Source organism: Peromyscus maniculatus, chromosome 2, assembly GCF_049852395.1.
Source record: "Peromyscus maniculatus bairdii isolate BWxNUB_F1_BW_parent chromosome 2, HU_Pman_BW_mat_3.1, whole genome shotgun sequence".
NCBI classification, from domain to species: domain Eukaryota; kingdom Metazoa; phylum Chordata; class Mammalia; order Rodentia; family Cricetidae; genus Peromyscus; species Peromyscus maniculatus.
Genome location: NC_134853.1, coordinates 158,071,720 through 158,354,577, shown reverse-complemented (window position 1 = coordinate 158,354,577; position 282,858 = coordinate 158,071,720). Strand labels below are relative to the sequence as shown.

Sequence of the window (282,858 nt, the reverse complement as noted above, 5' to 3'; positions counted from 1 at the left end):
ACAACCCCTTGAACTCCGCCCACCCACAAGCTGCGCCACTTGTCTGCGAGGCGCCAGGCGACTGCTGCAGCTCAGGCTCCGCCCAGCAATGGCCCGGAAAGCCCTCGCCTGCGTGCGGCGCTGCAGGCCTCGCGGGGTTCAGGTAAATCTAATGCAGTCTGCATACGAGACTGCAGCGGGGAGCGCGGCAGAGCCGGGAGCAGCAGCCTCTTAAAGAGGCGGGCGATCTGGATCCGCTCATTTCCCCTCCGGGGGAGCCCTCTCCCACCAAGTCTGCCAAGGGGCTTGACTTCCCGCCCGCCCTCCCTCCGCGCCCCAAATTTCCCTGCCCTAGATTCTCACGCCTGCGAGTGACTGTGGCCTGCAAAGGTCTGGCAACCATAGCGTGCGAAGATACATGCATGCCAACTCCAGCCTCCGGCGGCCTAGGTCGCCCTCCCGTCCCCCATTAGGCAGATCCAGGGCTCCTCACCCGCCTCTACCCGCAGGCTTGGAGCCCGCTGGTCCACAGGCAAAACGAGATTCAGGGACGCCAGGTGAGAGGGGGAAGAGCAACTGATGAGCCTCCCAGCATGCCAGTCCTAAGCCCTGACTAACCACCTCCCACCACCACATTCTCACAGGCTGCGATGATGTAGCAGAGCCCACAACTGGGGGGTCTATTCGTCTATTCTCCCAACTCCCTTGCTGCAATGTGGAGAAGCAAGTATTTAGAGAATGTACTTATCCATCCATCCATCCATCCATCCATCCATTCATCTATTCATTCATTCATTCATTCATTCATTCATTCATTCATTCATCCAGATGTCTTCACATCCACCGCCCAGTGTCTCCTGCAATTTCCAAGCGTCTCCTGCACCCACTGCAAGCATTAGCATACAGCAGGTGCCTACTTAAGTATTATCCTCACTTTATAGAGAAGGTCACTGAGACCTGAGCAGTCACCACCGTCTCAAAGCATGCTCTAAGCAGCCTTCCAAGCTGCTGGCCTTTGGTCCTCACCACAAACTTCATAAAGGGACCCCACCCTTGAATGCCTGTGGCTTACATCGCCAGCTCTTAACCAGATATGTGGTATGTTCTAGATCTGTCCAGCCACATTTTTTTTTCTTTTCGCTGCCCTGCTGTCTTGTTACTAACTTGTGTATTTGTCTTACCTGTTTGTGTGAGCTTGTGGGTAGGTACCCCGTCTTACGGGGACAATGCCTTGGTGTTCTTTGTGACAGAAGACAGTAGCTTGCCCTAGGGTGGTGCTGTGCCTCTGATGTTACTGCTGTGTTTCAGGGTTAGTCACGTTGCCTTCCCTCACTCCCAGCTCCTTGCTCCCTGAGATGGACACACCTCTGAGCTCTGACGGTCCCTTCTGGCAGTCTTTCTCCTCTGAACCCAACCCTACCTGGCCACTGTTCTGAACTCTTAGATCTCATAGCCTTCAATGTTTTCCTTATCCACCCCGAAGAATCAGGAACCCTTTGCCTTGAAGTGGGGGGCTCTTGGCTCCCACGTGGACTGAGAATAGAACTCTGAGGGGCTGTGACACTGGGATGGGCCTAAGTTCCACTTTTCATGGTCGCTGGTCTTTTGAATGCTAGTCAGCATTTCCTTTGAATCTGAATGAAATCCTTGTGATTCTGTCGCCCACAGAAATCAGATACACCCATATGATCGGTGCTGTAAATATCCTGAGACCTGAGCTACCAACATTCTGAAAGTCGTCTTGGGCTTACTGCTATATCTGTTTGCTTGGTTTTTGTAGTGTTTGGAATGGAACTCAGAGCATCTCAGTTGCTAGGCAAGCTGCATCCTCAATCCTAAACCTCATTTTAAAAAAATTGTGTGTGTGTGTGTGTGTGTGTGTGTGTGTGTGTGTGTGTTTGTGTGTGTGTGGTGTGCAAGCACACACATACCACAACTTCAGATGTTGGTCCCCGCCTTCTGCCTTACTTGAGACAAGATCTCTATGATGCTCTGTATGCCAGGCTAGCTGACCCTAGGGGTTCTAGCTGGCCCTGGTGACCCTCCTGTCTCCTCCTCTCTCGTGGCAGGAATCTGGAATTACAGATGCTTGCCACTGCATCCAGTCTTATATGAATCCCAGGGATCTGAATTCAGGACCTCACACTTGTGCAGCAGGGTTTCACCCACTGAGCCATCTCTCAAGCCCCATTAGTTAGTGTGCTGATAAAGAAATAAATATATCACGATGCCATGAATTTGCTTTTTGAAGACTTTGGTGACTTGCATTTTAAACTCTTTTCGTTGCATAAATTTTGTCAGAATGCAAAACAAAATGATACGGTTTTTGTTTGTTCATTTTCGAGACAGAATATAATGTAGCCCAGGCTGGCCTTGAACTTCTGATTTTCCTGCGTCCACCTCCCAAGTGCTAAGATTACAAGTATAGGACATCACACATGGGTTATGCATCAAGGTCTTCTACTGGGTAGGAAAGCCCTCTTCTGACAGCCACATCATAATGCACTGTTTTGCTTGTTTGTTGAGGCAGCTGGGTCTCTCTATGCAGCCCAGGTTAGTCTCTATTGAACTCCCAGAGATCCATCTGTTCTGTATATGGAGTGCTGGTATTAAAGATCACCATATGCAGCCTCATAATGCATTCTTATAAAGAATGTCTGAGAAGCCCATGGCACAGAAAGGGTTAAGGAGCCATATCTCTGAAGAAGCTCATACAAGCTTTTCCAGAAAAGCTCTGTCCTGCCAAGTTGCTCTAGCTGGGTATAAAGCTCTCTTGGGGAGGGACAGCCCTGTCCTGAGGGTCTCGGGCCTCCCATGACCCTGGATGGACCCCTGCTTGGATCCAGTCCTGCAGTGGAAGCTGAGGAGGGTGCTGAGGGGGACCTGCTGGGGACACTAGACCCTCCTGAGTCAATGGCAGGGTGAGAAGGAGGAGATTGCTGAACAGCGGCCGGATCTGAAGAGGACCACAGAAGTGACACTTGACATTGAAGTCCTCCAACAGAGCTGTACAGTGGTGGTACCTGCAAACGAGAGAGCTGGGATGCTGCTTATTCACCACAGAGTGATACCATCAGTGAGCCACATGTCCTGCTCTTTGTACATAAAGTGAGAGGGAGAAATACCAAATAGCCCACCACCTAGGGGACCAACAAACAGCCTTCCGGTTTGCCCAGGACTTAGGGGTTTCCCTTGATGCAGACATTCAGTACCTAAACCCAAGATTAATTGGCCTACCCTCCAGCCCAGGCAGAGCTGGGTGCTTCTGAAGCCACAGTTCCTGGCTGTCAGCAATGACAGCCAGTATCACCATCATTTGGCACCTACTTGGGGTTGCTTTGCTTAAGCAAACAGAGTTCTCAGTGCCCATCATGCACTGAGCAGCATCTCCTACAACTCTACCCAGCACCCCTGCCAGGGCCTAAGTTCAGCCTGCCGCCGGGCAGAAGAGGTTCCCCCTCCCCTGCCTCCCATCCCTTCAAGCTTCAGTTTCCAGAACATTCCAATCAGGCTTCTTCTCCAGTGAAATGAAAAAGGGCAGTAAACCATCATGGCACCAAGGGAGGGAGTGGCTAGGAGTCCTCACTGTGCCAGATGAAAACTCATCCCTAACTTGCACAGGCTTTGTCCTTGAGATGTCCCACGGCTCCCCCTTCCCCCAAAGAAACAATAATGACAACAGCAGCCAAAAAAAAAAAAAAAAAAAAAAAACCTTGGCAGAAATGGTGACTAGAGCTCACCTGGGCTCAGCGGCACGTTGCAGAACCTCATCTTTCCTGGGACCTCCAGGCTACATAAGGCCTCAGCTGTCTGTTGGCTCCACGATTATTCTGGGTGTGTTCACCTTCCTCGAAAAGGGTGTGGATCTCACTAAATTCAGGGCGCCAGAGTGTCCTGCTGGCTGCCCTGACAGCACAGATCTTGGTCAGCAGTCTTGAGGGAGCCCCTGGTGGCTTCCGGCGCCTTCCCCATTGAGGATGCTAGCCTGGGTGCCACTGTCTATGTAGGGTTGTTGGGAAGAGGGGACCCAGACTCAGGGACTACAAATGATTAACTTGGTCAAGTTATTCAACCTCCCTATGCCTCAGTTTTCCCTCTGTGAAGTGGGCTGGTGAGGGTTTATAGGGTTGCTGTGACGTGCTGTCATGAGCCAGCTCTTCCTACCCCGTCCTGTGTGGTAATGAACTCTGTGCCAGGCAGACAGGAGACCAACCTGGATCACTCCACAGAGAGCCACAGGACCGAGGGCCTTGCAATTGGCCTCTATCCACGTCTCCTGCAGACTGACCTCACTCAGATGATAGAGAATGAAGAAATGATAGACACACATGCAGGAAAGCTGGGATTGGGTGGGCTGTGAACTCTCATGGAGATACAGCATCATTTGGGAAATTCATTGTGTTTATTATATATAGATGGCAGAGGCAGGGGGATGTTAGCTAATGTCAGTGGGGTCTCTGTAGAGAGCAGTCTCAGGATGAAGTCATTCTGAGGAAAAAGTGGTCTGGAGCATTGGTGTCCTTAACATGGCCATGCTCATGTCGTGAATACTCATTCATACAGGGGTACACTCGCTCCCCAAACAGGACAGGTATCTGTTGAATGTGTCCTTTCCCCACCTGCCCCTCTCATGAAAACACCGTCTATCAAATACTCTTCCTACAGATGGAGAAGCAGAGGCTCATGGGAGGAAAGGACTCAGCCAAAGGCACAGTGCACAGCACAGCTCAGCTTTGAATCCAGTTCCAACCTCCCCACCAAGCTCCTCCTGCTCTGCCTATATCCCCTCCCATAGCACCTTTTGTTTCCCTTTTTCCATTTTTATTTAGTGTGTATAGGGACCGGAAGTGGGCACACTGCTCACATATGTAGGTCAAAGGACAACTTGTGGGAGTGTGGGTCCTTAGGTGGTGGCAGGCACCCTTACTGGTGAAGCTATCTCAATAGCCCCTCCCCTGGCATCTTAAAGGGGAGTGAAGGAATGAGTTGTGTTTTCAGAAACCTTCACATGAGTAGGAAAAGGCAGATAGAAGCAAGGGATGAGCCAGGCATGGTGGCTCACACCTTTAATCCCGGCTTTCAGGAGGCAGAGGCAGTCAGATCTCTGAGTTTGAGGCCAGCCTGGTCTACAGAACAAGTTCCAGAACAGCCAGGGCTACACAGAGAAATCTTGTCTCACAAAAAAAAAAAAAAAAAAAAAAAAAAAAAAAAAAAAAGCAAGGGATAGTGGCACCATCAATGAATCCAGAGCCCAGAGGCGGCACCATCGTGTACTCCAGCTGCCTGGGCCTTTGCACATGTGGCCCCCTCCTCCTTTCTGGCTGGCTGGCTCCTGACTTCGTTCTTGAGTCCACCTTGCTTCTTATTTTGACTCTGCCCAGAGTATGTATAATTTACATTTAGTAAACACGCAGGTCCCAAGTGTGCAGCTCAATGAATTTGTAAGTGGGCATTTATTCACCAGACCACATCCCACACGTTGGGGAGCTCCCTCTTGTTCCCTTTCAGTCTCCCGCTCCCAAAGCTGTGAGGACTTTTCTCACCCTCGATTCCTTTCCAGTCCATTCTAGAACTGCATGTTCTGGTGCAGGATGTCCTCGGCTTATTTCTCTCAGCCTGTACGTGAGCTTCGCCCACACAGTGTTCATACGGCAGCATTTAGTTCCTCTGCTGTGTGGTGTCACTTGGTATAGACACATCAAGGTGGATTCATTCCATCCTGCTGCAGGTGGGCACCTGGGTTCTTCCTCAGCTTGGAGGTGCTGAAAGCCGCTACAGACCCTCTCAAAGATGCTTTCGGTAAAGTTAGGAACTTGTCCATCTTGGGTACAGCCCAGAGATGGATCAGGGCTGCAATGGATGCAAGCAAGTTCAGTGCTAACAGACATTGACAGACAGCTTTCTAAGCCCGCCATTCGATTGTACACCAAAGCAGCAGCATGTGGGAGTATAGATGGAAGTCCTGAACCAGTGTAGCTGCCTCCCGCGGCTCTCCCTGTGGCATAGCCAGCCCTCTCTGTCATGTGACCATTAGCACACTGCCCCCCTCATCTCTCATACCTCCATCTGACCCACAGCTCCTTCGGGAAGATGAAGACAGCCCATCACGCCAGCATTGGCCTTTCCTTTTCCAGATTCTTCCTAGCACCCCAGAAGTCCTGTCTGGAGGACACAAGTCCCTCTCTTGGCTGTGTGCTAACTCATTTGAAGCCTAGTACTTATTGAGGTAGTTCTTCCCTTGGTAGGGGTTGGGGCAGGAATACTGGGCCTCTTGGAGCCTCAGTTTTCCCAGCAATTAAGTAGGAACAGGGGCTGAGGGGGTGGCTCCATTGGTAGAGTACCTGTCACACAGCGTGAGAACCCCATCACCTACGTAAAAGCCAGGCACTAAAGCACACATCTGCAACCCCAGAACAGCAAAACGGGGGTTGGGGACATACAGACAAATCTCCAGAGTTCACTGTCAGCCAGCCTAGCCAAGCTGGCCAGGTTCTCTGAGCTTCTGATTCCCTGGGTCAAAAATTAAGGTGAAAGGGCTGGAGGGATGGACCAGTAGCTAAGAGAACTTGCTGTTCCTGCAGAGGATCTGGGTTCAGCTTCCAGCACCCACATGGAGGTTCACAACCATCTGTGACTCCAGTCCCAAGATATCTGACACCCCCTCTCCTAGCATCTGTGGAAACAGGTACACACATGGTACTCAGACATACATGCAGGCAAACCCCTCCTACACACAAAAAGATTTACCCAAATAATAGTAATAATAAGATGAAGAGGAATCAAGGAAGGCATCCTACAGTGACTTCCAGCCTCTAACTACATGTGTACGTGTGTTCACACCCACAGGAGCATGTACACACACACACTAAATTAAAACAAAACAAAACAGAATAAGAATGCAATGCTGCCTCAGGGGTTGAGGTGAGAGCTCTGTCTCTGTCTCTCTATCTCTCTGTCTCTCTGTCTTTCTGATACTGTGCATTGTCTCTGGGAGATGGCAGAGGAGCGTGGAGTCAGAGCCACATCCAGGTCACTAGAAAGCCTGCAGCCCTCTCAGGAGAGGTGATGTTTCCTTCCCCAGTATCATTGTCAATTAAAGGCAGCACAGTCCACAGAGATGGACCCCAGCCCGAGGAGAAGGTAGGCACTGAGCCCCTCTGTCTGTTACATGGGCAGCGTCTCATCCGACCTCATCATGCCCTGCTCACATCAGCTCCAGCAGCAGTGAGCTTAGCAGTACTCAGCACCTGCCAGGCATCATTCTCCCCTAATGAATTTAAGGGCAGGGCCTTCATGCCCATTTTAAGGATGGAGAAACTGACGGTGGGAGAGGAGAAGCTAGGCAACCAGGAGAAGGTCCTCATTTTGGAGAACCAGAGAGCCAAGGTCCAAAAGTGGAGGCGGGTGCTGCACGAATAGCGTGCTGCGAAGGGAAGACAGTCTTCCTCCTTTGCTGCCCCCTGGAGGGGTGCAACTAGTGGGCTTTTGCCAGGAAGACTCCAAAGGATCCAGTCTACAGGGATGGGAGAGTGAGGTGTCCTCGCTGTGGGGGCCCCTCCTTACTTTTCTGCAGGTTGCCTTTCTTCCAGGTGGAAGGCAGCCGGGTACATGCACATTTAACCTCCCCCAGTTACACCATGCCTCAGGGAAAGCCCTCAGAGGAACGCAAGGCAGGTCCAGTGGCTTTGTGGTACAAATACTGCTGCAGCGATGGTCCCAGCCACAGGACCAGAAAAGAGGGTGAATCAGAAGCCCTATTCCTGTGGCCCCAGCCCTGTCAGAACCAAGAAGAAGAGTGATGCCCTGAGTTTACCCGGGCTTCAATGACAGATAGGTCTCCTGCTGTCCTCAGCACAAACTTGGAAATCACTCAACATCCAGAAGTCCCTGAGTCAGCCTGGTGACCTCCCCGATGGCAGTTTTGTAACTGCAGACACTTCAGAGGCTAACTCGGTCCACACCTGCCCCCACCCACCAGCCAGACTCAAAACAGATGGGAAGAGCCACGAAGCGCCCAACAACAGATAACAATGTAAGCCTTGGTTCACCCCTAAGACGCAGCGCTCAGGACAGTCTGGAAGGGCAGCCTATCTACTCTGCTGGCAGGGAACGAAGTTCCAGAAGAAGCCAGCTCCTGATGGCTTACAGTTATGTCCGGAGCTCACTGCATGTCTCAACCCGCATCAGAGAAACTTCTTAAGCAGGGGATGGCGATTAACACTGAGACCCACAACTGGTCAAGGGGTAGAGAGTAAGAAACTATGGAATGCCCAGCCGTAAATGGGACATTTATGTAACACCCCTTCCTCCCAAGACTCAAGAAGCATCTCAGAAGATGGGGGTGGGGGGCGTTGTAAGATCCAAAGGTGTGAATGGTTGTAAGGAAACTGTGTTCTGAGCACAACAGGGAGTCACACATAAGAACTCACAGTGGTTGTGACAGTGTGCACAAGAGCAGGGCACACTCAAGCCAGACAAAGCCCAGCAATCAGGGCCAGGGGCGGGGGGCGGTGGCGGGGGTGGTGGTGGTGGTGGTGGTGTTAAAATAAAGTCCTACTTGCGAAAATCCCACAAGCTGTTTTGTAAATTTTTACTGTAACTTTCGATCAAACACATGGAACGGAGTTGGAGCGATGGCTCAGAGGTTAAAAGCACTTACTGCTCCTACAGAGGACCCAGGTTCGATTCCCAGCACCCACATGGTGGCCCACAACTATCCGGTCCAGTTCCAGGGCAGCCAATGGCCTCCTCTGGCCTCAGCAGGCACCTGGCTTGCATATGGTATACATACGTACATATAGGCAAAACACTCATACACATAAATTTTTTTTTTTTTTTGGTTTTTCGAGACAGGGTTTCTCTGTGTAGCTTTGCGCCTTTCCTGGAGCTCACTTGGTAGCCCAGGCTGGCCTCGAACTCACAGAGATCCGCCTGGCTCTGCCTCCCGAGTGCTGGGATTAAAGGCGTGCGCCACCAACGCCCGGCCCTACACATAAATTTTTTAAATGTGTGTAAGGACCAGATGTAGCCTCCTGCAGCCAAACTATAATCCCTTCATCAAGAATTTCCTGGTTGGTGGGAAGTGACTGTCACAGTCGGGGTCAAGATCTGAGACACCCTCCAGGTAAGAGATGAGGTGCTGTAATCAGACAAGAGAGTGTTCTGGCTTGGCCCATATGTCGGTGTATAGAGTGTCATTGTCCCCATTTTTAGATGAGGTCGAGCATCAGCAAGCATCCTCTCACTCGGGACCTCAAATTCCCAACAGCCTGACCCTTCTGTCTGGGTGTAGTGATCCTCATGAAGCCACCTGGAAGAGGCAGCTGGGGCCATACAGAGTTGTCCCTCTCCACCAGGCCTATGGTACCTTTCAGGCCCTTGACTCACTCTCTCTGTGATTTTAATTATTAGTTTGTCGATGTTGTTCAAGGATGTCTGAAGCCTCAGGACATAATGATCTCAGTAGCTCTGTCCATCATTATGATTTTGTGTGTGTGTGTGTGTGTGTGTGTGTGTGTGTGTGTGTGTGTGTATGAGAGAGAGAGAGAGAGAGAGAGAGAGAGAGAGAGAGAGAGAGAGAGAGAGAGTGTCCCAGGACAACCAGGGCTATTATATAGAGTAACCCTGTCTTGAAAAACAAAACCAAAAATCTTTATGTATGTTTATGTATATATGTGCATGAGTGTAGGTGTGCATGTGGAGGTCAGAGGTCAGCTTCATGCCAGTTCTGACCTTTCACCTTGTTTGAGACAGGATCTCTTGTTCCCTGCTCCATACGCCAGGCTAGCTGCCCCATGAGCTTCCACAAATTCCCATCTTCACCTCCCATCTCGTCGTAGGCATGTGCTGATGTTCCAAATGTGACTGTCTTCCCACATCTGGCTTTAGGTAGGGTCTAGGAATCTGGACTCAGTTCCTCATACCTACACAGCAAGCCCTTGCCCATTGTTGATCCCACAGGGCTTGTTAACACAGTCAGCCCTGAGCAGGATTGTAGTAACGACAGCCGTGCTCTGTCACTAAGCAATCAAGCTGAGCCCAGCAGAGGCCAACAGGCACCCTGAGGCTGGTCAGACACACTCGGCCATCTTGGTTAGAGCTCAGGATACCAAAGATTCTACTCTGTCACCACAGGCTCTGCCAGCGTCACATCCACACTGGGGCTACCGGGACTGACCCCAAGGTGATCTTAGACTTGTGGGTACAGCATTCAATGGCTCTGATTCCCAAATGAGGCATCCCTTGTTCATACCTCTGTGTACTTTCCCTATGTTTGACCTGGAGAGTTTCCCTCCAGGTTTTATCTGTGCTCAACACCTTTCTGTCCCTTTTCAATCGAGTATTGCCCAGCCCCAGCCCCTGAGCTGGAGCCTACCTGGAATTCCACAGCTCCAGCCTGCTTTTATCAAAGCTGACTTGGGGCTATGTCTATGGGAAGTTATATTGGTTATGTCCATGGATGTGGAAAGACCTAGCCTAAAAGTGGGCGACGCCACTCCCTAGGCTTGAGTCCTGGCCTGTATAAAGAAAGAGAGAACTGAGCACAAGCATGCACTTGCTCTCCCTCTGTTCCTGACTGTGGATGTCATGTGACCAGCATCTTCAGGTTCTCGCTGCCTGGACCTCCCTGCAGTGATGGACCGGAACCTGGAGGGGTGAGCCCCCCTAAGCTGCCTTTGTCAGGGCATTTTACCTCAGCAAAAAGAAATGAAACCGAGAACCTAGGATTCCCAGAGAAGTCCCCCCAAATCTGCACTTCACAGCTTCCAGCATCCCCCTCCCAGATGGCCATGTCACCCAACGACCACCCCACCACGTAGGCCTGGGTCACAGCACAGGGTCACCCTGGAGGCTGCTGGTAGTCTCTGGGCTTACCATGCAGCCTGAGCAAGGTGTGCTCTCCTCCCTCTCAGCTCCTCCTGGGAAAGCGGCCTGCTTTCAATTGACCTAAATTCTTGGCCACCTTCCTGGCCACTGTCTATGTCTCTTCCCTCAGGCCAGTGACTCCAAGATCAGCCCTCTGGGTATCAGCCACTGGCCTGGCCTAGCTATCTAGAAGTCATTTGTAGAGTCCTCATAAAGGATCTTGTCTCTACACCTGCTTGGTGCATGGCACTGGGCTACCAGGAGGACAGGGCAGTCTGCGCCCTGATGAGCCCTCACCTGCCAGAGGAGGAGAAGTAGGAAGTGACTGACATCACATGGGGGCTGTGACAGGTGAGAACAGACTTCGGACGTGAAACAGACCTGGAGGTTAGCTCAGTGTGGGGTGCGTAGTGAGAAGCATGTTCCAGGCTGAGGGAACTGCAAGAGCCATGTCAGAGAGGCAGAGGGAACCGCAGTGTGCTCTCGGCTGCGGGGTGGAGGGGGCAGAATTGAGGACCCTGAGAGCTGGGATCCTCGAGGACACGGAATGTCTTACAGAGGATTTGGAGCTGGAGAAACAAGCAGGGAATGGACTGGTCTAACCTGTGCTCACGAAGCTGCAGTCATGCTGGGATTCCTCTCCTGGTTCTCCGCCTCAAAGTCTCTTCTGGGCCTTGCTGACTCCAGGCAAGACCACCACATCCCCAAACCCTCCGCACTCCAAAGTGACCAAGGACCACCACCACTCTCACAACTCACAGCCTCTTTCCCGTACTTCACCATGACCTCCGCCGTTCTATTTTCTGGCAGGGAAGAAGCATCCAGAAGAGACAGCTCATACCTGCTGCCTCCTCATCCCCACTCTGTGTGGCCATACACTGTTATCTCTCTGTTGCCAAAACTGGCCTCTGCCCTTTGCCGAGGCCAGTCCAACCCCTAGGCATTCAACACTGTCTTCCGCCAGGAACGATGCTGCTCATTTCTTTTATTCTCGTGGCAAAATGTCACCAAATAGTAGAGCATTTTCTCAAGTTATATTCCATTTAAAGAATTAAGTCACCAAATCAAACTGAACACAGAGCAAAAAACTTTAATATGGCCATGAACCAAACAGAACCTCAGGGAATGAAAAGTATATAAAATGAAAACTAAAAATCAATGGATAGGGGCTAGAGAAATAGTTTAGCAAATAAAGGTGCTTGCAGCCAAGTCTAATGACCTAAGTTCGATCCCCAGGATCCACATGAAGGAAGGAGAGGCCTGACTCCCTCAAGGTTTTATTACATTCAATAGATTCTAGTGTTAGCAGAAAACATATTAGGGGTCTGGGGACTTCCCTCAGTGGGTAAGGAATGCCCGCCTGGTACACACAAAGTCCTTGGTTTGATTCCTAGCACAGAATAAACTAGGCATGGTGGTGCATGCCTGTAATCCCAGGAACTACAAGCAGGAGGATGAGATATTCAAGGTCATCCTCAATTGCACAGTGACTTTGAGACCACTGAGCTACACAAGACACTGCCTCAAAGAAAAAAGAAGGGAAAGGAAGGAACTGGAAGGGAAGAGAGCAAGATGGAGAGAGCATACAAGGAGAGGGGAGAATCCTCTGGAGGAGCTGCTCGGGCCTGCCGTCGGCCTTATGCTACTCCAAACTCCGAACTCTGGAGCAGGGCTGATCTAGTGCCAGGCAACTCTAGACACTGTGCTGGATTCTTTATGATTCTTCTTCTTCTCCCCTGACTTCACCTCCATCTCTCAGGAATGTCCAGTACCTTGGAGGTTGTGTCAAATCCATACTGCAACCAGGTGGGTCCTCTAGAGAAGGTCACTGACCGATTCACTGAGGGCAAAGTCTTTGGAGATTTACCTAGAGGTTCTGACATTTATAGCCAACATCGAGGTTAACCTTGATGCTGGTTCCATGGTTTGTTCTGCTGCTCTGGAACCTCCAATCCAGTTCTTGAAGGACCCTCAAAAGGTTACTTGGAGGGCTGGGGATGAGGGGCCACCTGAGCAGCTCTGCCTCTAAGGACTAATGCAAACAAGCACCCCTTACCCCTCCCTCCTCTCACCTCCACCCTCAAAACAATGAGAATCAGACCTAAGGTCTGGCACATGCTAGGGAAGCGATCTTCTAGTGAACCACACTCCCATCCCTTAAATTTTATTTAGAGGCAAGGTCTCACTATATTTCCTGGCTAGTCTGGAACTCACTATGTAGTCCAGACAGGCTTTGAACTCACAAACTTCCTGCCCCAAGGCTGGGAGGACATGCATGGACCAGTATACCCAACTGCAAACAGAGTTTCAGCTCTTCTTCCTCTGAGATCCTCCCACAAGGGAGACACTGCTAGTGTTCTTAGAAATGGTTCCTCCCTGTGGATAGAAGGTCTTCCAGAAGAGCCTGAGGCAAAGGGGGTATATGAGAACATCCTGCCCTGTTCAGTCTGCAAAGAGCTTCCCATTTGTGCAAAACAACTAGACATGGGTCATCAGAAACCTTCAACTTGCTTTAGCCCAGCACAGACTCCTAATAAAACATTCTTAAGTAGTGAGACAAAGATGTAAAGATGTGCTTACAGGGTTATATAATAAGAAAAATTAGAAACGAGCTATGCCTCAGCTATAAGTCTCAGAGAATTTCAATATGCAGTGATTAAATCCAAGAGGTAAGTCCAAGAGGTATAACACAATGGAGCCATTGAGGGAATAATTAAGGGCTGGCGAGATGGCTCAGCTCGGAGAGTTCCACCCTCGGGGGGGCCCCCCATGGTAGAATGAGAGGACTGGCTCCTGCAAGTTGTCCTCTGACCTCCAATCATGAGTGCACATGCACACACATGCATGCACCCGCACAGAGAGGAAGGAAGGGAGGGAGGGAGGGAGGGAGGGAGGGAGGGAGGGAGGGAGGGAGGGAGGGAGGAAAGAAAAAAAGAAAGAAAGAAAGGAAAGAAAGGAAGGAAGGAAGGAAGGAAGAAAGAAAGAAAGAAAGAAAGAAAGAAAGAAAGAAAGAAAGAAAGAAAGAAAGAAAGAAAGAAAGGTAATAAAAATAAACATAATAATGACATGGAAAGATACTCATGAGAAACTGTAAGAAAAACAGTGCGTTTCAGTCAATTTTTACATCTTAGGCATACCAAAAAAGAAAGAAAGAAAGAAAAAAAGAAAGGAAGGAAGGAAGAGAAAGAAAGAAAGGAAGGAAGGAAGGAAGGAAGGAAGGAAGGAAGGAAGGAAGGAAGGAAGGAAGGAAGAAAGGAATGTAGTAAGACTTGCATAGTGGTTTTATCAGGGGTGTAGGACTGAGGTTCTTGTGTTTGGTTTTGTGTCTTGTTTTGTTTTGTGACAGATCTCATGTAGCCCTGGCTGGCCTCCTGCTGGCTGTGTAGCTGTGAATGACCTTGAACTCCTGACCCTCCTGCCTCTACCTACCAAGTGCATCCTGCAGGCCCTGGCTTAAACACAGCCTATGATGATCCTTTGATGATCATTCCCACCACCACCACCACCACCACCCTCTCATTTCCAAGACGGGATTTCACTGTGCAGCAGTCCTTGCTATCTTGGAATTTACTATATAGACCAGGCTGGCCTCGAACTCATAAAAATCTGCCTGCCTCTGCCTCCCGAGTACTGGGATTAAAGGCATACACCACCACACCCAGCTGGATAGCTCCATCTTCAAAGAGTTTACGATGAATGTATACACTAGTACAGGTACATTAGTTATACACAATTATTATATATTAATTTCAGTTTTAACTTTTTTTTTTTTTTTTTTTTTTTTTTTTTTTTTTTTTTTTTGTTTTTTGAGACAGGGTTTCTCTGTGTAGCTTTGCGCCTTTCCTGGAGCTCACTTGGTAGCCCAGGCTGGCCTCGAACTCACAGAGATCCGCCTGGCTCTGCCTCCCGAGTGCTGGGATTAAAGGCGTGCGCCACCACCGCCCGGCCATCAGTTTTAACTTTTATGTGTTTGTGGTATTAGAGCTGAAACCCAGGATCTCATAAATACTAGGCAAGTAGTGCTCTACCACTAAGCCATACCCCCAACTCTTTAATTTTTTTAATTATACAAGTAATGTAGAACAGCCTCATGGTGAAATGTTCAAACAGAATTCATAAAGCTATCATCAACCATAACCACCACTGAGACCATCTGCCAATGACCATTTCCCTCCCATGAGTGACCATGATAATACTTTACATGCTTCTTCCTCAAGACCTTTCACCGTTCTGTGTGTGTGACGGTATGTGTGCATTTAGAAGTGTGCAGCCTGCTTTCGAGGCTGGAGGGATGGCTCAGCAGTTAAGAGCACTGGCTGCTCTTGCAGAAGTCTTCGGTTCAATTCAGCACCCACATGGCGGCTCCATAACCACCTGTAACTGTATCCAGGGGACCCAACACCCCATTGTAGACTCCAGGGGTACTTCAGGCATGTGGTGCACATACACATAGAGACAAGACACTCACACCCATAAAATAAAAATAAGTATTTTTTAAAGTTTCTGCAGCTGTCTTTGGCTGTCTCTGTTTCTTGTATCATTTGTATCATAATGTGTATGCTGTGCTGATGAGCCTTGAGCATCTTTACCACAGGCCCAGGAGATCTTTACTTGGTGGCGCAGTGAGATCCCCTTTGGTCTCTGGAACCCACAGTACCTACAATCAGTTTTCTAAGCAATCCCCGGTTGGGAATTAGGTTATTCCTTTATGGTTTTTGACTAGTCCTCCACAGTCATGTGCCTGGTCTACACTCATCTCTCAGGGGAGATTCTGAAAAGCCCGATTCCTGGTCATACACATTTTAAGTTTAAGGGACTAACCCTCAATTGATTTCTTACCTCAGTACTTAAGGCAGGAGTTTTCCAGTTCCTTTGCCAACATATGATATCGAACTTTTCAGGTTTTGTTTTGTTTTGTTTTGTGGTTGTTGTTGTTGTTGATGGTGGTGGTAGGGTGTGTGTGTGTGTGTGTGTGTGTGTGTGTGTGTGTGTGTTACTCCTCTGATTCTAAGGAAGGAAACAGGGTTACCAAAGGCCGCCCTGATTCCTCTTTCACCATCTGGTGCTTCATTGGGCCCTTCATGTCCCCCAAGTGATTCATCAGCCTTCTTTGTCCTCCATGAACAAATAAGAAACCAGTACTGCACTCAGTACCCCAGCACCGACACAGCTAAAAGTCACGTGAGGAGGCCTGTGGGGCTGCTACCGGCACTCACCCGTCGTCCATCCATCCAGAAGAGATTGATGCCTTCTGACTTAGTTAGGGTTTCTATGCTGTGAAGAGACACCATGACCACAGCAACTCTTAGAAAGGAAAACATTTAATTGGGGTGGCTTACATTTTCAGAGGTTTAGTCCATTATCATCATGGTGCGACATGATGGCAGGCAGGCAGACGTGGTGCTGGAGAAGGAGTCAAGTGTCCTGCATCTTGGCTTGCAGGCAACAGCAAGTGGTCTGAGACACTGGGTGTGGCTTAAGCATATATGAGCCCTCAAAGCCCACCTCCACAGTGACACACTTCCTCCAACAAGACCACACCTACTCCAACAAGGCCATGCTTCCTAGTAGTGCCACTCCCTTTGGGGGCCATTTTTCTTTCAAACCACCACACTGTTTATCCTGCTCCCTCCATTCTCTGTAACTCCAGCTCAGCACCCAAGGTCCCCTTCTACTGCATGCAGATCAGCGCTCCCTCTTGCCCAGGATAATCCCCCTAATGAAGACCTCCTTCACTCTGGCCTTATGCGTCCTGCAACCCTAAACACAGCCTATGATGAGCTTTCCCTTCTTGTTCTGGTTTTCCAACCTTTGCCTTCATAGAATTTATTAAAGCCAAGACTGTGTGTTGTTTCTAGTCCATCGTCCCTCCATCCTTCAAGTCCTCAAGGACATGTCTTAATTGTTTTCAGTATCTCCAGCACCAAAACCTTGAGCCTGGTACATCTTAGATGTTCATCAAGTGTGGATGGATGATAGATGGATGGGTGGATGGATGATGGATGGAAGTACAGATGGATGATAGATAGATGGATGGATGGATAGATGATGGCTGGAAGTATGGCTGGATGATGGATAGATGATAGATGGATGGATGAATAATGGATAGAAGTATGGATGGATGAATAATGGATGGAAGCATGGGTGGATGATGGGTGGACAGGTGGATGATGGATGAATAGATAAGGAAAAGCAGTCTAGGGACTGGGAAGAAAAGGTAGAAGAGTAGGAAAGTGTGGAGGAGGCAAAAGTCTTTAACATGGAAAGAGGAGTTGGGGCAGGGGTGGCCTGGAGATGGGTGAACAGATCTCCTTCAAAATGTTGGTTCTTCTTCTTCCATATCTCAGAAGAAGCCCATGCTGCTCCCATGGATGATACCCAGAAAAGGAGCTGAAAGGAAGGAGGGACAACAGCTGTGGGAGCCTGAGCCAACTCAAGAAACAAACACAAGAGTCCTGTGTGGTGATGCCAGGAGTCCTGGTGGTGAGGACTAGCCAAAGGCCAAGTTATACACCATTGATCAAAGCCATTGACCATCTAAAACTGCAAAGGAAGTTATGTAGGGGGAACCAAGACACAAAGAACAAGGTAGTTCCTCCTAGGGGGTTTGGGGGTGCAAATGCAAAGCCCAGACTTGGACTTAAACAATGTGGATTCAAGGCCCACATTGTCCTTCTCCACAGCTTCCTTCCCTCATATGCAGCGAAGGCCTGACAGCGGCTCCCACATCCAGATGTTGAGATAATGTGAGGTAAGTCTGGAAAGCACTTGGCGTGAGCGTGGCATTTGGCCTTGGTGGAGGGGGTAAGGATGGGGGTGCTGCTCAGGGTGGAGGACAGACCAAGGCAAACAGCGGGAGCCTCATAATGCACCTGTGTATGGCTGGAACCTGGGCCTTTGAATACAGCAGTCATGTGACCCGAGCTCAGAAGGCTCCTGAGCTTGGCTGGCACTCTGCAATGCCGTCTTGAAACTGAACTTGGGGGTTGGTGCGTGTGAAGGTCAGGTGAGCATGCACATGTGTGCATGTGCCTGTTTGTGTGGAAGCCAGGGTTCAATGACTGACAGGTGTCGTTCCTCAGTCCACATTAGTGTTTGACACGGGGTCTCTCACTGGCCTAGAACTTGCTGACTAGGCTTGGCTGGCTGAGAGAGCCCCAAACTCCATGCTTTACTACGTCCGTCTTTCTTACATGGGTTCTGGGGATCAAATTGAGGTCCTCAAGCACTTTGAGCCATCTCCCTGGCCCCCAAACTGGACTTATGAATGAAGGATTCCATTTTTTCACTTTGCACTGGGTCTGCAAATTACATTATGTAGATAGTCATATGTATCCATATATGTGCGTATGAGACTCAGGGAGACAGACAGACAGACAGACAGACAGAAGTAAAAGCTGCTGCCATGAAGGAATGTTAGCAAATGATATCGACACCCCAGCCAGTCCCCACCCCACGGTTCTGAGCCAACTTCACACACCAACAAGCCGAGACTTGGCCCAACAATAGCCCCTCTCAGTTCCAAACATCAACAACATAAACAGCCCCTCCTAGTCTTTGGGCTGTTATCCAAACACCCCCACACCCACAGGCCACAACCTCACTCCACTGCCAGGCGTGGGCTCCTCATGAATTTTTCCCAAGGTCCCGTCCAGCTCTTGGGAGACTCAGCTGGCACTGGAGGCTGCCGGCTGGTGATTTCCATTAGCCAGGTGTATGATCGGCTCACTCCCACAACACTGTCTGGCAGCTATATGCTGGGCCTCACGCCACCCAGTGCATAACCTGGACGATAATGTTTACTTGCCTGGGTCAGAGGTTAATCGCTGGGCCACCTTCACGAAGCCAGATGCCAAGTTGAGTACTCAGTAGATGCTCAATTAATGCTCCCTAGAATCTTTCAGACTCTGAAAAAAATACCTATCACCCAGTGATGGAAACTGGTCACACACAAGATGAACATAAAGTGAAGGAATGCTAAATGTTCAGTCTGAAGAAGATCTCGCACCTTGGCAAGATGGGGGGGGGGGGTTCTTAACAGTAGGTTGGGCCTTCTGCAGACTGGGAACTCAGGTTTCTAGAAAGTGGAGTGGGCAAGGAAAATGACAAACATACTCTGGGACTCTGCTTCCCAAACCACCGCGTTTAGGGTGGACACTCCCTTTGTACCAAGAGCAGGGCAGGCAGGGAGGTGCGATCAGCCCTGGCGGACTCTGCAGACACGGTCTGCTCCGTGTTGCTCCGCCAGGGATGCCTTTCCCCTCTGGGTCCCAGCTCTGCCGTCAGACAGGAGTGTCTCCCTCCAAACATGGCTCTGGGGTTCAGGGACCAGGTCTAAAACCATATTTTTTTACTTAGATGACATTTTTAAAAGCAGTTCTGTAAGCCAGTCACAGGAATATTGTTTGGTTTTGTTTATTGTTTGAGGCCCAGGGCCTTGTGCATTCCTGTCAAGTTCTCCGCCACTGGGTGACGCCCTCAGCCCCAAGTAACTTAAAAAAGCACAGTTCTTAAGTGTGTTTGGAAAAACTTTTATATGCACGCTTGCTCCTTCAATTGTAAATTTTATAATATCTTAACACAGGTTAGGAACTTCTGAGGAGAGATTGGGGATTTAGCTCAGTGGTAGAGCGCTTGCCTAGCAAGTGCAAGGCCCTGGGTTCGGTCCTCAGCTCCAGGGGAAAAAAAAAAAGGAACTTCTGAGGAAGATTTGCACTAGGACTGCCCATGTATAAAATACATGGGCATTTAATAGTAAATATTATATATATATATATATATGACATGTACTTGCCAAGGCCATCATAACCTCTGAGCTTCCAAATCCAAGGGTCACTTCTCTGTCTTATGTAACTTGTTAGCAACATTCAACACAGCTGACCATCCTGCCGTCTTAGATCTTTCTCCTCTCTGGTTCCCACAGCAGCACCTCATTCCCCAACTCCTATTAATTTCATCTTTAGTCAAATTCTAAGGGCCTACTATGTGCTAAGCCTTACACTAACACAGTAGGTGGGCGATCAAATCTCTGCTCCCTGTGGAGTTACAGTTGACACCAATCTTTTTTTATACTCTCTGTGTGTGTGTGTGTGTCTGTGTGTGTGTCTGTGTCTCTGTGTGTGTGTGTTTGTGTATGACCATGTGTCACAGCTCTCAGGAATCAATTCTCTCCTTCCACTATGTGGGTTCTAGGGACCCAACTCAGGCTTGGCAGCAAGCACCTTTACCTGCCGGCCCAAGGCCAATCTTTATCACTGTCAACCTCAATGCTGACTTGTGCCACAATTAGCTGGAGACCCCTCATCTTACCCTGTCTGGTGACTTTAAGGTCCATCCACATGTTGAGGACTCAAATGTCTAGCCCTGCCTGAACCCTGGAGCTGCCCCCTTAACATGACGGTTTGGATCATCTGGCTATTGCCAACTCTCCTGGCTGTGATGAAAACTGCCTGTCTCCCTCCCTCCACTCCCAGCCTGAACCTGTTTCTCTGCCTGCCCATTTCCATCTCAGTCAATGGCACTGCTATCCACCCAGTTACTCAGGCCAAAACCCGGAATCATGCTGATGCCTATCTCTTCTCCCAATCCATCAGCAAGCTCCGTGGGATCCGCCTCCAACCTGCACCCCACAACCATCCACTTTGCTCTCTTCCCCCGCTGGTCTAGGACAGCCTCATACTCCTTGGACCACCAAGATAACCTCCTAACTGGTGTCGCCACCCCCATCCATTCCTCATGCCTAGCTGGAGGGACTTTAACAATGTAAATGGGATCTTGTCCTTCCTCTCTTTAGAGCCCTATGATAAACAGTGTGGGAGAAGACATTTGCAAGATTATGAAGACAATGGATTAGCAACTCAAATATATAAACAACTCCCACAGGTCAATTAGAAAAAGGCAGCCTTGCAGAAAAAAAAATGGGCAAGGAATATGAACAAACATTTCATGAGAGAAGCAACTCCCAGCGCCAATAAACATAAAATTAGACGTTCCACTCCCAAGCAATCAGGCAAACGCAAATTAAAACAAGTTGCCACTTTACACCCAAAACATCATCAAAACTTTAAAAGGCTGACGAGATCAGCTCTTGGCAAGGGTTCAAAGACAGAGGAACTTTCAGATGTGGCCAGTGGGAATAAAAATCAGCCTGGGGACTCCTGGGAGCCAAGTGACAATTTCTCACGATGCCCAAAAATGTGCCTATTCTCCCACCTGGCAATCACTTCTTCCTAAGTGAGCTGTGGGGAACAGGATGTGGTGGCCTCCTTCTGTGAATACCTGCATCCAAAAGCTACTGGCACCATGGCATCGTCCTCATTGTTTTCCGTCGTTGTGGTGCAGGTTGGCAGGCGCTGCTGCCCACCACTTGCTGCTCCCACCACCCCCACCATCCCACCTGTCGCAAGCCAGGCCCAAACAGCATGTTGACAGCCCAGAAGATCAAATTCAAAATTCAAGGTATAGCTTCCAGGGAATGCATATCGGTTTAACCCACAGAAAAGGTGGAAAAACTAAATTGGGAGCTGTTGAGATAGCTCAGGGGGTAAAGGCACTTGCCAAGCAAGAATAACACGCCCCTCCCTTAGCCTGAAGACCTGGGTTCAAGTCTCGGAATCCACATAAAGGTGGAAGGAGAGAGCTAACCCCACAAAGCACTAGTCTGACCTCCACATGCATGCCATGGCACTTTCACGCATGTGTACACATATCATCGGCGTCACTAGCAATAACCATTAAACTTTAAAGTTATTTTTGACTTTACAGATAGTCACAAGCCAGGTACCATCTGGTATAGCAATTAAAAACAAATTAATTGCACTGGAGGTGGAGCATGGTTGTAGATGCTCACTCGCAGTAAGGCCACACACTCCATCCCCCGCATTGCTGAAAATCGATCATCAATAACTAACTGACAACCCCACCTCCATTAAATATTGTCAGGAAAAGAAGCGAGCCATAGATGATGCTCACACTATTCCTGTTGGTGCAAGTTTAAAATCCTAAACTTAGAAAGCCACTGGGGACGTGGCTCAGGGTCGAGTGCTTGCCTACACGCACAAAGCCCTGGGTTTGATCCTAGCACTGCATAAACCGGGCCGTGGTGGTGCACCTGTAATTCTAGCACTCAGGAAGTAGAGGCAGGAGGATTAGGAGTTCAAGGTCATTGTTGGCTATGAGGTGAGTTCAGGGTTAGCCTGGGCTACATGAGACTGAAGGAGAAGAATGGGGAGGAGGAAGAGGACGGTAAATAGACAAGGAGAAATGATAACTTAGAAAAACGGCTTTCCACGACCCTCAGTGTAAAACCACAGCATCTGAACGGCAGCATGGCCTGTGTGATCCAGCCCTTCCTCACACCTCTGGCTCCATCTTAAGCCACTCACTAAGCTTTCTGCCTTCCCATCAGCCCCAGCAACCCTGCATGGCACTTCAGTGTGACGAAGCCTTCCCTGTCACCTCCAGATAGTCTCCAGGCTTGTTTATTTCCTACCAGACATAAGTTCCAGGGAGTAAGAATGTTTCCATTCTCATCAGTGATACCCCAATGCGTGGCATGCAGTAGGTGCTCAATGCATGCTTAATGAATGAGTCGCTGTGACTTCCTCCAGGAAGAGCTTCTTGAATTCCTAGAGCAGGAAGTACTCACAAGCCAGCCCTCTTTCAGCTTCCGGCATGGCTGCCTCAACAGAGGTCTGACTGTGGCTCAGAAACTGGGGACATCTGGGGAGTCAGTGGACATCCTAGAGTTGTAGCTAAATGCCCCGCATGTGGGCTTAATACACTCTCTGGAGCAAAGGTTCTTAATTCGCATTCACTATCACACCAACACACACACACACACACACACACACACACACACATTGCACGCACACATGCATGTGCACACACACACTCACCAACACACACACAGTCTGTGACACTGCCTTCTGTCAGTGGGTTATAAGTGACCACACCTCCCACCCTGTGCATGTCTGGAAGCCATCAAATTCCCTACTGGTTCCCAAAATGCTAGGTCTGGTTGTAATATGTCAACCTCAGTAAACTCTTGACTGGATGGATGGATGGATGGATGGATGGATGGATGGATGGATGGATGGATGGATGGGTAGGTGGATGAGTGGATGGGTGGGTGAATGGACGGACAGATGGATAAATGCTTTGAGTGCCTGAGTACTATGTAATTCTATGACTGTGTAACTCGCAGACTTCTGGGAGCCTGACACATTGGGATTTGGAAGACACAGGGAACCAAAGCCTGCCCTCTGAGCAAGGAGGACCAATCATTTGGTTCCTGGGCCCAGTGGGGTTCTAGACATGACTACTCTTGTGCAACCCAGACTTAACTCTCGGGTCCACCAAAGTTTCCGTTCCCAGCCCAGTGACTCCACCCCCCCCCAGAGTAAGGCAACCCCCCCCCCTCCTTTGTCTGACCCCGGAAGGCAGGCTGCCGGCACTGCCTCTCTTGCCCCTGGACAGCCCTGGAGCAGGGGTGGTGCAGCCGAGATCAAGGTGATCACCAGGCCTGGCAGCCCCATGGAAACTCAACAACAAAGCGTCACAACAGACCCAGCCCTCCTGGGAAACCCAAGGGGTGCGGAGAGCACCACCTCCAGTGTCCGGAATCCAGAATTTCTGGTGGATCAACTGAGCCGCAGGTGCAGGACACCAGGCCCATTCCATATAAAGAAATCCCAATCTCCTTAACAAGGTCCCATCTGTCACGTGACCAGACTTTGTCCAAGGTCACAGAATTCCACTTGTCCTCTATGGGGTGAGGGGATCTTCCAGCCACAGAGGGGTCCCCAACCAATTTGCCCTTTGTCCAGTAGACAGATCCATGAGTCTGTAAATCGCAGATAAGTCATAGTACCACATAAATGTTAACAGGCCAGAATAGAAATTTTGAAAGGACAGGATTTTTTGATGTACATGCATATTAAATAAAAATTGGTCTTAACCCCTTCCCCAGGGGCAAACATCTCCAGAGAATGTTTATAAATGCCACCCAGGCAGACTGACCCTCAGGAAGCAGAAAGTATTTTGTACCACGTGCCAGGCCTTGCACTAGATACTCCACATTGTTGCTCGTTTGGGGTAAAGTCTTGCTATGTTGCCCAGGCTAGCCTCAAGTCCCTAGGGTCCAGTGGCCCTTTTCCCTCAGCCTCCTGAGAAACTGGGGTTACAGGTAAGCTGACATACTTCACTGATGACCTACATTTTTAAGGAAATTATTTCAGCTGGGCATAGTGGCAGGTGGATCTCTGAGTTCGAGGCCAGAGTGGTCTACAAAGCGAGTTCTAGGACAGCCAGGGCTGTTGCACAGAGAAGCCCTGTATCAAAAAACCTAAATAAATAAATAAATAAATAAATAAATAAATATTTTATGTGTATGGGTGTTTTGCATGCATGCATGTCTTCCAGCACATCTGTGTGGACACCCATAGAGGCCAAAAGAGGAAGTCAGATTCCTCAGAACTGGAGTCACAGATGGTTGTAGCCACCATGTGGGTGCTGGGATTTGAACCTCAGATCCTCTAAAAGAGCAGCCAGTGCTCTTCGCTGCTCAGCCATCTCTTCAGGCCCATAATCTACATTGTGAACAATTTAATCTGCACAATACTTTATGAGTCCTGCTAACAGAATAGGAAATCGAGCCAGGAAGGACTCAAGATCCCTCGGCCAACAAATATCAGAGTGAAGACTCAAAATGGGTCACTTAACACCTGTAGCCTTAACCCCCACCCTAGAAACACCATGTGTGGAGTGTTCATTTGGACACCCAGGGATGCACACTCAGTCCTAGGGCAAGCTTTGCAGGGAGACTCCATCACATTCCCATTTTACAGACGAGCAGGCTCAGAGGAGCTAAGTAATCTACCCAAGGTTACATAGCAACATGTTTGCTGTCAATCCAATGTGAAACTGTTGCCCCAGAAAAGCTAAGGCTAAGCTGGTCAGGCCATGCCCATTCCACTCCCACTTCCCGCTCTCAGAGTCCAAACCCAATGGAATCTCTCTCAGGGTGAAATTTATTTATTTATTGTGTGTGTGTATACATGACCACAGAGGCCAGCAGTGGGCATGGAATTCCCTGGAGCTGGAGTTACAGGTATTATGAGTTGCCTGATGTGGTTGCTGGGATTCAAACCTAGGTCCTCTGGAAAAGCAGTCTGCTCTTAACCACTGAGCCATGGCTCCAGCCCCAGCCCTTTGGGATAGTTTCTAATTCCAACTTGGAACTTAAGCTGGAAAGCAGGTTGAACTTGGATAAACAAATGAACAAAGGAATGAGCTAAGGCAGATGAATGGATATGTGAGCGTCTCGGATCACATCTTCTCTTCTCAGTTCCTGCCATGAGAAAAAGACATCTAAACATTTCTCCAGGGAGTCTGGGGACGTCTTCTGAAGAGTCACCTGGAACACAACTTATCCACATGCCCCTGGAAAAGGAGTCACATGTTCACCGATCCTATTTTCATACCTTGGAGGTTCCTTTTGTGGTGGGTATGAGAAAACCTTCAGCACAGAGAGGGGGAGAAATTGTCCAAGGTCACACAGGAAGTAGGAGACAGCGTAGTGGTTTCACCTATACACCTTATGTCTCTTGTAGCTACCCCTGGAAACTGGCCTCTCGTGTTCTCCTCTCTCTCTCTCTCTCTCTCTCTCTCTCTCTCTCTCTCTCTCTCTCTCTCTCTCTCTCTCTCTCTGTGTGTGTGTGTGTGTGTGTGTGTGTGTGGTGATGGGAACTGAACTCAGGGTCTCTGCCTACCAGATGAGTGCTGTACACCACGGTGCTGCACCCGACCCATGCTCTGTGTATTGGCTGCTGACAGCCACACTTCCTCCGCTGGACTGGTAGGGGTCTGCCCAAGTCCACAGGCTGACTAGCCAGGAAGCAGTCTCCCAGGCCCTTGTTTAGAGGGAAACGAAACAGTAACAACACATTCCGATGAGCTCAGTAGATGTCTGGGCTAGGAACCAGGCCGGATCAGGAGTGTCACCCATAGATGACAAAGTAGGAGCCCGGGGCTGGCTCCAGTCTCCTGGGGACAGTCGGCAAGGGCCTTGCCTGCCTTCTTGCTCACCATATCCTGGTGGCCCAGTAATGGGCTGGGAAGACAAAACTCAGTCTGGAGTGGGCACAGGGCTGTGGTGTCCGGGCCCCACCACAGCCTGGCTCAGCCCAGCCCGCCAGGCCCTCAGCAGACATAATACAAAGGCCTTCTCAGATAGGCGGACAATTCACCCTTTCAGGCAGAGGGCGGCCAGGCAGCCATTCCAGCCCCTCTGTTTCCCTTAGTCTCCTTCGAGTGAATCACTCTGGCTAATGACCCTGGGAACAATGAACTGGGAGCAGGTGTGGGCTCCTCTGGCACAGACAAGGAGCTGGATCGGAGGGAACACCCGTCCCGTCGATGCTGATGGAGATCAATGCCTTGGATGCTTTAGGACCACAGAGCCACACTCCACAGGACCATAGGACCACATCAACTATGACCATTAGAATAGCAGAAGGCTAGGGTCACAGAGCCATAAAAAGCCAGTGTCCCAGAAACATCTAAACTCCTAGAGTCTCTGGCTATTAGGCCTGGCTCTGGGGCCAAACACTTCACTCCATTAAGGGACAATGACACAATGTGTAGGAAGAAATAGAAAAATGAACTTATTTTAGTTCGGGCAAAAACTAGGGAGAGAGAAGTTCTCAGCCTGCTTCTACCCTGTCTATCATGGTGTCAAAGTGTCTAGAAAAAAATAAATGAAACAGAAGCCAGGAAATAGGCATGTGTAGATCCAGCTATGTGCTCAAATCAGCAGAACAAGGAGGAAGAAGGACCCAGGCTGTCATGGGAGTCTGTCCTCAGTCCAGCATGGAATTTCATAGAGAAGGCACAATCTTCACGGGCCCTGAAACACAGACTCTAAATCCACCCACCAGCAGTGCCTGACCCTGCTTGTTCCAAGGGGGAAAAGCCCAGATGCCGTACTGTCTGAAATTTCATTTTACACTCAACCGGGACTACAGTTGGGGAAATTGAGTCAGCTGACCAAAGTGACAAAGTTGGGGCTCATATCTAAGCATCGCCCTGTCTTACCTTGACTACACTTCTGGGCAAGCCAAGTATGGTGGCCCATAGCTGTAGCCCCATTGACAAGGAGGCTGAGGTTGGAGGAGGCTGAGTTTGAGATCAGCATGGACCACATGGTGAGACCTTGTTAAGGGGGTGGGAGCGGGGCAGAAAGAAAGAGAAGGGGAAAAAAAGAAGGAAGACAAGTAGATGAAGGGAAAGGGAAGAAAGGAGAAGGGGAGAGAGTGGAAGGGAGGAAGCAAAGGAGAGAGAAAGAGAGAGACAGAGAGAGGGAGGGAGAGAGGAAGGGAGGGAGAGAGAGAGACAGACAGACAGAGAGAGACAGACAGACAGAGAGAGACAGAGAGAGAGACAGAGAGAGAGAGAGAAGAAAATTGGAAACGACAGACGACAGACACAGGAGGAGAAGTGGGGACAAAGAGGCAGAAGCCTGAACCCCCAGCCCCCGGGGGTCCACCCTCTCTGGAGTGGGCACCCTCCCCACACACTGGGCACCTGTGCTCTAACCCTGCTGCTGTGTAGAGTCAGTCAGAGGTTTGGGGAGCCTGTTGACAGGAGGATGCCCTTGGCATGTCAGGACAGGCTGGATTCTTTTAGCCAAACTCCATTCCCTGCCTAATAAGGAAGACAGAGCACCCTATGATTCTACCTGGGATCCTGCTGACCAGTGACCACACAGGAGAGAGAGCCAGGATCCGGGGCTTCAGCCTGGAACACCCCATAGCCTCACTGGGCATCACTTTAGGTCACTGCCAGGACACACAGGAAATCCAGCTCCACTTTCCAAGGGCTTGTTATAGACTAGGCTGGCAGATGCTGCTAAAACCAGAGAGACCTCTGCCTACCTCCAAATCGCACTCTCAAAAGTGTGTGAGTGTGTGTGTGTGTGTGTGTGTGTGTGTGTGTGTGTGTGTGTGTGTGTGTGTGTGTAGAGCACAATGGTCGCACACAAATGTCTTCAACGGAGGCTTCGTGAAAAAGGGCAGCATTTAAAACAGGGCTTTAAAGTTAGGTTGCTTGATTTCTGTTTTTGTTTTGAGGCAGGACCTCACTCTGTAGACCAGGCTGGCCTGGAAGGTATAGAGACCCACCTGCCTCTGACTCCCTAATGCTGGGATTAAAGGCGTGTGCAACCACACCTGGTTTGCCATTAAAGTTTTTTCTCCATTAGCAACTCATAGCACACTGGGTTCAGAGGTTTGAATTCTGCTAGGAATTGTCTGAAAAGCTCTAGAAAAGAGGAAAACATGCAGATAAGACCACCATCTTTTCAGAGTAGGATGGGACTCTGTTAGGCTGCACAAAGGGAAATAGGAAAGTTGCAAACTGAGCAATTCCCAGGTGCCATAGGGACAGATCCTGAGTAGGAAGTATCCAGCACTGAGGAGACACTATGGAGGCTCCATAGAGCTTGAGCCTTAGATGCAAACTGAGTTGTCCCCAGATCGAGGGCCAGTCCAGGTCAGCCACAGCAGAATGTGAAGATAGGCTTCAAACCAACCAAACAGATTGGCTGGTAACCAAGGTACCTATGAAAACAAAGGTCAGTGCTAAAGGAAGACGACATGGTAGAGACAGAGCATTGAAAAGTCCATGATGGATATCACCCTATCAGAAGTTCTACACATGCCAAGAACCATAAAGAAAGAGGAACACTGGTAGAAGAAGGGGGTCCAGGGAAGGGAGAGATGGCAGAACAGTCCATAGAGGTGTACAGCAGGGTTAAAGGATTTAAAGGAAAAGATCACCATAATGAAGAAAGAAATGAGAGATGGGAAAAAATAAAAGGGAGCTTCTAGAGATAGAAAAAAAATTGTCTTTTCTTTCTTTCTTTTTTTTTTCCCAGATAGGATCTTACAATGCAGCCCAGAGTGGCCTTGAACTCAAGATTCTTCTGCCTCAGCTTTCCACATGCTGAGATTATAGGCAAGTGCCTCCATGCACAGTATAAGAAGAAAACCTTAAAAAGTGAAAAATGACAGGTTATGCACTTATAACAATGGTAAGAATTCGGAGATCCCTCATCAAAAACTATGGTGGCCAGGGGATGATGAGATGGCTACAAAATGCTGCAAGAAACACACTATGGATGGGGTCCAAGGTCCAACAACAAATGAAAGTAAAAGTCTCTTCCAGAAAAACAAAAGCTGAGGCCAGGTGGCTTCAAACACCTTTAATCTCAACACAGGGGCAGACAGATCTTTGTGAGCTGAAGCCAGTCTGGTCTACTCAGTGAGTTCTAGGACAGCTGGGGCTACATAGAGAGACCCGGTCTCAAAAAAACAAACAAACAAAAGAAGCTAAGCATATCAGTCATCAGCAGACCTGCCTGTCAGCAACAAAAAAGGAAATTCCCTAAAGAAAGGAAAGTGACCCAGAGCAGAAACTCAAAAGTATACAAAAGTCAAACTCAGGTCAAAGAAAGTTTGCCTGGCAGACAGTTACAATGTATCTAAAAGCAAAATATATTATTACCGGGACTGGAGTTGCGTTACCACAAGTTTCTTTTCTCTCTTTCTTTTTTTTAAATTTATGCTCTTGTTTTTAAGTTTCTTTCTTTCTTAAAGAAAAACTTTCATTATGTTACTGAAGCTGGCCTGGAAGTTACTATGTAGCTGAGGCTGCCTTCAAGGTGCTGTAATCCCCGTCTCAGTCTTCTTGGTGCTGGCATTACCATGAGCTACCACGCCTACCTTCTGTTAGATTTGATCAGATTTAGCAGTGAAGCCCCAGGTTCTGGGTCTGTCTTTGTTGGAGACTTTTTGTACCAATTCAACCAACCTTCCTTCCTTCCTTCCTTCCTTCCTTCCTTCCTTCCTTCCTTCCTTCCTCCCTCCCTCCCTCCCCCTCCCTCTCTCCCTCCCTCCCCCCCTCCCTTTCTTTGTAATCAGATGTTACTTTCCTGCCTGCTTGTCTCCAAATACCTGGCAGCTACTTTGAAAGGATGATAATTGGCGCTGGTGGCGGTGCTGGTCACTGCGTGGAAAGGTCATGGTCACAACAGAACCCAGTGTTAGTTTTTAGAGCTTTATTAGGAGGGAAAGAGGGGAGGGGAAAGAGAAGAGCCAGGTCTGGAGACAAAGATGGGGGGGAGGAAGCAGAGCAGAGAGAGAACAGAGAGCAAAGAGAGAGGGTGGTGTCTGCATCAGGTTTTTAAGGCACATACGTAGTCACCAGCACACACTGATGATGTAAGATGCAAGACCCTGAACTGCGCATGTGCAGGAGTGAGGGCAGGATCCTAACACACTTCCCAAATAATTGACTCAGAGGCTTAATATAAATTATAAATGCTGGGCTGATAGCTCAGGCTTGTTACTAGCTAACTCATACATTTAAATTAACCCATTTCTGTTAATCTATGTATTGCCACATGGCTTTACCTATCCTCTAGCATGTCTTGCTTCCTGAGTGACTGCTTGGCATCTCTCCTGACTCTGACCTCCTTCTTCCCATCATTCTCAGTTTGGTTTTCCTACCTAACTTTCTGCCCAGCTACTAGCCTGCCAGCTTTTTATTAACAAACGGGAGTAATACATATTCATAGTATAGAAAAGGATTGTTCCACAGCATTTCTTCTTCTTCTTCTTCTTCTTCTTCTTCTTCTTCTTCTTCTTCTTCTTTTTTGTAGACCAGGCTGGCCTCCAAGTGCTGAGATTAAAGGTATGCACCACCACAGCCTGACTCATTTTTTTAAAGTCAAAAATAAGTGGAATTTGTTTGAAACAGTTTCAGGCAATCCAAGCTGACTTTGAACTTCCTATGTAGCCAAAAATGACCTTGAACTCCTGATCTTCCTGCTTCTGCCTGCTGACTGCCCGGGTTACAGGTCTGGATCACCAAGGTTGGCATGGCATTTTAATAATTAATCCAAAGAAGGGGACAAAGAAGAAATAAGCAGATAGCAGACAGCAAGCTAGATGGCTTAAATCCAGGCAGCTCAGTGATGACACCAAATGGACACTGTTAGGCCAGAGATGTGTCCCAGCTGGCAGGGAGCTTTGCCCAGCATGTATGAAGCTCTGGGTTTGGTTCCAGCACCACATAAAACTAGATCTGGTGTCACACACCTGCAATCCTAGCACTTGGGAGGCTGAGGCAGGAGGATCTGGAGTTCAAGATCACTCTCCAGGCTAGCCTGGACTACAAGAGACCCTATCTCAACTATCAAACTGCCCCTACACAAAAACCCTCTAAACTGCATGCACAGTCCTATTTAAAAGCAGGGGTTATTAGACGGAATGAACGGAGGGGGGACGCTAATTGCATAGTTTATAAGAAAACTATCAGGTGTGGTGGCTCATACCTGTAATCCTAGCACTTGGGAGCCTGAGGCAGGAGGATCACCAAGAGTTCTACACTAGCAAGGACTGTCTTAAAAATAAATCCACAGGGCAGTGGTGGTGTGTGCCTTGCATAGGCAGGCAGATCTCCTTGAGGTAGAAGCCAGCCTGTTCTGCACAGTAAGTTCAAGGACAGCCAGGGTGACACAGAAACTCTGTCTTGAAAAACCACAAATAAAATAAATCCCAAAGATAAGAAAATCACTTTAATTTTCTTTAGATTTATTCATTTTGTGTGTATGAATGTTTTGCCTGCATGTATGTCTGTGCACCATGAGCATGCCTGGTGCCTGAGGAAGCCAGAAGAAGGCATTAGAAGCCTTGGGACTGGAGTTATGGATGGTTGTGAGCCACCACGTGGGCACTGGACCTGAACTGAGGTCCTCTGCAAGAGCACCAAGTGCTCTTAACCAGCCAGCCCCAAGAAAATTAGTTTAAGTATAAAGACACAGAAGAGTTAAGTGGAAAAATACCTAGTGTGGACAAAACACTCATGGAAAGAAAGCCAGAGAGGCTGTATTCCTGTCCCAGTGACTTCAGAGCAATTATCAGAGATTAGTAGGGACATTTATCACTGAGAAAGAGGGTCAGTGAATGGAGACGCCCTGACACTTCTAATGCACCTGTGCCCCATAGCAGAGCTCCAAGAGAGAGTAAAAACGACACACCTAAAGGGATGCTAACAAAGTCATCATGCATTCTGGAAACTTCCACACTCATCATTGATGAAGCAGATGGAAGTCAAACCTTGAACACTGTCACTCAGCTGGACCTCTCTGACACAGTGACCCCGTCCACCTGCAATAGTGGACATCTCAAGAGTTCAGGGTGGCTCCTACACTGGCCTGGAGTCCTGACACCTTTCAACACAGCCATGAGTCAGGAGGGACTCCAGGCTAGTGCGGTGTGTCACTTGCCCTGGGAGGAGCAGACAGTAATGGCTTGGGTAGGAAATAGGCTTGTATGTCACCTGTCCCCTGGGTCCTGAGGTGACTCCACTCCCAGCCCTCCTCACAGTGACCCAAAGGCAAATTCCTGGGTCTAACACCAAGCCAGTATGTTCTCAGCCCACCTTCATCCACCTGCTGGAAAGATCTCTCTGAGCTGAGGGCTTGCCTGGCAGCTTTCCACATGAGCTCTAGATTCTCCTTCAGTTTCCTATAAGGTCTGAAAATCTCTCATGGATGGTGAGGCACTTAGACAGGGAGAAAGGTGTTTGCCAGAAAGTCTGGTAACCTGAGTTCAATCCCTGGAACCCATGTGATGGGATGGAAGGAGAGAACTGACTTTCCTAAATTGCCCTCTGAGCATCACATGCATGCAATGGTTTGTGGGAGTGCACAGGGAGAGAGAGAGAGAGAGAGAGAGAGAGAGAGAGAGAGAGAGAGAGAGAGAAAGAGAAATAAACAAAAAGTGAATATAAAAATTATTTTGAACTTCTCTCTTGTTTCCATGCCTTCCAGTATCTGGAGTACAGTGGCAAGCCACCAAAAGTTTGAGACAGTGCAGAAAGCCAGGGACACATAGGAAGAGTCAGCAGTGACAGAGGAAAGGCAGAAAATTCTATTTAAACTGTCTGTTATGGTATATTTGCACACTGTGTGAAATGTACTGCTGTTAGTGTAATAAAAAGCTGAATGCCCAATAGCTAGGCAGGAGGTGTGGGCGGGACTTCAGGACAGAGTGAGGATTCTGGAAAGAAGAAAGGCAGAGCCACCAAGAGACACAGAGCAAGTAGGATGTGCAGGAGGAGGTAACAGCCATGATCCATGTGCCAGAATGTAGATGAATATAAATGGGGTAATTTAAGTTATAAGAGCTAGTGGGACAGGCCTAAGCTAAGGCCAAGTTTTCATAATTAATAATAAGTCTCCATGTCATTTTCTGTGAGCTGGCGACCCTAAGAAAAATCTGTCTATACATGACACCCAATGTGGTGCCATGTATATCCACATAAGGCCTGAGAGAGCTTTAAAAAAAAGTTCAGGCCGGGCGGTGGTGGCGCACGCCTTTAATCCCAGCACTCGGGAGGCAGAGCCAGGCGGATCTCTGTGAGTTCGAGGCCAGCCTGGGCTACCAAGTGAGTCCCAGGAAAGGCGCAAAGCTACACAGAGAAACCCTGTCTCAAAAAACCAAAAAAAAAAAAAAAAAGTTCAGAACATGGAGTCAAACATGGCTTCCTGGTGACCGAGGTCTCTCAAATAGACTCGGTGGCACACAGAGACCGGCTGCCGCCTGCAGGCTACAGGCAGCCATCAGTGCCGTGCACCAGTGCCGTGGGTTAAGCTGAGCTGGATGGCAGCTGACATGGCAGTTTAAGATTTGTCTCACGTGATCAGAGAATGCTATAGACGCTCGGTAAAGACGGATTGAGATGGAAAAAAAAAAAGATCTAAATAGGTTACAGTATGTTTAAAAAGTGTGCATAGGCTTAAAAAAGAAAAGAAAATGGATATAGACAGTGATAGAAAAAATAGTTTATAAATAATAAGATAAAGTCTTTAAAGAGAGAATAAAATAATATAAAAAGATAAGCCATATAAAGATGGAAAATACACAGAGTCTAGAACCTAAATAGTGTCTTGCTGATTTTGAATTTTTTGAATGCTAGTGAACAGAGAATGACAGCGGCTGAGAGGCACTGGATTATGGAAGGGACTGATGAATTAAACCAGCCTAGACACTTCAGGGACGCCTTAACTTTAAAATGGAAGTCAAAAAAATATATTGCTTTGGGAAAGAGGTTATGCTTTTGTTTCCACAGAAAATTAAAGGCTGCTGGGCAGTGGTGGTGCACACCTTTAATCCTAGCACTTGAGAGGCAGAGGCAGGTGGATCTCAGTGAGTTTGAAGCCAGCCTGGTCTACAAAGTGAGTTCCAGGACACAAAAAGAAAAATAAGAAAATAAAAGGCTGTGGGTTCCTTCAGGATTAAAGAGGAACAGGTTTGATCGGGGGAGAGCCCTGAAAATCCTGGCTACAGACATAAATAAACCTTAAAAAACTACAAGACAAGTGACATATATTTTACCTGCTTAAACATAAAACAAAACATCATCTTTAGCTGGCTTGTGTACAGTTCATACTTGTGTTAATACAGATATATATGTTACCTTTAAAAGTTTGTGTGTTTTCAGAGCAAGGGGACCAGACATCAATGAAAACAGGCAGCCCAGTCTCTTAGAAAGCCTCTGTTGCAGTTTCCTCAAAGTTCTATATCCAGAACAGCTTCAAGGCTGCTGGCTAAGATGGTCCAGCTTCATAGACTACTCCAGCCAGGACTACAGATAAGCCTTGTGTATTCCCATTGCACAGAGTCTGGACAATAAATGCTATGACTAGTTTTTCCAGGACTTGACCATTACCCCAATTTTCTCAGGTTCCGCCAAAGATGTCATCGCCCCCAGACAACAGGAAGCAGTCTAGAGAACACAACACCCACATTCCTAAGAGGTGGGATGGGTGGTTTTGGGCCATTCAATGGATTATGGATGCTTGTCATCGATTTTGGTGGGGGCCGGTCACAAGTTGTTATTGGTCATGTTCAGGGAGGAAACTAAACAAAGATTAGATTCAGGAATCTTGTTATGAAAAGAAAAAGGAGGGATATAGATGATAAGATAAAAGGGTAGAATATTGAATCTACTTTTTTTTTTTTTTTTTTTTTTTTTTTTGGTTTTTCGAGACAGGGTTTCTCTGTGTAGCTTTGCGCCTTTCCTGGAGCTCACTTGGTAGCCCAGGCTGGCCTCGAACTCACAGAGATCCACCTGGCTCTGCCTCCCGAGTATTGGGATTAAAGGCGTGCGCCACCACCGCCCGGCTGAATCTACTTTTAAACTAAAAAAGCAACTACTAGTCTTAAATGTCTTACATTGGTATGGATTTTTGTATATTGATACAAATTTAAGGTTATTTTTGTTAGATCATACTATACATACATCTCTACTCTTGTTTAAGGTATTGTACCTATGCAGCTCATGTAACAATGTAATGTAAGTTTCCAGTCCTTGAAAGTTATTATTACAAACTATTTAGGATAATAAAGAAATGCAGGTTAGTAGTTTGCCACCTATAACAATCAAAGTCATGTTAAATATGTTTTCAAGGTCAAAAAAAAAGATATATTTTAGATAGGCAGGTTGTCTTCATACACTTCAGAGATCTACAGAATATGCATTTAAGATGTTTAATAACAATGAGATACATCTGCTCCTGGCAGCACCAATCTACTTCATAAAAGGATGATGGGCATCAAAGAACCTCCATATGGAGTTTGCTTTCTTTGTGACAAAGTTAGCCACCGGGCAAAGAAACTGCCCTTGCCTCAACTGCTGGCAGAATGTTGTCCAAACTGGACAACAGGATACAAGAGAAAGTGACTGCTGAACTTTGCCAAGACAAAGTAGGACAGTTCTTCAAAATTCCTGATTTACAGAAAAGCCTGTCAGATATTCCAGGTATGCAGGCCAAAAGTGGATGCCCCAGTGCTACAGAGGAACCTTGGGTGACTGTCCAGGCAGCCAGCTGTTTCTGTCATTTCTATAATTTTGGAAGTTGCTTGCTCTGCATTTCCTGTTTACTCAGGTAATATCATATCCTTCTTGGGTCTCCAGTGGAGTTGAAAACTAGGTAGTTATAGTTACAGTTTTTCTTGTTACCAAATTCAGAAAAGAAACTCACAGACAAAGAGTATAAGATTGAGAGACATAAAAGTTTAAATTGTTTATCTAAGAAAATGTTTTGAGATCTAAAAAGACAGTTTTGGGTTGGTAATGCAAGTTAGGAAAGAAAGTTAATTAGGTACAAAACTTTGGACTCATCAAGATAAGATAGACAATGGAGTAATTTCTCCAAATTTACCAAAAACAAATAAATTAACATTGTGAATGTAATCCTTATTTGATAATTGTCCTTATTGAATGTAATTTATGGTGTTAGAGTTGAAATCTTTCCTCTTTATTTAGACAAAAAGGGGGAAATGTTGTGGGATATTTGTACACTGTGTGAAAATGTATTGCTGTGATTGGTGTAATAAAAAGCTGAACATCCAATAGCTATACAGGAGGTACAGGTGGGACTTCAGTGCAGAGAAAGGATTCTGGGAAGAAGAAAGGTGGAGACACAGAGAAAGCAAGATGTACAGGAGGAGAGGTAACAGCCACGAGCGATGTGGCAGAATGAAGGTTAATATAAATGGGTTAGTTTAAGTTATAAGAGCTAGTGGGACAAGCCTAAGCTAAGACTGAGCCTTTATAATAATAAGTCTCTGTGTCTTTTTTTTTTTTTTTTTTTTTTGTGAGCTGGTGGCTCTAAGAAAAATCTGTCTACATCTGTCCCAGGCTCTCAGTTTTCTGTTCTGAGTGTCTTATCATGTCCATGGTGAATCTGTTTGGTGATACTCCCTGTAACTCAGTGATGAACACATGATGGGGGCTTTCTCGTTGACTCAAGCATGTCCTAGAATCCAGCTGACATCATCACCTCATCAGTCCTGGTGTACCCATCATGGTCCACACTCTGCTCCCACCCCCAGTTTGATCTACCACCTGCCTTGTCCCTGATAAGACACACCAAGCCATTGCATGGGCAGCTAAAGACTCCTGTCAAGCCATCCTCATCGTGCCTCTCAGCTTATGAGACTAAGACCAAGTGTCGCTTCTGCCAGGAAGACCCCACAGATACATCAGCCCTTCTCTGAATTCACACAGTGTCCTATGCATGCCTGTACCACCATGGTGACCATAGGATTCTGTGACCACTAGCTTAGTCCTTTGGGACTAACTCAAGTTTGGGGTTGCTTTTCAGGTCTGAATCCCTGTGGCTACCCAGCCCAGCACTTGGCACTCCGTGTGACTGGCTGTCCTAATTTGCCTTCTGGTGCTGGGATAAAACACTGACTAGAACCAGCTTGGAGAGGAAAGGATTTGTTTTAGCTTACAGGTTATAGGCCCTCATCAGGGGAAGCCATGCTGGAGCTCAAGGCAGGGGCTTGAAACAGAGACTACAGAGAAATGCTGCTCACTGGCTTGCTTTCTACTGGCTTGCTCACCCTGCTTTCTCATATGAGCCAGGCCCACCTGCCCAGAGACAGCATTGCCCACAGAGGGCCCAGCCCCTCCCACATCAATCAAAATGCCCCAGATATGCCCCAGGCCCGTCTGAAGGAAGGAATTCCTCCATTGAGGTCCTTCTTTCCATGTGACTCCAGTTTGCACCAAACTGGCCAAAAACTAACCAGCCCAGGGACTCTCAGTGAACAGTGGCAGAGCCAACAATAATGAACACACATATGCCACTTTGTACCCACTGGGCTCTGCTACAAGCACTTGACATGGTCATTTCCACAAAGAACGGCCCATGAGGGGGGCACTTTATAGATAGGAGAAAAGAAACACAGAGAACTCAAGGTACTTGCTGAGACCACACGGCAAAAAAGCAGCAGAGCCGGGGTGTAGACCCAAACAAGGTCTACCCTCTCAGACACCGCACCTCACCATGAAAGAATGAACAATGAAACCAGAAATGAAGACACGCATGAGTGGACAGATAGGGAAGGATCGCATGAATGAATGCCCCGGCCTGGCATCCTGGTACCGTGACCAGTGCGCTGCCTTCATAGACATTGACAGCTGCTCTGACAGTCACGCCCTGGCTGCTTTCCATCTCACGCCACTTGCCAAGGTTTAGCTGGTCCTGAGTCGCCCTTCACTTGGTTCCTTTACCAGCACCAACCAAACCTTCCCCTCCCCCACACCCCTCCACAGACCCACAGAGTACTGAGTACCAGGACTGTGGGATCACTGAGTTTCGGAGATGGAAGGAACACATAGTCTTTCCAGTCCAACCCTCTGTTACAGACATGGGAAACCTGGGACCCAAAGAGGCCAAGCAACGTATCTGAGGCTACACAGCAAGTTACTGCCAGGGTCAGGGGTGGGCTCTGTCTCCTGGTTTCCACTCACACACTTCCTTTCCCTTTCTAACCTCAGCTGGATCCTTACCCAGGTCCTCGAAACAGAACACACCGGACAGACTGTCTACGTGATGTCACCCCCAGTTATTACTGTCACTTTAGGGCAGGTGCTAAGAACTCTTTTTTTATTATTATTAAGATATTTTTCATTCATTTACACACTCATCACAGGTAGGGCCACTGGAAAGAAGAGAGAGGATGGGCACACAGGAAGGCCCATCGGGGCTAGGCAGGGCCTCCCACCGAGCAGCCTGTAACCACAATCACAATGTTCACAGGAGCCCAGCAGAACAGAACAGGAAGGTTCCAACCTCCGAATTCCCACAGAGGACACTGCCAACTGTGGTTAGTCTCTCTCGGCACTTCAAAGGCAGATGACATGGAAGGGGAGGGGTAGGAAGGGAAAGGGTGGCAGCTAGAGGCTGGTGGTGGCTGAAGCTCAGGGTGGAGATCTCGGGACCTGGAAGACAGTTATGGGCACTAGGGTCTTGCAGGGGCCAGGTGTCCCCTGTAGCAGCCGGCAGCCAGACCCACTGACGTTCAGGCAGGCGCTGTTAACATGACCCTGGAACTGTTCAGGGTCTGGTGACATTAGACAGGCAGGCTCTGTGCAGGACAGAGCATGTTCCAGGAGGGTGGGGAGGGGTGGACATGCAACAAGCTAAGCCCAGCATCTGGCCATGGCTTGCCCCACTTATCCTGTCCCAGGGCCCAACAGGGCACAAGGCATGCCAGAGGGGGTCAATGAAGTCCTTATAAAGTGAAAACTGCAGCGTGAGTCAGCCCCAGCTCAGCAGCTCGGCTCATTCACAGCAAAGGCATCTCTTTCAGCTCTTCTTTTAGGCAAAGCCTTTCTCTACAGTGGAGGTGAAGTCATCTTTTGGTAAACACTGCCTTGCGGTCAATTTCCTCTGAACTTTCGGCTCTGCTTAATCTGTCAAGCTTGGAGGGGAGTCGGCAACCTGGGGAAGTGCAAAGGTCCATGGCTGAGTCACAGGCCCAGCCAAGTTCAACTCCTGCCTGACTCTGTCCCGCTCTGGCTGCTGGTGCCCGTCCCATGCAGGTCACGTCTCTGGGTCTCTTTCTCTGTGAAGTCACCACTGTGGAAAGGAGTCTGCAGAACACACAGCCCTGTATCCTCTAGCCCCAAACACTTACGGAGAGCTTCGTATGTATCAGGCAGCATGCTGGAACAATAGTAATCCAGCAAACACTTTCCAATGGGAAAACACTCACACACCATGTGCACATATTCACATATTTACACTTGTCCATCATGTATACACACACACAGTGGCTCACATGCATATGTGCACACAATACACACACACACACACCACACACACATTATACTCCTTGCCCATCAAAAGGACCCATCCTGGGGCTGGCAAGATGGCTCAGCAGGTAAGGCACTTGCCACCAAGCCTGACAACCGAGCCGGTAACTGGAGCATTTACTGTGGAAGGAGAGAACCAACTCCTGCGACTTGTTCTCTGACCTCCACACTAAAGAGAAAGAGAGACAGACAGACACCCAATATAAATAAAGGTTTGAAAAGTTTCTAAGTGCACATTCTGGGGGGCAGGGCACTCGGGAGTCAGATGTACCTATAAACAAAGAGCAAAGCACTCTGGGGTTGGCGCTGAGCTGAGGTCTGGTCTCGGCATTAGAGGCTGGCGCTGGGTCTCAGTTGGCTCCACGCTGGCCTAGCATGTGTGAGACCCCGAGTTCGGTTCCCAGCACTGACAAAAACAAGTCTGTGGTGGGGATTTCAGCTATCGGAAGCAGGCAGCACAGGAGGATGTCCCAAAGGAGAGCTGAGGGAGTAGGAGGTGGGGAGGAGGTGGGGAGGTGACCGTGACCTAGCAGCTCTCAGGTAGAAGCTGAGCGCTAAGCCCCCAGGGTTCTTCCAGGTCAGTAAGGAAATCTGTCTGCTCATCACCCTTGGTCACAAGGGACTGTGAGCGGCAGGAAAGAGCCAGTAGCTGGCCAGTGTGATCCAGCGGCTTTGGGGGGGGACATCATGAAATGGTACTATTTTAACTAATCTGGGGCTGTGACACTAGCCATATCTACAGTTATGACGTGGAAAAAGGCCACCGATCCCCAGGTATATCTGAGTCACTCTATCCAACAGTTCTGCTTGCTGAGACCTGATGAACTCTGCACGGTTTTGTTCAGGTGATTTTAAATATTTCAGGACAAATCATGGGGCAGCAGATTACCAGAGAAGGCTAGCCTCCTGGGTCCAACTAAACCCAGAATTCACTTCCCCAAGGCACGGCACCCATGGGGCTGTCAGATGGTCCCTCAGGGAGGGTCAGCAGGATGCTGGGGAAGCTGCTGGAGAATGAAGTACCCACGGCCGTGACAATCCTCATCCTTTTACTTCCGGGGCAGAAGAAAATGCAGGCCCCCAAACCAGGCATCATTTCTCTACTGGGCAGGCCTTGGCCAGTAGTGACCTGTTACTTGACCTTGTATTGAGCATCAAGAAAGCTGGGGCCGATTGCTCCTTAGAAATATGCATTTCAGGACTGACCACTTCTGGGAATACACAAAGGAAAGAGAAGAGCAGGAGAGTGAGCGGGAAGGAGGGGAAGGGGAGTGGGGAGAGAGGGGAGTGGGAAGGGGATTGAGTGGGAAGAGGGGTGAGTGGAGAGGAGAGGTTAGTGGGGAGAGGGGAGGAGGGAGGAGGGGAAGGGGAGTGGGGAGAGAGGGGAGTGGGGAGAGGGTTGAGTGGGAAGAGGGAGAGTGGAGAGGAGAGGTTAGTGAGGAGGGGTGACTGGGGGTGGTTAGGGAGGGGTGAATGGGGAGGGGTGAGTGGGGAGGGGGTGAGTGGGGAGGAGAGGTTAGTGGGTGACTGGGGGTGGTTGGAGTGGGATGAGTGGGGAGGGGTAAGTGGGGAGGAGGGCAAGTGGTCCTTGCTGCATCTCCCGTGGAAGCTTCCGTCACTTTGCTGGCTTTCATGACTATCAAGCTGGAGCCATTTCTACACTTTAGTTTCCTTTAAGACATGATGGGGTTGGAGGAGAGGTGACTCAGATAACTCGGGTGTCCCTACACAGAAAGCTGAACTAGGAGGATGAAGAGACAAATGCTTCCCTGTCCTCGATTTAGTTTCTTGAAACAAGATTTAGGCATGCCACGTCATCCCCTCTGAGCACAGAAGGAAAGAGGGGGAGGGGAAAGGAAAGAGGCAGGAGTCCCCAAGCATCTCTGCCTTGTGCCCCGCGGTGCGCAATCCAGGTTAGCAGAGACCTCAGACAGGCATGGCCTCCACATCTAAGGGTGCCAATCACAATACAGGAAAGGTTCTAGGCTGGACTCACGCCCCACGGTCAACCTCAGGACTGACCAGGGGCAGGCAGCAGGGCTCTGGAAACAGTGGACCCGACTTCAGTGCAGACTGCAGATCTCTATGTGGGTATGCTCCCTCTCTGGCCACAGCCTCAGTGTTCTGGTCTGTGAAGTGGGACCACATGTGAGCGCTGAGTGAGACGGATCTATGGAGATCTCCTCCCCCAGCGCAGCTCCCCCAGCGCAGTAGGGAGTGAGGAGGTTCACCGGAGCCACCCCCAGCATCTGAGAGGGCCTCTCTGGTGTTATTGACAGTCTTAGAAGCCAGGTGAAAGCAGGTCTGTGGGGAACAGTGGTGACCCACCGTGGGAACTCTGGCTGCAGGTAAGCCGGGGTTGTCTAGGTGCTGGGTGGTGCAGGGAGCCCTTCCCTCCCTCGGAAAGAGACTCACTTTAAACAAGAGCCAACCACACACTCAGCCACTTCATGCTCTATTACCACCTGCCTCAGTTGACTAGACCGATTCAGCCAAGCCCTGGGTTAAATAGAGGACACCAGGAAATGACAGGCTCACACTTCGTTAGAAATCCATATAAAGCACCAGAACCATTACAGCCTTGTTAAAGGATGCCAGAACCTGGCTGTCACTGACCCAAGACCGTCCCCTAAGAATGCCTTCAGTTGGGGGAATAGGTGAGACAGTCGATTGGCTTGATCTGTTTGGGAGGCATCTAGGCAGTGGTACCAGGTCCTGGGCTCGTTGCATGAGTTAGCTGTTTGAAACCTGGGACTTATGCAGGGACGCTTGGCTCAATCTGGGAGGAGGGGACTGGACCTGCCTGGACTGAGTCTATCAGGTCGATCCCAGTCCTTGGGGGAGACCTTGATCTGGAGGAGGTGGGAATGGGGGGTGGGCTGGGGGGAAGGGGAGGGGGGCAGCAAGGGAGAGAACAAGGGAATCTGTGGCTGTTATGTAGAACTGAATAGTCTTGTAAAATAAAAAAAAATAAAAATAAAAATAAAAAAAGAATGCCTTCAGACTGAAGAGGCAGAGGAGGACATCCCCAGGGAAAGTCTGGGCATCCACACTCACTGCAGCATAGCAAGATCCAATGAGAACCAAAGATGGAGCTGTGAGGGGGCTGTGCCTGCAATCCCAGCATTCAGGAGGCTGAGGCAGGAGGACTGTAAGTTCAAAGTCAGTCTGGGCTCTCCTGGGGGTGGGGGAGGTGGAGAGAGGAGAGGACAGGGAGGGAAGAGGGGGAGAAAGGGAGGGGAAGAAAGGGGAGAGGAGAGAAAAGAGGGAAGGGGAGGGGGGGAGGGGAGCATTTAACATACACTTGTAACGAGGGCTGGGAGCCCTGTCATCTTTGCCCATCACTAAACTTCTGGAAGGCCACAGATGTCCCATCTGGAGCGGCTCCCTACTGACCTTTTTGTCCCCAAATGGAATGAATGTGAGACTGAAAAGCTCATGCGCTTTGGCCCAATCACCTCCTTTAGATTTCTTTCCTTGAAGTCTCGCCTGTGTGGTTTTGACAACAGCTTTTGGTGCAGGATCTTGACAGGGGAGAGTTATTCATACAAGTCATAATCAGACGAAATTAAATCCAAGAAAGAAGTGGGAAAGGGAAGTTCAGTAGAGACTGGATGAAGATGGGGGAAATGCTGTGGTCAACACATTCGGTGTGGGGTCGCTGGGAATAGCTCGCTCTGCCTGGTCAAAACACCGGCTGTGCGAGCCTGCCTACAAAGATCTCAATCCCTGGAGCCCACAGAAAACCCAAACTGATGCAGCGGTCTATGTCTGCAATCCCAGAACCTCTACAGTGAGACAAGAGGCAGAGACCAGAGAATCATCCAGCCAGTAGCTCCTGGGCCATTGAGCTTGGAAGACTCCCAATGGCAGAATGGTAAGATATCACGGTGGAAACAGAGGAAGAGAGCGCTGTAAAAACAGGAGGCCAGAACAGGGGTGGAGGATCCTGGCTCCTTTAAAAGCTAGCCTCTCCAGGGTCCCACCCAAGTGACTGATTCCGGGGTCCCAGCAGAGGTCCCCAATCCCTTCCTCAGGCATCAACTGCCAGCACCCAAAGACCTAACTCTGTCTGGCTACTCTGAGGACCAAGCTCCCCTCACAGACATCCTGGGGGCCTGAACTGCACCCAGCCCAGCAGAGAGTGAGGGTGTGGGTCACTGAGTCCTCGGCCGCCCTTTTGCACAGACCTGAATGGGCTAACGCAGCCAGTGGCCAAATCTGAACCATCTTCACACATCTGTCACTGTCCTGACAGCTGTTGTGCCCGCCATAAGGCAGGTTAGTTACGTCCCCGGAAGCTACAACATGGATTTTCCTGGGAATTTACAGGGAATGCAGCCTCTAAGGTTCCATTTGAACATGATGGGCCAGCCTGGGCTCTGCCCAGCTCTCCAGGCACTCCCTATACAAAGCTAAGTTGATAAAGCTGGAGTGGGGGTGACTTGGAGCCCAGGCTTTGGTAAGGAGCCTTCAAGTGGGAGCTTCCATACTTTGCTGCTTGCCTGAGGCCACCATGACAAGCCTGAGGTCGGACAGAGTCGCATTTGGTGACCTATGGCCACGAGAGAAAACAGACAGCAAAGCAAACAGAGGCCAAGACAGCGGTGTTCCGGGATGTGGTAGGAGGGAATTCAGTCACAATGAAGTCAAAGCAAAGGGATTTGAGGCCGTGTGCAAAGGGATCCACAAATCTAGACTGCATGTGCATCCAGAGTCCTGTTTCCTTGAAAATCACAGTTAAGTCGGTGTCCATAAAGCCCTTACTGAGGTGCTGCAGGAGGCTGGAAGTCAATAGCCTCTGGGACCCTCAGGGCCTCCCTCCTTTTCCAAGATTCCTGAATACAAGCTGCTTGCTGGCCACCAATGAATAAGGAGACATTTCTCAGTGAGTGTGAAGACAGATGTCGCCCACAAACATGGGTAATTATGACGTCTCAGGCTAAGATACATTCTCAGGAGAGGTCTGGCCTCTGCTAACTCTGAAGTTAGTTCCATTCAAGTCTGTCATTTCAGACTGGCCAATGGCTGGACAGAATGGCTGGACAGAATGGCATGTTCTCAATCCAAGGGAGTTTGTTTCAGATGTTTTATTGTTTCATGTATATGGGTGGTTTGCCTGTGTGGATGTCTGTTCACCATCTGTATGCCCGGTGCCCACAAGAGGTTAAAAGAGGGCAGTGGATCCCTTGGAACTGGAGTTACAGGTGATTTGAGCCATCATGTGAGTTCTGGGAATTGAACCTATGTCCTCTTCGAAAGCAGTCAGTGCTCTTAACCACTGATCTAACTCTCTGGCCCCATCTCAAGTAAGTTTTGACATTCTCAGGTTGAAGGTGTTAAACGAGTCCTATTCATAAAGCACTTACACAGAGTCTGGCAAACAGTTAAAGGGAATTGTAATTTAGTATAATTTTATATATAAGATATAAATGAATACAAGCACAATAGACGGCCATGTCATGATTTAATTACTGTGAGTATTAACTGAAATAATAAGGGTTGTGGTTAATACGTAAAAGGGGAGGGCTCTTGTTATTCTTTCCCCTGGCTTCTATTCTGAAGGAATGGAACCTGGATTAAGGTGCCCAAGGATGTGGCTCATTAGCCAGAGTGCTTGCCTAGCATGATGAGGCCCTGGCGTTAGTTCTCAGCATGGACTAAACCAGCCATGGAAATTCACACTTGTAATCCCAGCACTTGGGAGGTGGAGACAGGAGGATTAGAAGTTCAAGTACAGCCTCAGCTACTGTCCTAGTTAGGGTTTTTATTTTTTATTTTTTATTTTTGTTTGTTTTTTCGAGACAGGGTTTCTCTGTGTAGCTTTGCGCCTTTCCTGGGACTCACTTGGTAGCCCAGGCTGGCCTCGAACTCACAGAGATCCGCCTGGCTCTGCCTCCCGAGTGCTGGGATTAAAGGCGTGTGCCACCACCGGCCGGCCCCTAGTTAGGGTTTCAATTGCTATGAAGAGACACCATGACCATGGCAACTCTTATAAGGAAAACATTGAATTGTGGTGGCTCGCTTACAGTTTCAGAGGTTCAGTCCATTCTCATCATGGTGGGGAGCATGGCGTCATGCAGGGAGACTGGTGTTGACTGCATCTTGATTAGAAGGCAGCAGGAAATGGACTGTCGGTCACACCCAGGGAAGCTTGAGCAAAGGAGACCTAAAAGCCCACCCCCACAGTGACATATTTCCTCCAATGAGGCCACACCTCCTAATAGTACCACTCCCTGTGAGATTATGGAGGCCAACTACAGTCAAACTACCACAGCTACATAGTGAGTTTGAGGATAGCCTGGGCTACAAGAGGCATGCACATGCATACACACACACACACACACACACACACACACACACACACACACACACACGAGAAAAAGTAAGACCCCTAAATGGTCAAACTGATTCTGTTTCTTTCTGTGCAGGTTAACCATGTCCAGAGCTGGGTTTGGGGGAAGCAGGATTGCATGATGAGGTTCAAGCATCCCCCGGGATTTGTGCCCTGGAGGTCTGGCTCCCAGTGTGGCAGCTATAACCAGGTGGGAGAGGGTAGTAAACCTAGACACTCCCTTGAACCCCCTCTTGCTGCTTGTTGGCGCCCACCCCTGCAGCAGAGAGCAGGTTCCCTTTGCTCATCTTCCACACACTGTGATACAGCCAAGGTACTATGTACCAGGATGTGGGAGCCATACTATTTGGGGCTTTCCGTCACCAGAATCATTACCCCAAAAAACCTCTTTTCATTAGGAAGAACCCAGCCTCAGGTACCTTACTGTAAGAACAGAAAAGGGACTAAGATATAGGAAGATAAAACATTCAGCATGTAGTGAGACAAAATTCATAAGCTGATCATTCCCAGCCTTGCAAAATGCAGCAGTTAGCAGGCACAGATGTGGCAGTTAGCAGATTGTGATATTTCAATGTGTTGTAACTATATCCATTTGTTTAAAACCTAAAGGAAAGATTAAACTGTTTCATGCATGTGTGGTTTATTGGTACTTTTTGGTTAGAGGTTTTGCTTTGGGTTTTATGTACTGAAACAGGGTCTCACTACGTAATTTGAGCTAGCCTGAACTCACAATCCTCCTGTCTCTGCCCACTAAATACCAGGATTACAGGTGTGTGCCACCATGCCTGGCAAGATTACATAGAAAATGGGAGTTCTAAACAAGACCCAAATCAAATTGAGAGATGAAAACTATAATGGAGGCTGAAGAAGTGGTTCAGTGCTTAAGTCGAACCCAGGTTCGATTCCCAGCACCCACAACTGTCTGTAACTCCAGGGAATCCAATACCCTCTTCTGGGCTCTCTGGGTATCAGCTACACATGTGGAGCACATACATCCATGCAGGCAGAACCTTCCTAGATATAAATACTGCCAGTGCTGATGATAATAATAAAGAAAAGAAAGAATTTTTAAAACTATACTGGAGGGCTGGAGAGATGGCTCAGAGGTTAAGAGCACTGGTTGCTCTTCCAGAGGACCCAGGTTCAATTCCCAGCACCGACATGGCAGCTCACGACTGTCTGTAATTCCAGTTCTAGAGAGTCTGACACTCTCACACCAAAGCACATAAAATAAAGTTAAATAAATTATTTAAAAAAAAAAACTATACTGGAATGTACTCAGAGACACAGGGGTTGAGAATGGTGGCACGTGCCTGTAATCCCAGCACTCAGGCAGAGGCAGGAGGATTACGAATTGGAGGCCAGCTGGATTGGACTACATGATACTTTGTCTCAGAAACAATAAGAAAGAAAGGGGGACATAAGAGGACTTGTTAATTAACTTGATGTGGTGTTGGGGTCACAGTGTGTGTGTGTGTGTGTGTGTGTGTGTGTGTGTGTGTGTGTGTGTGTGTGTGTGTATGTTGTGTGTATGTGTCAAAACTATGAAATTGAGCTGGGCATGGTGGTACACATCCTTAATCCCAGCACTTGGGAGGCAGAGGCAGGCAGATCTCTGTGAGTTCAAGACCAGCCTGGTCTACAAAGCGAGTTCCAGGACAGCCAGGGCTGTTTATACAGAGAAACCCTGTCTCGAAAAACCAAAAAAAAGGGGGGAGGGGGGGGACCAGGGGCTGGATGGAGAGATGGCTCAGAAGAGAACTGGATGCTCTTCCAGAGGATCCAGGTTCAGCTCCCAGTACCCACATGACATCTCACAACTGTCTTGCATGTGGTGCACATATACACATACTCAGGCACCCGTACACATAAACCCATACACATAAAATTAAGCTGATAAATTTTTTAAAAAACTTATTTATAAATTTTATATGCATTGGTGTGAAGGTATCAGATCCTCTGGAACTGGAATTACAGACAGTTGTGAGCTGCCATGTGGGTGCTGGGAGATGAACCTGGGCCCTCTGGAAGAACAGCCAGTGCTCTTAACTGCTGAGCCATCTCTCCAGCCCAGATAAATACTTTTTTATTAATAAAAAATTTTTAATTTATTTCACAAACCAAAATGCCCCTTTTCCTTCCTTCTGCCTCTCCAGCCTCCAGATAAATATTTTTAAAACACTATAAAATCATACCTCTGCAGTATTTCTGGCTTATTATGGTAATGATGCCTCAGGAAGGCTATCATAAAATAAATACAAGCACAAGAAGACAAGGACAATAGAGGATGGTGTGGACAGCCATATTCCTCACACTTGAAAATGGAGAAGACTCTCATGGACACGCACAGCAAGACAAAAAGTACTAAAACCCACTCAGTGAGATGCAGACCTAGAGAGCCTCGCATCAAGGAAACCAAGGAGCTGGGAGTGGTGACACATTTGTAATCACAACACTTGGGAGGCTGAGGCAGGGAGATGGTGAGTTTGAGGCTAGTTTGGACTATTGAGTGAGACCTGGTCCCAAAACAAACAAATAAACAAAAAACAAATGGCAAAGAAAAGAAAGGTCCAGATGGTTTCACCAGTGACTCCTGCTCAACACCTAGGGACATATAGACATAACATATAGAGATGCTACTATATATTCTACAGAATGCAGAAGTCACAGGAGGTGGAAGCTGGTCCCAGTTCACCTTAGGACGCCACTGTTAGCCAGATGGTGGTGGTGCATGCCTATAATCCCGAAAGTAAGGCCAACAAACTCACTGATGAGGGCAAGTAGAGAAGAATGTTCATGTCTCGAGGAAACAAGAAATACAACACAAGCCAGGTCGTGCTAGCGCACGCCTTTAATCCCAGCACTCGGGATGCAGAGCCAGGTGGATCTCTGTGAGTTCGAGGCCAGCCTGGTCTACAGAGAGAGATCTAGGACAACCAGGGATACACAGAAAAAACCTGTCTCAAAAAAACAAAAACAACAAAACAAAAAGGCACTTTTTTTCCTGATAACAAAGCCAGACAAAGAAATCATGGAAAGAAAGCGACAGCTCAGTGTCATGCAGATCTGTCCCAGCACCTCAGGAAAGAAGGAAGGGAGGAGAGAAGAATGGAGGACAGGGAGGGAGGGAAGAAGAGATCAATAGTCCTCACAAACATCGAAACAAAAAAGATTAGCAGAGTGAACCCAGCAAAATACACTCAGAGGCCAGCACTTCATGCCAGGGTCCATCCTAGGAATGCAAGATTGATGCTACATTATCAGCTAAAAGGGAAAGTCACCAAAAAACAAAACAAGACACACAAAAGAAAAAATGCTCCAACAAACACCCCTATACACCAGGACCACAGGCAACCACGACCTTCCTCATCCAGTAACAGGCGTCTGAAAACCCTATGGCTGGCCTCACTCTTAACAGAGAAATCCAAGCCGAGGCAGGGACATCTGTTGTCGCCCATTTCCATGCACACAGCAGTCAGAACGGCTAAGACAAAAACTGACTACCCCAAGCACTGATGCTGATGCACTGATGCAGATGGACAGACAGACAGACGCCCGTGCCTTCCCACGGGGAGTGAGAAGGCAAATGCCACGGCCACTCAGAAAGTCAAGACAGTTGGGTGGGCTTTCTAAAGAGCAAATACCAACGCTTACCCCAGTACAAGTTGGAAAACCCTCATCTAAAATGCTCAGACCCCCAAGTGTGTTGGAGTTTTTGTTTTGTTTGTGTTTTTTTTTTTTTAAAGTGTTTGCATGCTCCTAGGGAGACAACTTTGGCAGAAGACCAGACTCAACCAGATTCCTTCCATTTTGCATGCACCTTCTATCCACAACCCTGAGGTAACCTCCTGCCTTGTTTTTGGTGAGCCTGTGTTTATACTGAGACCTGTCATCCCAGTGGAATTTTCCACTTACAGCATCATGGCAGCTGTCTCGAAGTTGGAGATTTTGAGACTTTTGGCTTTGAGACGTAGGCACACTTCCACCATCTCTACCTGAGGGAACCGAAAACATATCCCACAAAGGTTTGTGTAAACCCATAGCCCTGTTCATAATATCAACAGGGTGACACAACCCAGATTCCTCTGTCTTCTGCAGAACAATGCTGCTCTGCAGAAAACCAGATCCGCTGTGACACTGGGAGGCAGCTGGGCTTCAGAAAGGAAAGAAAATGGCAGGTACTTGCTACATATCCTGTGGACGAACCTCAAAACCATCATGTTAAGAACACGGGCTTCAGGGATTTAATTACATGAATTCTAGGGAAGGGGAAGTTGGGGGACAACATCAGTCCCAAGGCCATCCAAAAGTGGAGACAGGCCACAAAGGAACAGGAGATTTAGGGGTGCTGGCACTTGGCTGTGGTGTGGCATCACCACCACTGTGAGAACTAATTGATGTTCACTGAACAGAATGCTTACCATGGGTGACTTTCACCGAATGTGCAGAGAGAGTCACCATGGAGCAGGGAAGTACAGGGGACAGGCTGGAGGCTGTGACCCAGTTCACGTCCGCTCTGACGTCCGTGCACTACAAACTGTCAACTTCCCAGGCAAGACTGACCAAAAGAGGAGTTACCATGGATACAGCCACCCGGTCCATGGGGCAGGAAGGCACATGACCCAGTAATTGCTAAGCAATATGGCAAGGCTCCACTAGGGCCACAAGCATTGGAGGGCACCGCACAGGGAGCCACCAGCCTTTCTGGGACAGGGAGACAGGGTGCTGGAGGGGGCCAGGCTCCTGGAAGCTGAGACCATGAGGACACAGGGAGTTGGCCTCAAGTTCTTGAATACTACCTTCCTCTTCCTGCCCACCAAAAGGCCAGGTGACTCTCCTTTTAAGTTATTATTACATTCTTTTATTTGGGTGCATGCACTCACGTACATATATGCCTGGGCCACTCTTGTTGGTTTTTTTTTCTTACTCTTTTGCTCTTTTGGGGGCTTGCCACTCAGCTCCCACATACATACACACAGAGAGACTTATTCTTACTTATGAATGCCCAGTCTTAGCTTGGCTTGTTTCTAGCCAGCTTTTCTTAACTTAAATTATCCCATCTACCTCTGGGCTTTTACCTTTCTCTGTTTCTGCATATCTTTTTTTCCCTTCTTATTCTGTGTCTGGCTGGGTGGCTGGGTGGCTGGCCCCTTCTTTTCTTGATCCTTCATCCTTTCCTCCCAGATTTCTCCTTCTATTTATTCTCTCTGCCTGTCAGTCCTGCCTACCCTTTCTCCTATTGGCTGTTCAGTTCTTTATTAGACCAATCAGGTGTTTTAAACAGGTAAAGTAACACAGCTTTACAGAGTTAAACAAATGCAACATAAAAGAATGATGCAACTGTTCTTTGCATCATTAAACAAATATTCCATAGCATAAATAAATATAACACATCTTAAAATAATATTCTACCCACTGAGCCATCTCACTGGCCCTCTTTTTTTTTTTTAATGAATGAATGAATTAATTAAATTCATTCTTGCCTGGAGAGTTTCTTGAGACTTCTGAGGGTAGTGAGAGTCCACCTGAGGTGGTGCAAACATTATGTTGGGCCTCTCCAGTCTAACTCTGAGAGCAGCCATGGTGACCATGTCCTCGATACTGATAGGATCCCAGGAGGATACCTGGAAGACTGGGGTGGCAATAAAAACAGGGTCCCGGGGGAGGGGACCCCCTAGCCAAAGACCCTCAGTAAAACCCAATATGTTTAATGAAGTATCCAGAAGCCCCATCTGGCCAGAGCATAGTTAGCAGGTTACCTCAAGAAGCCACGAGGGTGTGGAGTACAAACTCCGTTCCCAAGGGCAGGGCAGAATCTTGCCATGTTAGGTGATATTGTCCGTGAGTGAATCTAATTGTCTGTCGCAAGGGTGTAACTTTGTCCCGGCTACCTCAGCAACCCTGAAGGGCAGAGCCTGGCTCACAGGGCTTCCTTATATGCCTAGAAAGGAGGAAGCAGTCTTATTAGCTGTCTGCTGTATACTGCTTATTTGTTTGTTTGTTTGTTTGCTTGTTTTTCCAGACAGGGTTTCTCTGTGTACACTTGGCTGTCCTGGAACTCGCTCTGCAGACCAGGCTGGCCTCAAACCCAGAGATCTGCCTGCCTCTGCCTCCTGAGTGCTGGCATGAGCCACCACTGCCCGGCTTTGTTGTAGTTGTTTTTTTTTTTTTTTAAGCCCACTTACTTGTTTTTGTTTATGTTTGTATGTGAGGCCAAGGTGGTGTGGAGGTCAGAGGACAACCCCAGAGGCTGGTTCTCGCCTTCCACCTTGTTAAAGTAGAGTCTCCTTTTTGTTTGAAGCCATACTGCATACTCCAGGTCTATAATCTGGCCTATATGCTTCCAGGAGATTCTCCCATCTCTGTCTTCCATCTTGCGAGGGAATGTTGTGATTACAGACACATGTCACAATGTCCAGCTTTCACACAGGTCCTGGGGATCGGAACTCAAATCATCAGGCTTGTGCAGCGATCGGTTTTACCCGATAAGCTGTTTCCCCAGCTCCCGCTGCCTGGCTCATGAGCATTATCTATGCATCCAATCTTTATGTACAGGTATAAACTCATTCCGTTCCCCATTTTAGGATACGGAGACTGAAGTCCCGCAGGGTAGAGTGACTTCCCCAAGGTCATACAGCAATTCGGCTAGGGCTTAACCATGCTGAGCTTTACCCAAGCCCCAGAGATACTGGGTAAAAATGAGACAGGCCTGATCAGCCCTGGGAGGAAGCTGGCAGTAGGCAGTCTGAGGTCAGTGCCTACCTGCTTCCCTGGCTCCCTGCCTCAGTTGTCCTGGGTGCTAGGAAAGTCAGGATTATCTCAGGCATGACTAATGCTTGAAAGATGTGCTGAAAGTTAAATCCTATGACTAAGAGGAAGGAAGGGATGTCCCTGGCTTCCCACCCAAGACCCACACAGTTGTTTCCCAATTCTTTCTACTAGTTTGGCAGTCTGGGCAGGGAGGTGTAGGTCTGCAGGATTGCAACAGCCTTACCATCTCTAGCTATCCACCTTGCATCATCCCTCCTGTCCCACAGAGGCTGCCCATGTGCCTGCCATTGCCACTTGGACCCTTTAGGGCTTTCCATACCCAGAGCTGAAGACAGTTCTTTAGCCTGCACTTGGCCCTTCATTCATCCCCACATTTCCCTGACAGGAAGGGAAGGAGGGAAGGAGAGAGTATTGCACAGAGCTCAACCCAGGGGTGGGGGTGGGTTTTGTTTATTTTTACCATGCTGGGGATCGACCCCAGGCTGCCCTGCCCCTGAGAATGGAGTCTGTATTCCACACCCTCGTGGCTTCTTGAAGTAAGCACTCTATCAACTGAACCGAGTCCCCAGCCTCTAAGTGTGAGACAGAGCTAGAGAGAGGATTCTTGGAGCCCTGCTTGCTAAGGGGAAGGAAATGCATTCCTTCCAAGGGGCACACTCTGCTGCTTTGATTGTGACCGTGGTGGTGCAGGCCCTTGTGGGGTTCTCTTCCAGACCCAGTGCTGGCTACTCTTCTCTCACGAAGGTCTCAGGAGCTTGCAGGTCACATGCTGGCTGAGCTTATCTTTCTCTTGTCTGTTAATTAGTCTGACAGTTTGTTTATGTTTGTTCATTCATTTGTTTTTATGACCCTTTAAAAGATGTAAAACCCGGGCTGGGACTGTGGCTCAGTAATAGAACCCGTGCCTAGTGTGAGTCCTTATTTACGTATAAGAGCTGGGTTTAATCCCAAATACTGCATAAGAGAAAAAAGGGAGGGGAGAGGAGGGAAAAGGGGAGGGGAGGGGAGGGGAGGGAAAAAAGAAGGCTGAGGTGTAGCCCGGTTGGTAGAGTGCTTGCCCAGCACACACAAAGCCCTGGTTCCATCTCAGCACTACATAAACTACATGTTGTGCACTGGGAAGGTGGGCACAAGTTCAAGGCCAGCCTCAATACAAGTTTGAGGCCAGCTTAGGCTGTATGAGACCCCATCTCCAGAAAGAAGAAGGGAGGAGGGAAGAGAGGGCAGAAGAGAGAGGCCAGTCATTCTCGCTCAGGTTGCATGTCGTCCAGGAGGCTTACATGCCAACCTAGACAGAAACAAAGCCTCCCTGCTCCCTGGCTCCCTGCCTCAGTGTCAGAAGAAAGCACACATCCTTCCAGGGTGCCCCAGTCTTTCCCCAAGACCCTCTCTGGAGGCATCTTGCCAATCCAGGCTCATGCTCCCCAGTGTCTCCATTTATCCACACATGGGTCCTGGATCCAAGGCCCTGAAAATGGATCTAGGACACTTGTCTACAGACAGTGACACTAGTGACCACCTTAACTGCTCCCACAGTGGCCTCAGGGGCTCGCTTCCTGGTGGGGAGGGGGGGGTCTTTCTTTTCAGCCACTTCTTTGCAGCGAGGGCTGGGGTGAGGGAGGGGGGTGGTTGCAGTCAGTACTGATGAGCAAAGACTGTATAGTCTGCCTTGACCCCAACCTCTCAGGAAGGATCTTACCAAAGTGTCAAAGGGGTCAGGACTCAGCGGCCTGTCACATGGGGCTGTGGGAAGGCCACTGTGGGCCAGACACCTGAAGGCAGCTGGGAGTGGAGCCCTGTAACCAAGCACACATCCCACAGCAGCCAGGTGACTGGCGGGCAAGCAAAGCAAGGACTGTGTCCTCACGTGCAGGCTGCCAACCTCAGTACATCTCTCCCCGACCTCACAGGAAGCCCTGAGAGCACAGAGAGCCCGCTGACCTGCCCAAAGCTCACTGAGGAACGTGTGCCACCCGGACCTCACATCAGGCCCTCTCCCATGATGCTCTGGGGAATACCCAGGGCTGGGATGCTGTAGATAAGGTTTTGCAAGTCGGGGTCAGAACCAGCCCCACGCTGCAGAGACAGAAGAACAAGGTCTCTCTGGTCCTCTGTGTGGGTTGGGGGCCACACTTTGGATGGTGCCACATAAGGAGTGACACACTGGGCAAGTCAGTCTATCAGAAATCGTGACACCGGGGCCCTAAACGGCACAGACACTGCCAGCCAAGAAAGGTCTTTTCTGCTGTGCCATGGTCCAGAGCCTTCCCCTCCCTGCCCTTGACCGTTGTTATGGCTCCCGGATGGGCTTCCTGCCACCTGCCTCCACTCCTCCATCCAGCTTCCCCACCCAGCTGCCATCCCGGGTATCCTAAAAAGGAGCCCGGCCATGTCACTCTGATTGAAACCCTCCTGTGGCTCCAGTGTCCTGGTCCTAGCCTGGGATAAGGTACAGAGACTGCCACTGCCTGGCCCCCTCAATCTCTCCTTCTCGCTCCCTGAATGTGTCTCTAGGTCTTTGTTCCCTGTGACTGACAGATCTCATCTCCATCCTTGGTGGCTTCCAGTGTGCCATTCAAGGCTCATCCAAGCATCCCCTCTCTGAGAGTCTTCCAGAACCCCAGGCAGTGGAGGGTTCCCCTCTTTGAGCAAGGTGTGCCCACAAAGAGTCTGGCCAAGAATCAGTCTTTGGCGCCCCCAGGACTGGTTAACCAACGCATGGGAAGGAAATCAGGCCAGCAGACGGGCAGGTACCTGCCTCCGCTCACTGACCACATGTGCAGGGTCCCAACCCACATGCCAGCCCAGGTGGAGCTGGGTGCCAGTGGGAACCCAACAGGCTGGGCAAGAAGGTGCTTGCCTGAGACCCAAGCCAAGGGTGACCTCACCGCTGAGTCAGCCTCCCAAACACGAAGGGTGGGGGGCAGGGGTCCACCCTCCCAGGAGGGGTGGCACCCGGTACGCTTTTAACAAGCAAAGGTGCATGCTTGGGGGCCAAAGAGCAGAGCGGTGAGTCAGGGTCAGGGCACCGCCTTGCCCTTCTAAGGGAGCCACCGTCCTCTCACCTGGCTCTCCTGAGCACATCGCTCATTAAGAGACAAAAAGACAAGCCATGGGAGGGAGAGGGCCCGAGCCTGGAGCTGGCCCTGCTTTCTCAGAGGCAGTTAATGCTCACTCGGAAAAAATGACGATGACACCATCCCAGGCTGAGCCAAAACAGGAGCCCCAGGTGTGTGCCAGTTGGAATGCCAAGAGCCAGCCTACCTCTTCCCCACAGCGCGGTGTCCGGGACCCCACCTACCAGCCTCCAAACACGCCTGTCCCTTCATGGGGGCTTGGGGCGGGGTGTCATTCATGAGGCCTCAGTGCCTCCCAGGGGGATTTGGGCTGGGCGGGGCCACCAGGATCCTGAAGATGGGAGAAAAGACGCCGCCGCTGTCTTCCCCCGGGCCTGCCTGCCACGATTTGGTGAGGCTCACTAAACTCCATCTGCCCCCAGACACAGAGCTGCAAAGTGGTCTCCAGTGACCCAAGGCGTCTTTGAACCATCACCAGTGAGTGGCAATACCCCCTCGGTATCACCTTTTTGAAGAAAGGGACCCTGTCAGCTGTCATTCTCCGGCGGTGGCTGCTCCATGGGGCCCCCAGTGAGGATGAGTAGGGCAGGGAAGGAGCTGGGTCGCTGCTGTGGTCACCGGGGATAGTGGTCACCATTCAGTGGGCTGTCAGGCAGAATCTGCTCTCTCAAAGCCACCTGGGGCACCCCCCAGTCCTCAAAACAGTCCGCAGGTCTGCCAGCTGTCAGCTTCTGAGAGTTTACCCTGACTCGTGCCAAAGGGTTCCAGGACACAAGAGGCCTCCACGGCAGTCTACTCACCCTGGGAAAGAGAGGGAGCTGCCACAGAGGTCCCGTGTCTGTGGACATCCAACTGTGCTGCGCCAAACCAAAAGGGACCCATGCACAGGGCTCGTGTGACGGCTGTGTCTCCAAGAAAGGTCTTATGGGGTCCTGCTCTCTGATAACCCCCAGAGTGGCCTGAGGTGGGGATGGCATCTACAGAGGAATCAGGTTATAGGAGGCCGTGAGGGTGGGGGTGGGGATCAGTTGGTAGAGTGCTTGCCTGGCGTACATGAAGCCCTGGGTTGGATCCCCCAGCATGGAGTAAACATGGTGTGGTAGTGCCTGTCTGTAATCTTGGAAGGAGGAATCAAAAGGACCAAAGTTCTAGGCTACCCTTGGCTACATAGTGACTTCAAGGTCAGGCCTGGGCAACATGAGACCTTCTCTTTAAAAATAAGTAAATATAAATAAACAAACAAACAAACAAACAAATAAATAAATAAATAAATAAGCTCTTGAGTGTGACCCCAACCCAAGACAATGGAATTCTGCTAAAAGGGGGAAATCTGGACGCAGCAGCCAGAGCAGAGAGAGGCCCGAGCCATGTCCCTTGGGGTTTTTGATGGCGCTAACCTACCAATGCCTGACTCTCCCATGTGGGAGGCCAGAAGTCTCTGTTATTTTAAGTCACCCAACTGTGGTGCTTTGTTCTGGCACACTGTCACCTCCAGCCCCTACCCAGCAAGCTGACGCAGCTGGCTCCATGGGTGTGTGATCGCCACGGTCACGCAGGGCTCGGAGGGTTCAAGTTTGGTTTAATGTCTGTGTTTGCCAGCCCTCCATCCTCAGGGGCTCCTGCATGAGGGACCCACATATTCATTTTGCACAGGACCCACTGAGGAGGGTTTGAGTTATGAGACCTTCCAGGCAAGCCCCTGCCTCAGGTCCGGTGCTTCCCCCAGTCATCAGGGCCCAGCTTGGGGCTAGGCTGGGTATTCACTGGGAATTAGCCTTGCCAGCTGTGACCCTAGGCTGTGACACCAGGGCTATGGTCTGAATTGTTCCCCGGCTTCCTCAAGGACCTGCTTGGGATGAAATACCCCCATCATGGCTCTCAAATCGGGACTCTTGAGTGGTGGCCTCAACCCATCACAAATCTACCTAGCTTGAGTTCAACATGGGTGTGTGTGAAGCAGAGGTAGGGGTCCCCAGGAGCCATGAGTCTTGGCCACCTCCTAGACCCACCTGGCTCTTTGATTCAGGTCTGGCTCTCCACCTTCTAGAGTAGATGCTCTCCTGAAGGGTTACCGTCCCCCACACAACAGACGTAGGCCCCCTAGGGGAATGCGTAGTTTCTATTTGTTGATTCTTTAAAAAGCTAGCCAACAACCCCTCTGGGAGCCTGGCAGGCCACCTAGTAGAATCTTCTGGGAGGGTCTTGTTCCCGCCTCTCAGGAGGGGGACCTGGTAGCTGGGAGGAAGCCCCAGGCTGGGAGAGACGGGTGGAGGCAGGAAGGGGGCCTGTTTCTCAGGAGCCCTCCTGACAACCGTTGTGTTTGGAATAATACAGTAACTCCCGGGTAACAAAACCCGGGCCAGATGGGCAGATAAAAATAAAGCCACGATAATTGAGGCCTGCAGGTAATCCCTCAATCTGACTTTAGCTTCTACTTTTACGGCCAGTGTGAATTCCCCTCCACCTTGCCGCCACCCAATGACGTGATGTAGGGGTCACAGGCCAAGCGAGGGGGCCTGTAGAAAGTGACTTGGGGGCAAGCTAGATGGTTGAGCCAGCAAGCCTGATGACCTGAGTTCAATACCTGAGACCCACGCGGAAGGAAGGAGAGAACTGACTTCCAGACTCAGACCTCAGTGGCAAGTATCTTCTCCCTCAAAATGCAAAAATAAGGAAATAAATGTAATAGAACTTCTAATAAGCGACTAGATAATTTTGATGGTCTGAGGAGGGTAGGGCCAGCTGTACTTTCTGGGGACGTCATGGCCATTGTTCCCTTTCCTACTCCCCTCCACCCAGCCGGCTCCCCAGGGTCCTGGGACTCTCCTACAGAAGCTGCCCTTCTTTGAGGTGGGCTGGGTACCTCACCTGGGCCTTTCTTCATAGCCAACCATTGCTTGCTTAGAGCCGGGTCCCTCTGGATTGATATTTGGCCTCTGTACCTTGTTTAGGTCTTGGCCCAGAAGGAAGTGTGCCTAGAATCTTTCTGGGAGGAGACACTCTGGAGATGCGACATTAGAAAATCAGCGAGGAGAGTCTGGCGGTGGTCTCCATGAATTTAAGAAGCAGATCGGGCTGGAGAGCAGACAAGTGACTCTTGCCTGTCTTCAGCCTGGGGTCTCTACCTCTTGGTACACACACACAGCTCCCTTGGCAGCAGTCAGACCTCGAAGCTTACTTACGAAGGTATATTCCTGACATGGGCTCCACGGTGCGCCATCAACCCCCCTCCCAGCCCCCTGGAGTAGCTCAGACCAGCCGGGAAGTCCAACAGCTTGCACAGCTTAGTGAGTGTGGGGGGATGAAGTTCCTGTGGATCTCAAAAAGGGAAACGGGGAGTAGGGGCCTGAGGAGCCAGCCAGGCTTCCTAGAGATCATGAGAGGTTCAGTGCAGGGTTCTGGAAGTATTCCGGCTTGCTTCACAGTCAGAGATGTCCCGGGGAATTTGGAAACGAGTGAAGCACCCCAGGTCACCCTTCCCCTTCATTCTCAAGACCGGGTTCTGTTGTCAAGCAGTGCTCTCTGTGTGTGGTTCCCTGCAGCGGGGAGAGGAGAGAGTCCGCTGAGGTAAGAAGAGGTTTCCTGCCCACCTCCCCCTTGGGGCCCTCACTGTTCCAGCTAAGAAGCACACAGCAGCCTTCTCTGCAGTGTCTTGAGTCTCCCCGGGGTTCCAGGCACATTTTGTAAGGTCAAGGAAGTGGCCACACCTCACAAGTGTATGCCCCGCACAGGGACGTAGGGACTGAGAGAAGGTTGGTGGGGGAGACTTTGGGGCTTCCCCGGAACACTGAACTGGGACTGCTGCCCTGAGAATGTCACCCAGGGCCTGCCTCCATTCATTCTTTCATTTACTATCTACTGTGACAGTCCAGCCGTCAGTCAAACCTCCCAAGAGAAAGGCAAGTTGGCCCATTGGGCAGCTCGCCTCTGATTAAACAAACAACCCAGGACAATCAGATTTGGGCATGCTGAAGGCACCATGGAGCTGCCCTCTGACCTCTAACTTCCATGGTAGCCCAGGGGGGTCCCAGAGAACAGGGACCCAGCCTCTCTGTCCCCACCCACCAACAAAGGGTGGGGGCCCAGGATGGCATCAGAGCCGGAGCTCACTCAACAGCACTATCTCTTCTGTCTGCTCTAGAAATACTGGAGATGAATATTCTAGACCGTTCCCCGAGGCTGGGACGACTGAAGCCCCAGCTCCCTGAGATGGACCACAGCTGCCCTTGGTAGAGCATCACTTAGGGTCATAGGCACAGAAGTACTTGTGAACTGGGACTGAGGGGATGGCTCAGTGGTTAAGAGCACTGGCTGCTCTTCCATAGGACCTGGGTTTGACTCCCAGCACCTACACGGTGGCTCACAACCATCTGTATGTAATTCCAGCTCCAGAGGATCTGAGGCCCTCTTCTGGCCTCCATGAGCACTGCACGCATGTGCGGCACATACATACATGCAGGCGAAACACCCAAACACATAAAATAAAATAAATAAACAAACCTAAAAGAAACTTTAAAGTACCTATGAACCAGAAGTCATGGAACTTAGTTGTTCTCGAAAACCCTACATTGTTTATACAGAACCTCCATGCCCAGCCAGTGCTTGAGAAAATGCTCAGGAGACAGCCAATAGCACAGAAGGCCTGTCCAGTGAAGTGACGGCAAGTGACAGGTGTGGGTTAGACACTCAAGAGCTTGGAGGGGGACGTTAAACACAGAATCAGGAAGCCGCAGGGGTGATGAAGCCTGGACCAAGAGGTCTCCAGTGCAGGAGTGGGCTTCCTCACTGGCTATGGATGTTTGGCAGGCAGACTAAGAAGTTAGGCACATAGCTGGGCATGGTGGCACATACCTTTAATCCCAGCACTCAGGAGGCAGAGGCAAGTGGATTTCTGTGAATTTGAGGCCAGCCTGGTCTTCAGAGTAAGTTCCAGGACAGCCAGGGCTACACAGAGAAACCCTGTCTTGAACATTCCCCCCACAAAATAAATAGATAGATAGATAGATAGACAGATAGTTAGACAGACAGACAGACAGATAGATAGACAAATAGATAGATAGATAGATAGATAGATAGATAGATAGATAGATAGATAGATAGATAGATAGATAGATAGATAGATAGATACACACCTCAAAGTCAGAATGGAGAAGGGCCACAGAAATCGAGCTGTAGATCTCCCTTAGTCACATTTGAAAAATCAAAAATAGGCTGGGCGTTTTGTCCCAGCACTCAAGAGGCTGAGGCAAGAGGATGGCCAGGAGTTTAAGAGGAGCCTGGACTACAGAACTGGACTGAGACAAAAAAAAAAAACGAAAACCAGGGTTGAAGCGATGGCTCAGTGGTTAGGAGCGCCAGTTCCCAGCACCCACGTCAGGAGGCTCACAACTGCCTGTGACTCCAGTTCCAGCGGCTCTGCTGCCCACTTCTGGCCCCTGCAGGCACCCATCAATATGGCACCCATTATGTAAAAAGTAAACAAATTCCTTTAATTAGATAAGAAACAGGATGTGTGGAGATAGTTTCGTCAGTGAAGTGTTTGCAGTGCAGACACACGGCCCAGAGCTCCATTCCCAGAGCCCACGTTAGAGCCAGGCTGGGGTGGTGTGCACTTGTAATCCCAGCTCCAGGGAGGCAGAGACAGGCAGACCCTGGGCCCTCAGGGATCAGCCAGCCTAGTCAAGTTGGAGTGCTCTGGGTCAGTGAGGGACTTTGTCTCAAAAAACAGCATAGACAGGGCCGGGCGGTGGTGGCGCACGCCTGTAATCCCAGCACTCGGGAGGCAGAGGCAGGCAGATCTCTGTGAGTTCGAGGCCAGCCTGGTCTACAGAGTGAGATCCAGGAAAGGCACCAAAGCTACAGAGAAACCGTGTCTTGAAAAACCAAAAAAACAAAACAAAACAAACAAACAAAAAAAAAAACCCAGCATAGACAATGCTTAAGAAACAACAGCCAAGATACTCCTCTGGCCTCCACATGTACATGTACACAATCATGTGCACACATGTGCACACACACACACCCCCAGGATCTGTGAGAGATAAAAATCATTATTAAGTGTACCATTTAGTTGTGTGTGGGGGTGCATGTGTATGTATAGGGCATGTGCACGTGTTTGTGTGTGTGTGTGTGTGTCTGTCTGTCTTTCTGTCCTCGTACCTGTGCTCTCTTATGTGTGCATACATCAACTCTGCCTACAGCCAACATAAAGTCTCCTAATCACTGCATGTGTGTCATGAGTGTAGACCAGGACGAGTAATGTCACCATGACTAGACAGCTGTCAGTCACCGTACTGGGCAATGCAGATGGAAACAGTATCTAGGAGGTCACCTGCCTCTGACAACTGGGCCCCAAGGCCAGGCTCAAGCCTCCGTTTTTCCTTCTGTAAAGTGAGGATAATAACAGTTCACATACAACGCCGGTCCAGGCATACGTACTGACTCCTCATTCCAGACTACTGCTCAACATCCTAACTTCCAGGAGGGACGGCTGAGGCACAGAGGATCTAAGTAACTTGCCCGAGTCACACAGCTAGTATGTGGCAGAGCTGGGATTCAAACCCAGGCTGTGAGCACCCAAGTCCCTGCACTGAATGCCAGGTCCCCACCGTGAGCCTGAGGCGGCCCTGAGATCTAAGGTAAGGACTTCACTGAAGTACTTGGCACCAACTGGCACATGGATCTCATCAACTCTTGCTGCCTCTGCCCTCTGCAGAGGTGAGAGGGTGTGGGAAGAGCCCCTGGGTGACCTCTCAAAGCCTAGGGCACTCTTGGGTCACAGCTCCCTGTGCCACCCCCAGCAGAAGCCGAGCAGGGGATTCTCCCTGCGTCTTCCTCATAGCTTGGCGCGGAGGCCTGTGCAGGCGTATGATTCAGGCTCCGGAGAGCCTGGGGCGGATGGCTCTGGGACAGTGGGTGGCTGAGAGGGTGGCCAGGCCGGATCAGGAGTGAGGTGTGGGCACCCTGTCTGGGTTCTAATGCTGGCATCTTCAAAGGCAGCGAGTCAAACCAACAGCATAGGTCAAAAGGCTCTGGGCCTGGGTGTCGCTATGGTCACAGCAGGGCCCAGGCCTGACGGCAGAGACCCATGCTAGGGGCCTGGTCTCCCCACAGTGAGCCAAAGATCTGCCTCAAGGCTGGAGAGATGGCTCAGCCAATAAAGAGCTTGCTATGTAAGCACGAGGCCCTGAGTCTAGTTCACAGCACCCATGTATAAGCTGGGTGTGGTGGCACATGTCTCCAGCACCCACATACAAGCTGGGTGTGGTGGCACATGTCCCCAGCATCCACATACAAGCTGGGTGTGGTGGCACATGTCCCCAGCATCTACATACAAGCTGGGTGTAGCTTGATTTTTTCGCCTTGCCCACAGTCAGGACAAATCTCTGTCACCCGCCAATCCCACAGCCGCTCAGACCCAACCAAGCAAACACAGAGACTTATTTTGCTTACAAACTGCATGGCCGTGGCAGGCTTCCTGCTAACTGTCCTTATCTTGCTAACTGTGCTTTTATCTTAAATTGATCCATTTCCATACATCTGTACCTTGCCATGTGGCTGGTGGCTTACTGGCGTCTTCACATGCTGCTGGTCATGGCGGCGGCTGCAGCGTCTCTGGTCATGGCGGCGGCTGCAGCGTCTCCTTCTGCCTTTCTGTCCTTTTATCCTGCCTAGCCACGGCCGATCAGGTTTTATTTATTAACCAATCAGAGCAACTTGACATACAGACCATCCCCCAGCACAGCCAAGTGCAGACCATCTCAAACACCTGCACTCAGGCCCATGGTCCTAATCATCCTCTATACGGACCTGCTGGGTAACGCCACAAAGAACCTGAGAATGGGCTCCCACAGGACATACAGAACATCCCACAGCAGCTGGGTGTGGTGGCACATGTCCCCAGCACCCACATACAAGCTGGGTGTGGTGGCACATGTCCCCAGCACCCACATACAAGCTGGGTGTGGTGGCACATGTCCCCAGCATCCACATACAAGCTGGGTGTGGTGGCACATGTCCCCAGCATCCACATACAAGCTGGGTGTGGTGGCACATGTCCCCAGCATCCACATACAAGCTGGGTGTGGTGGCACATGTCCCCAGCACCCATGTATAAGCTGGGTGTGGTGGCACATGTCCCCAGCACCCACATACAAGCTGGGTGTGGTGGCACATGTCCCCAGCATCCACATACAAGCTGGGTGTGGTGGCACATGTCCCCAGCACCCACATACAAGCTGGGTGTGGTGGCACATGTCCCCAGCACCCACATACAAGCTGGGTGTGGTGGCACATGCTTGTAATCCCAGGGCTGGGGAGGTGGAGACAGAAAGATCTCTAGGGCTCCATGACCAGCCAACCTACCTGAATTAGCAAGCCCAGGGTCTCAGTGAGAGACTTTGTCTCAATAAACAGAATGGATAGCATCCAAGAAATGATACTTGATGTTGGACCTCTGGCTCCCACACGCATGTGCACACATGTATGCATGTAAACAATAATCTGACTCCAACTGACTCACCAGTAGTTTTTGTTTTAGATGAAGATCCAAGAACAGCCTCCCTTTGGGCACAGCTGGATTCAGCTGTTCTAAAAGCCACAAGTCTGTGTTTCCTCTTACCCTTGCCAACTTGCTGCAGCGTGACCATCACTGAGGCTGCTCTAGACTGCAGCATCATATACCCAGACCATTCCTGAGACCCAATTACATTGGTCCCACTTAGGTCACATGTCAACCCCTGATCCAATCCTTGTGGCTAGTGGGATGCAAGTACTAATTGGCTGAATTTGGGACCTATGTGGTACTGTTGAAAAGGAGGACTGGTACTCAGAGAAGGCCATGGGCAAATGTCCACTGCACCAGACCCTGGTCCCTGTCTGCAGGCTGCCTCCTGGCTGTATGTCCTGGCCCCCCTGGGGCTGTCAGATCTCTCTGGGGCTCAGCACATAAGAGCAAGGGGCAATTTTACCTGGAACTTCAGTGAGTAAATGAGATCACATCGGAGATGCTGTGGGTGAGGAGAGACAGCTCCATCTAGTGCCTCCCTTGTAGGGACTCTTGTGACTTACCCTGGGGGGGGGGGACATGAACAAATGCCTGTTATATACCCAAGATGGGACACAAACAACAGACCAAAGAAATGCTTCCACCCAGGTGTCACTTAGTGGCCCAGTGAGTTTACTGGGTTACTTACAGGAACATGGGTGACTCAGAGGCAGCTGTCACTGAAAAGCCCACCACAGCTCAGGAAGGCTGCATCCTCCACATCCCACACTACTTGTAGGAAGTTCAAACCCTAGAGGATCTCCTATCCTGCCACCTGTTGCTGCTTATATCATGTTGGGATCGGCTCTGTGAATCTTGTAAGTTTCAGGAGCCTCCTTGGCTTTATATGTTTCCTTCATTTCCTGAGTCTCGTAAGCCTCCTAGCTCCCTCTAGTAGGCAATATTTCAATTAGGAGGAAATGGCTGTTTAACAGGACCCCAGAAGATCCAGTCTACCTTTCCTATCTGGCAGGGAGAATAACTAAGCATGTGGGGGGGGGGGCTCACAACACACACATACAACAACATGTTGTCCAACTTGGAGGTTACAACCTGTGCTCTGAGTCAGGTCCAGCCACCAATCCTCAATAAGCTAATAAAAAGAGCCAAATTAATAGCAGAATCAGAAAAAGGAGATTTATTCAATGTGGCCACACTGGTAAGAGGGACAAAGAGATATAGTGAACCCTGCAAGTCCATCTTTGTGGTCCTGAAGAGAGGTCAGCTTAAATAGAGGGCCACGGAGATGCACATCTAAGCCATCAAGGTGCGGACCCTCCCACCACCGGCCCATCACTCTCTGGGCTTCAGCTCATCCTGTGAAGTGGTCCAACAAGTTGTTAGAGCTTTTGTAGAATTTCTTTCTAGAAGACAGAGGTCCCCTCTGGCTTTGGTCTTTTCTTTCTTCCAGCATGAGACTCCTGGGGGAATTCCTATTTCTTTGGGATCCATTGTTTGAACAGTCTGATAGTCAGATTGAGAAACTCAAGTGTCTCTTGAGAGCATGTTCCCCTCAGCCAGACCCATTATCATGTGGCCACCCTGTGCGGTTCCTGGCACACACACTCAGTTGGTTAAACTGAACAGGTGACACCCAGGGAACCCCACACCTAGGTGGTAACAGAGGGCCTTGTCTGTGACCCCCCAACACCCTCAGCTGGTGACTGTGACCTCACACCTGACCAGACAACAGTGTGAATAGGGAGAACAGTCAGAGTCATGCCCACTGTGGGCGAGAGTGATAGCTGCCAACAGAGTCGCCTTTAACACAGAGCAGATAGTACCTTTCCTGTACCCCTCTTAGTTTCCTGGTCTCCTGGACTAGTTTAGACCAAGGCTGAGCTGTTTCAACAGGAAACCGACAGCAGCTGGATCTGCCAGGCTCGGTGCAAGAAACCCTGCATCCCTGGTCCTGGAGAGTCACCACATGCAGGGAAGGTTCCGTGGACCAAGGCAGGTTCTGCTGTCTGGGTTAGTGTCTACTGAGCCCTGCTCCATGATAAACACTCTGCCTAGATTAACTCTTGGCTTCGCTGTGAGAAGCATTGAGGCTCTGGGAGGTGTAAGCCAAGTCCATGCCACCCTGCTGCCAAGGCTGTAGCTACAACCAGATCTGGATAGTTCTAGGTCCTGTGACATAGCACCCCACCATCCTCATCCCATTGGTGAACCCCTAGAATGTTCATTGCCACCTGTTCCATGATGGGCTAAGAAAGAGATGATTTGGCCGGAATTCAGAGACCCACATCCACCAGGGATTATTCTGGAAGGTCAATTTTAAGCCTGTGGAGACAGAGGCCAGGACAATCCAGTGGCATGTCCTGAGTGTTCTGTCACCAGGAATGTCCTGTTGGAGGCTGGATGTTCTTCAAGGACAATTTGACAGAGTCCTGCAATGCTGGATGCTGAATGCACAAAGGGCTTGGAGTTTCGCCCCATGCCAGGGCTTCACATTGTCTAATGCCTGTGGTCAGCACTCTTACCTTCCATGTTTGTTATTTTTGACAGAAGCAACTTGAGGAAGGGTTTGTTTGGCTCACAGTTCAAGGGTGCACAGTCCATCACAGCAGGAAAGGCATCGAGGCAGGAGCTTGAGCCGGCTGCTCACATTAATCCACAGTCAGGAAGCAGAGAGAGATGGATGCTGAGGCTCAGATCACTTCCTCCATTTTAGTCAGTCCAGGGCCTCAGCCCAGGGCATGGTGCCACCCACATTCAGGGTGGGTCTTCCCACCTCAGCTAATCTAATCCAGAAACTTCCTCACAGCCATGCCCAGAGGCTTGTCTCCGTGGTGACCCTAGATCCTGTCAAGCTGACCATCAATATGTGTGCAAATGGACACATGTACACACACACCCTCTCCAAATACATGAAGTAATAAGTAGAGTTGAAACATAGTTCAGTGGTTGCGCACTTACGTAGTGTGTTTGAGACCCTGGTTCAAGCACCAGTAATGGAAAAATAAGTAAAAAAATAAAAAAGAGAAGAATTTTATGATCTAAGTTTGAAGGCCACAGGGCATCCCACATGAAGTTGTACCATATGCACAAAGCATCCTTTGTACTTAAGGCTCTGACCAGGTTCAAAGTCAGGGGACAGGGCCTCAGTATTGGATGGGAGGGACATGGAGGCCATGGGTGATGGTTTGAAAGAAAACGGCCCCCAAAGGGAGTGGCACTATTAGGAGGTGTGGCCTTGTGGGAGTAGGTGTGGTCTCATTGAAGGAAGTGTGTCACCACTGTGGAGGCGGGCTTTGAGGTCTCATATATGCTCAAGATACCACCCAGTGTCTCAGACCACTTCCTGTTGCCTGCAAGCTTAGACATAGGACATTCTGCTACTTTTCCAGCACCACATCTGCCTGCAGGCCCATGTGGCACCAAGATGATAATGGACTGAACCTATAAAAATGTAAGTCACCCCAATTAAATGTTTTTCCTTTATAAGAAGTTGCCATGGTCATAGTGTCTCTTCGCAGCAATAGAAACCCTGAGACGCCATGTTACAAGAAGAGCAAATTAGAAGACTGTGGCCACCTCTGGAAAATGCTACCCTGCCATACATCCCTCTTTGGATGGGATGAACACACACTGAAGCCTAACAGGTCTCCCTTCACATGGTGTCTCCACCCCCACCCCAAACTCTCTCTGCTCATATGCCACACCTCTGCCTCTGGCCCACCTCTACTCAGCCTGCAAGGATCCAGCTCTGACCAACACTCCCAATGACTGAGATGGGACTTTCTTGTCCATTACTCAAATTGTCACCAGGGACAGCGGCTTCTCGACTTACTGGTCTCCTGTAGACTGAGTCCTACATCTGTAGGGATGGTGTTTACCGTGAATACCACTATATCCCCAGAGCGTTATATCCCCAGCCACATTCTAGCACTTTTAGAGTCTCTTGCTAGCAGCCACTCCCCCCCAAGATGATGCCAGACACCATGGGGGCATCCCCTGATCTCCCACAGCTCCTCAGCTGCCAGCAGTATTTGGGAAAGGCCAGGGGGCAGGAGAGAGCCACCTTCCCTGCTCCCGAGGCCCAGCTGTTGCTCCAGAGAAAGAGACAACAAATTACCGGGCTCGGAGGGCAGCCATTAGAACCCAGGCATTGTTCTAGGGCTGCTGATTGCACACCTGAGTAGTGAGGCCACCCGGCCTGCGGGAGCTGCCTCAAACCTTTGCCCACAGTACCAGGCCCAGGTTGGCAGGGAGCCAGGACAGAGCTCGGGGAAAGCAGGAGGGGTAGCCCTAAAGCCATCACCTGGACAACCCCTGCCCAAGGCCTGCTGGATCTGCCTTCGGGCACTGAGTCCAAAATCCAGTGTTCTTGACCAGTTCCCAGGGTGATTTGGAAGCCCAGGTGAGGCCCGGAGTATATAAACTCCCACCCTACTCAAAACCATGCGGAGTCCCTCAAGCCAGGGCCCACACCTCCTGAGAGGGTTTCAAGAGTTATCTAGGAAAGAGTGGCGGGAGGGAGGGAAGGTCACTCAGACGCAGTGGGACTCCACCTCAGGTCCTCATGACTGCACAGCATGTGTTCTTAGCCCCTGAGCCATCTGCCCAGCTCTTGGTTTCTTGTGTGTTTGGTTTTTGTTGGTGGTGGTTTTTTCCAAGACAGGGTTTTTCTTTGTGTAGCCTTGGCAATCCTGAAACTAACTCTGTAGACCAGGTTAACCTCAAACTCACAGAGATCCATCTGCCTCTTGAGTGCTGGGATTAAAGGCATATGCCACTACTGCTTGACTTTGTTTTTTTTTTTTTTTTTTTTTCAGAGTCTTGTGTAGTCCTGGCAGGCCTAGAACTCTATAGAGCAGAGGATGGCTTTGAACTTGTGATCCTCCTGCTCCAACTCCTGAGTGCTGGGACTCTATAGAGCAGAGGATGGCTTTGAACTTGTGATCCTCCTGCTCCAACTCCTGAGTGCCGGGACAACAGGCTGCAGCACTGTGCTTGACTTCTGCATTCTTCTTACAGCATCTCCTGTGGCTGAGCGGGATACATGCCTGTAACCCCCATATTTCAAAACCGAGGCAGGAGGATGTCTTCAAGACTGTCCTGGGCTCCACAGAAAGACCTGTCTCAAGGGACTGAACGAAAGTAAGTGAGACTTGGGAAGGACAGCTGAGTGCATGGTGCACACTTGTAAGAGTGAAAGCTTTCCCCCAAAAAATGGGGGATAAAAGCCTGGCAATGCAGCTCAGTTGGTCGGTCTTCATGGGAAGCCCTGCGTGTGATCCTCAGCATCTAATAAACCAGGTGGTACAGAGAGTAGAGGCAGGGGGATTGGAAATCCAAAGTCATGCTCAGCTGTAGATTAAGTTTGACTTTAGAAAAGATCGTGTTTTGAAAACAGCAAGAAGACATTGGATCCAATGGCCAGGTATTGTGGCACATGCCTTTAATCCCCGCACTTGAAAGACAGAGGCAGGCAGATCTCTGTGTGTTCGAGGCCAGCCTGGTCTACAGAGCGAGATGCAGTAGAGCCAGTGCTACATAGAGAGGCCCTAGCTCAAGAGAGAGAGAGAGAGGGAGGGAGGGAGGGAGGGAGGGAGGGAGGGAGGGAGGAAGAGAGAGAGAGAGAGAGAGAGAGAGAGAGAGAGAGAGAGAGAGAGAAAGAAAGAAAGAAAGAAAGAAAGAAAGAAAGAAAGAAAGAAAGAAAGAAAGAAAGAAAGAAAGAGAAGTAACAAGGAGACAGACAGACAGATAGACAGACACCGGGTCTGGGAGACGGGTTAGCAGATAAAACCAATTACTGCCGAGCCTGACAAGCTGAGTTTGATCCCAGAATCCCAAGGGTGGATGGAGAGAACTGACTCCTGAAAGTTGTCCTATGACCCCGACATGTGCACCATGGCACCTGTATACCTACCCACATACTAAATGGCGGGGGGCTAGGGGGAGCAGCATGGGCCTTGCAGTTACTAGAAGCAGATATGAGGACCGTCAACAGCACAGACCTCGTAAAATAGGATGCTGAGCTGGGGCTGGAGAGATGGCTCAGTGGCTACGAACATGTTACTCTTGCAAAAGGACCCAGGTTCAATTCCCAGCACCCACATGACAGGTCACAAGCATCTAGTTCCCGGGGATCCAATGCCTTCTTGTGACCTCTGCAGAAACCAGACACGAACACAGTGCACATTCATACACACGGGCAAAACATTCACACACATGAAATAAATCCTCAGATCACAACCCGGTGCCATTAGGAGCTGAGGTGGTGTGTGTGGCTCCCTGCACCTCCGTTTGTTCCTCTGCAAAATGGACACGCACAGGTGTTATCTGCTGCTCCGAGTCCCATATGAGCACTACCAAGGTGCAGTGGCAGCGACTCCCCAGGCTCACACAGGGCAAGTGTTCTATGCTTGCTTACTCTGCCACCCCCACCCCAGAGGCTGCAGCTGCAGCCGGTGACTAACTGTGTGAGCAATTGGTTGCTCACATGTACCTGGTCTGAGGCAGCCCAGCCTGGCCCTGGCAATGCCTCTGTCCTTTTGAAATCACGTTCCCTGGAACTGCAAGAAGATAAGAAAGGTCCCTTTCGCTAAGCCAGATGGAGAACCGCCCAGCCAAGGCAGTAAATGGACCTGCTGAGCCAGATCCACCGAGATGCTGGGGCAGGATGATGGGAATGGACTTGACCTTGGGTGGTGATTTCTAAGAAGGTACCTGTTCCAAGGAAGTGGGCGCACACTCCCAACAGAAGATGCTGGGAGGTTAGGGTGGGGGCGGGGACAGGATGTCATCAGTTCAACCTTCTCCTTTGCATCCTGAACTATAAGAAACGTGAACTGAAACAAAGCTGGAGGCCAGCCAGGACCAGGAAGTCACCAGTTCTCACGACATCTTTCTGGAGGACTTCCTGGAGGAAGTTCCTTTTGAGTGTGGAGGGAAATGGTAAGGATCAGCAGGGAGGGAAGATAGATCCAGCAGACAGAGTGAGCTCAGCAGCCATGCCACAATCACAACAGTGAGTGTGCACTGTGTGCAGACTTGGTAGAAGCTACACTTAACACTTTCACTTTTGGACTTCTATCTTTTCTGCGACAGTCTCAAGGCTGGCCTCAAACTCACCACCCTTCTGCCCTTCCCCCACCTCTAGAGGGCAGGGGTTACAGGTACCCATCACCACACCCGGCTTCACCTGTCCTGGATCTCACTCTGTAGCCCAGGCTGGCCTTGAACTCGCAGAGATCTGCCTGCCTCTGCCTCCTGAGTGCTGGGATTAAAGGTGTGCACCATCACTGCCTGGCTTCTGGCTTCCTTTCTAAATATTCTTTGGCTATGGTCTATGGTTGGGCGTGCATGCGTGCGTGCGTGCGTGCGTGCGTGCGTGCGTGTAAGGCCAGAAGTCAACCTTGAGTGTCATTCCTCAGACATCATCCACTTTGTTTTTTGAGACTGAGTCTCTGCTGGCTTGGAACTTGACAAGTAGGGTAGACTGTCTGGGCCACGAGCCCCGGGATCTGCCTGGCTCTGCCTCCTCAGCTCTGAGATTCCAGATACGTGACATTACATCAGTTGTGAGGACCAAACCTAGTCCTTCTCGCATGGCAAGTAGTTTATTGACTGAGTCATTCTCCAACTTTTGTTTATTCTCCCCGTGTGTGTGTGTGTGTGTGTGTGTGTGTGTGTGTGTGTGTGTGTGTGTGTGTGTGCTCGCATGTGCACACACACCAGCATGACTGTGCACCGTATATTTGCAATACCCATATATGCCACAAGAGGGCGTCATATCCCCTGGAACTGAAGTTACAGTCCGTTGTGAGCCACCATGTAGGTGCTGGAAACCAAACCCAGGCCCTTTGCAAGAGCAATGAGTCCTTTTAACCATTGAACCATCTCTCTAGCCCCTGTTTATGTTTTTAAAACTTATTTAATTTTTACTTTAAATTAAAATGTATTTATTTGTGTGTATGTGCCATGCATGTGCAGTGCCCTTGGAGGCCAGAAGAGGGCATCTGAATCCCCAGTTGGCTGTTGTGAAACAGCAATTCTTTATGGTTTTTTGTTTGGTTGGTTTTGGTTTTTTGAGACAGGATTTCTCTGTGTAACAGCTCTGGCTGTCCTGAAACTTGCTTTGTAGACCAGGCTGGCCTCAAATTCATAAAGATCCGTCTACCTCTGCCTCCTAAGTGCTGGAATTAAAGGCATGTGCCAACACCAGCAGGCAATTCTTTGTTTTTATGCCAATATTTTTAAATTCAGAAGCAATTGCAAACCTAGAGAAAATCTGCACATACTAAACTAAGGACTGTTGTTTTGGTTTTTTTCCCCAAAATCTTTGAAAAGTTAACCAACCGAGTGCAACAGCATTTCCAAATATTTTATGTTCATTTTCTATAAACAATGATGTTTCGCTTGGCAAACACGGTCAAGCCACCCATGCAGGGAATTTACATTAATGCTTTACCACCGCCCACTCCCTAGACGTTATAAAACTATCCCTTAAGTTCTAAAGACCCAGTCCAGTGTCCTCAGCGGCTTGGTGTCGCCAGCATGCTTTGGTCTGGCCTGGCTACTTAGTACTTCTCCTTCCAGCCCATGTTGCGTTTCTTATGTTTCCTGGAGACATGAACATTCTTCTACTTGCCCAAATCGGTAAGTTTACTGGGCTTACTTACAGGAGTGTGGGTGACTCCAAACAGCTGTATCACTGAGCCATCCTACCCCAGCATGTTAATGACTCCTGGAAATCGCATAGATGGAGTGGCCCTTCATCAGCTCTCCACCTCATCTGGAGCAGAGTGACATACAATCGGGAAGGGGGTTGTGGCATCCAAGACTAGTCTATGTGAGACCCAGTCTTAAAACAATAGGCTGAGGAATGGCTTGGGGGAAAAGATTGATGCATTTATCTAATTGTTCTTTATCAACAAAAACTTGGGAGTCAGATATCATGGTAAGAACCTGAATGATCAGAGAAGCAGTAGAGAAGTGACCAGTGACTTCCTATCTCTTTCATTCCTCCATCCAAAAGGGCCAAGACCCTCTCTAAGCCCCGCCCTACTATTTCCTGTCTATCTGTCCTCAGTTCTCCAAAATCTCTATGGTTAATTTTGGTCAGCTAGTAGCTATCTCCGCCCTTTGTTTTAAAAAAACTTTATTGTCAGTCTCAGGAGCATCAGAATCAATGCAATCAAAATATCATACAACAAAAGATCGCTTGCTGCACAAACATGGGAACAGTTGGTTTTATGCGGCGCTGTTTACCCTGTGAGGAAAAGTCACGAGGCACAACAAAACCCACTATGAGAGTTTATTAGGAAAAAGGAGGGACAGGAAAGGATCAGGCCTATTGGAGAGACATGTGCAGAGAGGGATGAAAGAGGAGAACAGGGAAGAAGAAGGAAGAGGAGGAGGAGAAGGAGAAGGAGGAAGAGGAAGAAGAAGAAGAAGAGGGAGGAGTCTGTGACCCGCTTTTTATGGATTCCCCCTGCACATGTGCATATGTGCTCACATAGCTACACCATGCATGCACATAGATTGTGATCACGCTGTGCACAAATTACCCGATCACACGGTGCACAGATTACGTAGAATGTAAGGCCCTGGGATGACTAATGTTTTGGCAGTGCATGTGCGGTCATGTAGGTGGGGGGAGTGGTCAGTGGCCACAAATTCCAACAGGGACCCCAGCACCCCTGTAAAAAAATCTGAGTTTGACGTGTGTAACCCCAGCACTGTGAGGGCTGAGATGGGCAGGTCCTGGGGGCCTCGCTGGCTGACCAGCCTAACCAAACCATGGGTAGCTCCAGGTTCAGTGAGAGACACTGTTCCAAAGAAACAAGGCAGTAAACCACGGGACATCCATCGTTATCCTCTGGCCTCTGTACAGGCACACACATACATGTGTATCACGCCACACACACATGTGTATCACGCCACACACACATGTGTATCACGCCACACACACGTGTATCACACCACACACACATGTGTATCACACCACACACATATGTATCACACCACACACACATGTGTATCATACCACACACATGTGTATCACACCACACACACATGTGTATCACACCACACACATGTGTATCACACCACACACACATATACAGGTTGGAAGGAGGGGCTGGATATGTAGCTCTGATGGTAGAGTGTGATGGCAAAGGACCATCACCAGGCTGGATCTCCTGCTGTCCCTGCTGGTTGTCACCGCTGCTCTGAGTGGCTTGGAGGAGGCGTTTCATAGCACTTGTCAATGGAAGATTGCGGGCCAACTTTGTCGCGGCGGGAGGGCCATCCCAAGCGACACTGTGCTTTGGGTTTGGTCTCATAGTGATGACATCAGCTTCGGTTGTTCAGGTGGCAGCTGTGCATGAGTTTTTGTTTGTTTTAGCAATGCTAGGGACTGCGCCCCGTGCCTCGTGCACACCAAGTAAGCCCTCTTCTACTTATCCACACCCCCAGTTCCAAGTTACTCTTTCTCAAGAAACACTCTGAGAGCAAGTAAATATCCCACGGCTAGTGAGAGGGTTTGGCAAGGTAAGGAGCTTGCTACCAAGCCTACCGACCCGAGTTCAATCCCTAGGACCTATAAGTTAGAAGACAAGAACTGACTCCTGCAAGGTGACCTTGACCTTCACTTATGCTTCCCAGCACATGCATGAGTGTCCACGTGCCCACTCACATACACAGTGCAATAAAATAAAAACCCCACCCTCAACAAACTTCCCGCTTACCGGTTCAGTTACAGCAGCATAGACCTGTGGTCTACATTCAACAGGCTACAGTCATCGTCACAGTTAACTGGTATTCTTTTCTTGAGCCAGAAGATTTGTTAGTTTGTAAATTATGTGTATGTGTGTGTGTGGGGGGGGGGGGTGCCCACAGAGGCCAGAGGCATCAGATGCCCTGGAGCTGGAGTTATGAGATGCCTGAACTGGGCACTGGGAGCCAAGCTCACATCTTCTCCAAGAGCAGCAAGCGTCTATAACCACTGAGCCATCTCTCTCGAATTTTTTTTTTTTTTTTTAAATAGGGCCTGACTATGTAGCTCAGGCTAGTTAGGAATTCAGAATCTTCCTGTCTGGGCCTGCTGAGAGCTGGGTTGCAGATGCGCACCACTGTATCTTGCTCTTGGACACTGTTTTCTTGTTTTTTGGTTTTTTTTTGTTTTTTTTTTGGTTTTTCGAGACAGGGTTTCTCTGTGTAGCTTTGCGCCTTTCCTGGAACTCGCTTAGGAGACCAGGCTGGCCTCGAACTCACAGAGATCCGCCTGGCTCTGCCTCCCGAGTGCTGGGATTAAAGGCGTGCGCCACTACCGCCCGGCTCTTGTTTTTTGTTCTTAATGATCAAACAGTTCCAGATTTGGCCAATGACCACTACTTCCAGTGGCTCCTAGGACGCTAACACAGCACTGTCATTCTTGTTAGCGGGCCCTTGCTTTTTGTCACAAAGGTATTTTAGGTTCATTCTGCTTTTTTCTGTGCCAAAATCAGCCCTAGCACAAGCCACAGTTCCCAGAAGCTGGCTCCCTTTAAGGGAGAGCAGAATCAGTGTGCACTACACACACCACACACACACACCACACACACAAACACCATACACCCATACACACACACCACATACATACACACACACATACCACACACACCACACATACCACACATACACTACACAGACCACACACAACATACACACCACACACATCATATACACACACACCACACATATACCACACACATACCATACGCACACCACGCATATACCACACACACACTACACACACCACCACCACCACACACATCACACTTGTCTCTGCAGTGCCGTGTTCTCAGATTCAACCAGTCTCAGATGGAAAGTATTCAGGGGAAAAAAAACCAAACTCCATTCATACTGAACACACACAGGCTTTTCCTGTCAGTCCTGGAGCAAGGCATCATGAATTATTTACACAGTACTTGTATTAGGTATTATAAACAATCCAGAGATGTTAAAAGTCTGTGAGAGGGCCACGGGAAGTGGTACACAGCTCTAATCCCCTTACTTGGGAGGCTGGGGCAGGAAGAATGTGGGTTCAAGGCCAGCCCAGGCTATATAGACAATCCTGGGTGGGGAGAAGAGATGGGAAGGAGGAGAAAAGGGAAGCGGGAGAGTCATATGTAAACAGTGTTCTATTTTATAGAAGGCATCTGGGCACCCCAGGATTCTGGTAACTGAGGGAGACAGCGTGTGTGCTTGTGTGTGTGTGTGTGTGTGTGTGTGTGTGTGTGTGTGTGTGTGTGTGTTAAACAGAACACACATTTCCATCTGTATTCATCCCCTCTCTCTGATACTGAATACCATGAGCTCACACAGGCTCCCCAAATTCCAAGCCAACCCAGAGGACGCATTTCATCTCCTCCTTGCATCATTTACATTCCTTCCCATGGGAATTTCTGCTTTTTATTATTGTTGTGAGACAGTATGCAGCTCTCACTGTGCAGCCCTGGCTGTCCAGGAACTCACTCTGGAGACCAGGCTGGCCTCGAACTCACAGAGCTCCATCTGCCTCTGCCTCCTGAGTGCTGGGATTAAAGGCGTGTGCCACCACGTGGCTGATTTGTCTTTTGCTCCTAACATCTTTGCCCACTGTGTTCAGCACCTCCTCTCCCTCTGCCTCCTTCTTCTCTGTCTCCATTTCTCTCTCTTCCCCCCTCAGGCCCTGGCACTCCCTGCCAGGCCTCCCCTCTATCCGGCCACCCTATTCATTGCCAGGCTCTACCCGTTCTGGGACACTAATGTCCTGTGGACTCCTCCTTTGACTCGGCTGGTGGCCAAGCTGAGATAGAAACCTGGGTCTGTGTGGCCAGACCCCGGCTCTTCATCGCATACTCCCCGGGAGCTGAGACTCCCAGGCTGTGGAGTGATTTCCTGGCAGGAACATACAGGAATTGGAGGGGGATTGGCTTCAGATAGGACCATTTGGGAGTGGGAAGGGCACCTGTCTGGACCCCCTGGTTCCTGCTGCCTCCTGCAGGGCCCACAGGCCTCCCCAGGTGAACTTGGGACTAGAGTGCTTGCTTACCAGCTCTCACTAATTTATGTATTTATTTACTTACTTAGTTTTGAAATGAGGTCTCAGATAGTCCAGAACAACCTTGAATTTGCTATGTAACTGAAGATGACTTTGAACTTCTGATCCTCTTCCTCCCACCCTTGGAGGGTTGAAATTAAACCTGTGGACCACCATGCCTGGTTTTATGTGGTCCGGGGGATCAAATCCAGAGCTTCCTGCATACTAGCACCAAGTGACCAACTGAGCCCGTCCCCAGGCCCATAGCTCTTTTTCCATGGCACTTTACAGCTTACCTAGGCTGGGTAAAACAGAGTGTCGGTAGAAGCCCTGTGAGGTCCTACTCGAGGCTCAGAAACCCTGCTACAGTTGGTGCTTTGGAGTCTCAGCCTTGCTTGACCCAAGTCCACAGCATCCATGCTGGGTAGCAGAGGCCAGGAGCACACTTAGGACTGCCTGCCCAGGCCTGGGCCTCTGCAGTAGCCCCCCAGTTCCCACCAGTCTGCCTCCTTCTTTAGCGGTGCTTGGCTCAGGATGCTCCCACCACCCCTGAGCACTTCCTAGGAACACTGGGTATTTGGCTGTGGGTCATACATCACTGGAGCAGGCAGTCCGATTCCTGCCCCAGAGCTCAAAGTCAAGGGCTGACATTACATGGCAGTTTGGTACCCACACCCCGGCCTCCTGGAAGCCACATCCTCCCCTTCCTGGAATCTCCGCTGCCCTCCCCTTTCGATTGTAACCAGCATGTCTTGTGTGTCTTCTGACATCAGGGGTCAGCCCTTTGTTACCTCATTGTCCCTCACGAATTCCATGACCAATGCCTTTCTTGGGATGGTGGCCTCAGCCCATCTGAGTCTCACAGGCGGAAGCCAGCAGCAATGGCAGCCAGATCCCTCAGTCAGCAGGCGCCAGTGCCAGGACTGCCTGTGGGTGAGGGCGGCTCCTCCAGCCAGGAATTCATTCACCTGCTTGGGCCGCATCTTAGGCGGGGTGGCAGGCTGGGCTGGAATGTTCGTTAGGTCCGCACGTGTACAGGGACTGAGCCACCAGCATGGCCTCGTGGGAGCCCCAGGGAAACCAGGTTCCTGTGGCCACAGCACTGCTGTGAGTCAACCCCATGCTGAGCTCCAAATGGAACTCCTAGCCTGGCCCCACTGTAGACAGACTCCACTCCTTGCGGTGGGAACAGCCTGGGTTCCTCTAAGTTCCAGAGGTGGGGGGGCAGGGTCTTGGCATCGTCAGAGAGTGGGGTTACACTAAAGCAAGCAGAGGCAATGCCCACCTGGCAGGACTTCCAGGGGGCTCAAGACCTCTGCCCACCCCGAAATCTGCAGGCCCTTACCCTCTCCAGTATGTCCCAAGGGTGCCTAGCTCTTCTTCCCAGGATGGAAAACAAAGTCACAGCCAGATAAGGGGAAGTCAGGGGCAGGACCTTGGTCCCAGACCCTATCCCTGACCCCCTGGAAAGACGGGCCTGTACAAAATACCAAGTCTAATGGCCTGAGTTCAAGCCCCAGGACCCACATGGTAGAAGGACAGAACCAACTTACACAAGTTGTCCTCTGATCTCCACACTCACGCCGTCGTGGCACACCTGAGCACATGCATGCACACACACATACATTCACAAACACACTCAACAAATAAATGTAAAAAATAAATAAATAATAAAGAAAGGCAATGGCTCCCCAGCTCAGAAGGAGTGTGGCTGAGCTGGTCACGTTCATGGCATGGGAGGAGGGACAGGACTGCTGTCAGCAGGCACTGTGGGGACTCTGGAGTGTGACAGGACATTAGGCAGGACAGGGATAGTATGGGAATGTTCAGACAGAGGCCCTGGAGAGGTCCCTTTAACAGTACGAATTGTGCTCTAAGCGCCGCGTGCCTGAAGGAGTTCAGACAACCCGAGGAAAGTATGTTCAGGCACTAGGCAGCGTGAGCAAAGGCCCTGTGGTGGACAGGCCTCGGCTTCCTGGAGGGAAGAAAGGCTGAACCCCTTTCTCATAGTCCAGGAGGCCTCATGGGGGCACCTGCCTAGTTCCCTGCCTAACCAGTCACAAAGTAAATTCTCTGCTTCCTTGTTACTACAACTTGGCTTCCCTTGACTCTGGGTTTTGGGGGCAGAGCCTCAAGATGTCAAGAACTCCTGTCCTTTGGGAACCCAAAGTACCAGGAGTAGGGAGGACCATGGAATCTTGAATAAGCTGAGAAAATTCCCAAGACACTGAGCTCTGGGCACCCCTCCCAATATGCCTGGACTCAGGTGCCCAGACACGTGCCAGGCTGACCCTGGGGGCCCCACCCTGGCAGATGGAGCTTGTCTGAGAGTAGATGATGCCATGATTTGTGGCCCAGGGACAAGCTTTGCTGAGGGTGATAGATCGGTGTGTCACCGTGGCAGGACAGGGAAGGAGGCTGGGACTGTGTCATGTGCCATGGGCCCCAGCTCCCCCACCCTCCCAGACCTGTCTGGAGACCTGAGAGATACAACATGAGACTTTGCTGAGGACAAGGTGGAGAGGGGCTGACCTTCGGGAAGGCAAAGAGGAGGAATATAGAAGGGAGGGAGGGAGGGAGGGAGGGAGGGAGGGAGGGAGGGAGGGAGAGAGAGAGAGAGAGAGAGAGAGAGAGAGAGAGAGAGAGAGAGAGAGAGAGAATGCGCACAAGCATGCTAAGGGACTGAGGGAGGAAGAAATGTCCAGGGGATACCTTCAGCCTTGGAGGGACTGCAGGGCCATGGCTGTAATTCAAGTGTCAGATCTTCCACATGGCCACTTGCAGCTCCTGAGGGGGGCTTCCTTGAGCTCCCTTGAGGTAGGACCTCTCCTGGGGTACCCAAAGCACTTGACATCCTTGTGTGAGCATGTTGCTAGGGCTTGGGGTAGCAGGGGTCTGTGTCACAGACTGCATTGGCTTAGGGGGCTGAGGATAGGGGCATCCTCTGTCTTATCTATAACAAAGCCCAAATGGGCTTATCAGGGGTTGCTGACATCTGACCTGTATAAACATAAACATATATTATAAACAGTACAGTCCTGTTTCTGTGTCACAGACATTTGTTAAGGCCTTGGGGTCTGTGGTGACCCAGAGGTGCACAGACATGTCTGCCGCCCCATCTCTTCCGGTTTCCTAGTTATGGGTGCCTTAGCCTGATTTCTAAATCAAGAACCACCCCCCTCACCTAGAACCAACTCCTGTTAAGTGTTCCCTAGCCTTCTAACATAGACTTTGGCATATGCACACTCCAACACAAAATAAATAAGCAATAAATATTTGGTTTAAAAAGAGGCCTGTGGGTTTAGACATCAGAAAAATCTGGGCATGTATTCCAGCTCAGCCCTTCCCACCCTGAGCCCCTGGAGTGAATGCTCCCCTTTCTTGGGCCTGTTTCCTTCTCTGCCATCACAGAACACTACTCTGAGGAGTTAGCATAGGGTGAGAGAGAGCAAGAGAAGACACCTATCAGTGCCTACCTGTTGCAGAATATTCCTTTACACAATGTGAAGATGTATCACTGTGGTTGGTTTAATAAAGAGCTGAATGGCCAATAGCTAGACAGGAAGAGGTTAGGTGGGACTTCTGGGGAGAGAGGTCTCAGGAAAGAAGAAAGGAGACACAGAATAACCAGGATGAGCATAATGGAGCACACGGAAGAACACAGATTTTAAAATATGGGTTAATTTAAGTTATAAGAGATAGTTTGAAACAAGCCTGAGATAAGGTCACACTTTTATAATTAATAATAAGTCTCTGTGTCATTTTTTGTGAGTTGGTGGCCCAAGAAGAAAAGCCTGATTACACATGGAACCCAACGTGGGGCCACGTATATCCTCATAAGTCCTGAGAAAGCTTAAAAAAAAGTTTGGAACATGGAGCCAAACACAGCTAGCTTCCTGGTGACCACAGTCCCTGAGGTAGGCTCAGTGGTGTATAGAGATACAGCTACTGGCCACTGCCTGTGGGCTGGAGCCAGCTGCCAGCATCATGTGCTATGCTGAACTGTGCCAAGAGCTGACAGAGCAGTTTAAGATTTGTCTCACATGGTCATCGAACACTACAGATGCTCAGTAAATACAGATCCAGATGGGAAAAACCTTTAAACAGGTTACAGTGTGTTTGAAAAATGTGTGTAGGCTTAAAAAAGAAAAGAAAATGGATATAGACTGTCATAGAAAAATAGTTTATAAATAATAAGATACTTTAAAAAATAATATAAAAAGGATATGTCATATAAAGATGGGAAATACACAGAGAGTCTGGATCGTATATGGTATTGTGTTGACTGAATTTTTTGATTGCTGATGAGCAAATGGCAGCTGCTGAGAGACACAGGATTGTATGGGGGACTGGTAAATTAAACCGACCTAGATACTTTAGGAATGTCTTAACTTTAAAATGGAAGTCAGAAAATGTACTGCTTTTGGGAAAAGGTTATGCTTTTGTTTCCACAGAAAATGAAAGGCTGTGGATTCATTCAAAATTGAAGAGATCAGGTTTGACCAGGGAAGACCCCCTGAAAATCCTGACTACAGACATAAGGAAATAAACCTAGAAAAACTACAAGACAGGTGATGTATATTTTACCTGCTCAAACAAAACAAAAAATCATCTTGGACTGGCTTGTGTACAATGCACAGTCCATACTTGTGTTAACACAGATATGTATGTTACCTTTGAAATTTGTGTATTTTCATAGCAAGGGGACCAGATACCAATGAAAATGGTGGTCCAGGTGATCCAGCCTCTCAGAGTGCTTCTGTTGCCGTTTCCTCAGAGTTCCACATCCAGAACAGCTTCAAGGCTGCTGGCTAATCCAGTCTCATAGACTATTCTAGCCAGAATTGCAGATAAGCCTTGCATTTTCCCATTGCAGAGACTGGACAACAAATGCTATGACTAGTCTCCCAGGACTTGACCAGTAGCTCAATTTCCTTAGAGTCCCCTAAAGATGCTGTTGCTCCAGACAACAGGAAGCTGTCTAGAGAACACAATGCCCACATTCCCAAGAGGCGGAGTAGGTAGTTTTTGGTCATTCAGTGGGTTATGGATGTTTGTCATAATTTAGGGGGGGGATTGGTTACAAGTGGTTATTGATCATGATCAGGAAAAAAGATGAACAAGGGAGATTAGATTCAGGGATCTCTTTCTGAAGGGAAAAAGGGGGATATAGTATAGAAATGATGGGATAAAAGGGTAGATTGTTGAGTCTACTTTTGAACAACCACTAATCTCAAATATTTTACATTGGTGTGGATTTTTGTATATTGATACAAATTTAAGGTTATTTTGTTATACTATATATATGTTTCTATTCTTGTTTAAGGTATTGTACCTATCTATACAGCTCATTTAAAAATGTAATGTAGGCCGGGTGGTGGTGGCGCACGCCTTTAATCCCAGCACTCGGGAGGCAGAGCCAGGCGGATCTCTGTGAGTTCGAGGCCAGCCTGGGCTACCAAGTGAGCTCCAGGAAAGGCGCAAAACTACACAGAGAAACCTTGTCTCGAAAAACCAAAAAAAAAAAAAAAAAAAAAAAAAAAAAAAAAAATGTAATGTAAAGTTTTAGTCGTTGGAAGCTATTTAGAATAATAATGAAATACAGGTTAATAGTCATTTATAACAAACTTACAGTCATGTTAGGTATGTTTTCAAGATCATACAGAGATAGATAGGTAATCTTCAAACACTTCAAAGACTTACAGAATATGGCATTTAAAATGTTATAATAACATAAGGCTTTTATGATAGTGAGACATGTCTGCTCCTGGCAGTACTTCAAAAATGAGTGATGGGCAATGAAGAACCTCCATATATGGAGTTTGCTCTCACTGTGGCAAAAGCTAGCCATTTGGACAAGAGAATGCCCTTGCCTCGACTACTGACAGTCTGCTGTACAAACTGGACAAGCAGGACACAAAAGAAAGTGACTGCCAAACTTTGCTGAGACAAGGTAGGACAGTCCTTCAAAATTCCTGGTTCACAGAAAAGTCTGTCAGATATTCTAGTCCCCTAGGCCAAAGATGGATGCCCCAATGTTACAGAGGAACCTTGGGTGACTGTCCAGGCAGTCAGCCATTTCTGTCATTTCTCATAGTTTTGAAAGTTGCTTGCTCTGTACTTCCTGTTTACCCAGGTAATATTATATCCTTCTCAGGTCTCTGATGGGATTGAAGACTAGACAGTTATAGTTACAGTTTCCCTTAGTCATGATGGAAAGTAAATTAGGTATAAAACTTTGGACTAATCAAGAGAGGATAGATGAGAGTATTTTCTCTGAATTTGCCAAATACAAATGGACTGGACATTGTAAATGTAATTCTTACTTAGTAATTGTTCTTATTATATATAGTTTTATTATGTTAGAGTTAAAACCTTTCCTTTTTATTTAGACAAAAAGGGGGAAATGTCACAGAATATTCCTTTACACTGTGTGAAGATGCATCACTGTGACTGGTTTAATAAAGAGCTGAATGGCCAATAGCTAGACAGGAAGAGGTTAGGTGGGACTTCTGGGGACAGAGAGGTCTCAGAGAAGAAGAAAAGAGGAGTCACCAACCAGACATGGAATAACCAGGATGGGCAAAATGGAGATGGGGTAATGAGCATGCAGAAGAACACAGATTAAAAAATATGAGTTAATTTAAGTTATAAGAGCAAGTTAGAAACAAGCCTAAGCTGAGGCCAAGCTTTCATAATTAATAGTAAGTCTCTGTGTCATTTTTTTGTGAGCTGCCAGCCCTAGAAGAAAAGCTCAATTACAGTCACTATCGACCTTGTCCTCAGCATCAGCCTTCATCACTGTCATCATGAGATGATGATGCTCTGCCCTACACCCACGAGAGGCAGCAGAGCTCCCTGGGGAAGAAAGCACAGAGCAGGGGTGTGGTGTCCTGGGCTCATTCAGCCTGGCCAAAAGTAGGGGTATCGCCTTATCCTTCTACACCCCAGGCCTTGACTGCCCAGTGTATGCTGAACTGACTTAACTCAAGGTACTGACAGAGGACCTGACTTTTCACAGCACTGAGCAACAGCTTCATACCTACCCTAGGGACAAGCAGGGGACATGTCTGGGGACAGGAATTATATCACTGTCCAATCCCCCAAGAAGACCAGGAATGGGTAACTGATGGGCCTTTTGGAGCTGAAGAAAGGGGAAGCCTGGGGTGAGGGGTGCTTCCAGGGACACTGGAAGGGGGCTCTCAGAGGTGAAAGCACAGTTAATGAGGGGTGAGGTGGCTGTCCTTCCATGAAGCCCAGAATCACACCTTCCCCCTACTTCTGCATGCCCATGTTGAAGGTGCCCTGTACCTACAGCCAACCCCACCCAGCCACCTTTTCCCAGCACTAGCAGGAGGCCTCCCCAGCACGTTCCAGGCAGTGCCTTCCCCACTGGACACACTGCTGGGTTCTCCAGGTGTGGCCCCTCCCAGGCCCTCCTCCTCAAGTCTGCCCTGCTCCCCTTCTGTCTCAATTGTGGTCTCTCAGCCAAGTTCATCTCCAATGCCACCACCTCCAAGAAGTCCCCTTCTGTCATAACCATACGGGGGTTCTCCCTCCCTTGAGGCCCCAGGAGGTCCTTCCCCTTGCTCAATCCTCTGGTCTCGCTCCTTGCATCTGTCCTCTGCCTTACCAGGACTCCTGATGCGATTCTGAGAGTCTGCAGGTGGCCTGTGTAGGTGTGTGGGGAGGGGTCCTGCAGGCCAGCCCTGGGCCAACGCCACTCACACAAAGACATACCAGGTTCATGATGGACAGCTAGTCCAGCATGCACTGATCTCATGTGGCTTGTTCGAGGTGTTACTTTCTCTTTGAGGAACAGAAATTAGAGAGGCAATTTGTTCAAGGTCCGCGGTGTGACAGGGGCAGGGCTGGTTGTCTGACATCAAAGCTTCTCTGTAAATTACCCCGTGGGCAGGAGAGGTGGCACAGCCACTAAGAACGTTTGACGCTCTTACAGAGGACCTGAGTTCTGTTCCCAACACCCACATCAGGCGGTTCATAACTGTTGGTAACTCCAGTTCTAGACTACCTAACACCCTCTTCTGGCTTCCATGGGTACCAACACACACAAGGACACATACACGCACAGAAAAAAAAAGAAAAAGAAAAAAAATGACCATCCCCATCCCTCAGGCCACCTCCTGGGGTAGGCCAGTGTTAGTCTGTAGTGACAATGTCCTTGGTCCTCCCACCTCAGTTCTGATGGAAGCCCCCGCTACACCTTCCTTTAAAGGCCTTTAAAGGTCTTCTTGGGGTGGAGTGTGGTCATGGGACTTAGACTAAGCCATGCAGATGCACCTGACCAGTCTGAAGCCAGAGGGAGCGGTTCAAAGCAGCAAGGCCATGCGGGGAGGGTCTAGGTAGGGGCGGGGGCAGGGCAGCCATGCCCAGTGCTGGAGCCTATGTTGATACATCCTGTTAACAAGACTAGAAGGTGAGACTTCTGATGGATGACTTAAGAGATGGGCTTCAGACATTGTTGCTGCCCTCCCATGAACAGGGAGCCTGGGCAGTCAGGTGCCTGCTCTGTCTACCCCCCGCCCCCCAGCAAGGACTGTCTATCAAAGCCAACTGGAGTCATTGCCTGTCTCCTGACAAAAGACCAGATGGGTGAGGGCCTGCTTTTGGTACACGGGACAGTGAGGAGATTTATGTGGGCAAGGTTTCCTAGAGGGAATACAGAATGCAGTGGGCTCTGTTCCTCAGCTATGCTCAGGTGGGTCAGGGTCATGAGTGATGAGGGGAGCCAGGCTGGAGTGGAGCCCACAGTCATTCAAAGACCCTAGCTCTGCCTATCTGCCAGGCCAGCCACACCCAGATCCATGATCTAGGCTGGTGCGTGATGGTCTGGACTCCCAGCTGCTAGCTCATCAGTCGTCCGATCCAAAGTCACTACTAAGCTCCCAGCTCCTGGGCCCGGCCCTGGGAATTGCTATAACTGGGAGTTATGGGGGAACCTCAGAGTCCCCTGCTAAGGGCTTCTCATTAAAGCTACTGCCTAGCTGGATGACTTCAGATGAGTCCTTCAAGGTCGCCATGGTTCAGCTGGACAAACCAGCTGCTGAAGTTGCTTTGAGGACTCAAGTCAAATGTGAAGCTTTCAGCCCTGGGTGGACCCCGATGGCTGCAGATGTGACTGTCGCTATTACACACTGTCCCTACAATGCTTGCAGAAACCCCGGGGGAGGTGTGGCGGCAGGCACCTCACAGATGAAGAAGCAGCTGCAGAGCATGGTGCTCACTCACCTTAGGCCACTCCAAGCTCTTCTTTGAACCCATAGCTGCCCCGTTGCCCCTCCATGCCGGTTCTCTCCCTGTCTACTGAGAGGAGGAGACGAAAGTCTTCTCTAACCCACCGGAGTTCCCTCGCCACTCTTGGCATGCCATTTCTTTTTACTGTTTGAGACAGGCTCGCTCTATATAGACGCAGCTGGCACAGAACTTCCGATCCTCCTGCCTCAGTCCCCTAAATGCTGGAACTGAAAGCCTAGGCCACTATGCCTAGCTTGACAACCTTTTTCTGAAATGAGCCAAGAGGCTCTTCTGGGCTTTCAGGGCCCCACGTGATGTGTGGTGCACACTGAGTCCCCCCCCCCCCCAAACACCTGACGTGTAAACGCACTTACAAGCTGCAACTGTCCCGGCCCAGTCAGCCTTTCCGGAGTGGACACCCCACGATCAGCCAAGCCAGCCCTTCAGGAGCCACAAGAAGTCACTCGTGTTCATCCCACATGGAGCTGGGACTGAAGACCAAGAAAAGCAAAGAAAGGATGCCCATGGATGGCGGCCACAGGGGGACCCGGATTTAAGTCCCAGCTCTGACAGGATGGCCTTGGTTTTGAAACATCCCCTGAGACTTCTCAGCAGCCAGTCAGTGTGACCTGAGAAGCACTGGGCCTCGCTGCTGGGTGGGATCCCCTGGACAGCATGTCTGCCAGCTTCCTGATGAAGCTGGGTTCTGAAGCACCCCTCCATTTTCCTCCCAGGTTCCACTTTCTAAAAGTGGAACTACATCACCGAGGACTACATCACCAAGCCCTTGTGTTCTTCAAGCTACTGAGATGAGAACAGCCACACGCAGGGGTCCGTCTGCCGTCCACACTGCCAGACTAAGCACAGCCCTGCTCACTGGCCCTGGCTGGGAAAATCACACTCACCCAGCCCTGGATGTAGCAGTGATGTCCCTGACCCAGGCCCTCCGCAGGCTCCCTCTTGGCACTGGGGATCCTGATGGACACTCTGACTCACTGGGCAGCCCCACAGGGTAATCTAGAGGAGGCCTGGTGGCTCAGTGGCCCCACAAAGGTCTCTCTTCCCACCTCAGGGAGACGCCTCCAAGAACCCATCACTGCATCTACTCAGAACTGCTGGTCTTGCTGGTGGAAAAGCAGGGGTCGCAGCGGGCAGGCAGAGGTGCCACAGCCACAGTTAGGACTCTGGACTGACACCAAAGCCCCGAGCTTTCCATTTGCTAGGAAGCCTTCCAACGGGGCATGACCATCATGACCTTTGACATCATCGCCCCCCACCATACATCTGACACTAGTGAACTGTCATGTGCCTGGAGGCCTCTTGTGACAGAAGTCTCTCTCCACACAGCTCTTGCCACTGCAGGATCCTGCTTCTTACTGAGTTTTCCTTAGAAGTCAAGCCCCTCCCAGGATGAAGTCATTCTAACTAGAGCCCCTGAGGTATGCTTAGTTCAGACATGCAGAAACAGGCCCAGAGAGGTGAAGGTCTTGGTGTAAGGACACACAGCTAGCCCTGAACTGAGACCTGACTCCAGACTGTGACCCCCAGAAACTCTGTCTTCCAGCCCTGGCCTTCAGGGCCCACACAGGGTTGGGCAAATGTATGGGGGTGCTAGAATGGATGGAGAGAGAACCTGGGGTCTCAATTTGGCCATGTAACAGGATGGCTGCTGAAGGGCATATGCCTTCCCACCCCCTACTCACAAATCAGGGATCTTCATTCTTGAATAAACCTCAGCCCCTTGTCATCCCATCCTCAACACTCCAGGCCTGTCTACCACACACCATGCTCACCTTAGCTTCCAGTCAGGCATGGCTGTGCCCTAGGCCCCTGGAGCCGGGATGTGACCAAAGGGGTTTTCTCCAGGTGAGGAAGCATGAGCCCCAATGGGCCTTAGTCAGTGCCGCCGTTTCAGGTACTTGAGGTGCTCAGACCAACATCTGAAGTTCAGATGTCCCCAAGGCCTCTGTTTTAATGGAACCAGCAGTGTGAGCACAAGCGAACTGCTCATTGGTTGCTGAACACATCCTTGGACAGGCCTCAGGATGGGAGCTGCTGAGGCAGACTTGGCAATGAAGGGCCTGTTTGCCAGCAGCTTGGACACGTCCATGGGTGAGTTCCCATTTGAGAAAGTGCCTTTGAGAACGGGCACAAGAATGGCTGGCATCAAGCCAAGACTCACTGGGAGAATGACCAGCCTGGGGACAACTGCTTCTAGAGCCAGGAGAGGACACAGCATTGTCAGGCTGCCCGTAATTACAGGCAACAGGACTGTGACCAGAGATTACTGCCACACGAAGGGCTGGGGCTGAGAGGCCGAACGGCTGGGGCTCGGCCCTCACGGTTCCGCCCAACAGCAGCTACCTTCTAATTGCACCGACTGGTGCCCAGAACCTGTCATCCTAGCTCCCAGCTGGCTCCCATGGCCTTGCATCTCACCCAGATGCCTGGTTCCCAGCATGAGGTCAGTTAACCTTTGGCTGTGGCTACCACACCTGCCTGTCGGGCTCTTGGCCAAGCCTCGGCTCCTGAAGCCATGGGAGGCTGCGATGATCTGCATCTGTGCCTAGACAGACAGGGAGCCAGTCCAGGTAAACAAGCAGGGCTCGGACAGAGCTGAATCCCACTGGCAAGCTGTGCAGCCTTGGGCAAGTGAGCCTCAGGATCCTCCTTGAACGGGCAAAAGCAACAGAAACTTAAGGATTAGAGATCATCCCAGGCACAGTGCTCTGGCAGAGTTAGGTACTTAGAGTACTGCAGGGTTCCCAAACTCCTAAGGCCATCAACAGCCTACCAGGTGTCCAGCAGGGACAGACTTACATGAAGACCGATGAGGACAGCAAGGGTGGTCGGAGAGACAAGGGCACCAGGAATAGGAGGCAGAGGTATCTGAGGGATGAAGCCCAAAGAGCGACAAGCAGATTCCCCCGCACCACTGTGAGGTGGTCACTTTCCCACAGATGTTTCCTTGACCACCCTCCCCCCCAATGTCCTGGGACCTCACCTCTGTCCTCTCTGGCTCTGCCCCAGAGGGACTGAAGGGGACAGCAGCACCCTCCTGCAGCAGGAAGTCGGGTTTCCCACAGCAGCCTGGGTTCACAGAAGGGTGGAAGCAGCAGTCTGCATTGGGCCTGGGAAGCCAGTGTCGTGGAAGAGGTGAGCTGGGACACCGTACTTTTGGTGGAGGTTTATTTACGAGAGCACTGTCTCACTTCTGCACCCCACCTCCTGTCCTGTCTCCCCTTTGGTTCACAGTGACAATCTTAAGTGCTCTCCAGCCCTTTGTGCCCAGGTCTCCTGTGGTAAGGGGTGGGTACTCAGTCCTCCTCCCCACCACCTCTGCCCACTATTTCTAGCCCTAGACAAAATGGGCCAAAGCAAAGGGACCCAGGCTGCTGGCAGTGGGGCCTTCTGCTGGGCTGGACCAAGGAGTCTGGGGGTGGTGCCAACAGGATGAGCAGCAGAGGTGGCCCTGTGTCTGCACATGCCTGGTCCCTAGTCCCGCCTCTTTGGGCTTGTTGGAGAGGCCATAGGATGAGTGGCAGCCAAACCTTGGTCAGGGAAGGAAGGGGCCCCACCTGAGACAGGAAACAGACCAGCAGAGGCCAGAAAAAAGCTTAACAAACATCACCTAGGTAACCGAGCTCTGCTGGCTGCGAGTGTGCACACATACACGAGTGGGACTTTTGACCTGACACTGAGATACAGTGGCTGACATGTTTCCTAAGGGCTCCCACTTCGCTTGTCCTTGATTCCTTATAGCCTGCTGTGGTGACCCTGCCTGTCAAAACATCACAGTGAAGGTGAAGGTACCCTCACGCAAACAGGACAGGAACCTCGCCCAGGCCCCTGCTGAGACTCAGGAGCCCATGGATGAGACTGCTACCATTGGGAAATATTCCCACTAGCCTTAAGGTCTCAGGTTGGCCGGAGGCTGCCCCCGTTCTGTCTCAGACCCACCTCTGCCCTCACCATGGACCTTCTGTTCCATATCATGTGGACTCATTTCTATCTTAGCAGGGGGTTAGACACCAAACAGAACTGTCTGTCCCTGCTCTTCCATTACCCACTGTGTGCCCAGGCTGGTGGCTCCTGTGGGCGTGGACAGAGTCTGGGCTGCATCTGCCTGTTTGGTCACGACTTTGCCTCTATTAAATGGACAGAGACCAACCTGTCCTGTGCAGAGATTGGGTCCCCGCTCTGCCCTGCAGAAGCCCCTCAGCATGTGGCTCCAGGGGCTCAGCCTGGGAACTCAGCCTTCTCAGCGGTCCCTTAGCACTGCTGGGATGATTCAAATTCAAAGTTTTAGTGTCCTGGGACACCAGAGCCAACTCTAGACAAATAAATGACCCTGAGATCAGGCATGGGGCAGGGCTACTTGATGGGAAAAAGGGGTACAGCAATAGTAGTGGGGGGACTCCAATCTGTGTACCTTGGGTTGTCTCTCTCTTGGGAATCTAACATGCTGAATGATGTCAGGGACTTAAGGCTGCAGACCTCACTAGGCCTGACAGTTGGCCTCACTCCCATGGGACCTGCAGCTAAGCACCATGGCCCCAGGAAAGAGGGCTGGCTCATCTGGTGTCCTTCAGTGTCCCTGCTATGGGATGCAGGCATGGGGAGGCTCTTTACCGCCAGCCTGTTCTCCACCGCTGTTTGGGCACAGCCAAGGCCTAGCCCTAGAACCGGGCACAGACCCGCAGGGCTGCTGTGTCAGCGGCTTGTCTGGGACGGTGCAGATCCACTGGGAAGTACCCTTGAGCAGACACACCTAGAAAAGCTGGACAATGAAAACAAGACAAACTTGGGCCGGGTCCCAAATCCTCGGAGGCCTTGTAATGTGCATTCATTCTATGGTAAGCGATGACGCTATTCAAACAGAGCAGACTGGAGTGGGGTGGCGGCTCCCTGCAGACCTGTGTCTGTCAGCTGGCATTCAGAAGGCCTGGGCCTGGGACAGGCTGGGTCCCGACTCTGTAATGAGGACAGGACAGCGAACAGTTGAGGGTGCTGAAAGTCTTTGAGAACTTCAAGGGAAACTACTTCCGTCATTAGTCACCACTGTCGAGCCCACATCAAAACACCCAGGGAGAAGAAAAGCTGGATGCTCTTCCGTGAGGACTCGGCTCTGCCTGGCTCCTCGGTTGGGAGCTCAGCTGCCTCAGTACTGCTTCCCCAGTCATTTCTGCCGGATGGCCATGAGCCCCGAGTTGTTTGCTCGCTCTCCACTGGGCTACTCCAGCTGTCTCTGTGGGACACTGAGTGCCATGATTTGCTATCGACTGGCTATTTCCCTGCTACTTGCTACTTCATATGCTCACTCCAAACCAAAAGCATGGCTACCACAGGTCGCTCTCCCGAAGACAGAACAGGCCTTTGCGAGAAATAATAAAAAGCAGGAGGGACCTTGTAAAGAGCTTTGGTGACTCCCTCTGCAGGCTTTGGTTAACCTTCTGAAGGTGCTGTATTAATACGAGGTGTGACCATAAATGTGGCTTTGGCCTACAGCAAGTCCCCATCTGTACTGGCAGCCCTTTCCCCACAGGAAGCTGCTCCAATTTACTTCCCACCAAGTGACAGGATGGTGGCTGTCCCCTCCCCCCAATGCCTAAACTGCGTCTCTGGAATCCAGCAGGACAGACAAGTGTGTGTAAGGGGAGACCCCAAAACTCAAAGCCAAGGTCTCTATCCTCCTTTCTGACCCCATCTGGCCATGGAGGTACATGGGAAAGGGCTGCAGAGTCTACGCAGCTGGCGAATAGGGCCTCTTCCAAGGGGAGCTACTGTGTCTGTCCTCCAGGGCAAGCAGGTCGTCTCCCCAGCCCGAGGTGGCCACCATTCCTCTTTTACAGGTGAGAAGCCTACAGAGGTACCCAGGTGGCAGCCTTAGGCAGGGAAGCCTGGTCCTGCTGTCCCAGAGCTAACCCATCCCTCAGTGTGCTTGTCTGGTCTGCCAGAACCTCGGAATAGTACGCAAACCGAGGACCTTTGTCCCTCTGTTAGGTCTGAGCACAACACTCCACCTTGTGGCTGCAATGGCTCTGGGGGAGTGACATGGTGCCTTGGCTGTGGACGTCTTCCAAATGGGACCAGAGGCACCACAGGCCCAGGGAGCGAGCCTTGTGAACCAGACATTCAGAGGGGCTGATGTCACCCAGAGTCTTTAGTTGACTGGCCTTCTAGAACAAAGGAGATGAGAGCTAGCCAGCTCTTCCTCCCCACACGGCTGTGATTGGGTCAGCCTTTTGCTGAAGTCTGGGAAAGGCTCTGGGGAGCCCAGGAGGTGGGGAGCAGGTCTCAGAAGTCCAAAATGCAACATCAGAGGCACCACACCTGTCAACTGAGGTCCCGGCTGGGGACTTGGGGTGCTGGGTCAACGCACAGGCTCTTTCTTCACACAGCTGCTGGGGAGGGTCAGCAGAGGACAGGCCTAGCAGTGGGAACAGCTATTCTCACTGTTCTGAGTCTTCCCCGGGGTCTCTCCTCTCTGCCCGGCAGCCAGCAGGAGACTGTAAATGTTTTCAAGGCTTTTGAAGTTTGAAGGAGATGCTGACCAGGGCCTGCTCTGCTGAGCCCTCTTTTGGCTAAGGACTAGAACACCATTAGCCCCCGACCCCCCAGCCCCAGAAGGCAATTCAAATTCGGCAGTCTTCCTGGTATGTCTCCACAAGGCTGTGAGTGCACTGGCAAGGAGCAGCCAAACCCCCTTTCCAATGTGTACCAAGTCATTCATTTATTTCAAGATGGGCACACTCAAGCTGGCTGGGACAGCTCACAGCCCCTAGGTATGTATAGGTCCTTCAATGGCTCGGGCTACAGACAACTTCAGAGCCAACGCAGCACACACACACACACACATGATAGAACAGGATGCCTACAAACCCCAAGCCACTCCGAGAAAAATGAGGGAGGAGAGGGGTGCTAATGCAGCATCTGTGGGGAAGTGAGTGCACACGGAGGGACGGGTGAGGGAGAAAGGCAAGCTAGCTTCAATCTCGTCACCGCCATCTCATTTCCGTGGGGTGGTCAGGGGATTGAGTTCAACAGGTCCTTTAGGAAGCCTTCTGGATCGGTGACTTCTGACAGAAGACCTGGAAAGCAGAGACAGAGTGGGAGTGGCATTCAGGGCCTCCAGCTCCACTGAGTCACAGACGCCTCATTCACGTCTAGAACATACTGCGCCAAGCATGCTCCAATGTAAGCACTTGCTGGGCTCCGGCAATGGGGGGAGGTGATCACTGTATGATAAATACTGCTCCAGAAGCGGGTGCCACCAGAGACAATGCAGCCAAGGCCAGTCTGAATTCCCTGGAGGAGACGATTTCAACCTGTCCAGGGGCCACTGAAGGGGCTGTAACCACACCCACAATTCTAAGGTTGTTTCTTTGTTTTTGACGGGCTCTCCGATTGCAGACTGGTCTGTCTCAAACTCACTACGGAGCTGAGGATTTCCTTTGGACTTCTGTGCTACCACACCGACACTCGGTGCTGCGACCAAACCCAGTGCTTCACGCACACCAGGCAAGCACTCTTAGTTGAGCTACCCCCCCACCCCTACCCCCCCCAGAGCAGTGATTTGTGTGGAGATGCATGTCTTTCTCCATTGCTCTCACCGCATTTTCTAAGGCAGGTTTGTAGAGTTTGCTGGCTGGCTAGACTGGCAGTCCAGCAAGCTCAGTGGGGGACCCTGCCACCTGCAGCCTCCAGTGCTGCAGTTCTGCCCACACCTGGCTTTGATGGGGTGCTGGGGATCAGAACTCAGGACCTCATGCTTGCATGGCCGACCACAGCTGAGCCATTTCCCTGGCCCCTGTAAGTGATTTCTGATGGGAGCACGCCATCTCCTCAGTCTTTGTCATCATCTTAAATTGACCTAAGAAAGGCAATCGCCAATGGTCTTGTGGCTGGACTAGCTCTGACTTTCATGGTCACTTTGACAGTCTCATGTGACAAGCACAGGGCTTGGCACTAAGGACACAGCTCTGTGCTCTTGGTCAGGATTAACTCTGAGGAAAGTGGTCAGCCAGGCTGGGAAGACATGGGTGGGAAGATCAAGGAGCTTTGAAGTAAGAAACAGAGACAAGCAAGGGAGGCTGTGGCAGCTCAGACAGCAAGGCCAGAGACACCATCCCAGGGCAGAGCCCCCACTGGGCCATGAAGACCAGGGGCCGGCAGAGTGCCCAGTACTGGGCAAAGGAAGAATGCATGGGGACAGCTGTGATCCCGGGCCTTCAGTGGGTCTCCTTCCCAGAGGACAGAAAGCTAAGAGGGAATGTTAACACAAGTGCTCACTTGGCAACAGGGCCTGGGGAACTCTCTCCTGCATCTGTACACAATCCCCACAGTGAACACCACAAAGTCGAGAAGCCGGGAACCAGCTAACCAAGAGGAGCTGGCCAGGGCCGGCTTCCTCTGCTTTGGCTTAGCAGCTCTCCTCTCTAGGACAGCACCATGGGAGCGGGGCTGTGACACAACATTTGGGACCCAAGAGTGTCACCTGTAATCCTAGGGTGATTTTCCCCGGACTGAGCCCAAGTCACCCCCATTCCTATCACTTCTCAGATAAGAAACCTAGTAAGTTCCAAAGTATTTGCAATTAAGTGACCAATTTGTACACATGATTTGTAGATGGGAGAAAATGGACTTGAGCTCTGGGAGCTGGGGCACAACGGCTCGGATGTTGCCCTGCGTGTGTCTACTCCAAGGTGCTCCCTGCTGACCGCCTCCACCTACTTCATGACCACAAGAGCCTTCCACACCTGCCCAAGCAGCTGTGAGGCAAGGAAGACAAGGGACCTTTCTCCTGTTAAGTCTGAGCTGTCACTAAAAGTCAGAACCTGAAGGTGCTCGCCTCTTCTGTGCTACCCATATCCACCCAACCTCTAGTCTCTGTAACAGCACCAACAGGATGAGGCTAAGCAGAGTAGCGTGGAACACTGAGCTCATAGACCACGGGCAGTGGTGGAGCTTGGGGGCCACAGACACCAGTGCATGCTGCACTGAAGCTCTCTCATCTTTGGGTTGACTTTTTTTTGGAGAGAGGGTTTCACTATGTAGCCCTGGCTATCCTGAAAACTTTCTATGTAGACCAGGCTGGCCTGGAACTTAGAGATCCACCCGCCTCTGCTGCTGGGATTAAAGGCAAGTGCCACTACACCTGGCAAGTGGGAGGTTTGAATGAACACCTTTCCTATGCCTGGAGGTGGCTACTGTGTGCCGTTTCCTCTGCTCTGTGAAGATGAAAATAACAGCAAGTTCCACTGAGACAGACTTGGGTTCTGCCGCAGAGAAAACTGCACTGACCTGCAGCATCGAGGAACTCTGAGAAGGTCTCCACTGGCATGAACTCTTCCTGGAAGGTTTTCAGGGCTTTGTCGGCAGCTTCGTAGATGGGCATGTCATTGTGGCGGATGTACTCGGCCAGAGAGCAGGACCAGCCGCCCTCCGTGTTACTGGTGGGCACCTTCTACAAGAACCAGCGGGACATGGAGCCAGTGAATAACTGAATGCAGCTGGCTCTCTGCCTCCATCTCAGCCCTGTGGAGAGCCCACCCAACACATACCAGAGCCTTCCTGGAAGCAAGGAGGCCCTACCTCCAGGGCCCACTGGCCTTAGTTACTCTCCACGAGGCCCTCCTTGCTTCTGCAATGTTCTACATGGACCCACAATTTTAACAAGGGACTTCCCCACACCTGCATTTCCAAGACCAAGATGATTGGCATCTCTGACTGGACCATTCCACTCATGATCACTGGGCTCACTCCACATACCAACCCTCCTAAGACGTGTGGACCCAAACAGCACATACCAACCCTCCTAAGACGTGTGGGCCCAAACAGATAGAAAGCAAGACATTCTCTAACTGGGGCTATGTAGAACAAATTCACAAAGAGCAAAGTGCTATCCACAGGCAAGGGCAAGAGTGGGAAGGCTGTCAGTGTGCGCACTGCTTGGAGGGTGCATGACAAAGTGGCTTCAGCTGTTGACATCTGGGTGTGCAGGTTTGAGCTGAGGATGCTCACCTCTCCTCAAGTGGAGACCTTTAGCTTTTCAAGGGCAAAGCACCAAAGCTAGTGAGAAGTCTCAGAATGTGGTCACCAATGGAGTTTGGGCAAGGATGCACATATCCCACATCTCATGGAACTGGCTGAGCCCCGAAGGCTTCCTTACCTTAAACATGTTGTAAATGAGGTCAACAAGAGCCCAGAAGAGCAGAGAAGAACGGTAGGCAGAATAGTCCTTCACTGTCTTATCTGTTAACCTGGAAATGCAGGGCAAAGATGTCTGTGAGGACCCTGCAGAGATGGGACATAGTCCTTGGGGACTGAGGGTACACAGAAGCTATTGCTCATGGCCTGAGTGAAAAGCAGCTGTGGGCAGGGAACCTGGAAGCCCTGGCTCCCAGGCTGCTGCATGAACTTCATCTGACAGTCTTAGCATTTTTCTAAAGTGGGGTAACAGCAACAGGGAGACGTAGGTACACAGCACTCAAAAGTTCTAACTTAAGCACAAGGTTCCCATGTTCCCTTGAACTCTGCCCCCCACAAACTCCCAAATGTAATGGTGCCTAACAATGAAGAAGGGAAAACAAGTTTCTAACTCAGGTTTTACCTGCCACCAGGAGAAATCTACTAGACAGCCAAATCAGCCCAACATGTGCTCTGCAGAAAACCAGCAAGCTGGTAGGAAATCAGTGTTGAGCAACCATGATGTCTAGGACTGCCCCTGCAACCACCCAATAGCTCCCAAATCCTAGGGTAATCTCAGAGCCCCTCAAATACCCCTTTGTCTCCAACAAGTGTCATCAGCACCCGAGTGACCTGGCACAGGCTTGAAGGCCAGCCAAGTGCCGGAACACTGGGGCGCCTCTGTCAAGGTCCACTGTCTGCCGTGCATGTCCCCCTTGTAAGGGATCATCCCACCAGGCTCTGAAGGATCAGAATGCCCAGCACAAGGGGAGATCTCATTCCTGGCTGTGGAAAGTAAAGGCCAGATGAGCCCCTGTCATGACTTTAGGTCAAGTTCTACATCTCACAACACTCTGGTACATATCCTATGACCAAAAGACAAGCAGCAGAGTGCTCAGCGTCAACTACTCGTTTAGTTTAGGGCTTGCCTATCATGAGAGGAGCCAGCCACAACTGCCTTCAGCAGCTGTTTAACTCACAAAGTCAAGCCTGTTGGCATGTGCTACCTGTTCCCTCCTGCCCACCAGCTTGGGAGGTGGGGGTGGCACAGCTGTCAATGGTACTTAAGATGGGCCTGAGGGTAATAAGGACAACTGGCCACATACCAGGTAAGGTTCCAGTGGAAGCCTAGGCAACTTCTAGGCTAAAATATCTGCTGAATCTATTTTGTGAATGTTAAACACATAGAAGTCATTAGCTTCTCTTGAGCTATATATACTCTCCCGTGGTGTGTGTGTGTGTGTGTGTGTGTGTGTGTGTGTGTGTGTGTGTGTGTGTGTGTGTGTGTGTGGTGTTGGGAATTGAACTTAGGGCCTCACACATGCTCGGTGAGTGATCAACCACTGAGCTATAGCCCCAGCCCTTTAAGCTATGGTTCTGTGTATCTGCTACTGCCTCCTACCCCAAAATGTACAGACTTCAGACAGAACCTCCTGCCAGTGATGGCACCCAACCCCAGAAGAAGAGACACCTTCTACATGCCCTTGATTGAAAGGCCTCTCCTTCAAGGGTGTCCCAATCCTGGGCAATCCCTCAGCACCTTTTCTAGTCTGTCTGGCAAACAGCAGACTTGGAACCTGGACCACAGCCGGGCTTGGCCCTCACTGTGGCTGTCCTGCTTTGCTAAGCATGAGTCTTGGGTGACCCTGCCCAGCTTAATTATTTACAGCTAATTAGGAAAGGTGACTAAAGTGCTACATAGAAAATCGCAATGCATGAATGCAGCTCAAGCTGGATTTCCTAATTAAGCCATGACCAAATCAGCTTTTCCTCAACTGCGGGGACAGGAATGAGTTTCCCTCTTGGCTGAAAGAACAGCTCGGGTGGGCTCAGCCTCTACCCCATGCAGAAGCCTGCCTGATAAGCGGCCATCTGTGTGCTATGAATGCAATTCCTGTCTCACTTTAACAACTTCAACGTCTGAAGACCTAACTTTTGATTTCAAGCAGCTAGTTAACGATTAACACTAGGGCTCTTAGGATGTCCTGGACATGACGCGTTTGGAATGGGGGCAGGAACCTAACAATTCACTCTTTCCCACTTGGCCCAAATAGGCTTCTGTTGGCTAGACTCAACAGGACAGTGGCAAACTGGTCACTCTGGGGGCATGAAGTGCCAGAGCTAAATAAAGGTAAAGCCTCAGGTAGCCAACTCAGGTACTGCTGCTCCCACAGGACATGTCATCACCATGGCTGGAAGGGAGACTGCTCCCTTCCTGGCCTCTAAGTGTGGAAACGATCCCTGAGTCTAAGCTAATGAGTTCAGAGCTACAGCAGGACTACACAAGGACACCTGGGCCTCCACTGGCAAAATAAAGCTACCAGGCCATAGGCTGTGGCGCAGCTCCCCAGGGTGGGCAGGGACTATTCAAGGCCAGGCTGAGTCTACTCTGTGTGCTGTGACCACTGGGGTACTGTCAAAGAGCTTGAGAGGAAGGCTCTGACTTCACTTGCAGATGGTTCTTTCCGATAGCCCCCACCTGACCCAAACTACAATGCAAAGTCAAGACGACAAGGACCACTTCCTGCACGTGCTCCTCAGTTGGTGCACACAGGATTGCAAAGAGGGTCTAGGAGGCCTAAGTAAGGTAGGGCAGATGAGACAGGAAGGAAAGAGAAGGGCAAACTTTTAGTCACTGGATAAAAAATCCCCAGCCACAGCCACAACCACAGCCGCACTGAAGCCTCCTTAGTTTATACCGAAGCCCGCAGAGCCAGAAAGTCTGGCTCCCGGGCTTAGCCTCGCTGCTGGCCCTAACTGCCTCACCAGCCATATCCCCTGAGGCCTGGCTGTCTTCCTTTCTGAATTTTCTAGATGGAAACCCAGATTCACCTTTGCAGTGGCTTAACACAAGACCCAGAGGGGCTCAAGCAAACTCTTAGGGTGACGACTGGAGCCAGAGTCTACAGCCAAGGCAAATGAGCACACCTTCAACAGGCACACATCACATGACCAAGACAGGCTGCAAAACATCGGGAAGACGCTGAATGGAGCAGCTTTCCAAAGCAGGCACTGACCTGGTAGCTCCTCCTGGAGCCACTGCCCGGGCATGTGAGGCCACCAGCAGCCTACGCAGGATCTCCACACGCGTGGCTCTCCACTGCTCAGGGGGTAGGACATGCAGGGCCAGGATGGTGAAGTAGTGGGGCCCATCTACGTCAAAGGCGCTCTCTACCCACTTCTCTTTGGGCTGCTCCAGGAAGCCTTGGAGGTTCTTCTCCTCCCGGGATGTTGCTCGGGTCCTGGAGGAAAAGCATTCAGATGGCAGCAGGGAAGGTGTAGGGCTAACCAAGATGGCACTGGACAGTCTTCTGGGCTCGTACTTTCTGCCACCCCCTCCTCTCTACAACCCAAGCCTTCTGTCCTCTCAGGTCCGTGACTCTTGGATGGGGCATGGTTACCACTTCTCCAGTGTGGACTTGTCATCATTTTTCTAGAAGCCCAGGGAAAGGAGGTGACTCACCAAAGTCACCAAGCCAGTAAGCAATGGAGTCCAAGAGTGGGTTTCCTGACATGGTCAACAGCCCACCTTCTCCATGAATCCTATTATGATGACGTGGTCTGCACTGCAGTAGCCCTGGCACCCAGGCTCCCCATTTGGGCTGTTTGCTCATGCTCTGTCCTCCCTCCCCATCATCAGCAATTTCCTCCAGGTGGGCAGCTGCTGCTTGTCTGAACTGTGTGCCAAAGAAGACAGCACACTGCCAGGCATCCTTCTCAGTGCCGCACGTGCCTTATCTCACTTAACAGGCATAAGCAGCCCGCAAGACAAGAAGCACCCGTCCAACTGTACAGGAGAGCAAGCTACAATACTAGGATCTAAGCCCCTTGCCAAGCAAAACCTAGACTGAGGCCCCAGGCCTGGTTCTTGAGTCTGTCATCAACTCTACCCCTTACTCATGACAAAGTCTTGCCAACTGCCAGGACCCACACAAAGAGGCCAAGAATTTCCATCAGCGTCCCTATGAGGGAAGACAAAACATCACCAAAACCCCCAGTGTCCAGGCTGCAGATAGCATGGCCATAGTCACTATATGATGCAGAAGGATGGTACAAAGATGCCCTGCTTCCTTTTGCTCCTGCAAAATGGGCAAACCGAGACTCAATTGGAGCCCTACCTAGCTCTCCACCCCTGTGGGAACCTCAGACTTGTGGCCATGGCAGGCTCTTCTCAGGCTCGGGTTTGGCTCACTAGCATAGCACATTTGCTTTTGTGTATAAATGTCCATCGAAGACCCAACTGCCTTATGACCAAGCTCATGCCGCTGTCCAATGGCTAGCAAAGGAAGCAGCCTGTGGCCGAGAAGGAGGCCCTGCTTGCCCAAGGAAAGTACAACAGAGCAGACCCCTGGAGCCACCAGTTCCATGTGGCTGGGTCAATCCTGGGAAGTGTTGTCCTCGCTGGGTCTCTCTGCCTGAGCAGTCCACTCTAGCTTATGGCTGCCAAGAGGCATGTCTCTGCAAAACCCACAGCCTTTGTCAGGGCCCTAAGAACACTGGCAATTAGCACTGCTGGGGCCTGCACAGGGTCAGACAGTGGAAAGAAAGCCTGTGCTGTTGGCAATGCCAGGTGTCTCCTCTGACAGCCAGGGTGTTTGGCAGATGATGTCATGTGCTATGAAGAGCCCTGCCCTGTTAACAATGAAGCCTGCAGTCTCAAGGTCAGATTTTATCTCACAAGAAAAAGGGAGGAAGGCAGTAACAGGACAAGAGCCTCGGTATCTCAACAGCATGGTGGCTGAGTGGGAGGACTGTGCCCTGCCTTCCCATGGCTACCAGCTCTACCTCCTAAAGCTGTGGATCTCAGGGAGAAGGGTCTGCAGGCAGGTCTACACCCAGTCAGATAAAATCCAAAAGTGCAGGCACAGAAATATCTTAACATGCTTCTAAGCCTGGCTGCGAGTGGGAAGGGCTTCTGTCTCCTCCGAGGCCTCTGACACCCCATTTGCAGCCTCACAGACACCAACAGCTCTTTCTTCCTTGCCAGCAGCATCACTGGCAGACTAAGAAAGCCAGTACTCCACTCCTGTAACAGCCTCAGGCCCGCAGAAGCCTGCAGCTGTACCGACTGTGTGCTCAGACCAACGACATGACGTGACTCTCATCCACGGTCCCTCTTTGAGTCTGAGAAGTGGAAGCAGCAGCTACTCCATGCCTGCTCCCTCTGAAGACCAGCCCAAGACCAGAGCCTCTAGCTGCCCACAGTGGGGATGGGGGAGCTCTGGGAAGGAAGTCACCCTCACTGCTGTGCTCTGTGCAACGGTCAAAACCGTGGATTAGTAAAGGCTGGGGGATGTAGCTAAGCAGAGAGACAGGGAATGTCAGCCAAGGTAGCATCTGGGGCCATAGGACACTGACGTGTTCAGGACGTAAAGCACGGTGTGAATGATGTACGGGATCAGGTGGATGTTGCTCTCCCGGCCGCCCCCACCAGTGTCTGCACTGAAAGACTGCTCCATGGCGAAGCGTAGGAAGAGCAGTTTGATGTCATGGATGTTGAGCTGGTACGTGGGTTCCCGCTGGCCAGTACACTCCTGGAGGTAAGTGTTGTGCCTAGGGAGAAGCAGAGGCAACATGACATGGAAGCCAGACTCCTGGTAAAATCTTGGGGTGGAGTGCAGAGCTCTTCTGGTCACTCCTGCCTGCTGACTGCAGAGGTCAAGTGGAGGCTGTCAAGACAGACCCTAGGACACTGCTGCTGCTACTACTGCTGTGATTGCATGTGGTGCTCTCAATGTGGGCAAGGGACCACCACTTTGGGGGCTCATTCCTTTCTTCCTTTTTTTTTCCCCGAGACAGGGTTTCTCTGTGTAGCTTTGATGCCTGTCCTGGATCTCACTCTGTAGACCAGGCTGGCCTTAAACTCAGAGATCCACCTGCCTCTGCCTCCCGAGTGCTGGGATTAAAGGCGTGTGCCACTGCCACCTGGCAGGGGGAGGGGGTGCTCATTTCTTAACTGACAGATGTCACGGCCACTGGTGATGACACACTGTGGAGAAATGTGAACTTACTCATTCTGGTGACAAGGTGATTTATCCTTAAGAATGATCTTTTCACCCATATGCTGTTATGCTGTGCTTTCTCCCTTCCTAAGTCCACATACAGTTGGCTCTACCTCTTGCTGACTGGCCCTGGGTAATGACTCCACCTATGCCATCTATTCACGTGTGCAGCAGGGACACACAGCACACAGCTGAGGATGCTACCTACCACCACTCTGGCGTCATCACTGCCGGGGTCTGGTAGACTAAGTACCTTATCCTGTGGGCTGTAGACTAGGACTCCACGAGGTCCCAAATGCACAAGGACCCCAGAAGCTTCAGCTATTACAGACTAGATGTAGGAACAGAGAGGCCTTAGAAGGAACCCCCATCCCACCCCGGGTGGTTTCACAATTGAAACACCAGAGCCACAGACCATAGACGTGAAGTCTGGGAGATTCTGACCCTAAGGACTAAGTCAGAGGTCCTGGGTGTTACAGGAAGAAAGCTAATGAGAAATTTTCCATGGAACCCAAGAAACCAAGGATGCCGGTTTCACGCCAGCAGGTCACTTTAGTCAACCCTACTTTTCAGCCCTATCTGCTCAGAACAGCTCTGTGGTCAGCAAACACAGACAGACATGGATGCCCACTGAAGTGTCCGGGAGATGGCATCACCAGGGGCTGGTCTAAGAGCTGATTCCTTCCATCTCCTAGAAACTGCCCCCTTTCTGCTATGAAAACACTCAACACTCACCTTGCTAAGCAAGTGGCAAAAGCTGATTCAGGGACGTGAGGGCCCCAGACTGGAAGGAGCCCGTTGCACTTCGTGTTGGCATTCTGCAGGGCAGCACTCTCCCACTCTTCCCGGCCTCTAGCCAACCTGGATGGGGACAGGGAGGAGAGCAGGGACAAGGAACTGCTGGGATTACTCTGGTAATGAGGCACCTGGGCGCTGAGGGCTTGCTAACACTAGTCATTTGTAAACTCTACAGGTAAGTGTTTGCTTCACTAATTCAGTCAAGTAGGACTGCTTCCACCAGCCCTTGCCAAGGCCAAACATCCAAAGCCAAACAGTTTCTTCTCATGTGGTAAGTTCATGGGCTCTATGGGAGCTAAGGTAGACACCCTATTGCTTGGAGATAAGAAAAGCAGAAGCCCCAGCAGCCCAGGGCCCTGAGCCGTGGTCCACTCATCTGAAGCTACACAGGTCCAGGCCGGCTGGAGCTGCTCTGCAAGAGCCAAGGCCTACCTGACAGCAGCTAGGTGACAGTCGTAGTGCACAATGTTGAAATGGGACACAGTACTGTATCCCTGCTGTTTCCGGGGCTTGTTCTCCATCTCCTCCAAAGCTACCCGCTTGGTGAAGGTGTAAATGCCTAAGACCTTCGTGGGCTGAAAAGACAACACAGCAGGGTTCAGGGGGCCGGGGGTGAGGGGAAATTCCCAGCCAAGCTGTGCAAGGAGCTGACAAGACATGGGGACCTGAGCATCTCCCTTCAGATGGGAAGTGGTCACTCTGGTGTGAGTTTGCTGCCACAAACTCAAGTGAAGCTCAATTCCTTGGGGCAGTATTGAGAGGATGCCTAAGAGGCGACTAGGTCATGACAGCCCTATTATGGGGTTAACAGGAACCTAGCAGATCCCAGGGTCCCACTCTTAAAATTCCAGAACCTTGAGCTCAATAACCTTCTGCGTGTGTGTATGTGTGGTTTCAGGAATGGGAGTTAAGGCCTTTTGCATGACGGGCAAGCATCCTAGCACTGAACTACACTCCCAGCCCCAAACCTCTGTTCTTATAAATAATTCAGAGTGTGTGTGTGTGTGTGTGTGTGTGTGTGTGTGTGTGTGTGTGTATGGGGTGGGGGTGCAGAGATCCAAGCCTAGGCCTCTGTCTGTGCTTCATCTATCTAGAAGGGAGACACAGTGTCTCCATGGCCACTTGCTTTACGAAGCTGCCGGGCAGCTATCTATACCAACCAGGACACTAGTCCTTCCACAGCCTAGGAGCAAAGTGGGACTGAAGAGGCCTCTCCTGGTACTGTCAGAAAGCAAACAGGCCACCTCCCCACTGCTCTTTCCAGGTGTCACTTCATTTGGACACACTTAGAAAGTGGGGCTCTAATCATTCATAGTTGTCCTGAACTGAAGCAATGCAGTATAGCCTGAAGTCCCCAGGCCTGGGGTTAGCAGAACACCAGTTGGAATTCTAGCTTTGCCATGTGCCTTTGCATCCCTACCCATCAACTGGGGCCTTTAACAGGGTTTAAAGACAAGTGCCCTGGCATTGATAGAGGATGCCAAAAGATGGTCTCTTCAGGTGCCAACGATGCTCATGCTCAGACCAGTTGGCCTTCCTGCCGACAAGGCCAGCAGCTGGCCCCTGTGTCAGTCTCCCAAGACACAAGCCTATCTCAGTACAAAATGGCTTGTAGGAGACTGGCATGTCTAGACACAGAGCCAGGCTGTGCTAACAACAGCCAGAGCATGTGCAGCCACGTGCTGCCCAGCGGCCCTACCTGGAACTTGTAGCCCTCCCTGCAGATGCAGCATGTGAGGCCCGGCTCCTCTATCAGCTCTTCCATCTGCTTCAGGAGCGCAGTCTTGGTCACCACCTGGCCCTTTTCATTTGTCTACAAGGGGACAGAGGCAGCACGTCATAAGAGGATTCCCACATGCCTTCTCACCCTGGCTTGAGGTGACCACACAGACATAAAGGAATGCTGTGTGGAAGGGAGAGCCCTTCTGCCGTGCTGGAGGGCAGAACTAGGGCCTTGTTGGCCCCAGCAAGCGGCAAGCACTCTACCCCTAAGCCACACACCTGCTGTCTCCACTGCTTTCCACTGAGGGAAAGCTCCGGGATCCAGTGAGGAACCATCAAAGCAGAGGACACCAAGCAGTGAGAAGCTGGCATGCTGCCATGTTGCCACTTGTTACCAAAAAGCCCCTTTGGTCTGTGCCAGCCCCACCACGTCTCAGTTGCCAAGGGCCGCTGTGTTCTGATCATTTACTGTTCCCAGCAAGTGTCAAACTGCTGACACACGAGTTTGCTTGTTAAGACAAGGCTCTTCCAGGGCTACCATTTCCTCCAAAGTAGGACAACAGAACCCTTTGTGTTGATCAGACCCTGTTCAAAGTTCCGTGCACACTTAGTAGCTATGTGCCATGGCCAATGTGCTTCACTTTCTTTATCTGGACACGGGTATAAGATGTCAAGCCACAGGACCACTTGAGGGTTTAAATATATCTTATATATGAGGTTCTTGCAGTGTCTGGCATGCAGCAAATCCTGGATATAGAGCAATTATTATCTCCACTTTTACTGTTTGCACGAACCTGCCAGGTCACTTTACTCTGAGTTCCCGAGTGTGGTATGGCAGCAGTCACATCTGGAAGTGCCCAACACACTACCTCTGCCTCTTTCCTTGTACAGCCTTCATAAATCCTGCCCAGCTCCTCTGGGAAACACATTAGTCTGCCTGGGGTGCGGGAGCAGGGGGAGGGCCCTTGTTCACAGTGGAGACTCAGAGGCCTTACCGTCATGCCCAGAGTGCCCAGAGCCTTCTGCCTCATGGCCATGGCCATGCGCTTCTTCTCTGCCCGGGTCTCCCTGCGGGCCGCATCAATCTTCTTGTTCACATCAGGGTGTTCTCGAAGGGCCTCCAGCAGGTTCTCAGCCAGGGTTCCAATGCCCTCGTCACTGGACACCTGCTCTAGTTTATGCAGGTTTGTGATGGAGTCCGTTCCAATCAGAACCTGTACAAAGAGATCCAGTAAGACCTATGTATCTAGTTACAGAGCAGCCTTCCATCAAGGCTCAGTCAAAGCCTTTGACCATTAGTGAGTGCACAACCTATCCAGTTACGGAGGGAATCTGTCACCCAGGCCCAGTCAATACTTTACAATCAGCCCAAGTGCACAAGCTTGTGTCACTGGCTTCACAGAGGTCAGAGCCTGAGATTCTCCACTGCTTCAAGATGCAACTGGGAGGTCTGGCTTTGCCAGTGACCTCTACTGAGTTACTTCTACTCATTAGCTCCAGCATTCTCACCCAGAATGAAGATGGTGTCCAGGCAGCTGTAAGGACGGAAAGTGAGACAGCATGGGAAGCACCATGCCTGTGAAGGGAAAACCAGAGAGAGCTGCTCCTGCTGAAAACAGTGGGAGCACCCGGCAGGGTCTGCGGAGGAGCACCCCGGGCAGAAGCCCTGAATTCACAGGAATTCCCTAAGTTCTGCTTCTGGGTAGCTGCAGCTGTCAAACTGGTGACAGCCCTCCCAGTCTATAAGACACCAGAGGCAAAACTCCAGCATGTGGGAGTGGAGATGACAAAAAGTTCAACAGCTATCAAACCCGTGCTTGGCAAAGCTGGCTTCAGGCCCCTGTGGCCCCATGTGACGGGAGTGGAGGCAGGTGTAGTGGAGAAAGGCCTCCAGGTGAGCTCGGTGGGTGGTCTCACAGCATCACAAGTTTGTGGTGGGATTTACTATGTGTGGGATGTAAAACTGAAAACAACAGAGCCCACTTGAGGTGAAAGTTTGAGTTGCTTGCCTCAGATCACTCACTAACTCGTAAATCCACCCTCACTACAGGAACACTGCAAACCCATACCTCAGCAAAACTGCATGTTATCTCATGCCTCTCATGTTCCTAAATGCTGAGTGAGCCCTGTTTAAAACCTAGCAAACTTTTCCACAGGCACCCACACCCCAAACTCAACACCCTCAGTGTTTACTGTGAGTGTGCATGTGCATACACGGAGAGACGTGTGTGAAGTAGGAGTAGGGAAACCACAAGACCTTGTCTACACGATGCTCACACACAAACAGGAAGGGTGGTCTATACATGCAGGACTTGTGTACCATCCCTCTTCTCTCTACCTTCAACCTCGTCCATCTCCTCTGATGGAACAACCATTCCCTTCATCCTGAACCAAAAGACCGGGCAGAGTTCTAAAGTGACCAAGCCCTTTCTCTCTCCATATCCCAGTTAAGCCCCTCCCAGGTCTCTGCTCGAGCGGCCACTGGCCATTGTTCACCTGGATCATGACAAAAGCCCAGCACACATTCATCATCTCTCTAACTTCTTACAGCATGCATGGCACTGCCCGTGGAGGAAGATGCATGCGAGTACAGGGTCCACACCTGTGATCAGAACACTTAGGAGCTAAGGCAGGAGAACTGCTGGGAGTTTGAGGCTAGCCTGAGCTTCATAGGGAAGACTTGGCCAGCTAGGGCTGCACACTAAGATGTGTGAAGAGCCATCACATTTAGCCCAATCACAGCTGTTCCCTGGTATCCTATCCAAAACACAGCTGTTACAGGAAGTGGGAAAATGTGTGCAAAAATTGTACTAGGAAGGCATATCAACTGTGGCTATCTACTGGATTGAGACAAAGTCTATTAATGATAGAGATCTGAGTAAAACCATCACTGTATATGACTGAGTCATTACACTTTTGAGGTGAGTTATCAGAACAGGCTGCCAAATGAGAATGCAGAACTATATTCAATGAAGAACATTTTAAAAGCAAAATAATTAACTCTATGGATTCTCAAAACTCAGCATTAAGCCTTACACCATCCACCTAGAAAATGGCAAGACACAAAAGTCATTTCATGCAAAAGACACAGACAAAGCACAGGAAAGGCAGTGTAGCATCATTAACCATCAGGGAAATGCAAGTCAAAACCAGAGCCAGGCACTGCCGCACTCAGCAGTGTGGCTGGGGTAAAAATAGCCAGCGAATGCAGCGAAGACAAGAGAAATGGGCCACTCATGCACTGCCGCCAGAAATGTAAAGCGGGTCTGCTACTCCAGGCGAGTCTGGCAGCTTCTTTTTCTAACTGGTGTGTGTGCTATGTCCCTGTGAGTATAGGCCTGAGTGTGGAGGGCAGAGGACGACTGTCGGAGCCACTTCTCCCTCCACTCTGTATGGATTCTGGAATGTAACTCAGAAGGTCAAGCTGGCATGGGGAGTGTTTTTACTACTTACTGAGCCACACTGCTGGTCTGGCAGCTTCCTAGGAACCAAACATGTAAGTACTACCCATCAACTACTACCCTACTAGCTACACACTCCCGGGCAGGTGCCCCAGAAAATAAAAACATTCACCTCGGTTTGGTAAGTAATACCCCAAATGTGAAATGACTAGCTGTCCTGTAACAGGTGGATGGTTACAGCCCGGAACGTATCCCTGTGGCAGGACACTACTCAGCAACAGGAAGGACATAAGACACGTGCAATGACCCAGGAGTCTCTTCAGAAAATCCCAATGAACAGAAAACGCCAGTCCCAAGCTGACATATTTCATGGGTCCACCTTTGTGACATTACAGAAATGGAGAGCTTAGTAGGAGTCTGTGGGAGGGGCACAGAGGAATGTGGACACTATGGAAGGGCGGACGAGGGACTCAGTACCAAGGTCACTGTTGGTTTTAACATACGCTGAAGTTCAGCAAGATGTTTCCCCAATGACTCACTGCCCAGGAATCTATAGCTATCTAAAATGGGTTAGAAAGAAAACGTGCAGCCCATGTCGTCTGTGGGGGATGGGTGAGGAGCCGTGAGTGGTTACCAACAGTGAGGAGATCAGGAGTGGGCTGCAAAGTTGTCAGCTGTCTGAGGCAGAGCTGAAAACAGTGGTGATGGCGTTTCAAACAGCCAAGTGACTGAACTGGCCAGCATCTGACCTGTCAGCTAGAACTCTCAGTTCCACTGCAGCATGCTGAGCCCTGCTTAAGACAGTATGCAACTCACACTGCACACAGGGAACTAAAGAAGTTGAGGCTTCCTACCCTAGAAGCCTCAAGCAACAGGGTAAGCCACACTATGGGTGACTTGCTGGTTGTACACAGATTGTTTATGACTCCCTTCTGTTACCTGTCCTGCCTGCAGAATGACGTCTGCAGACATGCTGGTCACTCACCTGGGTGGCAGGGTGCTGCATGGCCAATCCCCGAAGAAGCCTCAAAATAAACGGCAGAGCAGGGCGAGACAGAAACTTTTTCCAGATGTCAGCATCCAAGCTGCAGAACAGACAAGGGCACGTAAGCAGCCAGGAAGCAATGCTGACAATCTGCTGCTGAGACTGGCTTGTTCAAACAGGATCCTTGAAGAATGTAATGAGGGGTCACTAAGGGCAAATCCAGCTGAGAAGCCAGATAAAGATGAGCACCTGAACAGAAGCAGAAAAGCCCAAGGACGCTACAGTGGCTGAGTGGCCCCTGGACAGGTTCCTGAAGGGGGAGGGGCACAGGGCACACAGGAAGTACCACACTAAGATGTTGAGAAAAAGGGCCATGTATGAGGAGGGGGCACAAAGCCCGAGGGAGGGCGCCTTACTTCTTGGCACTGGGGATGTGCTTTTTCATGTAGTCTAGAGCATTCTGGGTGATTCCCTTCTGCAGGATGAGATCCTTCAGCTGGTGACCATTGCTGTTGTTCTTGATACCGGCGGCAATTTTGCAGAAACAATCCAGGAAGACTTTGTCATCCCCACTGTGATCTTCATCATACCTAGGAGAGCATAAAAAGTCCCAGTATGAAGGCAGAGTTCACATCACCCTTGGGGAATAACCAGGTGAACCACCTAAAGGATCCAGTCTACACTCCCACAGGGTTGGGAGACCTCAGACCAGGACCTACCTCTCTCCCCTTGCCTACCCCGTGCCCAAGACTGCACTGTTCTTTTACATCCTCAGGCTTTTGCAAATGCAGCTCCCCCCACTTTGTCCGGTCTTTCCCCCTCTCATTCCCTTCCCACACTACTTTAATATAATGTGATTTGGTGACTGCCACCCTACTAGACAAAGCCCCTGAAATTCCAGATCACGAACACAAAACACTCAACAAAAATCCAGGTGACTCGCTCAGCCTCACAAAGCTAGCTTGGGATTTCTGTGGGCACTGCCCCGGGCCGGGCTTGCTGTATCGAAGTCCAGGCTCATACTTATCAAAGCTGCAGTATGGCTTGAACCGCTCCACTAGGATCTGCATCTTCTCCACCTCTCCGAAGGACAGGTACGGGATGATGCGCAGCAGGCCCTGGAGCACACTAGGGTTGGAGCGAACGAAGGTGCTGTTGATCTGGTCCAAGAGCATCACCAGCTGATCCTTGTCACCCGTCAGGAGGAGGTTGCCCTGCAACACAAGAGGACGGCTACAGCCAAAACTGACCCCCGAAGTCAGCCACTCTCCCCAAACACAACTGTTCTCGGTGCTTGCTGGGGAAAAATAAGCTGCCTGGGTTTCCACTGATGAGCTTCCAAGCTGCTGTGATGGCTCTCAGGTGGCCAGACTACACCACTGCAACATCCTGGAGGCAAAGGCCCAGCCCAGTCGCCAGCCCAGAAGGGAGGAAGTCCAGGTGCAGACAGGAGAGCCTGCAGTGGGCTGATGTCGACCCCTAGACCTGACTGCAGCAGGCATATCACCTCTCAACTGCCAGGTGAAGGGCTGAACTACGGCACTGCCTATTCATCCAGGTCATGCCTGGGCTCCATTAATGAGCACCTTCAGACTGAAGTAACATCCTTGGCAGCTTTGTCTCCCCTGAATGCAAAGGTCTCAGGCTCAGCACAATGACATCACCCTCAGTAGTCTGGCCATTCCTAACATGAGCGAGTTCAGCCATTCTGGGTTGAGCTCAGCTAGCTGCAGACAAGCCCACTGCTGGTCCCCAGTGTCTACAGGCAGAGGAGAGCAGGCCCACTCACCTTGTCCTCACTCAGGGGCTCTGCATTGGACTCATCTAGAATTATCTCCATGATGCTCAGCACCTGCTCGGCCACAGCTGCTCCTCCACTGTCCTTGCTCTCTTGTTCAGCTACCAGAGCCTGAAGGAGGAGACCCAGTGACTCAGGATACAACCACAGCATCGCATTGCTGGTGACCTTCAGCCTTCTTCCATGGTCTTAAAGCACAGGAGTGCGTGCGAGCGTGCGTGCGTGCGTGCGTGCGTGCGTGCGTGCGTGCGTGCGTGCGTGCGTGTGTGTATATATATGCACACACACCCATGTCTGAGAGGAAGACAGCAGAAATGTGATGCTCTGGGTACCCCGAGGAGAGAGAGGCACTACTTTCTTGCAGTGTTGGGTCTGTTCTATAGACTTCTGCTCCTGGACTCAAATCAGCGCTCAGCAAAGGGACAAGAAGCTCTGAGGCGCCACAAGAGCAGCATGAGTGGGAGCCCAGCAGAAGAAGAGAGCTCAAGGACTAGGCCTAGAGCTGAGATCCCTGACTCAGCCCGCCCCCCCTTTGTCACCTGTGGCCCGCACTCTTACCAGGTTTAAAGTGCCCAGCATGACATTCAGCGTGTTCATTTCGAGCTTGACCAGCTGCTGCCGGTTGACTTTCACCTTCACGCAGTAACTGAATAGCTTTAGCAGCACCTGCAAAGGGAAGCCAGTTCAGGCAGGCCCATGAGAGAACCCCCATGTGTAAAATGTGCAAGCATGAGTGATGAAGAGGTAGCCACAGAAAAGTGTCTAGGGGACATATCCATTAGTAGGTACTCTTCTTGAAGTGCACGAAGAGGTGACCCTTAAATGGCATGGCCCAGTGGCTGGGCTCTCAGACCGGGCTGGCATCTTAAGTGGCAACATTCTCCAGTTCCCTCCACCACCCCACATGACAGCAGTGACAGTGACTCTTAGTACATTAGGTGGTGCCCCACCATCCTGGGGAAATCCAGCACCAAGACTCTGAACTAGTGACAGACAGACTATGCCAGCACACAGAGCCTACGGAGGCCGAGAAGCAGGCGGGCCACATAAATGACACTGGGTGTTTGTCCTCATACACCTCGGAAGGTAAAGAGGTTAGTGAAGTCTCTGTGGTGCCACTGGAATCCCCTGACTACTGAGACAGATGACTGTCCAAACACAAGTCTAGGACAGGAAAAATGAGTTAATTACAGAATCTATTTAAACGGCAACTATAAAACAATCATAATGACTAGCACAAGAGCAGTTATTAGGGGAAACAGTTCTTGGCTCCTCTGATATAGAGAAACAGAAGAAGACTGCCACCACCCGGTTTTTAGGAGGAGTAGGTCAGGAGGAAAGCAGTGGGAGACTTAGATGGCAAAGGGTTGGGAAAGCCAGGTCCTTTGCTGGCTTGCACTGGCGTCTGCTGCACCACACTGCCCTCTAGTGTCAAGTGGCTCAATGGCCACAGCTCTGTGCACTGCCCACAACTCACGGTTAGGAGATGGCGTCCCTGCTTAAAATCTTTGATTCCTGCCAGTCTGTTAAGCATGCATTCCAGACCCCCACACTGGGCCATCACACCAGCCATCTTGTACACTTCTTCCTCATCTTCCTCTTCATCTGGGAGAAAGGGGAACGAGGAGGAGGAGAGAAATTGAAAAGGGAAGTAAAAGAATCAAAAGGCACAACCCTCCCCTAGGCTGAGTATGTGGCTCTTTCCTGACCTGCATTAAAGGTCATTACTGTGACCTCTATGCTCTCACTCCCATAGGAGCCTTGATCAAAGTTTAAGTCAATTAATGTTTTCTGCTATTACAACAAAGTACAAGCAAACACCTTTTCAACTTTTTCAATGAAACAGAGAGCTAGGGCAGAAAGAAATCTGAACTCAATCTGCTAACAGCATCTTTCCCTTAATGTTTGAATGTTTCCATCTCAATAGGTATCCGAATCAGGCCGTGGATGCCTGTCTTTCTCCCCTACAATTGTGATGCAGAGCACAGGCTTCTGGGACACGGCTGCTCTGGCCGGAAGTCCAATATGCAACAACGTATGTGGAGAGAGCCATACCTGTGGTGGAGTCCAGGGACTCGATGAACTCCTCAGTTGCGTCACCCAGCAGCCCCCGCATTCGATAAACAATCCTCATGGGCTCCCCCTAAGCAGAGAAATTTGGAGAAAAAGGTAAGCCTTCACCCCTGGACTTGCTCAACGCCTTGGTGGTAACAAGGTGGGGACTGTAAGGCAGCCTGTAATTTAGGTGGAAGAGACTCATTTTGTCCAGTGTCTGCTGTGGGCCTGGCACTGCACTGTGAACACTGCAGAGACTCGATCCTAGCTAGTTATGTCATTAGAAGGCTAGGTAAACACTCCCACAACTAGTCCCCAAGTGTTTTACTCTGTGCTGAGTCCTACGCTGATTAGGCCTGTTAGAAGAGGTTGGACAGCATGCTTGCCTAGGCTAGAAGTGGAGGCCCATCTCAGGAGGAGCTCTCTCTCCCCACTAGGGCCCACAACCCAAAGGATCAGGACAAACAAGTGTATCTGGACCAAAGAGTTTGGTTCAAGTTTCAGGAACCGAGAGCAGGCACATCAGACTTTCTATGGACAGACAAGGTCTTCATTTACTACACAATGAGAAGGTTCATCCCAATCACCAAACTGACACCCACAGCCTGGAATGGTCAGGACGGAGCTGCTGGGAAAGTCTGCCTGTGCTAGGCATCATGCTGCGGACCCTGGAGATCCAGCCTCAGTTCAGAGATGAGAAGCAAGGTGCAAGGTCACCATGACTCCTTGAAGCTACCTGACCTACATGTAGCTAAATGCCTCCCAAGCTGACAAAGTGATAGATTTTCCTCACACCCAGGAAGGAAGTGAAGCTACAGTGGTTCCAAGCAGGCCACGATTCACGATTAACGTCAGTTCCACTTGGTCAGTCCTTAAGGCAGAAAAGCCAGCCCACCCACAGCTCCGGAGAGAAAGCAAGCACATACCTCATTGGTGGTACACCAGACTTTCTTGTAAACCTCGGCCACAGAAAGGTCCAGACTGATAATTTTATTGTTCACTAAGAGCTGAAAAGTAGAGGAGGGGATTAGTACACAGAACTATGCAACTCCACATCCAGACTGCAGGGCTCAGGGCTCTGTCAACACTTCCGCTCTAGGGAAAAGGTACGTGTGTACAACACCAGCATTTTGTGCACAATGCTGGGGACACCGTCCCTTAACCCACCATGGACTCCAGCTTTCACCTGACTCAAGACCTTGGATCTTGAGCCCATTTCAGGCTCAGCACCAGAAAAACCACCTTTGCCTTTAGTCACACAGATGGTAACACCAGACTTGAGAAGTCGTCTGCTAAAAGCACAAGGCTCAGGGTGTTACCAGGGGCTATGACCCATGTACTAGAGTCAAAACACCATGATTCCTGGGGCTCCACCAACCTAGAACCTCTAGAAAACTCTGCCAGAGAAACAATAACAAAATCCTACCATCTTTCCAAGCAACAACCATCAAGCGCTCTCCTGTTTCATGCCAGGAACTGGACAGAGCCCTCCATGGGTCACTGAGCTTACCAGCAGGAGAGGCAGAAGACAGGACTATTAGCCCCACTTTACATACTAACTTCCTACCCACTCACAAGAAACGCACAGGAAACACCCAGGTGTGACCCAGCCCTGCTGCTGGTAAGTGACCAGCACAGCTTCTTACCTCCATCCCACTGTCATCCTCCAGAAGAGCCACCAGGTCACAGTCCTGGCAAATCTTGTTCTTTATGTCCCTCATAAGAGGCCCAATGCCTGGCTCATTGCTACTATATGGGTTTCCAGGCATCCTGCCCTGTAGAAAGTCTTCTTGCTGGGGATCCTTCTCCAGGGTCACAAAGAACTCAGTGACTTCATTCTCCTCCTAAAGGACAGAAAGAGGGACATGTCAGAAGGGAGAGCACAAAAGATTTATAGCACTGACTTGTTCTGTGGACACCAGGAGGAAAACGCAGCAAGTGTAGCACACCCTTACACATTAAACATGTTAATGGACAGGTGGGCCCGAGATCATTCTAAACACAATGCAAGCAGCCTGAAACATCATCACATGCTTCTCACAGCTTAATGAGGAGAGAGAGCCTAATGGAACAACAGACAAGGAACAAAGTGCTGTCTGGTGAGAGGATGACCAGTCTGCTGAGTCACTGGAGACTTGGAGTGGAGGAGGGGTCTCTCTCTGTGACACTCAGGCATGCCGACCCCGATGGTCTGTCATCAGTTAATGAGGATGTCGGTATTTCCCTCAACCATGTTAAAGGTCTCTGGACCAGTCCATAGGAAAGACACACATGTGGCAAGCATGCATATCCCAAGGTGACAAAGAGGAGGAGGAAGAGATGACAATGCACCCAACTCTACACCAAACTGCTGCTGCACCGCAATGGGATGTGAGACCTGTGTCAAAAAGGCTAATCTTGGCCTTTAGCTAGGAAGACTGCTGGCCCTCCTCTCATGAGAGGAGGGAGATTAGGAAGCTGCTTCTATTCTTTGTCAGTGATCTGGTGATAATGATATGAAATAGTCCACAATTTGGGAGCGTTGCTGCTGCTGACACCTGTGGGTCGTGGGGAGCAACAAGCACATTGCTTACAGGGTAGATGATGCTACACAGCCTCTCAAAGATGAACACAGGAGTCCGGTAGTCATCCAGATTGTAGCGCTTGGCTGTCTCAATGCACACAGCCATGAAGGCCTTGGTTTCAGACTCTGTACCTGCCAGAAAGCATAATGGCCAAGTGAGTTAGGAAAATGCATCAGCCACATGAACTGAGCTGAGACAATGAAACACCATTCACCGCCAGGTATTTTCTGCCTGGTAGGTTTCTGAATGCTCTCCATAACATCAGGAGTTCCTATTGAGAAGTCCTACATCCCAATTAGCTGTGTGTTTTTCTGCTCTCTCTGGGAGCACAACTTCCCTTAAGGAGCAGGACACCTCGTTTGACCTAGCATCCCTTCCCCAAACAGACTCTCAAAAGCACCAAAGGACTTCCCTCTTGGGTAGTCAGGCTGATGAGGTTCACAAGCTGAACTCCACACACCCGACACTTGAAAACAGCTTCCAATTGTCAGTGAACTATTACACCAGTGAAGATCAAAAGCCCACAGAAGGAGTCAGGGCCCCAGAGAGAGGCAATCACAGCAGATTGGGTCTTAAGCTTTAGTTTCCATGGCCTGTCAGGATCCGAGTGCTCGTTCCAGAGTCCTGAATCAGCTGAGATGGAAATGCCCTGCATCCTCCTGGCCACTCACACCTGGTCCCTCAGCAGCACAGCTACTCTTTCAGTGTGAAGATCAACTAGAAACCATTTTCTCTTTTCTGCATCCATACAACTGAAATTGTTCTTTAATGACAATGAGTGGAGGCACAAATATGAGTGCTAAGCAGCTATCTCCTCCTACATGTGTGGCACCCCAAACTTCACACTGCCGCAAAGTCTGGGAAAGCTGGATGAAGGCATGCCAGGGACAGCCTAGGAGTCCTTACAGGACAGCAGTCACAGACCCACCCGGGGAAGACCAGCTTGCGCAGGGCCTAGAGAATGTTCTTTCCTCTGCTTTTGATTTTCACTAATGTCTGTGTGTCTGTATGTGCATGCGTTTGCATGTGTATGAAGCACAGGCACCTTCGGAGGCCAGAAGAGGATGGTGGATCCCTTGGAGTTATAGGTAGTTGTGAGCTGTGCTGCACCTAATTCAGATCCTCTGCAAGAACACTTAAGCACTCAGCCTTCTCCAGCTCCTCTCTCAGTGGGTGTTTTAGCTGTTTTGCTTTTGTTTCTGTTCTTTGAGACAGGGTTTCTCTGTGTAGTCCTGGCTGTCTTGGAACTCGCTCTGTAGACCAGGCTGGCTTCGTTATCTGCCTCTGCTTCCCCAGTGCTGGGATTAAAGGTATGCACCGCCACTGCCCGCCTATTTTATGAAGCAGGGTTTTGTCATGTAGCCCAGGCCAATCCTCCTGCCTCAACCTCCCAAGTGCCAGATAAAAGGCAGGTACCATCATTCCTGGCTTCTAGAATTTCTACAATAAATTTCAAAAATAGGAAGTCACCACCCTAATCATAAAATATCAGTTTGAGAACACCATCTAGGAAGCAGAAAGGCAATCTGTAGAAATGGACCACAGGAACTTTAAACTTAGAGTGATCAGACAGATATATGCTTTATAAACTTCAAGATTATGAGAAAGTTAAGAAACTAACTCAGTCAGGCAGTGGTAGTACATGCCTTTAATCCCAGCACTCTGCAGCCTCAGTGAGTTCAAGGGGCCAGCCTGGTCTACAGAGTGAGTTTGAAGGCAGCCAGGGCTACACAGAGAAACTCTATCTTCCTATCTTGAACTCCTCCCCCACAAAAAACGAAAGAAATGGGAAGTGTCTTGGCTACAAAATCTAGAGTGCTAAGAATTCAAGAGTAAAGTAACAGGATAAAATAGTGCAGAAGAAAGACAGGGTGGAGGTGCCCAAGAAAAAGGTAGGAGAACACAGCAAGGCCACTGACATACAGAATGAGAACACTCCAGGTGACTGAAAGCACCAGCCTGAGACCTCCAACCCCTTCCCTTCCCTCTGAGCTCAACCCAGGAAAAGTACACATGAGCCCAGCTCTCAGACCGTAACACTGAGTACCACAGTGCTCTTGAGATGGGCTTCTCTCCCCAAATGTGGGATTCGTCACCCTTCCTCTGGGACTGTGGCACTGAGAGACAACACACATGTGCACCTCACCAGCTCCAAGCTGCCAGATGGGGTTACCTGTGGTCATGTCCTCCAGCATCTCCAACAGCATGTCCTGCGTCTCATCGATGAGCTTGGTCCTCTGCAATACTAACTTCCGCAAGCACAGGTACCCATTCAGCACAGTGCCCACCAGGCGGCTCTTAAAATGCCTTTTGATGGACTCTACCTCTACAAAGGAGGAGAGGAGGCCTGCAGGGACAGGAAAACCTGCTGTAAGATCTCTGGAAGAGAACACGGAAGGCCCGTGCCATCCAAAGAAAGGAGAAAATAAAAAAGCAAGAGCTCAGAAGTGCAGGCCCATCTATGAGGAGACAAGTCCCAGAGAGGAGTCATCCGGCACCCAGGAGCAGAGGCTCAGGCCTAAAGCATACATACCCAAGACACCCAAGGGAAGGGCCGGGTGGCTCTCTACCTGTGAGACTTTTGAGGGCATAGCCCTGCTGCAGGTCTGTGCTCAGGGTGGCCTCCTCCAGGGCCAGCAAGCGGGCAATTTCCTAAACAGGGTGACAAGCACAGTGTGATGGGGACCACCTCAGCGCCATCCCATGATGTGGCACCAACCAGAGGTGCTCAAAAGTCACGTGTTCGCTCTAAGCCTCAAAAAATGCCTTTCCAAGAAGCCAAAGGTGGCGGGAATACTGCTGAGGAACTGTTCAACCCCGAAACAGCTGAAATGCCAACAGACTGTCTCGGCCATTCTAGTTACAGTAAAGTCTGGAAAATAATTCTTTTCACCAAATGCTCCTTCTCAAAAACAAGAATCCGACAAAGCTCCTTTCCAAGTAGAGGCAGAACTGAGAGGGACAGATCAATCACCTTGGTGATGAGGTTGCCCACGTAGGGCAAGACTCCCCGAGCAGCCAGGTAGACTTTCCAGTGACACGAGGCGATGAGCTTCTGGTAGAGGGCCAGGTACTCCGCAGCACACTCCCCAGCTACACTCAGCTCATCCAGGTAACTGCACCAGAGACAGGGTGCCCTTAGAGACCAACACTGACGAGCCCAATAGCTCCCTCCTCTGTATCTACTCTTCAGCCTCTCTCCCTCCTCTTCCTCAAGGTCAACGGAGGTCATCTGAGAAACCTCACACTTCCCTCGCTGAAAGGATCCTTCACAACACTTGAGGGAATGGCTGCCAAGCCTCTGAGCATCTGTATCTCCATGCCCAGGGACTGCAGAGGACAGTGAGTGACAATCATGTCTGTACTCAGAGGCTCTCAACAACTACCCACTGCTGTCTTACCACTAATGCCCTAAAGCTCTGTCTGGTTTCTGTGGCAGGGTCTGAGAAGGTTACATAGCACTCAGGGGTGCCTCCCAACCCTGACTTGTGTATTCACCAGAGAAAAAGGAAAGGCTTTCAACCATGCTAGCCACCTACCCGCCCCCCCAGGGTACCTGGTGAGGAGGTCGAGGACCTGCTGCTTGCGGCTGGGGACGGTAGCAAGGGCTTCCACGATGGTACACGCTGCCTGCCGTGCCGCCTGTGTTGCTGGGGTAAAGAGCACCTGGCAGACACAGCAGAGCAAATGGGGCGGGCTCAGAGGCCATCCTGTTTTTCTAGGCTCAGAGCATGAGCTGACTTCCACCTATCTAGAACTCTGGAAATCTCTCTGGGCACTGTGAAGAGTCCACACCAGCAGTTAACCCAGTACCCAGTGGCTGCAGACTGAGAAAGGCTGTTCAAGAGCTTTCCCGCTTCACAGAAACTTCTCCAAGCATCTTGAAGAACATATCTGTCCCTAGTTAGCATTAACTGTCAACTTGACAAAGCCCAGAATTACCTCAAAAGAGCCTCAATTGAGTAACCGACTTTATCAGGTTGGCCTGTGCGCATGCCTGTGAGGGACTGTCTTGATTACTGATACAGGAGAGCACAGCACGCTGAGGCTGGCACCATCCCCAGGCAGGTGGTCCTGGACTATATGTAAGAAAGCTAGCTGAGGATGAGCCTGCGAGCAAGCCGGCCAGCAAGCAGTGTTCCTCCACAGTTTCTGCTTCAAGTTCCTGCCTTGAGTTTCTGCCCTGACTTCCGTCGATGAAGGACTGTGACCTGAATGTACAATCCAAATAAATCTGTTCCTTCTCAAGTTGATTCTGGTCAGTTTTTTATCACAGCCACAGAAGGGAAACAAGGGAGGAGAAAACAACTAAGCATTCTCGTTGGCAGGCCCTTGAGAGTCCTTTCTTGGGGATACCTGTCAGTGGGGTAACTAGTTCAGCGTAAGCTGAGCATCTCTTGCTTAGCAACAGATAACAGAGAATGACTTTTTTGAGGGGAGGGGTGAGGGGAGGGGGTTGGTTTGAGACAAGGTAGCCTTGGCTGGTCTAGAACTTGCTATGCAGACCAGGCTGGCCTCATACTCTTTTCAGATGCACCTGCATGTGCCTCCCGGGTGCTGGGATCAAAGGCCTCACTATGAAGTTCATTCTTTAAAACTTAGCTGGAAGGAGGGAGAAAACAGTGGACCTCAATATCAGAAGGCAGCGAGGGGCATAAACGCAGGCCCTGGTTTGTTCCTCTGAAGGAATGGGGTGGGAGGCAGAGAGCACAAACAGCAGAGGACAGCTCTGCGTTGACCTGTCCCTGTTGGTGGCTGTACCCAAGAACTTCCATTTGAAGGGACATGAACAAGAGCAAATGGAAAGCAGAGACAGCAGGGCAGAAAATGGCAGGTGGAGGGTACTCACCTGCCGCAGCCAGTTGTTGTGGCCCAGCTTGAGGTCAAGAGGAGTGGTCCTCTTTCCCCGCCGGCTCAGGAACTGTTTCCACCTCCACACGTACTTCTCAGTCAAGTAGAGCCGGTGGAGCTCTGACTTGCTGGGGGACTTCCCGTTGCTATCTACCCCTGCAAGGTAAAGATGGCAGGGGGAGGGGCTAAGTAGGACAGCACAGAGGAAGCAGGGCTGTTGAGAGTGGCCGGAGGGAAGAGACATACCTCGGATAGGCAGACATTTTTTCCAGGCTTCATAAGATGCCTTGGGGTCTCTCTTGAGCCACAGCTGTGCCTGGGCATGGATCTCATTGCAGTATGGCTTTACCGTGGTGAGGGCCTCGACAGGGACGTCCTGGATAAGAGAGCAGAACAAGGTGAGAGGTCGCCTGCACACCTGGGCCCCAGCTTGGAATGGCGCTGACGTGTGACAACAACATGCAGCTCTGCTGCCTGCCCCAGTGTGGGTTCTTGCTAAACCTGTCTGCACCCAAGTGAGGAGTGCCATCTCCATGCTGATGCTGAGGCCACAGACTTCCAAGTACTGCCTTCCTACAGCTGCATATACGTGGCTACAGTTACTGGACGACGAAAGTGGAGCTTTACTCTCCACTTAGTGAAGACTTATTCAGAGGCTATGTACCCCCTCCCGCATGCCCGATGGCACAGCACCTTGTTCTTTTTGCTGGTTGGGGCAGGTGGTTTAATCAGCTTCTGTAAGATCCGCAGGCACATGAGGGTGATGTTCTCCACAACCACTGGTGTTTTGATGTTCACCGCCATGAGGAAAAGGCTGAGGGCTGGTGAGGGGCAGGAGTCACAATCAGTACACATGGGTCACCTGTTTTCTGAGAAGCACCCACCCAGGTGGTCCTCAAGCTCACCACAGCGTAAGCGGAGTTCCCAGCAGCTGTCCTCCTTGGAAATGGAGTCCGTCAGGAGCAGCATCTCATACTGAAGGCTGCTTGCCTGGAAGGCCAACAGGATGAGGGGAGTCAGGGGGTCTTAGAGTCCAGGGACCAGGACAAGGTCTAAACTCTGATTACAGGACTCCTACTAACATCTCTAGTCATGGGTGGCCTGCCAGGACAAGGAGACATCAGAGACCCTGTGCTATAGGCTCTAGCTGGGACATAAACTCTGCAAACAGGCCACTCTCTCCCACCTCAGTCTCCAACACTGGCCTGGAGAAGAGGCCAGGGACACAGAAGGACCATGAGGGTGAGATCAGAAAGGACAACTGCTCTGCTCACCAGGTCAGGATTGGCCCAGTGGCCCTTCAGGGCTGTGGAGACTTTGCCAATGATCAGGTCATTCATTTGCTGGGTGGCCTCTGGGTTGTCTCTGTGGAAGGAAAGGAAGTCTTGTTAGTTACAGTGAGCATGCCATGCCATGCCCTCTTTACACCTAGAGGCTCAGAGAAAATGAATGCATGGATGGTGATGGTTATCTGGTCCCAACTTTTCTACTTCTTCCCAGGAACAAGACTGCATCTTTGACCTTACTGGGTCTGTGATGGAAGAGGATTAACACAGTCCCTTTTCCTAGGGACAGTGATAGAAGGAAGGATGCATTAGCACAGAGGGCCACACTGCGGGTGGCGGGGCTCTAGGAGCTGCTGATGTCCATCTCCAAAACCCGAGTCCACGCTCCGTGTGGGCCCCATGTCACTTCCTCCACAGCAGCCCACTTCCCATCTATGTTCCTCCTTAATAAAATCTCTACTGTTATTAACAACAACAAAATACACCGCACACCTGAAAACCCAAATGCTCAAATGGCACTTAGGACCCTACAGGAGCTGCTGTTTCCAAGTGCTAATATTCCTTTCTCTTTACACGACCTGTATCCTTGTGCTCTCCAGCTCTGCTGGCCTCAGAAACTCTCAGCATCCTGGCACACACCTGTCCCAGCCTCTCTACTAGCTGCGTCCTCACACACAGCCCACAGCCTCACTTCTAGAAGGCTGTTCTCATGTACTACCCCTCTGAGAAGTCATCCTACACCTGGGACTGAGAGCCCTGTTCCAGCTGAGTAACCATATTTTCCAACGTATCTGACATTATTTATTGCAACAATCCCCATCTCAAATGTAAACCACTGCATGTTCATATAGTGCTTAGCAGTGCCTGCCACTCAAGTGCCTGCTGTTCAGTGCATGTTAATTGGGAGTAAACAGCACAGCATGTAAAAGGTATCCAGCACCTAAGATGTTCCAGAATTTACTCCACATAGTAACCAGTAACAAAAAGCATGACAATGTGGTTGTTATTTACTCAATTTTAAAAAGTATTTTGTTTTGAACTATGTGTATGCATGTATGACTTTCTGAGGGTTTCTGCAACATACGTACAGTACCCGCAAAGGCTAGGACAGGATGTTGGAGCCTCTGAAACTGGAGTTATAGGTCATTGTGAACCACCCAATGTGGGTGTTTGGGAACCAAATTCCAGCCCCAGCCTTCTCTCCAGACCCTAGTTACTGAATTTTCACCCCTGCCTTCACTGTCTTTAAGGTATTTACTATGACTGATATTTTCCAGATGAGTCTTTTGTCCAAGTGCAGTGCACAGTGCCAGATCGAGGCCAGTCCTTTCTGACTGGAGTTTAAGTACTCATCCCTAGGCCCCTCTGGTTCTTCTTCTTGAGTTCAAGTGTTCCTTTATTCACTTATCCTCCCCTACCACGGAAGTTCCCTCAGGACACACTATCTGACCCAATGGACCAGGACACACCACCTGATCACTCACAGGACACACCACCTGACCCAACAGACCACTAGTAGGACACACCTCCTGAACCAACAAAGCACTGGCGAGCAGACCACTCAAAGAGCTGACTTTGGTGCTTCCCAGGTCCACTCACCTACCACCTTCCCTCACTTCCTCTAGGACAAGCCAGTTACCACTCGGCTCAACTCTGCACCCCCTAGGGCTAGCACTGATGCTGCCACCACCCTGGGTCAAGGGGCAAGTTCTGACCTAGTCAGGAGGCACATGAGTTGGCGGACCTCCTCCCGAATGGCTGCAGCCCCTCTGCGGAGGTTGTAGTCAAAGAGCTCTCGGATGAGGCCCTGGGAGACGAGGATGTGTCTCAGAGCTGGATTGGTGGCCAGGGCCCTCAGGAGTGTGATGCAGTGCTCCGTGACAGCTGAGGCACAGCCATAGCACTTGGTAGAGGAGGTGTGGCCACAGCCTAAGACCGACAAAGCACGGTACTGGCTGGCAGTGAACGTGGGCTGCACGGATGTCCGGGATGACTTTGTGGCTGCTTCTCTCTGCTGCAGATCGTATTCTAACAGCTCTTTGCGTGAAGCAAAAACTTTCTAAGAATGGAAAGATAAGAAAGAAATTGACAAAGTAAATAAATGAAGGAGAAAGAGGAAACTTGGTTCGCTATGAGTTTACATGTATGATGGAATTTATTCTTCTCACTAACCCTACCACTCCTTTATTTTATCCTCATTCAACAGAGGAGGAAACTGGAGCTTACAATGATGGCTTGACCAAGGTCAAGGGCAGAAGTGGAAATCAGACTGATCACAGGCCCCAACTCTTCACTGCCACAAACACTGTCTTTTAAAGGGTTAGAAAGCCAGATCATTTAGCAAAGGTCATCAGCAACTTAGGGAGACAGGGCAACTGGCTGCTCCTCTGGGATGAGGCTCCACTGCTGATGGCCAGCATCCTACCCATGGAAATCATGTGGGAACATTAAAGGAAAACACGGCCCACCTTGGCTAACTGCAGCTGGAGAACCCTGACCCTCCCAGCCTGCGAACATGGCGTCCAAGAGGGCACAGAATCTCAACACTCACTTTTAAAAACAGGAACCCCTCTACTACATAAAGACGTGTTGTCTACTAATGTCCCACTGCAAACAGCTCTCTCTGACAAGTGGCCATCACCCTCGAGAGGGTGGAATCACTGGTGCAGCTGCTGAGCCAGCGTGGCCTGGACAAGGGCAACACTAAAAATGGGAGCCTCGCTGAGGTACGGCTGCTCTGGAAGCATAAAGCCCCTGCAAGCGACTCCCACTCCTTACCTGGATGATTTTGGAGAGCTCATCAAATGAACTCTTACAGTCTCCACAGTACTCCTGTGCCAGCTGCAGAATATAGCGATTCACACTGGCTGAAGTGGAGCTGATGCCCCCTGCAGTTCCGGAGTCTTCCTGCAATCCCAAGAGGGTCAAGTGTGAGACTTCTGCCCTAGGGATGACCTCACCAAGGGCAGCCTTCCACTCCTGACCCAAATGCCCTCTGGGCTGGGACTACCTGTGGCTTTTCTGGAGCTGCTTCGTTCACTTTGCAGAGCAGGTTCTCCAACTGTGGCCGATGTCCCATGAGCTGATGGTAAACACGGTCAGCTTTGTCCAGAAGTGTGTTGATGTTGGAAACAGCCTAGACCAAAGAGACAGGCACTTGAGGAAAGACTTTTCGGCTTCTTTCTCCCTCAGTGGCCCTAACTGCTAGCCACCCACTGAAACATGTCCTCTACACGGACCAGGGACATGGCTCCACAAAATCTGTCCTTCACGACAACCCTAGGAGGTGACACATTATTCTTAATAGCAGTGTGCAATGTACATGGACTGGATTCAAACAATTCAATGCTGAAAAGTGACTCAGCATGGCAGGTCACACACACACACACAAAATAACACAACTGCTGTGAGCATTTTTGTCCTTCTGACCCCAAAGACAAATGTCCCACTGTCACCCTGAACAGGCACTACCCCCCCTCCAATGCCCTTTACTACCAGACCCAGCTGATTTGACTATTGTCACCTGGCTCCTTTTGTCCTTCTGAATCTGAACTGACCTGCTTCCTTGAGATGCTCATTCTGCACCAACAGCACGTCCCCATTGCTATGCTTGAGGCCAGTGTGCCTTCTGCTACTACTACGGGCTCTACCCAAAAGCCAGTCTCATCTTTGCCCGTTTTCCCTGAGACTTGTACTTCCTGAGAGTTGAAGGCTCAGTTCACTACACCAGTTCTCCCCGACGTTCAGAGGCGAGCCATGGCCTGGGCCTCGGCCTGATGCAACCCTACCTTCTTTCGATCTTCTTCGTTCTCGATGGGATCCACAGCGCAGCAAGGCTTGGCGTAAAGCATGAAGTCAAAGCGGGCGTATTTACAGAAGCCACAAGCATTGCAGAGGAAGGGATCCTTTTCATCATAGTTGATGGACCTAAAGAACCAAAGTGGGAGCAGAAGTCTGGGGTAAGAAAAAGTGAGCTACAGAAGAGAATGCAGCACATGCTTGCCCTGGGTGTGCAGGACAAGTTACCTGCACTTGTGACACTGGTATACATTCTCCCCACAATTGCCACAGACGCCTGGGTTGGCAGGAACGGAGGCACTGCAACGAGGACACTGAAGGGTCTCTGTGGAGGCCTGGTAGTTCTCGTAGAAGTCTGCAAACTCGATCATCAGGTTAGAGGCCACAATGGGCAGAGGCAGGTCGATCTTGACTTCTGTCTGTCCAGGTGTCAGCTGAACTTTCTTGGCTTTGTGCCAGCGAGCTGGCCTAGGAGAGATGACAAAAGCTTTGGAGCAGAAGGCTGAAGAGCCTATACTTGACCCTCAATGATGAAGACTGATGGTTTGAGAAAGCCCACCCTGCCGATTTCCCTAAGGCAATTAGGTGGCTATTCAAAGAAATAAGAATTCTCCTTCATGGTTTCCTATGAAAAAAGTATAAGGTGGACCCCTCTCCAGGGTTGTCGGGTAAGTGCAGTCCTCATGCCACCATCAAGGAAACTTTCTCCTTGCAATAGACAGAGACCAATATAGAAAACCACAACAGATCCAAATGCAGAGTTGTGGAGCCCAGTCCCAACTGATCCATCTACAATATAAGCCCTGCACCTAAGGCTCACGGATCACTGCAGAAGGATCCTAAGAGCCACAGCAACAGGAAGTGTGCTGTCTTAGACACACCAGAGAAGCTACACTCATAGTTTCACTAACATGGCTGCCTAAACACTACCTGAATAGACAATATGCTAATATGGATGGGAGAAAGCTCACAAGGCCTCAACTGTAAAACTACAGGCAGCTAAGGAATGCTGAGAGCAGGAGAAAGAGTCTTCCCCTGGGAAGGGCACACAGATTGGCCGTCCAGTATCAAATGGCAACCCTGAACCATTACCAGTGGCTGTGCTTACTCTCTGGGGGAGAGAGAGCCTACCCTGATAGGCAGCAGCCCTTTCAAGGCCAACGACTTCTCCAAGAGCAGATTTGCAACCTGAGTCACTGGTTACTGTGAGCTGCCCTCTCCTTCTATGTCTACAGCAGTGCTTGAGCCTTGACAGACCAGTCACATCTACCTCTGCTCAGCTATAACACCCAGACTTGGACAACACAATGCAGCTGGTGCCGCAAGCCTGTGACATGCCTACCCCAGATGCTGGCTTACCTACACGGGGGACAGGCACATGCAGAAATGGAAGAACATGCAGTGGAGAAGACTCAGAAGAATACTACCTGCTCTCTGTGAGCAGATGCATAGTTGCTTTGCCCAAAAATGCCAACTACTTTCCAATGCTCAAGGTTTTCCATAAGGCAAGAGGACCTGGAGCCCTTTTCAATGCCCCCACCCTGAGCAGGCTGTGAGGAACTTTCATTGCTCCCTAGGGAGCAACTTAATGCCTTTAAAACTCACTCTGTCAACAGCCTCAGAAACTGCTGCTTCACTGCTGTCCCTGTGCCCTGTGTCCCTGTGTTGTGGCTGAGTGGCTGCAGAGCCTCTGGGCATGTCTGCCCTGCCCCCTGCAGGACACAGTTGCACCTGGCAATACCCACAAAGCCCGTACTTGTTTTTCAACTCCACGATGGCCTGCACAGTTCGGTTGTTGTAGTACAGGTTGATTGTCCGCACCATCTTGGTCCGCTTCAGATCCCCAATTTTCACTGTCACCTTGCTGATGGTGTGACTGCCAATGAGCTTTACAACTTGCTGGGTGGTGGTGTACCGTGTGTCCACTTTAATGGAAGACAGCTTGATATACTAAATACAAGAGTACACGAAACACAACACGATGAGCATTGGACGATCTACCTTCTTTAATGTTGATCAACATAACCCCCTTCTCCACCCACAGATGAAGTTTCTACTCAAGGTAGCAAGTGTAGCAGGTAAGAATCCACAGTGCCAGGCAGCAACCTGAGAGGAGCCCCTACATAATAATAACCAATCTTTGGAAACAGGAGCCATAGAGCTAGAAAACCTCAAGACTGTCCAGCTCAAAGTACTACTTACACAAAACGGCACCTCGGGATTATTACACACCAGGCAGGGGTCACTCTCCAGGTAATAGCCATCAAACTCCACTAAACCAGACAAGGTGCTAGGAAGAAACCAGTTTCAGCATCAGCAGAGTTTCCTTCCAGAACCAAGCCAAAGCCACCTCCCATTCCCAACACTCCCGTTTCCAACACTCCCGTTCCCCTGTGAGCAGAAAGAAAGAAAGAAAGGGACTACAGCTCAGAAGGGCTTCACAGGCACAGGAAGAAAGGCCAACTAATCGACCCTGGGTGTTTCCTACTTCTAAGCTGACGTCTGAATCCAGGAAGGAATTAAAATCTCACTCCAAAGAGTCATGACTAAATTAACTATTTAAAAACTCCTATATTATGTTTAAAATGCTTGTGTTAGTAAATACTACTTAACGAGGTTGTTTTCTAAGACTCACTACTTAAGAAGCCAGGGAGACGGTTCAGTGGACATGGCACTTGACATGTAAGCATGAGGGCTTGGAGTTCAGATGCCCAGATTCCACATAAATGCCGTGTGTGCGTGGCAGCTTGTCTATAATTCCAGCACTTGGAGAGCAGGGACAGGGGATCTAGAGCAAACTGGCCAGACTACCCACATCAGCAAGCTCTGGGCTCAACTGAGAGGCCCTGCCTCAAGTAAGATGGAAAGCAACTTACAGCATTGGGACTTATATGCTGTACGCATGTGCCCACACACGAGAACACAGACACATATCACACACAAATACACATTTAAAACCAGTCATTACTAAACCAACATAATAATAAACCATAAACTTAAGCACTGTCCTCTTCTTTTATAAGTTTCTCTGAGGTTGACAATATGGGTCAGAGGAGAAAGGGGCTGGCTGAGCAAGCCTGGCAATCTGAGTTCCATCCTTGGGAAGCGGAGGGAAGGGAGAGAATTGACTCCACAGGGCTGACCTCTGACCTCCACATGTGTGTCATGGCATGCAAGCCCCAGACATGACAGCACACAATCACAGAGGTAGGTGCTTCTTTTCATAAAAAAGGGAGGCATTTCTGTACACGTGTTTTATATGGTTAGGTGAAGTTCTTGAAATCAGCCCTTCTGCTATACTGCTCAGCAAAGGGAATTTGGCAATTACATCTGTGTGCCTTCCAGAGCCCAAAGGCCTGGGCTCCACAGGAGAGAGGTCAAGTAGCTGGGGGGACCACACCCAAGGGGCACTCAGTTCACACATTAGCACTTCCCATTAACAAACACAGACTAAAAACTGTGACTGCTCTTCAAATGGCAGGAAGCGAACAGAGCTCACTTGTAAATGTTTGAGTTGGGATGGTTGGTGAGAATGTGGTTTTGAGTCCTCAGAATCTCCACGGCCTTCTGTGAATACTCCTTCAACTGAAACAGAATTCAGGAAAGAAATAGACTGGTTAAAACCCTGAGTCCTGAGCTTGTGAGATGTCTCTGGGGTAGAACTGTTGCCACCAAACCTCATGATCTGAGTTTGATCCTCAGGACCTCATGACAGAAGAGAACTGACTCCAGCAGGCTGTCCTCTGACTTCCCTGTGTACACCATTACATGCACTGCCCCCCATCCTCACACATCAATCAAGAAAATTATTAAAGACATTTTAAGATCTAAATCCTACTGGGGAAAGACTTGCTTCTGTAATTCTGGCTGCTGGTCCTAACTCCCAATCCGTTAACAGATTCTACCTTCTTCACAACTATCCATAGTCCTTTGGCACTAGACAGTCTTTGCCAACTGGAGAAAGATTATCTCACTCTTACAGAGAAGTCCGCTATCTAGTAGTTTATCTAGTTGCAGCAGCATTCCTGGCTCCCAAGCAGGCCTCCCAGCTCTTCTTTCTCAAGCTGAACCAGCTACCTTTCCCTCCCTCAGCCAGCCACTGCTGCACATGCCATCTCCGCCACATTTAGACTGGAGAAGGGTAAATTATATTCAACAGTAACAAACGTAACACTAGATAGATTCTAAAAAGATTTCTCATGTGGAAACTCTCTCTAGATGGCCATAATATTATTCTGCACTCAAGAGAAAAAGAGAGTCCATGGGGGATGGGGACTTCTCTTTTACCTTCTTCTCTGTCTGTGCAGTTTTCAGGGAGAAATAGCCCAGTAGGTCCACAAACTGGGCAGCCTTCCGACCGTACGCTGGGAGTTCCGGCCAGATAGACCACATGAGATCTAGCAAGAGCTCCTGCTGAGCCTTGTTGGAGTTTCTGTAGGTAAAGAGCAGCTCTGGTTAGCAGGCAGCCATGAATGAGGCCTCTCCTTTCCCACCAAGGCCTAAGCACTGTGTCTGCACTGTGTCTCTTCCCATTTACTGTCATGGCTCAGGCTGCCAGGGTCTTGTGGCTCCTGACAATCCTAGCAGCTATGGCACCATAATTTACCAGCTTCATCCAATCTCATTCCAGAGCACAAGACGAGATTTCTTTAGCCAACTGTCATTTTAGGAGCTCCTGACCACAGCCCTCTGGGTGGAAACTGTCTCCCGCCAAGGACTTATCAGCTACAAAGCAAATAGCTCAACCAAGAGACCTCCAGGGCTTGAGACTGGCACAGATACTGACACAGTGGCCATGAGCATGCACCCGAACTCAGAGCTACCACAGTCCCAGCTCCAAGGCAGCCCTGGCCCACCTGTAGATGTGCAGGGTCAGGCAGTGGGCCTGCCAGCGCACTGAGGAAGAGTTGGACTCCAACAGGAAACAGCGCAGAAACTGGATCAGAGTCTCCTTGTCTGCAAATCTGTTCAGCTGGTTCACCAAAGCCGTGCACAGCTGGTCCTCCTGGCTGCCTGAGCTCTCCCCTGCAACACCAGAGCAGGACCAACTCACCCAAGGGCCCAGGGTCTTTCGACTAGGTGGAAAGGAAGGAAGGAAATCTATCTGTTCTAGAAGTGTCTGCTAAATGGTTGGAATTTGCCAAACGATTTCAAGTTATTTTGGGAACATATACAGGGTACATAGCTGCCCCCTTCGCACCCCATGCATAGGATAGTAAGCACGGCACTGAGCCAACAGCTACAGTGGAGGAATGGCCCTGAAGAAGTCTGGTAGAGTCTCCACAGTAAGAGATGCTTTGTACTCACTCAGAGATGACAAGGTAATTCACTGTTTCTTTCCCTTGCTGATCACCTATCTCGGGTCTTTGAGGACCATGAAAAGTGGAGAAGCCAAAGGGGAGGGCTGGCCAATAGAGAAGGTACTCAGCACGTGCTGGGGATCACCCAGTTTTAGTACTAACAATGGTCAGTGTGCCCTGTCCTTTCCTGTCTCTATCACTTGGCACAGAGAGTCACGGTCAAGGTGACCCTTTCACCATGACAAAGCATGGGAGCAGAAGGACACACTAGAGGGCTTTTGACAAACCAGGGTCCAAATCATTCAGAATCTGCGAGTAAACAATGTACTCTGAGGGGGTCAGCACATCACCCATCCCAGGACCACAGTGACTCTTACCTTCCTTCTCTTTTTCCTTTTCTTCTTTCTTGCTCTTTTTGGTGGAAGATTTGGACTGAGTTGTGGCTTGTCCAGAACTGGCCGCAGCAGGGGTTGAGGAGGAAGCCACACTGGAGGACCCCGTGGAGGCCGCCAGGGCTGCGAGGACTTTGCTGCCACACAGGGCACAGGACAGCAGCTGCAGCAGCACGGGGGACACCCCCTCATCCACCAGGAAACTCACTTGCAGGAGGAAGTACAGGACAGCTGTGAGGAGAAAGATGGAGTCAGCTCTGGAATGACTGAACTACTTACACACGAGCAAGAGAGCGACTGACTATAGACGGGACAAGGCTTGCTCCCCCAGTTCTCTCTGCCAGATGCTACCAGGAGCAGTGGAGTGATTGCAAAGGACTGGATGACTACAGGGGGATCCAGCCACCACTGCCTCGAGTAAACAAGTTCGACACTCCTCTGAAGTGGAAGTCAGCCACTCCTGCTCTGTGCTCCTGCAGCGGCCTAACCTAGACAAGCAACCCTCGTCACTGAAGTTCTGTTAACAGTTGTCTCTCCAGCCCAGCTCACAGCTTAATACAGTGTTCTCCACAGATAGTCTCTGCAGGGATGAACAGTGGCAACCCAGAAGGATGGCTTACAGTCATCTTTAATGCAAAACTTCTGCCAGTTGATGGTTCGCTGGGCAGCAATCTCTGCACAGGCCTTCAGATGCTCCATCTGAAACAAGGGCCAATCACAGGTGAGTGATGCCATCAGGCCATGAAATAACACCAGCCGTTCTGTGTGCTGGTTCTGGCCTGGGACCACCAAGTAACCCTGGTTTTCCATGTGAGACAAGTGTCCTTTGGGTTGGCTGGTAGACCTGAGAGCAGGGTCCACACACGCCTGTAGCTTATAGGCAATGCCCCTGTTCTGCTTCCATCCACCACTCCTACACCCCCTCTGTCCTACCTCCCAACCCTAGCCTTCAGTTTTTTCGAAGCTTCAGGCTAGTTACAAAGGCAAAGGCAGGTCACCTGAGAAGCTCAACTCACTTTCCCTATTCCTACTATAACAACAAGGACACTGAACAAGGAAGCTAGGCTCTCCTTAACACCAAAGATGAGAGGCTCAAATAAAAATACTCCTTTTACTCTCTCAAGTTCAGTCTCTCTTTAGGCAGCGGAACATATTTATACTAAACCAACCACTTCTTTAGTATTTAAGGACAAAACCCAGAGGTGTACCAATCTCAGGTTGACCCTATGATTTGAACAAATGATGCTGGAAGATGCTCAAAGCGCCCACTTCACAGGCAAGGAACCTGATGGTCTGGGTAAGGAATTCCAGACCCTAAAGTCAACTACTCAATGTCAGTGATCTATGTAGCACTTGACTCCAGACACAGCATTCTCTGAAATAGTTAAAAACCCTGCACTGCCCCATGCTATTACCTCCTTGGCTGAGCCTCATCACATGCCCACCCCTCTCCCTATCATTCCAACCTTCGTACCAGGCTGATGAGTGTGTCATACTGCAAAGCTGAACCAGAACTGGCTGTAACCACACTGGCCCGAAGGAAGATGCCCTGCTCTTCCAGCAGCTTCTTGATGCCACGCACGTGGGAGTCCAGAGTGTGCAGATCTCGGAGCTGTCGGTACTTCTCCTTCGATCCACAGATGAAGAGCAGAAGTTTTCGGACTTGGCGACGCACAAAAGGGGTCTGCTGAATCATTAGGTACTTGAGAGATAAACAACACAGTGAATGATTCAGGGACTGTAAGTACCACCTGCGAATAACACCCCCCCCCCCCCCGCCCCCGCTTTTTTTTTTTTCTTTAAACAAACTGTTACTAAAAATGTAAGAGAATATAAGCCTTCTTCTCAGAGTTGATCTTGGGTCACTGTACTGATTAAACTATCATCTCAGCTCCAAACCATCCTACTCTGCTGTGAGGCCTGGCTACAATCAGGCACCCTCCTTCTTAGTGTCTGCAGCTGGAGAGCCCTAGGGAAGCTGAAGGCAGGAGGATGGGCTGACCCAGCCACAGCTGTTCACGGAAGAGCTAGTGGGCTCTCATAGCAGCTCTGCTCCGTACCAGGTCTACAGTGCATCTCCTGAGAGCTCCAAGGCACCGAGAACAGTATTCCTTCCCAGAGAGCCATGATCAAAATGTTGGGCTTCCTGTTCCTGCTAGGGCTGCTTGTGGGTGTCCGTGTGGCCACAGTGCTCCCTTTCTATCTATCTCCTTGTTTCTCTGTGAACTATTTCATCAGTCACCAGTCTCCTCACTGTCTCAACAGGGGATGGGAAACACTGTGCGTTGTCTTCCTGACTGGCCCTATAGGGACATTACATGGACACAGAAACAAGAGCCAACAGCTACTTTGATACATGTACTACAGGGTCACTACACAACACATTCCAAAGGGCCAAGAGCACAACCTAAGTGAGTGGAAAGGCTCTGAGCAGGACACTGAGTGAGGATTAGGAAGAAACTAGCCTACAAAGGGGAACGCGGAACTTCCCTCTTGAACAGGACACTTGCTCAGGGCTTCACTCACCTCAGAGAGAAAGTAGAACCAGGAGTGATCAAAGACAGGAGGAGGAATTCGAGAGCTGGTGTCTGCGATCTTTTTGATTTGGTAGGGAAGCCTCAGCACCATTTCTGTGAGCAGCTGGGTATAGGCTTCAAACACATCAGCAGCATGACCCTTAGAAGGACATCTTCATTAGAACCTGGGCTTGCCAGTCTCCCATGATCACAAGCAGGAAGAAGACCGGCTAATCACTAATCATTAAGATGCCTTTCAAAGCTGGACACAGAGCATATAGTCCTTAAAAGCTCTGGCATTTGTACAGGATGGATCTCCTGATCCATGATAAAGGGAAAATTGACTTTGAAAAGTTGTCGTCTGACACACTCATGCATGAGAAAGACAGACAGACAGACAGACAGACAGACAGACAGACAGACAGACACACACACACACACACACACACACACACACACACACACACACACACACACACGGGGCCGGGGGTGGGGTGGGGGGTGGGGGGGGTGGCGGGGCGGCTGCTGCAAGCACATGCACAGGTGTATGGGTACACACCCATACACACATTTCTTTCAATTGTATTATTTTTATTTATATATTTTTTTAAATTTTGTGTATGAATGCTTTGCCTGCATGCATATATGTGCAAAACATGTATGTCTGTTGCATCCCCTGGAATAGGATTATAGATGGTTGTAAGCCACTATGTGGATGGCGGAAACTGAACCCAGGTCCTCTGCAAGAACAAGTGTTCTTAACCAGTGAGCCATATCTCCAGTCCCCAATTAAGGGGAAAGAAAAAAAAAAAAAAACAACCAAAAAACTTATTTTTTAAAATTGTGTGTCTGTGTAAATGTCACATACATTTAGTGCCTACAGAGGCCAAGGAAAGGGTACTGGATCTCTGGGAACTGGGGGTTACAGGTGACCATTAATAGCATCCTGGGGTGCTGGGAATGGGAACAGAACTTACGTCCTACAAGAGCAGCAGGTGCTCTTCAGCCCCCAATAATTTTTAACGCCCAAAGATATTATAGACCTGGAGAGACAGCTGGTAATAATTAAGAATAATGGCTCCTCTTCCAGAATGTTCAATTCCCAGCACCTACATGGCAATTCACAAACATCTGTAACTCCAGTCCCAGGTTATCTGATATTCTCTTCTGACCGCCATGGGCACCAGGCATGAACATGGTACACAGACATACATGCAGGCAAAAAAAACCTACACATAAAATAAATTTAATAAATAAAAATAAGTTATACAAAACTATCAGTTACTTAAAAAGACACAGAGACAGAAAAGTACATGGTCAGACTGACATTTTCTTGCCTTTCATATCCCTGCCTATTCAAAGCAGGCAGCTGGTCTACCCTCCTGGGTCCACTAACTGGACTCCAAGAGAGTAAAGTGTAACAACCGTTACCACTAATAATGTACTGGTGGATGCCAGGCACTAAGGCCTTTATAAATATCAAGCTGGAAGTGCTCATGACCCTGTGAGGCAGGTAAAGATTGGCATCCCTATTCTTCAGGTACTACTAGTAGCTTAAACTGAGGCAGAGTAGAATTTCTCCATGCTTCCTGGCTGGTAGGTAAGATTCTGTGAGATTTTTCTTCTTCCTGGGCTCATCTAACCAGAGGCCCATCCTAACTAGCATGTTCACAAGCCTCTTATGAGGTATGTAGAGTATGTGACACACAAATGGGGACATGACCCATTGCTGTTGCTGTCACCTTGTCTCATGTTATACCCTCACATTTTCTCAAGAAACTTTATATGATGAAGTGATTTATTTCACTCACTTCCTCAGGCTTACAAAAAGAGGCAGGTGCTGTGGATATGGCTCTATATACTGTAAATGTGCTGCTCTGATTGATTGATAAATAAAACACTGATTGGCCAGTAGCCAGGCAGGAAGTATAGTATAGGCAGAACAGGAAAGGAGAATTCTGGGAAGTGGAGGGCTGAGTCAGGAGATGCTGCCAGCCGCTGCCATGAGAAACAAGATGTAAAGTACCTGTAAGCCATGAGCCACGTGGCAACTTACAGGTTAATAAAAATAGGTTAATTTAAGATAATAACTATAGATAGCAAGAAGCCTGTCACAGCCATACAGTTTAAAGTAATATAAGTCTCTGTGTGTTTATTTGGGTCTGAGCAGCTGCGGCCCAGGTGGGACTGGAGAAAACTCCAACTACATACAGGAATCCAAATCTCCCCAGAACTGGCTGGGAGGACTGACCAACTGCTAAGTCATTCTGAGATTAGAACTCAGCTCCCTGTGTGGCTCCTACTGCTGGTCTTCCCAGCTTTACTTATGGAGGGCAGAGCACACAGCTCTGAGAAGAGTCCTCACCTTCACATACTGGCGGAGAAAGAATGGGCTCATGTCTGGTGGGGATGAGGTGGTGTGTGGTTTCAGCAATTGGCTGGTGGCCACAGGCTCCTCATCATTCTGCTGGCTCTTCCAGTATTCCAGCAGAGACTTGAGCACATGGAGACAATAGTCCACAGCCCCTGAGCTCAGCAGGGCTGCAGCAGTAGCACTGGAGATGAGGGAAGATGACTGAAAGGGAGAAAACACAGAGCAGGCAAGACTGTTGTGAAAACTGAGCCAGAGTAAGGCAGGCAACCCACTCACCACACAGCAATCTTAGGATCAGTCCTTATAGACATGCCTTCACCACTGCATTACAAGTTTCTCAGCTGGCTCAATCACTCTCCCCAGTTTTTTCAACACCTACATCTAAGAGAAAACAAATGCTAATTCTCAACCTGACCTCCTTCTGGTGCCAGGGAGGCGAAGTCATGACCGCCTTTTCCTCTAGATCCAGACTTTCCCCTTCCCCTGGAGGAAAGCCATCAGCAGCTCATTTGAAAGAGACAAAAAGTTCCACTCTAGGTCCTCCTTGGCAACCTCTCCCTCCCAGCAGGGGCTCTCGCAAAGGAGATAAGGTGAGTGAGCACATGCATAAGAAGCAGGAAGGAGCGAAGCTACTGTACATAAGACCATTAGGAGAGCCTTGAAAATCCCAGCAAACCCCACAGCTCATAAGCTCATTAAGATTGGATGCAGTTCCACCGTCTCTGCTTTGTGCTAATCTCCTTTCAGCACACACACTTGGCTTTCTCTCTGCTCTATTACCATACCTTATAGCAACAGACACTGGGGAATCCTCTTAGCTACTCTGCTTTGCAGAACAGGCCCTTGCTTTTCAATAGTGGAACCTCCAAGCCCTTTAACCCCTCCATTGGAGGGATTGTTGGTAAAGACCTGGGCTTGGAAGGGATTCTGAAAATGGGAAAAGTTCTGCTCCCTAGGTGACAATGGTTAGCAGAGGACTGTCACCTCTGCCCTCAGCCCTGCACTAACCACTCCATCCTCTTACCTTGCCTCCAACCCATAAACTCAAAAGCACAAATACCTCACAGATGGAAGACTTGGATCCGGACTTGGTGCGGGACATGAAGACACTCAGGAGTCTCATCACGACCAAATGGACTTCGTTCAAGGCACTGCGCTCATTCTTCTTGGAGACATCCTGTAGGCAGACACAGAAGCCCAGATGCCTATGCTTCCTCTAAGCTCGATAAGATTCCCCCACACCTGGGGCAATAGAAGGCGCTGCACTCAGAGGCCATGGGAAGATCTGAACACTGAACTTAATGCTTTTCCTTTTCCCTGGCTGAGGTAGGTACTGCACTCTGTTTTGAGTCCCCTGGACTAGAGGCTACAGTGGGCAGTCACTTCTTATGATGGCTACTCTAACTGCCAACCTGACATAACCCTGAATAATCTGGGAAGAGAGTCTTAATTTGAGATTTAGGGATCAAGCTGTCCTGTGCAAATGTCTGTGGGAGACTGTCTTGATTGCTTTAATGGATACAGGAAAACCTAGGCTGAAAGTGGGTGTCAGACACCACTCCTGGGATTTGTGCTCAGGACTGTATAAGAACAGAAAAAGCAGCTGGGCTGTGGTACACTCCTTTAATCTCACAGTAGGGAGGCAGAGGCAGGTGGATCTCTGAGTTAGAGGCCTGCCTGGTCTACAGAGAGAGTTCCAGAAAGCCAGGGCTATGCAGAGAAACCCTGTCTGGAGGTGTATCTGTGTGTCTGTCTGTGTGTCTATCTATCATCTATCCATCCATTCATCTATCTATCTGAAAAACCCATAGAACAGATACACAGAAGCTAGGTGAGCAGTAGCACGTGTCCATTCACTCTGCCCCCTGCTTTTGGATGTAAAGCGGCCAACCAGCCACTTCAGGTTCCCGAGTTCCTGGCTTTCCTGAAGGACGGACTATAACCTGACAGTAAACTGAGTAAGTCCTTGCTCCCTTAACGCTGCTTTTGTCATAGCAACCAGAACCAGAACTAGAACCCAGAGGCAGCTCCTCTAAGAAAGGAAGAAACTGAGAAAGGCTCCTGGCTAATCCCCGCTCTCCTCACGGCACACCTTCCCACTTTTACCTTTTTGTCCATGCCAAGCTCGGCAATGAGCTGGGAGAGCAGGTTGTCCAGGGCCCCCTTGTCTTTCTCATCCTCTCCATCCAGATCTGTTGTGAGCATCAGAATGACCTAGCAGACAGAGTGAACACAGAGAGCCAATTTCCTAAGGCAGAATGGCTGAACATGTGTATCATGAAGCAATCCCGACCTTGCTGACTTCTCTGCCCAGCCTGAGATACAAGGAGGCATTCTAGGTTCCAGGTCTGCCCAAGTTTAAGAGCTCAGGGTTGTAAAAATCAAATTTTGACCTGTGCCATTTGAGGCATCACTGAAAAGACTTTATAGAAACTTTATAAAAATAATGAGTAACATGCCAATCTAAGTGGTGTGATACAGGACATTGTGCTGATCTGAGAATTAAAGAACAGTGTGTACTCCAGTACTTAGGACAGAGACAACACAGACTGTGTGTCAGGAAAAGCCTTGTGTTCTAGTTCTGTAAATTACCTAGCAGGCTGACCTTAGGCATCCCCCAACCACAGTTATAACCTGAAGGGCTGCAACTTGCAGCTCAGACTACACACCATGTTACATACTGTAACATCAGCCTTCTGAGGCCTGAAAAAGTGCATTGTCCCAGGATAGCCTGACTGTAACACAGTTGATCCAGGAGAACTGAGCAATACCTGCATGTATGGGATAGCTCGGACACCTCCAACGTTTCGTAACTGGGGTAGTGTCTGCAGTAATCTCTCCAAGAGCATCAGGCGAACCATGTGTAGCCTGAAAGGCCAAGGATGCACATGGAACATCAAGTGGCATACAATCAAGACCCAGCTAAGTACAGCTCCTGCCTCCGCCACTGGGGCCAATGAGGAGCTGGATACTCAGGAATAAGCCTAGCATGTTAAGAACTAAGGCTGGGCAGAGTGACACATCCTTGTAATCCATCCCAGCACTCAGGAGACTGAAGCAGGAGAATCTGAGTGGGAGACCAGCCTGGGCTCTGAGTGAGTTCCAGGTCAGCAGCTGTGGGTACTTGGTGAAATACTTTCTTACAAGAGCAAAATAATAATAATAATAATAGAAGTTATTATCCTATTATTATTTAAAGTATTGTGAACAACTTTATGCCCCAACCAACAGCTTTAGCATAATTAACAGATTGTATATAAAATGCAAAATGCCTAAACTGATTCATAAAGAAACAGAAATAGCAGGGCAGCAGTGGTACACCTTTAATCCCAGCACTTGGAAGGCAGAGGCAGGCGGATCTCTATGGGTTTAAGGTTAGCCTGGTCTACAGAGCAAGTTTTAGGACAACCAGGGCTACACAGAGAAAACCTGTATCGAAAAATAAAAACAAAACAAAACAAAACAAAACAAAAATCAAACAAACAAAAAAAGAAACAGAAATAATTCTCTATCACACAAAAAAATGATTTTGTATTTAAAAAAAAAAAAACAAAAAAAAAAACCTTCCCTCAAGGAAAATCCAGACTCAGACCAACCTTTACTGGTGAACTTTTCTAAAAAATCTGTGAGAGAAATAAATCTTATACAAACTCTTCCAGTGAAAAAAGAAAACCGAAGCAAGTCCGGACTCATTTTATGAGGCCAAAATAGCATCGTGACAAAGACATTCTAAAGGAAAATTCCAGACTTTAACAAACACTAGCAAACCAAGCCTAGAGACTTGAAGGGTTAACTTCTTATGACCAGGCATCCCCATAGCTTGGCTTAAGTACAATAAGAAAGACAAACTACTACAAATTCATACCCTTAAACAGCTGTATGGGCTTTGACTTACACTGAAAAAGAAATACAGTATTACAAAGAACACACCCAGCTGGGTGCCTTCCACAAGCCCTCAAAACCTCTCCAGCCAGACCTTAGCCAAAGCAGCACAGTCCCACTTCCAAAGCATGCTGGGAGCCACAGCACCCTCAAGTCGGCAGTGCCTGGGAGGAAACTGTAGCTTTCACTTCCTGTAATACTTGGGAGCCCACACTCTCAGCACCCGCCACTCCGTTCCCAGTTCTGAATGCTCAGACAGACAGGCCGGGTGGCAGTGACAGGCTGGTCCTGACCTGTTGCTAGTGTGCACATCTCCTTCAGCTTCCCCTTCACCTTCTCCCTCAGAGCCGTCTCCCTCCTGGTGCCCAGTGGTGGTGCTGATGGCACCTGTGCTTGAGCTGACACTCCCTGGTCCAGCTGGGTGCCCCTCAGCTGTGGTATCACCGTACGCACTGCTCCGGCCAGACACTGGAGAGAAATGATTTTAGAAGCACACATTAACCCCCAAGGTTGGCCATGATGGGAAAATGTTAGTTTCAACAGTTTTCTATAGCACGATATATAGCAGAACCCTGGTGTGGTCCTGGTCCCACTGCACCCTTTCAGTTTTCACCTGTGCAACCCGCAAAACTGTCCTTGGCCTCAGCTAAAAAACTGCTAGCATGTGCAAACTTCACAGTGGGTGTATTGGGGGACCGACTTGCTTATCAGTGAATTCCCTTAGGAGGTAGGTAGCAAAAAAGCATAGAAATATGGGTTTCGAGGTCATACCACAATCATTTTAATCGCCAGTTAGCATAAGTATCACTGCTCTTTTTGAACTAAGAGACAACTGAAAGACACTGAAATGTTTCCATATTAGCCACTGAATTTGAGCTCCAGTCACAGAACACTTGACATTCCATGGCTAAGGTCATATGACTCCACCAGACTCTCTGTGAGTCCCCACAACTTTTCTCTGCAGAAAGCAATCACACACACACACACACACACACACACACACACACACACACACACACACAAAAAAAAAAAAAAAAAATCACAAGGCAGGGATTACTACCTTGTCTGCCATCCCCAGCCCAAAGAGACCAAGACCCCGGGGCACATTACCACTGTGCTCGCCAGCCACGGAGTCCACCGCACTTCCCCCGCTCTCCGAGCCCACACTCCCGCCATGGTCAGCGGGTGAGGTCCGCAGGGTGGAGCCGTCGGTCGCTGCGGTGCTGCCCTCATCATCTGAGGCTGGAGCTGAGAGAGTAACGAGAGCTGTTACAGGTACAAACCCCTCCCTCCGTGGGGTGAAAGCACCACAGCACACTGCAGAGGACACGAGGCAGTCTGAGTGTCCGGAGGTCAGAGAAAAAAGGGCGAGATCTGCTCTGCCGATGAATGGACAAAGGGACAGACACTCTACAAGGTGTACTGCCGACAGCACTCGGACAGAAGTGAAAGCCCAGTGCACTGGGCATTTCCTTCGCTGTTACAGCATGTGCAGATTCAGTAAGATTCTGTGACATGGACAATGAGTTTTCTAGCTAAATGCTTCACGGTCACCATTGTCTAGGTGTTACTGACACCTACTGAGAGATCCAAACTAGCCATTGCCATTCAGAGCACAGAATTCAATGAGGTTTGCTCAGCAATCCATCTGCTGTTATGAAATCACTGTGTCATGAGCTCGAGTCAACTGTTTGATTTTTATCTTTTGTTTTTGTTTTTGTTTTTTTTAGTCAAATGGCCCAGAGGAGAGCTCATTAGAAAATTTCACACCTCTTCATCATCCTCATCAGATGCTAATAATGAAGCAAGGAAATTCCCCAGAGACAGCCACAGCATCCAGGATCAGGGCTGAGCTGAGACAGGAGGAAAATGCTGGATGAGATACACAGGGGAGGAAAGCCAAGACAGCCAGAGAGCATGACAGACATGACCAACATATCACCACACGACCATCACCTTGAAGCAACCAAAGAGACTTCAGAGAAGCAAAAAAGCCATGACAGCAGGCAGGGACAGCCACTCTGGTTTTTGTTGTTGTTGTTGTTTTTGTTTTTGTTTTCCTAAATCTAAGCAGGCTAACCTTCCCAAAAGAAAATAAGCAAATGCAGGGATGCAGCAGTCTGCACAAGTGCCTATCCCTTCATGGTTGGGCTGATTTTCAAAGGATCTCTCCCATGTGCTACTGCCACCCACAGTTTGGTCCAACTCTCTATCTGGAATTTTACCAGGCTAAGAAAGAGACTCAAAACAAAGACAATGTAAAGAAGGTTTCCTAGAGACCGAATTGGACAAAAACCTCTCTCCCATGCTCACAAGTCACTGCTGGCTGCTTGTGGCTTCAATCAATTTGCAAATGAAGGCTAAGAGTCAAGTTTGGCTTTATTTCTTGTCTCTTTCTATACTGTCTAACATGTTAGAACTCTAGCAGAACGCTGTAAAGCCAACATGATACTCCCTGGACCTCTCCTTGCGTATCAGCCAAAGCCAGGCAGCATGCAAAGTGTGAGGAAGCGGGGCCACAAGCGCTGATGCCAAGCGGCAGCACTATCCCTTCCAGAGCACATGGCTAAAGCCGAGGCAGAAACAGGAAGTCCAGGATGGCCTGTCAAAGCAGCTGCCCGTCACACTCTCACAGCACTGAACAGGGCTGCAGGGTCTCAGGGCCCTGAGCCATGCTCCTTGCTGTGGACAGTTACCTGATGCTGTGGTGTCAGAGAGGGTTCCTGCGTCCAGAGAGGAAGAGCTGGGTGCCTGGCCGGATAGTCCCAGGCTCTGCAGGCCCAGGGCACTGCTGCTGCTGCCTGGGAAACAAGTGGAGAGTGAACACAGCATCCCCTCAGCCCCATCCACAGCACTGCTTTGGCCATCTGCTGTCCTCAGGAGTCTAAACACCAGCACATGACCCCTCTGGCCACTGCTGTCCACCCACCAAGTTCAGTTACAGATTCAAGAGGCACCCATTCACAAATCAAACCAGCGGTCATTGTGAGACTGGCTTCTGGCCCAGAACTGTCAGAGCCATCCCTCACTCTCCACCTGTACCTCTGAGCAGCTCTCACCCAGATCAACCTCTCTCCCAGTCCGGGACAAGCTAAGTCAGCAGGGTATCAGTAACTGCCACGCCCTCTTCCCTGTGCAAGGTTGCTATGTTCCTGGCATTGCCTTCTACCTTGCTGGTCCTGCTGCAGGCTCAGGGCAATGGCTAGTTCAACCATGGTCTCGTCATCTGCATCAGGTGGGATGTCCAGCATGGGAGGAAAGCCCTCAGCACCTGCCAGCAGGGCCTCCAGGGGAGAGGGGTTGCCATTGTTGACATTTTCAGCTGTTTCCAGGACCATCGACTCAGACTGCAGAGAAAAAACTCCCATCAGTGTCCCACAGCACACAGTAAAGCTATTGCGTAGGAACCAGAGGGGAGCTGGAGGCTCCTCCTCCCCTCTCCTGCTGCCAGACTCACCACCATCTCAAAATCTCCATGGTCCACCTCACTCTGTTCTTGGCTTTCCTGACGGATGTGCCCACCATCGGGGATGCCTGATGACTGCATTTTCTCATCTGCGTCATCATCATCGTCATCATCCTTGTCTCCTGGGTCAAAGAAATCCCAGTCACCTAAAGGCACTTAATGCTTGACGTATAATGTGATTGGTCACATAGCAAAAGAGCCTAAAGAAGGCTCCAGCTGGCACCCTGCACTTGTGAGGGCAAACTTGTAGGTGCTCCACTGGATGCCTACTTTCCTTCTCCCTTGCAACTAGCAGGGTCTGGGGAAGATGGTGGTCAGCACTAACAGCCCAACCCTCCCCTGACAGGAAAAGACTCTTACAGTCCAGAAAGGATAAAAAAAATTAAGACTTCAAAAAACAGAGAAACTGAACCCCACAGGCCCGCCAGGCTCCATTCTCAGAAGACAAAGCTTTGACAGGACAGGAAAAGAACTCAAGAGTGTCAGTGTCCCTGTCCCTGCAGCCTAGACTCCATTTTCCAAACAGGTCTGTGAGAGTCAAACTATACAATCACTATGAGAAAAACCAAAACCATGACTGAAATCTGGAGCCATAGACTGGAAACCAAGGCACTGTGGCAGGTCCTGCCAGAAGGCTGTAGAAACCCTTCTACCAAGGAGGAAGCCCCAGTGAGATCTCAGACTGTTAGAAAAGGACGGAGATCTGTGTTCTACTTGCTGGGGTGCTAAAGCAAGTCCTTTCTTAGAAATACTAACTTCCCACACTGTGGATGTGTGCATGCATGTATGTGGAGGCCAAGTAGAGATCAGGCCTCCCTGGGACCACTGAACCAGCACTCACTGACTCAGGGTGACTGGCTGCCAGTCAGCCCAGGCATCCGCACATCTCCACTTCCCCGATGCTGGGGGTCTGGACTCAGGTCCTCCTGCTTGCAAGGCAAGCACTTTACCAACTGAGTCATCTGCTAGGCCCCTCACACAATAAATGTTATTCTAGAAGAGTGTCTGAAAGTTAGTCATATACATTCCTCAAGACATGTACTGTGGGATGGGACTACAGTAAACGCTGTCTAACACGCATGAGGCCTAGTTCAATTTCCAGCACTGCAAAAGAAGCCATGATTGGTCCACACTAGGCACAGCTTTATGTACCTACTGAGCACCTGAGACACAGCTAGTCCAAGTTGAGACAAACTGCCAGGGAGAGCCAGACACTGAATTTCAAAGATGGTACCACAAAATGCAAAGCTCTTCCCTAAGTTTTTATACTAACTCCTAGTTAAAACAGCAATATATCACATTATTACTAAACCTTCTGTAACTTACTTCTCTTTATTCTTCACAAGTATGGCACTTGGTCATGCAAATACATCATGAAGGAAGTCTGTGAAATTTGCTACCTATTATTATTATTATATATAATAAGTTCACTCAGGGTTCTGCTTGTAAGCAACAAATAGGACCCTTAATGAAGTTTGTGCTATGAAAAGCAGTTTTGTTCTAAATAGAAAATAAAATAAAATACATTGAATGTTTAGTCATTGTGACTACTTTTTTGCATTTCCTATTTATTTTTGTGGGGTACGTCACAGCTCACGTGGAAGACAGAGGACTACTGTAGTGAGTCAATTCTCTCCTCCTACCACATGAGTCCCACAAATCAGTTCAAATTCAGATTGTCAGGCTCCCTTCTCATCTCACTTGATAGCCGAGGCTAGCCTTGAACATTTAACCCTTCTGCTTTCTCATCCTCCTGAGGCCAAGAACGCAGACACTCCACCACGTCCAATAGCAATGCTTTTGTTTTGTTTTAATTATTAACGATTACATACAAGACCTTGGTTTTTTGATTTTGAAGACAGGGTCTTGCCACATACACCAGGCTAGCCTGAAATTCAGTGTCTGTACCCTCACCCCACGCCCTGCTGCCTCAGTGTCACAGTGATTTTTAAATTGTCTTTACACGTTTTCCCTATGGCTTTAGGATGCTTCAGCCAAATGCAAGATCTTCCCTTACTAACCATGCGGAAACTGGTCCTGCAGGTGCTGTGTCCTGGACATGTTACCATGGCACCTTTATGTTCCCATAGCCTTGGCTTTATTTTATTCTATTTATACACATTTTTATGTGCCACACTACTGTATAGAACATTAAAGGAACAGAAAACCGAAAAGCCCATGGTCAACATGTGGGTAGCATATCCCAAGGCTGCACCTTCTTCCTGGCCCCACAGGCCCACCCTGTGTACACCCCAAACTCAGACTTCACATTACCCATTGGAGTGTTGCTTCGAGGGGAGGAGGGCAATGTTACATGTCTCCGCTTGTTCCTGGGTCTTAGGACTCGAATTAGAGCTTGTTTGCAGGAGAAGCTCACAGCAGGGTCCTAGGGTTTGAAAGGCAGGTGTCAAGCTCAGGTATTCCATCAACATGAGCAGCGACTCCACCGTCTTCTCTTGTCAGCCACTTAGACAAGGCAGAAGTCTGTCTACTCTCACCTGCGTCCTCCTGGCCAAACGCAGCAGGATGGAGCAGGCCAGCCTCTCCAGACTTGGCATGGTAAGACCATTCACCACCTTTCTGTCTTTTAGCTGCCGAGGATCGTCTGCAAGGCCATTTGATCCTGAAGCCACTTTGGCTCTCTACAAATGAGCTTTGACTTTTCATCACATAATCAAGCCCTCACGTTCCTCTTTGCTCCATGACATAAACAGCACTTTTTAACACTTATCTTCTGTAACAGGCACAATAACACAGCCATTCGTGCATTCACTTAAACAATACTTACTCAGCATTGGTTCCACAGCAGGCGTCAGAGTACGTGCAGGAAAGAAAGCACTGAGGAAGGACCACGCCCTCCCTTCCCAGTCTCATTCCCTACAGCCTCTACTGATATTTGCAATTACTAACTCCCATCAATTTTTTAAAAAGGTTTATTTATTGTTTGTGTGTGGGTGTTTTGCTTGCTTGTGGGACTGTGTACCACCTGCATACAATGCCCAAGGTCAGAGGAGAGTGTCAGATCCCCTGGAACAAGGGTTACAGGCAGTTGTTACTTGCCATGTGGTTTCTGGGAATTGAACCCAGGGCCTCTGGAAGAGCAACCAGTGCTCTTAACAGCTGAGCCCCTCCGTCTCTCCAGCCCCTCCCATCAGTTTGGAAGTATATTTTATTTCATTAGGTTAGCAAATTAAAGCTATTTTCCACACACTCCCAGGCTGACCAAAGGCACCAAGGGTTGTGCTCATACGTACAGGACACAGCAGCATCTGCATGTAGATCTTAGATGCTGTGTTGATACAGTCCAGCTCGCAGGTACAGTAGCCATGGATAATGTCTACCAGTGCATTAACAGTAGCTTCAATATGAGTGAGGCCTGAACGGAAGAAAAGGATCATATAAAAATCTGTTGACAAAAACAACTCCTACCTTGAAAGCCTGAGACAAAAGCACAAATTCTCATTATCACATAGAAGGCAGCAAGACAAAAACAGACAGACACACAGCAAAGCAGGCCAACAACCCACACTGTGGAGTGGCCTGTCAGCTGTGATGGAGCTGCTTTTATTAAGGCCCCCATGCTGTAAGTGTCCTCAAAAGCCCTTGCAGAGCCTGCCCCAGAGAAGCAGGAATCACTAGAGACAGCTCCAGGCAAGGCAGGGAAACTCGGTGTGGGTAGGTAACAACACCCCCACATTCCCCAAAACCTGAGGGGTTGACAAAGCAGGTCTCTGACAGACCTTTTAGGGTGTAGGTCTCAAGTGATCTTCAAACAACAATGGGCCCTGGGCATCTATTCTTCCCTCTTCCCCCAGCTTTCAGGAATGTGACACATAAGAGAACCAAGGCAACAACAGCTTGGAAATGAAAACACTTTCCATGGCAGGTTCTCTTATATTCCTACCTCTGAATATATAAGTCTCTCAACCAAGTCTTTCTTTCTTCTTCTTCTTATTTTTTAATTAATTAATTAATTTTCAAAACAGGATTTCTCTGTGTAACAGCCCTGGATATCCTGCAACTTCACTGTGTAGACCAGGCTGGCCTCAAACTCACAGAGACTGACTTGCCTTTGCCTGTGCTGAGATTTAAGGCATGTGCTAATCTCAAATCTTTCACATATTTTGTTTTTGAATAACAAGTACAGAGTTGTCATCGGCGGCGGCCCCATGTGAACTATGCAATCCCACACGAAGGTAGGATATATACGATGCACGCACACCTGCCCACCACACTGCTAGTGTCCATGGGTGCAATGCACTGAGCTCACACACGTCTCTCTGCCAGTGCTCTGGAGGAAAAGGCCACACTGTTGAAGGGCTTACACCTACTTCACTAGTCTCAAGTCCAAGGAGCCCTGCTAGCATGATACCTGGCAGGCAGGCAGGGGCCAGGAAGGCATTCTTGGGCTTAGAAGCATGGAGTTTCCAGAAGTGGTTCACAAGCTGAGTGATGAAACTACAGCCATCTCCTTCCACCTGCTTCTGCGGCTCTTTCCCCTCATCCGCTCCTTCTACGCAGGAGAAAGGAAATTATTAACGATAGTAAATCTAAGACAGAATTTAATTTGTTTTAAGGTTAACTCAGGTCAAGGAAGCTTGCCTGCGGAGGGAGTTTCAAGTGGGGCCCCAATCAATATGCCAACTATCCCTAGATTCCAGCAGGCACATCTGGGAAAAAAACAGTCTGGGAAAGGAACATCACAGAAAACATTGTGTGTTAGAATTAGATAGAGAGGGGAGCATTCAGGATCTGTACAGCAGAGTCAAAGATGCCTGTTTCAACTGTCTGACTAAACCAAAGGGATGGACTGCAGGGTTGCATCCTTAGAAGGACAGACAGGAAAGCAATGGCATACAGGAACACACAGGTGACAGGGGACTGCAGGGGCATCACAAGCTCTTTCTAATGATGGCAAACCAGGTTTGGTACTGAGCCACAGCCAGCCAATGTGAGGAGAGGATGGAAGAAGCACTGAGAAGCCACTGCACACACACAGTACACACTGCCGCCAGACCAGCACCACAGCACGCAGCACACTGCCTCCAAATACTAGGGCGGAACCAAGCTCAGCTTCACCCAGAGCATAACCTTCTGCACCCTCTACAACGAGATTCAGTGTAGGAAAATCCCACTCCTGCCATACTTCTGCTGTGGCACCAGGGCGAAACCAAGCTCAGCTTCACCCTGGCGTAACTTCACAACAGACTAGCTGAGGTCAGAACACTAAGCAAATTCAAGGATGGTCAGGTTAGTTAAAATGGGGCAACATCAGAGACCCTACAAAGTTAAAAAACAGGGAACAGATTATCTGTCATCAGAGCCAACAAGAACAAGAAGAGCATGACAGAGGGCAAAGAAAGTGCATTAAGCAGGTTTCAGGACCACGGCCACATAGGCCAAGTTCACCTGTTTCCATCTGGGGCAGCTTTGACTCCGTAAAGTGCACAAGGTTGTTAGGACGCATGATGGCAATAGAGCGAGCTGTGATCACTAGCCGCTGGAACACCTCAGGGTCCAAGTCCTTGCCTTCTTTGCTAGATGTGTTGAGACACTGCACAGCTTTGCTCAGCAATGCCTGGTCCTATAAAACACAGGGTCACAGAGGATTAACCGTAAGCAAAGGCAGGGCACTGAATCACACGGAGGGCTGGAAACTCCTGTCAAGAACTGTCACCAGCTATCAAAACCAATCTTCAGGCTGCCCAATGCTCAACTGCTTGATACAAAATCAACAGTGTTTTAAAAAGTCAACAGTCGGTCGGGTGGTGGTGGCGCACACATTTAATCCCAGCACTCTGAAGGCAGAGGCAGGTGGATCTGTGAGTTCAAGGCCAGCCTGGTCTACAAAATGAGTTCCAGGACAGCCAGAGCTGATACACAGAGAAACCCTGTCTTGAAAAACAAAAGACAAACAAAAATTTCAACAACCACATAAATAGCTTCACAGTGTCCCAGGAAAATAGTATCTACTCAATCAACAACTACAGCAGCAGATCACTTCCTCTGGCAGCAGCCATCCCTCAGTAGGGCCTTTTACCCAAGGATGATGCTTCTAAACAACCTTTCCTTGGGAAGCTTGGCAAGCTAAATACATTCCTTGATGTTACGGGACAGAGGCACAAACGCCAGGCTGGCAGTGCCCAAGTGCTTTTCCTCCAACTGGTCTGCACTGTCATGTTTCCCATCTACCCAAAGAGGCTCAGCTTACCTCCTTCAGCAGATATTGGCTGGTTTTTTCTGGAGACCCTCTGAGGCCCAACAATAACCCCCACTCAACAACCACCTGCCACACATGTATGCCTCTCACCCCAGCCCCCAGCTGAGGGCTGGAACAACAGTGTATTAATCACCTAGGGTACATCCTGATCCTCGCACTCTCCCACCCATAGTCACTCTCTTCTAAACTTGCTGGTCCTGTCACAGACAGAAAAATAAAGCAAGTTCCAGTGGCCTAATAGCCTGCTTTCTCAGTCTAGAGTAGCATTCATACATCTCTTGGGAGAAACTTGGGACTGGCTCTAATCTCAGTGTGAGTTCCTTCCTCCTTCTCACTCCACTAGGGCCTTGCTTTCCAGACGAAGAGCCAACTGACTTGACTCCCTGTGAGGACAATTTCCATTTCTACAGAAGGACTCCCAGAGAAGGACGATTGATTACCTTGTGGCTGTGGTAGGCCGAGCGGCTGGTGTGCAGGCTGGCCAGGAGACTCTTTGACTGCTGCTGGACACTGGCAGGTGCTGGCAGGGAGAGCAGCAGAGTGGCCAGCTCCTGGGCTGCATGCTTGTTTCTCTCCTGATGTGGAAAACAGTAGGGTTAGCACTGAGCCCCCGATGCAGCATGGGATACCCTCTAGTCTGCCCTCTCCCCCTCTCCCCTTCCTTCCTTGCAGGCTAGCCAAGACAGGCTACCCTCCATGGACTAGAAAGATCAGACAAGAAGATTTCGAAACTAGAACCCTCCTACAACACAGGTGCAGAGATCAGGGATGCTTTGTAATCAAGACTGTGCTGTCATACTCTTATGCTCTAAGGCAACAGGCCTCAGCCAACAACCCTACTTCCTGCCTCTTCAGAAAGCTCCTGTGTGCTTTGAAGAAATGACTTGCCTTCTCGATGATTGGGCCAACAGCAAAGCAGCTTTCCAGGGCTTCCAAAGAACTCACAACCAGCCTGGGGAGACAGAAAGCCTGGCTTGAGTACAAGCACTGTTCTCTCTGCCTCACGTCAGCCGGGCAAGCTGTAGTTGTGAGGATCTTGGGGACAGCTATCGAATGCCAAATACAAAATCAAAGCACAATAAAACCTGCCACAGGCGCCATGCATATCGCTGCCTGTGTTACAGGCCAGAAGAAACCTGGCTCCTGCTCGGAGATCAACCTGAGGCCATGTTCATAATCCGCCACTCAAAGACGAGCTTTTCTTCCTCAAAGAGGATAAATGTGCTTCCTTCTACTGCCTGTGGCAGGGATCCTGAGAGGGGCTTAAGTCTCGATGCAACAGTGCCCGAAGCTCAGGTGCTCAGAGATCAGTGGGCAAAGGGAGGCACAAGGGAGAAGTTAAAGCCATCTGTTTACACTGGCAATGTTAAGGTTAGGCTTCTGCTTACACAGCCAGGAAAATGCACAAGGCATTTCCTATGGGCTTTAAGTACAGGAACAAACAAACTATTTTTAGATGCATGCCACTGGAACATTCAAAAGATAGAACATGGAACTTCTCCATTAGGGAAGAAGCAGGAAGTTCGGCCATTAAATCGTATCTATCAGGTAACATGCTCTAGGCTTACTCCTGTGAATTTAAGTGGCATAGTAAAACAACCATCATCCTGAGAGCTGGGGTCTGGACAGGAAAGGAAAGCACTGAGAAGGTAGCCGGAGTGAGAAAGGGCAGGGATAAAGGAAGGCACTGAAGACAGAGGGAAGATGGAGGAAGCACAGGATAAAGGGAAGTGGAACAAGCTCCAGGAGCTTATGAACTGGTAGGGGCATTTTGCCCCTCTACCCCCATCCCTTCGCATCTGTCCTACAGAATGAGCAGCAAGAATGGGTTAAGGAAGACAGAGCCGAGAGGCTGATGTGGCCAACACCAAGGGTGCACTCACAGTCCCAGGTAGGCTCCAGTTTACACATGGAGAGCTCTGCAGCCATGCAATGACCAGAACAGAAAAGTAGCAGGACTTGGAACAGAAGCCAATCAGCGCAAAGCCACACCAATGCGGACGCTGCTCTCTGACACACACGCACTCGTGCAGAGAAAAGAAACAGGGCATACTAACCGGTCCAGCTTGGTTAGGGACTCAGTTTCAGAACTTGGGGGAGAAGCAAAGGGAAAAAAAAAAGGAAAAAAATGTGAAGCTCAGAGAAACCTAGAAACACATCCTAAGCAAACGATATATGAATCGGGGGTGGGGTGGAGGTGAGGGGGTGGGGAGGTGGGGAAGAAAGGCAGAAGTGGGGAGGCTGCTGGTGGGGCGCAGCAACTCCAAGCATGGCTATCTCAGGTTTTACAATGTAAGAAACTCACTCTTACATCAGGACCTGCTTCATCTACCATGGCAAACCAGCAGCCACCCAGCACAAGGAAGCCAAGCATGTGCTGACGAATGCCACCGTAGGGAGCTCTAAGGACACTGCTCTTTCCTGCAAGATGCTGCGGCAGCCTCTCTTGCTGGCAGTGTCATTACCACAGAGGAAGATGAGAAGATGACAGGACTGGCACAGAGGGCAGATGTGTGCTGCTGTTTCAGTCTGGACCCTCATCTAGAGCACGGCTGTGAACACTCTCTAGTCTGCAGTCTCTGGCTAGTCAAATGCTTACGGAACATTCAATAAACAACCAAGCTTCTATCTGGACAGAGACCCAGATTTCTGAGCCCATTTCCCAGACTCTGTGTATTAGGGAGAAACTGAACGTTCAGTGTGAGAACTTGACAATCACAGACTAGACTTGGGAGACTCAAGACATAGAAGGGCTCTGCAGTCAATGCAAAATGGTTAAGAACAAAGCCAAACCCTGCCAACACTGGTACCTCTCCAGGACAGTGCCACTGGTCGTAGTTGGAGCAGCTGAGTCACTCTCCCCAGTACCATTGCTCTGATTCAGGTTGGAAGGGCAGATGTTGCTGACAGAGGCAGACGGGAATTCTTCTGGGGGCTCATCAGGCCAGCCAAACTGCTCCTTAGTCTTGCCATAAATTTTTACAGCATCTATCATGGTGACGCCTGCTGGATCCACCGAGGCACCGACTGCAATAGGCAAGAGAAGCCTTTAGGAAGCATATTTACTTAGAGCTTGTGTCACACTCCAAGGCAAAGCACAGCACAGTCAGGCACAGGTGTAAATCACATCTATCGAAGATTCGGAAGCCGTGTCTGCTGAGGCACTGGGCAGCACTCACTGCTGAATGCACAAGAACAGTTCGATGGACCAGTCTGATGTCTCCTACTTGGGAAAGACCCTAACCATCACTCTAAAGATCCTCTGGTGCTCACTGGCGTTCCACCTCCAGCCCTTATTCCCAGTGGTCTCTAAGCACTTTCTTTGTCACCAGAAAACAGGTCATCACCATCCAAACAAAAGTAACTATTTCTAGGAGAAAGAACTTCAGCTAAACGGCCAGTAAATGCTCAGGGACATGTAAAGTGCAGAAAGCCTGGGGCTAGGGATATAGCTCACTTGAGTGCTTGCTGGGTTCCATCCCTAACACCACATAAACTGGCATTGTGACATAAACCTCTAATTCCAGAACTTAGGAAGTAGAGGCAGGAGGATCAGAGGTTCAAGATCATACTCCGCTATACAGTGAACTCAAGGACAGGCTGAAATACATGAGACCCTGTCTATGAATGAATGCTTGAATTAAATGTAAAAAGCTTTTAGCCAAGGATATAGTTCAGTTGATAGAGCACATGCCTCTTGATTTCATGTTGATCAGTCTTGCCTCCTCTGAAATAGAAGAGCTCCATCGATGAGGCCAATGCAACACCAAAGCAAATAGCTAACTGAGCGTGCCCTCTCTGTACCACCACATCTACTCTTTTTAATAGACCTATTGGCACTGGTCTGTAATCCCAGATACTCAGAAGGCTAAGGCAGGAAGATCCCAAGTTCAAGGCCTGTTTGTTTCAAAATAAAAAGTTTAAAAGGAGCTGGTGATATAGCTTAGTGGTAGAATATTCACCTAACATGCAAAAAGTCTGTACCATCAACAAGAAAAAAAGCAGTCTCCTTTTCCAGCAGCCTACCTCTTACACCTCAAATCAAGGGAGAACTAGGTAGAGCAGGAATCCCTAACAGTGGAGGGCCACCTAGTGGTCGTCTATTCTAGTCAGAATGAGAAGGCTCCAGCTTGCCCTGGATGGCTCACTCACTGAAGAGGTTCAGCTTCTTGTCAGCCTGCAGAGCTTCCTCTCGGGTGAAGGGGAAGTCAAACCAGCGGGAACGGCTCAGATTAAGCTGCATGGTTCTGCCAAAGATCTCGATGTATGATGGAGCCCGTTCAATTGCCTGGGTCCCAATCTGGATCCGCATGCCTGTCATCACCATAGTGCTGCTGTTGTTGCTAATCTCAATGGTGAAGCCACCAGGCTGCAAGGACAAAAGCACATGTCACAAATCCCCAGAACCCTTCTTCCCACACTGCCTCAGTGGCTACTAGGTAAGACCTCATTTCTTTAACTCCATCCTAATCATGTCATGACCAAGGGAGGAGAGACAGTGTCAGGCTCCCTCCCCCACAACTTCACGCCCTCACAAGGATTAACCACCCTGTCGTTCTGTACATAGTAACCCTGCTAACAATAGTTCAAATTTAGCCTAGTGGGACTCAAGACCTTCAGCAGTTGAAAGAATGTCGGTTTATTCAAGGATCATTTGAGCAAAAGTGAGCAACTCTTGAGTACATATTCTATGTCTGATTCTAATTCATGTGGAGTGCTGCTCAATGGTGGAGTGCCTGGGTTCAAGCCTAGTGCTGAAAAGACAGACACGAGTTGGCCCCCAGAATGCTAACCCAGAAAGTGAGCCAGCCCTGTGTGCTCCTCACCTTGGTGTTAGCCACATACATGCCAGTGGAGTTCAGTCTGTGCTTTATCTGCTGTGCATTGTAGACTTGCAGGAGGTCATTGCCACCAAACTCGACATCCGTCAGCTGCTGGTTGTGCTCAAAAAAGTCGATGGGGAAGGTCACCTGGCTGGATGTGCGGGCTGCTGTGGGGACAGGGCCAGTTTGCCCGGGAGCACTGGTACCTGGTCTCAGCACCTCTGCTCTCACTCCGGGTTCAACACGGAGCCCGTGCTCGTACGCTCTAATCTCTAACCAAGTGAGATTCCATCATCGTCCCATCACGATGCTTATCAAGATCAGCTCTCCAGCGTACCACCCCAACCACTGTGACCCACCATACAGAACCTGGTATCAGTATGGAGTGTACAGTTCATAACACAACAGAATCTATTTCTTTATAAGATGATAAGCTACATCATCATCTCAAACATAAAAACTCTAGAACAATTTAAGAAAACATAATGATGCCTACAGTATACTTCACTTAGCCAGGATCATTCCCTCCTAAAAATCACACTTACTGTTCTTCAAAGAGTCCTCTCACAGCCAGGAGCAAGACCTGACGTCCACACTAGTCTAGGGAAATTAGGCAACTGAAGGATCTATGCTTCAATGAGATCAAATGCACAGGTAAGCCACCTTCCCTAACTCCAAAGAAAACCCAAACCTGAAGACAACATTCTTTATGGGGCACCAAAAACTGCTGGCTCAAAGTGGGTAGCAAATGGTAGTTGCCCACGTGAGCCTTTGTTTCAAAAAATTGGCTAGGACTAGCTTCTGACCTCACCAAATGTGCAAGCAAGAAAGCCAGCTCATCTCCTGACCATCCTAGGGACCTGCTCTGTCACTGTCTAGAAGACTGCTGACCCTGCCGCAGGGTTCTGGAGGGCCTTACTGATTGTAGCCGTTTTGCGCTTTCGCACAGGCTTCATGATGCTGATGACGCTGCTGGGCTGCAGGGAAGGCTGGAGCCAGTAAGAGGTGTTCTCCACATTGGCCATGTAAATGCGCAGGCTGCCGTCCTCACACAGCAGGATCATGGTCGTCCGCTGCTGCTCATTGCAGGCGGTGTGTCGAATGGCAACCATGTCTTGGATCTAGGAGGAGAGGATAAAAGGCGGGTGGGGTGGGAGTCTGCACTGGGTTAATTCTCACACTTGTGGCTCGGAGCCTCGGAGAGAGGAGGGAACCTCAGCTCCACAGGCAGGTTGGGGGGCAGAAGGGCAGCAAAGGCCCAGCCATCCCTTTGTTTGTTTCTTCAGATGGGGGCTCAATATGCAGGTTGGGCTGGCCCCCAAACTCTTAACCCTCCTGCTTCAGACTTCCCAGTGCTAGAATGATGGATTTATGGCACAATATGGAGATGGAATAAATTCCTAAGCAGGAAATGTGGGAAAGGGCACTGACCTTTGCTTTGGCGGGAAGAGTTTTAATCTCCTGGATGAGGAAAGTGTCTGGTTTCACCATGACTACCAGAGGCACGCCAGTAGTTTGCTGGACACAACAGACCAAGCCAGGGTGGTTCATCACCTCAGACCACTGGCAGAGCGCAGGAGAAGTCTTACTGCCACCATTGGAGCTGCAGACAACAGAAGTAGACGTGGTGTCAGTGTCGTGTCGTGTCCCGTCTCGTCTCCCTCTCCCCCCCCCCCCCCCCCCCCCCCCGTTTTTCAGTCCCTGCCTTTAAAAAGGACTGTCCTACAAAGAGTAGCTACGTTACTCAGAACAGAATCCCTGGCCAAGGATTCAGATTCGCCAAGGGTCAGTTTACTAAGAGCCATGTGTGTGCTACCATCACTCCAGTGTGTGCTGCAAGAGTCCTCCTGAAACTTCGCTACTTGGAATGAGTGACCTTTCGAGACTACCAACTATTAAAGCCACAGGGCTGCCTAAGGTGGATGACATGGTATCCTATACAGTTCTTCTGCCCATTTGATGGCATTCCAAACCAGGCTAATTCCCTACAGATCTAAAACAGCTCTTCTGTTGCAGCTAAGGAGTAGAAGAGACTCTGAATCTCTTCTTCCTTAAACAGAACTCACCACCTCACACCTGCCTCTGACATCAGGAAAATTGATGAACATGCTTACCTGTCCCAGTTCTAGCCACACCCCCAGGACTGATGTGTGTCCTATTTACTGATGGGGCGAGGGGGGCTCCTCAAGAAGGCAAAAATGAAAGGGCCTTGGGGCAGGGTGAGTGTCTCATTGGCACTGTCTCCTCCTTGAAACTTGGTCATTGTTAAAATCACACCAGTTGCCTTGACTACAGGTTTTCTCTCTGTGTAACAGTAAATCCTCTCAGCCTGTTATAGCTTGGTGTCTCCATGGTGAAGAACAAGCAAGCAGGTAGCCCAACTTGCCAATCATGGCTGTTTGTCTTTAAAGATACTCAACTGGAGTAGTGCAAGCCTGGTCAGAGCCAGTATGTGAAGTAATAGTGGAGAGGCGAGGGGGGGGATGAGGAGGGAGGGCATGCAGGAGGCCGGCATCCCACCAGGGCTCTCACCTTTTGATGTTGATGGGGAAGAGCTGCAACACCTCCAGAGTGCTCCTGCTGACAGTGGCCGCAAAGGACTTGCCCTGACTGTAGCTGAAGAAAAGCATCTGCAACACGTGCGAATAGTAGACAGACACGCCGCCACCTGCCACCTGGCTGTTACTGTCCTGCAGGAGAAAAGACACACATGTGCAGGATTTCTATTACTAGCTGGAACCTAGGTTCTGGGGTAGGACTTTAAACCACCACAAGACACTTCCATACCCCAAGCACAAGACCTCATATAACTGTCACAGGAAGGTTGAGATCCTCAGAAAATAGTATGCCACACAAAAGTAAATTCTAGCTGCAGGGCAAGGAAGAGAAGATGACCCTGGCTGACATGTGCCTCTATCAGGAAGGGCACAGTTCTGCCAGGTAGGCAGGATGACCTGGTGAAGAGCTACCTGGGAAGAGCAGCCCTGATCTGTCTCAGGAGAACTGACAGTACTCTACACTGTAAATCTCCCCATTTGTCCGAACAACCAAACCTTGGGATCTCTGTTTCTGTAAAACATGTTTAATTGCTCAAGTAACTTGGGGCTGTGAAACTACATAAGCTGAAGGGGATTTCTGTTTAGGGGCGGTTTCCTTTTGGGCATTACCCAGAACTGGTCATGTGCGATTATTAAAGAGTTTTTCTAAGCTGGAGTAATAGCTCTAGTGGTTAAGAGCACTGGCTGCTCTTCCAGGGACCTGGGTTTAATTCCCAGATCCACATGGCAACGCACAACTGTCTGTAATTCCAATTCCAGAGGACTGATAACCTTCTTCTGGTCTTCAGTGCCAGATGAATGTGGTACATAGACATACATGCAAGCAAACACCCATACACATAAAATAGTTATATTTTTTAGAAAGGTGTTTTTCGTTAGCAATCCCTCATTGCTGGAGCGACATGTCACTGAGAAGACATAGTAACTCTGATAACAGATTCTAAGAAGCAAGGACCTTGCAGCTGAATTGCCTCAGTGATTTAGATTTTGCTATTAGGTAAAAAGAAGCTAAATGCACATGCATGTACACATGAGGAAAAATAAGGAAACCGAAAGGAGACAACAGAGGAGTTGCTAAACAAGTCAAACAGGGAACAGAAGGAAGTGTCAAGATGGTCTCTAACCTTCAGGTCCTCATGATTTATTTCCAGGACATTAGTGACGTAGAAGGGCCCCTGCTGGGCACTGCTGGCCTCCTCCATGAGCTGTGTGTACATGTACCCAGCAGAGGACATGATGACAATGATATTCTTGCCTTCCTCATTGAAAAGAAAGGTAACATCTCTTATCTTGGAGCTCGGCAGGAGAAAGTAGAAGGTTGGACTCAAGGCATCAATAGACAGGTCGTAAATCTGCAGGGTGACAGGAACAGTAAAGAAAGGTGATCTCTTTCAGTCCCACCCCTAAAGTACCCCAGCAACTTCTAACAGCTACAACTTCACAGTTATGGACATTCACCCTCCAGTCAACAAGTCCCTAACTAGTAAGGTGCTAGGCACCGTGGTGTACATAAAAACAAGTGTCTTCCACATCCCTCAAGGTATGAGCAGGAAGAAATACACAGATTTATAACAAGTAGTCACAGATGTGTAAAGAACCAATTCCTAGAGACCCGTATCTATCTACTTAGCAATGTAACAGAAAGCATCAGAATATTTGTTTTTAATTCACGTGTTCTAGAATTAAAAGCAAGCCAGCATCACTTACCTTGACAAAGTCTGCAGTGACAATGGCCAGCTCAGTCTGTGAACCAGGTAACCACACAGCTTTGATGATGAAATTCCCTGTTGCCAACTGGGGATGTAACACCAAGTGATCCGAAACAGAGCCCGAGCTACTGAAGGTGAGCACATGGCAGTCCTGGGCACCGGTTAAAGAACAAACTGTTAAATGTGCCTAGTAAAGTGGGCTGATTTTCAGAGCTCCCATGTTCCCATCTTAACATTCCCTGCCTCCAGATGGCATTCAGACTGCCTAGACACTCAGGATTCCCGAACACACGAATATGGGAGCAAACGAGAGACATGGAGCGAGCTCAGAGAAAGACTCTGCATTCCAGTAGCTTTTATGCTTTTAGCTATCAGTGAGGAGGAGAAGGTAAAGGTGAGGCCAAGGCAGACTTGGTCAGAGCTCAGAGCTCTGGGAGTCACTCCTGCACTGGATCTTTACCTTTAGCCCACACACTGCCAGGTAGTCCTCCTTGCAGGGGTTTCCAGTAAGACTCAGCACTGTGAAGGGAACTGGGGCAGAAGCCAAGCGGGTCAGAGTCAACTTTCTCTTGCTGGAATCCGCTTGTTTCAGGAGCGCTGAGAGCTGTAGTACTGTGATCTGCAAAGGAACCGCCACTTGCTTAGCCCCAGTCCCAGGATGGCCCTTTGAGTCCAGAGCAGGTGACAAGGCTCCCTTGGAAGGGGTGTGGGTCACTGGCCTGCTTTATGGATTACGTCTCTTAGGAAATGTCTAGATGAAGATTAGCTTCTATTTCTCCCCAAAGAAAGACATTGAAGGGCATTCATGCCCTCCTCCCAGTGAGGGCAAAAGAAAGGAGTAATTAAACCAACTTTTCTGTGCAGAATCTTTTCATAATAGTTAATTCCAGCTGAGCATGGTGGGCATGCCTTTAATTCCAGCACTCAAGAGGCAAAGACAGGCAGATCTCTTGAGTTTGAGGCTAGCCTGGTGTACAAAGTAAGTTCCAGAACAGCCAGAGATATTACACAGAGAAACCCAGTCTCAAAAAAACCAATCAATAATAATCCTAACTAGTTAATTCCTGTGGGCCACTGTCCTCAAGCATCCCGTTTAGCACTTTATGGGCCAGCTGCTTTAAGAACTATCCATGCTTTCCCTTAAGGTTAAAACAGCCCTGATGAGAGGCAAGAACAGAGAACAGATACCTTCCACCCCAACTTAGCAGCACTGTGTTTCTAAAGAGCAGAAAGGACTACACAAGAAACATCGGGTCTTCCTGAAAAGGATTCTGCCTTTCTGCTTGTGCCTTTCAGTGGGCACAAATGGGAACTATGCTGTCCTCGACACCAGCTGATCACTGCCTTCACCAGAGCCTTTCCCTAGCCATCTCAGTTGTAGGGATAACCAATCGACTCAGGTTCAAGCCAAAAGGTTTAATGAGATCAGTCTTGAAAGCATTCTCACAACCAAAACAGCAGATGTATCCCCTCACAGGGTCTATCTGAACATGGTCATCTCTGCTTCACTCAGCATTTAAGATAATCAGGACCTAAAATGACTAGGAAGGAATCACAGAACCTACCTTGCCCTTCTCGTGGCTGACAGCCAAATGCTGGCGGCGCCCATGGGGGGAAGAGAGCACACACATAGCCACCCGCCTGAGCACATGAGCACTGATGAGCTGCCGGATAGTCTGGCCCTGGTCTCCACTGTAATTCATCCGCACATTCTCAAAGGCACCTTCCTGTGAGCCTAAGGTAGGAACCTGGAAGAAGGGAGAAGCAGAGAAAGTATTGGAGTAAGCAAATAATAAGCATGGCACACTTTGGTCATTCAAAAGCATTGGATCTGGGAGGAGTTGAGGGTTTGTGAATCTGATCAAAATAAATTATATGCTGGTATATAATTCTCAAATAATAAAATTATTAACAACAACAAAGAAAAGGTAGCAGAGCACAGTGGCAGAAGCCTTTAATCCCAGCACTTGAGAGGCAGAGGCAGGTGGATCTTTGTGTTTTCCAGGCTAGCCTGGTCTATATAATGAGTTCAGGCTAGCAAGGGCTCAAAAAAAAATAAATAAATAAAAAATAAAAAACCCAAGGTAATAGACTTCAGCCTCCAAACCACCATGCTCAGCTGAGTAAATCTACTATTTTCAGTCTGTCTAGAACAGCAGGGTAAATTTTCCATGAAAGTAAATTAAGTACTGGCTGCTTATTAAATGTTAAAATCTATTTTTATTTAGAAAATGATGGTAGCAATATACAGTATTTTTCTTTCATGCATCCCACCCAGCAAAAGTGAAGTTGGCAGCTTGATAGGTCATCAACTTATATCTTTAGTTTTGGATATCATTATCTGAAACCTTAAATCCTCTGCTCTGAAAGGACTGGTGTTAATGGAGCACTGGCATATGTCCACGTGTGTATTCCTGGGTACAACTCACTGATAGGCTCCTTGTGAAATCTATTATGACTTCATTCCTGGTATCTACACTTGCCCCTCCAGGAACTGCCTCTACCTACCCCCGCAGATCAGGAGTCTGCTGTGCAGAGCTGGGCAAGCAGTCCTAAGGCAGATGACTGACAGGCTGCGTCCCAAGTCGAAAGAATAACTAAAGAAAAACTGTCTTTAACTCCGGGCTAGAAGTCAGAAAAGGACAAAGCTACTGAGCCTTAGGAAGGAAGACACAGTCAAGAGGCTTTCAATTTTCTACAAAGGAGTTTCTGTTAGAGTGCTCCCAAAACGGAGCATTAGGAGTTCATGCATTCAGAAGCTTTAATAAAAAGAGGACTTACTCCCTAAATACCCAGACACAGCTCATCTGTGGGTTTCTACACTGCTCAGAGTATAGCTGAGGAAGGATGAGACCACAGATTCTAGGTTCTGCTTGGCCTGGGACCAACTAACTCTAAATCTATTCCCAGTTGCTCTGGCACATATTGGGAAGCCATGAGGCACAGGTTATATAGTCACCAAACCTTGCTACCCCAACACACTCACCATCAGCTGGTCCGTCATCTCCACAACTTTGTCCACTGTATGGAGTTCACTGAGGGCCTGCTGTGCCCGGCTGCTGCTCCCCACAGCTGAAGCCTGCTGAAAGTTGGTCTGAATGGCATCCATGAGGAAATTGAGCATGTCTAACACGAGAGGAGCGAAGGAGAAATTGGCCTGAGAGAAATCGAAATACACAAGTGAAAAAAAAAAAAAAAAAAGAACGAAAAATCATGGGTCATATGCAATAATCGTGACAGTTATTGCCTTTAGCAAACTGGTTTCCCCTCTCCAGAATCCTAGCTCTGACTGCAGTCAATGCACTACTGATGAGAGGAATATTTCTAAGCCAGGGTCCCACAGACACCCTAAGTCATTCAAAGCACCCAGCATGTATAACCACCTCTCTCCTATGCATACATAATGGGAAAAACAGAAAAAACAATCACTCGATGGTTTCCTGAACTCTGGGCCAGATGAGGACCCCTGGCCAAGAAAGCATGTTCTAGAATGACTCCCACTACTGTAAATCCTTCCCCAGAGACAGACAACACACACTCCTGGCATGATCAATGCAAGAACGAGAGAGGACACTGGGCTGCCAGGAGAGCCTCACACTACTGACTCAGACTTGCTAAACTCTGTTCTGTGCACTAGTGCCCATCAGGAAGCCGCACCTGATTCTGCAGCTCCTCACGGCACCCCTCAACTGTGCGGCACAGGCTGCTCTTCTTGGGCTTCTCTTCCTCAGTAACCTTCCCATCACTGATGGTGACCTTGGCCTTGTCAGCGGGTGAGGTGCTGGCATGGCGCACCAGACTCTCGGAAACCCTCGGTTCGCTCTGAAATGCTGACTCCTTCATGGTAGAGCTCATGCCGCTGCTAGGAGTTCGCTTCACCAGTGCCTAGGGACAGAAAAGGTCAGTGTCCCCAAGTTCTTGCCACAAGCCAGAAGAAATACTGCTAAGATACTGGAAGTAGAGAAGGAACTGGCTATACATGTGATTCCCAAGCCCAGATCCATGGGGCTCACCCAACACCTATCTTCACTGCCCACTCAGAGCATCAGGCCTTGACTCTAAGAGGAGGTTGTCGCTTTTAATGCTCTAAGTGAAGTGCTGGGGCCACAAACAGACACGTCACTCATAACAGAATGAGAACAAATCCTTGGCCATACAGAGCTAACGTGGGAATTTTCTGGTCTGCCTTAGACATTCCTATGTTACTAACAAGTTGCCCGTATGACATCATGAAGGTTCCATCTCTCACCAAGCAGCTGCCATCTTCCTTGGCTCCACAGTCACAGAAAAATGAACCATACTTGGCGTAGGAAATCTCATGATCCTTGTGGCACACCTTCGCACATACTGTGCACACCCCCACGCCATCCACCATCTTACAGGTATGACAGTGGTACCTACAAGGAACAAAAGCCAGTACTAAGTCACAGGTCCCAGCACCAGAGGCCCAGATAGCCTTACTTTAAAGGAACTCACCAGTGCTGGTTCATAAACTCCTTCTGGGTGATGGTGAAGGTGCAGAGTTTATTGCAAAGAGAATCTTCATCCTTCAAAGATCAATAGGTCTTTTTAATCACACATAATCTCCACATTGGAACCCATAAAACACATCTGCTCCAACACTCCATGGAGAGACACACCGGGACCAGTAGGAACCTGCCCTGATTTGAAAAAGCCAGCTGTCTGAAGCCTCCTACAATTTCAGGTGCAATTTTCTAGTTTTTTTTAGAGGGAGGAGGAGCAGTGATATTGTGTACCCTAATAAACTTTGCCTAAAGATCAGAGAACAGAACAAGCCACTAGATTAACCCTAGATGCCAGGCAGTGGTGGCACACACCTTTAATCCTAGCACTCGGGAGGCATCTCAGCACTAGGAAGGATGTGATGGCGGGCAGAGAAAGGTATGTATGTAAGGCATGAGGAGACAGGAACTAATGGCTTTTCATCTGGAGAGCTTTAGGCTGAGGACTCAGAGGTGTTCAGTCAAGAGAATTCGTAGAGTTGGCAAGACAAGATGTGGCTGTGGCTTGTTCCTTTGTCTCTCTGATCTCTCAGCATTTAATCTACTATCTGGCTCCGGGGTTTTTATTAAAAGACCACTTAGCAATTCACATTACAGGGAGCAGACAATTAAAAACCCTTAGTGAATTCAAGGGTCCCGCACCTCATGAAGAATGCATCCCTCCCTAAACTTGTCTTGGGTGAAGCAGAACAGGCAGCTCCAGGGAGAAGAAAGACATATAATCCCATTTCAGTTACTTCACCAAGGGACTGGCTTCGCACGTCTGCTCTGCAGAACCAGAGCAACGCACGAGCAGGGCCTCGCACTAGGCATGTGGGCAAAAAGAATGCAACAGGACTCCAAGTTCTGAAGGCCACCCAGGGTGGAAAAGAGTAGAAAAGATTTAGACATGCTCGACAGCCATTCCCTTCCCCCTCAGCACTTACCGAGTCCTCAGCCTGGGAGTCTTCCTCCTCCACTGCTAACTCTTCTACCCAGTCTGAATCCACTTCAATGGCACGCTCTTCCCCATCCACAGAGAGGTGACTTGGTCCTTGGCCATTACTCTGGCTCAGGGCATTTGTGACATCAGCCAAGTAAGACATAATATGACATGTGCACTCCAAGACCATCACATGCTGCAAGAGAAACCCAGAGAAGCTTTAGTTCTCAATTTATCTTACAAGATAAAGTAAAACTGCAATTGGAAGAATGGAGTAAAAATGGAAACTAAGACCCCTCAAGCAAGATGGGCTTCTAAGAGGCTCATCAGCATTCTCCCTGCCATTAGCATTACCATTCATGAAGTTGTTAACTGGTTTTAAATGCTGCAGACAGAAAGAAACAGCTCCAAAGACCAAAGCAGAAGCAAACCATAGCAGGTAGTTCTGTGTTTCTCTTAAAAGCCCAGTGGACAGAGGCTGGAGAGACACTCAGTAGTTAAGAGCACATGCTGCTAACAGGACTAGGTTCTGTTCCAAGTACCCACAATAGGTGGCCCTCAACTCTAGCTTAAGGGGATCTAACAACCTTTTCTGGCCTCTGTAGGCACAGCCGCCGCCGCCGCCGCCGCCGCCGCCACCACCACCACCACCACACACACACATACAATTAAAAATAGAAAGCCAGGCATGGTAGTGCATGCCTTTAATCTCAACATAAGGGAGGCAGAGGCAGGGGGATCTCTGAGTTCAAGGCCAGCCTGAATATAACAAGTTCCAGGACAGCCAGGACTACAGAGACCCTGCCTCAACCCCATCCCCCATAAAAATACAATATAATAAAATAAATTTTAAAGCATTAAAACGCCTACAGCCACCAAGTCAGATATCAGGCTCAGATTTCTAAATTCCCAGCAGCCTCTTCACTCTGACAACTCAGTGCCAAAAGGACAATAATTACAGAAAAGGAGGGAGAAACTTACTGGGGTTTTTAGACCAGAGCCCTATCCCGAATTTAGCCAGCTTGCTAGTTTCATGGGTGGGGAGTCAAGGAAAGTGCTTGACCTAAGACTTTTGTCATCCTCAAGCCCCTCTGCACAGCCAGAGCTCTGCAGGCACACTGATCAGCTACAGGATCTGGACTAGGGCCACCCCTCACCCCCAGAACACCGATTCAAGGCAGCAACACAGGAGCATCTCAGGCAGCAAGAAGTCCCTGTGCTTAGAAGGACTCTGCTGAGTCCTTATCAGAGGATCACTTCCTGAGACCTGCAAGAGGCCCGAAGGCTTACAGTCAGCAGGTACACTTTACCCGGTCAAGTGGGTCACTGAGGTTCTCGGCTGAGCCTTCTGCAGGCCAGGACACATAAGAGCTATGGAAGGGAGAGACTTTCATCTGACCAAAGAAGCCTCTTCCCTGGCTCCCTGCCTCAGCACTCACTTTCCTTACCTTTCCATGCATTACATTGGCATTCAGTTTCTCAACCACATTCTTCTGTGACAGGTATTTCTTGCTGTCCCAAAGGAAAAAGAGAGGACACACAGTCATCCAAGGGACCAATGGAAGGACGCACCCTCACAAGCCTCCAGTCAAGCTGAGATACTGTCAAGCAAAGGAGTCTGTTCCAGTAGCACAGCGAACACAGCTTGGCCTTGCCTGGTCTTAGGACCGTCAGTGTATTCAGTATTGTTTTCCCAGGACTTCTCTTGTGCCTAAGCAGGAAACTCCACCAAAAATAATGAAGATGGCAATGTGTCTATTATCCCAGTACACGGGAAACTCAGACAGGATTTTGAGTCTGAGACTGCCTATGTTACATAGTGAGACCCAGTCTCAAAGGTAGGTGTGTGTGTGTGTGTGTGTGTGTGTGTGTGTGTGTGTGTGTGTGTGTGTGTGTGTTTGTGTGTGTGTTTGTGTGTGTGTGTGTGTGTGTGTGTGTGTGTGTGTGTGTGTGTGTATTCACATGCTCAAATAGGTATGCAGGTAGTCTGGAATGAACAGCCTAATTAGATCTTAACACTGAGGAAGGAAGAAATTTTAGGTTTACTTTGTAATAACTCTGAACTATAAAGGAAGTAACCTGCAACTCCCCACCTCTCCTCTAAGTACAGAACAGTTATACAGGCAAGTGCCTCTTACCATCTGCCCAGCCAGTCCACGGCAGCATTGTGAAGCTGAAGGTGGCCGGCGCCTTGTCCAGCACTGGCCAGAGTGGCCATCACAACCATGAGTTCGGGGAAGCCAGTCCCATCACCATTTGCCAGCATCTCTGTTGCCATGGGGGTGAGGGTGCCCAGAAGCACAGCACACACACCTTCTCCAACTTGGCTGGTGAAGAGAAAAAGAATTAGTATTCTAAGTGTAGTCTTTCATTTTTAAGAGCAATTAAACATCGGGTAACAATGGAGAGTTTAAAACATCTGGTCACACAGAGGTAAACACTTGGGTAAACTTAGTGGGTCACAAAACAGAAAGTCATGAATGTGGGAAAGGGATCTGTGGGGGCGGGTCACAGGAATGAGAAGCTGGGGGCGGGGGGTTGCCCACTGGACAGATGGCTCAGCAGTTAGAGCACTGGTTACTATCCCAGATGACCTGGGTTTGATTCCCAGCACCCACATGGCAGCTCATGACCACCTGTCACTCTAGGGGCCCCAGAGCCCTCTTCTGGCTCTCACAGGCAACAAGCACAAAAGTGATGCACAGACTTCACGTAGGAAAACATACTCATTCACACTCGCACAAAGATAAAATATTAAAAAATCTTTTTAAAAGGCAGAAAGATAGATCTCTGTGAGTTCAAGGCCAGTCTAGTCTACATAGTGAGTCCCAGGACAGCCAGGCTAAAGAGACCATGTCTAAAAATAAATAAATGAACTAATGAGTATTTTAAGGGGTATGTAGGGGAGAGTGATCAGAAAGCATATAAACAGGCTTGAAACCATCAAAGTACAAATTTAATCACTAAAATCTACTTAGTGTTACAAAGTAAGTATTAAGGCCAGACGGCAGTGGCGCACACCTTCAATCCCAGCACTCGGGAGGCAGAGCCAGGCAGATCTCTCTGAGTTCAAGGCCAGCCTGGTCTACAGAGCAAGCTCCAGGACAGGCACCAAAACTACACAGAGAAACCCTGTCTTGGGGGGGTGGGGGAGATAAATAAATAAATGATTAAATATATAAATAAACACATCAATCTTAAAACTGGACCTGAACTACTAGAGCACAGACCATCTACTGAGGTTGCAACTGACAGACTAGGTCAGTCCAAGAGTTCCTCCATAGGAATACTCAAGAAGGATGCTCGACTCCTGGAGTCGGGCAGAAGGGGTGTGAAATACCCTAAGGGAAGGCAAGCTACAGCTGTACTGCAGAGTGCTGCCTTCTCCAGGCAGCACACGCGCGCGCGCACACACACACACACACACACACACACACACACACACACACACACACACACACACACACACTCCTACCTGTTTTCCCGGACGATGTATGTGGTCAGCAACTGCAGCAGCTGCCGGTTCTCCTGAATGACCTCCAGCTGGTCAGAGTCCTTCGGGGGCGATGTCGTCATGCGGGTGAGCCAGGCCTGCAGGCGCACTGGCTCCACGCAGGCCAGCTGGGCAAGAGAGCCGCAGAGATGAAGGAGGCTTGGGTTAGGGCTCTTCTCAGCTGAAACAGGACAAGAGGCTTCCATCAGTGAGGAAGGCAAACAGAGCCAGAGGAGGAGGAGGAAAGGCCTCAAGAGTTTCAGCACCTTTCCCAACTTTCTCTGAAGGATTCTCTACACTTGTTAGCATTGTCATGCTGTGGCTAAATTCAGGCAGAAGCCCGGCACAGTATTAGCCAGACATCAAAGTTCCCATAAGAAGATTACCAAAAGCTGTCACTCACTCAGCTGGAAGAGTTTGGTGAAGAATTTCAAGACTCGGTTACAGAATTTAGCAGAGAGGTCCTCATTGGCTGTGGCCATCATGATCTGCACAAGTTCCCCACTGCAAGGCGTGAGGGGATAATGAGAGACCCACGTTAAGCCTCACATAAAAAGAACCTGCTTCTGCTTCAGTCTCATTCCATGGGGAAAAATGGTCACTTGTAAGTCAACCACACAAGGTGCGCAAGGAATATTGGCCCTCATCAACAAATTCAAGGAGGTGGTCAGTACCCAAGTCCTCCCCAGGAGGCAGACACCCAAGCAGGGCTTCTGTGGTTCCTGAGGACAGCTAGTTGGTACATATAGGCCCTGCTTTCAGGAGGCCTTGAACACTGAGTTAAGGGAGACAGTGCTTACCCATCAGAGAAGAACTCCTCCATGGCTTTCCGGGCCTGGTTGCTCTCCAGCTGCTTTTCTAGATACTGCAAACATTCCTCCAGGATGGACTCATCTAGCCCACTGAGGAGTAAGACCACAGTTCAGTGGATGGACTCATCCAACCCACTGAGGAGTGAGACCACAGTTCAGTGGATCGACTCATCCAGTCCACTAAGGAGTAAGACCACAGTTCAGAGCCCTCCCAACTAACTCTGAAGAACATGATGACTAGACCTTGAGGCAAACATCTAGTTTTATTTTGTCCAAGTTTAACATAAATACTAGGTGTTTAATCCAGGAACAGCAAGACCTCAATTCTATTTTACTACTTTCTTTCCTGGGAAAATGAAGAAGAGAGATAAGCCAGGTGTGGGTTAACATGCTTGCAATCCTGGCACTTGGGAGGCAAAAGTGGAATATCACAAGTTCCAGGCCAGTCTGAATTCTAGTGACAGACCTAGTCTCATAAAATGAAAAGTACAAGTAAAAATCAAAAGAGGAAAGGCATCTGAAGCTAGGAGTGAGCCAGTCAGCCCATGAATGTTTTCAGAGGAGGGAGACAGTCTGCATGAGTCACTTCTGCAGAGCTAACTCACTCAAGTTCCTTCTGTCTACAAACAAAAAGAAGGGGCTAAGGAAAGGCCCAGTATGTGAACTATCTGCCACAGGAGAGTGAAGGCCTGAGTTCAGATCCCCAACACCCACACAGATACCTTGGAGGCAAAGACAGGATTCCCAGGAGTGACCTTGCTGAAACCCTGAGCCCAGGGTTCAGCTGAGATCCTGGCTCACTAAGATAGACTACAGTAGAGAATGAGCACGTAAGACTCCCAGGGTGAGCCTTGGGCCTCACCCATGCCCACATGCATGTGGGGAAGCATATACACACATGCAGAAAATACACACTGGTAATGCCAGTACTCTAGAGGCTGAGGCAAGAGGAAGCCAAGTGCAAAGCGACCTGGCTGCACAGCAGGAGAGGAGCAAACGAGAATCAGAGAAGGGAAAGGAAGAAGAGGAAGGTCCTTGAAGAACCCCAAGTCCTCAACACTGAGGAGGTCGGAAGTGCTACTGCTTCAGCCTTTCCCACACAGTTCCTGGGGTACAGCGCATCCCCACAGCACAGCCTAAAGACACAGGTCAAAGACTTCCTTTCCCCAGACCATCCATTTCAGACAGACAGTCACACAACATGAGAAGAAACCTCACTGGTGCCTCCATATATTTCACCACACCTAGTCTCATCTCTTCAATTACCTGGAACACTTAACATTCCACTCTCTCAACAGTTATTACTAAGAGTCAGTCATTGCAGAAGATTCCAGTACCTCTTCACACACTTCCACATGAGAGCAAAACGCCCAGAACCAAGGAGGTGTCTGTCACCAACATGGCACGGGGGCAGGAGTGGTACATCTCACCAGCAGCTGCAGCAGCTCTCTTTCAACTGCTCACCTGTTGGGATCTGCATGGTTGGCCAGAATGTTGTAACACCCAGTGATCAGCTTCTCGTACACACGAGCCAGGAACTCATCAGACTCCGAAGGTCCCAAGATGCGCTCCAGGGAGTTACTGCTGATCTCAGCAACACTCTCTGTGCTCGACTCCAAGAGAAGGGGTAGCAGGGTCCGGATGACCTGTGCTGGGTTCATCTCATCCGACCACCTGGAGCCATGGAAGTGGAAGCAAATTAGGGAACATGTCCTGAAGTGCTTGCTGCAAGGCTGGGGCTAAGCCAACTGGGGAGAGCGTCTAGTGTAGTCTCGTCCCTCCTTGGCAGCTGCTTCTTATGTGTGTATAGCAACACCACTTCATATTATTCTACACTGTCAGAAGCAAAATACATTTCCACATTAAAAAATTCATTTATTCAGGCAGTGGTGGCAGATGCCTTTAATGCCAGCACTCAGGAAGCAGAGGAACTCTGAGTTTGAGGACAGCCTGGTCTATAAAATGAGTTCCAGGACAGCCAGGGTTACACAAAAAAACCCTGTCTCAAAACACAAAACAAAATGTTTATTAAAATAGCAAAGTAATAAGATATATTTGTGTAGCAAGCATAAAAGAAACTAAAACCAGCGAAAGCAATCCCTCCTTGACTACAGCAGAAGAGCAGTCAGGAATCTGGACCACTCTGAAGGCAATGCAACATATGTTTCTCCTGTGACCTAAGGACAGAAAGACAAACTGGCCCTCTGGCGGCCTGCCCTACTCCTTGATTCTAGCAACACTATAGAGTAATGTCACCATCACCTCAACTGCACTGTACTCCCCCTTCAGCCACAATACAGCAGCACATCATGGACACGTTTGGGGTGGGGGTGACGCTGGGCTCCAGGCTCTAGTACTCACACAATCAGATCCCCAGTCAACCTGACCAGGGAGAGGAGGGTATGCTTCAGGGAAGCTGCCAGGGGCAGACTCTGGCCACAAAGAGTCCCCAGATGAGCAGCCTGAACAGCACTGATGTAACTCTCAGATGGAATGGTGTCATTGGCAAATGCATTGCGCTGAAAGGAAGAGAATCAGGAGTAATGAGCACATCATCTCCCCTGGACAAAATTTACACAAGAAGTCTACTCTAAGGTAAGGCCTCACTAGGTCTGCAAACAGTGCCCTCCACTGTCATTCCTCCTGAGGACACTGAGCTGAGGGGAGGAGGCAGATAAATTGTATTTAGAACAAGGTTAACAGTTAAACACAACAAACACCCAATACTCCCTCCAATTGTTAGGAGCATATAACAGTAAAACTACTGCTTGTTTGGAATAACTAGGAAGGGTCTGGATTTTGCAAGGCACCTCATCTCCATTACTAAGACCATAATTGTCCTAAGGCCACAGTTGGGAAGCCAAGAGAGGAAGATGAATCATACTTTGCTCCTCCACAGAACTTTAAAGAAATAATAACTGTCCGCAAAGGTAGTCTAAGCAGCACAGACACAAGGAGAATGTCACAGCAACCAACAACCTAGAAAGCCTAAGATGTGCTGCATCAACTTGCTGTAGAACAATCTTTGTACACTGTAGATATGTATTACTCTCATCGTTAATAAAAAGCTGATTGGTCGATAGCAAGGCAGGATTTTTGGGGCAGAGAGAATGTTGGGAAGAAGGGCAGACTTGGGAGTCACAAGCAGATGCAGAGGGAAGCAAGATGAATGTACTGTGTTGAAAGAAGGTACCGCCACATGACAGAGGGCAGATAAGAAATATGGGTTAATTTAAAATGTAAGAGTTAGCTAGTAACAAGCCTGAGCTATTGGCAGAGCATTTATAATTAATAAGAAGTCTCTGACTGGTTATTTGGGAGCTGTCGAGACACAGAGAAACTCTGCCTACATCAACTCATGGCAGAGTAGCACCTGACACAGACAAGAGAACAGTCAACACTGAGAGGTCACGAAGCACAACACATGACAGCACGCCATACTTAACCAGAATTTAACAGGTGGCACAGCAATGGCTCAGAGAAATACAGTGGTCTGTATTCTGGTAACACGGACTGCTAGGCAAAGGGACCACATGAGAACACTTGGGTAATCAAATATACTACTATTAATTCAGCTATAGGAAAGAGATCATCTCCCAGTAGCCAACTGAAGCCCAAAGAATAAGGACACACAGAGTGGTTTAGTGCTCAGTATAGCAACCCGTAGGGACTCACCCAGGATCCGATGTTGGGAAACTCATTGGTGTTGATATTATTCCAGGACTCACAGACAGTCTGCACTGATGACGGTAAATTCTGCACCAGCGTTGGACCTGGAGGCAACAGTAAGGATAAGCAATCAGAGCAATCATCCCAAGACAGAAAGAATGACAGTATTTCAAGCAGCCCCAACTGTCAGAGCCATTACTAAGACAGCTTGCATGGCTATTTCAGCAGCTGTACTATGTCCAAGAAGCAGCTAATTACTCAGCAGCTAACAATCACAATGGTAAGGCTTTCCCTTCCAATCAGTCACTTTCTAATCTCCACAGTAAAGATGACAACTAAAAACAAAAGAGGGGAAGCGTCTCAGCAAGTCAGGCTCCAATCACCACCAAATCTGCTGCCCCCAGCCCCAGTCTCAGAGGAAGTGTTGCTTTGAACCCTGACTCCCCACCCTGACAAATCCTGAGGGCAGGGATCATGAATCCACATGAACAGCATTCATTGAAGCAGTACTAAGTAAGACTCCAAAAATTAAGAGTATTTAAATGTGACACTGGGGACACACAGTTGTAAATTGTAAAGGGAATTTCTGAACTGAACTCCAATCCTGCTCAAGAGCTCTGATTTTCTGCCCTATTTTTTGCCAGATCATTCCTAGACCAGGAGAGAGATTGTGGGCCTGATGCAGACATCAGGTCCTGGTACTAAGCTCAGCAAGTCAAAGAACAGCACAGAGGAGCACAGTAAAAGCAGCCTTGTCCTCAGGAACGAGCTGGTCTTGGTTTAGATCCTGGCTTCACTGTTTGCGTAGGAGTCATGGCAAATCCACTTCTCCTAAACCTCAGTGAGCAAACTGAAGAACTCCACTTGACGGAGTTATTGGGAAGATCCACCCAGATACGCCTAGGGAAATGCCTGATACTCAAGGCGGCCCAGCAAGTGGGAAAGGCCAGTGAAGCATGCATGCTCACTTACCCAGCGTGTTTGCCTTGCATCTGCTAGAGCCAATAGCCAAGACCGCTGCAAAGCCGTGCAGCTTCTCCTGGGAAGGCTTCTCGGTGGATCCCTCTTCATTAAGGTTCTGAAGCAAATAGGCTCTGAAGGGAAAAGCAGGAGAGGCTAGAGGAATCGTGTCCTACACCACGCTCAGGAGAAAGGAACCTCAGAGACACTCAGGAACCAGCATCTCAGTTCCCAATCTACGTAAGGACAGGTGACAGTACCAGTCCCTTCATGGGGAAGTATTTCCCAAAGAATAGCCCACCCTCAGAAAAGCTCCCAAAACATGAGTCCATGAAGAACAAATCTGAAGGGCACTGAACACTCCTACCCTCCTTCCCCCATCCTTGAAGACCAACAATATATATATATATACATACAAAAATGCACACATATATATACACTCTGAGAATATATTTTTAAAAATAAGCCAGGTGGTGGTGGTGCACACTTTTAATTCCAGCACTCGGGAGGCAGAGGCAGGTAGGTCTCTGTGAGTTTGAGGCTAGACTGGTCTATAAGTGAGTTCCAGGACAACCAGAGCTACACAGAGAAACCCTGTCTTGGAAAACCAAACAAAAGAACGAATGAATGAACGAACGAACGAACGAACGAACGAACGAACTAACGAACGAACGAATGAATCAGCAACAAAAACAAAGAAACCCTGTTTTGAAAAACAAACCAACCAAACAAATAAATAAATAAAAGCAGCAACAAAAACAAAACCTGTTCAGCTTTAATTTACCTAACATCTCCCAACTTACTTGCCAAGGAAAACCCACCAGGAGCTCAGTTTTGGAAAGCCCTGGCCCAGCAGGCAGAGCAAAGCCTAGGTTCTGCAGAGGGCAGGCCCGTGCTTTGCAGTTGGCCACTGCATCACATCAACATCAAGAACAGAGCCTGGCACACAGCAGGGTATGTGTTACTAGTTACGCCTTGTGTTTGTTCAGTATAATTGCCTCCAGCTACAGTCCTCAGTCTGCAAGGCATTCACACTAACAGACAAGATGACTTCAGTTACACCAGGTCCCTGTCAGCAAACAATCAGAACAGAGCAGGGACTGACAATGAGATCCCAGGGACCAGACAGGCAAGGAACTTAGGATGGCCAGGCTGACCTGCTGCAAGGAGAAGCCACTCCTCTACTCAACCCGACTGTTGTGTAGAGGACAGTTTTGCCAGCTCACTCACACTTGCTCACTATCACTTTACAGGGGTGAAGAAGCGAAGTCAGGGGTCTCATGTAGCTGAGTCAACCAGCCCTTCTTCGGCCTCCTAAGTGCTAGGATTACAGGCATGGGCCACCATGCCTGGCTGTTCCTCCTTTTCACTCCCAGTACTGAGAACAGAATCTCCCAGTTCTAATTTAAGAAAAACTAGAAGCCTCAATTTGTGGGTGATCTCCAACCTGTATATACTGAAAATAAATTTTAAACCTTTTAAACATCATTTGTTGAGCAAATTCTATAGGACATGTAGTTTATAGGGTATGCTGAAGAAAAAGAAAGGTTTTGGAACACCCTCCAACCCAATAAGGAATATTTGCCTCAGGCCCGTAAGCCCAGCATCTAGGAAGTGAGAGAGGAAGACTGTCACAAGCTCGGGAGTAACCCAGAGTGAGACTGTTTCAAAGCAGAGTTAGTAACTGCTCCTACATCTGGGTACCACAGACTGGAAGCCCTGGGAGGGCTTCATTCCCACTGAGAACTGGAACAGTGGCACTCAGAAAAGCGCCTATCCTCTCTACCCTGAAACTACATTGCTACAAGTCTTTGATGGAACTATAAAAATTCAACATCCTGGGACTTGCCCTCTTGGCCACCCCTTGACACTCTGCACCACGGGGAAAGCAAAGCTGACACACAAGGAGGGTGCAGGCTCAGACCCCAGGGACCTCTCCGAGTGAGTGCTCGTCTCTGTACCTAGTGAACGAGGCGTAGGTGTCAATGAGTTGCAGCGTAGCTGGAAGGAGGTTCTTGGTGATCTCAGATGACTTGTGAGGATCAGTCTCCGCAGCCATCTTAGAAAAGTGCTCATCCAGAGAGACCTGGACCTTTGAGATAGCAGCATCCAGGGTGTAGATGGACTGCAGACTAGGGATCTCATGAAGCTGCAGGACGGTGGTGCAGTCGATGGAGCAGAATGACGAGATCTTTAAAAGCACCCAGAATATTAATTAGTTGTGGCCAAAGGCTGTGGCAGAGCCTAGTTCTGTCATTAGGATTAGAATGATAGCATACCTGTCGGGCAAAGTACTCCTCTACAATTTCAACATCGTACTTTACTGAGCTACACTTGGTGGAGGTCAGTTCTATGAGAGAGCCAGCATGCTCAGGCTTCATGCCCTGTTTGATAAGATGATCCTATTTGGACAGCAAGAAAGAGTGTTTAGGAAAATAACCTAGAAATCTAAAAGCTTTCATTAACTTTAAAAGCCCCATAGTGGGAAGCAAGTCGCCTATGAAGCTCCCTCACAGCACTGAGCTTCCTCCCCTGTGGCACCTTGATCCAGTTGACATAGGAGCTGATCCGGAGGCGGGACGACCATCGCAGAGTGTGTAAGATGTCACATTCACTCATCTCAGGTAAGTTCGTGGCCAGCTGGTTCATGTAAGTCTTTGAAGGTGGCAAAATTCCTAAGATCCTCCAGAGTATCAAGAAGTAATATTGCAGGGCGCAGGCCTCCTGAGGAGGTGAACGGAGCAATGGAAGCATGTGGCATGCTCAAGATCTCCCTAATGTAATAACTGTTCCAAAAGATAGCCTTTCAAGCGCATGGTGTGAAATTGTGAACTGAGAGTCCCCAGAGCATCTCAGCACACAGAACCATGTGCCTAGTGTGAACTGAGCGCCCCCAGAGCATCTCAGCACACAAACACTAAGCCAAACAGGCAGATACACTATGACACTCTGCTCTGTTCTGCACACTGAGAAGCTACAAGGATGCTCTCGGACAGCTCTGGCTCCCTAGTACTTTACCGTCTAACCAAGGGGAAGATGGGAGCTGGGCAGGACCATAGTCAGCAGCCAGCCCTTTAGTAAACAGCATGGAACTGTTCAGACCTGTTTTTTTGTTTTTTGTTGGCTTTTTCAAGACAGGATTTCTCCATGTAGTTTTGGTGCCTGTCCTGGATCTCGCTTTGTAGACCAGGTTGGCCTCAGACTCAGAGAGATCCGCCTGGCCCTGCCTCCCAAGTGCTGGGATTAAAGGTGTGCGCCACCACCGCCTGGCCCAGACCTGTTTAAAGGTGTCTAGAAACCCACATGCTGTCGACACTTGGGCAGCCACCAACCCCAGTCACATTTCTCTCAACATTAACCAAAACATAAATTACAACAACAGAAGCACTCCAACTACGTAGAAATGTTGCAGAAACAGTCCGTTTTGAAAACAATGTTGAATAAAGAGCTCATGCCCAGAAGGGAACTTGAGGTTGAAAGGACTGATCACACACACACACACACACACACACACACACGTCCAGCCCCTCCCAGTGTCCAGTCTTACCAAGGCTGTCCCGTTCTTATTTTCCTTCCTCCTGACTGTGTCCAGCTGAGAACCAGCTGCAAGCAGGCCTGTCAGCGAGGTGTAAAGCTCATCGTACTTGACGAGCTTGGAGAAAAGAACTTCACATGCCTAATACCAAGAGAGACCAAAAACAATATAGGTCGAGGTAGTACTGCACACCTTTGATTCCAGCACTCAGGGGTATGAGGCAGGGGAATCTCCAGTGGGCTGCACAGTGAGACCCTGTCTTAGGGAGAGGAAGGGAAAAAGAAGACATTTGAATACTGGAACATTTTCTCCTCTTGGACCTACATCATCACTTAGTCTCCTGACTGTGAAAACATTCCATCAACTCTTCCTCACAGCAGAGTGCCAGTTCTGGGGCCTCACACTTAAGTTTGTGTACTAACACAAGCACACAGCTGCGGAATGAAGAGAGTGAGGCAACCATTCTGTTAAATGTCTGATGTTTTCCTTTTAGACACTCATATGCTAATGTGTGAGGAGTGGAGAGTGCTCCATGGGGGTGGGGGGAGCATCTGACCCACAGGTAAAAAAGGCTTTAAAATCTTATGCAGGGCAGAGCAGGGCAGGGCAGGGCAGACCTTATAACCCCAGCTACTCAGGAAGCTGATACAGAATGACTGCTTGACCTCCCTCAGGCTTTTAAAGCCAGCTTAAGAGCATAAGAAAAGATTCTAATTCTTTAAAAGGAAGAAGAGAAGAAATAAAGAAAAAAGGCAGAAAAAGAAAAGAAAAAAATTCCAGAAGAATAGTAAAAAATAAAGAAAAAAGAAAAAGAAAATTTCAGAAGGAGAGTAAGAAAAAAATAAAGAAAAAAGGACAGAGAGAAAGAAAAAACAAAATCCCAGTACCATGGAATCGAGTCGGTGCAAATCCTCCTCAGAGGCCTCTGGGGACAGGACACAGTAGAACCTGGGTTGTGGGGCTGCATCTGGAAAATGATGAGCTTGTTAACACTGTGAAGCATGTAAAAGTCAATTTCTACAACTTTTCTGAACCAGCAGGTGATGGACCATCCTCAAGGGGGAGACTAAGGCCCGGACCAAAGCTCCTCCAGGAGTCACTGAGCTATAGATTTAACTCCACCAACAAGGACCAGCAGTCATCACCCTCTTGCTGACAACCTTCTTTCTGACCTGATGAAAAATGTTTGGACCAGTTTTCTTCTACTTCCTTGAACCCGTGATACAGAGGAGTGTTGGCCCGGCGGCGGCTGCTGCTGTCTTGGGGTCCACTTGCCCACCCAAAAGGGGGGCTCAGCAGGTTGTGCTGCACCTTGGAAACACAGACACTCGAGTTAAGGACATACAGTCGCCATCTGCTGTTCACACCAGAGACAACGGATCTAGTAATACCAAAACTTGTTAGCATCAAATGAAAATGAAATTTTGAAGATTGTTCTGATTTCTTTTTGAAAATCATTTTTGATAGTGAATCATGGGGAAGGATGCTCCATGAATTAGTTTAAAATCTGTTGAGCACAGCACCTCTTACCCACCCTCTCATCCTCTTTTGTGTCTTCACAAAAGGCTACAACTCTAGCATTTACTGTGGGACCCTTCCTCAGGCACTAAACACACGTGGGGCCAAAGCTGAGGGCACTGTGGCTATACAAGTAAGCAGGGGGATGAGAAAGAACATTCGTGAGTGAACGAGAGGCCACCCATCAATCAACAAACCCATCAAGTAAACAGAAAGTCTAATCCCAAAGACTTAGCTAGCCTTACCCATAAGGCCTTCATAGCCACAAATAAAACATTACTGCCTGCTAAAGAATGGAGCTCTCAGAATGAGAGCAAGGAGATGGTGTGGGTCTTCACCTGCTCAAACAGATACATGGGGGCTTTGGAGTACTGATGAAGTAGGTAGTCGAAGATCAAAAGGAGGCGTGCCAGGGTTAGCGGCACGGAGCGCATCTGCACGTCCATGTTAACACTCAGCTCCTGGATGTTCTGCACCAGCATGGTGAAGATGGCCCGGCGGCCCTTCTCAGAGAAGTTGTGGAAGATGAGGAGCAGCAGCTGCAGGTGCTCAACATTCAGGTCCTCTGTCTCACTGGGCACCACCCCCTGCAGTGCGTTCTGCTTCATTGTAGACAAAAACCTGGCACAGAGAAAAGGGGAGCATGTCACCCAGTGCTGGAAGGAGAACAAGTTAAAGAAGAGAGAAGCCAATGCAGAGAAGCCAAAAAGCCAGACATGGGCCAGCAATGTGTCCCAGAGGGGTCAAGACGCTTGCCACCAAGACTGCCACATCTTGTTCCAACCCCAGGTCTCATATAAGAGAACTAACTCCACAAGTTGTCCTCTAACCTCTACAAGAATGGTGTGGCACATGTGATTGACTGTGCGCACATACACATATCCACAGAGTTCAGAGCCAGGCAGGAGGAGGGGAGGCAGAGGGGCTGTGGGGAAGGGACTATTATAATATTTGAGAACTTGTCAGAAGAGCCTTTATACAAGGAATGAGCATAGCCAACTGTCTGCATGTTCTTTGGCTTTTAGGAAACAGATCTGTATTTTTTTTTTTTTTAATTATGTATACAGCATGTATGACTGCAGGCCAGATCTCATTACAGATGGTTGTGAACCACCATGTGGTTGCTAGGAATTGAACTCAGGACCTCTGGAAGAGCAGTCAGTGCTCTTAACCTCTGAGCCATCTCTCCAGCCCGAGATCTGTATTTTAATACGGTGTCCTTCCTTCATCCCAAGCTCCCAGAAGCCTTTCTCGCAAAACTCTGCCACGAAGAGGGCTATGATCTTGCAAATCCAACATTACAGCTATTTGATCCTGGGCTGGGGGATAGAATAGCAAAGCCTTTTAGGAAAACAAACTGCTTTGAAGCCTAACCATGTAAACAAAACATGGCAAAAAACAGGTCCATCTAAGGAGGATTTAGGTGATTAAGCTGAGCTTCCCCCAAGGAAACAAGTTCTTTAAAATGTATCCAAAACCAATACTACGCCACTCTAAATGGGCTCCTGTAGAAAGCACACTAAGCCAGGGCAGTTAGGCCTTTCTCCTTCAGTCATCTTTGGAATCCAGGCTCTGAATGACAATTGCAACCAAATCTCCCATGGCTACCGGAAGGGTCTTTTCCCAGACCACACTGTTTACCAGAACATCCGCCAAACCCCCTGTCACTTTCCACCCCTCCTGAGCACAGACAGCAGCTTCTCACAGCCAGACTCCTGCAAATAGTTTCCAATCATCCACAGACCTTCCTTCTGTTAGGGTCTTACCTGTCCCACACTTTCAAGCATTCTGGGACGTCAGGGTCACCTTGGGCTCCAGCTTTATGTTGCCAGATAAGCAGGAGGCGGGAAAGCACGGAGAGCCCTTGGGGGTGAATGTACAGGGGCCAAGGGCCCTCAGAGAGAGGGGCGGCTCCCAGCTGCTGTAGCAGTGTGTTCTGGAGGACAGAGACAGCACAAGTCAAGGTTATGTGCACTCATCAACACTCCTTTCCTGAATAATGAACAAAAGAACTTGGCAGTGTATGACTACAAGAAATCTGAAGACAAATCATGTTGTCCAACAATTGAGAAAAATACGATGCAGCCCAATTACAGCTGTAGCTTACTTAGCGTCTAGAGCAAGCTTTGGAAAGGACAAGTGCTTGGAGACCTTGCAATCAAGGCAGTTTTCAAGAAGGCTGGCAAGTGAGCAGCTGGTACCTTCAGAAGGAAACTCAACAGACATCACAGCAGATGGACTGTTTTTTCAGACATCGTCCCTCTGTATAGCCCTGGCTGGCCCTGAACTCACAGAGACTCACCTCCTGAGTGCTGGAATTAGGCATGTGCCAGCACACCTGACTGTGGACTTCATTTACAGCTAGTTACCTCAGACAATTACTCTGTGTACAAATACACAGAGGCGGTTGACAACTTGTGTATCTGACAAGTGGTAAACAGTGTTAAGAAGAGAAATGAGGCCTGTGAGAAGCCAACATGTGTTACTCAGCAGGGCTGTCAGTTGGGAACCCAAGCTGGTCAGAGGTTACAGTCTACCATGGCCTGGCAACTCTCTCAGAGCTCAGCAACATGGAGGACTCCCTCCCCAGTGAGACTTCCTGCTCTCTACCTGCCCTTATTTGGAGAAGGTCTCTAAGGCCTGGAGGCCTGACCTTATCTGAAAGCTGTCCCTAAGCCTGGACGCCTGATTTCTCTCTCCTGTGACCCTTGGCACAGTTCCCTGCTAGAGCTCCCCCTGCTGCCCAAAGGTAACTATGACTTGTATTAGGAACTTGATGACAAGGAGAGTTGTTTAATGCAAAGTAGGAGATACCTCAGCCACTGTCCCCAGTCTTACATTTATATGCCCCTCTTGTTATGGAATAAACTAGAGCTGTAACACTTGAACTGTCTCCCCGAGAGCTGTCTCAGAAGTCTCAGAAGCCATCCGACCCTGCTTACTGGTTTCTGTCCCCTCCCCCTTCATGGAAGGAAGAAGAACCACAGCTGTCCTTGCTCCCAGCTGAGTATTCCTCCCTAGGAACTAAGTGAAAACAAAACACACACAGTAAGCAGGTGCCATTGGAACACCACACAAATGCCTGATTTGCCATATGGCTTTTAAAGACACAAATCATGCTAGAAGAATGACTTTTTCTTTTCTTTTCTTTCTTTCTTTCTTTTTTTTTTTTTTTTTTTTTTTTTGGTTGGTTGGTTGGTTTTGGTTTTGAGACAGGGTTTCTCTGTGTTATCTGACTATCCTAGAAATTACTCTGTAGATCAAGCTAGGCTTCAACTCACAGAGATCTGCCCGCCTCTGCCTCCTGAGTACTGGGATTAAAAGCGGCCACCGCCCAGTAACTAGAAGAAATTTCTAAGTCTGACTAACTAAATTCTATTCTTCAATACTGTTGATAATTCAACTCCTTAAGGGCTGTTTCCAGCACCAGGCAGTTACTCCAGGCCAAGCACTGCACTATCAGCAATGCATACACTTTCCCAGTGAACTTACAGCCCCCAAACAGGCACAGATGAAAAGAGGTTGGGAATTCTCTGTCCGGAGTTTGTGCAAGTTGGCAGTTCCCTCTCAAATGCTGAGGGCAACATCAGAACAAGAGGCCTAGGGACTCCAGTCCAGAGAAAAGCATTTCATCTCTGTTCTCTGGATGAGTTTAGGCAGAACAAGACTATGAACTTTGAAGCTTCCCTAAATAAACAGACTGGGGGAAGGAGCTGAGCACTGGGCAGGACCAGCTTCAGACAGGGTGGGAAGCTGCCGCAGAGGCCAAACACTGAACAACTTCTATTGCCTTCCTGCCAAAATAAATTTCCCTTAATAATAGGCAGGTATTAATACATTTCACAACCATCTTTTTAAACAACAAAAGAAAACTTCAAGGATTCTCTCCAACAGTTTGGGATTCTAAGAATTTCACTTCTTCCAATAGCTTCCTACATTGTATCCCTTTGGAAGAAACTGACAAGCCTCTAAAATAGTGCTATCTGCTGAAGTGATTGTTTTTGTTTGAATTTTTGTAGATGAAAGTCTCATTGTGTTGCCAAGGATAGCCTTGAATTTGCAATCCTCTTGTCTCAGCCTTCTGAGCATCAGGCACTGAAATAATTAACAGTAACAGAAAAACTTTCTAAATAGTTTCAGGCCAAACTTGGCGATCCACTTGACTAAATGGCACTGAGAGACAGGTATCCAGAAGAAATCATCCCTTTGTCTGTGGTGCTGGAATCAAAGCCAGGGCCCTGCATGAATAGGAGGCATGTGCTGTACCACTGAGCTGCACCCCTGACCCAGAATCCGCATTTTAAACCATCGCCTCAGGAATCCCTGTGTACATTAAAGATTAGGAAAGACTAACTTTGCCCATGGGGGAAAAAAAAAAAAAAAAAAAAAAAAAAAAAAACCTACTGGATGCAATGACCCATGCCTGGAATTCTAGGCTAATACAGGAGGACCGCCAAGAGTTTACAGTCAGGTTAGGCTAGAGTCCCAAGTCAGCCAGAGCTAGAGAAGTCTTAATAAAACTAAAACAACTTAAGTCTTAATAAAAAACAACCAAATTATTATCAAACTATGATATTGCCAAATATGAATCCACATGATCTGACCCCTTGCTGGTGGGGATGAAAACCAGAGTCACCGTGCAGCAGTGTGGCCTGATGTGCCGACACTCACACTGTATAACCTGACAATTCTACTCCAAGTGACAGCACCAGGAGACCCACTCCTCCACACATACCAGGGGACACGAGTAAGAAAGACCACAGCAACATCTGGAATGCAATAAGTAAGCCTGGACACCTTTCAAATGTACCTCAGTGGAAACAGAGAAGATGAATCAAGCTATACAGCCAAGCACAATAGGTATCACACAGCAGTGCAGTAAGGACTACAGAAACACTACAGACGAATCTTGGCAACAGACATCATGTGATGAATACTATGTAAAAAGTAAAGCACATAATGCCATTCAATGTAAGCTAAAAGTGGTTTAATTTGAGGAGTATAGGTACATGTGAGACTTAGGATTCAAACCACCACCTGTCTCAGGAGGGAGGGAATCCTGCAGTTACATGTTCAGTCAAGGTCCTAGAATCAGTTTTGGTGATAGGTTTGTAAGGGAAAGCAAGCATGTCTGCTGTGACCTGATGGCCACTTTTAAAGTGCCTTTAACTTCCCCCGTCAGACTGGTGAACATGTGTCACTCTTATTTTGTAAATTGCTTTTGGTGAGTTCCGTCTACTGGTCTACTATGAGAAGCACTGGGAGCTTGTTTAGCTATTTTCTTCCTTTCTTTAAAGTTCATGACTTGGGGAAAAGGACATCTTTTTCATTCAATGATCCCAATCACTGCACAGGGACACACAGAACACCCAAGCAAAACTCTCCCCACAGAGAGCAAGAACAAAGCATCCTTCAATGATGAGAGCCACCACATCCCAGGGAAAGTGTAATGCGCTCCTGCCTAGGCAGCCACAGTACACACCAACCTGCAGGTTCGGGGACTGTAGGTCGGAAGTTACCAGGGAGTGGTTGAAGTGATAGAGAGCAGCAGCGAAGTCCTCATCTGATGACCCTTAGGACAGAGGAATACAGTTACTCAGGAACTTGGAGCCATAAGTGCCCTGCAACAACACCCAGCCTCTCCACTGACCCTTGAGTCCATCTTTGTCCACCTCCTTAATGATGCTGGCCAGGGTAGCCATATGGTGCTCTGAAAGAGACACACTCAGATAGTTCCGGATGAAATTGTTCCGAGAGTTCAGCATGGAAGATGTGATAAAGTTCAGGATGTTGGAAGCCAGACCTAAGAACTAAAAGGAACAGAAAACAACTCAGATCAGGGTCATGGGGTATGAACTTCTACCAACCCTAAATTCAAGCTAGTATATTATACAAGCCCAGAAACCTCCATGCCAAAACTGAAGGCTATCACCTAATTCTTACAGCAGGACTACATCCATAATGAGAATCAGCTGCACAGAATGGTAGCCACTTGGTGTAGACCTCAAAAAAACATGAGGCAGGACCTCCGAGCTCACCCACTCATTTTTTTTTCCCCCCTGTTCCTCCAGAGCCCACTCTATCCAGCTCAAGACATAACTAGTAACATACTGGAGACTGACTCCTACATCAATGATTATTACACATACATACATCCTCACCTTTCTCTATTATTTAACTGATTTGCCATTATTGTAAAAAACTAATTATTAAATGATTATATGTTTTATGCCCATAACCTTTAAATAGGAAACTATAAATATAAGGCTACGTGAAAGAATTGTACATGACTCATTTACTGATAAATTATTAGACTAGGGGCTGAAACACAAAAGGTAATCAATAAATATTGGTTGAATCAATAAGTAAGCATTTATGATGTGGCAAACCTATGCTACGGGCTTTGAAAACACTTTCACAAAGCCGTTTGGGGCAGGTGCAATCACTCCCCAACAAGGAGACATTCAGATTCTGGCCCAGAACCATCAAGAGGGAAAAAGCAAGCTTCAAATCAACTTCTATCTAAACTTAAAGACTGGGCTAATAACCATCAGCATTGGAAGCAAGCTATTCAATCACGCATAATTACTCCCTGGAAGTCCTACACAGAGGCAGATCCAGTTATCCAGCTTAGAACTGCTTTAGCTCAGATGGTCTACTCTTCAACTCAGCCATCTGACTGAAGAAATCGCCCTCCTCCCACCGCCAGAACTTCAGAAATCCCTCTTACCAACTCAGGATCTTTGCGACTGGCCAAGATGTTGCCCTTCTCACCAGAGGCCTGTTTACTGGGGCTTTTAACCCGAGGAGAGCTCTCCAGGGGAGGAGGTGGTGGAGGAGGTGGAGGTGCAGCTTTCTCTTTACTGGGAGAGATGGTCTCCTCAAACCACTGCCCCAAAATAGGCTCGCTGTCATCATCTGAACAAAAAGAGAAAGTCACAAAAATAACCATCTCTGTGTGTGTGAACCTGTTCTCTAAAAGTGTTCAAGTCAAAAGACCACAGGGCATACTGATGCAGAGGATGGGGATTGATCCTGTCAACCTGCCAAGACAACTAAATGGATACATAAAGTGCTTCCATTTAATTGTACATAAGTTATAGTGCCGTAAAACTCATTTCTTCTTCTTTTTTTTTTTAATGAGTCCACCAAAAGAAGAGAAACCATTTCCTCTTATCTGCCTGTCTGGAAAGAAGCCAAACATTTACAAAAGCAAACTAGTCTCAGCAGTTGCACACCCAAGATGCTAAGAATCATACCCTTTGGTGTTTCACACTGTCCCACAAACTTGACCATGAAAAGAAACCTGAGAATTATCTCCTCTACATAAGTCTTCAGCTCTGCCCTATTATCCCTAAGCTAAAAATCCATGGTAAAACCAAACCCCTGCCACATGGCCTTTTGACCTGTACAGGGAGGGCAGAAGTCCCAGCATGTGTCAACAAAGGAGGAAACATGAGCAACTGAGATGTATTTTGATTCTGGCAGAAATGAAAAGCTACATGGGCTTGGTTGAAAACAGTATTTATCATTTAGTATTCTACACTCAACTTACTATTTTTAAAAAGGTCTCATGTAGCCTAGGCTGGCCTCTAATTCCCTAAAGTAGTCAATAATGACCTTGAACATCTAACCCTCTTCCTGTCTCCCTAGTGCTGGGATAACAGGTGTGTGCTACACAGGTGTGTGCACCACACCTGGTTTACTGGACTGCCAATCCAACCCAGGGCATCACACACTCTAGGCAAACATTTTCCCAGCACTCCCTGCCCTTCAAGCTACTCTTAAACAGCACATTATCTGAGAACACATAAATGCAGAGGCAACCAGGAAGAGGAGACAGAGAAGCACAAGGAACTAGAGAGCTATCTCTGGCTACCTTGGCTGCTGTCCTCCTCTGTGCTGCTGAAGTCATCCTCATAGTACGTGTTGGAGTCGGTGGAGGCGCTGGCATCACTGCTCATGGAACCCTTCCTCTGCCGCTGCAGGACACATGCCTAGGGAAACCACAAGGTTGCAGAACAGATGAATCCAAAAACGGAGCTGGGCCATTTCATCTCCTTGACGACCTCCAAGTGTCTCTATGTCTCAGTTGCTTTTCAAATCAGGTTTCTCCAAATGCTCCCCCACGCAGGACTCTCACTGCCTTATCTTGCATAAGCACTCACAACCAGAGACATGGCCAAGGAATGTAAAGGAACATTCCTGGAGTGTCCACCATGCTTCTGCTTCAGACCTGTCACCACAAGTCAGCATATATCTAATACTGGCAATCAATAACTGCTTCCAACGTTCCAAGAACTATTCCTTTTGTCAAGCTGGGTACAGTGACAGCATGTGCCTTTAATCCAAGGATGCTGAAACAAGAGGCTCACTTGAGTGCAGGAAGCCCAGCTCAGACAACAGAGAGACCTTAAGAAAGGGAGGCAGGAAGGAAGGAGAGAGGGGTTCTAGGGTAGGTTCTTTTCCAAAACTATTACCACAGTCTGCATTTATAAAAACCATGCCCCTGTCAACCTTACTCCAATTTATGAATGGCTTGGCTCCTACCCACCTTTCTGTATGAAGTTGAAAGTAAAGTCAAGAGCAGGTTTGTCAGAGGGACAGAGTCAATCAGCCGTTGAATCCTTTGTGTGGAGGTGCTCTGGGCCATAATACTCAGGACTGCAGGGGGACCATCTGTCTCCCAGCCCTGAAAATAACAAAACCAGAGGCGCACTAGTTATATTACGCTGGTAAGAAAGAACCCTCACTGACAGCTCCAGCTAAAATCTCAAGTGAACCCCAAACTGATCTGCAGATTCCAAAGAACAGCCTCCTCACATTGTGGAGCGCCTCCACCTGCAGGTCTTGAAACAGAGACGTCAGCAGCTTGATGGCATGGTTTGCCAGGATCACCGAGAGCACCCCAAATCCCTGATGCCTACACAAATGAAAACAGAAACACAGACCTTAAGATCATAAGCAATGGTGGTGGCGCACGCCTTTAATCCCAGCACTCGGGAGGCAGAGCCAGGCGGATCTCTGTGAGTTCGAGGCCAGCCTGGTCTCCAAAGCAAGTTCCAGGAAAGGCGCAAAGCTACACAGAGAAACCCTGTCTCGAAAAACAAACAAACAAACAAAAAAAGATCATAAGCAATGAAGCACAACCTCAGAAATGGCCATTATCTTGCCATTCTGGCATCCTAGACCCCTTTAAGGATCTACAACTTTTCCACCAAGCGGGGAATACTATAAACAAAAAAATCACCCTAGCATGGGACCAACCTAGGCCCTCTGCATGTGGGTGACAGTTGTGTAACTTGGTCTGTTTGTGGGGCCCCTAGCAGTAGGATCAGAACCTATCCCTGGTGCATGAACTGGTTTTTTGGAACCTATTCCCCATGCTGGGATGCCTCGACCAGCCTTGATGCAGGGAGAGAGGTTGGTCCTGCCTCAAGTTGATATGACATGCTTTGTTGACTCCCATGGGAGGCCTTACCCTTTCTGAACGAAGGAGATAGTAGATGGGGAGATAGATGGGAGGTGGGAGGAGGGAATGAGAAGGCAGGAGAGGGGAAACTGGTTAGTATGTAAAATAAATGAAAAAAAAAATTAATTAAAAAGAAAATCCCCCTGCAGCTCATTATCAAAGCCCAAGTATTGACTGTCACAGGATCTAAATGCTTCAGAGTAAGAACTGCTTCCAAATAAAACTATTTCACATCAGTTCAAAACTACTGGATCAAAAATGCTAGTATTTAAATGATGGTTAATTTTTTTTTTCTAGATACAGTATTTTATTATGTAGCCTTGGCTGTCCTTGCTCTGTAGCCAGGCTGGCCTCAAACTCACTGAGATCCTTCTGCCTCTACTACCAAAGTGCTGGGATTAAAGGCATGTGCCACCACTGCCAGACTAACCATGTTTTGGTGTGTTTTTTTTTGTTTTTTTTTTTTTGGTGTGTGTGTGTGTGTGTGTGTGTGTGTGTGTGTGTGTGTGTGTGTGTGTGTTTATTGTGGCTGGATAGTTAAATTTTTAAAGAATTAATTTGAGGGTTCGCAAGACGGATCAGAAGGTAAAGGTGCTTACTAACAAGACTGACAGCCTGAGTGCTATGCCCAGGACCCATAGAGAATCTACTCCCTTAAGTTGTTCTCTGACTCCCACAGGTATACCACTGCACATGCACACACCACTTTTAACACACATCACACATGTATACACCACTCCTACCACATTCTCATTCTCTCTAACTCTCTCTATTAACTTTTCTAAAATAACTTTTCCCCCTGAGACAGGGTTTCTCTGTGTAGCTCTGGCTGTCCTGGAACTCACTCTGTAGACCAGGCTGGCCTCAAATTTGGAGAGCCACCTGAAGAATTTTTTTAAGGGAATGATTTTTTGAGAAAATTGAAAGTACCAACTTTGGGCAGGGAGATGGATCAGCAGGTAAAAGCCTTCCTAGGAACATAAGCTACTTATTGTTATGGGAGTTTCTTATCTCCCTAGCAGCCCACTGCTGAGTGCCTGCCATCTCAACACCCACTTCACAGTCAGGGAAGCCTGCCTTAGTAGCCTCAGCCAAGTCAACTGCCTCGACGTAGTAGTACTCTCCAGATACAAGCTGGCATGTCTGCTTGAGTTTCTACTTACCTCTTGAGAATTGTTTTTTAAACTCTACGCAGCACCAGAGAACCACAGTGCAAGCAGAGGACACACGGAAACCTAGCATTTAATCTCTTCAATCCCAGGTTCACATACCCAGTTGTGGACTCAACATCTCATAAACAAAGTGCTAGCCATCAGCTAAACTCACCACAAACAAGAGAAAAATCCTATTCCTCTCTCTTTCTCCAGCCCAATCTGCTTCTAACACAGTATTCCCTAGCTCAATACACTATACAACCCAGGTGCTCATGCAAAACGGGTGCAAGCACACCTATGTGCATGAAGGCCAAAGGTCAACCTTGGATGCTGTTCCTCAGGACAACACTAGCAAGCCACAGGGATCTGCCTGTCTCTGCCCCTCCAGTGCTGGGGTTACAAGAGTCCTCATGACTGCACAACAAGCCCAGTACCAGCTGAATTAGCTCCCTAGCTCCAGACCAAACACTTTTGATGGCACAATGTGGTGGTATTGTGTTCCCCAAAATACTGTGCACCTTAATAAACTTATCTGGGGTCAGAGAACAGAACAGCCATAGGTAGACATAGAGGCCAGAAAATGGTGGCACACACAACTTTAATCCTAGCATTCCGAAGGCAGAGATCCATCCAGATCTCTGAGTTCAAAGCCACACCGGAAACAGCCAGGCATGGTGACACACGCCTTTAATCCCAGAAAGTGATGGCAGGAAGCAGAAAGGTATATAAGGCGTGAAAACCAGGAACTAGAGTCTGTTAAGCTTTTAGGCTTTTGAGCAGCAGTTCAGCTGAGATCTATTTGGATGAGCACACAGAGGCTTCCAGTTTGAGGAAACGAGATCAGCTGAGGAATTGGTGAGGCGAGGTTAGCTGTGGCTGGTTCTGACTCTCTGATCTTTCAGTGTTCACCCCAATACCTGCCTCTGGGTTTGTTTTTATTAATAAGACCTTTTAAGATTTATGCTACAGCACAGAGTCTGCTGATGATAACATTCATCCTATTTCCAACTCATCCTCAACAATTCCTATCTAAAAACAACACAACTCCTGCTAACCACTTGCCCTGGCCTCTTTCTTCATAAGACTTCTGACAATCCATAATGGACTTGCTGGTACCGCTGTTTGCTATTTCTCCACTTCAAAATCCAAAATGGGTGTGATGGAAGATTCATATAAAGCCAAGTACTTGGGAGAGTATGCAGAAGGACCAGGAGCTTGGGGCCATCAGCTACACAGCAAGTGCGAGGCCAGCTGGGCTATTAGAGACCCTGTCTCAAAAAAAAAAAAAAGAGAGAGAAAGAGGGACAGGAGAGGTGGCTCAGTAATTAAGAGCTCTGGCTACTCTTACAGAGGACCCAGGTTTGATGGGACCCCAGTACCCATATAACGTAACATCTATGACTCCAGATCGAGGATCTGAAGCCCTCTTCTGGGCTCCAGGCATGTATGTGGTATATATATATACACACATACACATACATATATATCTATTTGGATCTATTTGAAGTGGAGAAATAGCAAACAGCGGTACCAGCAAGTCCATTATGGATTGTCAGAAGTCATATGTATGTATGTATGTATGTATGTATATATATATACATATATATATGCTCAAAACACCCATACAAATAAAGAGATGGCTCAGCAATTAAGAGCACTTGTTGCTTTTGCAGAAGATCTAGGTTTGAATCCGAGCACCCACATGGTGAATCACAACCATCCATAATTCCAGTTCTAGAGGATCTGATGCCTTCTTTTGACTTCTGTGGTTACTAAGCATGAGTGTGGTATACATATATGTATACAGGCAAAACACTCACATATATAAAATAAATCTTAAAAGTAATAATTAAAACTAAGCACATAAGAGGAATGAAAAGAATAAATAAAATCTAGCAATGCCTCATCATTAGGTAAAGGCACCTGCCACCAAGCCCAATGACCCCAGTTTGACCTCTAGGACCTACATGGTGGAGGGAGAGAGCTAACTTCTATAGTTTGTCCCTGACCTCCACCTGTACCCCTTTGGCACAAACACCCAAACTCAGACAAATTTAAGGAACCGCCTTGAGCAACACATTACATTCACTATCATCTCCTTCCCAGCAAGCGCCACTCATCTTTTTTTTTCTTTCTAGACAAGGTCCTATGTAGCCCTGGCTGGCCTGAAACTCAGTCTGTAGAGCAGATTGGCCTCAAACTCATAGAAGTCAGCCTGCCTCTGCCTCTCGAGTGCTGGGATTAAAGGCGTGTGCCACCACTACCCAACACACATCTCATCTTTTGATCTGAACTTGTTGAAAACTCTGAACAACACGTCAGACACTCTTTCCGCCTCTCAATGAGGAAATGAGATCAAAACCAACCATGACCTATCCAGATGCTGGAGCGAGAGGCTGGCTTGAATCCTTGGTACAGAGTGTGTTCAGCATGCACAGACCCTGGCTACAATCTACAGAACTAAAGCAAATAAACAAGCTCTGATGTGAGGTCAGCAGCTCATCACCCCAGTGAACCAGAACAACACGGCACAGCATCCAGAAGTGGAGGTCAGAGGCAGACACATACCCTTTGCCAGGTCCCAGTTTGGGAGAGCCTACTCCCTCTTTCGTACGAGAAAGGATGTCTCTGACTCGGAGGGCAGCCAACGGGTCCTTCTCTTTCCCCTTGTCAGCCAGAGCTGTGGGACTGAGATTCAGTATGAGGAAGAGGCTATTCAGTAGACACCATGCACCCAGCAGCTGGAAGTTCTGGAAGTGCTGGTGAAAAAGGACAAAACCAAACATCAGCGTGGAAATTCACACCCGACAGAAGGTAACTGCAGCCCAGAGGCCTCTTACCTCACCACCAGCACGGCGGGAGCTGCTGATCGCCTGTCCAATCATGTCGTAGATCTCAAGCTGCCCAGGAACAAACGGACATACAGTCTGAGCAGGTCAGGTCGTCATCACAAATCTAAACCCTACTACCTGAGCCAGTTTACTGGAAGAAGTGTAACTGTCATCAGGTCACTCAATAACCGACTGTCATCAGTAGGGCACTGCCTGTATCTCTCAGTATGTGACACCTTCTTAGCTGTTCCCATATCCCCAGTCCTGCATCAGCCAGCTTCCCATCCCAACTAATTCTTTCTATGCACTTACTGCAAAATCTTGTTTGCTACATCCTGCTTGAAAGTACATCAGCGCCGGGCGTGGTGGCGCACGCCTTTAATCCCAGCACTCGGGAGGCAGAGGCAGGCGGATCTCTGTGAGTTCGAGGCCAGCCTGGGCTACCAAGTGAGCTCCAGGAAAGGCGCAAAGCTACACAGAGAAACCCTGTCTTGAAAAAAACCAAAAAAAAAAAAAAAAAAAGAAAGTACATCAGCACCCAGTAAGCCCCAACCAGTTTACTGAGTAAATGTCAGTCCTTCCTAAGGCTTATGGTTGCCACAAACCTACTGTGTTTTCCACAGGACCAGTACAAGGAAGGGGAGCATCTCTAAAAGCAAATGTGCAGAATACCTTAGCTGAATCCCTCCTAGAGTCACTGTCCAGGGAAGGGGTGTGGAGACTGTAGATGCCCCAAGCCTTTTCTCCATCAAAAAAAAAAAGTAGAACTAGCCACATGCCCACATTTTTACCAGTCAAGGTTTCCATGTCACCAGACACTTGACTTACACATTTCTGAACAATAGTGGCTGCATCACTTTCATAGTCATCTTCTTTGGAGCTTGTGGACCCTGTCCGCACTTGCTGGGCACTACCCACATGAAGAATGGCCATGCAGGTGGCTACACTCACACCTGAAAAAGAACAGGCATAGATTCCAGTCTTGGGGACCTGCCTCAAATCCAAGATACAAAGATAGAACACCCTAGCTGCAAACAATTCCATAATTGGATTTCTCAAATAACTCCAAAGGGTAAGTGTAAATGCAGTCCTGCCACATGACCCAGCAGCCACACTCCGAGCTACTCACCCAAATGAGAAAAAACTCACATCCACAAGAACCTGCAGATGAACATTTAATGAAGTACTATTTGTGACTGCCAACAAGTGGAAGCAAGCAAGACGTCCTTCAAGACAGACAGAGCCAGGCATGGCAATACACACTTATAAACACAACATTCAGGAGTCTGAGGCAGGAAGACCACAAGCTCAAGTCATGTCTAGGCTACAGACTGAGATCAAGGTCAGCATGGGCAACTTGGCTACCATGTCTCAAAATAAAAATTAAAGAGTCTATATATAAACTCAGAAGTATAACAATTGGGCCTAGCATGAGTAAGGCCACTGGCTTAATCCCCAAAATCTATCTACCTCTATCTATCTCCATTGAATTAGCTACAAAGACAGAAAGGCCATGAGGAACTTTAATGGCCACTGTTAAGTCAGAGAAGCCAATGTGAAAAGGGCACATCCTATATAATACTGATGACACAACGTTCTGAAAAGCTAACACTAGGGACAGTAAGAAGTCCAATGGTTAATGAAGGGAGTTCAAGATAAAAGGAGCAGCAGAGGTGATGGGACGGTCTCTGGGGCAGTGACTATCTGTTTGCTATGATAACAGTAAAATATGATGTTATACATTTGTGAGAACCCAGAGCCACACCTACAGAGTGGGAGATAGCGCAGTAGGGAAAACACTGGCCATGCAAGCATAAGGACTTGGATAAAGATCCCAATACCCACGGAAAGCCTGGCACAGCAGTACATGTCCGTAACCCCCGAGCTAGGGAGAATGGAGACAGGAAGACCCTGGGAGCTCACTGGCCAGCTAGTTTATGAAAAAAAGGAGTTCTGGTTTTACTGGGAGATGCTGTCTCAAAAACTATACAAGTAGACAGAGAAAGACACAACTTGTACAATAACCTCAAATCCCTACAGACACAAGCTCAGATAAGCACACCCATGTGCACACACAAGGACATACCAACACAATCCCCCCAACACAAACAAACACACATACACACACACACACACACACACACACACACGACTATGGACTAGTTCATATGTGTCAACAGTGATTCATTAGTGACAACAAATGGATCAAATATCAGTAGGGAACCATGAAGGGCATAGGAAGCATGCGGAAACCATGTAGGACCTGCTTATTTCAAACTCCTTCAAAAGAAAATCTAAGGCCAAGTGTGGCAGTACACACCATTATTTTCAACACTTGGGAGACATACATACACATGCAGAATAAATGAATACATCAAAGATGGGGGGCTGAAGAAATGGTTTAGTGGTTAAAAATCATTGGCTGCTCCTCCAGAGAACCTAGGTTCAATACCCAGCAACCATATGTTGCTCATATTCGCCTATAACTCCAGTTCTAGGAGATCCATGGCATCAGACATGCACATGGTGCACAAATATATATACTTGCAGGGATAATACTCATATACACAAAATAAAATAGTCTTTTCTTTTAATGGTAGATAGCAAATGGGCAGTGGTGGTGCATGCTTTTAATCCCAACACTTGGAAGGCAGAAGCAGGTGGATCTCTATGAACTCGAGGCCAACCTGGTCTACAAATGGAGCTCCAAGACACATAGGTCTGTTACACAGGGAAATCTTGCCTGGGAAAACCAATAAATAAATAAATAGGTAGATAACAATAAAGGAATATATCCGACACTGATTGGCCTCTACATGTGCTCACAACAGCAAGTACACAGGAACATGGGTGTATGTGTGCGCGCGCGCGCGCACGCGCGCGCGCGCACACACACACACACACACACACACACACACTCTCACCAGTTATCAGGTCCCACTTCTGAGGCAGCCTGACTAACAGTAGGAAAGGGGCTGTATGGAAACATGAATAACACTCTTCATCTCCACAGATGCCACCTGTCCCATGAAGCTACCCTCAAATCCAATCTCACAGCAAGACTCAACCTCTCCTGACCTGTGTCCAAATAGTGTCCACATCTTAGCACCCTTGCATTCTGCTTTATGTCATTCTCCTCGCCCTCTGTTCTCCACGGTTCTTTATGAGAACTGTTCCAGCCCTTGAACCCATTTTAAAACGCCAGGCCTAAGTGGGCCATGCTTGTAATGTCAGAACTGAGGAGGTCAACAGGTGTGTCCCTGGGGCTTGCTGGCCTATATGGTGAGCTCCTAGGCAGTAAGAGACCCTATCTCAAAAAAGAAGGAAGGTGAACAGCTCCTGAAGAACAACACTCAAAGTTGACCTCTGGTCTCTACATGCACCCACACATATGTGCACACATCTGTACATACACACACACCCATGCAAACTCATGTACACACACACACACACACACACACACACACACACACACACACACACAAATCGAGGCCAGCAGTTAAACAGCAGGATCACTTTGATGCCTATAACGATTTCCCTTGGCCTACATGTGATATTAGATAGTCTCAGGGGTAAGGGCACCAAGGAAGGGGAATGGAGTTCTCAGGGTTCTCATGACTTCCTCGAATCAAATCCATGTTTGACTGAAGAAAAGGAAAACAGACATAACTTCTCACCTGCATATAGACAGCTGAGGCTAAGGACTGTCACGTCTTGCAGACGAGAAGGATTGAGGGGTTCCAACACAGGTAGAGAAAGAGTATCCAAGGCCATGGTTACATCAATCACCAGTGAGTGAAAACTGGAACATAACAGAGGAGATTAGCAAGGTCCCTAGAACCACTGGCTTCTACAGTCGGATGGATAAAGACTAGCCAGTTACATCCCCTTTGACTAGAATGTAGTACAAGGTCAAGAAGCACCTTACCCATTGCGAACAGCAGTGGCATCAGCTACTGTTGCAGGCATGATGAAGAAGGAATTGGCTACCACTGCATCCTGGAACCGATTGATGTAGCGCAGGAAATAAGGCAGGTTCAGGCACACTCGGAGCAGCTTCTCGGAGCCACCTGGATTAACAAAAAGGCACACTGTCCAACAGGCCTCTGTCTGGAGCCTGGTTCTCCTCCACTCGGAAGAAGCACAGCTAAGATGTTTTGGTAAACATCTGTACAGACCAGCTTTCTAACAGTAGACAGACTCCTACCAAGCTCTTGAAGGCTAGCCACATTCTGAGCTATGAACACGTTCTTGGTCTTGACAGCAGAGGCCTGATCCGTGGATGGCTGCTCATCATTTTCTCCTTCCACCTGAAGAGAAATACAGGCCCTGTCACAACCACTTGCCGGCTGCCAGGCCCCCTGCTGGGTACAAGCCAGGTCCCTGGACATGCTGTGACATTCAGCTGCACATGGGAAACTACTGACCCAGGAGAAACTACAAGAGAAGTACAGAAACAAACAGCTCATAAACGGTCTATTTTACATCGAGCATAGAGGGGAGCCTCGTGAGGAAAACTGCACGTGTCTGTGGCATCCCACTGAGAAAAGCACAAGAGAATAACCTGCAAGAGGAACAAACCACACAAAGGAAGATGGGAGGCAGATTTACTTCATTTTGTATGACTTGTTTGGTATATTTTTCCACCAAAGCCATGTCACTTAACAGTGGAAATATAATCTAAGAAATGCCTCACTGAATGATTCTATCATTGGACAAGTATCTGAGTAAACTTACACGAACCAAGATGTCTACAAGGTCTCTAGACAACAAAAGTTTTATCCTCATGTATACTTGCTCTGTTCCTGACCAAAATGGTATACTTCATCTTTCTTTTCTTTTTTCTTTTTTTGTTTTTGTTTTTGTTTTTCGAAACAGGGTTTTGTTTTTGTTTTTGTTTTTCAAAACAGGGTTTCTCTGTGTAGCCCTGGCTATCCTGGATCTCACTCTGTTGACCAGGCTGATCTTGAACTTACAGAGATCCCACCTGGCTCTGTCTTCCGAGTGCTGGGGTTAAAGGTATGTGCCACCACTGCCCAACTTTTTTTTTTTTTTTTGGCTGTATCTTTCAAGTAAAACATAAAATACAATCTTTTTTTTTTTTTTTTTGGCTGTATCTTTCAAGTAAAACATAGAAATACAGTTCTATCATCTTAACACATTCCATGAAAATGAGGATATTTGAGCAAAAGAACTAACCAGAGCCTGTGGACTAATGGGAGGAGATGGTACGGTTCTAGGGTTAAAAACTGAGGTCAGCTGGTTCAAGAAGTTCATCTGCACCTCCTTCTGCCTTAGCTCGGGGCTTACTGGCGAGGCCAGCTCCTTCTGGTCTTCCACTATAAAATTGAGAAACAAAAAGGGGGGCAGAATGAGGAGAGTGCCAACAGAAGGCAATAATGGCCACGGAGGTGGTCATGTAACCAGGTGTGTCGGGCACACACCATCTGAAAGCGTCTTCACTGTCTGTGGAAGCTTGGCAGATTTCATCATTGCTGTAAAGGTGATAATTTCCGTTCTGTCTAGTCGGCTACAGCCAGTGCACAGGCCTTTGATCAGCAGAATCAAGTGTTTCTGAAAACAAAACATATCCACATATGTCTTTTAGAAGATTCTATACTTTGGGAGTCTAGCTAGTATGGGGTCAGATTTAGGTTCATACAAGTTAACTGCCATGTGAAGGACTGGGAATGTAGTACAGTGCTGGAGCACCAGGCCCAGGGTTCATCCCTGAAGCCTCCAGAATGGGGAGGAGAAAAAAAAATATAACTTCAGTGAAAAATACCCAAGCAAAGATCTCAAACTAATGGTAATCAATAGCTAACTAGTTTGCAAGTCTGTCTTATTCTCACAGAGTGTATAACTGTTTTCTGTTTTCAACTTATGGCTGTGGTTAACTTTTATAAAAACAGAAGGCCTTCAGACAAACTCAGATTCCTTATGAGTCTCAATTATCCACAGCACAGTAGCTTGACGCCTCCATCCTACATGGTAACCATGAGCCATAGTCAGAGTTTGGTAAGTCTGGTCCCTTTTCTTTCAAGTCTGCCAACTTGTCCATCAGGACACCCTTCTCACTGCTACCTGCTTACACATACAGAAACTTGCCATCCTGGGAAGACTCTAGCCTGTCTACAGCCTGGCAAACTATAGCCACTTCTGAAGTTCAATGGGCTGTAGCTCTTCATATTCATTTCTGCTCCTGTGTCTGCGGCATAAAGACTGTGCTGGCAGGCTGCAACAGACATAGTATGGTCCACAAATAGTGATCTGGCCAACCTCAAGAAAGGTTTATCTACCTTGGCCTGATATCATCCACCCATCAGTTCCCATACTTACAGCTCGTTTGAAAATAAGGATCAGAAATGGACACTCTGTTCTCACCTGGGACACGGCACAGGCCTCGTCTGGGTTCTCCAGACGAAGGAGAGAAAACTCAATGAGGACTTTACAGGCCGCTGCCACTGACTGAAGCTGGTTCCGGGGAACTGGGAAAGCAAAAAGATTCACTTAATTGCCAACAGCTCAGCCTCCCACTCAACACAGCAGCAGAACAAGCACTGAGCTAGCTCATAGGTTCTTCACTCTCAGCAGCAATCTCCCTGGATGACAAAAGCCAACTACCCATACATCAGTTTATCTAGTGTTTACTAGATAAACCTTTAGCCAGGCGGTGGTGGCTCACACCTTTAATCCCAGCACTCGGGAGGCAGAGGCAGGCGGATCTCTGTGAGTTCGAGGCCAGCCTGGGCTACAGAGTGAGTTCCAGGAAAGGCACAAAGCTACACAGAGAAACCCTGTCTCGGAAAACCAAAAAAAAAAAAAAAAAAGAATACCTTTAACAGGAAACACACTGCACTTCCTGCACTTCCAATGCATCAGCTCATCTAATCCTTAGGCCACTTTGTAAGGGAAATAGTATCATCCCTCCCACCATATTTTTAGGTTTATTTATTTTGTTTTTGAGTGTTTCGCCTGTACATATGTATGTGCACCACATGCATGCCTAGTGCCCATGGAGGTCAGAAGAGGGTGTCAAACCCCCTGGAACTGAAGTTAGATATGATTGTGAGCCACCACATGGATGCTGGGAACCAAACCTGGATCCTTGGCAAGAGCGGTGATTGCTTTTAACTACTGAGCTGTCTCTCTTGCCCCTCTCCTTTTGTTTTTGAGACAGTCTCAATACATCATTCAGACTGGCCTCAATCTCACAATATAGCCCAGACTGATTCTGAACTCCTGGTCCACTGGCCTTGCGTTCCCAAATGGTAGGAACGCAGAACACACCAGCACACCCTTCTTCCCTTTCACCTCTGGAACAGATGGGCAAACTGAAGCATACACAGGTTAAATGACTTGCCTAGAGTTACACAACTATAATCAAGTCCAGGAGGGTTGCCTCACAAGTTCATGCTGTTGGCCACTAGAGAACGACCTCTCCTTGTCATAGGCACTAAGTGACGTTATGCAAAGGATGCAGTTGCTTCCAGAAGCTGGTCAGAGCTTGTAATAAACAACACTGGACTGGAAGAGTTGTTCAGAAGCAAGTCTACAGGCTCCTTTCAGTTTACTTGCTGAGCAAATTATTCAAGTAAACAATTACAATTCATCAGAACTGAAAAATGTAGAAATTCTGAAGTAATGTAAAATAGAACTTGGTCACTTTGAAGGTGGAAAAATTCAGCAAACAGGGAATAAAGATCAAATCTCTTCACATACCAAAGAACATAAGAGACTCAAGTTCGCACCAAAACCAGGAAGCAGAAACCTCCTTAGAAGGTGCTAACACAGTCATGACCTACCAGCATCACCCTCAATAAATCAATCTGCCAGCAGGTACATGTATATGCAAGTTCAACAAAATTCATTGACACCAGGCCAAGTTCAAGGCCAGCTTGGGCCATAAATCTCAATGAATAAAGAAATGAATGGAGGAGAGGGCTCGCAAGGCCCCAGTCACAGCTGAAGAATCATTGATAATTGATGAGGGAGAGCTGTTTTTCTTTGGGTGTGGGGCCTCTGGCAGGTTGCCCATGCTCCACTGAATGGACCCACACATGCGTGCATCCAGGTAGCACTGACAATTAAAAGAGAACATGAAGGGAGGGGTGTGTGTGTGTGTGTGTGTGTGTGTGTGTGTGTGTGTGTGTGTGTGTGTGTGTTGGGGATCCAGGCAGGGACTGGTGGTTGAAGGGGGGAGCAGAAGACAGATATAAATAAAACAATGTGTGTGTGAGTGTGTGTATGTGTGTAAGGGTTTCAAAGAAATATTAAAAAAATATATTATATATAAAAAGGATGGAAATGGGCTAGAGAGATGGCTCAGAGGTTAAGAGCACTGGCTGTTCTACCAGATGTCCTGAGTTCAATTCCTAGCAACTACATGATGGCTCATAACCATCTGTATAGTGAGATCAGGTGCCCTCTTCTGGTGTGCAGGCGTACAAGCAGATAGAGCACTCATATACATAAAATAAATAAATAAATCTAAAAAAAAAAAAAAAAAGAGGCTGGAAAGACAGCTTAGCATTGAAGTGTGTGCTACTCTTGCAGAAGTTCCAAGTTTGGTTCCCAGCACTTGGAACAAGCAGCTCTCAACCACCTGTAACTCCAGCTTCAGAGGCTCCCACGCATTTTTCTGATCTTCAAGAACACCTGCACTCATGTGCACATACCCAGACAGACAGTTATACACATAATTAAAAATGAAAATAAACCTAAAGAAAACAAACAAAAAGAGCAAGCAAGCATAGAATCACATAAATTAAAATGGAAACGGCAAGAAAATATATAAAAATAAAATAAAATGCTCTTGATTAAGAAGAAAAATAGGGCTGGCTTCATGGCTTGGAAGCAGGTGCAAAGCCAGCAGCTTTTTAAGCTCCTGTGGCTGACCCAGGCAAGGAGGTCTCTGTACTCCTTCCTGGGGTAGGGAAGGGGAGGGGATCAACAGCTGCTCCCACTCACAGCTGGACAGCCTGGGAGTTGCTTAAACAAAACTCCATTAACAAACTATTCAAGGAGAGAATAGCACCCTCCCCACCCACCATCACAAGCCCTCCCCAGGTAACAGGGCAGGTGTACTCACTGAGGCTGCAGACCGTGGTGATGTAATGTGTGGACAGTGCGACAAAGGAAGAGTAGAATGGCTCATACTGCTTCTCGTGGTGCAGGATTTCCGACTCGCTGCAAGGAAGACAATGTCACCAACTGTCATGTGCCTCACATCCCTCTATGAAATCGCCTTATTCCACCCTTTTGGCAACCTACTTGGTAGGAAGTAAAGGAAATTGCTATCCTTTCCTATATTCCTATATTCAACACGGGGCCTGGGGATGGTGCTGGGACACAGGGCCACAAACAAGGCCCTGGGTTCAACCCAGGCACCACAAAAACAAACAAAAAGCTCAGAGACTAAAATTTAATTATCCTGTTTAAGAAATCTGAAGCAAAGGTTAGTGAAGAGAAAACGTTTTTTTTTGTTTTTTCTTGAAACAGGGTTTCTCTGTATATCCCTGGCTGTCCTGGAACTCTCTGTAAACCAGCCTGGCCTCACAGAGATCCACCAGCCTCTGTCTCCCAAGTGCTGGGATTAAAGGCATGAGCCACCACCACCTGCTGAGAAACCATTTTCAAACTCAGAAGTTGTTAAAAGGGGGTTGGAGCCGGGCACGATATCACCCATCTTTAATCCCAGTATCAGGAAACAGAGGCAAGCAGATCTCTGTGAGCTTGAGGCCAGCCTGGTCTACATAGCAAGTTCTAGACCACTCAGGTCTACACAGTGAAACCCTGTCTCGGAAATAAAGTTAAAAGGGAGCTGGAGATATGGCTCCGTAGAAGAATGTGTGGGGTCTTGCGTTCCATCCCCAACACTCCCCACAAACACAAACACAAGAGAAGTAAGGAAACACAAGTGCAAAGAGAACAAAGCTGAGGCTATGGCTCAGTAGCAGAACCCTTACCCCTAGCATTAGAACACATACACACATAGCCCAAAATACATTTCCAATTTGTTCTATTACTGATTAGAAAGCACCTTAATTGTTGATAACCAAAAGTGGACAGACTAGGGCACTCACAATACCTACTGGTAGCAGAAGCAAATGAAATTCTGAAGACCAACTACAACACAGAGCACAGGGACTTGGGGGGAAAAAAAATCAACAGCTCACAGTAAGAAGTCCCCTAATGCCAACAGCCACTGCAACAGCCTCCTCCAAGTCCAGGCCCTTGGTGGAGGCCAACACTAGATGGCAACAGACTATCTAGTCTCGTTTCAAACCTCATCCCTGTCTTTAGCTGAGGAATTGTCCTTTTCTGCAAAAATCTCGAGCCCAACTCACTCTAAAGACTGGATACATTTAAGTCACTTTATCAAATAAGAAGCTAAAGCACAAACCATGAACTAATGTAAGCAAAGAAAAGAACAAAATGTATCTTATTAGATGCAAAGAGCAGAGAGATGGTTAAATAGTTTCCTCAGTGAATTAATCCCTAGCAAGAAGTATCCACCCAGCAAGAGAAATGTAAACAGAGTTGATCCATTCACCAGCAGGCTTATCTTTCTTGCCAAATAAATACAAGAGCCAAAATGCCATGTCTGTGTTTGGAAAGTGCCAATGTAAGTGATGAATCACTTCAAACCACACTCAGGAGTCTGGCACTGCAAGTGCTTTGCTGTCTGAGGATTAAATGAGTGTGTATCAAAAATCAGACCCTTATCAGAAAAGTAGTCCTGGAGCACCTGCCCATCAGGTTGCACCCCTCTACTTGTCATGATAGGTAAAGGCAAAGAAAACAGAAACCTAACTCCATGCTCTACCTAGTGACCCGAGTCTAAGGCTCCCCACTACACCTTTCCATTCACCAACACACCTGAGTTCCCTTGTCTATCTTGCTTGAGTGTTTTCCTTCTCCTCAATTCCATGTAGTCTGCTGAGTCACTGCCCTTCGCTGCTGTATTTCTAAAATTCAGTTCTGCTTACCTCCACTCTTTTCAGCCGACAAGTTTACCAAGTCTTAGAGAAAAACTACTCACCCAAAGGATGAACTTATTCTGCACATTCATTCCCACTCTGGTAACAACATAAAGTTACTAACAAATAAACACACATGCACACACACAGGAATAAGTCAATTTATCTAGTTGCCTGGCTCAGTTAGAGGTGTGATGTCAGAGTTGGTGGGTTGCCGTTTCTCCCACCCCCTATTTGGTGTTGTTTTGAGACAGAATCTAGTGCGTGGTTCTCAACCTCCCTAATGTTGTGACCCTTTGATACAGTTCCTCATGCTGTGGTGACCCCCCCCAACCATAAAACTGTTTTCATTGTTACCTCATTACTGTAATTCTGCTACTGTTATGAATTGTAATAGAATTATCTATGTCTTCTGATGGTCTTAGGTGACCCCTATGAAAGTGTCCTTTGAAAACCCAAAGGGGTCACAACTTACAGGTTGAGAACCACTGGTCCAATATACCTCAGGCTGGCATGGAACTTAATATATGGCTGAGTGAATGACCTTGAGTGTGTGATCCTTCTGCCTCCACCTCTCAGGTGCTGGAATTACAGGAATGTGCCAAGTATATCCTGCCAGACGTAAAACATGTCTAGTTTGGGTGCTGCTAGGGGTTGATTGAACCCAGGGCTATGTGGATGTTAGTTAGTAGTTACTCTCTTAACTGAGCTACATTCCCAGCTCCCGTGCTCGTGCTCGCCCTCTTTCTCCCCCAGCACCTCCCGTGTGTGTGTGTGTGTGTGTGTGTGTGTGTGTGTGTGTGTGTGTCTGTGTCTTACCCCAGGGCCTCATAGATCCCACGATGACATATTAGAAATGCAACCACCCTCCCTTGCAAATATACAGCAACCTTACTCCAATAAGGTAACAAGAATGGACCTTGCAGGGAAGATAGGTATTGGTAAAGGAAAAATGGTACTATATTCAGCTCCACTTATAATTTGTTTATGGTGGGCTAGCAAGACAGCTCAATGATTAAGGGTACTTGCTACAAAAAGCCTGGCAACTTTAATTAGATGCCAGGAATCCACATAAAGGTTGTCCTCTGACTTCCACATGTATGCCAAAGCACAAGTGCCCCCCACACACACACACACAAATTTTTTAAATAAAAATAAAATAATATGCTTTGGGTAACTAGGGAGGTCAGGAATAAGAGCTTTTAAAAGGCTAGAAAGAATAGACGTGATTCTCTTATCTCTTGCTTTTGGAGAAATGTCACCAAATAATTTGTTGTCACCCATTCCCCCAGGAAACCTATAAACACAAACATCCCAGCGATGCTAATACCAGAGAAGAGGGACAAAGGGCAGAAGGGTCAGCAGGAGGGAGAACGAAGAAACTGAACATAGATACACAAGGAAAATGAGATTTGAAAGCACGTCAGCCACTTTCTTCAAACACCATTACTAACAAACTTTGCAATGTCCCCACAGCACCGAAAACTGTTAGACAAAGACCATTAGAGGCGGGGCGATAGTGGCGCACACCTTTAATCCCAGCACTCGGGAAGCAGAGCCAGGCGGATCTCTGTGAGTTCAAGGCCAGCCTGGTCTACACAGTGAGCTCCAGGACAGGCACCAAAACTACATGGAGAAACCCTGTCTCAAAAAAACCAAAAAAAATAAATAAATAAATAAATAAAAATAAAATAAGACCATGAGAGTTTTCTATCCTAGTCAGTGGAAAGAGAAGAACAGAAGGCAGCCAAGTCAGAGAATCTAATGTGGTGTTTAAGTTAAAGAGGAGGAGGAGGAGGAGAGAAAGGGGGGGGGGAGGAAGGAAAGAAGGAAGGAAGAGAACAAACAGATGGACCAGCTAGCATCTGGAAATATCTAGCTCATTTTAGAAAGAATGGGGGATCTGAGGAGGGGAGCATTATAAAAGATATGGGTTCATCTCACTTTTTCCCCTTAGATTTCATAGACCGTGGAAGCCCAACAACTCCCTACCCCTTTATCAACTTCAACTCCTAAATACAAAATCCATCATGTTATTTCCTTCACATTACTTGGGGGGGGGGGGGGTGAGCACACGCGCACACACACACACACACACACACACACACACACACACACACACACACACATTTACCCATGCACACACAGGCAACTATATATACACCTATTCATTTAATCCAAGAACTGTGAGTTTTCTGTCCAATGTTTCTCCCATGCTCTTGACTGACCAGTGGTGACTGTGACACTAAGACACCAGGACTGACCTCCAAGCACACTCTATCTTTTGGTAATGGGTTCCCTGCTGTGGCCCAGCTGTCAACTGTGTCACTCTAAAGTGAGTAAAGTCAAAAGACAACAGTCAGTGCAGCACTGTCTCCCTTCAAGACTTCTAGGAAGGACCTGCATTACTTAGTAGAGCATTCTAACAGCCTCCCTGTTCCAGACAGTAGCTCTGCCCTAAATTCCAAAAAATACCTGGGAGACAGAATTTTTTCAAAGATGCTTATCATGAAAGAAGCCAGAGACACTCAGGAAGGGGGGGATGGTTTTTTAAAATCTATGTAGACTCAGTGTCAGCTATGCTCCCAACCATGTCTGGTAGAGCTCTGAAAGGAATTCTTTTGGCCATGTAACACAGAGGGCTGCACTCAACACTTAAAAGGTGTTCAGTGTGTACTAAAAGACCTGTGGGCTATGGACAATAGAAGCCACCTGAACTCAATTAAATAAACTCAGACATCATTTTCTTTCAAAAGTGTCGAATGACACTTTTGAGCGTACACATTACAGTTCATCCATGCTAATCTACTGCCCTTTGTTTCTCAATGTGGTCCTAGCATCAAGCAATCTTTTTTTTTTTTTTTTTTCTTTTTTCTTTTTTTGTTTTGTTTTTTGAGACGGGGTTTCTCTGTGTAGCTTTGTGCCTTTTCCTGGAACTCACTTGGTAGTCCAGGCTGGCCTTGAACTCACAGAGATCCGCCTGGCTCTGCCTCCCGAGTGCTGGGATTAAAGGTGTGCACCACCACCGCCCGGCTTATCATCAAGCAATCTTATCACACAGTTAAGATCAGATCCTAAGAGTTCTCAATGGAGTCGGTCCTCAAAAGGTCAATTATAAAGCTTGACTTGAGACAAGGGGTAAAATGAAGAAATTGAGAAGAATCTCTTAGGGCCAGAGTCAGACCTAGCAGCTCCACGAGAGGCATTCAAAGACGGAGTGACCACCAGACAGACAAGGACTAAGGACTGCAGTGAAAAAGGACGCAGAGGACAGCACACTGCCACAGAAAAACAGGGGTCCCTGGAGGTGAAGGGAAAAGGAGGGCAGCTGTAACCATGAAGGAAACAAGGGAGTGCAAAAGAGGACCGGTCCCACAAGCACCACAGCAGCACAGTGGCAGCCTGGGCCCCTCAACTTCACGCAGCTAGAAACAATGCCCACCCCAGCGGAAACCCTGGGCTAAGTCTGACACTAACGCCCTAGGCAACAAATGTTTCCACGTTTCTGGGTCCCCTACTACATTTTTCTGGAAAGAAAACATTTGGGAAAGTGGTAACAGAGTATAATTAGTGTGCTCTAAGGCAGGCGTCAGCAAACTCGGCCCCATAGTCTAAACCCAGATAGTTGCCTATGTGGGAGGGGATTTATTATCTTTTAATGGCTGCATCTTCTGCAATGCATATTCAAAGCCTGTAAGAAGTTAAACACACCATGTGTGGTCAAAATTGGATAATATCACACATGGCTGCCTTCGTCTAAGATGGCAGAAGTGAGCTGCCCACACAGTCCACAGACCTACAGTTACTACCTGGCCCTTTAGAGAAAGGCTCTACACTCAACACTGTTACAATGTAAGGAACTTATGAACCAGAGGTTTACTTTTTGTGTGATCAAATTTTTCCCAAGAAGACAGAACAGGATTTCAAACTTCACTAAGCTATAAAAACCAGAACACGGAGTTCAAAACTCCTGACTTCCAATAAAACACAGTATTACTAAATACACATGACATTTCCTCAAACTCTAAAGAGATCTTCTCATGTCTACAAACACAGACGGTCCCCTGGTTCTCTCAGGTAATGAAAAATGTGGAGGGGTGACTAGTGCTTAGCAAAATTCAAATCTAGTTCCGTGTTTGGATTTAACAAGTTGAGGGGCAGAGGGAGGTTACTCTAAGTTTAAAAAGAAAAAAAAATAGGATGTACGAGAATAGGATATACACGAGTGTCAACAAATGACATTATAACCTCAGTTCACATCCATAAATACAAAAGAAAATGTTCTTAAAGGAAGTGAACATTGTTGGTTATAAGCAGTGTGATTCAGCCGGGCGGTGGTGGCGCACCTTTAATCCCAGCACTCGGGAGGCAGAGCCAGGTGGATCACTGTGAGTTGGAGGCCAGCCTGGGCTACCAAGTGAGTTCCAGGAAAGGCTCAAAGCTACACAGAGAAACCCTGTCTCGAAACACCCCCCCCCCAAAAAAAAGTAGTAAGTGTGATTCAGGAAAAATATCAGTAATTTAAACATTTAAGACAGTAAAATAGGAGCCTGCATGGTTGGGAGTGTCCAGCATCCAAATCTGAAAACTTGAGTTCAATCCCTGGAAACCAAGATGGAAGGAGAGAATCGAGTCCTAAAACTTGTCCTCCAAACTGCAGTAGAACACACTCTCACACTCACATCACACACTCACATCACACACACACATACACACACACACACTGATTAAAATAATTAGATTCATTAACAAACAGCAGAGAGATGGCCCAGTGGTTAAGAACCCTTCCTGCTCTTCCAGAACACAAGTTCAGATCCCAGCACCAGTGTCAGGTGGCTCAGAACTGCCCATAACTCCATCTCCAGGGGATCTGAAGCCCTCTTCTTGCCTCCACATGCATTCACATATACATGATACACACATACACATAAATTTAAAAAAGAAAAAGAAAAGGTTAAAATAAAAAGAGGCTACATAATTTGAGTGTAATACTTTTTGGTACTTGTTTACAATTTTAGAACATTATTGAACATGATTAAGCAGGAAAATCTACCTGTTAAATCTTAAATTATCAGACCTAATCACTGTTTTATTATAAATTGTTAAAGATCCTTCATTCAAAACATCACAGTTAGTGACAATTACTGTGATAAATAATGTGTCAAACCATGAGCCTCCCTTGAGTAACACACAGCGATTTCTAACTTTCCAAATAACATTTTGATATGCTCTGTTGACCAACAAGCTAAAATGACCCGCTTAGCAATTTCAGGGAGTTACTAAGCAAGGTGTGGTTAGGAAAACGAAAGTGAGAAAACAGACTTTAAAATCCTGAGTCTACTATTAAACTCATCAAAGACTGCTGAGCACAGTAGTCAGGAAAAGGTAGACACTAAGATCGCCACCTTCCTATGAAGAAATACGACTCCTGCAATCTGACAATCGGTACAAAAAGGTATGAGCACATAACAGCAAGCCAACGAACAGTCCCATAAGTAAGAGGCTGAAAGTATTTTATCGAGAAAGAGAAGGACTCGGCTCTCGGACACACGCAGTTAAAGTGCAAAGTACGAGAGATGCAAAGTAAAACTAAAGTGGTCACTAGTGGCTTCAGTCACAGAAACAGCACGTGCCCCCAGTGATCACAACACCAAAGAAAGACCGTTATTAAACTATGTGGTAGATGTCCAAAGTAAATCTCGGGCTCCGCTGGCAGGGAGAAATGCAAACTCATCCACACCCTGACCTTAACACAGAGGGGCAGCCCGGGAGACACCGGCCAAGGAGCACCTTGCATCTCAAAAACCAGTTCTCAAATGCTGGAGGCCACGCCCTCTAGCAAGGGCAGCCATAAAAGTTTTGCTCTGGAGGGGAAATCGAGTCAGGGATGGTTTACGCCAGCCAGGGGAGGAAACCTGGGAGCTCCAGTCCCCAGCGCCCGGGAGCCCCGAAACCGTGCGTGGGGCGGATTCCCCGCGGGAGGCTGCAGGGCAGCGGGGACTCACGACCCCGCAGGTCCTCCCCTCCCCCCCAACCAGCGCCGCCCGGCGGCACAGCCGCCCGGTACCTCTCGATGACTGAGGCCACCAGCTGCGGCAACTCCTTCATCTCAAAGGCGGAGTAGGACGCGGACAGTAGGGGCCGCACCGCCACCTCCCAGCCCGGAGTCGTGTCCTGCCCGGTCGCCGGGGCTCCGGGCGCTGGAGCCGCTGCCGCCGCCTCGTCGCCGCCGCTCGTCGCCATCTTCCGTCGTACTACTGCGGCTCCCTCCGGGGGCTTGCCACCGGCCCAGCGCCGCCTCCCGGGAGGGGGCGGAAGTGACGCAATCGTTCGCGTCAGACAGCGCGCCACGGGTCGCTCAACAAAAACGCAAGGCGCTGTGCCGCCTCTGACTTCTCGAGGCAGTGCGCCTGCGCAGGATTGAGCGCTTCGGGGGAGGAGAGCCTGGAGCGATGTCCTCTGCGCGTGCGCTAGAGGTGCGCGCGCCATTGCGCATGCTCGCAGGGAGCACTAACTACTGCGCGTGCGCGGGGCCAGCACTAAGCGGAAATACGGTTTCCACCCTGAGGAAAATGTGTTTTGTGACTCGGGTTCGGAAGAGGTGTGCAAGGCAACGAAACGGTGCCATCCTGGGACAGTTAGGGACGAGAAGAGAAGGCCAAAGTCTGCTCACTGCTAGCCGCTTCCTCTGCCCCGTGTACCACACGAGCAGACATTCTAGCGCTTCCCAGTTCACAAAGCTTTCTCCGCACACCGCCTCACAGCAATGATTTTCTTCACGAGGTCATAGTGTTGCTGTCACTTCTTTGAATGTTTGGGACCGTTCAGTAATAATCGTGAGGGAAGGTTGTTAGGTTTTTGACATGCGCTCTCAGCCTTACCCCCTCAGGCTCCAGAGTGCTGGCTTGTCACAGTCAGGAGCCGTCGCGACGCTCTTTCAGGGGCCTCGGACTTGGGCAAGCCTATCTCCACTGCGGTGGAATTACAGGTGTGGGTCTCCACATCGGTTTATAACTCCGAGGGTGAGGGGCTATTTTGTTCCGCTGTAGCCCAGGCTGGCCAGGAACACTATGCAATCCTCCTGTTTCAGCCTCCCAAATGCTGAGAGATTATAGGTGTGCACACCACATCCGGCCACCGGCAGTAGTAGCACATCAAGTACATTTCCGTAGTGGAGGTTTGTTCTTGTATTGTCTCAAAGACTTAGGATAACGTTTATATTCTAAATTTAGGTTGAGGGGCTGGAGACATGGTTTAGCCGAGTTCCATTCTCAGCTGCTCACTAAGGCCTGTAATTCCAGTTCCAGGGGGTCTGATGCCCTCTCCTGGGCTCTATGGGAACCTGCATTCCCACGTGCACATACCCCGACCCCACCCCACCCCACATACATGCACATAAATTAAAAGTAAATCTTTTTAAAATGCTTCGTAGTGCCAGCACTAGGGAGACTGAGGAATGCCACAAATTCAGCATGGTCTACATAGCAAATACAAGCCTGCCAGGAATATACAAGACTAAGTAGTTTAGATGAAGCACAAGTTTGATCAATAGTCTGACCTAGAAAATAAGATAGGAATTACAGAATAGTAATATTTTATTAACTAAAAATAAAAATGAAGGACTTTTAACCTTGAGAGGCTGGGGAGGGTTCGGAAACCTTCAAATGGTAGGGGCTAGAGAGTTGGCTCAGCAATTAAGGGTATAGGCTGCTCTTCCAGAGACTCCAGGTTCAATTCCCAATACCTATATTCACCAGTAACTCTAGCTCCAGGGCTTCTAACATCCTCTTCTGGCCTTCCCCTTAGAGCTAGAGTTAGTAGTTGGGCACACAGGTACACATAAATAGAAACAATTTTTTAATACTTTGTTTTTTGAGACAGGGTTTCACTGTGTAACCTTGGTTGTCCTAGTACTCACTCTGTAGACCAGGCTGGCCTCAAACTCAGAGATCCACCTGCCTCTGCTTCCCAAGTGCTGGGATTAAAATTGTAAGCCAGCACTACTTGGCAATAAGAACAAATTTTAAGGGAGTTGGAGAAATGACTCTTTCAGAGGGCCCAGATTCAGTTCTCAGCACCCATATGGTAACTTCACAACCATTTGTAACTCCAATTCCAAAGGATGTGATGCCTTCTGATCTCTGAGGGCACCGGTCATGCAAATGGTACACATACATACATGCAGACATAACATTCATGCACGTAAAATAAGTCCTTTAAAAATCTTTTCAATAAAATTTAAAAGCTGGGCAGTAGTGGTACATGCCTTTAACTCCAGCAATCAGGAGGCAGAGGCAGGTGGATTTCTGAATTCGAGGTCAGCCTAGTCTACAAAGCAGGTTCCAGGACAGCCAAGGCTGCACAGAGAAACCTTGTCTCAAAATAAATAACAAAAATCAAAAGTAAGTAAATGATCAGTGGTGTCCATACTTTGGTCTGTCATAGGCTCCCTAACTGGGGTGTGTGGACATCTGTGTGGTGTCTCCCCAGGAAGAGTTTTGTCCCACAGCACCTCATTACCAGTAATTCATCTGCTCTTGAAGATGTCCTCTTGAACGCCTTCCCCATTCAAAACCAAACAGGAAATGGTACAGAATCACCCATTTTAAGAGAAACTGTAAGGGGCTAATAAGTCAACTTAGTGAAGGTAAGGGGAGAAAGGGCTCACGGAATACTGACAGAGAAGAAAAGAAACCAAATGGATCCGAGAACTGAGAGAAGAAACACAGTCTCAAAAACTAGGTGGGAACTGCTTTGACTGAGGGGGGCGGGCTCATCCTCTAGCCCTGCTCACCCTTAGATAAGCAGCCTTGTTGGAAGGGCACAGAAGCAGCCCCTGGAGGCCCGCATGGCAAAGAACGGGTGAGCAGCTGTTCCACTTTGTCTAGGATACTTTCAGTGAGAGTCCCACTTCCCAGGGCACCTTCAATTCACAACTAGCACCAACTTGGCACCCATGTGAGAGGACCATCTCCAGCCCACCCAGTCTGGCAGTGACCAACATCTTGGTTGTAGCTCAACACCTCATCTACAGAAATTACATGAGCTAATCAAGGATGGTAGTTGCTTAAAAAAATTAAGGGGGAAGAACTCAAGAGATAGCTCAGGGGTTAAAAATGCAAGCTGATCTTACAAAAGACCCAGGTTCAGTTCCTAGCACCCACATGACAGCTCACAACTGTCTTTAACTCTAGGCTCAGGGGTCTGACGCCCTCTCCTGGGTCTTTGGGCACCAAGCATGTACATGAATTCGAGGCCAGCCTGGTCTACAGAGCCAGTTCTAAGAAAGCCAAGGCTACACAGAGAAACCATATCTCAAAAAAAATAAACAAATAAAAAACAATAAAGAAAATAAAATATCAATCTTATGAGAAGTTATACTTCACTCAAGCCTTAGATATTTTAATCACCTGTTTGGAACAATTCTGGTAAAATGGTAAAGGTTAAAAGGTGAATTACAGGGAACTCTATGAAGGATGGGTCACTTCCCGACCACTTGCTACTTTATGCTTCTGGCACTTAGGCAGGGAAAACTAGAATCTTGTAGACTAACTTACTATGGAAACACAGCAGGCAGTAGATGGGGCTGGACATGAGGCTCAGCCATTAAGAGCACTGGCTGCTCTTCCAGAGGACTCAGTAGACTTCCCAGGCCCCCCATGGTGGCTCCAATCATCCATAAATCCAGTTCCAAGGGATTCAGTGCCTACCTGTGGCCAGGTCAAAGGAGCTGTAGGTGACAACTGAAGTTCAAGGTGTCAGCCCAGCAGGAGGAAACTCTCTGATGGGTGAATCTTGGTCAGGCAAGGCCACAGACCCCAGGAGTGTCTTTTGCTTCTCCTGTGCCTTCACGTTTGCTGCTGCTGCCGCCATCTTTCTTGTGTTCGTCTCATGGAAACACCCCGTTCTACTAGGCATTTTTTTAGATTTATTTATTTATTATGTACACAGAAGAGGGCGCCAGATCTCATTACCGATGGTTGTGAGCCACCATGTGGGTGCTGGGAATTGAACTCAGGACCTCTGGAAGAACAGTCGGTGCTCTTAACCTCTGAGCCATCTCTCCAGCCCCTCTACTAGGCATCTTTATCTGTAGATTGTCATGAAGATGATTCTTCCCTAAGCTGTACTGTCTAATTGATGACAATAGTAATAATGATAGAGTTTCGATGAATAAAAATAAATACAAGGAAGTGTCACACAGCTAGAACACATTGAGGAGCAATGGCTTAGTTAATAATGATTAAGAAAAACAATTGACTCCCAGTTAACCCAGCTAGCTTAAATTCTTTTAACCTTAATGTTGGGAAATGTGTTCACAAGTTTTGGAGTGCATTAATAGCTGAAACAAAGCTTTGAAAATAACTTAAAGTTAAATTAAGATGTTTTTGTCAAATAGCTTTGAGGTAAAAAACCCAAGAAGATAATCTAAAGTTTTAGAAAGGGACATTGTTGAATGTGGAACTCTTCATGGTCAGAGAACAAGAACAAATCAGCCCGATTATTACTAACTGATGCACTTTTCTGCTAGGATTGGTTGATGACCAGAGGAGATGATTAATTACTTATACCCATTTCCACCCTCAATCTCCTGACTATTGATGAGTGGGTATGTACCCTAAAGATTTAAAGTAGAGCTGACTGATTCTTTTCCATATGTAAAAGTTTAGGTTTGTGATTCCTTTAAGATTCCTTGTAAGATTACCTTTCAAGATAAGTAATAAAGCAATTGGCCCTTTCTTTTGTAACTCCAAAATGCAGCCTGCCAAAAAAAGACCTAACTGAGAAGAAAATCTTGCTTGCCCACATGGTTAATCTATAACAAGTTGCTTGGATATGAATGTATGTGGGTTCTTGGGGTAACTTGTTTTTCATCTGTAATAGGTAAAATGTTTAATCATGTAAGGGATATGGAAAACATGCTGTTTTTTACTGTTTGTTTTGTATTCATTGTAATCTTTCAATTGAAAAACAGAATGTAACCACATTGTAATTTTTATATTGCCTGAAAGATTTTGCTGGGGTATGTAAGCTGTAAGGGAAAGAATAGAGATAGAGTTAGAGAGAGTAAAAATGGACTAGGAGGAAAACATCAAGGAGAGAAGAAAAATAAAGAATAGAAAATGCAAAAAGAAGAATAAAGAAAAGGTCTGAAGGAAACCACCAAGAGAATGTGTGAGTCTTTTACCCTGACCCTCTCAGATAGAAAAGTCTTAGTATATGCTGATACCTTTGGATTCCTTCTGAGCCCTGGTCTGTCTGGAGGCTGGCCCCCAGGCAGCAATAAACCAGCAACCTATTCTGGCCTCCATGGGCACCAGACACACACACAGTGAATTCACATAGATGCAGGGAAAACTCATAAAATAAAAATAAATCTTAAAACACAACAAAACAAAAAGACAAAACAAAAAGCAAAACAAACCAACAAAACATAGCAATGTGATGTCACTTAGCCATCTTACACAAAATTCAAGCCAGTCTATCTCAAAGCTAGGGTAGACTGGGTGAGCACAGTGGTATATGCCTTTAATCCAGGCATATCTCTGTGCATTCCAGGCCCACAGAGTTGCATGGTAAGACCTTGTCACAAAACAAAAACTAAAGCAGAAAAATGTAATGGGCATCACTGTCTCCTCTCTGGTGGCTTTTCACAAAGTCAGCAAGGACAGGGGCCTCTTGTTGGAAGTGTCAGCGCTCACCCCTTAACTAACACCAGCTGGACAATTCACAAATAGAGGAAGCTGGTTACCACCGACAAGGAAGTTGGCGTGTTGCCTTACGCTTACAGAGGCCAGGAGAGGATGTTGGATCTCCTGGTAGTGGAGTACAGGTGCTTGGGAGGCACCCAATGCAGGTACTGAGAACTGAACTTGGGTCCTCTGAAAAAGCAACAGGTACTCTTAACCACTGTGCCATCTCTCCACATATACCCCTCCTTTAAAAAAAAAAAAGACAAGATTTCATATAGCCTAGGCTAATATACAGCTGAGGATGACCAAGTGCACTATTATAGGGGTGTGCCTCCACACGTGACTTTGTTTTTTCCCCCCATTTTAATGCAAAAGTAGCCTCAAAGTGAACTCTGAAGACACAAAACAGCTGAGGGCAGAGCCACTGATCACTGCTTTATTCCAGGGAGCATAGTCAACTGCACTTCTTCCCTTCTTCAAAAAGAACAATCAGTCCCCAAGTTCACAAGCAAGGTAAAACTTAGGATTCTTCTATGTAGCACACAGGAGCCCAGGCAGGAGTGCACACACACCCCACACAGGAGCCCAGGCAGAAGTGCACACACACCCCACACAGGAGCCCAGGCAGGAGTGCACACACACCCCACACACAGAAGCCCAGGCAGGAGTGCACACACACCCCACAGGAGTGCACACACACCCCATACAGAAACCTAGCCACACACCCCACAGGAGTGCATACACACCCCCCACAGGAGTGCATACACACCCCCCACAGGAGTGCATACACACACCCCACAGGAGTGCATACACACCCCCCACAGGAGCCCACACAGGAGTGCACACACACCCCACACAGGAGTGCACACACACCCCACACAGGAGTGCACACACACCCACACAGGAGTGCACCCACACCCACACAGGAGTGCACACACACCCACACAGGAGTGCACACATACCCACACAGGAGTGCACACCCACCCACACAGGAGTGCACACACACCCACACAGGAGTACACACATACCCACACAGGAGTGCACACCCACCCACACAGGAGTGCACACACACCCACACAGGAGTGCACACACACCCACACAGGAGTGCACACATACCCACACAGGAGTGCACACCCACCCACACAGGAGTGCACACACACCCACACAGGAGTGCACACATACCCACACAGGAGTGCACACACACCCACACAGGAGTACACACATACCCCATACAGAAACCTAGCCAGACAGTAGAGCACACACTCCCCACACAGGAGCCCAGCCCTAGTATACATAGCTAGTTCCAGGCCAGACAGGGCTGTATAGTAAGACCACGTCTCAAAAAAATAAAATGAGTAAAAAGGTTGCATGTGTTTGAGGTTGTAACTCAGTAGTAGAAGTAGAGTGTGCGCTAACACATGTGAGGCCCTGGGTTTGAGTCCCAGCATCCTCCTTGCAGGCCCCCCAAAACTTCAATCAGTAAAATTTAAAAACTGCTTAAGAAAAATAACAGGCACACGGCTCACCTTATGGAGAGCTGGGTACAGAGAACCTGCCTAGCATGAGACCCTGGATTCTATCCCTAATGCCACACAGAAAATTATACCAATGAGATTCGAAATTTGCACTCTGCCAACATGGTGGCAAACATCTGTAATGCCAACACCGGAAGGACAGGCAGGAGGGAGCTGCAAGCTTGAGGTCAGCCTGAGCTACAGAGAAAAACTCTTCCTCAGAACAACAGAACAAATCTAAATTAAGAATAAATAAGTTTTCTTTTTTTAACAAAGGCCCCTCTCTCCAATGGGGCCATAGGATGTCTAGTGGGGCCAGCAGGAACAGTGAGATATGGGATGCTGGGATGTCAAAAAATCTCATCAAGGCTCAGATAATTTGGTAGCTTTAAAAAGCTTTAGTGCTAAGCCAGGCATAGTGGCACATGCCTTTAATGCTGGCACTCGGGAGGCAGAGGCAGGCAGATCTCTCAGTTGAGGCCAGCCTGGTCTACAGACTGAATTCCAGGACAGCCAGGGCTACACAGAACTCCTGTCTTGAAAAACCAAAAATATTTAATTTTTTTAAAAAAGGAAAAAGACTTCATCTCTGCTATAGCTCAAGAGACAAGCACAGGCTGTGGGTGAGAAGCCAAATTACTTGGCTTTGGTAGGTCGAATCAAATGGTGGCTCAACCATACGAATGACAGCATGGAACAAAAAGCTTAGTTAAAATCAATTCTGACTCTATGTATGAAACCCTCAACTTCTGTGATTTCAGAGAGAAGCCATGGGGTGGCATCAGTCCTCAGACTATATGTAGCTAAGAACGCCTCTGGCATTGGCCCCACCAGGGTCAGGCAGCCAAATGCACCTTTAAGGCAGAGCAGACCCATCAGGCTTGAAAGCAAGAGACGGAGAACAAGTTGTCAGAGGATTTCTAGTAAGACTAGAGACACAGAAGGCTAACTAAAGTCGATTTAAACAGCCTCCAAAGAGAAAAACCAGAGGTCTCATAAAAGGAAAAAGCAAAAGCAAAAAGGCCCAGAATCTCCATAGATGGACAGATAAAGGAAACAGAGCAGTGGGTCAGATGCATGGAGACGCTCGCTGCGGCGGCTCTCCGTCCCACAAGGACTGCGCGCCACTGGATCCCAGCAGTTCTACAAGAAGGTCATCTTCTTCCCCCAAATTCAGTGAGATGAGAGCCCAGTCCAACTTCACCGATCCACCAATCCACGGCCACAGCTCCTTAGCTGACCCTCTTCCCCGAGGCTCTCCACTCTGGCAGGATGCTCCTGTTTTACCGCCAGGCTCGATTGAGGAGTTTCACCTGTGCCAGCCTCTTTGTAATCATGGTGGCAAACACCAGGCCAAAAAGGACACTGCTGATTAGCACATAGTCATAGTCATCCTTGAGGACATCGAACTGCTTGGACGGGTAAACTCGAGTTTGGTAAATGTCCAAACCGTAGGCCACAACCTGAAAGACAGACAGAATGAGAACTGGGAAAGAAAGGCAGCCAGTGAGTCACCAGCACCTCAGACTCTGTCAGGAAGGAGATGGGATCCTCAAGGCACAAAGCCACACTGCAGATGCCACATGGGGCCACTCACCAAACAAGTGGACTCCAGGCCTGATGGTGCTGTGTAGATGCCTCGCATTCGAGAGACTGTCTGGTTATAGTTTATGAATCGCTCTGCGTGGATCTGGACATCTGGAGAATACGGGATCAGGTTCTCCTCTCTGCAAAACACAGCAGAGGGACAGGGACTCTAAAAACTGCTGTGATGGGATCTCTTTCATGGCTGCCCTTCCTGGGACCTGGGAAGGCTCCAGGACACACATCAAACCTTGAATCTCCTTTGAGGAGTACTTGAGTTAGGTCGTACAAACGCAGCAGCTGAATGAACGGTGAAGGGCTATACTTAGGAGGCTGAGATAGGAGGACTGCCTCAAGTTCAAGGCCAACCTGGGCTAGTGAGCTCCGGTCTCCAGAACCAAACGAAGGAAACCTGGCACTGCACACCAGAGAGGAGTCAGGCCATTTCAAACCAGCATGCTGGACCACTGGCGACTCCTGCTCCTCACACCAGTGAAGTCCTCAGTCCCATTCACCCTCGGAAAGCCTGTCACCTTTCTAGCTCCACCCCTTGCCTGCTCCAAGCCATCCTCCTGTTCCTCCCACTGCCCACTTCTGGGTAGCCCGAAGAGAAAAGACTTCAGAACATAGGGGAGGAGACAGGCCCAGATGGCAGGGAAGGGAAGCGTTCACGCTAATGGTGAACAATCGATGAGCTCCAGGCCTCCTCCCCAGCCTGCCCCTTCCTCACCTTCTTCCTCCCTAGGCCTCTCCACCCTTCACTGCTCCAGGTGTGCGCCCTCATACTCGAGACGGGACTCCAGGGCCTTGGCGATGCTCCCTCTGCCTGGAACAGTCTCCTCAGGTACCACACAGCAGGAGCTACACCAACCACCTTCAGATCACCTTTCCCAAAGGAGTTCCCAGGCCTGCTCTCCAGTTCTCCCCCACACACTCACAGCTGTCCCGTACTCTTCTCCAGTCACTTGGCTTGTTACTTAACGCCAGTTCCCACCGAGACATCAGCTCCAGGAGGTAGAGCTCATGGTCATTTGTGCACCTCAGCCCCCAGCATGGCAGACTGAGGACTAACCTTATCAGCGGGCTTAAGTTCCTGACAGTCAGAACCTTCTGCCCCCAGCTGTCTCACCTGCTTTGTTCTGTCGGGATCTCAGGACGCCGGGGATCCAGCAAGGCCTTGGGGAGGGAAAGGATCGCTCCAGAAGGCAGCCCAACTGCACAGGAAGAAATGAAGGTTCACATTTCCTAATCCTGAATGAGGGCCATAGGTGGCTGTTTGAGCCATCCCTGAAGCACCGCCCCTAGTGAGGTAGCAGGTAGCCTTTACACCTGCCTAGGACCTTGGGGTACATGCCCCTGGGGTGTGGCCACTTGGGGACCCTTAAGACCTGGGATACAAGTACATGGTGCTCTCTTCGCTATCTCCTGGTTTGGAGTTACATAGAAGTTTACAATTAAGAGTTTAAAACAGCCGGGCAGCAGTGGCGCACGCCTTTAATCCCAGCACTTGGGAGGCAGAACTCTCTGTGAGTTCGAGGCCAGCCTGGGCTACAGAGTGAGTTCCAGGAAAGGCACAAAGCTACACAGAGAAATCTTGTCTCGAAAAGCCAAAAAAATAAAAAATAAAAAATAAATGATCTCAGAGTCAGGCATGGTGATGAAACCTTGAATTCCAGCACTTGGAAGGCAGAGAGAGGATCTCAGAGAGGGATTAGAGGCCAGACTGGTCTACATAGTGAGTTCTAGGACAACCAGAGCTATGTCTGTCTCAAAAACAAACAAATCAGGATGCTGGGCATTCAAGAGGTGGAGGCAGGAAGATTAGGAGTTCGAGACTATCTTGGGCCATGTAAGATCCAGTCTCAAACAACAACAAAGAATGACATGGAGAGTCAGACACAGAAGGACAAGTTCCATACTTTCTCTCATACGCAAAAGGACTTAAGTTTCTGTGTGTGTGTGTGTGTGTGTGTGTGTGTGTGTGTGTGTGTGTGTGTGTGCGCGCGCGCCAAGGTCATAAAAAGTAGAAAGAGGACACAAAGAAAAGGACGAGATGGTGGGGGAAAAAGAAAGAGAGCCTAGGGAACTCCACGCTACATGGAAGAAGATGGACTTTGTAGAGGGAGGGAAGAAACCAACAGAGGGGGAAGGGGTGAGTGGGGGAAGGGCATAAATAACAACAAAGACTAATGACACATTATTTTGTATGCTAATCTAAATATATATATAACTAAAACAAATAGACATTAGGGATGGATTTCTGAACTCGAGAAAGCACCAAAGAATGGAAATGGTTCATGAGAATCGAGGACTGAGCAAAAGCCATCAAAGCTGAACTAAGCAAAGAGAAAGAAAGTCTAGTTTCTGCTGGCAGTGCACCCCCACTTCAGTGTGAACTTGTCTCTGCTGGCAGTGCATCCCCACTTCAGTGTGAACCTGTCTCTGCTGGCAGTGCACCCCCACTTCAGTGTGAACCTGTCTCTGCTGGCAGTGCACCCCCACTTCAGTGTGAACCTGTCTCTGCTGGCAGTGCACCCCCACTTCAGTGTGAACCTGTCTCTGCTGGCAGTGCATCCCCACTTCAGTGTGAACCTGTCTCTGCTGGCAGTGCATCCCCACTTCAGTGTGAACCAGTCTCTGCTGGCAGTGCACCCCCACTTCAGTGTGAACCTGTCTCTGCTGGCAGTGCATCCCCACTTCAGTGTGAAGCCCTCCTCCCAACACTCACTGAGCAAGTGCCGGCTGGTGATGCCACGCTCGGTGATGGTAGCCTCCATGGCACTGATGGAGGAGGGGAAGATGTAGGACTGCTGGAGGACCTGAGGCAGCTGGGGACGGTCTAGGGAACTGAAGGCGGTGGCATTATACTGCTCAGTGCCCTCGTAGAGCTCCAGGGCGGTCAGCTCATTGCGCCGAGCCTTAGAGTTCCAGTACTGGTACTGTGGGCAGAAGGGGAGGCAATCTGGGTTTAGTGCCGAATCAACTGAAAAGGAAAGTTGTACTACAGATGCCATTAACAGCAGCTGCAGACCAGAGAGGAAAAGACCCAGTTGTCCCACGCTCTTCTTCCTTGTTGCCATTTTACTAACTTCCATGAAGGCTTTGTCTAGGCTGTCCAATGTTGTCCATGACACAGGAACTGCCCACGTTCTCTGGAGTCATAGTAACAGCAGCCACCCTCTGCGAGCTTATGAGGTGCACTGTTCTGAGCTAGCCTGGAGGAGACTACTACTGTCTTTATTTCACAATGCAACCAAGAGCTCACAAGATTAGTTCAAGGTTCTACAGTCAGGAATGGGAAGAGCAGAGCTCAAGCCCAAGCAGTCAGATCTGACCCCCAGGTCCCACCCCATCTGCTGCTTTTCAGGGAGCTGGGATATTGAGAAAGCTAAGTGGCTGCTGTTTCTGGAAAGAACCTAAGATTCGGGGACCTTCTGGGCTTCTGTGTCCCTGGCAGTGACTCCTTACCACCACCCAGTTCTCTGAATGCACGAGGTGGACGGGGCCCTTGGCCTTCTTCTGCACAGAGGAGTGGACGATGCGGCCAGTGACACCATCAATGAGGAAGATGCCAATAAAGGTGCGCTCATGGTGGACATCCGTGCTCTCTGTCACCACCGCCAGCAGGTTGGGGTTCAGACTCTAGGGAGGGAAACCACAATGACCAACTTTAGGAGCCGTGATAGCATGTCACGGACTTGGATCTCCTGGGAGCCCTGGGGCTGGAGACCGATAAGGAGCTCAGGCACTTGGCAACGGAACCCAGCACTGTGGAGCAGAGCAGCAGCTCCCTAAGTGGTTTCTCAATTCAATGTTTGCTTTAAGTATTCTGAGACTGGGGCCACACTGCATGCCTTGCACGTCCCTTAATCCTCTTCAAAACCTTATGATACAGCCCCCACCCCATGGAGCTCTGAGGACCAAAGCCAGCTGCAAGTGCCTTGTCTGCTGGGCCATCTAGCTCACCACCACCCCTTTCTTTTGAGACACAATGTTACTATGCAGTCTAAGCTGGCCTTAAATTTACAATCCTCCCACCTCAGCCTTCTGAGTAATGGAATTAAAGTGTACCACCGTTCTCTAAGGTAGCTTGTAACCCACAAATCACCTGATGGACTGATTAACCTTTAACCCCAGAAGACTGTAGTCATACCTGTACTATTAATAAAACTAGCATCAAGCAAGGGCCACACAGCAAGCACTGGGAGAAGACGAACAGCTCACATGATGTCCACAACCAGCAGAGGAAGGTATATTTGTTTAGGCTGGGTACATAGCTGGGTGGCAGAGTACTTTTTCTAGCATGCCAGAAGCCTTGAGTACATCTACAGCTCGCGCTGACACACACACACACACACACACACACACACACACACACACACACACACATTTCACAGACATCAATACACAGGAATCAAATAAGTTGACCAGAATTTCACCACTAACTTTCCTTAAAGCCTTTCTTGGGCCAGTGAAATGCCTCGGCAGGTGAAGATACTTGCCACCAAGCCTCCTGTCAACCTGAGTCCAAACACCAGGACCCCCATGGTGGAAGAAGACAGTCAACTCCCACAAGTTGTCCTCTGACCTCCACACATGCCACAGTGCATGCCCCATCCCCACATATACAGAATAATAAGTAGGGCATGTTAGCGCATACCTTTAATCCCAACACTCAGCGGCAGGGTGATCTTTATGAGTTCAAGGGGAGCCTGGTCTATCTACAAAGTGAGTTTCAAGCCAGCCAGGGCTATATGAGACTCTGTCTCATAAAAATAAATCTAAAATTCTACACATCAATAAATAAAAGCCGGCCTTCCTCATTGCCAGGCTGCAGCATACCTTGTAGAGCACACTTCGATCCCCCATCACCCGGCCCTGGGAGTGCACGTGTTCGCTGCTGCGCTTCCCCTTAACCTTGACGACCCGCTGCACTTCTGGGGGAATGGTGAGCTCCCAACTCAGTTCCGTGGTGAGATCCTAGGGAAGAGCAAGAGCACTTGTGAGTGGGAGATAGGCCAGGGCCAGATATGGAGTCAGAGGCGTCCCACGGCTGACCCAGCCTGCAGTGCGGTATCTGAGTCCTGTGGACTAGAAGGACCAGGGACAGACTCGGCTTAGGCTGGATGGATAGATTAGTCAGTGATGTACTTGCTGAGTTGGATTCCCACACCCAGATAAAGGAAGTCTGTTGGTGGCTGCACTTGTAATCCCAGCACGGGGAAGGTGAAGACAGAAGGTCCCCAGGGGTTCACTGGCGAGCCAGCCTAGCCTACTCAGTGAGCTCCACACCAGTGAGAAACTCCACAAAGTTAAACAACAAGGTGGCTGGCACCTGAGAGATGGCATCCAACATTGTCCTCTAGTCACGATACATATGCATACATGTGCACTTACACCTCACACACATGTATACACACACAAAAGCAAGACTTGTAACCAGGCAGGGCTTCACAGTAAGATTTTAACTCAAAGAAAGATACTAGGCCTGGTAAGATGGCTCAGCTGGTAAAGGGGCTTGCCACCAAGCCTGACAACCAGGGTTCGATCCCTGAAACCCACATGATGGAAGGAGAGAAACAATTACTGTAAGGTATGCTCTGAGCTCTGATCTCCACATGAGTGTCATGGCATGTGGGCTCATGCTTGTATACGCATATACACATACATACTTCCCTATACTCATACAGAATAAATAAATGTAATTTTTTAAATTAGAAAACAAGAAAGGGAGGCTGGAGAGATGGCTCAGTTGTTAAGAGCACTGACTGCTCTTTCAAAGGACCCGGGTTCAATTCCCAGCACCACATGGTGGCTCACAACTGTCTGTAACTTCAGTTTTGGGGACCCGACACCCTCACAGACATACATGCAGGCAAAACATCAATGCACATAAAATAAAAATAAATTATTAAAAAAAAAAAAAAGAGGGGCTGGAGTGATGGCTCAGCAGTTAAGAGCACTGGCTGCTCTTTCAAAGGACCTGAGTTCAATTCTCAGCACCCACATGGTAGCTCACTATTGTCTGTAACTCCAGTTCCAAGCAATCAAGTACCCTCTTACATAGTATATAAAGGCAAAACCCTAGCACACGATAGATAGATGGATGGATGGATGGATGGATGATAGATAAAGATAGATAGATAAATCTTTTTCAAAAAAAAAGAAAGAAAATAAGAAAGAAAAACACTAAAGGAGCTGGGAATGGACCTCAATTTATAATCCCAGAACTCAGGAAGTTGAGACAAGAGGATACCATGAGTTCAAGGCCAGCCTGAACTACACAGTAAGATCCTGCCTCAAAATAAACAAATAAATGAGTAGGGTTTCTGAAAAAAATAATGAAGCAGAGCTGGGCCGTTAGTGGTGATGCATATCTTTAATTCCAGCACTCAGGAGGCAGAGGCGGGCGGATGTCTGTGAGTTCGAGGCCAGCCTGGTCTACAGAACAAGTTCTAGGATAGCCTAGTCTACAGAGCGAGTTCCAGGGCAGTCAGGGCTGTTAGACAGAAAAACTCTGTCTCAAAAAAATTAAAAAAGAGAGACAAAGAAAGGGAGGAAGGGAGGGAGGGAGAGAGGGAGGGAGGGAGGTCTAAGCAGAAAAGACATTAAGTGAAAATGCAAATAAGTAAAATAAATATAGATCTGTTCTCTTTGAGAAAGACATAATTTTATGAGACATGTAGATGCATGTGTCCATACAGCTATGCAGCACACAGCAAACAGCTGGCAAGGATAGCTGGGAATGGGATACAGGGATGTGTATATTTGCTCAGGGGATCTTTTTACTTTCTTTCTTTTTTTTTAGATAGGGTCTCTCTTCATATGCTGGCTGTCTCGGAACTCACTATGTAGTCCTGGTTATTTTACATATGTGGGTGTTTTGCCTGCATATATGTTTGTGCAGCACAGGAGGTCAGAAGATTGTTAGATTCCCCTGGGGCTGGAGTCACATGTTGCCATGAGGGTGCAGGGGAACAAACCCAGGTCTGCTGTACGAGTAGCCAGTGTTCTTCGCCACTGAGCCATGTCTCTGGCCCCTCTAATATTTTTAATAAAAATGTTATTAATAGGGGCTGGAGAAATGGTTCAGTGTGGTGGTATTGTATTCCCCAAAATATTGTGTACCCTAATAAACTTATCTGGGGTCAGAGACAGAACAGCCGTTAGATACAGAGGCTAGAAAATGGTGGCACTCACGCCTTTAATCCTAGCATTCCAGAGGCAGAAATATGGATCTCTGTAAGTTCAAGGCCACATTGGAAACAGCCAGGCATGGTGACACATGCCTTTAATCCCAGAAAGTGAGCCTTTAATCCCAGGAAGCGAGGGCAGAAAGCAGAAAGGTATATAAGGTGTGAAAACCAGAAACTAGGCTGGTTAAGCATTTAAGCTTTTAGGAAGCAGTTCAGCTGAGATTCATTTGGATAAGGACTCAGTGGCTTCCAGTCTGAGGAAACAGGATCAGTTGAGGAACTGGTGAGGTGAGTTAGCTGTGGCTTGTTCTGCTTCTCTGATCTTCCAGCATTCACCCCAATAACTGGCCTCAGGTTTGTTTTTTTGTTTGTTTGTTTTTGGTTTTTCGAGACAGGGTTTCTCTGTGTAGCTTTTGCGCCTTTCCTAGAACTCACTCTGTAGCCCAGGCTGACCTCGAACTCACAGAGATCCGCCTGCCTCTGCCTCCCAAGTGCTGGGATTACAGGCGTGCGCCACCACCGCCCGGCAGGTTTGTTTTTATTAATAAGACCTTTTAAGATTCGTGCTACAGTTCAGTGGCAAACCACTATCTGAAGCAAAAGCACTGGTTGCTCTTCCAGAGGACCCAGGTTCAGCTCCTAACACCCATATCAGAAGGCTCACAGTAGTGTGACTCCAACTCCCAGGGGCTCAGCATTCTCTTCTTACATCCACTGGCACCTACACGCATGCCCTTACATGAACACATATACACATAATTAAAACTAACAGCAGAGATGTAGAGGTGGCTCCATGGGTGAGAGCACTAGTTGTTCTTCTAGAGGACCTGGGTTCATTTCTGAGCACCCACATGGCAGCTCAATAGTCTGAACTCCTATCACAAGGGATCTAATAACCTCTTCTGGCCTCTAAGGGAACCAGGCATGCAGGTGACACACAGACATATATGTATGCAAAGAAAATAATAAAAATAAAACTTAGTTTCTCAGGCTATGTCATGATCTTATTTTTTTACATCTATTTATTATTTGTGTATTTATTTGTTTGTTTGTTTGTTTGTGTATGCATGTAGAGGTCAGAGAACCACCTGTGAACGTTAGTTTTCTCCTTCCAGCATGTGGGTTTGAGAGACAACACTTAGATTGTCAAGCTTTGCAGTGAGTGCCTTTCCCTGTTACCTCACCATCTTACTTCATAGACATGAAAACAGGGCTGCAGACATAGTATGTGCCGGATTACAAAGCCAGCAAGCAATGAAACTGAAGTACTAATCCCAGCAGCTGAGTCTAAGCTGCTGATTGCTGTTCTTGCTTTACCTCTCAAGACATTTAAAGGACAGAAGAGGAAGGCTCTCTGGTGACCAAACACCACCCAAAGTTCCCTCTAGGTAGGCCCTGCTACCAAGGCCAGCCTACTGTGAACTTCAGAGCCAGCATGCATGGATACTGGGAAGGGCTGAACCCCTTTAGAGCCAACTGACCCATTTCTGGAAAGAGAGTCCAAAGCAACACTCTGTTGAAATTTGCTTTTGTATAAACGCTCAACTCAACCCTCACCCGCGGCCCCTGCCTCCATCCTCAGAGCAGCATGACGCACCCTTTCTGGGCTTCAGGATCTCTATATAGGACACCACTATGCACTGCTCTACCCAAAGCACTGAGGACTAAGTCCACCACAAAGTACCTGCCCACCCAGTGTTGGGGGATATTCAACCATACTGTGAACCCCAAGTTCGTATTTGTGTTAATTAAATAAAATTAACCTTGGGTCAGGAGGCTGAGTTAGCAACTAGTTGACAGAAAGTAATCCTAGAGCATCAGAGGGCATCTGGAAGTAGTAGGGAGGGGTTTGGAGTATCAAGGCTTTGTTTGGCAGAGGGGAAGGAAGCTCTCTTTCAGAAACAACAGCAAGGAAAGGTTAGCTAGGCTTCACCCCAGTCTTTGAATCTCGAGCTTTATTTATAAATAAAACAATAGAGATTTAGGTGAAGCTACCTTTAGCCTCAATGGCCAAGCCAGTGCCTGTGGGAACAGAATTCCCACCAGGCTGCAGCCTGAGCAGCCGGGCAGCTGCCAGAGAAGCAGGCCAATAACTGCAGAGTGGCAATTGCTGGCTAAAACAGCAGCAGATTAAGGCTCAGCCACCGTGCCAAAATTAAAACAACACCCATATGAACAAATGGGAGCCTTTGAATCGGGCATCAGGCCACTGTGGCCAAACCACAGGAAAGAGCCACAGTGCCTCACAAGGACAGCCAGCTGCTTCTTCCCTACCTTCCGAAGCCGATATCCACTGAGCCGCCCCTGCTCTGCATCCACCAAGTAGAAGAAGATGGAGGGAGCAAGTTCATGTAGCTGTCGCAAGACATTCCGAGTAGCTGGAAAAGCTGTGACCTTGAAAAACCCAGATAGCCCAGCAGTGTTACACACAAGTTCAGAAACCTTGAAGCCCATTTCTCAAGAGCCATTAGTGCTTGCCTACTAAAGAAAGCTCTAAGCATGAAACAGTGAACCATAAAACCAGTCACTGGATCTATTTAAGGCTTAAATAAGGCTCTGTTAAGAACCTCAGTGTTGCTGGGTGGTGGTGGTGGCACATGCCTTTGATCCCAGCACTTAGGAGGCAGAGGCATGAGGATCTCTGTGAGTTCAAGGACAGCCTGGTCTATAGAGTGAATTCTAGGACAGCCAGAGCCACACAGAGAAACCCTGTCTCAAAAACCAAACACCAAAAACCAAAAGCCAAACAATCAAAAGAACTTCAGAGTTAGAGGCTGGAGAGTTAGCTCAGTAGTTAAGAGCATGGACTGTTCTTCTGAGGCCATGGGTTAAATTCTCAGAACGCATATCAGGGGACTTACAACCACCTATAATTCCAGCTCCAGGGGGATTTGATGCTTCCAGCCTCTACAGATACCTGCACTGATGTGCACAAACACATAAATCAACTCATAAAAAAAGAAAAAAGACTGGCCAGGTGTAGTGGTGTGCCCCTTATGAACCTAGGTGCTCACCAGGGCAGTCATGTTGCTGAGGGTGGCCTGATGACAAACATGTGCTGTGTAGTGTGTGGCCACTTCTGTCCCAGTGCATGTCTGACACCCACCCCATACCCAGCTCCACACAGAAGACCCCATCCCCCCAAGACAAAGCACCTTGTATTCATCATCCACCAACAGCAGCACCTTGGCGTAGTCTTGATCCATGACTGGGAGAAGCAAGGACTGCAAGATGGGGCGCTTCAGCACTGGGGGAGCCACCTGGCTCCACTTGCCAAAAATGGGGTTGAAGACAAACAGAGAGCTCATTCCTGTTTCCTACAATGGGCAGAGAACAGTCAGATTCCAACACAGAAGGAGCAACATCCTACAGGTGACCCTGGGATGCTGAGGACCACGAGGAACTCCCTGCTTCCTGCCATCTTAGTGGAAAGTAAACCCTTGACCAAAGATGACTGGTCCCCTAGGCTGATGTAAAAAGGGAAAGGCCTAGACTGATTCTGTCTCCAACTCTAGCTAAGAAAGAGCAAATCAAAGTCAAGACCAGGCCAAGGTAGTAGTACACACCTTTAATCCTAGCCCTTCAGATCTCTGCAAGTTCCAGGCCAGCTTGGTCTATATAGCTAGTTTCAGGCCAGCCAGAGCTACACAGTGAGACCCTCTCCCCCAAAAAAACAAGTCAAGCATAATTCAGCAATCTCATGATTGCTGGATTCAAAAAAGGATCTACCAAACCCGACCTCACAATATAGCTAGAATGAATCCATTCAAATTCTAAAGGCAGAAATCACAATAGTTTTGTGTCCCATTTGCTCTCATAGAAACAGCCACTTAGCTCACGGGGACAGCCTCACTGTGAAGGGAAAGCACCAGCTGAAGGAGGACTGGGTTCCCAGCCAGTTCCACATCAGAGCTGGATGGTTCCTCCACCGAGGCCAGAAAACGGCAGGAACAAGACCTCAAACCCAAGAGCTTCTCATAGAATGCCCAAGGCAACACATGGTGGCTCCAGTCAGCATGCCTGGCCTCACCTTGTCCTTCACCAGCAGCGTGCACTGAGGCGGGTGGGGAAAATGAGCAGTAGTCCTCTGGACCATCAGCTTAAAGGAGGAGTCTGGCTTAACATTGGGCAGATACTGTTTCCACAGGATGGTGCCAGAGCTGCTCTCAATGCCAAAGAGCTGGAAGAAAACAAATACGTGACTCACAGCTAGAAAGAAACGAAGAATTGACTCAATCCTTGCAAACTGGAACACAGCAATTCTGCTGCCTGTGCCTGCACCTGGCGTTTGCTTTCTAGGGCTCACATGCTCACCTTGCCTGAGGCTGTTACCATCACCATCATCTTCTGCAAGTTGAACTCATCTCTGGCCAATGTGTCAATGTTGATCTCATTCTTAATCTGGCTTCGGGGCTTCCGAGCATCGTAGAACATTTTCCAGAGGTGGGAAGTCCAGGCTTGGAGCAGGATGAGCTGAGATGACAGACGTTTCAGGAACATGCCCAGCAAGCCGTCTGGTGTTGGGGAAGAGGGGAGGCACTCCCATCAGACTAGGAGTCCAGCAAGAAGATGTGTGCTTTCTCAGGAGGGACCTCTCCCTCTCCTGTAGAACCTTCCAGTCATTCACACTCAGGCCACGGGTTCAAGGGGCAGTCTGTGTATGATGCCAGCGGTCCCACACTCTGGTACAGCCATGCACAAGCTTCCAAAACCTCCTTCCCTGGCCTTAGGACTTCACCTGCCTAGAATCTTGTAATAGGAGACCGAGAGGCAAGGAATCAGCCATGCAGGATGTAGCCATGCTGGGAAGACCAGGGAAAGGCATCTTGGTGCCACAACAAAGCCAAAGAAGTATGGGTCTCAGGTGCAGTGGGACCAAGTGCATGCATGAATGGTGCTTCCATCTCCCACTGCTTCATTCTACTTTGTTAACCTGCTCCCAGCATCCCTTCCTGCACCTATTCCTAAGGCTATCATTCTCCTTTGCCCCGACTCCATTGGTGAGGCCTCTCCCTGAAAGTGTCCTCCAACAGAGATGTGACAGGTGCATGATACCATGGTAAGGAGGAGGGTCTTGGGAGTCTGACAGGCTCGAAATGAAATCCAGGCTCTAACCCCTACTGTTGTGTGACCCTGAAAAATGTGCTTAACCTTTGTGCCTTTGGTCCGTCATCTATTAAATGGCATGCAACTCAGAGGCCTGTTACAAAGAACAGATCCTATGACATCTACTTGGGATTGTGTATGGCACCTGGTGCATGGGCAGTGCTCCTTGAGAGTATTATTTTAGCAGGGCAGTGGTGGCACATGCCTTTAAATCCCAGCACTCAGGAGAGAGAAACAGGTGGGTCTCTGTGAGTATTCTCTTTGCTCATCTCTTTTCTACCAACCTCAACTCAAGGAGAGGCAGAGAAGCAAGTCACAGGCAGAGCAGTCCACACATACACGGTGTGTGTCTCACTGATGCAAGTCAAAAAAACAATGAGCCACAGGCTAGCCATGTGGGCAAGCAAGGCGCAACAGGCAGCAAGAAGAGGATTTACCTTGAATCGCTGGGTCCAGCAGCAGAAATAGATAGTAAAGTCCAGTTAATTCTCAGCTTAAGAAAACGTACAAAACCTAGCGGCGTACCTCACCCAGAAGCCCTCAACAGCTGCCTACTAGATAACTGGCTGAATAGATTGGGGGGAGGGGGGGGCTGACCTGGACTGGAGAGGAATGAACCAAGTTTATCAGATGACCAACAGTGGAGCCATTGCTGACTCAGAGAACACAGGGCTATGCCCAGTCAGGCATCTCTAGGCACACGTGGCTGTTGCAGTTGAGACAACGGGTGGAAGTGTCTGACATGGAGCCTGACAATTTTTAGGTCCTGGCCAAAGGCATTCACAACTAACTATAAAGTGAAGACATTTTTGTCTCAGGATCACTCACTAGAGGGACTCGGTGAAACTGTAGCTGCATAAACCACTGATGCACTGAAAACTAGCCATGGGACTCCTTCAAAACATCAGGCTGAATCAGAAGCCAGGAGCACAGTGAGGTTCATAAGCCCAGCTAACCCTCCCTGGAGCAGCCTCCCTGGGTTCATACCTGCCTTCTTGCCAAATTCTCCTTCCAGTTCAGCCTGTGCCCCAGTCAGGGGCAGGTCCACCATCTCCAGGCACACCACTTCAGCCAGGGACTCCTCTCGGCTCCACAACACCACCTTTCCAGCTACAGGAAACCAGTTTGCAATAGCTCAGTCTGGCTCCCTAGCCCTGAGAAGACTCTTAGAGGGGGTTCAGAATTCCAGTCTTATGTAAAAGATCTCATGAGGCTGGGGTCAAAAGTCAAATGAGGAGTATTCTATATCACATTTCATGCCCCTAGGAACTGAGAAAATTCTCAGGGTACACCAAGCCTCCCCCCCCCCACACACACACACACCTCTCCCACACATGACTGGAATTCAGAGCAGGCAGAAACACAAATGGCTTATGGGGCACTCACCTAGCTGCTGTAGGAACAGCTGCAGATGGTCCTGTGTCTGTACCAAGGCCCGGTAGCCCACCGAGTCATCCTTCTTCAAGAACACCTGGATGTACAGCTATAAACCGAACAGTAAGAAGCCAAATGGCTCCAAGGCATCGGACCCCAAAGTTCAAAGGGTTGGGAGTCAGCTGAGGTCCAGGTCATGGCATGATGTGATGTCTAGACAATACAGTGATCATCTGGACACCAGCAAGAGAGCACACATTCTTCAGAGTCAACAGAGCAATGAGCTGAGCTCTCTCATCTGTCCACAAAGGGCAGTACTTGACGGGACTGTCATCCCTTCATGCCTCAGTTGCACCCCACAAGGTGAGCAGGAGGCCAGGCCAGAACCAGCCCAGAAGCTGAGGGACACAATTCAATATCCCCAGAAGAACACTGGGTAAGACAAGTACATACGGGGAGTCAGTCTGGGGTCTGAGCCCCAGCAACATGTCTTGCTAGCTCCATGACTCAAAATGCCCTGGGCCACCATTCACAAACCAGGTCAGTAAAGACCAATCCACAAGACTGCCAAGATGGCCTCTGGATTACTGCATAAACAAAAAGGGCCTCGTGCACACTGACAGCCGGGCAGAACAGCAGCAGTAGGCCGGAGAGTCAGAGAACTGGCTGCTCTTTCACAAGGCCCAGGCTCAATTCCCAGCACCCACACGGAAGCTCACAACTATCTGTAACTCCAGTACCAGGGATCAAATGTCCCATGTACTCATGCGGTGCACACACATACAGGCAAGCAAAGCACTCATGCACATAATGATAAATAAATCTCAACAGCAGCAGCAGCAGTCTCCACTTTGCTGTAATTTATAACCAGGCAGTGGCTCTGGAGGAACTAGGAGTCTTGTTCTGAAAGCCCTGATCCAGGGCCACAGCTATGGCCCGGCCCCAAGGAGACGAAGCCCACAGAACAGGGTGAGAAGGCCAAGGTTGTCTGTCGCCTACCCGCTCAGGACGAGTGCCCTTCTGCTCCAGACTGAAGGAAATGGTAGTGTCCAGCAGCCGGCGACCTGTCTCCACTAAGTAGAGGTTAATGGTGTAGGTTTGGTTGAAGCAAGCCAGAGGGTCCTAGAGGTACACACAACACAGGTCAACAATAAACTCCCTATAGTGTGTCTAAAGACAGTGCAAATCCCCTAGAGAAGGGACTAGGCCGGGAGGGAAACATGCCTAAGAAAGTAAAGAGCCAAATCCCACGGCAGAAACAAGGTTTCTGACTGAATAAATGACATTACAGCTCCAGTGTGCACTCCAGGGGGAGCCCGAAGCCGCGTGTGGCAGCACACGGATTTAATCACAACACTCGAGACAGAGTCAGGGGGGTGGATTTCTGAGTTCAGGGTTAACCTGATCTGCAAAGAAAGTTCCAGCATAACCAGGGTTACACAGAGAAACACTATCTCAAAAGACAAAATAGAAAATAAGAAAGTCATCGGAGCAAGATTCAGGATAGCCAGGATTGTTACACAGAGAAAGCCTGTGTCGGAGGAAAAAAAAAAGCCAGCTGCGTATAACTACTATGTGCGTACAATGACCGTGTACATCTCAGAAGACAGTGTGTACAACGGCCGTGTACATCTCGGAAGACAGTGTGCACAACGGCCGTGTACATCTCGGAAGGAAGACAGTGTGTACAACAACCGTGTACAAGGAGGCAGAGAGTTCCCAGATTGGCGTTGACTGTGGATGAGGAAAGAAGGGAAAAGCTCCAGATATGAGGCCACAACCAAGACCTGTGCCTCCTGTCAGTGCCTTTAGTGCCAACAAGTGCACCACAGAATGCCACCTGGCTCTGCCAGCTGTGGAGACCCCAGATGAATGGGGAAGCCAAGGCTCAGAGAAGGAAATGAGGAGGACAGATCCCAGGAGTCTGCCTCCTCATCTTGCCATGAGAAAGGACAAGACATGCTACTTAACTGACAGTACTTAGACCCTTCCTGAAGCTGGGAACTCAAGGGGACCTGCTAGCCTCAGTTGATCTTGGCTTCCTTGGGTGGCCTCCTGGGTCCCCAGGTCTGCCACTTCACCCAGGAACACACCCTGCCCGCCCAATGCCATACGCTACCTGTGCCTTAGATGTCTCAGGAAAGCTGGCCGGATTCCCATCCCCAGCACTGCCAGGTTTTTGCTAGAGGAAAGAGACATGAGGACACTCAACCAAGGGTTACTCCCAGATGCTTCTTTTTTTTTAAAGTTTATTTATTATGTATACAGTGTTCTGCCTGCATATATGCCTGCACACCAGAAGAGGGCACCAGATCTCATTACAGATGGTTGTGAGCCACCATGTGGTTGCTGGGAATTGAACTCAGGACCTCTGGAAGGGCAGCCAGTGCCCTTAACCACTGAGCCATTTTTCCAGTCCAGAAGGCAAGTCTTATCTCTGGTGCCCCACTCCCACAAGCCCAGCGGCCCTTAACAGTCTGCATGGAGAGTAGGGTGGCCACACTGGGACCCCATTCCTACTGAGAAAGAGACCGTATGGAAAGAGAACTCATCTCTCTGCAGCCTCCCACCCCTGTGAACAGGTGGGTGTACCCCGACTTCTGACTGTAAGGGTTCCCAGCAGAGATGAAGAAGTCCCAGGTGCTAGCTGTCATGCATGGTACTCACTTCAGTTCGACAGGTCATGACTGCAGCCACTGTCTTCTCTCCGGTGGTGGCGAAGCTCACGAGAGTGGCCTGTAAGGAATGTCAGGTATCAGCTCCCAGACAATGGGATTTAAGGCAATGTGTCCCAGTTCAAAGTCCTGCCTCCTCCCAGCTTTGTCCTGGAAGACCTTCTGGTCCTGGCAAGCACACTGCCTGCAGTTACCTGGGGGAAGTTTTTGAGCAGAGTCACGGCACCGTGGTCGTAGTGCAGCAGAGCGTAGTGGCCTGGGGACAACTGTAGGAAGAACTGGGCCCGAGAAGGAGCCACTGGGCTGGGCTGCGTGGGTAGCACTCGGGGCTGGAATCCACTTCCAAACTCTAAGTCAGGAGACTGGGGGCAGCAGGAAGAAAGGTGAGATGCTTGCCCCCTCCCAGGCCATCAGACCAGGATCCTCTGCTATGCTTTGCCAGGGAGCAGTACTAAACCAGGGTAAACAGCTCCAAAGACCATGGTCTGTACTCCGACAACAGCTCAGCCAGAGGCCTAACCTCTCCCCATGGCTGTCACAGCTCAGGAAAGCAGCAGCAACATCATAGGCAATCATGCCAGCTCCCTCCGCCCCAAAGGGACATCTCGGACCACGAGAGAACCTCGCACCTGCAGGGGGATCTGCTGCAGTTCCCACTCCGTCTCCAGGGCCAAAGTGTGGAGGGAATGTGAGCTGGAGTCAGGGCACACCAGGACAGCCTCGTCGACTACACCACAGGCCCCAGTGAGATGCTGCAGCCATGGAGTCCAAACCCTGACCTGTGGAGACATTTCATAACACACTCATGAAGATCATTAAGGTCCCTCTCAGCAAATCAACAGAATTGCTACTAGAATCCCACAGAGGATCAGAAGCTCAAAATGCATGGCTGGCTGGGCGGTGGTGGTACACGCCTTTAATCTCAGCACTTGGGAGGCAGAAGCAGGTGGATCTATGTGAGTTGGAAGCCAGCCTGGTCTACAAAATGAGTTCTAAGACAGCTAGGGCTACATAGGACCATGTCTAAAAAAATAAATAAATAAATTTAAAAAAAGGGGGGGGGGCTGGTTCCAAAGAGGCTCTTCCTGTCCTCACCCACCTCCATCAACCTCCAAACCAGAAGTACTCAGGGGTTTCTTTTTGGTCACTGGGAAAATACACCCAATAACAGTAAATGCCTGATGGTCAGATGTGGCTTCTTGTAATCATTTCATATTCACCTTAGAAGAACTTAGAGAGACAGTGCCTAGATCTGAGTAGCTTCTCAGCCAGCCCAGAAGAACACCGTGTAGTAACAGAGTGCTTTAACCACATGCTGAGGACAAGTCAGCAGCAACAGACGAGCATCAGGAACACAAGCGGCTTTTGCAGCTGCCCTGCCAAGTTCCTTGGGCCCCCATGCAAAGAAGGTCTCTACCAACTCCTTCCCTCCCACCAGGAGCCAGCTGCCCTCTGTACCTGTTGAACAATCTCTCCATCCTCCACGTTAAACTTGACGATGTTCACATGGCTGAAGGGAACGATGCCAAGGGCCCACACCACCCCGGAGCCGTAGGAATACACCATCTGGTAATGGATGCTGTCACTAAGAAAGGAAAGAGAGAGCCCGGCGGTGGTGGTGCATGCCTTTAATCCTAGCACTCGGAAGGCAGAGGCAGGCGGATCTCTGTGAGTTCGAGGCCAGCCTGGGCTACAGAGCGAGTTCCAGAACAGGCTCCAAAGCTACACAGAGAAACCCTGTCTCGAAAAAACCAAAAAAGAAAGAAAGGGAAGAGAGGACAGGACCACCAACTTAGCCCTTAGACTTGAGCTTTCCCAGGGGCTTCCAAAACCAAGCTGCCATTTCCTAGTGAGACACCACAAACCCCCAGGTAGTTTGCTTGGCTCACACAGTCTTTGCTTCTAGGTTCTTTGCTGTTGCTGTTTGCAGGGCTAGGGTCAAATCCAGGGCCTCTTGACCGCTAGGCAAGTGCTCCACTACTCGGCTCCACCCCTAGCCTTGCTTCTGTCCTTAATTTGAATTGCTCATCAACATTTCAAACTGATATCACATACACTGACCAGACTGCCAGCTTTTCCTATGTGACAGATGTGGCATGCCTACATGTATGTGGGGCAGCACACCAGTTGTCTGACTAAGGCTGTGGAGGTAAGCCACCTGGTTCCCCTGTGATTCCCCTGTAGGCCCCATTAGGTAGGCCAGACTCAGGGAGGTTCTGTTCTTGGTCCTCTAGGCTATTGACTCTTTGGCATTTTTTGTTTGTTTGTTTGTTTGTTTGTTTGTTTTTCTTGCACCACCATGCTCAGCTAGCAACGTGGTTCTTTTTTCAGCAAGACTAAGAATCAAATGCAAGACCTTGTGCATGCCAGGTAGGCTCTCTACCACTGGTCTGGTCCATGTCTCCACCTTAACTTTAGCAACTTAACTTTTGATCCCTGCCCTAAACTTTTTGGAAATAGTTGCAAGAGGCTGAAGCCAATTCTTGCCTGACCCTCTAGCCGCCCTGTTCCTTCCTAGCTTTCATGCTTCCAATCCCCAGGACCTCTGGAAATCCCTTCGAGCCTCCCTCAGCCCCTCCCTGTCATTCTGACTCTTAGCATGAAGAAAGAATCAGAATAGGGTGAAGTAGCAGTCGAAAGGCCCAGAGCGCTGTGTGTGTGTGAGCAGGAGCAGCCGCCTATGTGGCAGCTCTAGTGCCCCAGTTTGAATCTTCTCTGCCCTACCAAGTACACCCCAAGTATGTAGCCACGGCCTTTCCACTCAGGCCCACGTGCAAGAGTATACACTCCCATGTGATGCCAACAGGAGGGCACTTGGCCAAGCACCCTCAAGGAGATGGAGAGTGTTGTAGGGATCATGACAAGATAGTCATCATTTGGGAGGAGACTGCCTTACCTTTCTGGGAGATGTTCCACCCACTTCAGGTGCCCACTGGAGAGGTGATGGAGGGTGAGAGTTGTCTTCTTCAGAACTGCAATGTACCTCACTGACTCCTGCAGGCCCACCAGCCCAAGTGCCTGGAAACTAAGCACGGGTATGAGTGAGGGCCTTCAGCTAGAGTGGCTGGCCCCACTACTGCGGCTGCTGCTTGCTGGATCAGAAAACAAATACACCTGGATGCCAGTGCTTGTTCTGTCTAATCTTGCCTCTACCAATTGGAGAATCTGCCTTGCCTAAGAACCATTCAGGCACACTGCCCTCAAGGCCCCAAATCTTCTTTGAGTTACCTCTCTCTTTCCCTGGGATTTCACAGGACTCAGGAAATGCTATCACTGTTAGGTTTATGACCATGTCCACAACTGGGCAAGAACTCGATGTCAGGGCTGTCTCACATGGACAGTGTTCTCATCACCTGGGATCTACCAAGTGCTAGTAACCAGTGAACTGTTATCGTCCCATGTGCAAGCTAAAGCCAACAAGCACACAGATTAATCTCAGCAAAGATAAGGCAGTGGTCCAAGCTGTTCAATAACAGAGAACTAAAATATGGAGTTTCAAGCATGAAACAGCTCTGCAATCCCAGCCCTTACAAGGCAGAGGCAGGAGTGTCAGAAGGTCAAGGCCGGGACTGTCAAGATGGCTTGGCAGGTATAGGCACTTGCTAAGCAAGGCTGACAACCCAAGTTCAATCCCCAGAACCCACTCAGAGGTAGAGAGAAATGACTCCACAAAGTTTTTCACTGACCTCTACATGTGCACTACGGCATGCACATCTTCCCCACACATCACCCAGACAGACAGACAGACAGACAGACACACACACACACACACACACACACACACAAGTCAGCCTCATCAGCATAGCTACTTTGAGGGCAGCTTGGGCTACATGAGACCTGTCTCAAAGCAAACAAACATAAGGAAAATGGAAAGCTTTGTATTATGTTCTTTTACCTTGAACACAGCACTCAAAGCTCATATATTATGGTAAGATTGGGACTGTGTTCAAGAACAGAATAAACATTGTATCTAGTACAGAACTGTTCATCTAATAGTTGCTCAATTAACAAAATCCATCCAATTCATAGCTAATCCCATTTGTTAATAACATAGAAATCTCAGTAATAAACACATATGTGCTACAACAAGTAAATCAAGAATGGGCATCTAAGCCAGATGTGGGTGTGGGTGTGTGTATGTGTGTGTGTGTGTGGCGGGGGTGGGGGTGGGTGTTGGTTGTCTAACACCCTCTCCTGGCCTCCACTGGTACTGCACGCATGTGGTCCATAAATATACAAGCAGGCAAAATACCCATACACATAAGAAAAATTTTTTTTCAAAAACAATAGGCATCTGATGTGCTATACCTCTTCAGTGGTCCCCAAGGAAGGGAAAAAAAAAAGCCCAAAGGGCCAGAGTTGTTGTCTATGCAGATCCCTTCACTCAGCCACAATGAAGCACACTTCTGGCCTACCTGCCACTGTCCAGAGTGATCTCCCAGTTCAGGCCCCCAATGTTAGTCTCCCAAGAACGCATGATTCGCCCTCCATTGGATACAGTGATTGCATCTGGAAAGGACAAAGACCACTGTCATTTCCCACACTTCCTCTGTTGTCTCGTAAGAGCCACGTGCCATGACCCCCCCCCCCCAGCTCATGGATGCAAACAGGCATGAAGCAGGTACCTGCCCTTCTCTGTAGAAGCCCCCTTCTCCTTTCCCCATCAGACCCTAAACAAAGCAAAGAATCAAGCAATGGGAAATGGGGGGACCTCTGCTTACCTTGTCCATGGACCAACATGGCATCCACAGCACCTTCTGCTGTGCCCTTGTCAACATGGCGCCACACTGAGAGATAAGAGAGTCAGGTGTTGCTGTGAGTGACTGTGACCCAACGAGACTAAGAAGGCACTAAGATCTTCATTTGCATAGCATTACCTAACTTTAATTAGGAAGCAGGGACACTACTGAGTGCTATGACCTAGACCACTCACTGGAGAGGGAGGAGGGAGGGGTTCAAGAGGAATTGCTTTTCCCATCTGGGCTCTCTGCCCCTCTGGTCCACTACCACCCCATGAAACATATAAAGGAACAACAATAAGATAAAATCTGGTTGGAGATGGCTCAGCGGTTAAGAGCACTGGCTGCTCTTCCAGAAGACCTGGTTCAATTCCCAACACCCACATGGCAGCTCACAACTGTCTGTAACCCCAGTTCCAGAAGATTCAACACCCTCACACAGACATACATGCAGGTCAAATACCAATACACATAAAATAAAAATTAAAACAAAAAAATTAACAAAATCTACCCAATTCGTAAGAAAAAAGTTTATGAATTCTCTTTTCACAATCTAAATTCCTACAAACAATCCCAGCAGCAGGAATAACTACATGGCAGTCATCTAAGCCTTTTATTGCAAAACAGGATAGAATGTAGCTTTTGCAGTGTTATCTTATTAAGGACCTTTAGGATTGAGGACATTACAAAGGCCAGTGACACAAATATACATCTTGAAAGATGAAGGAAGGAAGAGAGAAAGAAAAGAAGATGGTAAGCCGTAGGGCAGTCGGACTGACTTCAGGCAGCTTCCCTCCAGGCCCCACAGCTCACTCACAGATCTCTCCAGTACGAGAATTTAATGCTGCAATCACATTCTTCTCTGTGGCCACAACCAACTTCTTGGATCCAGGGGAAAATTCCAAGGAGGCGAACTTGAGCTTCCCAACATACTGTTGTCTCCTGAGGAAGGGTGCAGGGGAACATCAGGGCAAAGCCATCACCACAAAGAGAAAAATGGCTGGGCTCACACTAGCACATCTCCCTCATCACATACAAGAAATGCGTGCAAATGAAGAGCTCTGACCATACCCAAGATTTCTGTGCAATGCACTCAGAAGCAAAGGCGATAGGAAAGAATTACCACCAAAGAGATGAGAGACAGTAACAGTCTTCCAGCTGAGTGTAACACCCATTACTCAAGCAACATCCCAGAGAGTCCTAAACCTAATTAACTTTTAGCTGCACCAAACAGACTTCCAGGTACATAAGCTGCAAAGAAAAATACTGCTATCTTAGAGCACACTGGGCAAACATGGCATTTAGACTGCATCTCTCATTTAGACCATTGTGTTGTTTAGTTTGTTTTACATGAGCTAAATTGGTAGTAGAGTCAAGTTTAGACTCAGTCATTTCTATGTGTATTTTCATGTGACTTTATTCTGCGTGTAGCCACCAAACAAACCTACCAAGTGTGTAAGGCAAATGTTATTGCCTTCATTTTACAGATGCGGAAACCAAAGGCCAGAAAGTCCAGGGCCCAAAATGAAGACCTTTTAAAAATACTATTGTTCAGCTGTATGTCAATTTCCCCAGGAGCATGCAACAGTCAAGCAGCCAAATATTCCTTCAAACTGAAGCAAGCATGGCCGGAAGGAAGAGGTGAGTGAATGAATGCCTGGCTGATAAGTTTGGAGAGGACACTGTGCCCAGAGCGTCCCTCAGAGGGTAAAAAGAGAACTCACTTCAGAACCTCTAAGGCAGGAGGGCTAAGAGAGAACAGCTAGTTTCCAGGAGGATGAACTTTCACTGGGGGCTAGTGACCTCTGACACCCAGGAGATCACGACCCTGACAGCCCCAGAATCGGACAGGAATGGAGGGAATCCGTGACCTCTGACCAAAACCCTAAAGCATGCCTGGATGGCAGGCTGGCTCCACGGCAGGGCAATCTGCCCAGTCATACACGGGTCGGCTCAAGAGTTCCCTGGGTGCTTAATTGAATGGTCTTGGGTCGACGTCTTCAAACTCTTCGTATCTGAAGAAGGGACGCTCACGTTTTCATTCTGCACAGGGTGCCGCACTCATTCATTCACCTCTCCCTTAAAGGCCTGCCTGGAAGTTACAAACTCGGTCCTTGCCCCATGGCAATCTCCCTCCTGCTAATAGGAGGGAGACAGATGCTGGGAAAGCAGACACCTGCTTCCTGGAGAAGCGTCACCCATACGCACCAGTCAAACTTGCCCACTTGGTCTTCGTAGACCGCGGCCGCAGGGAGAAGCAGCGTAGCCCAGAGCCAGAACCCGGACGCCACAGCGGCCGCCATGGTTGAAGCCCAAGCGCCGCCCGCCGCCATCCCGGCATGCACTGGGCCTCAAGCCCCTCCCCGCGGCGAGCTATAGAGCGGAGGCGGTGCGCGAGGCACTTGGAGCGCTCAGGGCTCGGGAGCCGCCGGGATTGGAGGGACTGGAGGGACTGGAGGGATCTGGAACCTGGGCCAGGAAGTGGTCTTCCAGGCGCGGGGCCGCGTGCAAACGGGGAGCCAGCCCGCCTCAGTTCGGGTCAGGCACACGCGAGGGGCAGCCCCGAGCGCAGTCCCAGAAGCCCCTGCGCCGCCCGGGTCCTGAAGGGCCGCCCGGTCTTCCGCCGCACGTGTCTTCAGCGAGATGCCCAAATCCAAGCGAGACAAGAAAGGTGGGCTTGGGGGACTTCCATCGTGGGGGCGACGGGGACACGGGTGAGACGCCGAGGCCTCTCGGAGGAGATCCGCCGGCCGGGGCGGCGGGTTGGCATCTGAAGGCGACGCGGAGAGCGGGAGTCTGGGCCGGACCGACAGGCAGCTCCCGAGATGGTCTTGAATCCCAGGCTCTCCTCGAACTCCTCCGCCAACGAGGATAGTCTTAAACTGCTGATCCTACCTCCCGATTGCTGGGGTTACAGGCATGCACCACTAAACTTAGTTTATGCTGAGCTGGGCATGGACCACAGTTCATGCCTGTTAGGAAGGCACTACCAGCTGAGCACTGAGCTGCATGCATCCCCTGCCGTGCTCGTGTATTTGAGACAGGATCTTGGAATGTAACTTAGACTTGTTGTGTAGATCAGGCTGGTCTCAAACTCAAGGGCTTTCCATTACCTCATCTTCTCCAGAATGTAGGGATTTTATAGGCATGCATCACCGTACCTGATTGTGGCTCCTGCCACAATTCTTTTTTTTTTTTTTTAAATGCTGGAGCCTTGGACTCTCCGTCTTCTGCCTTGGCCCCCAATTCCAGACTGGGGCACCACATCCAGCTAGTGGACTGGCACTTCTGTGGGTGTTAGAAGACAAGAAATTGAACAAAAAGGGTCTGGCTTCATCAAGCTCACCGCTTTAATCATGGTGTGTGTTTGTCTGGGAGTGTGTGTGTGTATGTGTGTATCCTATATCCCTGTCAGGTAAGTATGGTTTGTCTGGTAGTTAAACGTTGGGTCTGCAGAAGGTGGATATGATACTGTTTTGTGTCATGTAGTCAGGAAAGGTCTCAGTGGTGAGACCACAAACAGAAACCTGGGGAAAGGAAAGTAACCAACCTGTACAGCTGTCTGAGACAAGGTTGTTCACAAGGTGAAAGGGGTCTGTGGTTAACGTACTGTGGGAGAAGGGACCAGTGTGACTATAGTAAAGGGGACAAAACAGGATTGAGGGAAAAGGATCTGGCCGTTGATATGACTTTACTTTAAAAGGACTACTTTGGCTACATTGATAGCTTGGAGAATATGAGGGCCGAGATGCAAGCAGCAAGGCCAGTAGCCACCTAGACAATGCCAAGTTGGACCAAAATCCTAGCAGTGGAGAGTCTGGGGGAATGGCTGGCTCGATGTGGTTTCCATTGACTATGTGCATTGTAAAGAGGGACTGTGAGTGGCAGGCAGGATAGATAAACGGCCCTGTCACCTTCTTGAGACACCCAGGGCTTTGTAGCTGAAGTTCTGGTAAGTCATTGGTTTTAGAGAGGAAGCCCTGGTCTGATGTAGCAAATGCCAGTAACTCTTTTAGAAGTGGAACAAATAGGGCCTCAGTAACTTTTCAGTAGAGGTTCTTGTGCGCCTCTCCCCATCCCCAGCATTCTTGTATTCTTGGGTCCAGATGCAAAATTGAAATGCAGGTGTATAGTAGAATAGAAAAGATGTGGTCCCAACAGGATGAGTCGGTATGTACAAGTAATCCCAGCACTTAGGAAGCAGAAACAAAGAAATGTATCTTGAGTTCAAGGCCAGCCCAAGGAGCCTTGTACCAAGGTCCTGCCTTTAAAAGAAGAAGAAGAAGGGGGAGGAGGAGGAGGAGGAGGAGGAGAAGAAGAAGGAAAAGAAAAGGATTGTTGCTATCATTCCATAGCTGACCTAGCCATTGATGGCCTGTGCACCATGCCCTACAGCAGGAAAGGGTCCTGCCTCAGCCAGGAGGTTAGGGTTACCACTGAGAGCACTCTGTCAGCAGGATTGAGCCCTGCTGCCACACTGCGATAAATCCAGCAGTCAACCCAAGGGGCTGAGGGCGCCTGGATTGTGCTAGGAGATGTATTTAGGGATCTCTGGGTCCAGGAAGTTAGGTAAGCAAGCACTCTCCCAGCCTTGAAAGCCAGAAATGACAGGATCCATTGCTGCCTTCTTCATATTGGCTTAGTTCAACCAAGCCTTCCAAGAATGAAGCAGAATTAATCTCTGAAGCATCCAGATTCATCACTTAGCACCATCTCCTTTTCTTGGTTTTAGTTTCCTTAACAAAGACTGCTAAGAAAGGCTTGGAACTGAAGCAGAACCTGATAGAAGAGGTAAGCGCTTGCTCCTTTGGGTTTCTAGTGTGTGTGCTTGATAGGGTTGGGGGAGGACTGTTAGCAGTGCTTGAAAACCAGCAGCCCCAGAGTTCCCCAGCTCTGGAGCTCGGTGTACCGCCCACATCAGTAAATGGGTTTTCCACGGCACCCCCAGCGCAGCCCAAACATCCCTGTGACACAGGGCCACGGGATGCTATTGCTGTTTTGCACTCCGGGTCGTGACGGAAGCTTATTAGTGAGTCTGTAATGGTGCCGAGTGTCAGAAGCCTGGAAATCGCCAGGTGTGGTGACTGTGGCCATGCCACCTGCAGCTGACCTGCTAGCCCTGTGCTGAGGACCAGGGAAGCCCAGTCTCCTGGGGCATAAATTACCTGGAAGTGGAGCTTCACCACAGAGAAGCTTCAGCCAGCAACCTGGGCAGGGCAGTGTGGATGAGGTGTCTCCCCTTGTTTATCGAAATGATGAGGTCCTTGTGTTTTGACTTAGCGGGGGGCCTTCCCATGGTGGGTAGATGTTTCTAGATTAACTGTAAGTAGACAAAGGAAAATACTGGTTCTAGGAGACTATAAGGTGTGGGTTCCTGCTCACCTTCTCCTGTAGTGGGTGACCTTGGTGCCAGGCATTGCAGTGGTAGACGGCCTGTAGGTGATTCTCTAGCATGAGGCCGGAGTTGTCCGACCCATGCCGCCCCTTCAACTCCAGTGCCTCATGAATTGTCCCACAGCTTCGGAAATGTGTGGACACCTACAAGTACCTCTTCATCTTCTCTGTGGCCAACATGAGGAACAGCAAGCTGAAGGACATCCGGAATGCCTGGAAGCACAGCCGGTGAGCGGGCGGTGGGAAGTGGACAGGGCACCAGGCAGGAGGCCTGGGCTGCCCCATCAGAGCACAGCAGAAGGACTGGCCCTTTGGGGGTCTGCAGGTCACGTACCAAAGGACACCATTTGTGTTCAAGATGGGCCTTTCCTGAGCTGCTGGGAGGCAGGACTTGGTGGTCACCTGAGATGTTTCAAGATTGGTTCCTTCAGAAAAGTGGCCCCTAGGGTCTGGCTTACTGGTTTACTGGAATGCCATTTTGTACATCCACAGACTGACCCCAAAGCAGGCTGCGGGAGCTGATGAGTTGCAGTGCTTGGGCAGGTGGCTCTGGCATCAGTCTACCATTGGGCCAGCTCCACTAGTGATTGTTAAAACATGTCTCCCTCCACAGCCAGACGAGATGGATAGTTTTTTATGCTTGCAGTGAGCTGACTCAAACTGTTAGCAAGATCAGGTTCTGTGGCTAAGATGAAAACAGGAATCCTGGGGACACGTAGGTGGGTTGTACAGAGAACAGAGCCTCTGGCTGTCTGGTTCTGGGCTCCCTGGATTACTAGGCACTGCTTCACGGCCGCCTCTTTCTTGATAGGATGTTCTTTGGCAAAAACAAGGTGATGATGGTGGCCTTGGGTCGAAGCCCATCTGATGAATACAAAGACAACCTGCATCAGGTAGGTCACTGGTCCAGGCTGAGTGAGTCTCAAGCTCTGCTGCCTCCTCTCTTCTGCTCTTTACCTTTGCTGTGTGAAACCTGGGGGTCTCGAGAGGCAAGCTCAGCTTAAATCGGAATTCTCCTTAATCTGCAAATCTGCAGGCCCATGGGATTGTTCCCATTGTCTCCTCCTGCCCTGCCTACTAGGAATTGTACCAATCAGAAGAGGTTTTAGATGATAACACGTGTGATCTGTGGATAAGGCCCTGAGTGAAGGAGCAGTGATGTTCACTTTCATTTTTCAGGTCAGCAAGAAGTTGCGGGGTGAAGTTGGCCTCCTCTTTACCAACCGCACCAAGGAGGAGGTGAACGAGTGAGTGTCTTGAGGGATGGAGGGAGAGAATCTGGGGTCAGGGAAAGATGGAAGGATGGTCTTCGTGCTAACATCATATTGGGGCTGACTCCTGGAAGCCTCTTACTAAAACTGGGGTTCTGTAACCGGGGTACTCTCATTCTCTCTGGCATGGTCCTCCCACTGGCTGCAGGTTCACGGCCAAGATGGACAGGGACAGGAGGTCCCACATCGTGTGCACTCAGAGGAGGGCCAGACTTCCCCTGAATGGTGGCACAGCTGGGAACTCTCCCCTTCTCTTTCTTAGGTGGTTCACAAAGTATACAGAAATGGATTTTGCTCGAGCTGGGAACAAAGCAACTTTAACAGTGAGCCTGGACCCAGGGCCCCTGAAGCAGTTCCCTCATTCCATGGAGCCACAGCTGAGGCAGCTGGGCCTGCCCACTGCACTCAAGAAAGGTAGGAGCTGGAGAGGTGGCATGGGGTTAGGGGAGTGGCTGCTCTTCCAGGTGACATGGGTTTGGTTCCCAGCACCCTCATCTGGCCTCCACAGGCACCAGGTACTCACATGCTACCATGGTCATACATGTAGACAAAACACCCCTACACATAAAGTAATTTTTAGAACATGAAGAAAGGAAGGAGCCAGGTAGTGGTGGCACAAGCCTTTGGTCCCAGCACTCAGGAGGCAGAGGGAGGTGGATCTCTGTGAGTTCGAAGCCAGCCTGGTCTACATAGCATGTCCAAGACAGCCAAGACTAAACAGAGAAACCCTGTCTCAGAAAGGAAAAAGATGAAGAAAAATGAAGGAAGACTGTACAGGAAGTCCAGAAGGAAAAGCAGCTCAGGACCGCTTTGCACAGGCTCTCCCCTCTGACCAGCCACTTGTCCAGTTTCCCCTGTGAAGGCAGGGCTGTGCCTTCGCCTCCTGCAGGACATGGAGGAGACAGCCACTGTCCCTGTGGCTGCTGAGCTGCAGGGAAGACAGCCTGAGACCAAATGCTTCCTAGCACAGAGAGCCAGCAGCAAGTGCCAGGTGAGCCTCTGCTGGGAGTAACTTGAGGCTGCCCTCCCACAGGTGTGGTGACCCTGCTATCTGACTATGAAGTGTGCAAGGAGGGCGATGTGCTGACTCCAGAGCAGGCCCGTGTCTTGGTGAGTCTGGGCGTGCAAGCTAGGGGAGAGGCCATTGTCATTAACCTTCTGCTGGGATATGGCTCACAGCTGCTGCTCCTCTCTCTGCTTTCTCCACCTATTACAGAAGCTTTTTGGGTATGAGATGGCAGAATTCAAAGTGACCATCAAATACATGTGGGATGCCCATTCAGGAAGATTCCAGCAGATGGACGATGACCTGCCTGAGAGCGCACCTGAGTCTGAGGGAGAATCAGAGGAAGAGGATGACAGCTGATTGCAGGATGTGGGACTAAGGCCTTCTAGCAAGTTCTTCATCTCCATTGGACCACCAGGACTGCTGTCGTCCCTCTAGGAGGAGCAGCTATCTATTTTGCTATGGATAGAGACAAGGGAGGGTGCTGGGGCAGGACTTTGTTTCTACAAAGAATAAAATCTTGTCCACGGGGTTTTCCCTGTGGACAGCAAGAGACTTTTCCTAGGAAGAAGGCCTTCAGCTTTGTGCTTCTGTTTGGGGCCTGCACGGCCTGGCTCCTTGACAGCACAGCACTGCAGATAGCTGACAGCAGCCTGCTGGGTTGGGGGTCCTCTCCAGCCCTGTGTCTGGAATGGATTTGCTGAGGACGTTTAGTGCCCTGACAACTTCATCGCTTACACGTGAACATGCACACACACAGACGCAGAAACCAGGGCTAAGCCTGACACATGCCAGGAACAAGGGCTTGTCCCTAAGGCAGGGGAAAGCCACTGCTGGAGTTGGGAGCAAGTGGTTTTATTGACCCAGGTGCTCTCACTATGTAGCACAGGCTGGTCTTGAGCTTGCAGCAATCCTCCAGCCTCTGCCCTCTAGTCCTAGGATTACACCTGTGTGCTACCACACCTGGCTGGCTAGCTGTGCTCCACAGGAGGGAAGAGCTATATGAACTCAGTGGTAAAGCATGTGCCTGCCATGCTTAAGGCTCCAGGTTCCTTCCCTAGCAGCACACAGAAACTGACGCAGGTTGTTTGGCCTCTAGACCCTTCAGATTTCCTGACCTCTGCCCTGGAGAATTTCAAGTGCAGAGAGACTACCAAGACTGAATAGATGGGCCTTGGCTCTTCAAAATCAAGAACACAAAACCCAGGACAAGCCAGTGCATTCATGCCTGTAATCCCAGTGCCTCAGGAAGCTGAGGTAAGATTAAAGGTTTGAAGTCAAGCCAGACATGCTAACACCCACATTTAGTCCCGCTCCTGAGGACTAAAAAAAAAAAAAGATGCCAATTTGTTCTGTGACTAAAAAAAGCCAGGCATGGTATGTATTGGCAGTGACCACGTCAGAGGAAGACTGGGTTGCAATTGACTTCAGGGTGTCAGCCCACCAGGAAGAAAATCCCTCATGGGTGAGTCTGAGTTGGGCAAGGCCCTGAAACCACAGACCCCAGAGTGTGTTTTGCTTCTGCTGTCCCTTTACATATTTGCCCCTGCCATCTTCCTCTGGTAGCTGGCATGGTGTGAATGGGTGTGGGGATATTCCCACTGCCTTAAACATAGTGTGTTTTTCTCATGGAAACATCCAGTTTTACTGAGCATTTTTATCTGTGGATTATTATGAAGATGCTTCCTTCTTAACTTATACTATCTAATTGATTTTAATAATGCTAGTTTATAAAGAGTTTGATAAATTTAAAAAAATACAAGGAAATGTCACAGTCAGGGCCTATGAGTTTCACCTAAAGAGCAGCACAGACCTCAGTTCAGGTTAATGATTAAGGAAAACAATTGAGTTCCAGGAGCCAGGCTGGCTCTAATCCTCTAATACTGAAGGATTAGCTGAAACAAAGCCTTAAAATTACTTCAGGTTTGACCAGATGTTTTGATAATAGCTTTGAGATTAAAAAAACCCAGAAAATCTAACAATCTAACATTCACAAGGACACATCACTGAATTAGAGATTCATTAGGTTAGGGTCAAAAATACAGAGCAACCCAATAGTTGCAAATTGATATACTTTGCTTGCTAGGTTTGGTTGGTGATCAAAGGTGATTAATTTCTTCTGCCCTTTTTTGCCCTCAATCTCTTGATAGAAGAAACGATTGATGAGTGGGTATTTACCCCAAAAATTTGAAGTAGAGCAGACTAATTCTTTCCACATATAAAAGTTGAGGTTTGTGATTCCTTTAATATTCCTTATCTACCTTTCAAGATAAAGTGTTGAGCCTTTGTAACTGCAAAATATAGCCTACCAGTAAAAGACCTGGCTGAGAAGAATAACTTGCTTGTCTTAACGGTTAATTTATGACAAGTTGCTAGGGTATGAATTTGTGTTGGTTCTTGGGATAATTTGTTTTTCTTCTGTAATCATGTAAGGGATACGGAAAACATGCTGGTTTTTACTTACAATCATTCACTTGAAAAACAGAATGTAACCACATTATAATTTTTATATTGCCTGAAAGATTTTGCTGGGGTATATAACCAGGGTAAGGGGAAGACTAGAGATAGTTAGAGTTAAAATGGTTTAGGAGGAAAACATCAAGAATGAGAGTTAAAATGAGTTTGGAGGAAAACAAGAATAATAGAGTTAAAATGAGAGAAGGAAATCAGCAAGAATGAGAGAGAAGGAAGTAGAAGGGAAACATCTAGAATAAAGATGGAGTAGGAAGGAAAACATCAAGAATGAGAGAAGGAAATCATCAGGAAAATAAAGAGAATGCAAAAGAAGAATAAAGATCAGAAGGAAACCATCAAGAAATTCTGTGAATGTTTTTTCCTTGACCCCCTCAGATAGAAAAAGTCATAGACTCTCTGGCTTCCCTTTGAGCACTGCCCTGTTGGAGTCTGCCCCCCAACCCCCGTCCCAGGTAGCAATAATACATACACCAGCACTTGGGAGCTAGGGACAAGGAGCTCTGATATGTGTCACATTCAAGGACAACATGGTGTACTCACCCGTCTCAAAAACAAAAGGCCAGTTAGATGGCCGAGCAGGTAGAAACGCCACCAAGCCTGACCAAACACTGCTCAATATTCCCCCACCCCTCCCTGTATCCTGAGGGCTACAGCAAAGTCGACTGTGGTGGGGTGAGGAGGCCTGTGGTACCCAGCTCCTGCTGCAGTACTTGGCAATGAGGGCTGGTGGGTGGCACGGTGCCCAGGTGGCCAGGTTAGCCCAGTGGACGATGGGGTCACAGTGGGCTGTCTCTGCACCACAGCACAGGCTGGGCTGCTGAGGGCACCTGCAGCTGCTTGATGTAGCCAGGGCTGACCATGTGAGGCAGCTGCACCAGCAGCAGAAGCCCCAGCAGGTGGAAGCCGGTGTCAGGGCCAGAGAGCATGTCCTAGTGGCTGAGCTGGCCGGCTGCAGCCTAGGAAGTGGGCCAGGGAAAGCCTGCAACCCATGGGGAGAGAGAGCTGCGTGAAAAGGATGCATTGTAGGGGAAATGTGAATAGCGGGAAGCAAGGGCACGGGCACCTGAATTACAGCCTGCTGAAAGTAGTAACTAGGGCAGCTGCACAGCCCGGGAGAGGCGCTGCCTCAGGAACCCTTGCCCCAGGTTGGATGCCAGATGAAGAGTTTATCTAATTTTTATATTATTAATAAAAACTTGGGAGTCAGTATCAGGGTGAAAACCTGATTGATAAGTAGCAAAAAAAAGCAACTCAGGTCCTCCCCTGTCTCTCCTTCCCTGATCCAAAAGCCTGAGAATCTTTCTTTTCTTTTTTCTTTTTCACATAAGCTTTTAGTTTATTTGTTCTCTCCAAAATTGTCTGCAACCACCACAGATCATATCACTGCAGATCTACTCCTTTGGCTTTTTGCCAGTACCAACGTTGCCCCTGACCTTCATTCTGTTCTTGCGCTCCTTCCACTGTTTCTGGGAGGTCGTCTCTCAGAGGCCCTGTCTTGCAAGTCTCTGTTTGGGCTCATTCTTCTTAGCATAATCTAGAGAATCATAGATCACGCCGAACCCAGTTGTTTCGCCGCCCCCAAAGTGGGTCCTGAATCTGAACACGAGAATGACATCTGGGTGGTTTTGTACATTTTGGCTAGCTTCTCCCAAATTTCAGTCTTTGCTACTGTTGCCTTCCCCGGGTAAAGGACATCAATAACAATGTTTCCTCTGAAGCAGACAGTTAAGTCATGAACTTCCTGGTCTGGATCCTTACTTTGTCATTCATGATGGCTACCGTGCCCAAGCTGTACGAAAGAGCTTTCTAAACCACTCCCTGTTACATCCTGATTCTCTCTATGTATCCAGGGCACTCCAAATACTCTATGGCTAATTGTGATCATCTAGATGCTAACTCCACCCCTGATTCAAGGGTAAACTTGTAACATAGTAACAATGTCACTGTGCAACCAACCATCCTGTACCTCTGGGGATCTGATTTTAAGGCCCTGCCTCCTGCTGTGTTGAGCTGAGCCTGGGCCAGCCTGGGTTCACCAGATGACCTTTCAGCTTCTTGTTGCCTATACTCTGCATGAAGGATGGCTGTGGACATCACATGGCCTACAAGCTGTGTAAGCTAATGTTGTAAGTGAACTATAAGACTTCAGCTGGGGAATAGAGCTGTCCACTGCTGTGGAACTTCATGGTGGGGAGGAAGACACCCAACCTGGTGCCGGAAGGAATCTGGAGGGTTTTCCTACTTGAGCACTGGGCCACCACCAAGCCCCGCTGAAGCTGGAGAGCTTCTCTCCAGGTTCCACTAAGCCCCGCAGTCCCACAATCCACATATAAAATAATCACTCAGAGCCGGGCGGTGGTGGCGCACACCCTTAATCCTAGCACTCGAGGCCAGCCTGAACTACCAAGTGAGTTCCAGGAAAGGTGCAAAGCTATACAGAGAAACCCTGTCTCGAAAAACCAAAATAAATAAATAAATAAATAAATAAATAAATAAATAAATAAATAAATAAATAAATAAATAAATAAAATAATCACTCAGACATTTATATTACTTATAAACTGTATGGCCGTGGCAGGCTTCTTGCTAACTGTTCTTATAGCTTAAATTAACCCATTTCTATAAATCTATACCTTGCCAAGTGGCTGGTGGCTTACCAGCGTCTTTATATGCTGCTTGTCCTGGCAGTGGCTGCAGTGTCTCTCCTTCCTTCTTCCTGTTTCCCCAATTCTCCTCTCTCTTTCTCCCGCCTATACTTCCTCCCTGGTCACTGGCCATCAGTGTTTTATTTATATAGAGTGATACCCACAGCACCCCACTGGTGGAGAGCAGGCCACCCAGGGCCTCTAACCTCTGAAGATCAGGCACACTCCTGCCCACTTCTGCTGGGCCCTCAGTGCAAGAAGCAAACCACAGGCATTCAAGAGAAGAAGGCCACCAGTCTGCTGCAGCCTGGGCTACAGCCATGACAGGTGACAGTTTTATTCTACAGGAGGTCCTAGGGCAGAACTCAGCCAGCTCACACTGAAGACAACTGGGAGTACAGGAAGGCAGTAGATAGAAACAAAACAAAGTCAGCAGGGATCTGGATGAGGAGGGAAAGACCAGCTGAACCAGCTCCAGGCCCAGACTGGCCAGGGTAGAGCCAAGAGTGACAGGCAGGACCCTCTACCCCTCCCCAGGTCAGACCCAGCTTAGAGGAAGTAGTTGTGGCAATCATGGGCGACCAGGTTCCAGGCTTGGTCAAAGGCCTCCACGACAGCCACCTCCAGGGGCCCTTCCTCAGTGGCAGCCAAGTTTTGTTCCAGTTGCTGCAGACTGGACATGCCCAGAATCACTGCATCCCCATGGGCGCCCTGCAAGGGAGATACAGATTCCAGCACACATCTGCCACCCCATGGCTCCCATCACACACCCCTTCCTGTCTATGGCTTGCTGAGAGGTGAGATTGCTAAGATTTCACTTAAATATTGCTTCTGGGAGAAATAACCACTGCCTTCACACAGCCAGTGTCCTTCAGGCTCCTCTACCCCACAGGACAGGTTGGGAAACACTAAGCTTCAGGCCTGAGGTTTACCAGGTACTAAAGGGGCACATTACCCCAGTATGCCCACACTGGAGAAAGGGGTTAGGGGGAGGATGTGGGGACAGCAGGCAGAGAGGAAATACTCGCAGGGACACAGAAATGATTTCTCTCTCCAGGGAGTGCTGGAAGTGATGAAATAAATACTTTTTTTTAAATGTATTTTTCAGAGTCAAATCTATGCTTACTTCCCACAACATGGAGCAGTGGGACTTTAGCAAGTAAAGTGGCCTCACTGAACCAATTTCAACATAGGAAAATTGAGATCATTAGACCTGGAGGGATGGCTTAACTGTTAGAAGCAGTTTCTGCTCTCGAAATAGACCTGGATTCAGTTTCCAGCACCCACATGGTGCTAGGTCACAACCAACTGTAACTACAGTTCCAGGGGATGTGCCACCCTCTTCTGGCTTCTGTGGGCACTATGTGAACATGGTGCCCATCACACAAAACACTCATCCAGACAAAATAAAAATAACTAGATCTTAAGGGAAAAAATCAAGATGACTGACTTCACACAGCCATTGTAACAGTGAGGTGAGCCAGCACTAACATGGGTCACCACCCTGGGAGAAGCTGGACCACAGACAATGTCGCCGCAGCAGGAGCCCACTACCACTTCCATGCCTCCCCTCGCCCCATCCCACTTCACAGCAGAGGCTGAGCAGCCAGGACCTGCTGGGCTACCTTGAGCTGTGAGTGATGGTATATCCATCGCAAGGTGGCCGAGGTCATGCTAGGGGTGCTGGTGCCATAGGTGGACTTCAGAGCCTTCTCCACCAGGGCGATGCCCTTGAAGTGTTCCTCCTTCCAGTACCTGAATGGGTCGGGGAGAGACATGGAAGTCAGTGTCTTGGGGCAGTCAGGATCCTCAGGCAGAGCCCTGCCCCTTCAGCATCAGAACACACAAGTCTCCAGGCCTCTTGCCAGGTCAAGGATGGACACAGAGGACAAGAATCTGGTACTTTACGTGCTCACCAAACATTACAATCCAGCTCCCTCAGTGAGGACTCTCAGCTGCAACCAGCACCACGTGTGAGCACTGAGTCACAGAAAAGCCCGGGTAAAGTCCTGGGCACCAGGCTGGCCTCTGTGGTCTTGGCTGAGGCACCTCCCTTCCCTGAACTCCCTGGCCTACTTACAGAGGGAGGGAACACCCTCCCTGCAGCCTGTCACAGTGACTTCTTCAGGGGAAGAACCCATTGGGCTACATTGCCCATGGTGAAGGCCACCAGGACATGATTCACTGGAGGAGAGCCCTGGTTTCTGACAGTGTGTGAAAATGACTTCAGAACCACTCACGGTTGGAGGCAATGGTTCCCACTATGGGCAGGAGGATCACAGTCTGTTAGGAGGAAGCCTGCAGGTACAGGTTCTTTTTGGTTATTTTGTTCTGAGGTGCTGAGCATCCAATGCAAGGCATCCTGCACACTCAACAAGTACTCTACCAGTGGGCAGCATGCTCCCACTACACAAGGCTGGAATCAAGCAGGGTACACAGGAAGGCCAACACAGACTGTTCACTGCTTTCACCTCTGCCTCCGGCTTTTTCAACAAAACTGATATCGGAGCATCCTGCAGAAAGCTTGCTTGCTGGGCCTTTCCTTGCCAGACAGAGAATTCTAACAGCAAATGTATCAGTCTACGGTCTGCAGTGAACCTTGGAGACATGACAACTAAGATGCCAGAGGGGAAGGGAGTGTAAGAGTGTCACACAGTGGCTTGCCGTGGTGACACACACATCTAGTCCCACATCTCAGGAGACTGAGGCAGGAACATCAAAAGTTGTTTTCTAGCCTGGGTCGAACCACACCTCAATGAAAAAATTGTCACTAGGTGGCTTTACAAGTAGTGTTCCCCTTGCCCCACATCCTCTCCAACATAAGCTATCATCAGTGTCTTGATCTTAGCCATTCTGACAGGTGTAGACCAGGCCCTCTGGATGGATGAGACAGTTGTTTAGCATGAACTGTATTGGGCCCCCAGGCAGTGGGATCAGGACCTCTCCCTGGTGCATGAGATGCCTTTTTGGAGCCTAGTGCCTATGGTGGGACACTTTGGCAGCCTTGGTACAGGGAGAAGGGGCTTGGACCTTCCTCAACTGAATGTACCAGGATCTTCTGACTCCCTATGGAACATCTTGACTTGGAGGAGGTGGGAATGGGTGGCGTGACTTGGGGGTGTAGGCTGGGGAACAGGAGGAGGAAGGAAAGGGGAATCTGTGGTTGGTATGTAAAGTGAATAGAAAGTCTCTTAGTAATAATAAATAAATAGGAAAAAATTGTCACTAGACAAAAAAGACTGAATAGTTGATAATTTTTCAATTTGATTCTCTTTTCCTAGTGCTGGGTATTAAAGCTAGGGCTTTGAGCATTCCATCCCCTAGCTAGAGGCCGGCCTTGCACTTGGAATCCTTCTGCCATAGCTTTCTCAGTCACACCAATATTTAGAAAATTAACATTTGGAGCAGAGTTCGGTGACAGATACTAGTAATCCTAGCTCTTTGGCCAGGTGGTGGTGGCACACACCTATAATCCCAGCACTCAGGAGGCAGAGGCAGGCAGTCTATGAGATCAAGGCCAGCCTGGTCTAAAGGGCAATTTCCAGACAGCCATGCTACACAAAGAAAACATGTCTTGTGGAAAAAAACAAAACAAAAGCAAAATACCTAGCTCTTAGGGTGTAGAAGCAGGAGGATCATCCTGAGATACACAGAAAGTCTGAGGCCAGACCAAGATACACAAGAGGCTGACTCAACCAACTAAAACCAAACAAACAGAAAACATAAAAGAGACAGAAGGAGGTTGGTCCCAACACTGTCCACCTATAACCACTTGAGACAATGATGACAATTTCACTACCGAGATGTCACAAGACTTAGACTCACTTCGTGAGCACCAAGCTCCAGGCTCCCCCAAGTCCATCTGGGGTTGTCCTCTCAACTGTTGGAAGTGGAAGAACTTTTCCCAGAATGGCACACAGGGTAACAAAACTACAGACAGCAAGGGATCCATACTAGGATCCAGAAACATCCCTCAGATGCCCAAGACAGCTGACATCCTGTTTTGGGTCTGAATATCACAGAAGGATTGGTCCCCAAGAAAGCAACCTCAAGGATGCTCCCTCAATTCAGGAAACCTATGGCACTTCTTCACGAGACACAGCCCCAAGCACAGCTCACCGGTTCATGTACATCTGAGAAAACTGATGTCCAAAGAAGCGGCTCTCAGGCTGCTGTCCTTCCTTGTCCTGGTATTTGTATCTGCCAGTCAGCAGGCCCCCTGCAGGAAGAAGCAGTCAGATCCTGGCCCAGACTCCTCCCACAGATAGCCAAGTCAGAACTGGAGAACAGGAGGGAAATTGGAAGGAGGGAACCCAGACATCCCTTCTCTAAGCTCCCAGCTTCCTTGTGCCTGACTGGGCATCCACCAGAACATCAATAGGCAAATACAGAACAGGCATGCCCACCCATCCATGCACAGGTCCATCCCATGGCAGCTCATACCAGCCAAAGGGTTGAAGGCATAGAACCTCAATCCAAAGTGTCTGAGGCAGGGGAGGAGCTCCTTCTCCACCTGCCTGGTGGTGGCGTTGTACATGCCCTGCAAGGAGATAGTCAGAGGGGGAACATGTCAAGGGACCCCAAAGGTATCTTCTAAGTCCCTCAGTTTAGTCCTTAACCATCCTAGACCTTGACAATTGGGGCATTCACCTAGTGCTGGTGACTAGTGTCATGCTTATGCTCCAAGATAAAGGATCAATGGAGTCTTAGACCCCAAGGTCTGGATGGTCCTGGCACACCAGTTTCCTCTCACCTGGTACACAGTTGGCATGATCCAGCCATTTTTCTTGCAGAGGGTACAGATCTCAGCCACTTCCCAGGAGGCATAGTTGGACAGGCCAAGCTCCACAAATTTGCCCTGTAGAGGAGAGACTCCATCACAACCCAGTTTGGACCAGGAGACAAAGACAGGGAGACTGACTGGGTGGGGAGCCTGGAGGGAGGTCTGTGTCCACCTCTGCTGAGTGTTCCCAGCTCTCACTCTCCTGGCAGAGTCAAGTTGAAAAGGTCAGAGAGCATCTCTCCAAGCTCAGGGACCACCCTCACCTCCTGATGCAGCTGGTGGCAGGTCTGCAGCGTCTCCTCTATTGGGGTGTTGTGGTCTGGCATGTGTAAATAGAAGAGGTCCACCCGGGGACACTGCAGCCTCTTCAGTGACGTCTCCAGCTGGAACCGGACATCTTCAGGCTTCAGTGTCCTCCCAAACATTGGACAAGCCTTGGTGGCAATTTTCACTGTCAAGGAAGAAAATTACAAGTTCAAACCGCTTTACCAAACAGAGTATCTATTGTAACAGTTAAGGAACAGAGCTGGGCAGGACAGGATGCTCTATGCCCCTGATCCCAAGCCTAGAGAGATAGAGGAAGGAATCAGGAGGTCAAGGTTATCTTTGCATACAAAGTACAAATCTAGGCCTGTATGAAACCCTATATCAGAAACCAAGAGAAGGGAAAGGAGCAAGAGAATGAGGGGGAGGGAGAGAGAGAAATAAGAAAGGTACAGAGACCAAGGCAGAGATGCAATGGGGTTCAAACTGCAGCTCTGCCATTGGTAGCTCTGGCCTTGACCATTGACTGCTCCTCATGCTGCCTGCAGTAAATGGCAAAGAGAGTGATAACGGCTCACACAGAGTCCAAGTTGACAGGTTTAGCCTAGAGCAGACACTAAGAGTGGTTGGTGTCCTCACCATGACCATTACTTCACCGTGACTTTACTTATTGGGCTCCTGGATGAGCCAAGCCCGGCACTGGAGCTGGGAGAGGCGGAGGATCCTGTCTTTGTGGCTTTTGCAGAGTAGAGGCAATGTTGAGTAGCGAGGCAGGGAAGAGCTTGTGGTTCCACAGTGGGGCAGAGCAGGGAGGCAGGGGCTAGCCTGGGGATCATGAAGAACCCTGAGAATCTCCCCTGAGTGTCTAGGGCAAGAGATAAGCTAACAGACGAGGAACCATGAGGTACTTGTTCACAGGGAGGAGGAAGCAGGAAGGCCCCGAGTAGGCGCTGACACTGAGGAATCACATACTTGGGACTTTTCCATTCTACCACATTACTTGACCTTGCTGATGGGACATCAGCTTCAGATCTGAGCTTGGCTCTGGCCCAAACAGCCCTGAACTCAGGCAGGGGAAGGAGGGAGGGCTCAAAAAAGAAACATCAATCAGAAGTCAGATCCAGACTCCTGTGTGATAATGTGGAATGTGTGGAATGCCAGGACTCTAGACGCTGAGGCAGGAATACCCTAGCCTGGGCTACATGAAGATGCTAGCCTCACCTGAGCTGCATAGAGAGATCCTATCACAAACACAAAAACAACAACTCATCACTTTCACTGGAAGGTGGGCGGGAGATCTGGAAGCAGCAAGGCACTGAGTGAACAGGTCTGCTTCTGTTCTGGATCCCACCGTGCTCTGCATCCAGGAGCAAAACCACTTATGGGAGCTGTGAGAGTCCAGTGGATAAGGACAAGTTCTGTACAGCATAGCAGCAGCCCAGAGAGTGCAATGCCACCACTTGAGAGGCTGAGGCAGGGCATCAACCAGGCTGCATGGCTCCAGGCCCCTGTTCCCTTTGTGTGGCCACACTGGTTCCTATGGCTGCCACCCTGGTGGAGCAGGAGACCTGTTAACCAACAGGCTCATCATGATCTACAGGATCCAGGGCCATTAGCAAAGGAAGAAGGAAGGAGGTTTCTGTCTGGGATGATGCTGAGCTTTGCCACAAAGACAGGAGTCTTTTAGATCAGATGCTTCCGGGGCACCAGCTGGCAGCAGCCTGGAGCCCAGAGACCGGCTAGCTACATGGGTCCAGGCTGGACCAAAGCTAGGCACATCGTGTGAGGAGGAGCCTAGGCTAATTTTTCAGAAGAAAGTGTGGAAGGAGAGTGTCAAGTTGAAAGCTAGACATGCCTAAAGGATTGCATGCCTGAAGAGTTGCAGTTTTCAGGGCTCTTGGCTGGACAAGGGGAGATCAGAGGTCCAGAAGCCCAATGAAGCTGTGCTGGGCCAGGGGGATGGCAGGTGTGAAGGTTACCTTTGCAGCCGCTTTGGCCCAGCCCGAGCCCCAGGCCGCCCAGGATAGTCTCGGACTGGCCTTCCGTGTACACGAAGGCGGTGTCTATCTCAGTGTGGCCGCGCTGCAGGAAGGCGCGCACCGAAGCGGCGCTGGAGGTCGGGTCCATGCGGCGCCCCATCTCCATGGCACCCAGCACAGTGGCGGGCCGAGCCTGAGACATGATGGCTTTGGTAAAGGTGGCAGAAGGCGAAGGATAACAGAGAAATGTATATCCAGCAGTCTGCAGCTGTAGCCTGTGCAGAGGCGCTGACCGCTTTAATACCTTGTGGTTACCACGCCCATGGGGCGGAGCGAGCAGAGGCGGGGTGGGATCGTGCAGGACTGTGCATGCTACTTCTTCAGAGCTGGGGCCCTCTGTACCTGCTCTGTGAATCCTGCATCCACCCTCGCCCCCTTGAAGTAGGTGGTAGGTCCCCATGAGGTAAGATGCAGGCGAACCCGAAGGCTGATGGCTGGCTCCTGTCCCTCTTCTCTCTGCCTCATTCCTGAGCCACTCTGGGTCTCTGTTCCCTCCTAGGAGTTTGGGGGTGGGTGACCTCATGTCCTTAATCCCAGCGCTCTGCAGGCTGACACAGGAAGATTACCACAAGTTTTTGTTTTCTTTTTCTTTTTCTTAATGAATTGAGTAAAAAATAAATAAAACCAGATGTGTGGTATGGGTCTTGTAATCCTTGTAATTGGAAAGAGGGGTGGAGACAGAAAGATTTAGAACTCAAAGTCCACCTTGGCCACTAAAGACTTTGTCTTAGAAAGTAAAACAAATAGCTTTATAAATGAATTGAGGGCATAGGTCAGTTGTAAACTCGTCTGCCACGTGATAGGTCCTGCAGTGGTCAGAACTGGTACCTCCTACCAGTCTTTCACCTAAGTGTTTACCAAAGGTTAGTCACAGTGATTCAGCAATTTATTCTTCTGTTTTTTTGTTTTTTTTTGTTTTTTTTTGTCAATGATAAGAAATGCTATATTCGCCGGGCGGTGGTGCCACACACCTTTAATCCCAGCACTCGGGAGGCAGAGGCAGGCAGATCTCTGTGAGTTCGAGGCCAGCCTGGTCTCCAAAGCGAGTTCCAGGACAGCCAGGGTTACACAGAGAAACCCTGTCTCAAAAAACCGGAAAAAAAATTGCTATATTCACACAAAAGCCTGTATGTTTTTAAATATACATATATACATACACAGACACAAATATATGTATTTGAAAGAATCTCCTGTATCCCTGATTGACTTCAACTCTTTATTTAGCTGAGGATGTCCTTGAACTTCTGACTACACCTCCTAAGTGCTGTAATGACAGGTGTGAGCAATCTCACCAGGGTTGTGTGGTCATGGAGCACTCTACCAACTGAACCTCATCTCCAGCCCTGAAGGAGACTTTAGGGTTGTCCATTTAGAAGTGGCAGAATACAGAAAGAACCCAATTGTCCCTCAGGGTAGAGTGGGTAGAGCACTAAGCTGTGAACTCACAGGAACAGATTACTCTCAGTGGGTGAAAGAAGCCAGCCTCGGGGCCCCACGCTATGATTCTGCATGCATGACCCTGCTGCGAAGAGAAACTCTAGACGGGCAGAAAACACCAAGGGCTAGAAAGATGGCTCAGCAGTTAAAAGCACAGGCTGCTCTTCCAGAGGACCCTGGTGTGATTTCCAGCACCCACATGGCAGCTCACAACCCTCTGTAACCACAATCCCAGAGGGTCCAGTGCCCTCTCTGGATGCCCCCTATAAGGTAGGCCCTCAGACCTTAGCACAACTGACTCCATGATGGAAATACCATTCAGGCCACTAAACTCAGCATGGAGATGGTGCCACCTTCCAAAATGAAAACAAATACCTAATCCACCAAGGTCCATAGTTCTGAGGACGTTTCTAACTGTACTGACCTTTCTTTTTGTCTTCTGTAATTCCATTTCTGGATAACTGTTCTTGTTAATGGAAGTATGTCAACCCAGAATATGGTTTTTGTGCTTAAAAGCTCACCATGAGAAAGGCTCAGTGCTACACTGGGATCTCAAATACCCAGTGTAGTCACTGGCCAGCTAATAGAAACCTATTGGCTGAAATAGAGATTCTTTTGGCTTAGACTCATGTCTGAGCAGTCTTCTCTGGTGGGTACCCCATAACACTCCAGTGCCAGAAGATGTAACATTGGTTACCAAGATCCTCTGGGAGAGGAGGTCATGAAGAGCTGTGTTGGGTGACAGGACTGTATCTTGACTGTGAGGGTGACTCGATACTGTATGCCACTGTCAAAGCCTTCAGAGCTGTACACTAAAATAGGTGACCTTGCTGAGTGTCATTGGCTCATGTTTGAGAAGATTACTTCATGCTGGAGGCTAGCCTGGACTACATAGTGAGTTCCAGTCCAGCCTGGGCTACAGTATGAGATCATACTTCCTAAATGAAGAAGAAAATAATAATTAGAAGGTAGCCACAGCAAGGTGACTCTGCACCCCATAGGCTAAGGCAGGATTCAGTTGTCACAATTTGGTAGAGGTGTCGGAAGGTCAAGGAAAAGAGAGGATGGTGGGCCCAGCGGTCTGCAGTTCTAGCTTGTGCAGAGGCACGCACAGCTTTAATAGCTGGTGGTGGCCACAGCCATGGGGCAGAGTGAGCAGAGGTGGAGTGGAATTGTGTAGGCTGGTGCAAGAGGCTTCTTCAGAGTTGGGGTCCCTCTGTACCCGTGCTGATAATTTTGCACCTATCCTCACCCCCTGGAAGGTGGGTAGGTGCCCATGAGATAAGGTGCAGGCACACTGGAAGGCTGAAGGCTGGCACCCTTCCCCTGGCCAACCAGGCTTATACAGGAAGGACTCTGTTCCAAATGTCAAAAGAGGGCTTGGGAGTGTAGCTCAGTTGTTAGAGCACTTGCCTAACACACGAAGGTCTGGGTTTCTCCACCTCACATAAACCGAGTATGGTGGGGAACACATGTAACCCAGCATTTGGGATGAGAAGCAGGAGACTCAAGGGCTATGTGAAACCCCTTCTCAAGTCAACAACAACAACAAAAATGCCCAAGTAAGTACAAAATTGGGGTTCAGCAACTATAGTTCTAGGGCGATCTGGAGAGCATAGGCTTCTCAGCTTTTCCCATTGGCCACCGCTTTTGATTTGATCAGTATTTATGAGACTCCAATCACATCGGTATATAGAAACAGGCATAGAATTCAAGCACTTGCTACTAGGTCCTGAAGAAGTTTGCTGTAGCTGGATATGCTGAGTCACACCTGTCATCCCAGCACTTGGGACAGAGTCAGGAGGACTCTTAAGATCAAGGTCATCTTCAGCTACACAGGGAGGGGCAGGCCATCCGGGGATCCACCAGACTCCGCATCAAAAGAAAAAGTTTCTTCCTTTAAAGCAAAGTTGAGGTGGCCAGAGAGACTGCTCTCCATTGAAGGGGTTAATTAAGCGTTCCCCCTGCTGGTAAGGCTGACAACCTGAGTTTGCTCCTGGGGATCCATGAAGTGGAAGGAGACAACTGATTCCTAAAGTTGTTCTCTGACCTCTGTTCACACACACAAGCGCGCGCGCACACACGCACGCACGCACACACACACACACACACACACACACACACTCACACACTAATAATAATAATACATGTAAAACAAAAATACTTTGAAAATACTTCTTTGGTAACAAGCAATTTCATCATTCATTAAAGACTATGCTAATGAGATAGAGGTGCTGGTTAATTTTTACATAAAGAATGCAATCTTGGTTGACTATTGGTGCTCTCTTTTCTTTCTTTCTTTCCTTTTTTTAGATTTGGTTTTCCAACACAGGGTTTCTGCAGGGAGCCTTGTTCCAAATGGGTCCAATGACCTGGGACATGGTTACCGACATGTCCTCTTTTTTTGTTTTTTAATTGGAGCTTGTGAGCATCATGGAGAGCCATGTGAAGGGCAAGTCTTAATTGTTTGTAGAGGAGTGGAAAGACGATATTTAAAATTAAAAATAAGACTATAGCAATAGCCAAATTAATGATAAATGTCCAAAAGTGTTTTTTTGTGGTCACAAAAGAGGTAAAACTGAGTTTTAAAAATGAGATGTAACCTCTTAAGTGGAGGATATCTGAAAGTGTGCACAAGAAATAGTTGTAATTTATTCATGGAGAGAATGAATATTCATATCTACATTAGAACTATTCCATATACCCCTAATATGAGCCTGAATTTGTCTCCACGGATAATCAGAACCATAAGACAATGGTGTAACACAGATCCATTTATAATTTCACAAGCTGCAATGAGACCAACCTTAATATTCTGAATCTGTATGCCTGTGTATAAGCCAGCCTCCTCCAATGCATTGACCCTATCAACAAGGCCCTTATTAACAGATTCTTGAGTAAAAAAGCAACAGGAACATTTTTAGACAATGTATTAGTATGAACAGCTGTATGTACTTGTACAAGGGCCGTAGTAGAGGCAGTCATAATTCCAGTGATAAAAATTAAAGCAGTGATACCCCAAATCAGGGCTGCAATTTAGGGCTGAAGCATTTAGGACAAGAAAGCAATAGTTTCCATAGCATAAATGTTCAGATCATCATACCAAGGTCGAGAAAGGTTAACAGGGAGAAGAATATAGGGAGATTGACGGACAACCAGAAAAGAACCTGGAGACATGGTTAGATTGATATAATTAGTAAAGAAGCAGACAAAAAAAATTGAAAGTGAACCAAGAAAACTTTTAACAAGTATTGCAAAAGGTGCAGTAACACAGGCTTGTAAGCCAGAATAAACAAGGGATGTTTGTAAAGGTCTTTTAATAACAGTATAATTAGTAGCTGCAAAGAGTTTATATAAATGTCTTTGAAGAATGAAGTGGCGGGAGAGTTTAGCTAAAAACATGGGATGACCCATCCTGGGGAAAACCAATGATCCACAGGAGCTGGTTTTAAAATAAAACCATCAGACCAAGAAAAAGAGTGATATAAAATAAAATAGTTTCTATAATCAATACCTGGACTGGAAACTGACCAATCATAAGTCTTATCATTTGTGCCCTTAACAGTGTAAATGACTCCTTTATCAGGGAACACACGAGGGCAACCACTGTGGATCCCTGTGATAGGTATAGCCAAAGCTGTTAGAGGAAGCCTATCTGCTACAGATACAAAGCCCAATGTCCAAAAGTGATGACTGTCCCTAGATCTACCCCCGCCCAGGAGAATAGGCTAACAAAGTCCTAAAAGAAAGATGAATGCACCCCGAGGGAGGAGAAATTCCCACAGAGGAGAAACAAATAGGCGGTCTGTTTGCATAACCCATAGTTTAAAATATCAAAAACCCCATGATGTACAAAGGCATCTTGGTCACCCCCCATTAACTTGGAGTCATTCACCACAACCTTAACTTCCTCATATTCCCAAGTTGCAGGATGGAACAAGGTGGCGACTCGGGGACATAGGTCCAACACTGCTCCTGAGCCTTGCATACAAGTACCATAGAAAACAATATCTAGACAGTAAGCAAGGCATCGTAGCCAGAAAAAGCGAGGAAGGGATTATATCTACTCCTCGATCCCTGAATGTATCTTCAGCATGCGATGTTAGCACTTTCCAAGTTGGCAAAGAAACCTTCCAGGTTGCCTTGGCATGTAGCATCAACTGTAAACTAAGTTGTGAATGCAGAGAGAGAAGTGGATGGGCAGCTTCAGGTGAATCACGATCATCCACGCCCTCCTCCATGAGCATTGGCAGTAGCTGAGGAGAAGGGCTTAGTTGGGGCTGCCGTGGAGGTCTGTGATGCCTTCAGTTCAACAGGGGCAGAGGTGGAATTGGAAAGCCTGACATATGGCCAAATCAAATGGTCTGGAACCCAGAGTGGGGTATCAGCATCCTGTGGAAAGATACCAGCATACCCTCTTCCGGAAGTCAAAAAGACATCTTGTCCCTTCTATTTTTTCGTTAACAGATCTTTCCATCTAACCATAGGTTTCTTCTGTATTTGGTAGTCAGAAGTCTCTGGGAAGCAGAAATGCCCTCTGAGTCTAAATTAAGATAATTAAGACAGCATGATTTAAAATGTGAAAGGGGGAATATTTATATTCTCCCTGTTGAAGCTTGTAAAATTGGGATTTTAATACTCGATGAAAGTGTTGCACAATTGTCTGTCCCTGAGGATTATAGGGACCTCAGGATTATCTCAGTTGAGTGTGCCGTTTCATAGGGAATATGAAATTGTAAAGGGAGAGCTGTGGCATTTTGATGATGTAATACATGATCCTTTGTGGCTTCCTGTATGGAACAGAGAGTCAAGTGTGTAAGCCAATCGGCCTGGGCATTGCCCTCATGGACGGGACCAGGAAGTTGGGAATGCACATGAATGTGACCCACAAAGAAGGTGCAAAAAATGAAGCTAAGACATTTTAGAGAAAAATTTTTCTTAGATCTACATTTGAGGCTTTCTGGTCTATGGTCCTGGCAGCTGGGATAGGGATGTCCCAAAAGCAGGGAAAAAGGGAAGAGATCTTACCCCCTCAGGAACAGGCAGATGGGGAAACAGACTGTTGATTGGCAGTACTTATCCGGAGTCCATTTTGACCTGAGAGGTGGATCCGAGTCAATTTCCTGAAGCCTGTAAGAACCCCTTTTTATCCAGTCATTCATCAGGAGACACAGGCGGTTGACTGCTGAAGCGATCATTGTAAAGCAGGTTCTTTTAAATAAAGGAATAGTTAAAAAGTTACTTTGAAACCTGTTTGGTGAGTTAATTTCTCATTTGGAATCTGGTAGCAAGAGAAATGGTTTGTAGAGTGGGTAATAGTCTTAAGAAAGCTAGGTCTGTGGCCTGATTTTTTCATACAAAGAAAGCTGAGAAATTTGGGGGCCGTTCTTTCCATTATGGGAAGCTTAAACATTTTAAATGCCGGTGAGTTAAGTAAGAAATTAATTCCATTACCACACAGCATGACTACAAGTACAGTTCTGACCATATTAAAGAATTTGAGGGGCTGGAGAGGTGGCTCAGCGGTTAAGAGCGCTGACTGCTCTTCCAGAAGACCAGGGTTTAATTCCTAGCAACCGCATGGCAGCTCACAACTGTCTGTAATTCCAAGATCGGACACACGCACATGCAGGCAAAACACCAATGCACATAAAATAAAACATGAATAAATTATTTAAAAAAATAATTAGATCATTTACAAAGTGACTAACCATAATTTATATTTTTAAACTATCCTTTTAAAAGTTTACAATATGTTGGTGGCTTCAGGGTCAAATGGGAATTGGAGAAGGCAGAGGTGCAGCAGTTACAGGAAGGAGCTAAGAGGCGCGATGAAGAAGGAGAGAGGGTGAGTGTCCTGGTAACAAGAATTTCACTCCGGGATTCTCCAAACAGACTGAAAGACTTGTCAGATGGAAATGTCCCAAATCACAGAGGTCTAGAGGAAGCTTCCTGGCATACCGGTATGACTTTTCTTTTCTTTTCTCCTTTCTTTCTTTCTCTCTCTCTCTCTCTCTCTCTCTCTCTCTCTCTCTCTCTCTCTCTCTCTCTCTTTCTTTCTTGTTTTTCTCTTTGTTTGTTTGTTTGTTTTTTTCGAGACAGGGTTTCTCTGTGTAGCTTTGCGCCTTTCCTGGAACTCGCTTTGAAGACCAGGCTGGCCTCGAACTCACAAAGATCCGCCTGCCTCTGCCTCCCGAATGCTGGGATTAAAGGCGTGCACCACCACCGCCCAGCCTGGTGTGGCTTTTCAAATAGGGAGCTCCATAATGACATCTACCCAGAGGGAGGGGAGAGACGAGAACTCGGAGCTGGAGAGGGAGAAAACAGCTGGAGAGATGAGTAAGCAGAATGATCCTGAAGGCTGGGATAAGTAAGGGTCGGGGAATTACCTTCGGAATTTCCAGTTCGTGTCGGGGCCTGGCGTGGTAGCGCAGACACTGTCAGCAAGGCTTGCCTTGTCAGTGTGGGTTGCGCAGCCTCCAAACTGTTTTTCCATGGCCGTGAGCGTTTTCCAAGCGAACTTTCTTTTCTTTCCCTAATGATTCACCTTGATGGTGGGCCTGACTATGGCGGCAACAAATCCTGCTGACCCGCCTTTATGTTTATCAGGGGGTCGTGTGCAGTGATTTACAGTCAGCGTTGCAGGGGAGGCCAATCAGGATTACAATACTTTGTTGCCTCTTTCTTAGATCCTGAATAAGGTAACAAGGAAGAAGTTCCCTCATGAGGAGGGGGAGGAAAGGATTCATGAGCACGTATGGACTCCTTATCACCTGTCCACGCACATTCCAACTAGAAAGCACTACAGGAGGCATGTCCGTTCTTCCATTCCCTGTATACCAGTTTTTTAATATCTGTCTCTTGTTGTGTACATGTTTCTACATCTGAAATTCTCAGGTCTGGAAACTAAGGACTGACTGTCTGCATAAATTGTAGAAATTTCATAACCTGGCTAGAAGTTAGTTTTATACCTCTTCCTTGAAGGGAATGTTTGATAATGTCTCCATAAAGGACCCGGTCCTTTGATTCAGTCTGTCCCATTTTTCTCACGTGCCCCTCACAAGTCCTTGGGTTATCTACCCTTCCGCAACTGCTCTCACTGCCAGCGGCTCCCTTGGGTAGAAACTGTTTTGTTTTCACACCACAAACGTTTGATACTTACGGTTCTTTCAGGCATGTTCAGGGCGCCACCTGCTGGAAGACTAATTCCAAACAGATCCAACAACTTAGGACAGATGTGTGTTGTCTACCCAGCGAAGAAACTATGACCACCTGTTTCAAACAAGTAGCCCCATAGCCTGGGTCATTTTTATTTATACAGCTTCAATAGTTTCCACGAACAATTTTACAATCAAATTTGTTTCCTTTTGTTGTGAATAATGGTTACAATAATTGCCAGTTTATTCCTTTACCTCATTCCCCTCCCATCCCCCAACTCTCCCACCCGTAACCATTACCTATTTGATTCACAGCTCTAACGTTAGAAGCGTAAGCAGTGTTGCAAGCGACAAAGGAAGTCTTCTAAGTAGGCACACCTACAGGGAGAAAGAACAATGTGCCCAGTTGGCTGCATTTGCAGTTACAGTGTCATGCAAAGTGAAAGATGAAAGAGAGTTTTGTTTCTAGTGGTTAATATTTACATCTGGTAGGGCCTGAGTTCTCACAATCAACTCACCAGCCGAAGCTGAATCGTTTCATTCTTCATTCTGTACTAGTCTATCTCTTCCAGGTTTTTCCATTTATCCTATAGGCAACATAACTTGGAAACTTACTCTTAATTGTTGGCACTGCTTATCCCTTGTTCTCATGTCTCCTTCCTCTCAACTTCCTACAGTTATTGACACAGCTATTTGAAAAGAGGGCAGTCTGGATTTCTATGATTCTGCTTCTTTCCCTGTTCACAGACTGTTCCCAGTAACTCCTGATATCATCTATTAACATTTCTCCTAGACTCTGTTTTTTTTTTTGGGGGGGGGGGGGTTGAGACAGGGTTCCTCTGTGTAGTTTTTGATGCCTGTTCTGGATCTTGCTCTGTAGACCAGGCTAGCCTCAAATTCACAGAGAACCACCTGGCTCTGCCTCCCAAGTGCTGGGATTAAGGGCGTGTGCCACGGGGGGGGGGGGGGTGTTGGGCGCGGGAGGGGGGGCACGCCTTCTCCTAGACTCTTGTGGTTAAAATCATTCTCTCCATAACAGTTCTGTAAAATTATAATGTCATGAACTACTGCAAATTTTTCCGGCTAGTCACAGGTGTGTTGGAAAGGCAATGTCCTGTTCTTAAGAAGCCTGAATTCCTGGTCACACTTGAAACATCAAAGACTTTAGGAGCAGAATCAGGTCCTCTGTATGTTTTTAACAGCATCCCCTCTGGCTCACCTACAGGAGAGTCATCAGAGGGGGGAGGTTTTCCTTTTGTAATCGCTATTTTATCTGTAGTCTGAGAAAGTGAGACTAGAGGCAGCCAGCAATGCGATCCGTATGAAGAAAGCAAGGAGAGCAGACAGCACACGCTCCTGGGTCACGCCCGGAGTTATGCAGCGAACTACGCACTGGCCTTGCCATAATGCGTCAGATCTCCAGGGCCTTGCCCCCAGAAGAAGTTATTTATTTATTCATGCTATTCTCTGGCTTTGTCCCCTGAAGAAGTCACATGGCTCCCAGCAGGTTTCTCTGTATAGATCAGACTGGCCTGGAACTAAGAGATCTGTCTGCCTCTTTCTCCCAAGTGCCTGGAGTAAAGGCCTGCACAACCTCCACCCAGGAAAATCCTGTCTTTTACAAAAGGAGGGACTGTACCTATCATCCCATAGCTGACCTAGCCACTGATGGCCTGTGCACCATGCCCTACAGCAGGAAAGGGTCCTGCCTCAGCCAGGAGGTTAGGGTTACCTCTGAGAGCACTCTGTCAGCAGGATTGAGCCCTGCTGCCACACTGTGATAAATCCAGCAGTCGGCCAAGGGGCTGAGGGCGCCTGGTTTGTGGAAGGAGATGTATTTAGGGATCTCTGGGTCCAGGAGAGCCCAGCTTTCTGTGTTAATCTGCAGACCCATGGGATTGTTCCCATTGCCTCTTCCTGCCCTGCCTACTAGGAATTCTACCAATCAGAAGAGGTTTTAGATGATAACACGTGTGACCTGTGGATAAGGCCCTGAGTGAAGGAGCAGTGATGTTCAATTTCATTTTTCAGGTCAGCAAGAAGTTGCGAGGTGAAGTTGGCCTCCTCTTTACCAACCGCACCAAGGAGGAGGTGAACGAGTGAGTGTCTAGAGGGATGGAGGGAGAGAAGCTGAGGGTCAGGGAAAGATGGAAGGATGGTCTTCGTGCTAACATCATATTGGGGTTGACTCCTGGAAGCCTCTTACTAAAGCTGGGGTTCTGTAACCGCGGTACTCTCATTCTCTCTGGCATGGTCCTCTGATGAAGGAAGTCAAAAGATTACTTTACCATTTATTAACAAGCAATCCATGCACAATTATCACAGGACAGAGTGAGGAACCTGAACCAGGTCACCAGCTGCTCTGCTGTGATGCTTGCTGCGTGTTCCTTGTTCCAAAAGGGCCTGTGCATCCCTTGGTCCTGCCTTATATTTGGGTCTTGACCATTCCCAAAGAAAACCCTGCCCTTTGACCCAAATTCTCACTCAATTAAGCTAGCAGATCAGTGACAGAATTCCTGTAACATTTCCCCCTTTTTGTCTAATTAAGAAGGAAAGGTTCTAACTGTAACATAGTAAAACTACATACAATAAGAATTATAGCCAGGCGGTGCACGCTTTTAATCTCAGCACTCAGGAAGCAGAGCAAGGTAGATTTCTGTGAGTTCGAGGCCAGAGTGGTCTACAGAGTGAGTTCTAGAATAAACACCAAAGTTACAGAGAAACCCTCTGGAAAAAGAAAAAAGAAAAAGAAAGAGAATTTTATCAAGTATTATCCAGAAGTAAGGAAAGGTAATAACTTTAACAAAAATGAAACTACATACAACAAGAACAATTATTAAGTAAGAAATACACTCTAAATGTCCAGACCATAGGTAATTGGCAAATTTATAGAGATTATTCCAATGGGTGTCCTCTCCTGAAGAATCCCAAGTTTTGTACCTAATATGTCTTTAGCTAAGATTCAGGAGAACTGTAACTGTCTGGTCTTCAACCCCATCAAAGACCTGAGAAGGAAATAATATTACCTGAGCAAATGGGAAGTATAAGCAAGTGACTTCCCAAAAATGTAAGAAATGACAGAAACAGCTGGCTGCGTGGACAATCACCCAAGGTTCCTCTGTAGTGTTGGGGGTATCCATCTTTGGCCTACAGACCTTTTTCAGGAAATATTTAAGGACTGTTCTACTCTGTCTTGGTAAAGGTTGGCAGTTGCTTTTCTTTGTGTCCTGATTGTCCAGATTGGACAGCATACTGTCAGCAGTTGAGGCCAGCTTGTGCCACAAAGAAAGCAAATTATATATGGAGTGTCTTCAGTGCCCATCATCCTCTTTAGAAATAGACTGGTGCCGCCAGGAGCAGACACATCTCATGTCAAGAAAAGTCTAAGTTATTAAAACATTTTAAATGTCATATTATTCTGTAGGTCTTCAAAGTGTTTGAAGTTGGGGTGAGAGTGGATCTGGGGGCATGTTCTGGAACATTCCTTTACCCTGTAACATCACTGTGATTGGTTTAATAAAGAGCTGAATGGCCAATAGCTAGGTAGGATTTCCAGGCACAGAGGATGCAGAGAAGAAGGTGGACACATAAGGAGACATCAACAGATGGAGAACGAGCAAGACATGCAGGAGAAGAGGTAACAGCCACAAGCCACATGGCAGCACATAAATGAATAGAAATGGGTCAGTTTAAATGATAAGAGATAGTTAGAAACTAGCCTAAGTTGTAGGCCGAGCTTTCACAATTAAGAGTCTCTGTAGGTGAATAGTCTCAGGCCATAAACATTCTGGAAGAGGAACCTGCAGTTGCTAGTCTTTGCTCACACTCACATTCAGACTCCTCAGGAAAGCTTTGCCATCCTTCCTGAGCCTGGTCCATAGGTGTAAGGGACAGCTTTGCCAATTTCTCATAGACCAATAATTGGTCTTGGGTCCTTTACAAGCTGAATCCACGTCAAAATACCATTTAGTCAGAATTTCACTCCCTCATGGTTTCCTGGATTCCCTACACATGGGAGATGTGAGCCACCACTTTGTCACTAATAAGAGCCATTGAAAGTGATCAAGGAAATAAGCCTGAAGCCCTTCATTTTGTTTCTCCATTCACACAGTTGACCAACATTTGGGCTATTATGAATACCACTGCCATGAACACTGAGGAGAAAAGTTTTGTGAGGGCACGGGTTATCCTGTCTTTCAGGTCTGCAGCTATGGGATGGAATTGCTGGGTCATTTTGGAGGGTTTCTATATTGTTTATTCATTCATTCATTCATTCATTCATTCATTCATTCAGGGACAGTATCTCACTCTAACCCAGGCTGGACTTGAAATCAGAGCAATTCTCCTTAAGCCTTCTGCATGGTACTGGAATTACAGGCATGCACCGAGGTGCTCAGTTTCTTCTGCATGGTACTGGGATTACAGGCATGCACCGAGGTGCTCAGCTTCTTCTGCATGGTACTGGAATTACAGGCATGCACCGCCGTGCTCAGCTTCTTCTGCATGGTACTGGAATTACAGGCATGCACCGCCGTGCTCAGCTTGCATTAATTTTCCCTTTGAGAAACAAATGCTTCTTCTTCCTCTTCTTCTTTGATTCCCAGAGTTTCTCTGTGTAACAGTTCTAGCTGTTCTGGATCTTGCTCTGTAGACCAGGCTGGCCTCCAACTCACAGAGAACCCCCCTGTCTCTGCCTCCCGGAGTGCTGGGATTAAAGGGATGCGCCACAGGTCTGGGGTTTATTTTGAGGTATGATCCCCATCTTGGTTAATCTCAAGTGTCAACTTAACGAGACCCAGAATCACCTAGTAGGTCAGCCTCTGAGCACACTTATGAGGGATAATCTGGATAGGTTCGTTGAAATGGGAAGACCTGCCCACTGTGAATAACACATTCCTTAAGTTAGTTCCTGGATTGTATAAAAAAGAGAAAGTGAGCTGAGGGCCTGAGGAACAATGAGATAGGAGGTTCCAGATAAAACTAAAGCCGCTGCTGATATCACAAGTGCTATGAATATTCCGCAGAACAGAATGTGGTGGGATACGCCTTTAATCCCAGCACTGGGGAGGCAGATGTAGGGAATCTCTGTGACTTTGAGGCCAGCCTGGTCTACAAATGGAGTTCCCGTATAGCCAAGGCTCATACACAGAGAAACACTGTCTCAAAAACAAAACAGCCAGGCAGTGGTGTCACACGCCTTTAATCCCAGCACTCAGGAGGCAGAGCCAGGCAGATCTCTGTGAGTTCAAGGCCAGCCTGGGCTACCAAGTGAGTTCCAGGAAAAGGTGCAAAGCTACACAGAGAAACCTTGTCTCGAAAAACAAAAAACAAAACAAAACAAAAAAAGAAAGAAAGAAAAGAAAAACAAAACAAATTCCACAAGGTGTTGGTTTTGGGTTCGCTTTCTGTCCTTTGGAGATAGAGTCCCAGGCTAGCCTGGAACTCACTAGATCAGTCTTGACCTTACTCTGGGGGCAAACCTTCTCCCTGAGTCTCCTGAATTAACAGGTGTGCATACCCAAGCCCATCTCATTCTGTCACATGCAGAAGAGTGAGGGGTGAGGCTGGATCAGGACATGGTGAGGGGACCCTTGCCAGGCAGTGTCAGGCACTCCCACACCTATGGGGCTCTCTGGAGCCCCAGCTCCCGGTTCCACCCTTTCTCAAGGGTCCCGAGGCAGCATGGAGGGAGCAGGTGTTAAGCAGTAGAGGAGACAGTCTGAGGTTCAGTCCTGGCTGCAGCCAGGCCAGATGCCTGCTTTATTTAGACAGGAAGAGCTGCTGTAGGACTCAGCCCAGCCAGCCTCTCCTCACCATGAAGGTGACAGGGAGCAGGGCTGCGATCTAGAAGACTGTGTGGGTGGAGATCAGAGGAAAGACCCACTGAGTCAGCATAAGGCAAAGAATGGCCAGGGTGTGAACCCAAGAGGTGGCGGGCAAGCCCTTGGCAGCTTGAGCCAGGACAGTCTATTTGAAGTAGTAGTTGGGACACTCGTGGGCGACCAGGTTCCAGGCTTGGTCAAAGGCCTCCACGACAGCCGCCTCCAGGGGCCCTTCCTCAGTGGCGGCCAAGTTCTGCTCCAGTTGCTCCAGGCTGGACATGCCCAAGATGACTGCATCCCCTTGGGTGCCCTGCAAGGGGAGACAGCCGGATCTCAGGACCCTTCTGGCTCCTATCTCTTGCTAACATTTGGGAATCTGCGTAAGTTTGCATCCTACACATCCAGAGAGAACTGACTGTGTCTCTGACAGTTAGGCCTGGCCTGCCTTGGGCCCATCACTGTGTTCGTCTGTCTAGGCTGAAGGGTTCTTCCATTTGTAAAAAACGCCTGAGGTCGTTTGCCTCTCGCTTATTAGCTCCACTTAGGGAGCATCCTTTGGAAGCATGCCAGACACTATGTCGTTGCCTCAGGCTGGCGCTGAAGAGACTTCATGGGCAAGATGCAGACTCCCAGAGCAGAGGATGCAGACTCCCACCCCGAGGAACAGCATTTACATGTGCTGCAAATAAGTTTACATTGATTCCTATGCCCTCAGTAGGACTGTATGGACTCCAGGCTCCTCTTCAACAGCACTAATCATAATGCCTAAGGCCTAAGAGAGACTTAAAACCATGGTGCAAGATTCTGGGCCAAGGGGGTTGGGGATTTAACTCAGTGGTAGAGCGCTTGCCTAGCAAGCGCAAGGCCCTGGGTTCAGTTCTCAGGCCTGAAATTGAAAAAAAAAAAAAGATTCTGGGCCAAGCCTGGCACAGATGACTAGGGAGAGCAAAGGCAGACATATCATGAGAATAGAAGACAAGAATTCCAAAAGATGGGGGAATACACTTAAAGGCACCTCCGGGTCTTGCCTAGGGGCGGAAGCTGAGCAAGCAGACAAGGGATGGCTGAGCTACCTGGAGCTGTGAGTGGTGGTACATCCAGCGCAGGGCAGCCGAGGTCATGCTGGGGGCGCTGCTGCCATAGGTCGTCTGCAAGGCCTTCTTCACGAGGTCAATGCCCTTGAAGTAGCCTTCCTTCCAAAACCTGATTGGATGGGGAAGGAAGTACAGGGGTCAGTAGGTGTCTTTTGAGTGTGGTCTACTCGCTGCAGGCCTGGGGGGCTGGTGGCAGGGAGGTAGCTCAGTTGGTGGTATGCTTGTCTAGCCATGCAGGAGGCCCTGAGTTCAGTCACTGCCTCTCCATAGAATGGGTGGGGCAGCACACATCTTTAATCTCAGCACTAGGGAGGTAGAGGCAGGAGGACTGGAAATTTAGGTCATCTTCAGCCACATAGCAAGTTCAAGACCAGCCTGGGATATATGAAATCTTGTCTCAAAAATGTTTTTGCCTGCTCTTGGGACTCTTTTCTTCCTATTGGGTTACCTTGTCCAGCATCAGTATGAGAGCTTTGGCCTTGTCTTATTGTGTCTTCTTTTGTCATGCTTGGTTGTTGTCTCTTGGAGGCCTGCTCTTTACTGAGGGGATACAGAGGGGGAGTGGATCTGGGGATATGTTCTGGAATATTCTTTTACCCTGTAAAGGTATGTCACTGTGATTGAGAGCTGAATGGTCAATAGCTAGGTGGGATTTCCAGGCACAGAGGATGCTGGGAAGAAGAAGGCAGAGACATAAGGGGACTCTGAGAGATGGAGAACAAGCAAGACATTCAGGAGGAGAGGTAACAGCCACAAGCCATGTTGCAGCACATAGGTTAATAGGAATGAGTTAATTTAAATTATAAGAGGTAGTTAGAAACAAGCCTAAGTTATAGGCTGAGTTTTTAGGATTAGTAATAAGTCTCCATATGGTGATTTGAGAGCTAGCTGACAGGACAGAGAAACACACAACAGGGGGATCTGGAAGGAGTGGAGGGAGGGGAGCTGTGGTCAGGATGTGTTGTATGAGAGAAGAATCTATTTTCAATACCAATACCAATATTTTTTTTTTTATTTACAAAGTGGCTGTCCATAGTGGCACACACATCTAATGCCAGTACTTAAGAAGCTGTGACAGGAAAGAAGAGCATACATTATGGGTAAGCCTGGGCTACATAGTGAGCCCTATCTAAGAAAAAGAGAATGGGACAGGAAACAATTTCCTTTTAACTATCACTGTGCATGTATTAGAGTTGACAATCTTGCTAATCTTTCTTCTGTGTTTCCTTGGTTCATTCTCTCTCTCTCTCTCTCTCTCTCTCTCTCAGAACTGAGGACTAAACTCAAGCCCGGGGCCACCTGCTACACAAGTGCTCCGTCATTGAGCTCCGTCTCCAGCCCCACCTTTTCTCATTTCATCATACTTGATTTCATTTGATTTGACTTGTGTATTGGGGTTATGTGTGCATATGTACACATACAAATGTGTACAGTTGTGTGCACACAAAGGCCAGAAAAAAATGTCAGTGTCCTGATCTATCACTGCCCATCTTTAGAACAGGGTCTTTGGGGGCTGGAGACATTGTTTACCAGTTCAGTTCTTCCATACCAGATGGCCGCTAATAACCTTTTGCAGCTCCAGTTTCAAGGTGATCTGATGCCCTCTTCTGGCCTCCTCGGGCACTGCATGAATGTGGTACACAGACATGCATGGAGACAAAACATCCATACACATTAAACAAACAAACAAATAAACTGGGTCTCTTACTGAACCTGGACCTAGGCTCAGCAGCAAGCAAGGCCAGTGATCTTGTCTCAGCTCAACACTGTACTATAGGCATGCAAGCAACTAAGAATGACTGGTTATGTGGCTGCTGGGGTATGAACTTCCAGCCAGCCACAGGCCCCAATACAGCTCACCAGTCCCTGTAGAAAAAATCCCATTTCTTCCCAAAGAGGCGGCTCAAGGGCTGCTTCTCATCTTCTATTTCGTATTTGTATTTGGCAGTCAGCAGGCCCCCTGCAGGAAGGCAGCAGTCAGAACCTGGCTCAGACTCCTCCCACAGATAGCCAGGTTATTCCCTGCCAGGTACTGAAGAACAGGAGGGAGCCTGGAAAGAAGGGCAACAAGCCATCTCCTTCTCAAAGCCTCCCACCTCCTGGGTCCTGGACTGGGCACCCATCAGAGCATCAATAGGCAAACATAGGCCAAGCATGCCCACCCACCCATCCATCCACAGGCCCGTGCCCATGGCAGCCCATACCGGCTAAAGGGTTGTATGCATAGAACCTCAAACCAAAGTGTCTGAGGCAGGGGAGGAGCTCCTTCTCCACCTGCCTGGTGGTGGCGTTGTACATGCCCTGCAGGGAGACAGTTGAAAAGGGGGACATGTCAAGAGACCCCAAATGTATCTACCTAAGTCCCTCAGTTTAGTCCTTAACCATCCTAGACCTTGACAATTGGGGCATTCACCTAGTGCTGGTGACTAGTGTCATGGTGATGCTCAAAGATTGAGGATCAGTGGAGTCTTGGACCCCAAGGTCTGGATGGTCCTGGCACACCAGTTTCCTCTCACCTGGTACACAGTTGGCATGATCCAGCCATTTTTCTTGCAAAGGGTACAGATCTCAGCCACTTCCCAGGAGGCATAGTTGGACAGGCCAAACTCCACAAATTTGCCCTGTAGAGGAGAGACTCCATCACAACCCAGCTCGGGCCAGGAGACAAAGAAGGGAGACTGACTGGGTGGGGAGCCTGGAGGGAGGTCTGTGTCCACCACTGCTGTGTGTTCCCAGCACTCACTCTTCTGGCAGAGTCAAGTTGAAAAGGTCAGAGAGCATCTCCCCAAGCTCAGGGACCACCCTCACCTCCTGATGCAGCTGGTGGCAGGTCTGCAGCGTCTCCTCTATTGGGGTGATGTGGTCTGGCATGTGTAAATAGAAGAGGTCCACCCGGGGACACTGCAGCCTCTTCAGTGACGTCTCCAGCTGGAACCGAATATTGTCAAGTGTCCTTGGTGTCCCAAGTTTTGGAACAGACTTTGTGGCAATTTTCACTTTGGGGGAGAACAATAGAAGTTAAGAGGTAGGGGATCAGTTTTGTGTGGAAAATGCTCACTGTGCACGTGTGAGCCACATGAAAAAGGAGGGCTTGGCAGGGCCTTCCTAGAACCCAGATAGATGCTAGGGAGAGAAGATAGGCGGATCCTGAGGCTCATTCTCTAGCAGTTTAATAGAAACGGTAGATTCTAAGTTCAGCTGGAGAGTCCCTATCTCAAAAAAATGAAGTAGTCAGGCAGTGGTGGCACATACATTTAATCCCAGAACTCAGGAGACAGAGGCAGGCGGGTCTAGGTGAGTTCAAGGTCAGTCTGATCTACAGAGCAAGTTCCAGAACAGCTAGAGTGACATAGAGAAACCATTTCAGAAAACAAAATGAAAGAGGTGGAATTGACAGAGGAACATACATATTTCTGGTCTCAACATCCAAGTCATCATGGGCAGGAGCACACACACATGCACACATTCACACAGGATGTAGATGTAACCAACCATCTTATTAAATAAGAAACACAGAACCAATGTAAAAGAGAAAGCCAAGAGGTCAGAGCTCAGAGCTAAAATCTTACCTCCTGCAGTGCTCCTAGCTTCCTGAAAGAGAGCTACTTCCTGTGTGTATGTCTTTAAATAGTTTTTCTGTTCTGCCTTCTCATTGGTTGTAAACCCAAACACGTGACTGCCTCATCACTGCCTGTAAGTACAGCTCTCCAGGTCTTAAAGGCATATGTCTCCAATGCTGGCTGTATCCCTGAACATACAGAGATCTATGGGATTAAAGGTGTGCGCCACCACCGCCATGCTCTTTCTATGGCTCTAATAGCTCTGACCCCCGGGCAACTTTATTTATTAACATACAATTAAAATCACATTTCAGTACAAATAAAATACCATCATATTTCCCCTTTTCTATTTTAATAAAAAGAAAAAAAGCAAAAGGTTATAACTAACAAAAGAAAAACTATATACAAAAGTACAATAACTATATACAATATATACAAGTAATAAATACCTAAACAATGTCTAGTCCATTTGTATTTGACAAATTCAGAACAAATAATTTCATTATCTTATTTTGGTAAGTCCAAAATGTATCTAATTCACTTTCTATCCTAATTAATCTTCAACTATAACTAACTAACCTTCAACTATAACTAACTAATCTTCAACTCCCTCAGAGACCCAAGAAGGAAGTAATATTAGCTAACAAAAAAATAAAAACAGGAAGTGCATGCAAGCAACTTCCAAAAAATTTGTGAGTTGACAGAAACAGCCAGCTGTCTGGACAGTCACCTGAGGTTTCTCCGCAGTGTTGGAGCATCATCTTTAGCTTATAGGCTTAGCGTATCTGACAGACTCATTTGTGAAGTAGGATATACACAAGGTCAACAGTTCAACCTCACATTGAGTGACAGCAGTCCATGTACCAGAAATACCTGAATTCCACTAGTGTCATGTCATGATTCAGGATTTTAAATTCTGGAAATTGTTGACGGTTTTTTAATTCAGCTGTCCATTCTTCATGGCTGTGTATATATGGCTTCATCTCAGCATCCCCTTCTTCTCCACATCCCTCTATTAAATGCCAGTCTACTATTGAGAGGCGTGAGCAAAGCTGCTGTTCCATTGCACAACAGAAGCCATTGGCCCACTGCCTGTTCGAAGAAAAAAGGTACAGTGCCTTCGAAGAAAAGGGCACTGTACCTTTTCCGGATTTCGAAGGCCACTTCAGGGATGGTGCCATATTGTCCTAGCCTCAGAAGTTGCCTTTTGATAAAGCACACACGTGCACACCCACACACAATATGATACTCAGGCTACTTTACTGCAACAGTTAAGGAAGAGAGCTGGCCCAGGTGTGGCGCATTCTTATAATTTTACCCTTTGGTAGCGGGACACAGGAAGGTCAGAATTGCAAGGCTATCCATGGCTATATATTGAGTATGAGACTAACCTGGGCTAGGTGATACACTGGCAGTGAGTTGGAGGCAGGGGTGGGGGGGCAGCCCTGACAAATTCTAGCTCTGCCATTAGTATCTGTGACCTGGACTAAATTACCCTGCTCTCCACAATACTATCCATTGTAAATGGGAGTAAAACTGATAACAGTTTACAGAAACGTCACCAGAACTGATCAGGCTTAGCTGACAGGGGACAGTAGAAGCAGTCGGTGTTCTCACTAGGACCATTACTCAGGGGACAGCTGGCTATGGAGAAAGAGGCAGGGAAGAGCATGTGATTCCATAGCAGGGACACTGGACACTGGCCTGGGGGTGTAAACGGATTTTCCTTTGGGCCGCCAGCTCACAATAAAATGTCACTGAGATTTACTTTTAATTATGAAAGTTCAGCTCACAGCTTAGGCTTGTCTCTAAGTAGCTCTTATAACTGAAATTAACCCGTTTCTATTCATCTATGTTCTTTTCTGTGGCTGGGTAGTTGTGTCTAATCTTCACTTAGCTTACTTTGTCCCCCAAGGAGATTTATGTGTGCCCTGTTGTGCATACACGATTCAGTTACCACCAGGAAAGTTTCCACCAAATTGTGCTGTGCTTCAATATACCTAAAATCCAACACTGGCTGTTTAGTTGTGTTGAACCTTTCTGCCTTCTTAACCTCCCGCAGATTGTTACTCTGCTGGTCATGGTGGTCGAAGAGACCCCCACAGGCTTACATGACTCTATTTCCCTATGCCAGTCAAGGGGCTACTCCTTGGTAAAGCTGAAGCCACTGGTAAGCCAACAGACACCCAGAGTTTGAGAGAGCCAAGTCCAGAGTCCTGAAAAGGCTGAGACAGAAAGCAGATCTATTGCCTGGTCCCAAGTCTGTGCTGGGACTGTGGTGGCTGCAAAAATAGGGAGTCCAGCTGATGAGGTGTGACAGAGGCACCTACCCGCTAGGGACTAGGTGGGAGAGGCTGCACAGTTAGAGTCCCAACATGTTCAATGCCCCAGAGACAGGCTAGCCCCATGGAATTGGGCTGAACCACGGCTGGTGTATTGTGGGAAGAAGGCCCTAGGCCACTCTTCTGGAAGAAGGGGAGTAGACCACTATGGTGTTGTGCAAACATAGACTGCGGAGTTCATGGTTCTCAGAGCTCTTGGGCAGACATGGTAAGATCAGAGCCTCAGGGGTGGGATGAAGCTGTACTGGGGAGGAATCAGTTCTGTTCAATGTGGGTAAATGACAGGCGTGACCCATACCTTTGCAGCCCCTGCGGCCTAGCTCAAGCCCCAGGTCCCCCAGGATGCTCTCGGACTGGCCGTCTGCATACACGTATGCGGTGTCAATCTCCGTGTGGCCCCGCTGCAGGAAGGCGCGCACCACCGCCGAGCTGGAGGTCACATCCAAGCTGCTTCCTATCTCCATGGCACCCAACACGGTGGCGGGCAGGGCCTGCGACGGTGACTGGTTCATAGCGGTGCGGAAGAAAGGAAAGACAGGGAAAGGTGCAGACTGTTTTATAAAGATTGAAGCCAGTAGCTGCTGCTGTAGCAGGCACCCACGCACTCATGGCATTAAGTAGCTTTCAGTGACCGCTCCCCCTGGGGCGGAGCTTAACAGAGGAAAGGCAGGAACGTGCTGGCAGAGCTGGGAACTCTCTGCATAGTCTGTGCCATCCAGAGCTTGGTGGCAGATCCCCATGAGCTAGGTTGCAGACACCTCTAGGCTTCTGCCTCTCGGGCCCATTCCTGAGTTGCCCTGGGGTCTCTGTACCCTCCTGGAAGAAGTTTAGCAGGTGGGGGAACCGCAGGCGGCTGTCTCCTCAAACTTTAAGGCAGTCCGGACTGTTCAGAGAATCGAAGATGGAGAGAATCACAACTAGCAAACGTTCATGACAGGCAATCTTTGAAAACATTTATGCAGTAGGGAATTTGGATTTACACAAAATGAAGACTGTAGGAAATTGTGACATGGTGGGGGGACGGTAAATGGAAAAGACCTTTTCTCATGATAATCTTTTAAAAAGGCAGTTGAAGTCAGTGTGGTGGTTCATGCTTATGATCCCTGCACTCTGGAGGCTGAGGCAGGAAGCTTGCCACAAGTTCAAAGCCAGCTGGAGCTACATAGCAAGTACTAGGCTAGCACCAACCAAATAGCAAGGGTGTGGTGGCCCACACCTGTGATTCCAGCCCCCAAAAAACGGAGTCAGGAGAATCAGCACAAGGTCAAGGCTCTTCTGGGCAACATAGTCAATAACAGGTCTGCCAAGCCTAACAAGACTATTTCAAATGTTTGGGATTATAGTTCAGTTGACAAAGTGCTTGCCTGGTCCTGGATTCAGTACCCAGGGACTAAGGTAATGCCATCTTGTCCTGATTGCATTTTGTGTTTGCTTACACCAGTGGTTCTCAGCCTTCCTAATCGGTGACCCTTTAATCCAGTTCCTCATGTTGTGGTGACCCCCAACCATAACATTATTTTTGTTGCTACTTCATAACAGTTTGCTACCCTTATGAACTGTAATGTAAATATCTGTTTTCCCATGGTTTTAGGTGACCCTTGTGAAAGGGTCATTTGATCCCAAAGGGGTCTTGACTCACAGGTTGATAACAGCTGTTTTAGACGGTTCTCAGCACTCTACGGCCATAACAGTCATGTCTGCCTTGCCAGCACAGTTGAGATTTCCAGGATGTTGACCATGGTCCAGATGTATTAACCAAAATAACTAGTATTAATACAAACAGCATTAACTGAAGAAGGTGTAAGTAGAAAAATGACTATTGCTGCCTGGGGGACCAGAACTCTCTCGTTCTTGATGTTTTCATTCTAGCTCATTTTAACTTGATCTTTATTCTTTTTTTGTTTGTTTGTTTGTTTTTGGTTTTGGTTTTTGGTTTTTTGAGACAGGGTTTCTCTATGTAGCTTTGCGCCTCTCCTGGAACTCACTTGGTAGCCCAGGCTGGCCTCGAACTCACAGAGATCCACCTGGCTCTGCCTCCCAAATGCTGGGATTAAAGGCATGTGCCACCACCGCCCGGCTTCGATCTTTATTCTTTTTCTTAGAGCTCATATACCCCAGTAAAATCTTTCAGGCAATATAAAAATTACAATGTGGTTATATTCTGTTTTTTAAGTGAATGATTACAATGAATACAAAACAAACAGGAAAAAAAACCAGCATGCTTTCCATATCCTTTACACAATTAAACACTTTACGTATTGCAGGTGAAAAATTATCCCAAGAACCCACATATAAAGTGAGAAGTCCATGGAGTCTGCTTGAAGGGCAAAGGAATTTATTAGGAGAGAAATTCTGTACAGAACAGAATTGTCACAGGTTCTGGACCACTGTTGTAGCTGCCCGAGTCAGTCCCAAGAGAGCCTACGTGTGTCTCAGGTCTTAAGGGTAGCCCTGAGCCATGCCAGGGACAGGTACTTCAAGGTCATACATAGGTAGCGCAGTTACCTGCTACATCTGTAGGGGCTG

The 282,858-nt window shown here is 48.7% G+C and overlaps 5 protein-coding genes, 1 long non-coding RNA gene and 2 pseudogenes across 18 annotated transcripts; 2 read left to right on the top strand and 6 right to left on the bottom strand.

The window, feature by feature from the left end:
• The first annotated feature begins 78,167 nt into the window (after window positions 1–78,167).
• Window positions 78,168–82,030, top strand: LOC143272035 (uncharacterized). Its single transcript, XR_013049419.1, has 2 exons — window positions 78,168–78,281; window positions 81,803–82,030. It is a non-coding gene; the product is annotated as an uncharacterized LOC143272035 (long non-coding RNA).
• Window positions 82,031–93,310: 11,280 nt separating this feature from the next.
• Ubr4 (ubiquitin protein ligase E3 component n-recognin 4) lies at window positions 93,311–209,468 on the bottom strand. 13 transcript variants are annotated; one of them, XM_076565549.1, is made up of 108 exons: window positions 209,230–209,468; window positions 201,272–201,369; window positions 198,565–198,668; window positions 197,625–197,754; window positions 197,380–197,519; window positions 196,388–196,490; window positions 196,109–196,250; window positions 195,858–195,982; window positions 193,009–193,133; window positions 192,190–192,249; window positions 191,918–192,108; window positions 187,547–187,646; window positions 187,278–187,415; window positions 186,603–186,720; window positions 185,454–185,641; window positions 184,374–184,533; window positions 184,210–184,295; window positions 180,490–180,659; window positions 179,062–179,344; window positions 178,378–178,516; window positions 178,093–178,172; window positions 177,218–177,346; window positions 176,212–176,394; window positions 175,950–176,072; window positions 175,632–175,861; window positions 173,683–173,804; window positions 172,717–172,814; window positions 171,403–171,560; window positions 170,506–170,715; window positions 169,030–169,131; window positions 168,633–168,733; window positions 168,212–168,410; window positions 166,875–167,063; window positions 166,185–166,248; window positions 164,741–164,932; window positions 163,768–163,838; window positions 163,541–163,688; window positions 162,949–163,176; window positions 162,278–162,448; window positions 160,857–161,039; window positions 159,752–159,910; window positions 159,290–159,442; window positions 158,707–158,934; window positions 157,557–157,714; window positions 156,456–156,627; window positions 155,944–156,145; window positions 155,028–155,191; window positions 154,354–154,570; window positions 153,012–153,228; window positions 152,259–152,291; window positions 151,090–151,153; window positions 150,642–150,776; window positions 149,391–149,565; window positions 148,584–148,667; window positions 148,354–148,494; window positions 147,236–147,357; window positions 146,256–146,367; window positions 143,973–144,103; window positions 143,685–143,862; window positions 143,212–143,316; window positions 141,626–141,763; window positions 140,809–140,983; window positions 139,405–139,501; window positions 138,740–138,847; window positions 137,694–137,810; window positions 136,625–136,834; window positions 134,270–134,419; window positions 133,218–133,445; window positions 132,364–132,442; window positions 131,729–131,974; window positions 130,914–131,076; window positions 130,339–130,489; window positions 129,551–129,636; window positions 128,254–128,341; window positions 127,808–128,001; window positions 126,280–126,519; window positions 126,042–126,180; window positions 125,264–125,389; window positions 125,032–125,160; window positions 123,969–124,312; window positions 122,242–122,332; window positions 121,873–121,957; window positions 121,661–121,788; window positions 121,214–121,343; window positions 120,966–121,123; window positions 119,673–119,782; window positions 119,091–119,232; window positions 118,687–118,768; window positions 118,290–118,463; window positions 116,126–116,247; window positions 115,199–115,396; window positions 114,479–114,559; window positions 113,553–113,640; window positions 112,975–113,102; window positions 112,056–112,163; window positions 111,489–111,608; window positions 110,723–110,913; window positions 110,116–110,289; window positions 109,700–109,799; window positions 106,309–106,527; window positions 105,291–105,404; window positions 104,024–104,166; window positions 103,529–103,690; window positions 102,150–102,344; window positions 99,809–100,033; window positions 96,775–96,865; window positions 95,907–96,069; window positions 93,311–93,694 (listed from the first exon to the last, which is right to left on the bottom strand). In XM_076565549.1, the coding sequence occupies exons 1-108, from the start codon at window positions 209,403–209,405 to the stop codon at window positions 93,630–93,632; spliced, it is 15,702 nt and encodes a 5,233-aa protein (XP_076421664.1). In that variant the 5' UTR covers window positions 209,406–209,468; the 3' UTR covers window positions 93,311–93,629. The 13 variants fall into 13 exon arrangements, with proteins under 13 accessions (XP_076421664.1, XP_076421655.1, XP_076421653.1 ...); XM_076565540.1 differs by having other exon boundaries at window positions 141,626–141,757; XM_076565538.1 differs by having other exon boundaries at window positions 143,973–144,100.
• Window positions 209,469–215,265: 5,797 nt separating this feature from the next.
• Emc1 (ER membrane protein complex subunit 1) lies at window positions 215,266–241,402 on the bottom strand. The gene is made up of 23 exons (XM_006980913.4): window positions 241,252–241,402; window positions 239,861–239,985; window positions 239,026–239,091; window positions 238,720–238,813; window positions 237,201–237,329; window positions 235,763–235,889; window positions 234,934–235,083; window positions 234,499–234,666; window positions 234,297–234,365; window positions 233,749–233,811; window positions 232,629–232,751; window positions 231,642–231,738; window positions 231,243–231,365; window positions 229,464–229,663; window positions 229,180–229,329; window positions 228,305–228,466; window positions 227,424–227,543; window positions 222,796–222,933; window positions 221,422–221,595; window positions 220,682–220,892; window positions 219,083–219,167; window positions 217,967–218,096; window positions 215,266–217,832 (listed from the first exon to the last, which is right to left on the bottom strand). The coding sequence occupies exons 1-23, from the start codon at window positions 241,374–241,376 to the stop codon at window positions 217,653–217,655; spliced, it is 3,009 nt and encodes a 1,002-aa protein (XP_006980975.4). The 5' UTR covers window positions 241,377–241,402; the 3' UTR covers window positions 215,266–217,652.
• Window positions 241,403–241,574: 172 nt separating this feature from the next.
• Window positions 241,575–248,054, top strand: Mrto4 (MRT4 homolog, ribosome maturation factor). Its single transcript, XM_006980911.4, has 8 exons — window positions 241,575–241,714; window positions 243,776–243,834; window positions 244,562–244,665; window positions 245,249–245,330; window positions 245,617–245,684; window positions 245,971–246,122; window positions 246,742–246,818; window positions 246,925–248,054. The coding sequence occupies exons 1-8, from the start codon at window positions 241,687–241,689 to the stop codon at window positions 247,072–247,074; spliced, it is 720 nt and encodes a 239-aa protein (XP_006980973.1). The 5' UTR covers window positions 241,575–241,686; the 3' UTR covers window positions 247,075–248,054.
• Window positions 248,055–250,097: 2,043 nt separating this feature from the next.
• On the bottom strand, window positions 250,098–251,490 carry LOC107401672 (small ribosomal subunit protein eS24 pseudogene; annotated as a pseudogene).
• Window positions 251,491–252,108: 618 nt separating this feature from the next.
• Window positions 252,109–259,335, bottom strand: LOC102911816 (aldo-keto reductase family 7 member A3). Its single transcript, XM_015999354.3, has 7 exons — window positions 258,861–259,335; window positions 256,881–257,068; window positions 256,588–256,692; window positions 256,278–256,374; window positions 255,954–256,053; window positions 253,460–253,589; window positions 252,109–252,545 (listed from the first exon to the last, which is right to left on the bottom strand). Exons 1-7 carry the CDS (start codon window positions 259,318–259,320, stop codon window positions 252,384–252,386), a joined length of 1,242 nt encoding a protein of 413 aa, XP_015854840.3. The 5' UTR covers window positions 259,321–259,335; the 3' UTR covers window positions 252,109–252,383.
• A 13,899-nt stretch (window positions 259,336–273,234) lies between these two features.
• On the bottom strand, window positions 273,235–280,932 carry LOC102919284 (aldo-keto reductase family 7 member A3). The gene is made up of 7 exons (XM_006980928.4): window positions 280,631–280,932; window positions 277,239–277,426; window positions 276,947–277,051; window positions 276,635–276,731; window positions 276,291–276,390; window positions 274,410–274,539; window positions 273,235–273,646 (listed from the first exon to the last, which is right to left on the bottom strand). Exons 1-7 carry the CDS (start codon window positions 280,842–280,844, stop codon window positions 273,482–273,484), a joined length of 999 nt encoding a protein of 332 aa, XP_006980990.3. The 5' UTR covers window positions 280,845–280,932; the 3' UTR covers window positions 273,235–273,481.
• Window positions 280,933–281,042: 110 nt separating this feature from the next.
• LOC143271746 (biorientation of chromosomes in cell division protein 1 pseudogene) overlaps window positions 281,043–282,858 on the bottom strand; it is a 5,645-nt pseudogene continuing 3,829 nt past the window's right edge.

What these genes read in the sequence shown, in the direction of transcription:
- Ubr4 (XM_076565549.1), bottom strand. Translation starts at nt 209,405, where the DNA reads ATGGCGACGAGCGGCGGCGACGAGGCGGCGGCAGCGGCTCCAGCGCCC. An exon ending in CAAGAAGCTGAACCTCTTCA is followed by an intron (nt 153,229 to 154,353) that starts GTGAGTGAGCCA and finishes TGCCTATTGCAG; the next exon opens with TCGGTGCCTCGGTGGATCCA. An exon ending in CAGCTCCAGAAAAGCCACAG is followed by an intron (nt 125,161 to 125,263) that starts GTAGTCCCAGCC and finishes TTGGGATTGCAG; the next exon opens with GAAGACTCCGGAACTGCAGG.
- Emc1 (XM_006980913.4), bottom strand. Translation starts at nt 241,376, where the DNA reads ATGGCGGCGGGCGGCGCTTGGGCTTCAACCATGGCGGCCGCTGTGGCG. An exon ending in TTCTCGTACTGGAGAGATCT is followed by an intron (nt 239,092 to 239,860) that starts GTGAGTGAGCTG and finishes CTTATCTCTCAG; the next exon opens with TGTGGCGCCATGTTGACAAG. An exon ending in CATGTTGGTCCATGGACAAG is followed by an intron (nt 238,814 to 239,025) that starts GTAAGCAGAGGT and finishes TGTCCTTTCCAG; the next exon opens with ATGCAATCACTGTATCCAAT.
- Mrto4 (XM_006980911.4), top strand. Translation starts at nt 241,687, where the DNA reads ATGCCCAAATCCAAGCGAGACAAGAAAG. An exon ending in AGCAGAACCTGATAGAAGAG is followed by an intron (nt 243,835 to 244,561) that starts GTAAGCGCTTGC and finishes ATTGTCCCACAG; the next exon opens with CTTCGGAAATGTGTGGACAC. An exon ending in GCCCACTGCACTCAAGAAAG is followed by an intron (nt 246,123 to 246,741) that starts GTAGGAGCTGGA and finishes GCCCTCCCACAG; the next exon opens with GTGTGGTGACCCTGCTATCT.
- LOC102911816 (XM_015999354.3), bottom strand. Translation starts at nt 259,320, where the DNA reads ATGGGGACCTACCACCTACTTCAAGGGGGCGAGGGTGGATGCAGGATT. An exon ending in GCCACCAGCTGCATCAGGAG is followed by an intron (nt 256,693 to 256,880) that starts GTGAGGGTGGTC and finishes TCTCCTCTACAG; the next exon opens with GGCAAATTTGTGGAGCTTGG. An exon ending in TCTCAGATGTACATGAACCG is followed by an intron (nt 253,590 to 255,953) that starts GTGAGCTGTGCT and finishes CGACCCATTCAG; the next exon opens with GTACTGGAAGGAGGAACACT.
- LOC102919284 (XM_006980928.4), bottom strand. Translation starts at nt 280,844, where the DNA reads ATGAACCAGTCACCGTCGCAGGCCCTGCCCGCCACCGTGTTGGGTGCC. An exon ending in TCATGCCAACTGTGTACCAG is followed by an intron (nt 276,732 to 276,946) that starts GTGAGAGGAAAC and finishes GTCTCCCTGCAG; the next exon opens with GGCATGTACAACGCCACCAC. An exon ending in TGCATACAACCCTTTAGCCG is followed by an intron (nt 276,391 to 276,634) that starts GTATGGGCTGCC and finishes GCCTTCCTGCAG; the next exon opens with GGGGCCTGCTGACTGCCAAA.